The sequence below is a fragment of the Seriola aureovittata genome, chromosome 18 (genome assembly GCF_021018895.1).
Source record: "Seriola aureovittata isolate HTS-2021-v1 ecotype China chromosome 18, ASM2101889v1, whole genome shotgun sequence".
Classification (NCBI taxonomy): Eukaryota; Metazoa; Chordata; class Actinopteri; order Carangiformes; family Carangidae; genus Seriola; species Seriola aureovittata.
In genome coordinates, this window is record NC_079381.1 from 18,515,185 (window position 1) to 18,780,719 (window position 265,535).

A 265,535-nucleotide genomic window follows, 5' to 3' on the forward strand; every position below is an offset into this window, starting at 1 on the left:
ATATAATGACTAAGTGGGTAAAGGCAAATAATAGAAGAGCTATAACAGTCTGGTGAGTTCACAAAACAACATCATTTTACTGTAATGCAGCCAGAGACAAAAGACAACACTTGTGTCATATCACGATATTACCATATCCAAAAGCCCACACTTCATCACGATATCGCTATAATATCCATATATTGCTCAGCCCTAAACTGACACTACTGGATTTTATTTGAAGAATTTTGGTGCTGTGAAATACTGTACCGTTATGATCAAAAATTCTATAAAATATTGTGATATAAATTGTTTAAAATATTTTTCACCACAACTTTAGTGTCAATGAAACAACTTTTGATCATATAATAATTGTTATCTCTGCTCTCTCCCTGATGCTGGTGTTAGGTCCATTGCTGCAACTCAGTCCATCCAACCTGGCAAAACCGTTGATGTCCACATACAGTAACATTTGCTGCGTCCTTACGTCAACAGCTACTGGATGGGACAGGAGGATGTAGCACCTTGGAAACATCTTGACTAATTAAGGACACTTTTATGCCAATGGACTTCTATCTGCCCATGGACCTGTAATAGTAAGCCAGGGTATACCTGGTAATTCTATTCAACCACATTGTATAACCCAAACTGCCAGTTCAACTTCAGTAATCTTAACCATCAAGATGATCTGTAACTATCATATTTAGCACTCATGTATTTCTATTTAAAAAAAAAAAAATAAAAGATCTTTTTGGTCATTCAAATATATCATACATTTGCCTTGTATGTATTTTTCATTGACATTTTTAATAGTGTAAGATAGCATTATATAACCAAAGGTCATTGGGTTTTTACCAAAACAGGCTAAGAGATGTGTTTTGAGTGATACATAACAAGCAGAGTTGCAAGTATTTTACTGTTACATAACAGTGAGTGTTTTTTGTGCTAATAATGTTGAGTGCATTAAGATTTTAGATTACAGGTTGTAGACATTCAGTGTAAGTCGACTAACTAGCCCAATTAACAGTGAAAACATTGCATTGCATTATAAATTTTAGATTAACACAGTCATATTAAATGGCAAAACCTTATATTTACTTGACATTTTAAGGGAATTTATGAAGAATAAAGTAATGTTTTATATTACAAACTGCTGAATGTACATTAAAACAGTCATAATTAATGGCACAAACTATATAGTATTCATATATTAATTTAAAAAAGAAAAAAGCTGTTAATTTTATTTTAGGAAACTGGCAGCTGTGGTTGCCAGAATTTTACAGTGATAAATACGGTAGGCCCTTTTCTGCTATTATGGTAGATGGATATTAGTACTACTAAGCTAATAACCATATTTTACCATATAAAGACAAGTTTTTATTGTAGAAAATTGTGCTGTTTTGCCATATAATTAACATAAAAATCATGTTTATTATATAGCAAAACAGCGTTTTTCTTATGGTAAAAATTTGCATTTTTAAAACCGTAAAATTAGCGGTACTAATATCTCATTTCGATAATAGTAGAAAAAGTTCTACAGTATTAATTACCGTAAAATTCTGGTAACCACAGTTGCCCGTTTTCACGCATGCATAATAAGTCTTGGCTAAAGAAAACATTCTAAATGTATGTTAATGATCTTTTTGTTTCGCTTATATAACAAATTATAAATAATAATTACAAATTCTCATGCACTAAGCAGAAACACACATTTTGTCTATTTAAAATAATCAATTAAGTGTGGCATAGGTTTTATCTATGCTTTTAAGATATAAGCATGTAAACTTACAAAAAATGCTAAAATTCTTTAGTTACATTTAGTCTGGCTTTTCCACAAAAAAATTTGTCATCCATCTGAAAATGGCAGTTTTAAGCAGTATTCATTTTGTCTAACAGAACACGTAAAACTGTAAAAAAAGTCCTGAAGCTCAAACCTTCAGTGAATCACACACATACAAGCATTCAGACATCTGACTATTCTCACATTGTTATATTTGCAGGTGTACAGTGGACTGTGGAAGGAGAGACCCGTTGTGATCAAGTGTGCTATTGAGGATCCAGTCAAGACTGACAGAGCTCCAGGCTGTACTGCAAGAGGAGATGAGCTTATTTGACAAACCCACTCGTGGAACCTCTATGGATGAATTTAAAGAGATGCTGCACAATTTCCAAAAGGTTGTTTTTTGCTCAGCAATTACAATCTCTCATCATAGTGTATTATATGGAACAACTACTGCCATACAGAGCAGAACCTGATCTAATCAAACACTCTTTCATTGAGTGTAACAAGCACACAAACTAGGAAATAGTTTGTGTATCAATGTGTTTGATATGTCTTGGATACAGAAATGTTAAATGTCTATGACAAACATGCAGACTGTTTAAATCAAATATTTTTATATGAATATATTTTTTATTTATACTACATTTACCATTACTTGCAGGCTAAGCTTGGTGAGCAGACATCTTTGAACACCTTGGTGGACAGGGTCATCACTCTGGCTTATATTAATCAGGACGGCAAAGTGCCTCTAGCAGAGGCCAAGTCTATCTGGGCTTTTCTCCAGATCAATGAATTCCTTCTAATGGTGGCGCTGCAGGAGAAGGAGCACACGCCCAAGCTGCTCGGCTTCTGTGGAAACTTGTATGTGACAGAACATGTGGGCCACAGCTCCCTCTACAGGATAGAGGTGCCTCATTACCTGCAGGCTCTGGTCCCATTAGATTTCAAGGCTGTGTGTAATTTCCATTTCTTTTATTTATTTATTTCATTAAATGTCTTAGTCCTTTGCACTTATGGGCAAACTATGTTTCTTTGTGAAAGCCAGATTCAAAAAGGCTTCATTATTGGCTCATAGTCTATCATAAAATGTATGTATATGTAAGTTTAAGTAACCACTATTCCTACATTGTCAAGTTTACACACATTAGACAACTATAACTGACCACAGAATCAAATAATTTATGAATAATTAATGACGTTATCATGTTAAAACTCATTTCTTTACAAAAAGAATTAGTATAAGTTGAATATCTTTTAAATGCTTTTCATTTATTGTTTAAAGAATGTGGGAGAAACCGGAGCACCCGGAGGAAACCCACAGGAGATAGGAGATAGGGAGAGGAGAAAGGAGACAGGAGAGAGGAGAAAAGATGAGTATTACATGTCATCGAAATGACATGAACCGCGTTTTTTGGAGAATGTGGGAAGAAACCGGAGGACCCGGAGGAAACCCATAGGAGAGAGGAGACATGAGAAAGGAAAGAGGAGACAAGCAGGAGAGAGGAGATAGAGGAGAGAGGGCTATTCATAATATTTACCTTGAAGTAAAAGAGAAAAAAAAAGACATTTTTTTCCTTCAAGATGAATATTACATGTCGTCTAAATGACAACTCTATTTCCTTATTGGAAGATGTTGGAGATGCCTTTTCTCATAGAAGAGAAGAATCTGGAGATGGCGTTGCGTGGATTTGGTGATGTCAGTTGTCTTTTGAAAGAGGAAGCAATGTAGTTTGCAAGTTGTGGTTCCTGTAACTTCATGGAAATCAGAACCATCTCTGCACAGCGCCACTTCTTACAAAGGTCCTTGAAAATGGTCTTGTCGAGGTGTTGAATTGTCTCTGGGGTAATGTGGAAATTGGTGCCTTTGACTTCAGCCCATGTTTTTTCAAACAGATGTTGAATGATGACACCTGAGTCTTCAGAAAAGTTAATTTTTGCCTTTCTGAATGCGCGGGTAACGAGTTTTTCCACGAGAACCCTGACAGACATTTTGTTTTTTTCTGCCTGTGCTCTTGAATACTGCAGAGGTTCAGACTCAGTCTCCTCTTGGAGCTGTAATGATGCCATTGGCTCAGTGTTCATTAAGGCAAGCGTCACCCTGCGACTGTGGCCGGCAGCCTGAGTTTTCAGCCACCAGCTAATCAGTGCTTGGAAACAAACCACTCTGCTCTGTATGTCAAGATACATGTTGGGATGGGACTGAGGTGGTCTTGGAATTATCTCTGGGGTCATGTGAGAGTGGAGCAAATCACTAAGTTCTGTTGTGAATACCAGGACTTTATCAGGTGAAAGGTCGATGAATCTCTGCAATGCCTGATCTTCATTTCCACTTGTTTGGTTTTCTGCATCTTCTGCCAGAAGCAGAGAGTCAACACTAGCCATGAGTGACTCGATTGACTCTCTGCTTTTAATTTTGGCGTCCTGGTGGAATTTTGTCTTTAATTGTGTGACTATCCGATGAAAGGATGCGCTGATGAATCTCTTGGCAAAAAAAGTCTTTATCTTTGTCTTCATTCCTTTCAAAGGAGTTGTGTGGCTCTTCTTGTATTTGGGGCTTGAACTTGAACATCTTGTTTCTTTCAGACTCTCTGTTTCTTCAGTAATTGACTGAACGATGAATTCTGCCAAACTTTGAATCTCCAGGGAAGATTCAGATTGAAGCAGCTCAAAGTCAGAGTTTGGGACTTCAACCATAAGAGGTTCTACAAGTGCACTGACCTCCTTGCTAATTAGCGTATGTACGGAGGCGGTCTGGCTTCTTTTACGTGGTGGTGATTTTGGAATTCTCATTGTGGCTGCAAAAGCCTTCAACATTTTGCAGGCATGACCAACCATCCTGTTAAGCGTGCGGGGTGGAGTGACATGCTGTAGTACAGGCTTCTCAGAGCAAATGTTAGCGAGGAGGACAGAGTTGACACTTTCTGTGACCTCTTTCCCAATCAAGGCTGACAGTCGTTCAGAGCCAATATTCTTGTCTTGCTCTTCGGTGTTCAGTACATCTGCAAAACTTTGAGCGAGTGTACTGCCCAGACTGGACTGAATAGCCACGTCAGATGGTAATAAATTTTGTTTCTGAAGGGCCGTCAATACTGTTTTTGTTGCAAATGACATTATGTTCAGAAGCAGGTCTGCCAAAATAACCTTGATGGTAACATCAGGGGTACCGGCTTTTAATAATGCCCATTGTTCCTGTGTCATCCTTGACAGACAGGATACAACAAATGGGCGAACAGTTTCGGATGTAATCTCCGGCATCTCCACTATGTCTGGTAATTCGCTTGAATCCATAGCAACGTTTTGTGTTTTATACACTTCTTGATTTAGTTTTCACGTACGGGTCTGTCAGTGGAACACTAGCAGCAATGAAAACTGAATGTGTTGGAGGGACAGTCGTGAATATTCCTGTCAGAAATATTTGCAGAGCTGGTTATTCAGTACAAATATTATGTGAATATAAAGTAAACGAGGAGCTAAATATCAAATATCAGCGTAATGTCATTCACTGTGCTAAAGTGACATAAATGTGATTAAACTCATTGTTACTTATATACTCAGTATATGTCTTTAATACATCATTAACTACGTCATTCCAACTTCAAAGGCATTCCAGGTGACGTGTCCGATCAAAGGACTGACTTTTCGTTAAGCCCTGCCCCCTACAGCGACTGTAACCTAGCAACCGTTGTAAGCACCTGCGCCGTGTCTCAAAACGATACTACCCCGCCGTTGACATCACGCAGCTCCCCCACATAAAAAAGTGTTCGTTGCCTCGCCCCCGCCGGTTTTAACACGGCACGGCACGGCACAGCTATGCTAACTAGCTGCTAGTCCGCTTAATAGGTTTTAAAACACGCACATTTACCGACGGAAGCCTCTCCTGCAGTCTGCAGACAGACCCGTCTTGTATGCATTGGCACATTTGTCGCTTTCATATATGGGTCAGAAGGAAACATGACGTCAGGTGGAGAAAGCCTTTTCAAACCAACCAGCTACAGCTGATAAAATATGCATCAACAGTTACCATTTCAGCCGCAAAACTCAACCAAAGATTAGACGCCTGCTTTTTGCTTCTTGTCTGAAAAGAATCATTGTTAAATAAACTCACGAATAAGATGGCCGAGCTATCATGGACAGTGAATTAAAAAATAAATTCTTTAAGGAACAGCGTCATAGGATAAACAATATGTACTGTAATATTATTGTGTAGTATTTTATTTTGGTCTACTCCTGATCACTCTGTTCTCACCTGCACTCATTTATCCCTGGAAATGTCCTCCACTCAGAAGAAAATATAAAACAAAGAGTTTTAATGTTTCTGATCATAAACTGAAGACGTAAAACATTAAATGCACATCTTATCTTGTAGATTATGGCAGTCAATGAGGTAACTTATTTCCCCCAGTGGCTCAGTCATTTCAGATACATACATACATACACTTTAGCAATTAAGCAAGTGTATGTTTTTCTGCCATATTAGTTTCATTTTATTATCATTTGCACTCACTAGCTCTTAAAGTGGAGGATTCAATTAAAGAGTATTGCAATTGCTGCATCCCACATTTTTTTATTTTTAACTCATCACATTTTGCCAGAAATAAAAGCTGAAATAAAGCATGCATAGATAAATAAATGCTCAAAAAACTTTTTTGGTGTATGTCTGATTTAAAAAAAAAAAAAAAAAAAAAGACGTATCATGACATTTCAGACTTGTTTTGTCTATGCCGTACAGTTATGATGTTCATGAAATGTGGCTGAGAAAATATGGCAGGACAGCTGTACAGGAGAACTAACTGTCTTTTGAGGAAGAGGTGGGACATTTGGGGGATGCTTTTGCTGGCCACTTCCATCATACGTGGACACTGGGTAGGAATCCAGCCTATAGCTTTACAACACTCCCACTGTGCCCAGCTGTTTTCATTCTGGCAATTTAACAGGATAACACATCTGAGACTAATTAATGCACAATGAAAGATCAATGATGTGAGCTCATTACAACAAATAATCAAATCTGCCTAACAGTTTTTATGCCATAGATGTAAAGTTGAACATTTGTGAGTGCCTCAGTTTTAGACATTGTTAAATAGTGTTGAAGAAACTGTACACAAAGGCCAATATAATACAGCTTAAATTAGTCTTTGTGCTAATGAGGTGGGACTTTTATCATGTGCAGAGAGGTGATTGATTTGGGGTTAGGGTTTGGGGTTACTGCTTTGTGTTTTGGTGACTGGTCATGAACATGACTGCTCTGAACTGGGAAGGGAGGTCCCTTGTGGGGGTCTGTCAGTACACTGCTATGCTGTGCCGTTTTTGTGGCTTTAAGTGCCAGAGAAGAATGTTCATTGGATGAAAGTCCATAGGTTACTCCATACTGCATTGAGGTACAGTGAAAACCACAATGAGTGACCTACATGAGTAAGAACAGTGGGGTCATGGGAATCCATTGGTAAAACTTGATCCATAAAAGACCACAAAAGATCTTAAAGGAATAAATTATTATATTGATATTATACTAGGTAATTTGTAGATCAGTTTAGTATATGTAGTTTAAAAGCACAAAAACAAAGCCTTTTATTTAACCAATTATTCGTTTTTTTAACCCTGTACAATGATCCTGTTGCACTGGCCATTCACTTATATTGTTCAGAATAACCAGCTGTAATCTTTAATATTTAACCATCTTATACATTTGTTCTACATTTTTTCCACTATCGTTTTTCAGTTAAGGTAAAGTCAAATTTTGGAAAACGTTTTGTAATACATGCATATCAAATTTGAGTACAGACCCTGGACAGAAAGGCACCTACTTCAAATATTAACGTTTGCATCTTTGCCGTCCAATCAGCGCATATCACTCAGCTCCGCCTCCTCGAGCTCCGCGACAGTTGTGTTTGAACTACACTACAGTGAGCAGAGCTCTACTCCAAAACGGCATCGGTTGGAGGGAGTTTTCTGTCTTCGGCTACCAGGCAAAGGTGGAATCAAGTTTAACAAGCTAAACATTGTTTACGACTGGAATTATTTAAAGTATCAGGGTGTTCGTGTTTTCAATTGCTACTAGCTAACGTTGCCAGTTTAGCTGTGTCCAGATACGTTACCATTAGGCTAACGTTAGCTCTAAGGTAACTTGTAGCTGGTTCTATCGGTTGGTTGTTTGGTTCATAGACTGTAACGTTATCGGCCGGTCGGTGGACAATATTATTTTCTCCAACATTTGGCGGCCACAGTTGCTGCTGAGCTTGAAATTTGCCATGGAAATTATTTATGGTTGCGGCTATTACAGACTATAGTGTAGTGGCTCTTTAGTGTTTTGAGAAAAAAACGCGGTGCCTGATTTTGCATACCAGGGCATACTGTATTTCAGGCCAAAGTGTCATAATTACATTAGTTAAGTTATACTGTTCGTTTGTTGATGATTATAATGTTATGGCTGTTGCATTTGTGGAAAATCTGTTCAGTCAGTAAAGGCATATGTCGCGCTGTCCAGCAGGCTGAGCCAAATATGTCTAGTGGTCCACACTTCCAGTAAATGTTGACTTAAGTGTTGTACACAGAACGGTGAAGCACAATATTCCCGCCTTGAACAGGCTGTGTAAAAAGGTTCTTGACATTAACACTAGTTAGATGTGTGGATCTGCATTAACCTTGGCTAATCCGTGGATGGGGTGGGTTGGCCATAAAAATGAACATTCTGATTAATAAGGGATGGATGGATCGAATGATATAATGAGGAACATAGTAATTACATTCTGTACAATTTTGTACATTATGCTTTGTTGGCATGCAAATTATACAGGCACCGAGAGTTTATTCCAGACCCAGATTTTATTTGACTACTTGTTAGATTATATTGTGGGAATGACCATTGGTGCTTTCATAAAATATTCACACAATGAGATTTTTGATAAGTAATCATCAGTAATGTCTATATAATGACTAAGTGGGTAAAGGCAAATAATAGAAGAGCTATAACAGTCTGGTGAGTTCACAAAACAACATCATTTTACTGTAATGCAGCCAGAGACAAAAGACAACACTTGTGTCATATCACGATATTACCATATACAAAAGCCCACACTTCATCACGATATTGCTATAATATCCATATATTGCTCAGCCCTAAACTGACACTACTGGATTTTATTTGAAGAATTTTGGTGCTGTGAAATACTGTAAAGTTATGATCAAAGATTCTATAACATAGTGCGATATAAATTGTTTAAAATATTTTTCACCACAACTTTAGTGTCAATGAAACAACTTTTGATCATATAATAATTGTTATCTCTGCTCTCTCCCTGATGCTGGTGTTAGGTCCATTGCTGCAACTCAGTCCATCCAACCTGGCAAAACCGTTGATGTCCACATACAGTAACATTTGCTGCGTTCTTACGTCAACAGCTACTGGATGGGACAGGAGGATGTAGCACCTTGGAAACATCTTGACTAATTAAGGACATTTTTATGCCAATGGACTTCTATCTGCCCATGGACCTGTAATAGTAAGCCAGGGTATACCTGGTAATTCTATTCAACCACATTGTATAACCCAAACTGCCAGTTCAACCATCAAGATGATCTGTAACTATCATATTTAGCACTCATGTATTTCTATTTAAAAAAAAAAAAAATAAAAGATCTTTTTGGTCATTCAAATATATCATACATTTGCCTTGTATGTATTTTTCATTGACATTTTTAATAGTGTAAGATAGCATTATATAACCAAAGGTCATTGGGTTTTTACCAAAACAGGCTAAGAGATGTGTTTTGAGTGATACATAACAAGCAGAGTTGCAAGTATTTTACTGTTACATAACAGTGAGTGTTTTTTGTGCTAATAATGTTGAGTGCATTAAGATTTTAGATTACAGGTTGTAGACATTCAGTGTAAGTCGACTAACTAGCCCAATTAACAGTGAAAACATTGCATTGCATTATAAATTTTAGATTAACGCAGTCATATTAAATGGCAAAACCTTATATTTACTTGACATTTTAAGGGAATTTATGAAGAATAAAGTAATGTTTTATATTACAGACTGCTGAATGTACATTAAAACAGTCATATTTAATGGCACAAACTATATGGTATTCATATATTAATTTAAAAAAGAAAAAAGCTGTTAATTTTATTTTAGGAAACTGGCAGCTGTGGTTGCCAGAATTTTACAGTGATAAATACGGTAGGCCCTTTTCTGCTATATTAGTACTACTAAGCTAATAACCATATTTTACCATATAAAGACAAGTTTTTATCATAGGAAATTGTGCTGTTTTGCCATATAATTAACATAAAAATCATGTTTATTATATGGCAAAACAGCGTTTTTCTTATGGTAAAAATGTGCATTTTTAAAACCGTAAAATCTGCGGTACTAATATCTCATTTCCATAATAGTGGAAAAAGTTCTACAGTATTTATTACCTTAAAATTCTGGTAACAACAGTTGCCCGTTTTCATGCATGCATAATAAGTCTTGGTTAAAGAAAACATTCTAAATGTATGTTAATTATTTTTTTGTTTCGCTAATATATAACAAAATATAAATAATAATAACAAATTCTTATGCACTAACCAGAAACACACATTTTGTCTATTTAAAATAATCAATTAAGTGTGGCATAGGTTTTATCTATGCTTTTGAGATATAAGCATGTAATCTTACATAAAATGCTAAAATTCTTTAGTTACATTTAGTATGAGACAGTGGACTGTGGAAGGAGAGACCCGTTGCGATCAAGTGTGCTATTGAGGATCCAGTCGAGACTGACAGAGCTCCAGGCTGTACTGCAAGAGGAGATGAGCTTATTTGACAAACCCACTCGTGGAACCTCTATGGATGAATTTAAAGAGATGCTGCACAATTTCCAAAAGGTTGTTTTTTTCTCAGCAATTACAATCTCTCATCATAGTGTATTATATGGAACAACTACTGCCATACAGAGCAGAACCTGATCTAATCGAACACTCTTTCATTGAGTGTAACAAGCACACAAACTAGGAAATAGTTTGTGTATCAATGTGTTTGATATGTCTTGGATACAGAAATGTTAAATGTCTATGACAAACATGCAGACTGTTTAAATCAAATATTTTGATATCAATATATTTTTTATTTAAACCACATTTACCATTACTTGCAGGCTAAGCTTGGTGAGCAGCCATCTTTGAACACCTTGGTGGACAGGGTCATCACTCTGGCTTATATCAATCAGGAGGGCAAAGTGTCTCTAGCAGAGGCCAAGTCTATCAGGGCTTTTCTCCAGATCAATGAATTCCTTCTAATGGTGGCGCTGCAGGAGAAGGAGCACACGCCCAAGCTGCTTGGCTTCTGTGGAGACTTGTATGTGACAGAACATGTGGGCCACAGCTCCCTCTACAGGATAGAGGTGCCTCATTACCTGCAGGCCCTGGTCCCAGAGGCCTTGAGCTCCAGCTTGAACCAGTGACTTGCACCAGCCTGGCCCCGCAGAGCTCGCATCACCATCGGCCGGCTGGAGGTCTCCCACAGGTCCGACAGGAGTTTGTGTTGTGTGTTTGTGTTCCCTTTACATAACAAAAACAAAAAACTACAACAAGAGTGCAGAGTTATGCTGAACATATACTTGGTCAAAGCAACATTAAATTTCAAGGCTGTGTGTAATTTCCTTTTTTATTTATTTATTTGTTTCATTAAATGTCCTTTGCACTTATGAGCAAACAGTGTGTTTGTGAAAGCCAGATTCAAAAAGGCTTCATTATTGGCTCATAGTCTATCATAAAATGTATGTATATGTAAGTTTAAGTAACCACTATTCCTACGTTGACAAGTTTACACACATTAGACAACTATAACTGACCACAGAATCAAATAATTTATGAATAATTAATGACGTTATCATGTTAAAACTCATTTCTTTACAAAAAGAATTAGTATAAGTTGAATATCTTTTAAATGCTTTTCATTTATTGCTTAAAGAATGTGGGGAGAAACCGGAGCACCCGGAGGAAACCCACAGGAGATAGGAGATAGGGAGAGGAGAAAGGAGACAGGAGAGAGGAGAAAAGATGAGTATTACATGTCATCGAAATGACATGAACCGCGTTTTTTGGAGAATGTGGGAAGAAACCGGAGGACCCGGAGGAAACCCATAGGAGAGAGGAGACATGAGAAAGGAAAGAGGAGACAAGCAGGAGAGAGGAGATAGAGGAGAGAGGGCTATTCATAATATTTACCTTGAAGTAAAAGAGAAAAAAAAAGACATTTTTTTCCTTCAAGATGAATATTACATGTCGTCTAAATGACAACTCTATTTCCTTATTGGAAGATGTTGGAGATGCCTTTTCTCATAGAAGAGAAGAATCTGGAGATGGCGTTGCGTGGATTTGGTGATGTCAGTTGTCTTTTGAAAGAGGAAGCAATGTAGTTTGCAAGTTGTGGTTCCTGTAACTTCATGGAAATCAGAACCATCTCTGCACAGCGCCACTTCTTACAAAGGTCCTTGAAAATGGTCTTGTCGAGGTGTTGAACTGTCTCTGGGGTAATGTGGAAATTGGTGCCTTTGACTTCAGCCCATGTTTTTTCAAACAGATGTTGAATGATGACACCTGAGTCTTCAGAAAAGTTAATTTTTGCCTTTCTGAATGCGCGGGTAACGAGTTTTTCCACGAGAACCCTGACAGACATTTTGTTTTTTTCTGCCTGTGCTCTTGAATACTGCAGAGGTTCAGACTCAGTCTCCTCTTGGAGCTGTAATGATGCCATTGGCTCAGTGTTCATTAAGGCAAGCGTCACCCTGCGACTGTGGCCGGCAGCCTGAGTGTTCAGCCACCAGCTAATCAGTGCTAGGAAACAAACCACTCTGCTCTGTATGTCAAGATACATGTTGGGATGTGACTGAAGTGGTCTTGGAATTATCTCTGGGGTCATGTGAGAGTGGAGCAAATCAGTAAGTTCTGTTGTGAATACCAGGACTTTATCAGGTGAAAGGTCGATGAATCTCTGCAACGCCTGAACTTCATTTCCACTTGTTTGGTTTTCTGAATCTTCTGTCAGAAGCAGAGAGTCAACACTAGCCATGAGTGACTCGATTGACTCTCTGCTTTTAATTTTGGCGTCCTGGTGGAATTTTGTCTTTAATTGTGCGACTATCCGATGAATGGATGCGCTGATGAATCTCTTGGCAAAAAAAGTCTTTATCTTTGTCTTCATTCCTTTCAAAGGAGTTGTGTGGCTCTTCTTGTATTTGGGGCTTGAACTTGAACATCTTGTTTCTTTCAGACTCTCTGTTTCTTCAGTAATTGACTGAGCGATGAATTCTGCAAGACTTTGAATCTCCAGGGAAGATTCAGATTGAAGCAGCTCAAAGTCAGAGTTTGGGACTTCAACCATAAGAGGTTCTACAAGTGCACTGACCTCCTTGCTAATTATTCCATGTACGGAGGTGGTCTGGCTTCTTTTACGTGGTGGTGATTTTGGAATTCTCATTGTGGCTGCAAAAGCCTTCAACATTTTGCAGGCATGACCAACCATCCTGTTAAGCGTGCGGGGTGGAGTGACATGCTGTAGTACAGGCTTCTCAGAGCAAATGTTAGCGAGGAGGACAGAGTTGACACTTTCTGTGACCTCTTTCCCAATCAAGGCTGACAGTCGTTCAGAGCCAATATTCTTGTCTTGCTCTTCGGTGTTCAGTACATCTGCAAAACTTTGAGCGAGTGTACTGCCCAGACTGGACTGAATAGCCACGTCAGATGGTAATAAATTTTGTTTCTGAAGGGCCGTCAATACTGTTTTTGTTGCAAATGACATTATGTTCAGAAGCAGGTCTGCCAAAATAACCTTGATGGTAACATCAGGGGTACCGGCTTTTAATAATGCCCATTGTTCCTGTGTCATCCTTGACAGACAGGATACAACAAATGGGCGAACAGTTTCAGATGTAATCTCCGGCATCTCCACTATGTCTGGTAATTCTCTTGAATCCATAGCAACGTTTTGTGTTTTATACACTTCTTGATTTAGTTTTCACGTACGGGTCTGTCAGTGGAACACTAGCAGCAATGAAAACTGAATGTGTTGGAGGGACAGTCGTGAATATTCCTGTCAGAAATATTTGCAGAGCTGGTTATTCAGTACAAATATTATGTGAATATAAAGTAAACGAGGAGCTAAATATCAAATATCAGCGTAATGTCATTCACTGTGCTAAAGTGACATAAATGTGATTAAACTCATTGTTACTTATATACTCAGTATATGTCTTTAATACATCATTAACTACGTCATTCCAACTTCAAAGGCATTCCAGGTGACGTGTCCGATCAAAGGACTGACTTTTCGTTAAGCCCTGCCCCCTACAGCGACTGTAACCTAGCAACCGTTGTAAGCACCTGCGCCGTGTCTCAAAACGATACTACCCCGCCGTTGACATCACGCAGCTCCCCCACATAAAAAAGTGTTCGTTGCCTCGCCCCCGCCGGTTTTAACACGGCACGGCACGGCACAGCTATGCTAACTAGCTGCTAGTCCGCTTAATAGGTTTTAAAACACGCACATTTACCGACGGAAGCCTCTCCTGCAGTCTGCAGACAGACCCGTCTTGTATGCATTGGCACATTTGTCGCTTTCATATATGGGTCAGAAGGAAACATGACGTCAGGTGGAGAAAGCCTTTTCAAACCAACCAGCTACAGCTGATAAAATATGCATCAACAGTTATCATTTCAGCCGCAAAACTCAACCAAAGATTAGACGCCTGCTTTTTGCTTCTTGTCTGAAAAGAATCATTGTTAAATAAACTCACGAATAAGATGGCCGAGCTATCATGGACAGTGAATTAAAAAATAAATTCTTTAAGGAACAGCGTCATAGGATAAACAATATGTACTGTAATATTATTGTGTAGTATTTTATTTTGGTCTACTCCTGATCACTCTGTTCTCACCTGCACTCATTTATCCCTGGAAATGTCCTCCACTCAGAAGAAAATATAAAACAAAGAGTTTTAATGTTTCTGATCATAAACTGAAGACGTAAAACATTAAATGCACATCTTATCTTGTAGATTATGGCAGTCAATGAGGTAACTTATTTCCCCCAGTGGCTCAGTCATTTCAGATACATACATACATACACTTTAGCAATTAAGCAAGTGTATGTTTTTCTGCCATATTAGTTTCATTTTATTATCATTTGCACTCACTAGCTCTTAAAGTGGAGGATTCAATTAAAGAGTATTGCAATTGCTGCATCCCACATTTTTTTATTTTTAACTCATCACATTTTGCCAGAAATAAAAGCTGAAATAAAGCATGCATAGATAAATAAATGCTCAAAAAACTTTTTTGGTGTATGTCTGATTTAAAAAAAAAAAAAAAAAAAAAAGACGTATCATGACATTTCAGACTTGTTTTGTCTATGCCGTACAGTTATGATGTTCATGAAATGTGGCTGAGAAAATATGGCAGGACAGCTGTACAGGAGAACTAACTGTCTTTTGAGGAAGAGGTGGGACATTTGGGGGATGCTTTTGCTGGCCACTTCCATCATACGTGGACACTGGGTAGGAATCCAGCCTATAGCTTTACAACACTCCCACTGTGCCCAGCTGTTTTCATTCTGGCAATTTAACAGGATAACACATCTGAGACTAATTAATGCACAATGAAAGATCAATGATGTGAGCTCATTACAACAAATAATCAAATCTGCCTAACAGTTTTTATGCCATAGATGTAAAGTTGAACATTTGTGAGTGCCTCAGTTTTAGACATTGTTAAATAGTGTTGAAGAAACTGTACACAAAGGCCAATATAATACAGCTTAAATTAGTCTTTGTGCTAATGAGGTGGGACTTTTATCATGTGCAGAGAGGTGATTGATTTGGGGTTAGGGTTTGGGGTTACTGCTTTGTGTTTTGGTGACTGGTCATGAACATGACTGCTCTGAACTGGGAAGGGAGGTCCCTTGTGGGGGTCTGTCAGTACACTGCTATGCTGTGCCGTTTTTGTGGCTTTAAGTGCCAGAGAAGAATGTTCATTGGATGAAAGTCCATAGGTTACTCCATACTGCATTGAGGTACAGTGAAAACCACAATGAGTGACCTACATGAGTAAGAACAGTGGGGTCATGGGAATCCATTGGTAAAACTTGATCCATAAAAGACCACAAAAGATCTTAAAGGAATAAATTATTATATTAATATTATACTAGGTAATTTGTAGATCAGTTTAGTATATGTAGTTTAAAAGCACAAAAACAAAGCCTTTTATTTAAGCAATTATTCGTTTTTTTAACCCTGTACAATGATCCTGTTGCACTGGCCATTCACTTACATTGTTCAGAATAACCAGCTGTAATCTTTAATATTTAACCATCTTATACATTTGTTCTACATTTTTTCCACTATCGTTTTTCAGTTAAGGTCAAGTCAAATTTTGGAAAACGGGTTGTAATACATGCATATCAAATTTGAGTACAGACCCTGGACAGAAAGGCACCTACTTCAAATATTAACGTTTGCATCTTTGCCGTCCAATCAGCGCATATCACTCAGCTCCGCCTCCTCGAGCTCCGCGACAGTTGTGTTTGAACTACACTACAGTGAGCAGAGCTCTACTCCAAAACGGCATCGGTTGGAGGGAGTTTTCTTTCTTCGGCTACCAGGCAAAGGTGGAATCAAGTTTAACAAGCTAAACATTGTTTACGACTGGAATTATTTAAAGTATCAGGGTGTTCGTGTTTTCAATTGCTACTAGCTAACGTTGCCAGTTTAGCTGTGTCCAGATACGTTACCATTAGGCTAACGTTAGCTCTAAGGTAACTTGTAGCTGGTTCTATCGGTTGGTTGTTTGGTTCATAGACTGTAACGTTATCGGCCGGTCGGTGGACAATAGTATTTTCTCCAACATTTGGCGGCCACAGTTGCTGCTGAGCTTGAAATTTGCCATGGAAATTATTTATGTTTGCGGCTATTACAGTCTCCCGCTTTTTTTCTCCTCTTTGAAATGACATCGCCTGTATAGTGGCTCTTTAGTGTTTTGAGAAAAAAACGCGGTGCCTGATTTTGCATACCAGGGCATACTGTATTTCAGGCCAAAGTGTCATAATTACATTAGTTAAGTTATACTGTTCGTTTGTTGATGATTATAATGTTATGGCTGTTGCATCCTGTTGCATTTGTGGAAAATCTGTTCAGTCAGTAAAGGCATATGTTGTGCTGTCCAGCAGGCTGAGCCAAATATGTCTAGTGGTCCTGAAGTCCCGATGTTGAGTGGTCCTCAACTGAATCCTTCTTGACGTCATTACTTTTCTAGGTAAGATATACATCTCTAGAACGAGTAAATGATTACATTGTGAATAAATAAATAAATGTGTAAAACCTTTTCTTTTTTCACGTTAGGACAATGAGCTTGGCCCATTTAAAAGCTACCAAGTTCCCCTCGGCATTGTCCTGGTGTTGGTAGGTCTTCTCCATGAACCTTCGTGTGGATGGGGTTCTTTATTCAGTCGGCATATTTCTGGTGAGTAATTCCACACAAACAGGTTCTCTATTATACACACTTCCAGTAAATGTTGACTTAAGTGTTGTACACAGAACGGTGAAGCACAATATTCCCGCCTTGAACAGGCTGTGTAAAAAGGTTCTTAACATTAACACTAGTTAGATGTGTGGATCTGCATTAACCTTGGCTAATCCGTGGATGGGGTGGGTTGGCCATAAAAATGAACATTCTGATTAATAAGGGATGGATGGATCGAATGATATAATGAGGAACATAGTAATTACATTCTGTACAATTTTGTACATTATGCTTTGTTGGCATGCAAATAATACAGGCACTGGGAGTTTATTCCAGACCCAGATTTTATTTGACTACCTGTTTGTTTGACTACTTGTCAGATTATATTGTGGGAATGACCATTGGTGCTTTCATAAAACATTCACACAATGAGATTTTTGATAAATAATCATCAAAAATGTCTATATAATGACTAAGTGGGTAAAGGCAAATAATAGAAGAGCTATAACAGTCTGGTGAGTTCACAAAACGACATCATTTTACTGTAATGCAGCCAGAGACAAAAGACAACACTTGTGTCATATCACGATATTACCATATACAAAAGCCCACACTTCATCACGATATTGCTATAATATCCATATATTGCTCAGCCCTAAACTGACACTACTGGATTTTATTTGAAGAATTTTGGTGCTGTGAAATACTGTAAAGTTATGATCAAAGATTCTATAACATATTGCGATATAAATTGTTTAAAATATTTTTCACCACAACTTTAGTGTCAATGAAACAACTTTTGATCATATAATAATTGTTATCTCTGCTCTCTCCCTGATGCTGGTGTTAGGTCCATTGCTGCAACTCAGTCCATCCAACCTGGCAAAACCGTTGATGTCCACATACAGTAACATTTGCTGCGTTCTTACGTCAACAGCTACTGGATGGGACAGGAGGATGTAGCACCTTGGAAACATCTTGACTAATTAAGGACATTTTTATGCCAATGGACTTCTATCTGCCCATGGACCTGTAATAGTAAGCCAGGGTATACCTGGTAATTCTATTCAACCACATTGTATAACCCAAACTGCCAGTTCAACTTCAGTAATCTTAACCATCAAGATGATCTGTAACTATCATATTTAGCACTCATGTATTTCTATTTAAAAAAAATAAAAGATCTTTTTGGTCATTCAAATATATCATACATTTGCCTTGTATGTATTTTTCATTGACATTTTTAATAGTGTAAGATAGCATTATATAACCAAAGGTCATTGGGTTTTTACCAAAACAGGCTAAGAGATGTGTTTTGAGTGATACATAACAAGCAGAGTTGCAAGTATTTTACTGTTACATAACAGTGAGTGTTTTTTGTGCTAATAATGTTGAGTGCATTAAGATTTTAGATTACAGGTTGTAGACATTCAGTGTAAGTCGACTAACTAGCCCAATTAACAGTGAAAACATTGCATTGCATTATAAATTTTAGATTAACGCAGTCATATTAAATGGCAAAACCTTATATTTACTTGACATTTTAAGGGAATTTATGAAGAATAAAGTAATGTTTTATATTACAGACTGCTGAATGTACATTAAAACAGTCATATTTAATGGCACAAACTATATGGTATTCATATATTAATTTAAAAAAGAAAAAAGCTGTTAATTTTATTTTAGGAAACTGGCAGCTGTGGTTGCCAGAATTTTACAGTGATAAATACGGTAGGCCCTTTTCTGCTATATTAGTACTACTAAGCTAATAACCATATTTTACCATATAAAGACAAGTTTTTATCATAGGAAATTGTGCTGTTTTGCCATATAATTAACATAAAAATCATGTTTATTATATGGCAAAACAGCGTTTTTCTTATGGTAAAAATGTGCATTTTTAAAACCGTAAAATCTGCGGTACTAATATCTCATTTCCATAATAGTGGAAAAAGTTCTACAGTATTTATTACCTTAAAATTCTGGTAACAACAGTTGCCCGTTTTCATGCATGCATAATAAGTCTTGGTTAAAGAAAACATTCTAAATGTATGTTAATTATTTTTTTGTTTCGCTAATATATAACAAAATATAAATAATAATAACAAATTCTTATGCACTAACCAGAAACACACATTTTGTCTATTTAAAATAATCAATTAAGTGTGGCATAGGTTTTATCTATGCTTTTGAGATATAAGCATGTAATCTTACATAAAATGCTAAAATTCTTTAGTTACATTTAGTATGAGACAGTGGACTGTGGAAGGAGAGACCCGTTGTGATCAAGTGTGCTATTGAGGATCCAGTCAAGACTGACAGAGCTCCAGGCTGTACTGCAAGAGGAGATGAGCTTATTTGACAAACCCACTCGTGGAACCTCTATGGATGAATTTAAAGAGATGCTGCAAAGTTTCCAAAAGGTTGTTTTTTTTCTCAGCAATTACAATCTCTCATCATAGTGTATTATATGGAACAACTACTGCCATACAGAGCAGAACCTGATCTAATCGAACACTCTTTCATTGAGTGTAACAAGCACACAAACTAGGAAATAGTTTGTGTATCAATGTGTTTGATATGTCTTGGATACAGAAATGTTAAATGTCTATGACAAACATGCAGACTGTTTAAATCAAATATTTTGATATCAATATATTTTTTATTTAAACCACATTTACCATTACTTGCAGGCTAAGCTTGGTGAGCAGCCATCTTTGAACACCTTGGTGGACAGGGTCATCACTCTGGCTTATATCAATCAGGAGGGCAAAGTGTCTCTAGCAGAGGCCAAGTCTATCAGGGCTTTTCTCCAGATCAATGAATTCCTTCTAATGGTGGCGCTGCAGGAGAAGGAGCACACGCCCAAGCTGCTTGGCTTCTGTGGAGACTTGTATGTGACAGAACATGTGGGCCACAGCTCCCTCTACAGGATAGAGGTGCCTCATTACCTGCAGGCCCTGGTCCCAGAGGCCTTGAGCTCCAGCTTGAACCAGTGACTTGCACCAGCCTGGCCCCGCAGAGCTCGCATCACCATCGGCCGGCTGGAGGTCTCCCACAGGTCCGACAGGAGTTTGTGTTGTGTGTTTGTGTTCCCTTTACATAACAAAAACAAAAAACTACAACAAGAGTGCAGAGTTATGCTGAACATATACTTGGTCAAAGCAACATTAAATTTCAAGGCTGTGTGTAATTTCCTTTTTTATTTATTTATTTGTTTCATTAAATGTCCTTTGCACTTATGAGCAAACAGTGTGTTTGTGAAAGCCAGATTCAAAAAGGCTTCATTATTGGCTCATAGTCTATCATAAAATGTATGTATATGTAAGTTTAAGTAACCACTATTCCTACGTTGACAAGTTTACACACATTAGACAACTATAACTGACCACAGAATCAAATAATTTATGAATAATTAATGACGTTATCATGTTAAAACTCATTTCTTTACAAAAAGAATTAGTATAAGTTGAATATCTTTTAAATGCTTTTCATTTATTGCTTAAAGAATGTGGGGAGAAACCGGAGCACCCGGAGGAAACCCACAGGAGATAGGAGATAAGGAGAGGAGAAAGGAGACAGGAGAGAGGAGAAAAGATGAGTATTACATGTCATCGAAATGACATGAACCGCGTTTTTTGGAGAATGTGGGAAGAAACCGGAGGACCCGGAGGAAACCCATAGGAGAGAGGAGACATGAGAAAGGAAAGAGGAGACAAGCAGGAGAGAGGAGATAGAGGAGAGAGGGCTATTCATAATATTTACCTTGAAGTAAAAGAGAAAAAAAAAGACATTTTTTTCCTTCAAGATGAATATTACATGTCGTCTAAATGACAACTCTATTTCCTTATCGGAAGATGTTGGAGATGCCTTTTCTCATAGAAGAGAAGAATCTGGAGATGGCGTTGCGTGGATTTGGTGATGTCAGTTGTCTTTTGAAAGAGGAAGCAATGTAGTTTGCAAGTTGTGGTTCCTGTAACTTCATGGAAATCAGAACCATCTCTGCACAGCGCCACTTCTTACAAAGGTCCTTGAAAATGGTCTTGTCGAGGTGTTGAACTGTCTCTGGGGTAATGTGGAAATTGGTGCCTTTGACTTCAGCCCATGTTTTTTCAAACAGATGTTGAATGATGACACCTGAGTCTTCAGAAAAGTTAATTTTTGCCTTTCTGAATGCGCGGGTAACGAGTTTTTCCACGAGAACCCTGACAGACATTTTGTTTTTTTCTGCCTGTGCTCTTGAATACTGCAGAGGTTCAGACTCAGTCTCCTCTTGGAGCTGTAATGATGCCATTGGCTCAGTGTTCATTAAGGCAAGCGTCACCCTGCGACTGTGGCCGGCAGCCTGAGTGTTCAGCCACCAGCTAATCAGTGCTAGGAAACAAACCACTCTGCTCTGTATGTCAAGATACATGTTGGGATGTGACTGAAGTGGTCTTGGAATTATCTCTGGGGTCATGTGAGAGTGGAGCAAATCAGTAAGTTCTGTTGTGAATACCAGGACTTTATCAGGTGAAAGGTCGATGAATCTCTGCAACGCCTGAACTTCATTTCCACTTGTTTGGTTTTCTGAATCTTCTGTCAGAAGCAGAGAGTCAACACTAGCCATGAGTGACTCGATTGACTCTCTGCTTTTAATTTTGGCGTCCTGGTGGAATTTTGTCTTTAATTGTGCGACTATCCGATGAATGGATGCGCTGATGAATCTCTTGGCAAAAAAAGTCTTTATCTTTGTCTTCATTCCTTTCAAAGGAGTTGTGTGGCTCTTCTTGTATTTGGGGCTTGAACTTGAACATCTTGTTTCTTTCAGACTCTCTGTTTCTTCAGTAATTGACTGAGCGATGAATTCTGCAAGACTTTGAATCTCCAGGGAAGATTCAGATTGAAGCAGCTCAAAGTCAGAGTTTGGGACTTCAACCATAAGAGGTTCTACAAGTGCACTGACCTCCTTGCTAATTATTCCATGTACGGAGGTGGTCTGGCTTCTTTTACGTGGTGGTGATTTTGGAATTCTCATTGTGGCTGCAAAAGCCTTCAACATTTTGCAGGCATGACCAACCATCCTGTTAAGCGTGCGGGGTGGAGTGACATGCTGTAGTACAGGCTTCTCAGAGCAAATGTTAGCGAGGAGGACAGAGTTGACACTTTCTGTGACCTCTTTCCCAATCAAGGCTGACAGTCGTTCAGAGCCAATATTCTTGTCTTGCTCTTCGGTGTTCAGTACATCTGCAAAACTTTGAGCGAGTGTACTGCCCAGACTGGACTGAATAGCCACGTCAGATGGTAATAAATTTTGTTTCTGAAGGGCCGTCAATACTGTTTTTGTTGCAAATGACATTATGTTCAGAAGCAGGTCTGCCAAAATAACCTTGATGGTAACATCAGGGGTACCGGCTTTTAATAATGCCCATTGTTCCTGTGTCATCCTTGACAGACAGGATACAACAAATGGGCGAACAGTTTCAGATGTAATCTCCGGCATCTCCACTATGTCTGGTAATTCTCTTGAATCCATAGCAACGTTTTGTGTTTTTTTACACTTCTTGATTTAGTTTTCACGTACGGCGCTTTCAGTGGAACACTAGCAGCAATGAAAACTGAAGTTGGAGGGACAGTCGTGAATATTCCTGTCAGAAATATTTGCAGAGCTGGTTATTCAGCACAAATATATGTGAATATAAAGTAAACGAGGAGCATATCAGCGTAATGTCATTCACTGTGCTAAAGTGACATAAATGTGATTAAACTCAATGTTACTTATATACTCAGTATGTCTTTAATACATCATTAACTACGTCATTCCAACTTCAAAGGCATTCCAGGTGACATATCACAGTAGACTCAGATCAAAGGACTCACTTTTCATTAAGCCTTGCCCCCTTACAGCGACTGTAACCTAGCAACCGTTGCTAGGCACCTGCGTCGTGCCTCAAAAAGATCCCAGTCCGCCATACTGCTGGCAGTTAGCTCTCTTCATGTTGACATGCTGCTGTCTCCCCACATAAAAAGGTGTTCGTTGCCTTCCCGTCCGGTGTGAAAGGCATCCAAGCACGGCACAGCTATGCTAACTAGCTGCTAGTCCGCTGAATAAGTTTTAAAACACGCACATTTACCGGCAGGAAGCCTCTCCTGCAGTCTGCAGACAGACCCGTCTTGTATGCATTGGCACATTTGTCGCTTTCATATATGGGTCAGAAGGAAACATGACGTCAGGTGGAGAAAGCCTTTTTAAACCAACCAGCTACAGCTGATGAAATATGCAGCAACAGTTATCATTTCAGCCGCAAAACTCAACCAAATACGAGACGTCTGCTTTTTGCTTCTTATTTCTGAAACGAATCGTTGTTAAATAAACTGTCAAGAAAAAGTTGGTCCTGCAATCATGGAAACTAAAGCCTGACTTCTCGGCCTTAGCCATGGTTACAGTAAGACAGTAAACAATCGGTAAATCTAAATTCAGAGGACATGCTCCCTCGGGGAATTATTTCCCCATTCACAGCAGCTATATATACTATTTACTGTAACAAGCCATTTGTACATCATTTGGGGAAAAAATATTGTTGCCCAGGAAAAAAATCATCCAGAGCCTGAATCAAACATATGCTATTTTGAATGTAATTGTCCTCTGTCTCCATAATTATGAAATCAAGACAAACAAATTTTGACAATGATTCATTTTCACTTCTGCCACAGAAAAAAGAGGCAAAACAATTGTCTGATGTTACTATTTTGAATTGACATAGCTGGGAAATGAATTTGGCATGAACAGCATTACTAATCTTGAAACCTATTTTTTGTGATAGTATGCTGAAGTAGACTTCACAGATTTAATGCTGACAAATCTACATTTAAATCCAGACCATCATAATAGGCTATGTGCTGCTCTAACAGACATGGAATAGCATAATAGGATAGACAACATGTACCGTAATATCATACAGTATTTTACTCTATTTTGGTCTACTCCTGATCACTCTGTTCTCATCTCACATATCCCTGAAAATGTCCACTCAAAGAAGAAACTATAAAACAGAGTTTTAATATTTCTGAATATAAACTGAAGACGTGAAATATTAAATGCGTATCTCATCTTGTAGATTATGGCGGTCAATGAGGTTACTTATTTCCCCCAGTGGATCAGTAGTTTCAGATATATAACTTCAGTAGCCTGACTAATGAAAGCAAGCCTTTGACTTTTTTTCACTTGCAATTAAGCAAGTGTATGTTTTTCTGCCATATCAATTTCATTATTCATTTATTAATTTATCATTTGCACTCATTAGCTCTTAAGGTGGGGGATTGAATGAAAGAGCAATGCAATGCCTGCATCCCACATTTTCATTTTTTACCTATCACATTTCACTAGAAATAAAAGCTGAATTAAAGAATGCATAGATAAATAAATGCTCAAAAAACTTTGTTGGTGTGTGATTAAAAAAAAACAAAGTCAGTTCAACAGAACTGACATAGATTTCTAGTCAGACAAAGGTAATGTGATGTAGTTATCTTGAGAGGTGTATTCATTTAATTCATGTTACTGTGCTGTGTAAAAATTTCTTGTGCAAGACATTTCTAGTAAACTTAATTTGAGTGATTGAATTGGAATTCAGTGTAGGCTAATACAGCAGAGGGCCATAATGGTCAATATAGACTACAAATGTTACAATAAAATGGCAACTCCTAACAGGTAAATAAAAATGAAAATGGCATTAAGGTCTAAATGCTATGGGCACGTGGAAAAAACAAAAACAAAAAAAATTTTGTGACCTTTGTATTTCAACTTTGGCTTACATTTCTATTGACAGGAGGAAAATCAGGGTCATGGATAATAGCCTGCATTGATGGACAGGAAGTGGTATTGACCCGTTTTCCCCTCACAGGGAGAAGGACAGGAAGCACAGAAGAGATTTTATGTCGGCGGTGTAAAAACATCTCACAGCTGATTTCCCTCACCTTTCCCTTTAAAAAAAGCGCAGCAATGAGTCGCTGGGAAACAGAGGCTCTGCGCCCGTCAGTAGAAACGCTGGTTAAGTCTGTGTCACAATTATATCCAGTTTCATCTGAGGAGATAATAATGAAGACGCTGCCTTCACGCTGCTGGTGATCGCAGCCGGATACCGGAAAGGAGCTCTTTATTCTGGGCTGTAACGCAGATTTTTTTTTCTTTCCGCTCATATGAAGCTCAAATCTGAATTTGCTCAATTTCAAGGACGCACACTTGATCCGGCGATTTTTCTTCGGCGAAAGATTTGCGTTTGAAAAACGGGCTTAGGAAATCATACCATTCCGTGTCGGTGCAAATACCATGACATATGCTGCGCCCAATAATTAGACGCAGGCTTTTGTTATTTGCGGTTGGCGTAGGTCTTCCATGAGGATGTGATCGGACAGGGATAACTGGATTCTCGCTCCGCTGCCATCCAACAGAGTCGCTCACGATGCCCAGGGCATTACGGAGGCTGGTCCATTTGGTGCTGTTCTGCCCTCTGTCTAAAGGCCTGCAGGTAGCCTATGCATGAAGCATGATGTCAGTCTGCTTTAATTTGTTGTCGCTGTTGCACGCACGTCAAACTACAAGGACAATATCTGCGTCAAAGGCTTCTATAAGCCCAGTCCACATGCATCACAAAATGTCCTGAGTCTTAAAATACTACACATCAACACATGAGCTATGTTGGTTTTATCCTAAGGTCAAGTGACCAGCTGGTCATTTAGTCATTGTGCAGGCCTCAGAGGTAGAAAGGAAATCAGTGCATTTACATCAGGGTACTGCAAGACTTGATGTAGGCCTACTCCACTATATTTTCCTATTAGAGTCCTGGAAGTCTTCTGTGGAAATGTTATGATCAGCTGTCAGCTTACTGTTTTCTCATCTCCTGCTCATCCACCCCTCTTCCCCAAAGAGCCGTCTCCCAGCCATTAAAGTGAAGTACCTTCTCCTGGCATGGCTGGGCATCCTCATCGCCAGCTGGGTCATCTACATGCAGTATGCCTCTTACTCTGAACTCTGCCGTGGGCATGTCTGCCATATGGTCATTGTGAGTACAGTCTCTCAATACTCTGCAACTCTTCAGCTCAACTTCATCAGCACAAATGGTGCTAAGACAGTAAACCATGTCAGGATGCTACAGAAAGAATCCGACATTTTGATTTCTGTATCATCATGTCTTCATGTTTGTGTGCACAACCATCTCTGACGTCCCCTGTACTCCAGTATGGCAATGCTTTACACAGCACCATTAAATAAATATTATGTTACTGAGTTAAATGGCTCATTAGTGGCAGCTAAATTCACATTAGGATCAGATTTCAGTATCATGACATTTCTGGCGTGCTCTGTCTGTACCGTATAGTTGTGATGTTTATAAAAATGTGGTTGAGATGCAACCATGAAAATATGGCAGGACAACTGTACAGGAGAACTGTCTTTTGAGGAAGAGAAGGGACAGTTATGGGATGCTTTTGTTGGCCTCTTCCATCATACGTGGACTTAGACACTGGGTAATAATCCAGCCTATAGCCTTACTACTCTCCCACTGTGCCCAGCTGTTTTCAGAGTTTTTAGCTGAACAAAACAGGCTCTGACATTTAATGAGACACTGAGGACCATGGTGGCAATTTAACAGGATAACACATCCGAGACTAATTAATGCACAATGAAAGATCAATGATGTGACCTCATTACAACAAATAATCAAATCTGCCTAACAGTTTTTGTGCCTGCCTATGCATAGATGTAAGTGTGACCTGAGTGCCTCAGTTTTAGATACTGTTAAATAGTGTTGAAGAAACTGTAAACCAAGGCCAATATGATACAGCTTAAATTCGTTTTTGTGTTAATGAGGTGGGACTTTTATCATGTGCACAGAGGTGATTGATTTGCCTCTTGCTGCTTTGTGTTTTGGTGACTGATCATGAACATGACTGCTCTGAACTGGGAGGGGAGGTGCCTTGTGGGGGTCTGTCAGTACACTGCTGTGCCTTGCCGTTTTTGTGGCTTTAAGTGCCAAAGAAGAATGTTCATTGGATGAAAGTCCGTATCCATACTGCATTGAGGTACAGTGAAAACCACAATGAGTGACCTACATGAGTAAGAACAGTGGGGTCATGGGAATCCATCGGTGAAAGTTGATCCATAAAAGACCACAAAAGATCTTAAAGGAATAGATTATTATATTAATATTATACTAGGTAATTTGTAGATCAGTGTAGTATATGTAGTGTAAAAGCACAAAAACAAAGCTTTTTAATTAATCTATTACTGTTGACCTTGTAGAATTATCATGTTGCACTGGACATTCACTTATATTGTTAAGAATTACCAGCAGTAATGTGTAATATTTACCCATCCTATACATTTTTCAGAATTTGTGTAAATGTGTGCAGAATAATCTGATTTGCACTTTTAATCTGATGGAGATTGTGTGAGATCTGGGTAGCAGCTGGGCAGGCAGGTGATGGTGTCATATGGTGAGCATATGAGGGATATTTGAAAGCGACAGCTAGTGGACAGGCGTGAAATGGCAGTTCTGGGATGAGATGTGTTGTTAGAAATTCATAGCACCCAGGCTAAACATAAGAAGTGAAGGCAGAAAAAGAGGAGAGAGCACAATGTCTCCATCTCATGGGCTTTCAGCAAGCAGTCTCTGCAAAGGTTCGTGTGAATGTTTACAGACGCTGAAGGGCAGAAATAAACAGAAATCTTAAAATACTATAAGTAAATATTGGATTCACCTTTGCAAGAGGATGACACACTTGAGGGATCGTACTGACTGTTTCCCTTCGATAATGTACAGCCTTTCCTGTTTTCTTTTGCAGTGTGATCATTACAGAAGGGGTATAATATCAGGCTCATCCTGCAAGGCATTGTGTGATCAGAGAAGTCTAACCCTGCAGCGCTGCATGTCCACTTCCTCTACACATCAGGTAAAATGAACACATGCACTGTACGCACGCCTGCATAATAAATCTTGGCTAAAGAAAACATTTGCAAATGTGTGTTAATTATTTTTTTTGTTTTGCTTTTAACAGTAACAGATTCTCATGTACTAACCAGAAACGCACATTTTGTCTATCTAAAATATATCCAATATATATTCAATATGGCATCATTCCCACACACACCTTCCAAAAAATAATCAATATATTGTCAGGGACATTGTATTCTCATTTAATTAGCAAACATTTCTGCTAATATTTCAGAGGAAAATAAAACTTAAATGTAAGATCTTTCCATGAAAAATACTTCAGAAAACATAACAACAAATGTAAGAATGCAGGAAAAATGCTTTAGTTACATTTAGTATGAGACATGACTGATGTCCGGCTTTTCTGCAAAGAAATTTGTCATCCATCTGAAAATGGCAGTTTTAAGCAGTTTCCATTTGTCCAACAGAACATGTAAAACTGTTAAAAACAGAACTGTGGCCTGTAGTAAATTAATGCCTGTATTTAAAAACAAATAAGTTTAACCTTCAGTGAATTACACACATACAAGCATTCAGACATCTGACTATTCTCACATTGTTATATTTGCAGGTGTACAGTGGACTGTGGAAGGAGAGACCCGTTGTGATCAAGTGTGGTATTGAGGATCCAGTCAAGACTGACGGAGCTCCAGACTCTGTACTGCGACAGGAGATGAGCTTATTTGACAAACCCACTCGTGGAACCTCTATGGATGAATTTAAAGAGATGCTGCACAGTTTCCTTAAGGTTGTTTTTTTTCTCAGCAATTACAATCTCTCATCATAGTGTATTATATAGAACAACTACTGCCATACAGAGCAGAACCTGATCTAATCGAACACTCTTTCATTGAGTGTAACAAGCACACAAACTAGGAAATAGTTTGTGTATCAATGTGTTTGATATGTCTTGGATACAGAAATGTTAAATGTCTATAACAAACATGTAGACTGTTTAAATCAAATATTTTTATATGAATATATTTTTTATTTATACCACATTTACCTTTACTTGCAGGCTAAGCTTGGTGAGCAGCCATCTTTGAACACCTTGGTGGACAGGGTCATCACACTGGCTGATATCAATCAGGACGGCAAAGTGTCTCTAGCAGAGGCCAAGTCTATCTGGGCTCTTCTACAGATCAATGAATTCCTTCTAATGGTGGCGCTGCAGGAGAAGGAGCACACGCCCAAGCTGCTTGGCTTCTGTGGAGACTTGTATGTGACAGAACGTGTGAGCCACAGCTCCCTCTACAGGCTAGAGGTGCCTCATTACCTGCAGGCTCTGGTCCCAGAGGCCTTGAGCTCCAGCTTGAACCACTGGCTTGCACCAGCCTGGCCCCGAAGAGCTCGCATCACCATCGGCCTGCTGGAGTTTGTGGAAGAGGTCTTCCATGGGTCCTACGGGAGTTTCTTAATATGCGATGCCAGTCCTTACCATGTGGGCTACAATTCAAAGTATGACTGCAAGATGGCCAACCTGCGCAGTGTGGCATCTGAGGCTGTTGTCCGGGGATATTTGAGGGGGCGACGATGTGAGACTAACGCAGACTGTACTTACGGCCGGGACTGCACGGCCACCTGTGATCGACTAGTGAAGCAGTGTAATACTGAGGTTGTACAGCCCAATCTTGCAAAAGTGTGTGTGCTGTTGCAGGATTTTCTGCTTTTTGGAGCACCTTCAGACCTCCGTGGAGATTTAGAAAAGCAGCTACGCACCTGTGTGACACTCAGCGGTCTGGCAAGCCAGATGGAGGTGCATCACTCACTAGTCCTTAACAACCTGAAGACATTATTGTGGAAGAAAATTTCCAACACTCAGTACTCTTGAAAACTGTACTTCTACATATTGAGTGAACTATTACATGGACACAAGTATTTTTCTCTTATGAAACTTTGCCAAATGTTTTAGAGGGTGGTGGTTATTACTGTAGTTTCAGTCTTCATTGACTGTGAATAACAGGAAGCTGTGAACTAATGACTATACAATATGAACAGCAGATGAAGCTGGCTTACTCTCTTAAAATCCCATACAAGCCCTGTTATACTTTTGTTTTCCAGTGCATTTTGAGAAGCACAGTCATCTGTTTAGACATCTCAGGGCACGGCCTATAATTTTTATTTGGAAACTTCTGTACATAAATAATCAGTTTTTAAAATAAAGCAACCAACACACTGGATAATTTTGTGTTTCATAGATTACTCTTTTGTCTGTCCCTACGATGTGAAACTGTGACGGGGTGTAATGCTTTTTGTAGAACTGTAAATATTAGTGGAACATTGTTGTTTCCTGTTTATAAATGAATCTACACCTGAAGCAGAGGTAAGATACAGTAATGTATTGAAATGATCTGATATTGATGATGTATTCAAATCGAACTGAACCGCTGGAGTTGTAAAGGACAGTCAGACACGATTAAACTTGAATGAACTTCTAATCCATGAATGAAGTTAAGTTGGTTCAATTAATCTTCAACACATTGTGATTAAAACTGCATTTATCTAAACTGCGCAGCTACAGTCAGTGCAGAAAAAGTCAAAAATTGTAAATCAGATGTTCTCATAGAAACCCCCAGAAAGATAGATGCAAACTTTTCCCTGTTAATTTACTCTAAAGCAATGATTTCAGGATTTGAGTGATTTTATTTCGAGCAAGCAGGAAAAAACCAGCATCTCATTAATAGCGGCTCTTGCGGCTGAAATGACAACTGTCGCTGCAAGGCTCTCTGTGGAGCCTGTACTGAATCACATCACTACGCCCCGATCTGACCCCGAGGACAGACGACACTATGCACGCCCGCTCACACCGGTTACCTGAACGCAGCAGGCTCCTGGATGCGCGTTAAGAAGTCGCTGTTAACTCAATTAGCATTCAAAATTCAAGGTAAACTTTTTAGCTTAGTGTTAAAATAATCTTAGTAGCTAATTGCATACATGTCCACATTTGGTAAATATCACATATATGAGGAGAAACCTTGTAATGTTAGCTGAAGTTACTGTGTGTAAGCTAACTTTGTGGTGTAACCACTTGTATCAAAACCATAGACCAAGGGAAAAACATGTTATAATGTGTTTTAAAAGTAGTTTTGCAAAGCTAAGGTTACGTTAACGAACTTAGTGTTAACAGTGACAGTGGGTTGTCAATGTCGGTAAGTTACGGTCACTAAACGATAACGTTATTACAGTTAACTGTTGTGTCTGGACGGGGTGTTAAAGAGCAGATCAGCGGACGGCTGTGTTATATACAGTCTGTGTGGCACATAGGATATTTATTTATTTATTTAGTTGCCCACTCATTAATGTGTGTTGCTTATATTTTATATTTACAGTTTTAAGCATTCGTATTCCAGGCACGAGGCCACCGGTGAGACTATATAAGTTGTGGGCGAGCTGCATTCTTCAGTTGGCAGTTAACGTTTTTTTTAAAGTAAAGCAACTGAAGACCAGCTGACCCACAGTGCCTTTGTTGTTTATCCTCACAGGTGGGTAAATTAGGTGAAAAGGGGACGTACATTTTGTAAATATTGTGTGTTTTCTGTTTTGTGTATTGTTACGTGCTTTCGATAATTTTGGTTATACGTTAAATGTGTAACTGTCGGTGTTAGCTTAGTGTTTCAAAAGGAAGCGAGTGAGAGGTGAGGTTTGCCCTGCTCTTCTGGTAGATGTGTGTGTGTGTGAAAATTAATGTTACAGTGTTTTGTGGTTTATATTTTGTATATTTTGTCATTAGAGCCCAATAGTTTTGTAAATTTTATTTTCTAACTGGGCAGTTAGTAAAGGTATATAACAGCTACAGCGTGAGCCGCATCTGATTAACAACACAGCGCAGTTTACCGTTGCTAGGCAACCAGAAAGCGTTGAGGGAGATTTTCTTGTAGATACATTTTAAATATGATTGTTTAGTGATTTAACATATAAGGGGGGGGGATAAGATAATTGTTTATATAGGGAAATATTATAATTGTAAATAGTAAAATGATATAGAATTAACATTGTAAATATCTGGTGAATAGTTTTATTGTATTTTTGAAATAGTGTAATTTTGATATTGTGATTGTTGTGATGGTTTTATTGATTTAGTTGACAGTTAACGTTTTTTTAAGTGAAGCAACTGAAGACCAGCTCACCCACAGTGCCTTTGTTGTTTTTCCTCACAGGCACTAATTTTAAAGTATGTCACCCCTGGAGCACTCAACTCGGCGTAACACCTGCAAAATGTTAGAGGCAATCACAATCAAGACGAAAAACTTGTGCAAACAAACGACCACACAGACCAAGAATAAGCCAGACTACCTCCATAGGCATGGGACAATGAGGACCAACTAAAACGGGAGGGTATGGCATCTGCACACACTGATCAGTCAGCAGTCAGATCTGTGGAACCAGAAACCTCAAGGGAGGTCACATCAGAGGACAGCTTTGTGACTGAATAAAGATATCTAGGAAATAGTTAGCAAGGAGGTGAGTGCAATCACAGAATCTCATTTGGCCGAAGAGCCATATTCAGGGCATGATATGGCAGCAATCTGAATCTTCTCTGGAGATTAAAAATTTTGCAGATGACATTGCTCAGTCAATTACTGGATAAGTTGAGAGTTTGAAAGAGACAGAATATTCAGGTCCAAGCCCCAAATGCCGACAGAGGCGCAACATGTCTTTGAAAGGAGTGAGGAGGAAGATTAACTTTTGACGTTTGTCAGCACATCCATTCATCGGATGGTGGCACAAGTAAAGACTAAATTCCACCATGGTTAGTGTCGACTCTGCTTCTGACAGAAGATGGTGAACAACAAAAAGGTTCAAATACATCTCATCTGCTGAAGTTCTGAAATTCACACAACTTAGTGATTGGGTCTACACTCAATCACAGATGGGAGGATGGCAGAGATTATGCCAGAATCAATTAGAAAGAGGGGAGCTTGCAGGACGGGTGCCTGTTCCTCAGTCACATGCAAACATGTATCTTGACATACAAAAGAAGTGAAAGAAGAATAACATTGAAACATGTCATCTCCGTATTGCCTTCAAGTGCTGTCGGGAATAAATACCACTTGTGACCAGGTACCACTTGAAAGGGTAAATATTGCTGATTTGCGAGATTTCAGTGCTAAACATTCGCTTTTAAAATAAAGATATGAACACATACAAAACACATTTGCGCAGAAAAATCAAACACTGATTTATATTTACGTCAGATAAACACCACCAGAGCCTTGGTTCTATTTATAGTCAATGGGCGTTAAGTCATGAAGCCAGTAGCAGGAAGTACGAGGAGCTCAAAAGGCAGCAGCTGGTTGATGGGCTGGTCTCCCCCCTGTTGCTGCCTGCCTAACAAACACAGAGCTGATGACCGTGGGCATCCTCGCAACGATGGTCACTGCTAGAAAGACACGTAACGGTACCTGTGAGGTAAAGTCTGTCATGAGTTAAAGGGTAGTTTTGCCGGCGGCTCAGAACCATATGTTAGCTAAATGAAGTCTGACAAGCTAACGTCAGGTTTAGCTCTTTTCAAGCAGCTAGCTTCAGTCTTGGCTACAAGTGCTGCATGCCACTAGCAGCTAGGTTAAGTCAGCACAATCTTGTGAGAGCCGCTAGCCTTCTGAAGTTGCTAATTACATTTATTGTATCCAGCTGGCTAACGGCGTTAGCTAGCGTTACTTCTTTAGCCTGAGGTGTCAACCGGTTTGTAGCTAGGTTACGCTGCAGACTGTGGGCATAGCTCCGCTGTCTGCTTACCTACTCTATTTAGGGAATGACAAACTGAAGCAAATGGCTTTTACTCTTAAATCAGCTATTTAAGCTAGCAATGCGTACTACATTATTTCAGAATAACGTTAGCCCGCCGGCATCGGATTATTGTACTCTGTGGTACAACTGTGCCCTGCCCAGCAGTTTCACTCGTAGTATTTCGCATAATGAGTGATCATTATGTAAAAGTTAAGGTTCAACTCGAGCAAATGAAATCATGCGGCGAGGATGCAGAGAAACAGGGTGTGGATACTGAGGAGCAGCTGCCAGTGTCTTCTTCCCCTGCTTCTGTCTCACCAGACCCTTCCAGCATCACCGTAGCTAGGGGAGATGCATCCAACACCTCCATCACTTGTAAACACAGAGGAAAAAGTCGCAGTAAGCAGGGAAAAGATGACAAGAACTCTTGTGGCAAACACATCTCAGATCTGTCATTGCATGGGTCTGTAGTTTCTGCTCATGTTGGGAAAAACTTAAATGGACTTGGGCTTGAGAGGACACTTCACATTAAAGGAACTGGAAAGATACTGCAGGGCAAGTCAGAACCTAATGGGAACTATTTGACCATCCATGCATCCAAAAACATTCAAGACACACGCCGTGAGGACGGATTCAAACTTGCAAGGAAGAGAAGACCAGTGACAGTGGATACATCGAAAGCCAAAACCTCGTTGGAGGCACTGAAGTTAAGCATCAAGCAGCTAAAGTGGAAAGAGGTGTGTTACATGAGTTTTTTGTTTTTCATTTTCTTTAGCTGTTTGCCTTGGAGAAATAATGATAATAATATGTCACATATGACATGACTATAAGCTTCACACAAGTTGGCTATAGGCTAGTGTAGACAGCTAAATGTTACGACGGTTATTGCCTGTAACTGCCTTCTGAAAAACATTCTCATATCATTTGTCCTCTTGAAGTTGAGAACGGCCTGGAAGAACTAGAGAAAATGCCCTCAGTGCACAATTCCAACAGTTTTCAAGGATAGGACTTATCATTAAATGACATATACATACATTACTGATGTAAAATGGACAGGAGATTTGATGGTGATAAAGAGAATGTGGCTCTCCAAAGACATAAAATGCTGATGAATTTGCCCAGCCATTAAAATAGTATGGACAATTGTAATTGAGCATTAATTTATTTATAACCTGTTTTGGACACAATATGTTTTAGGCAGAAAATGCACTTTAATTTTATAAGGCGGCCTCTTGTCATATCTATTTTTGTTAACCTAATCACATTACATTTCTGAGGGGCAGAAGTTTGTTTTTGCCCTAAAGTCAAGCTGTTTATAAACACACTGAGGCTGATACTAGAATAAATGTTAGTAATGTGTCTCATTTGATATGGATTCAACACATAATACTGAAATGAAAGGAATTTTATTCTAAGTTTCCTGCATCTTTTTTGCAAATTAAGTTGTGAATGGAGTTAGTTAACCCAAGTTCTGCCTTTTATGTTTTCCATGAATACATATTTTGAGTATAATGATTTGTTGCCCTTTCCCATTGGGTATTTATTTCCAGTGTCTCTACCAAAGTGTTTGTTGAATAAGTCATGGAAATAAAACTTTGCACATTAATACTTAGATGACATGATGACTTTTAACCCAACCATGAGCTGATAATGTCAGTTTGCATGCCTCTAATGGATGAAATTACACAAGGATGGCCGAGGATGAAAGTTATTCCAAATGAAAAGCGGCAACTTTAAAAGATTTATGAAGGGCCTAATTGATCCAGTTCTTTTTGCTTCAAGCCATAAATACCATCTGGTCAGTTTGAATGTTATGCAATTAATACCTTCTATCAGCCATTATTAACATGGTGTCCATTATGCATGAGAAGTAAAGACAGGCAATACGATGAGACAGGTGAGGTAAAGACTCAACTTATCACTGGTGACCACGCAGTGACACTTAAACCCTTCCAGGTCTGGTATCAGAAACGTAGACAGAAGGACTATACATTACCACACTTTGTCCACATGATCCACCCCCAACAAAGTCAAAGGCGCTATAGATCCTGTGTCATTTTGAAAGTACCTGTCAACATCTTTGAAGGGGCTGAAACTCCAGTAGCCGGGCTCTATTTGTTTTACCAGTTATGAAAGGAACATTGAAGAGTTGTACCACACCTACCAGTTGATTAGCTGTACAACATGAGGTGTTGGATACAGTTTATGAGGACATTTTAGTGACTGATGATTTGAACATTTGGCTTTAAGGCCAATTTACATCCAAATGACTACGCCTGTACATCTGCAGTGTTCTCAGAAGAGACAGCTGTCAACTGACTTTCAGCATATGGCACACTCAAACAGTAGGAAATGATTAGCCTTAAGCTCCTCTAATCCAATAGACTTCTAGTCCTCTTTGAGGCAGAGAGAGAATGCAATGCCTGAGGGTCTGAGTGACAACTTGAGAAAATGGGACTAATAACTGCGTTTAATCATGGGCTTGGTATTTTGATTATAATCCAACATTTTGAATAAAAGCACATTGATTTTAAAAGGCATGTCACTTAGATGCCTCCTCGTAGCACGTTTTGGAAAACATTAAGCTGAATACCTGAAATTATAAGTTCTGTTAACTGGATGAGCGAACTTAACAAATCCTTCATGGCTGCTTTTTGCTAGTGTATTAGTTCAACGAATTAAGTATTTTCATTCACGAGGTGGCTTGGAAAATGAACCACACATGACTAAGTCCACAACAATGGCTTAAACATTGACCTAACTTTCCATACACACACACAAGATGGCTATTTTTGAGCCTGATCCCTTACAAACTTCTCAAATTAATTTGACCTCCTTCCCTGATGCGATTAAACGGTCATAAGATGGCATCTCCCTGGCAGTAATTATAGCAGGTCTTGGCTGTCGAGAAGGGTTTCCCTCTTTTCACAAGCTCTCATGCTAACTCATTAATGAGATGTAATTCTGTCACAGGTTTATCTTGTAGCTGGACAGTTGGGTGGGTCATATCAAGATAGAGTTTAACAATGGTGAGTGACGATATACTGCTGACCTTCCAAAACAACTTGATATAGAGTTACGATATTATAAAGTTAAAGATAGACTCCATGACATAATGTGTCCCAGCTCAGTGTTGATCTTTTGAAACTCAGATGTGAGCTGCGTCAAGTTTTAAGACTTGAACCGTGCGCTGGGTGGAATTCAGGGAACGTTTTTTTTAAATAAATTATTCAGATCTCTTTCAGCAGTTATAAAGATGAAGACTGCCCATGAAGACTACAAAAATAATAGAGAAAGACAAAAAAAACAAAAACAAATACTGAGCAGTAGTATTGTCCCTTACTAAATGTTACTTTCCTGTTTGGAACAGTAGTCTTCCTTACAGTTCACATAGATGACTTAAGGTGTAATCACAATATACTAGCAGAGTATTTGTGAAGCATCCACATACTGAAGATATCCCCTGTTATATCGAGACCAGTAGAGACCAAAAGTATGACCCAGATTCATGCAGTATGTAAACAGAGCATCAACTCCATTTGTTTAAAAGATGCACAGAAAACATCCAGTAACGCATTGTGTGTTAATGGAGAGAAGTGAGTTACAGCAGCGAGTTGGATAAATGTAACATTGGAAGCTGTCTTAATAGTTGTTCATGTACTAGCCAGTATCCAAGCACTGCTAGAGCTCTTTTTGTTTTGTTTAAATAAAAACATTTTTATGTTAGAATAATTGTGTCTTCTTTAATGAGTCTGGAAAGTAAATCAAAATTGAAAGGCTGAATATCCAAACGTGAAAATTGACACCGTACGAGTGCAATATCCTGTCCTTTTAACTTTATGATAACAACACCTTTGATGCATAATATGTGGTTTGGAGTGTGGGCGGGAGTAGAGGTGTAGTGGACAAAAGCTGTGACTTGTGCCAGTAGGTTTTCCGAACTCTCTTAATCCTTTTATAGTATCACTTCCTCTCCTCTTTCCCAGCTCATCAAAACAGAACACGCACTACATACCATCTTTAGGCAAGATTATCCTGCACTCTGGGATCACCAGAAGCACTTTACCAGTGTCCTGAGTCATACTAACAGATTAAGCCTTCTTTGTCATTTACAGATGCAAAAGCAGTATGAGTTTCAGAATTGATTGTTCTTTATCATTCTGTTGTTGCAGATCATCTTTTATTTCCTGTTTTCACTTTTCTCTGTGTGTGTTTTCAGTTTCCTCTGGGAAGACGAACAGTCTGTGATATCTACTGGCATGGCGTCTCCTTCCATGATAATGAAAATATCGTCTCAGGGCAGGTGAACAAGTTCCCAGGTATTGCAGTGCTTTTGCCCCTCTCCTCTCCTACAACCCTCTGTTCACATGAAACACCCCACACTAATGCTTGTCGAACCATAAGTGGAGAGATGCCTTGATTTCAGTTTGCAGTAATTCACGTGTACTCAGTATTCTGTAATCACAACAGGAGGGATTTAGTTAAAGCCTTACTGATCCTCATTGCTCCAATGCTAACCTTTTCATGCCATGGCAATAATCATGTATTAGTAACAAATGTACGTCCAAATCTCCATCACTTCCTGGCTAGCACTCATCTCCTCTATGTCATTCTTGCGTCAAATTGAGTTATATCTTTTTACAAGGTCGTGTCTATCTGCCGTTTTAAGTATGGAAACTCTTTCTTGATATCGAGAAGTCTTCTGTAGAATCTATCTGCTTACAGTGAAACTAGCTGTATTTGCAGCAGACCGAAAATTAATAATTTCCAAGTGCATTTTCAGTTGTATCTTTGAAATGGTTCTTTTTGCATGGCAGGAATGATTGAAATGCTGAGGAAGATTAACCTGAGTCGGGCAGTGCGGACTATGCAGGAGCTGTTCCCAGAAGAGTACAACTTCTATCCCCGCTCCTGGATTCTGCCTGAGGAGTACCAGCAGTTCTCCACACAGGTATAATGCATAACACAAAAATGTTATGATGCTGGATGTGATAAGTTTTTCTGGATTAACTGAAGCGAATCATTGCTCTTCTGTATTTTTTGTGCAATATGTAGCAGTCAAAACACGGATACTATATGTTGTCTGAGCAGAACTGAGCAGCCATGGAAGGCAAGAAAACGTTACATTAACTGCACGACACGAGAGTAAGATGACAAAAGATTAAAGATAAGTATATACGTGTGCAAAATAAAATAGGATTTTCGTTTTATGAAATCCTTATTTAATCGAGTAAGTGCCTATTATTGAATAAAAGGCTGATAACAAAACAGAAGTCATGCAACATAAAACAAATAACACAAGGCAAAAATAAGCTGCAAATAAAGACAATTAAGTTTAACATAGAATTTACAATAGTGTTGAATTTCGCAAGAGATGTCACATTCCTCAATTTAAGTAAACTTTTTTCACAGCAGACATTTTTACTTGACACAGCAGCATAAACACAGGTGTTACTAATAACTTTAACAAAGCCTTCATTCCATTTAAGTGCCCCAGTAGACCGTGCCACTGAGTCAGCATACATAACAGCATGGCCTCAGACCTGGAACACCTAAATGAAATGCAGCCATTGTTAATTTCATCAATTACACCTATCCTCCAACTGCTATCACAAGTCTAAATATGTGCTGTGAAAAATGTGTTCCTTTGGTAGATCATTCTCAGTGGCTAGAGGTGAAAACATGATTGCTTTCTTCTCTATTTGAGAAACAGAAAAACTTTATTGTCCCTCACAAAGTGATGGACATTTGTCTTTGACATGGCTCACAGAGCTACACATATGTGTTTCCACTTAGAATTAAGAACAGTTTGGCTGTCAACTGCAAATATGTGCAAGTGTTAGGGTATTAATTCCTTCAGACCTTGTTTGGGTGTACAGATCTGAGCTGAGAAAGTTTAGATTTTTTTTTCCTGTCCTTACATGTAACAGTTATGTCTTGTGAACTGAGATGAAGATGAGCCCCCAGAATGGCTTTATAAATAAATATATACTGGTGACTCAGACTAAGTCGGTGGCAGAGCAGCAGTTTGTTATCCAGATGGAGGCTGTGCGCTGTGTGAGAGGCAAAATAAGAAAGATATTCTGTCACTTCTAACTTTCTCTCTAAGTGGTCAATTTACAAGTAAATATAGCTGAAAACACAGCACAGCCTTTGTCTTGAAATTATGTGTTTGGTGATTTTGTCAGATGACGTCACGATTATAAATATATAAGCCGCGTTTCAGTCACTATTTCATAGTTGTTCTGTTGTCTGACAACATAAACAGAAAACCATGTAAGTGAGAACAGCTTTATTGTGAATTCAGCTGTATTAAAATACTATATATGTGAGCACAGAGAGGAGGAGAGAAGTTAACAGATAAAGGGCTAAAACTGGCTGACACTATGCAGAATGCAAATATGACAAGATGGCGTCATGAATATGCTAATAGCTTATTACATCATCTAGCAACATTTGGTGACTTTTCCAGCAGGCTTCAGCTTCTTTCCTTTGAAAAAACAAAAGTTCTGAATTTGTCATGCTGGCATCTTGCTTCCTCTCAAGTTTTCAAATTATTCATAATTTAGCAATACCAACACACATGCTCTGGAGTAAATTGTGGTCTTTACAATTCCTTTGCTGTGGACACTCACCATGCTACATTGCAACAGTGGCATTCTTAATAGTATGACCTGTTTAATTCTTGTTTCATGTGCTCGCTTCATTGCTCACTTTCCTTGAGGGGAAAAGCCAGACTGTAATGCCTTTATGCACACTACCCTTTATAGTAATCTGGCACTCCTTAACACATGGTTGAATCTAGCAGAATTGGGTGGGACATAAGAGGAAGAGTAGTGAAGAGAATGAGCTTCCCCCAGCTGCTTTTTCCTGGGTGACCACAGTGAACAAAGATGTTACAGTTACCATGTGTGCCATTCAGCACGTTATAAATGATCTGACAAGGGAAGCATCTATTCAGATTTGTGGGTTATGTTCATCAACTTGGATGGAAAGTTGTTCAGACAAGGAAAGAACCATTTAAAATAATGTGTTTTTTTAATCTCTGTTATTTTGGCCGGTAGTTAGAAATTTCCGACATAAAATTAAGATCACATGTACAGCAATTAGATGTGTAGTCAGGTCTAATTGCAGAAACTCGATGTGTTTTTATTTTTCTCCACCACAACCAACAGTTTAACTGATTTTGGCAGGTGGCAGTTAAATTTTCTGTCACCAATAATTATACCAGTGAGCAGGTTTTCATTTTTCACTAAATGATCTTAATTGGTGATGTAATTGCATTGGCAATAGCAATGGTTCTGGTTTGAGGAAATGTTATATTGCAGCTATATATAATGTCCAGCAGGGGGCACCAGAATATCACTATTTGACTTCCAGTTAAGTTTTCAGCAGACAAAACAGTGTCCCATTAAACAGAGGCTTTCCTGTGTTATGTTTTGTATGACATAAGGCTAATAATTAGGCACTCAACCCAACATGACTATTACATAAAAAGTCTCATTAAAAACTGAATAATAGGCTTGATTTTGACTTTGCATGTTTGCATGATGCTGGTTCTGTCTGTTTAGTAACACTTGACCCTAAGTAGTAATCAAAAGGTGGATGTTTTTAGCTTGTAAGTAGAGATACATCCTTAATTAATACATGCAGTGTATAATCAGACTTGTGTAAAATGAAGATTAGGTAAAGCTTTGATCTGGTTTATATGGAGGCAGTACAGCTAGAAGTTAAATCCGGGTATTTATTTTACCATATTGCACAGTAAGGGACTCATCGAAGATTCAGCTCTGGAATCAGGGTAGTCACAATTTTTGGTGTCATTCTCCTCACTTGCCACTTTGTTTCTGCTGTAAACAAAATTACAAAAAAACAAACAAACTTGAGAGTGCTTGCTATATATGAAAGCAAACCAGAAAAAACTTATCCAGCATCCTAGATGGACATTTGTTTTTTGACTTTGTTATAGCCACATATCTTGCTTCATGAACTCATTAATTTGTAAGTTCAGAAGACGAATGGTGTGTTTTTATTTAAATGTAAATCACATCTGTTCTGTAACACTGGTTGTTACATCTTTAAATTTGACAAAGTGAAATTTAGTTTTATGACAAATCGTTAAGGGTTTGCTTCATGTCTGGTTTGACACCTTTCCAAACATCACATCAACAACACATATTATAAACCACTGCAAACATCTGTATTACACATCTGTAAGCTACCTTCACTCAGGGATATGGTCATTGAGATTTTTGTTAACCATATCCTATCTCACTCCTAGATTCGCATGGTGAAGGAGAACGATGCCACGGTGAATCCCACCTTCATTGTCAAGCCAGATGGGGGCTCTCAGGGGGACGGCATCTACCTCATCCGTGACCCCAGTGACCTAAAGCTCATGACGGGTTCACAGGCCAAACAGGCTGTAGTCCAGGAGTACATCCAGAAGCCGTTACTCATTGACAAGCTCAAGTTTGATATCCGCCTATATGTACTGATAAAGTCTCTGGAGCCATTGGAGATCTACATTGCCAAGGAAGGCCTGACACGTTTTTGCACCGAGCCCTACCAGGTATCCAAGATGGTGCTATTGATGTTGGCAGGTCTACTTTTAAGCTTTTAATTTGCTTTGATGCTATAAAAAAACACACCTCTATTTTTATAGCAGACACAAAATTAAGGTCACTCTTATTCTGATTATGTAGGAGCCAAGCCAGAAGAATCTGACCCATGTCTTCATGCACCTGACAAACTACTCCCTCAACGTCCACAGCGGCAACTTTGTCCACTCAGACAGCCAGAGCACAGGAAGCAAACGCACTCTCTCCAGCGTGCTCTACAGGCTGGCAGCTAAAGGTGTAGACATCAAGAAGGTGTGGTCAGACATCATCGCTCTTGTCATCAAGACTGTCATTGCTGTGGTGCCTGAACTTAAAGTTTATTATCAGGCTGATATACCGCCAGGCAAACCAGGACCCACATGCTTCCAGGTGGGTCGTGGCTAACACTGTTAGGATCAGAATGTGTACAGTAGGGGTGTAGAAGGTTACAAATGCAGTATTTGGACATGGACATATATTAATGCGCTCTGAATACACTCACCTCCCACTCAGTCGTACCCATTTAGGATGTATGTCCATAAATATCTTTACAAATCCTTGTAACTCCAGATCCTGTCTTATAATATTAGACTTAATAATATTGACTATAGTCTAAAAACACGCACAAGTGTCCTAAGATTTAAGTTCTATATTCTGACATTTGTTGGGTTCTATCCTAAATTCAGTGCAGTAACAAGACTGTCAATGTCAATTTCTCTTTTTTTTTCTTTTTACTTTCCATACACTCTTCAAACTCTTTATTTTTATCAAGACCTCCTCCTACTGCATGTTCAACCCAATGAGTTATTATGACCTGTGTTTTCTCAATAACCTTCCTCCAGTTTTTAAAGGAAGTTAAGCAAAAGTCATGCAAAATGGCCCAGTGCACTTCTGACTTGAATTTTCCACTAACTTCCTATTCTTTTATATTTACCTTATTGATTTCCACCAGCACATTTTAACAGCTTGTATTTGGATTTGCTTTTATCTTTTAAAGGTGGGGTACAAATACAAATGAGGTAAATGGTAAATGTACTGCCTTTTATATAGCGCTATACAATCTATGTCTCATTTACCCATTCACATACACATCCATACACACATTAACACACTGATGTCCTCCTAAGGAACAACACCAAGGTTCATGGTTAAAATATTGCGTGTATGTTGGTAACTAAAATAGTAGCTTTGTGTTACACCCATAGTATACAATTTAGATTATTCTTTTATATATTTATTTTAATATTTATATAAAGTAAGTAATTAAAGATGTGTTTTGTCTCAGATATTAGGTTTTGACATCTTGCTGATGAAGAACCTGAAGCCAGTTTTACTAGAGGTCAACTCCAACCCCAGTATGAGGATAGAACACGAAAAGGAGGTAAAAGTGAATGTCAACATCAGTGTTATCATAGTTATATTGTCGATGTCATCATTATTATTTTCAGTGCTATAATAAATGTTTGTGTTCCAGGTATCACCAGGAGTTTTTGAATATGTTCCCAGTCCTGTGGATGAAGAGGTCAAAGTGGGTGTTATTAGGGACACTCTGCGCCTAATGGACCCTGGCCACAAGAAACCTTCAATGTAAATACACTGGCTTGCACAAACATACATTACACAGTAAACACAAAGTATAAGTTCTTATATCCTCCACTCTTTGTCTGCTGGACTTAAGAGTCCACTTTTAAAGACATGATACCTTCCTCTGCCCGTCCTTCCTCAGAGCCCAGCTCTGCACCACTCAACAGCTCTCCATAAGCCTGTTAAATGGAAAAATTAAATTCAGCTGAGCCGTGGTGGAAATTCACACATTACTGTACAAGTCTGGTGGCTCAATCTCTCTGGCTGACTGGCCCTGTGTGGTGCCTGGCAATAAATCTCCTCTGCCATTAGGGTTTGTGTTTTTTTTTTCCTTTCAATCTGTTTTTTCTTCTATGACAAGAGGATTTACTGTTTCTGTTCTACCATCATCTCCATTTCTTGCCTCTTTCTCTCTCGCTTTTTCTCTCCTTCCCTCACTTCTTTCTCGCTGCTCCTCAGATTAACTTCTATATCAGATATTTGATCTGCTTTGTTCTGCAAGCGAGAGGGATATCTTCTCGGGGATAATACCCACTTAACTATTATATTCATCACCAATAACATACTGATATAATCCGCATATAATATGCATTGCTGTATTTTCGTCTAGCTCGAATCAGCAGAACCACATCGTGTACTTGTCCGTGAATCACACTACAGTGTAACAGTATATACATTCAACTAATTCCTACATACATACTTTTAGAGACTCGAAATCCTTTAATCTAATGTCCCTCATTCTGGGGGTTGCTCAAAACCTTTATATATGTGTCCGAACAACAACAAGTTTTAGAGCTAACATGATGAATTGATTAGTTGGTCAACAGTTAATTAGGCTATTAAAACATTAAACTATGGTCATAATCAATTAACGATAAATTAGTAATTTTTCAAGCAAAAATGTCATGTCTTATGTAACAGTAAATTTATTATATTTGGGTTTAAGACTGCTTTTGAAGATGTCACCCTGAGCTTTGGGAGATTTGTGATGGACATTTTTCAGTAATTCCTGACCTTTTTATAGACCAAACAATTAGTTATTACAATCAGTTATTTAAGAAAATAATTGGCAGATGAGTCTATAATGAAAATTATTATGTTAGTTGTAGCCCCACACGGTGGAGATTATGGACTATTATATTTTTGACCAGCGTGTTGTCAATTCATGGAAGTAACAGTTGTTGTATTGTCAGTCTGTAGCTTTCAGTTGGCCAGATATTAGTCCTAACATTACACGAGAAGTTTTCCTGGTGCTGTGAATTATTTGGCTCATTTCATTGTGAGCACATACCTCCATTTATTTCACTGCTGTACTGTAGATGCACAGTGACAGTTTATCTCCAGGTTTTAAGCCTCCCCAAGCCAATTAAATAGTGGAAGAATATCTTCATAAAATATCTCAGCGTGAGTGTATCTATAATCTGCAGTGATGTGGTGAGAAGAGGCTTAAACCCAGACCGAGGCAAGTTGCATCACAGAAGAAACAAGTTCACTGATCTTTAATATGATATAATTCAGTGCCTCTATAAAAATGGAGCTCGGCTTATAGTGACACCAACGAGGACGAGGTTTATGATGTGAAGGAAGTTATAGTGCATAACAGTAATGTTTGAAATTTTCATGTATCTATTATGTTTGTAGGAAGATACCATGCCACTAAAGTGGGTGGAAAAGCTTGGAATAAATCATAAGCATTATGGAGATGGGAAAAATCCAGAGTAGAGACTATAGTAGTAACAACAAATGGTGCTCAATGACAATAATGAGATGGAATAACAAGCAACAGAAGTCAGGTAAATGGGGTGCAGGTGTGTAGGGAATATGGTTAGAGATCTGAATCTCTGAGAGAAGCTGATGATTAGACAATCAGTACCCAGCTATTAAATAATAATGTAACTGACTAGCAGTCAGTCTCTCATAGTCATGGTAGGACCCAGACTAAAGGGGAAATCTACATCAGTACTGCACCTGCACTTCCTAGTGTATATATATATCACAAATAATAACTGAGCTTGAAAAACCTAAAGCCCAAACATCTCAATAAGTTGGATATATATATGATAAAATCAAACTCTGTTAGCTTAAAAATTTGAACACCCTCAAGCACAAAGATTTAGTATTCATGTCTGGTTGTGATTGCAGGGAAGCGTACTGTCAGCTATGCAGATAGTGACTGAGTTTTGTTGTTGGAGGGGGGGAGATATGCTAATTATGTCCCAACTAGCTAGGGCTAATGTTTATTAAATTAGCCATAAGATTGGATATGCTCCAAAAAATGTAATCATCACTGCAGCCAGCAACACGGGCGCTAAATAGGAACTCATTAATCATTCACTCCCACAGTTTGTTCTGTGTGTTTGCATGGGCGCAAAGGCACCTGCGACGTACATGCATGTTTGTTTGATGGAAAACATGATGGTTTTCCCCACACTGAATGCTACTTTAAATTTTTATCCTTTTTTTTTTTTTTTTTTTTTTTTTTTTTTAAAATCAAGCCGTTTGTGTGGAAAGATGTGGCACTAAAATCAAAAGAAAATCTCCAGGATCCAATATCCACAGGTGATGCAAGCGTGTCTGAACGATGAATTGCTGATCATGGAGAGAAACGTGGTAGATTAAGGGAAATAAGCAAAGGAGATGTGAATTGAGTAACCCATTCTAGAACCAGACAGTGTTTTGATTGGCATCTTAATTTTTTCGATGACTCACTGTCAAGACTAAATGCAAGATTACTACATGATTTAAGCTGCCATTCACACGCATTGATTTATATTTTTTTCTACAAACTTCCAGAATCATACATACAAGAGGGCTAGTAATTTATTCAATGCACAGATGGTCTACTAGTAAGTAAACATACCTGTGCTGTGGTCACTGACAGCTGTTCAGTAGTGGGATGGATGAGATTCAGTCATTCAGAACGCAGAGTTTAGAGTTAATTCAGCCCCAATATGAATTTCACTTGACAAAATGAAGTGAGAGAGAGATGAGAACTGACCAGGCACACAATACAAAGGTACAGCTGAGTTAAAAAAAAAAAAAAAAAAAAAAGTGTTTTCTATTTAAAAGGAGATGGAGTGAAGGCTTATATAAGAAAGATAAGTCAATATAAAACGGCACAACAAAGGGGTGTAAAGTGGCATTTTTGGAGAAAAAGAGAGGAAGAGATAAATGAGGACTTGTGAGAAGGAGGATGTGATGGTATCAGTGACTCTTAGACATGTACTTCTCGTACCCAGCTCATTAATCCTGTATACGATTTCTCTGAGGGTGATTTATGAGCCATTATGAGAGGTGTGTGTGAATGTGGGTGAGAACAAAAGAGCTTATATTCATAGACGCACATACTTTTTTAGAGTAGGGTACAAATGCATCATGTGCATGAACGGATATAAGGTGGCCTGAGTGCAGTCTGAGGTAACTAAGGTTGAATCGTGTTTTTAAAATTGAGACATTTCCTGCTCTTTCACTGAGAACAGCTCTGAATAAAATGCTTGTGAGATTCTTGTGGGTGTGAGGAAAGAAACAAGTGAGAAAGGGGTGTTTTAAATCTGTAAAATGCAAAAAGTTGTTACCTGTGGGACGTTATTTGTACGACTCATACTCTGAGAAATGTTTATTTTAGTTAGACTTCTGAAAGTGTACAGACAATTTATTTTCCCTGACACCTGTTTAAGACTTTTGACAGTGTGCAGTAGCTTTGAATATTTACTCACCAGAGGACCAGGAACAGCACTTATGCAGGTTAATGACAGCTGAATTAGGCATAGCTCTCCTCCTTACCTACGCTCAACTAACATTTGACACCGGGCCTCTGGATGTTCTTTTTAATAACCTGCCATTCTTCACCTTTTACCCCCTTGCTTTGCTTCCATCATTTTCCTCCCCTCGTCTGCTGGGAATGTTTGTCGACATTCCCTTCACTGCCTGTCTTGGCTGTCAGCTTCAGTCGAAGATGTGTCCATTTTTAGCCGAGCCTGTCCTGTCTAAATAGATGTGGGTGGTGTCCTTCTGGCTGCCGAGGGATGATTGATTCTATTAAACATTCAACAGTGCTCTCTCAGTGCCATTCACACTGCTTACTAATTCATAGAGAAAGAAAAACTGCCTCAGAAGAGTCAGCAGTACTGTATCACCTTGGCGTGAAAGTACCTTTGTTTATTTCTCTTTGTTGCTTATGTATCTTCACACACACCGACCATAGGCGCTGTCCTTAAAGGCCCTATACACCCACACAGGTGTTTTTCCCCTTATTCTGGTTGATGAGACCCTCTGTCCGGGTTTCTGTGATGGGAATTATTTGAGGTCACTGGACTCCGTGCACTAATAAGAACGATACGGATGTAATTTGTTGTACCATACTATAACAGGTGCAACAAAGCTAACAGGAGAGTTAGTGAGATGTCAGGCGAGCACAGAGTGCACACACCCACACAGTCCTGAAGGTAGACACTCACAGAGCGCACGGCTCCCATTCCTTTTCTAGCAGAGGTATCAAATCCCTCAGGAGAACCTCAGTAGCCGGTGGCGAGAGATGGGCAGGTGGTGCAGAGGGCAAAGTTCAGATAAAGGAATTGTTACCTGAAACAGGTGCAAAACCGTAGCATGTCATCACACCTGACACCAATCCAGGACTCCATCTAATGATTATTTTCATTGATATTGTTGGGGAAAAGTCATTTTGGGCAGTTAGCATTACATGGCCTGTAATTCTGACTGCTATTTTGCCAAAATTGCCACCACAGACCAGCACAATGCACAACCTTAAAAGGTAAAGTCAAAAGGTACCCTGATCATAAGAACAAACAAAAGAAAACCAAAAACCCCACTTTTGTTTACTTTCAATTTTCTCACCAGAGCATATTGTGTGTAGCCTATTGAGCATGTGGCATTTCTGTATGCATTTCCATCTTATATTTGCAAAGCCTCCTGACCATCTTTGTGGCACAGGAGACTGATGGATTAAATCCATGGTAGATGGGCTTCTTTTGGCCCCTTTAAATAACTTAACATAAGTGCTTTTGTAATTTTTTCTGCCTCATTCAGGGCATCAACGTGATGTCTTTAAAAGCACAATTCATCCACCATCAGTCATTTCAATGGAATTGGCAATATGGGTCTTAATGTAAGTGCAGGCTTTCATTGACTAATGCCTAAAACTACTGCAGAGAGCCACTGTGCTTTTCAAGAGGCATCACCTGGGTATGCAGCACTTAATGAGTTACAGTGTCACTTCCAACAAAATTAACCTTCCTTTCTGGGCTTTGTTTTACTTAATCTTGGTGAGAGGTATCAACTTTCTCTTCATAAAAACAAAAAAAAGATCTCTCAGTTTTGATGCTGAGCCTCCATCACATAGATGCATCTTGCTACTGATGCAGGTAAATGTTGTGGATGTAAGCACTGACAGTTAAAAGGTTGTATGAAAGCTGTGAGATGTGGGAGTGAAAAGAGTTATTCATCCGTCATACAATATTATTCTTCTCTTTTCCCCTGCCATGCCAGGCTGTAAGTGCAGACTCGAGTGAAAAGCTTGGTGCATTTATCTACCTCAGGTCCTTGGCTATCTGTAACTCAGCTGACAAAAGCTCTCTGGGTTGGCCTTATGGGCTTGTGCGTCCCTCCTGTAGGGCCTAAAGGCCATTACTCAGCTCTAGACGGCACAAAAAGCAGTACATGTAGTGACTAGTGACTTACTACTGGTCTTCAAAGCTTCTGGTGAAATGTTTGGTCAACTTTCTACATAAAAAATGTATTGCATTAAAATATAACGCAGTGTTTTTCTTTCCCTATTACTCTACAACCAAAGCTCCCAATCGAGGGCCGGTGGGTCTGAACACAGGGAGGAGATTCCCATGGAGGGAGAGACACAAGAGAGGAGCTCGGATGAAGGAGCTCTGCCCTCGCTGTGTCTGAAGCAGGTCTACCCCAAGTACACCAAACAGTTCAACCACCTGCGGCTGGTGGAGCGAATTGCAGTTCTGTTCATACGCTTCCTTGGGGTCAAGGGCAACATGCGCCTGGGCCCCACTGCCTTCCGAACCTTTATCAGGTACAGATTTTACTTATTTTACCGGACCCCCCCATCCCCATTAGCTTCTGCCATAGCAGCTGCTAATCTTAATTAACCACATAAAACATCAATAAGACCGAGAAAGCATAGTCCAAAAATATATTCAGATATAAACAAAGCAGCTGATTTTAACACAAAGAGTGCACCACACAAGCAGACAAATCACAACAAAAGATTACAGCTACATTAAGCTCACAACCATCCATAAAATTCATGAAGATCAGATAGAAAGATTTTTATATTCAGTCATATAGTATAGTCTGCTTTCAGTACTGCATTTGTTTTTTTTTAAGGTCTAGGCACTTTTTGATTCTCTAGTACTGTTCAATTACTTAAGTTCTACAAAGGCCTTGTGTATAACTTTTTCATCCACATACCAAGTGAGATATGTATGTGTTTGACCAGAGTACTAATAGAGCTGAAAAAGATTGAGGTAAACCTAAGAATACAGCTTTCTGGCTTTAACTGGGAGCAAATTTTGTATTTAGTTAATTAAGTCGCTAAATCAAGTGCAATGCATCATTTCTCTTTGTCTGAGATTAATGTTTTTTGTTCATGTTTCCTGACAAATAAATGTAACAAACTAAACCAGGGAAGATACTGGTCAAGTGTAACTCCTAATGATTGTCTTGTATACAGAGGTAGAGGTGGGGAATATATTATCTTATCTCTTTGTGTCCAGTTTTTATTTATTTAAATTTAGATATGTAGTAAGTATTTAAAATCCAACTGAGGATAAACTGCATTTTTGTCTGTTACAGCAGACACAAACTCAGTGGTCTTTATTGGGTTCACCTGTTCAGTGTATAGCAATTGTGCAAATGCAAATTCAATTCTATGATTATTATTGAGATCATAGTTAAAAGTTGCGTTAAACCTGTTTAGAAACCTCTCAGCATAAAGCAGTCTAGTACAACTCCACCACTAACTATGACCTCAGTGTATAAATAAACATCTCTATGACAGTGTCAAGAAAAACTAAACATTATAGGTATCATAAAAGTAGATATTATGGCTGATGAGTCTACATAGTTGAAGAACTTGTCTCCATACAGCCAATCAAATCTTCGCATAAAGCAGTAATGTCAACGGTGTATCACAGGCAGAGTAGACAGTGACACTGAGCCAGACAGCAGCTACACAACACAACAGCCAAAGACTTGGAACAACAACCACCCACATTAGCTTTCCTGCTAATCTGGTGCTGCACCATAGCTTTCTGAATGAGCCACAGTTCTCCTGATTGTTTTTAGGACGTGCAAACTGAGCAACAGTAACTTCACCATGGCTTCAGTGGACATCCTCTACATTGACATCACACGTCGTTGGTCAGGAACGATGCCTGATTCTAGAGAAGCAGGTAACACACCCACACACATGTATATACATGCTAAAACAAAACCCTAACATTGAAACTACATGTAGAGGACAGCGAGCTGAGTATCCTTGAGACCAAGAGCAAATAATGTGCTTGAAGATAATTGCTTGTCATTCTTTGTCAGTTTCCGTCTGACATTGTGCTGCCATAATTGAAATGAGCCGAGATCACAATGTGACAGCGAAGAGACTATCAGACATGAATTATTCAGACATTGCACCTTGCGAGGAATGTTTGTGAGGCGGAGCGGATGGATGGAGATCACATGGACAGGATGGAAGGGCCTGTACAGACGAGATTGTGGGCTGCATTTACAATGAGCTCATATGTATTCAGAGAGACAGAAGTCAGAGTCTGTTTTTTCTGTGGATGTGCATTGGAGGATTTGGTGGGAATTAGGAAGAGGCATGAAACTGTAAAACTGTATTTACAAATTATTACGTTTTTTTTTGTTTGGGATATGTCAGTATTTTTTTTTTTTTTTTGTCTTTTTTTTTCAAAAGGACACCTGGAGGAATTTATGCAACTGTCCTTGTAATCTGTACAATCTTTTAATAATTCCATTGCAGATGACCTATAAACTTTCACCATGTTAGTCAAGTGTGAATCAGCTTCTCATTAATTTTTTTTCACTCCATGAATTCCTCAGGTTTTCTGCACATTTGTCTTCTTGTCTAGGTGAGAATAAGTGAGGCTGCAGTAGAAAATATTAAAATATTAAAGAAACCTTTGGGTTAAAATTCAGCTTCTGCTCCTGCTCAGCTCACGCTATTATTTTCTTCACAATTTACTGTTTTCTAATTCATCCTTAAGTCACCCTAAGTCACTCTGACTTTGGCTCCTAAGGCAAAGTCTGACACTGATAAAATTGAAAAGATAAAATGATCATTGGCATTTTTAACCCGTAAACCCAACAACAGTTCAAATAATGTTTGTTAAGATTAATATAAAGCAGTATATTAATATTTGTTATTATACATCAAACAAACGAGTTAGATGGGAATATCAATATCACTCTCACATCTGTCCGTTAAATGTAAGGCTTAGCTTAGCACAGCCACTGGAGAGGGAAACAACTGGCCTCTGAGCTAGCCTGGCTCTGTCCCAAAATAACAAAATCCGTCTACCAGCACTTCACTCACTAACTAACGTGATATTTCATTTATTTAATCTGCACAAAAGACAGATTTATTTCTTCGCTGGAAGCAGTACCTTCCTGGAGCCTCTGTCATTAGTTTCCTTTGCAACTTCCCACAAGCAAAAAAAATTGTCTATGACATAACCATTTGGTTTTTTTTTTTAGACTTTGTAATAATATGCTTATTTGCTTTCTGTCAAACTACTCCTTTAAACTGGGATGACTTCAGTTTGGATTGTCATAATTCATCAATCGGCAGCAGTATGAAAATCCAGGAAACATTTAGTTTTGTCACTGAGTAATATGTTTGTTAGTTTTTGTGTAATACCTATTTTTGTTGAGCATAATTTCTTCTTTTGGCGTTAATTCTGTTTCTACCTTCCTCACCTACTTGTCTTCACCTTAACCACTCTTTGTTTTTCAGGGATGGGAGTACAAGCATTTGTGGAAGCCTTTTTCTTCCTGGCAGGTCGCAGGTTCAAATCCCTGGTGCTGAGGGAGCAGGTAGTGTCACTGCTGGAGCTGTGTGAGGCTCAGCTTGAGTCCCAGTCGGGTCCCGAAGACAGACGCTCTGTGAGTTGTAGCAGGGCGCTGCCACGAGCCGTCAAGACTCAGACCCTGGGCCTCACCAACCCGCAGCTCGGCTCTCCGGCTCCCCTGCGAAGGGCGGCCAGCCAGGACTACCGACTGCATCAAAGACTCAAGCCTCGCACACTCAGGGCCAACGTGGACAACTGATGAGAGAGGGCATCGACTGGTCATCCAACTCCCAAACACTGCCTTTAGCCTTCTCCACAGGAGCAGGGAAATTAGGTGTCCACCTCTGCTCAGCTGCTCCCACGAGGGTGGGATGACGGGAGCCGAGAGAAGGACTAGCTTGACCCCTGCTGGCTGACTTGCAGGAGGACTGTTCTCAGCCTGATTGCTTTTTCTTCAGAGCGGGAAGATGTCTGCAGGGGTTTTGCAGTGGAAATGGAACAAGGGATAGGAGGAAGTTGGTGCATTTCTTTCTCCCCTCCTGGTGTTATCATATATGAACAGTGTGGTCCAGCCAGGAGGAGGATATGGCTACTTCTAATATTCTTACTGATTCTACAGAGCAGCTATTTGCTTCCCTTCACCTTTGTCTGGCAGCACATTCACTGAAACATACAGGGAAAACATTAGACGCTCCTCTTCAATAGATTCACACACATCACACATAAGTAAATAAATAGGTGTAAGGGAGTGTCCTTAGTATGCGTATTATATAATTGAATTTGCACAAAAAATCTTTGAACTATTACATTTGCACAGAAATGGATGTGAGGGTGACAGAGCATTTGTGTGGGTATATTGTGTATGTTTGAGTGTGTGTGTGTGCGTGTATATGTACTGTACTGTACCATAGTTATTTGTGTTTAGTTCAGTGGTGAGAGCCTATTTACAGCCAGTGGCTCAGCTGTGCGTCCATTAGTGATGAGTTAGTGAATAAGTATTCAAAGGGAAAAGGCCACTTATCCTTTCAGTTCTGCAGCTATTCCAGTCAGGCAGCCTCAGACCTTCACACAACATAGTCTTAAGATGATTTCTTTGTAGCCACACAACTGCCATGGGGAGTTAATTATTTCCAAAGTAATTGCAAAAGCACAAAAATTTCACAATTTAGACAGATGCTATCTGAATGATTAAAAAAACAACGCTTTTGTAATAAAACCAGTGTGTGATGTGGCTGTCAGTTACACACAGCCACTGGTGGATGCCAACCAGAGGTCGCCGTCTTTTCAAATTATTTACACCACAGTCACCCACTGAACATTAATGTTTGAATTGTAAGTAGTTTTCCTCCAGTTTGTTTCTGAGATTGTGAAATGTGATGTGTTACACAGAAGAACACTGAATCTTACCACTGACACACCTGCGGTGTGGGCAGCTGTTTAACTCATACAGTGAACTAAACATGCTATACATGCTGTAGGATTGACATATTTACTGCAGTATGATAACATGAAGTAGAATTATAAGATTATTAACAGTTATCAATTATATGGATGAAATGTATTGAATGCAAAAAAATAAATTTAATTTTGCTCTTTAAAACTGAAGATGTTGTTGTTTATGCCACTACTGCTGTGATATTGACCAAACCAAAAAAAGACTTAACTCAGGTTCATGTACATTTTTTTAAACCAATTAAATCTTCCTCCACGGTCTTAGTTTTGATGATACTAATATGTTTGAGCAAATCACACATGCCTATATGTGCATGTTACTGAAAATACACTCAATGTACAGAACATCACTGCTGTCCTACCTCGGAGTGATTTCCCCTATGGGCCCATTAAAGGGCCACATTTGTCATATCATTAGGGGATGATATGTAATATAATGGCAGCACTGTTGGCAGTTTGTGCTATTTACATTCTTCAACAAGGCTGATAGATGAGTCCAAAATAGCATCAATTCTTATACGTTTTAAGACCTTAGATATGTTTCACAGCACAACCATCTGCCAATGTTTGCTCGACCTTCTGTCGCAGAGGCTGGCAGTGCCAGTTAATGCTGTAGCTCCAGTGTCTTAAGTCATCTTAGTTGATGCCTGGGCGACATCTGTCAGACATCTGTCACCAGCCAAAAAATATATACCTTACCTTTTATCTTCAATTGAAATTTTGTGCCAGCTCTTACTAGAGAATATCAGTACTAATCCATTGTTAAATTAAACTTATTGCTTATTAGTTATATTATGTATAAATATATTATACAAGTATAATTTATGATGCAAGTATTTAGTTGCATTCCACTACTGTTAGTCTATTAAGAGAGGTGTAATAAGTTCAACCTGTGCTTACCATTTATCCATGTACATGAACTCACCTACCTTTATACTTTTGCATCTTTTACACAATTCCCTTCCTTTTTTCTTTTTTTAACCATGTAGACTTTCTTAAGCCAAAGTAGGTTTGGGTCAGCTTTTAAGACATAATTTTATTTCTATAAAATTTTAGTTACACATAGGATATATATCCAAAGCACACAACACTTACTTCTTTGGCCTTTCCATTTGAAGATGTATAATGATTTGTACCCTATTCTATAGGTAGTACCCTGTGTCCGTAAACTTACTTCCATATTTCAGTTAGTTAAGCCTCTTTTTGTTTTTCATAAGGTTATCATTATTTAAAAAGGAATCACAAACAATAATCTATATTCCCCAAAATTAGGTCAGGATTTATTATATTCAAAAGGGAAATAATGTCTTCTGTATTTCAACCTTTAACTAACCTTTTATGTCCCTTTAAACCTTGTTTTGTTTCAATACATCAACCGTTAATAAACCATTATAAGTACCTTCATGTTACTATGGTATTTAACCTTAAATGTACATTTAAATTCACAGCACAGCATTCACCCATACACACACACACAAGCTGGCAACAAAATGAAAGACAATTTAACAAATAAACCCCAGGTTGCAGGCCTGATCGATGCTCGGGTACATGGTGGCCAAATGACAAAGAAGTAGCTTCACTCTTTTAGTGCAGCAGATACGCTTGTATATGGAAAGCATTGTGCCTTCTATGACTAAAGCATGAAACTTTATCAATTGTTTCTATAAGCCATTGTGTTTATTTTCAGACGTGGAGGCATTTCAGATTTGACCTCTGGGACAGGGCATAGCCCCCTGGAGTGATGAGTTTGGATCAAACTAGCATGCTAGCTTCTGATTATAATGTTTGCTAATGTGCTAGCTAGTCATATATTCCATAGAACACACAGCAGAGGATGTCAATGTTTTCAACAAGCTAATAAACTTTTATACTATAACTAACCGAGCAAATATAACAGTTCAGTACTCACAATAGCTGCAGGTAAGTCACACAATCCCACTGTTGGATCTCCACGTTGGTGGAGTGAGCAGGCAGGTTGATGGCGAGCTGAGGGCTGACCGTGGCGGGCTGAGGGCTGACCGTGGCGGGTTGACAGGGGAGTCCTCTCCGTCTTACGTCGTCGTTAAAGAAGCTACCAGGCTTCACTTGGCCACCTGGAGCGCTGGCTGTTGACACCGACTGGCTGTAGTGATCCAAAGAAACTTCCAGACCTTAGCCGAGTCACTCTCAGTTCAGAACATCCGCCATGGCAACTAACTTAGCTAGTTAGCTGGAAAGGCTAATAATAACACAATATCAGCTCCCGCGTCTGTGACTGAACTTCTCACAGTACACATACAAATGTTCACTGGTTAGCAGTCTTATGTTCTAATTTATACAGTGCACTAAGTGGCAAACCACACTTTAAACCAGTTTTACAACAGTTCTGAGTCTTTTTTTCCCCTCACTCAATCCACCAAACACCGAGCGTGGCCATCCAGCTGCTCGCTAATTTCTTTTTTTGGTCTACCCACGCACCTCGTCAGGTGCCGCCCCCCAGCCAATCACAATGCAGGAAAAATGACATGACAATCAACCAACCACATATGGTAAAATCCAACAATACAGGTTGTACTGTTAACTCCACCTTCTCACTATGTAGAATGCAAACAACGTAAGCCTATTTGAAGTGGCCGAAGTGTTTATATAGAGCAGAACATGTTGATACTGGCCACAACATATTTATTCTGAGTAGGAAAAGAAAATTAGCTTCTAGCAACTAGAGTTTGACAAAAATATTAAGATTGGACTGCAATTAAAGTATGTACTCCTTGGCTGTTGCTCTGCACTTGGCAGTAAATCACCCTGCCATCAACAAGTGGTTTAATATGTGGCTGTGTTTTCTTGCCTTTGATACTTTTGAGCCATGGGTGGGAGAGTACTGGGGAGTGGTAAGACTAGTAGCTTGTTTTATTAGCCTAATGTCCTAAATGCATGTCTTTGCCCCAGGGAGCCTGTTCCACTTGGCCAAAGAAATAAGTGAGCCTCACGGGGAGCAATTAACAGCACAGGAACTTTCCTTTTAAAATATACATGCTGCTAACAGGACCTGCTGTTAATGAGGTCCACTTTCCCTATTCGATCATTCTGTACAAGAATATTGCATTTCTCTTGCTTTTGAGCATCTGCTCAATTTATAACTACAGCTATTTGAGAGAGACATTTCACTACAAGATCTCCATTTTTGTTGTTCAGGCCATTCTAGGATTTCTCCTACCCACTGTGGGGAATAACAATCAAGCAGTATGTAGGTCAGGCTTGCTGAGAAGTAGGCACTGCTCAAACCAATCTTTTACATCCCTCCATCATACCCTCCGCTCTGCCTTTGCACCCCAAGTCGGAGCATATGTTCTCTCTAGCTGCTTGTCATCTATCTAGGCCTGCTTGAGTATTTAATGAACATATGATTCATCTCACATGCGCTGAAATTAAGCTTCATTTACATTTCATAATAACAAAGCGTCACAGAGAAAAATGCAAGCAAGGCGATCAGACACAGACACAATGGGACAAGATTTTAAAATAGCTAAATAAAACTTTAATAGGTCTAGTTGCGAATGTACATAAATTGCACAGCCACATTTTGTCAACACAATTTCCTCTGTACATTATTGTTTTGTCACTGTCGTCAAAGGAAGCAGAATCCAGCAAATACTTTATACTTTCAACATACTTACAAAAGTATTTTCTACAAGATAATAGAAAACATACAACATCTTTTACTTTATTTATAGCTTTATGTTTTGATTGATCTTTTGTCGGACTGGCTGAACTGTGTGAAGTGTGAGCTCATGGTTTTCTGACTCATAAAACAGAACTGATGTGGGAATGTGGATGGGGTAATTGAAATGATAGCTGAGAAGTCAAATTAGAAACCAAACAAAAGAATGCGTCTTTTACTTTGTCCAGATGTATTGATGTAGCATACATGATTTTCATTATGGTACGCTGCAGTTTAAAGCAAGACTATGTAACTTTTTCTGAACCACGACCACTGCTAAACTCTAAGCTCCTGCCATACTAAACCATGGTACTGTTTTAGCTAAATGCTAAGCCATAGTTTACTGTTTAGCTGAACAGTAGTTTGCATTTAGATATAAATACTAGTTATTAGTTATTGTAACAGTAATTGTGCGTTATACAGTAAAATGTATCTAAAATTTGCTAACATTTGCTAATCAAATTTGACAATCAAAAGCTACTTGTCATAATTGACCAAGTAAGGCCGTAACATCCAACTGTTTAGCTAGCAAAAATACTAAACTATTGTTAAACATTTCTGTTAGCTAAACAATAGTTGAACTAAAGTTTAATTCTAAATTGTACACAATAGTTTAGCATTTAGCTGTAATGCTAAGCTACTGTAACAGAAGTGCGGGTGGAGAGTCAACAGAGTAGTAATGTGCCATACTCGTCATAACAAAGTCAAGCTGTAATGTTGGCACCAAAACTTCCAATGGTTTAGCTAGCAAAAATGATAACAATAGTTTAGCATTCACTTAATTTAGCTGCTAATTTAGATGCTAAATACCTGTTCTGCTTTTACATTAGCATAAGTGGAGAGGAGTCATAAAGTTATTGAACTGAATCAATGTGCCTTTTACAGCAAAAGTTTCCCAAAATTTGTTAACATTTGCTAACATTAGGCACCAAAAGCTACTGATCATAACAGACCAAGTAAGACTGTGAACAATAGTTTTGCATTTAGCTAAAATGCTAGGCGATTGCAACTGCACATGTGGAGAAGTCATAAAGTCAGTGAACTGAATCAGTAATGTGCCACCAAAAGCAACTGGTAAAAACAGACCTAGTAAGGCTTTAGCAGCAAAACCTCTGAGTACAAGGTAGCTTACTGAACTGAATGACAGAGTCTTTGATTACTTATGAATTCCACCGTTGTAAGCAGAAGAATGTGTTATTTCTTCTACCAAAAGTAACATGTTCCTACTTTAATCTGCAGTCGTACAATATAGTTTAAGGACTGGATGCCTGTAAGATATGAGGAGGAGAAAAGTCCTATATGATTTTTTTGCTACCAGAGGATTCTTTAGTCTGAGGCTATTTGTTTCTATTCAAACAGGAAAAAGCTGTAAATACTTCTGTTGATCAGATATAACAATTTGAGATTGAGTTATACCAAAAATCCCTTTCTTCGGTTTTGAACTTTGCCACGTTTTTAAACACCTGAAACAGGTGCTGTGCTAGAAAAAAGCTAATTATAAACACCAACCACTGAACGTAAAAGTGCATAGAACTAGACTGATGAGAAATACAGGATTGTGCTTGTGAATCTCATCGAGACTGGACTCAGCTTGGCCTGAAACCAACTAGGCATCCTCCATGACTTCCCAAGAGTTGAACTCCTACTTAGTCAGTTTTTTTGGCTAGCGATATTACACTCTAATTACAAAAACAATAGCTTCAACAGGGAGAACACTGAAAGGTTAATTTAATTGTATAGTTCTACCCGATGAGGACAGATGACCGACTAAGCTATTTTGTATTTACAATATCCATAATGATACAGCAGAGTTTGAGCACAAGATACATTTACAAAAAGCTCTGTTAACATTAGGTAAAAATAATGTAAGCATTTTATTTACACTTTCCCAGGCTGTCCAGCCTCTTGATACACTCAGTTATCATATGTTCACTATATATGTCTGCAGCAAGCCAATCATCATCATCATCATCATCATCATCACCATCATCACCAAATTGGCAACTAAAGAAAACAAATGGTGATACCGACGCTACCATTGGCTCTAGAGCAAGGATGAAGCATGCAGAGCCTCACACTTGATGTATATATTCTGTTACAGGTAAGAAAAATGGATACAAAAATATACAAAATACAGATGCTGAGACGGGATGGCGCAATGACAAGAGAGATTAGAAGGACTAAACCCCATGTTAAGACCAACTGTGAGTCAGCATCTTCACATTCAGAAGAATGGGGGATGAAAGAGGGTGGAGGTGAGTAAGAAAAAGAGACTAAGAGAAGAAAAGAGAGAGAGAAATGATGCCACTAGGATTAATAGAGTCACAGTTTGGATGCAGCATACTTCATTACCACTGACAAACAAAGCAGTTAAGAGAGAAAATGTTGTAACTAAGGGGGCCATTATTACAATGGCTCACCAGTCCAGTGTATAGTATGAGTGAGTGTGTTTAAACACGTCTCTCAATAGCTCTTGTGCTACTAGAGAAAGAAGACCACAACCCCAAAATTAAAATCTGGGTTTAACTGATCTGTGTCTTTAGGAGCAGTGATGAACACCATTAGGAGAACCGAACACGTGACTGTGCAAGCTACGCCAAAGCTGCTCAAAACTACTGTACAGACATTCCTCTCAGCTGTAGTGCATACTGTATGTAAAGGGTTAAGCATCTTGGATGTTTGAAGGGATGACTGAAGCGACGGTGCTGATCACTGCTCGGTGTGGTCTCCTCCTCCAGGGCTCTAAAGCAAGCTACACACTACAGTCTTTCATCGTTAGAGAAGAAAAATAAAACTAGATCTCACTCCTAAATAAAGGGCTGCTTTTATATTTGAGATTATCAAATATAGGTTTATGTGTGTATACTCTATAGAAGAAATAAAGAAAAATGCATACATCTATATTAAATTTCATTAATATAGTATCACATAGAATTCATTTACTTTAGTATTCATAATACATTTAAGTGTGTACAATTTATTTTTGTATCCTTTACAAATCCACAGTATAAGTTGTGCCTTCTTTTTTTTTTTTTTGCAGAAATAGGGGAGCTGTGGGATAAAGTCAAGGTGTGTTCCTTACTTAAGGCGTTTCATGTACCAATAGCTTTTCACAAAGTGCACTACATAGGGATGGTGGGGGGGACATGGGGTCAGCGGGACGCTCAGGAACACACCCAAGGAGTGAGAAGGGAAATAAAGAAGATTGTTTTAGACTAAAAATATCTATTTTTAGCTCCTATTTGGTTCTTTATAAACAGTGACTTTAAAATAAAGCACTAGAAAGTAATCCTCTCAAGAAAACTGAAGTGATAATCCTCAATGCGTGTTATTGTTTTTAAGTGCGTCCACTTGGTCATCAAGAGGGAGTGGATTAAAGAGAGAAGAGGAGGAGAGGAGGGTTGCTAGGGCGACCGTGTCTAGCGGTCATCACCGTGTGTGGTTACATAGTGGTTTGTCCCAGGTGTAGGCAGGGTTTGAATTGTCCCAGCGACTGCACACATCCGCTGGCAAAGTGTTTGACTGATGGACAGCTTTGAGTTTCATATGTACAAGCTCCGCCCCGCCTCCTCTGGCCGCCACCCTGATAATGAAGGCCGTCTGGTGATCTTGTTTTCTTGGTGATCTGTCCATCACGCTGCAGTCCCGCCTCTTCTGGCTGGCCACTCAGAGCGATGTCCTTTCTCCTACACTGTGTCCAAAAAGTGGAAATGTCCTCTAAAAGTACTGTCTGCTTTTAAAAACACACGCACACCCTTGCAGTCTGTCAAACAGGCATGCATCCATGCATGCACGGAGACGTCCTCTCACTGAATAACTGTACACTCGCAGGCACTCAACAATCACTCGGGGCAGATACCAGTCTGTCTAGCAGTTACTGCTGTTCCTGAACTCTCCGTTCTCAGTAATCTGCAATTTGGTGGGGTTGGTGGGGGAGATGCCGTTGCGGGTCTGCATGCTGTAGCGTTCCTTCAGCTGGGTCAGAGCGCTCATCAGACGGGCATTGGCTGCATCCAGCGACGCTATGCGCTTCTCCTACACACACACACACACACACACACACACATGAATACAGTTAGAGAATCGCAGTATTGAGTCTCAATAAAAAACTTCATCTAAATTTAGAGACATGCCGTCATGATCTGTTCCTCCTCAGAAGGTTGTGCAGGAGCCTCATGCATGAACATTTTTAATTCTTATCCTAAACCTCTCTTACCTTCTTTGTGAGCCTTCCTTATACATGTCAGATTCACTAAACCTTCTTAACTGCACAAGGTAGTTGTAAATAGCTCATTTCAGCTTGTAAAATGCCTCCTGTTCATGTAGTAGGTGAATGTTGGTGAGATGTAGTCATAATCGACAGCCTCAAACTGCTATATAAGGCTACCCTTCCACTTGAGGGCAAGTTTCATTCACAGAAATGTCATCCCAGGAAAAAAATATTACTGAATTGTAGTGCAGTGCCAAAATCTAAATTCTAAAAACAAGAACTCCAGAATATCAAATTTGCTTTATGTCTTACTTATGTTGATTTCAGTAACATTTAAACTCCAAATTCATTCAGAATAATAATAATCAAACAATATGTGACTCTTGCGACAGGTCTGGGCCACTAATAACATTTGTTTGTGCCTATGAGAAAATTTGAAGTATGAAAAAATTGATAAATGTGACAAATGATGTGCCACTTAAAAATTTGTTTCTACGAGTTCTTGCATGTGGCCGATCGTGTTAACTGTATGAGCTGAACCACAGAGGCGAGCTTCCCTCCCTGTCTTTATAATGAGCTTTTTATTTTCTTTCTCTCTGCCTGTTTACAGAGGGAGACAACGTATTGTCTTACTGTGCCGTGTTTGTTTGCAGATGCAAATTCTCATTACTTTAGGCGTGAAGGAGATTAATCATCTATGCATGTTTGTGTCTGGGTTTTTGTAAATGTCACGTTGCAGCATGGTTGTATTTTTGTTCTAGTTATGTAGTAAAATCACATGTTTGCGCTTAAACGTGTGTGTCTGTGTGTGTGTTTGCACACATGTAATGTACACTTTTTGTAGAGTTCAAAAGAAATGGTATCAGAGACAACTATAACAAAGATTCCTGCAGTGTTTAATCCGTGATGCCCACACAATCACTCTGCTTAATTTGTAATTGCATTCTCAACAGTAAACATTCAGAATGTGCTTTAAAGAAACTATTTTTTCTCTAAGAGGGATTTTAATAACAGTTTTCTATGAATAAGAACCACCATGGATTATAGACGAGCTACATGTTGACAGAAAACTAGGTAAGAAATTCGTAAATGTATGTTTTATAAGTGAGAGTGGGAGGGAGCTGAGAAATGCTGCTCAGCCATTCAGGCTTGTCACTGCCAGAGCTGAGACATCTATGAATTAAACATCTCTTTGTATTTCAGTGACCCTTTGTTTCCTCGAGCAGAAGACACAAGTGACACGTACAAATTTGAAACACAAAGACAGAAAGTATCAACAAAACCATCTGCAACCTGCACAGTGGCCGATAGAATCGTCCTGTCAGTCTACGTGTTCTAAAAGGGCAAACTGACCTGTGCATCGATGATCTTCTGTTTAGAGTCTACAACCGCCTGCATGTCTGAATGATCCTTCTTGAGCTCCTCCTCCACTGACATTAACCTGGAAATGTAATCGAGTGGAGTCAGTGTAACAGGACAAATTTAAACAGATGCTCACTGCTGCATTTCAACCACACAGCTTCCTCCTCCCTACCTGCTGATGATGCCCTTCATCTGGAGGTCCTTGTCGTCCTGCTGTCTGCGCAGGCGCTCCTCTGACTCCTCCAGCCTGGCCTGGTACTCCATCAGCACCTTCTGTGCCTGTTCGTCCTGACCCTTCAGCCGGGCCTCGTACTCTTCCAGCTTCTGCACCGACGCTCGCAGCTTCTCCTGCAGAACTGCGATCTCCTGCTGGTACTGAATAAAGAAGCAGCGAGATGAGGAGAACATCATCATCGCTGTTGTCATTATCATCACGATAACGACCATCATCATCATCATCATCATCGTCAGCCCTATCAGCGGGCACCCCGTCTTCATTACCATAGCTGACGAGAACGAAAAAGAAATCTCTCAATCAGGTCTGAGATTGTCTCCTGTTGTTTCTGATAATTTCTGTCTGGAAACGAGAGACTGCCTCTCTCAGGGAATCACATGGTTCATTTGTGGCCTGTATAGCTGTACTACAAAACTTTCTTTTAAGTTTTTTTACCCCGTCCCTAATCAAATGATCTTTTTTCTTTCTCAATCGATACGCCCACTGACATTAACAAGCTTTTTTCAATACTTGCAAAGCTTTCACTGCAAAAGCTTAAAAACAGTGTCAAATTCAGCTGCTCACCCTGTCAGACCTCTGCTTTGGCTCAGAAACCAACGACCTGCTGAGAGGTTAAACTGGCAAAAAACAAAAAGAAAAAAGAGAAAGAAAGGAGAGGGAATATAGAATGAATAAAGACACAGAGGAGGTGAGAAGAGAGGGATGGAACCAGTGAAATAGGAGTCAAGTTTGTGAAATAAGCTCTGAGAATCTCTCCCTGACCTCTCGCTGGACCACAGAGAGGCTTTTTTCAAGGGGGAAACAAACACAGCAATCAAATCTCTCCTGGATAGAAAAACACAATTCTTGTAAAAGTTAAAGACCCTGTGATGTGTCACTGGAAGAACAGTGAGAGAGATGCTAAAGACAGCAACACCAGATTAAGTGAATACAGCCACGCTAGCTGCTCTGTGAGGGGTGCCTAGCCAAGAGGTGCTAACAATAACAATGCTAACATACTAATGTAGCATGTAATTTTTACCATGTTCACAGATACAGTTAGCATACAATATTTGCTAATAAGCACTGAGCACAAATTGCTGAGGCTAATGGGAATATTTGTTAATTAACCAAAGTATTAGACAAATTAAAATTTTGCTAGATAGACTTGACGAGATAAATAATTTAAGGAATCATCTGTTAGTTATTACACTTAATCCTGAGGATGATGGATGTGTGAACCAAATGTCACGGCAATCCATCCAACAGTTGTAAAGACATTTCACTCAAAAGCACAAATGTCAACCTCACAATGGCGCAAGAGGAAAGGTCAGGGGATCACCAGATTCACAAGACTCCATCCTCTGAGGACCATGAATGTCTGTACTACATTATGCTGTGATCCAGCCAGTAGTTGTTGATATTTCAGTCTGGACCAAAGTGCTGGACTCTAGCCACGCTGCTACTATCAAAAGTGTTCAGATCATTTTATTTTGGTGTAATGAATGGTATAATTCTTGACAAAATTCTCCTTTATTTAAGCTGGGAGTAAAAGTAAATAAATATGTTAGCATCAATATTTAAAACAAAAGTCATCTATTACAAAATGTTTATCCCTAACAGCCTAAAACTAAAGAGAAAGTAAAATGGCCAGTTTAACTGTGTGTTATATCTGAGCTCGCTCCAGCTCATCATTCAGCAATAAGTGTTGGAGAAGATTGTGAAAGACGCACTATCAGAGCCCCCTGGATGATCAGATCTAATTACAGTGAGGATGCTGCTGTGATCATTTATCTTTCCCTGTCACCTTCTACTTATTTTCTCACGTCACTCTCCTGACTACCACTGGGACATTATTCCCATCACACCCCACTTCCCAGGAGGAATAGTGACCTCAAATAGATTTATCTTATCGTCAGCTCTGCCCTTTCTCTCTACTGTTCTCTCCATCTCCAATATCCCTCTGCTCTTGTCACTAGATCCCCTGAGAATGAATGACATCTACTGTATCTGTAGCAGCCTTTGTCCTGCCCCTCAGTCCTTGCACTGGTCTCCCTCAAATGCACAATACATCGAGTCCGCACGGCACCGATGCCTTTCCCTGTGTCCTCTCATCTTAAATACAGGACACCTAATCAAACTACTGTAGAAGCTCAACCACTGTTTGAAAAATACAATAAATGTCTTGTTTATATTTGTTACAGGGGTCAGAACTGAATTCAGACTGCTGTATTGTGACATAAGACCGCAAAGCATCTTAAAACCTGAGAGTAAATCTTAGTTCAATCTGCGATTTTTAAATATTTAGTGAAATAAAATTTTGCTGAAATATAACCTTGTGTCTTTGCATCGCTGACCTTTCCTAAATACTTGTAAATAAATAATATTGTCTGGCTTCAAATACAATATTGACTGCACCTGTTTCTTGCAGATGTGTATTTGAAATCCCATGAACGCAAAAAGTATGATTAACACATCTGAATATTGATAACACACAGCAGGACAAAAGCGAGTGGGAAAACAAAGGTGTGGTATGAACAGATGCATCTCTGCATCTTCTGTCCCGATGTTCCAGGTAGGTTAATATTTCCAACCATACCAACATCTAACCCACATATTACCCCAAAGACAATTAATTCAAAATGGAACTAAAGAAAACTATCTTAAGAAATAGACCAATATCTACAGTATATAAAATATGAAGTAAAATAAAAAATATTTGAAACAAATAACTAGGAACTGGTTTTAAAAAAATAAAAACTTAAAAAAAAGATGGATATAAAAATCAACCACGACAGTGTAAATGTTTTGATGATTAGGGCCTAAATTAAATGATACAGCAGGGTAGGTCATTAGACTTGGGAAAATATGGTGACATAATATAATGATTTCATGGATGGTCAATGAAATCAGCAAGTTAATCAGTTCATTAATCGCATTAACTGCAATACAGCTGATGCATTTAATTAATAATTCCACACCAAATATCTATAGTGACATATTTTATATGGTTTACTCTTCTTTTTTAATATTAAAGCAAAAGTAGATATAAATGTTTTACGATTGCAGATTTATTATGGAATGTAAGCAACTGGAAATTTTGTGTTATCTTGCAGGAAAGTCTTTCTCACATCTTTTCTAACCAGAGTAACAATCATCTTCTGCTTTGAGGCGTAAAAGGCAAAAATTCTAAGCACTAAATTTCAACCAATTTGTGTTTCATACATACAATGTAATGAAACACTTCAACTGAAACACTTTAAACTCAGAGGTATTCAAGTGGAAATTTAAATTTCCAGCATTTGTTTTTAAATGAGAAAATGCTGAGTGTCTAATTATTCTATTTACTTGTGTTCATTTAAATGAACAAATTATCTGATTTATTGGAATTTATGCTTCCTCCTCCTAACGAGACAAACGCATGCCTTAATTTGTTGTAGATCACTGAATACATACAGTACGTGCAAATGAATGTGAAGGACTGCTGTAGGGGCTGCATTGTTCAGGCTGTATGGACCATTAGCTGCAGCCTGTGTCTAAGCTGCTGTGGAAGACGTACTGTTTTCCAATTCCTCTCTTGTTGCTGCTCTGCTATTTTAAGGTGGCCGTGGCTTCTTTGTTAAGACTGAAGTTATTGCCTTCTTTGGTTGCTCTCCCTGCCTGGGCTGCTGGCTTCCATAAAGTATGAGCTATGTTAGGATGACAGGTTTGTATTCATTATGGATGGGGGGAAAAAAAAAAGAAAAGGGGGGAGCATGTGGCAGCCAATCAAAGCATAGAAGCGAAGCTGAGGGTGAATATTTGTAAAGGTTGCTGAGAAGAGAAGCAGGGAACGTAGGCAGAGGAAGCAGCAAAACGCCTCTTTCTGTCTCTATTTCTCACATACGGCAGATGCAAGCGTACACAAGCTCAAACGTCTGTGTGGATGTACTGCATGTGCATACACACACACACATACACACACCTGCTTTGGGCTATTAATTTCATTCCAAAGATGGTAAGAAAAGAGGGGGGTGGGGGGTGGGGGTTAGTTTTGAGGGTGTGTGGAGATTAAAGGGGTAAAGACAGACTTTTTGAATGAAGTAAGAAGGTTTAGGCTACAACATTGTAACAGTGCATGTCTCACTGCAGACTACATTTCTACAAGTTATTCATCAGCTTCTTTAGGTTTACTTAGCATAAAAGAAAAGTTGTCTTAAGACAGGAAGCCAAATCGTCCAAATGCAACGATTAGTTGATTAATTGATCAACAACAAAAAAATTAAACTAAAATTGTTTTAGTCCGTTTTCAGGAAAAAACGTCCGAAATTCCATCTTGAAAATGTGATGCTTTTCCTGCTTTTCCTTGTCATATATAACACAAATATGTTTTGGATTTTGGACTGTCGGCTGAATAAAATAATACATTTGTCTAAATCTCCTTTGGCTGAGGAAAATCATGAGAGACATTTTTCAGAATTCTCTAAAATTTCATAGATCAACTGATTAATCAAGAAAATAATCAGCAGATGAATCAAGTTGCTGCAGTCCTAGTGGTGATATTCAATCTCGTCTGCTATATTTAGCCTCACAATTATGTTATAACTGCTTTCTGCCATTGTTGCTGTCGCTGTGACTCTCCAGCAGCTGATAGCCACAGTTCGCTGCTGGCTGTGAAAACAGCAAAACAACATCACTGATAAACAGCCTGAACATCACTGACAAGCCAATTTCTGGAAAATGAGAGATTAAGGTATTATGGGGCCACATGCAGAGCACTATATATCCTATTTACCTGAATTTTATATTATAAATGCACATATTATAGCTTTAAGTGACCATATAAGTATGTCTGAGGGACCTCTGGCTTAGAGGAAAGGCAAGGGCAATGTGGGAATAGATGTAGCTGCTAAGTGAGTGTGTTTTCAGGAAAGAGGGATATGAGGGAGCTAATGAGAGGTAAAGAAAGGAAGGACAGTTCAGTTGAAGTGTCAGGGCTGAAGGTTGAAGTGGTTTGTGAAAGGAGGGGTTGGTAAAGGTCAAAAGTTGGATGAGGAGGCAGGTTACCTTCTCCACCTGAGTCAGATCCTCTCTGTTTCTCAGTGACTCGGGCTCCATCCCCTCATGGTCTAAATACTGCACATTCATATTCAATAGCCAGGCTGCTGTGCGGTCCAGCGCACTGGGGTTCACTGGGGAGGGGGCCTAGTGAAACCAACATAACACACACACACGTACATGAGCTGAGTGCAAGTGACGGGGAGGGGGGCAGGGGGGAAGGGAGGAGGGAGGAGGAGGGAGGGCAGGTTGCAACAACAGCACAGAAACAACAGAAATAAGCTTGAAATGCACCAACTCATCTGGATTGAAAGCAGCAGGTGGAATGGATTCACACTCCTGTCTTCAAGCTCACGCATACACTGCAGCACACACTCTGAAGCACTGATTTACACGTGAGAGTGTGTACACCTACAGTGCCATTCCAGTATTAAGGAAGGTAAATACTGTGAGATTAAATGTGAACTGAAATCAGCCTGGAGGCAGACGCTACCAGCTTAGGTGCGTGTGTTTGTATCTGCCACGTCTCTTATGGACAGATGGACAGATGAGTAGGGAGCGAGGCCGTGGTCTGTTACAGTACGAGTAAAAAAGTGGGATGTTTTTATCGCCCAACACACTAATTTGCATTGAAGGCTTTTGAAAAGGCTGAAATATCTGAGTGTTAATATCTGCAAATGGACAAAACAGAATAAAAGAGGAAAAGAAATGAAGCTTTGTGTCAGCCTACACATGAAATGTGAATGAAACTTTCCAGGGTTGTTGGCTTTAGTACCCTTGTTACTGGCTAATGTCAATTAACTGACAACCTGTTTGAAAAAGTTAATTTAATTCCAGACAGATTGAATTAAGATATAAATCCACATTAATTTATAATCAAGATTCAGCTATTTTGATAGAAAAGAAATGATTTTATCTTTTGTCTATGTCACCCATAACCCATTAAACTACACTGGAAAGGAAACTCAACTTAAAGCCACCATGTGGAATTTAATAATTTGTGACTTTGGCGTCCTCCACTATTAGCATCAAAAAAGACACCTTTGGGATCTGACTGTCACTGAGAGAAATGGGCTTAAAGCAACCGACAGGCTGCACCAATTTTCACTGAGATTGTCTAATTTTTCTACCAACAGGACTAAGAGTCGACAGAAACACTGTTTTGGTCATAAACCAAAGTATTCGACAAATTACAATTTTGACAATAGTGCTACATCACCAAAGTTATTACAGTTCACCCTGAGGGGAAAATGAATGTCTGTACATAATTTAATGACAACCCATTTTATAGTCCGGCTAACACTTCACACAGAATTATAAAATCACTGGATCACAAAAGACGTAAGGATTCATCCTCTGGGCACCATGAATATCTGGAAACCCATCCAATAGATTCTGAGATATTTCCATTTGGACCAAAGTGGTGGACTGACCAACTGATTGACGTCGTCATCCCTAGAGCCTGAAAAAATCATTTAAGAGATACTATCACAAAATATCTACACACAGTGGCTTTAAAGTCCTGGACTTAGTGCTGAGTTTCCTGAACAAACACATTAAATTAGGGTGTGCTGCTCGACTGTAGACTACTCCATAGGGAGGAGATCAAGGCATAATGATTAATATGCAGATGCCTTCCCCTTCAGCCAGTCACCAAGGGCAACCAATGACTAGTGACTTAATTACAACCTAGAGCCCTGACCTGCCAATAACGAACATAGACTTACCAGCAAAGGCGTTGAGGAGAATGTCAATTTTAAATGGAAACCTCCCGACGTGACACACACACAATATAAACACACTGACAGAGTAAAATACTGTATCTGTTTGTATCCATGAGGTCTGTTTTCCCGTTGCCTTGTGTGCGTGTAAGCACATATATCGCTTGTTAATAAGATGCTAATTGCGCCTCCACCACCCTCATTGTCAGCCCATTAAAGTTGACCAGTAAAACAGTGGTGAAGTGATGAGCTGCCTGTATGCAAATTACTGTCATTACACGCACGACGACCGTAGTTCATTAGGGCACAATGTGCAGAGTGTCTGTGCTGAGTCCACCCACACAGCCTTTCTCAACATGCTTCGAGACAAATGGGCGTTTGGTAATAGCAACTTTTTCTGTCACTGTAATTTCAGATGATTACATAGGCTGAGATAGCTGCAGTTGACTGTCTTGAATATTGCCCTTATGAACACCAGCCTCCACACGTGTAAGTTAAAGATGTGTACACAACAGTCGAGTCCCGTACCTGTTTATGCTGAGCCCTCTGCTTGGTCTCAGGACTGTCACCTTTGGAGGAAGAGGACTGCTGTCGTAACCGCGCCCCGCTGCCGGGCCAATCGGGGGATGATGTCATCATGCTGCCAGAGGAGGGCCGGGGGTAGGGTCCGCTGTTGAGCAGATTCGGGGGTGTGCGGCCTCGAGTGATGCTCTGCGGTGGGGGTTGGTCTATCCTCCGCTGCGGACCGGCGCTGTTCTGTCTGGGGACGGTGGGCTGGTGGGGTGTTTCTGTGAGGGACAGCTGTCGCCGGTTGAAGTCCCCTGAACGCCTGGTGTACTCGTCCCCGCTGCTGCCCCCACCTCCGCCGCCTCCTCCTCCTCCACCGCCGGGATTCAAGAAGGTGTGTTTCCCTCCTGCTGGTCCGTCCTCGTTGTTGCTATGGGAACTGACAGAACTGTGGCACTCTGAGCCCGAGTCAGTCATTCCGCGCGGGGACACGGGCAGGCAGGCCGCCATCTGGTAGACCGGATTCTGGAAGGAGAGGGGGGCAAGTAGTTGGGCAGGTCGACCAGGGGTACTTTCTGTGCCGGGGGTGGTGGGGGGCTGGCCCGGCCTCCTCAGAGTGGGACCTCCGAGAATGTTGCCTTGTGGGACTCTGGCTGACCAGCCACCACCAGAGGCTGGGCATTCACCCAAGGCGTCTGAGGTACTGGGACCCGGAACACCTTCCAGACTGCGTGGGTCCTGGAGGTCCACCATGGACAGACTCTTGCTGCCATTGGCCATGCCCAGGTCTGGCTCATTGGTCTCGGAGTAGCTTGAGCTGCGTGCTGGGGAAGGCTGGATCCCTGAGCTCCTAGTCACAAAGAATAGGTCCTTGTTTTCTGGGGTGGGGGAGGGTAACCTGGTGAAGTCAACCAATCTGAAAGAGACAAACCAAAGAATAAGTAAATCTGGTATCCATGTTAAACTCTCAGCCAATCATTAATTGATAACAAATAAATTGACACCCTTGATCACAACAATGCAAACTTTAAAATGAGATTAATTCCACATTAGCATTATAATTTTCCACATATTTGTCATTTGAGTAAGAATTGAAACGAAAATGCAATAATCCAATTTGCATTTTCATTTTCACATACTCGTGACAGCAGCATCCTATGAAGATAATAAAATGAAAATGGAAAAAGCTGTTTGACATTTCATTTTCAAACTCGTACTGTACAGTTTCCATTTATTGAAGAAAGCAAAAGTCACAATTAAAATTTAAATGTAATTTTCTAACAACTTGAAAATTAAAACGAAGACTGCATTTGACATTTCATTTTCAAAGACTTAACCTGCTCTATAGTGGATGATATTCAAATGCAATATGCGAAACAGAGCCACCAGTGTATTGCATTTACATTTACACGTCACCGTGCTCTTTTGGTGTCGAAATGAAAATGAAAAATTCAGTTAGTCGGGACATCAGTCATTCTCTGTAGGCGGGACGCCATATGCTACCTGCGTGACTTAATCTTAGTCTGCAGTGCTGTTTCTCAGAGAGGCTGCAGAGGCCTTGCTGAAGCAAAATTCACCCAATATTGACATAACCAATGCTACTTCCCCCGCTTCCACCACGAGCACTACCAGTACAAGGAGTGTCACCAGTTTCACTGCAAGTTCTGATCGTTAAGGCAGCACCAGAGGTAAGTATGAGTGGTATTTACCAATCTTCCAATAACAATTTATCTTCCAATCATCTCTATCATTCACATCACGCTCATCTCCTCCCTTCTCTCTGTGTCCTTCTCCCTCTGTTCCATTACCCTTCCCTCCTTTAACTTCTTTCTCCTCTTCATTCTGCTCAATTTCGTCCCTTTTTCAATCTTGGCACTGTCTCCTTATTCAGTCTCCTGCTTTTCGTGTCACTGCTTAGTGGATGAGAAGCAATTAGGTGAGAATGGCGAGCTCATTTGAATGCCATTTCGGTCTTACAGCTTGCTGATGAGGACACGCCACACACACACACAGACACACGTAGGCCAATATGTGAGCAGTTATTGTGATAAAGTGAAGAGGCTCTGACATCAGGTCATATAGCGACATCACCTAATTAGTTCTATTGATCCTGGGCCCCTGATGAGCATAATGATGCCAGCTGTCTGACTATCTTCCTGTTTCTCCTGTTGTCTCATCGTCGTGTTAAATGCAGTATGTTCTCATCTACCTGCCTGCACACTGGAGGTGGCGTGTTCACTGGTGTCTGGCTATTACATCCTTTTGGTCCCTGCACCTTCATGTTAATCTTTCTGAGCTTCACCTTCCCATTGTAATACCAGAGAGCAAGAAGACAGGAGATAAGTGAGATAATGTGCTGTCTGAGCGTGTATTCATCCACGGGAGAGCACATGAGGTTTCATCTGGCTGATGTAAACAAACAGGGGTGACACTCTGATTGTGTCATGGCCTCACCTGACAAACATTAACACTCAGTAGAACTGGTGGTGTAAGAAAACACACTGGCTGACTTTGAAGAACAACGGGTGCATGGTATCAGTGTTGGCTTTACAGTGCTCAAATCTGTTTCCTCATACCAACCTGTTCTGCGATTAGCTTATCTCCAAATCACTTTCAAGCCCAGCCAGTAATCAAATACGCCCAGAGCTGGCTGCTGGTTATAAGAAGTAAAAGCAAAAACTGGGAGCACAAAGAAACTGCATGGTAACATGGTGGCCTGGGAATAAGCAAATGATAAAAATATTGTAAATAAAAACAGCTATGTGTGCAAATTGCAGCGGCAAAAGTGCCCTCCTAGTTACAAATAGGCACTGGGATTTAATGGTAATGGATGTTCCAAGATTTCCATGTTTATATCATTGGAATAATAGTCAAATCACTAAAAAAAATTTTTACTGATAAAAGGATGTTTTTTCTATTTTTTCTGTTGCATAAATAAGACTGATATTTTGCACATGGACTTTAAAACTGTATTTATTTGAACTTTAAAAACTTAAATTAGGCTTTTTAGGAGAAGAACTGTAAAGTTTTACTGTATTAATTACCTTTTATTTACAGTTTTTTTAATAGTCTTAATCATTATCCATGTCAGCAGCTGCAGCACCAATATACAACAGTTGTCTTTTCTTTGCTGCTCATTTTAACATTTCCACAAGCAAATAAACTTCCAACAAAGATAAAAAGAAAATAATAGGTTTTGTTCTTTGAGACTCCCAGAAAATCTGAAACCAAACATCTCATATTTCACACGATGCATCTAATTATCTTCCAGTTCTATATTCATGATTCAAAAATAACATACAAAACAATGTTGTCTGCATAAATGAAGAAACTCTGGTTCTTTACTAGCTGAGCTCCAAAAGATTTCTTACCCTGAAAGGTCATTGTCTATGACCATCTTCTGCAGACCAGTGGAGATGCTGCAGCTTGCCTCGGCGGGAGGGGAGCCCATATGCTCCGAGGCCGGTCCGGGTGTCATCTGGACACTTGATGGATTTGACAGAGCTGTGTTCACCTCCCGCAGGATCCTGGGCAGAGGACCCAGCTTAGAGGCTGCACTCTGTGAAGCCAGAGAGACAATTAAATTCAAGCCAAATTAAATATTACTCTAGACCACTTTAGATTTCATTTAAATGTTATGTGATTGAATTTGATATTTGCATATTTTTTAGACCAAGTTATTTTCCCTATTCCATGCAATCAACTCTCTTATTCAGAAAACACTAAATAATGGAACAGGCTGGTTGGTCTGATGGACTGGAGTATCTACTCACTGTGATTTCTGAATTATTGAAAGATAAGGGTTCAGAGAACTAGATGCTCTACCAAAAGAAAAAAGGAAAAAAAAAAGAATGAAAGAATCTGCCCTTTATCTAATCATTACCAACTTCCCATCTGCTACCAAACCTAATGTAAACGTCCTTGTAAATCCATTAATATGCCTCATCCAGCCTCTGAGGCTTCACAGTGTTCTCTTCTTGTGCAGTGCTTATGTAATACAATAATAAATTATTGATTTCGTGTACGATAAACATCCTGATGTAGTCTATGCATGAGTCTAATCCTGTTCCTTCAGTTCAACCTGATCATGCACAGAAGACGTTGGATTCCTTTCCTTCATGAAATCTCTGTATATCAGTATATTTGATAGAAACTAATGCATTACAATATTCAGTATAATTGGTTAAAATCAGCTACATACTCCATGTACACATCACTGTCCATAGGAAACACCACATGCGTAAGGAATAATTTATATAAGAAAAGATCTGAATCCTTTTGGTGCATTAATATAAAACAGCTAATGCAGTATGTCATCTCCAGTACCTGATCCATCTGGGACACCACCTCAGAGAGGAGGGAGTGCAGTGTGGAGAGTTCCCTGCCGAGGTCGATATACCCCTCAAAGCCTGCTGTGTTGGAGATTGTCTCTGGATTTGAGATTTCGAGCAAGAAGCGCTGCATATTGGTCCACTCGTGCTCCAGGAACTGGTTCATGAAAGACATGTACTCTTCCTTGTTACCAAATCTGAGGGAAGGGCACAGGGAAGGGAAACGGGGCAAAGAGTAATGCAGAAATGTAAGTTTATAAAATTCCCAAACTTTTTATTAAAAAGCTCAGTATGGGCATGTGTCTTTGGATTCAAACATCCTGCTAAAAAACACAGACTCACTTGGTGAAGTTGGCCAGGTTTTGGGTGACTTTAGCGATGAGTGTGAGCGTACGTGCCGTGCGGTCATCGGGATACTCCTGCATCAAATTGAAAAGTGACGGGGACATGATGGCTGGACAGAGAAATCGCAGGAACAAAGATGCGCTGATCAAACGCTCGCTGATGTCAGGTCGGCCCCGGTTGCTGCATTCCTGCCGCCATGACGCAAAGACCTCCTTCAGTTCTCGCGGAAAGACACTGTGGAGAATAAAATAATAAAATAATAAATAAAGAATATTTTTGAGAGAAAATCAAATACTATCTTTGCCGGATGTGTGTGTGGCATAGGGGAGAAAAACAATACAAAAAAGATCTTTAAAGTCTCCAACCTAAATTTAAAACTTTTTAAACATTTTTAATACCACATTAAATGCGGTTTAATACCTGTTTCATGGTATAAGTATGAAAAATATAAAGAAAAACCAGTAGTGACGATAAGGCCTAGAATTACTTAACAGATGCAGTATATAACAGTATTTCCTTATAATATCATTAATCATTAAATACAACCTGGACGCAGGTTAAATAGCAGGAAATGAATGGATGGTTGATTTAACCGGTTAAAAAACAATTAAGTTAAGGTCCACATATGAATTCTATCTGAATGTTACTTCCTCCAACACAAAAATGGGTCATGTTAATTTTTATAGGTCACATGTCAAAGCAGTTTGTTTGTCTTTGGTATATTTCCTGTTCTTTTTTTTTTTGGGTCGGGCGGTTTGATCACTTTGGAGTTCTGGGCTTCAGTGAACGATTCCTCATTTTAACTCTGACTCCCAAACCTTTGAATAAAAGTTATCTATCGCCTACAGACTCTGAGATTGCAGTAATCTTGTAAGTTTATCGCAGGCCACACTTTGCAACATGAATCTTAATAACCTTAGGCACAACATTAAGTTTAATGTATGTAGACTGTACGAGGGAAGCCAATATACAGGAAAAATAATAATAATAACAGCATTTACATGTTTTATTTGTGATGAAGATCCTTTGGAATGAAAGTCTGTTTCCAGAGGACAATACAGGAAGAAGATTTTGATGCTATAATTCCCTTTGTGTGCTGTTTTCCATGCAATACAGCAGAGCGGACAATAACTGTGGTGATGTCTGGATACTGATAAGAGCTACACTTCGCCATTAGACACTGTTTATGGACCCATATGCACTCTGTGCAGTTTTATACAGAAAAATGTTGAAAGAGTTCATAATTGTGTTGTGGTATTCACCAGTATGAGTTGATGATTTTGCAGAAGGCCAGCTCGCAGCACATCTTCAGGTTACTCTGGTGTTCTGGCAGGTCACCTGACGAACACTTGGACGGATCCACCTCACAGTTCTCATCTGACTCATACAGAGCCTTGATGAACTCGCCTGAAAAAGAATAAAAACAGAACAAGAAGTAAGAAATTAAGGAACATGGGTTTTTGTTGATTAATTCCCTACTGTATCTGTGAGACAAGCAACTCGCACAAAAGGGAACTGTCATAGTTCTTCTTTTTTTGTTTGTATTCAGTGATATGAAGTGGTTGTAAAGTTCTGCTGAGCTGGGACAGAGAAACAATATGACGTCAAAACCGCAGGGAACAGTGTGATATTGTCATTGAGACTGTAGTAAGGCCAAACTATAAACTAAAAAAAGGAAGTTATCTTTCAAGACAGAGCCTTCCTGAAATATCCTGAATATTGTAAACCAAACAAAGTTACGCTTTGTTCTTTTTGTTACCTCCACTCGGATAAAAGACATTTCTTTTCAATCTCAGTGAGTCAAGAGCCGGTAAAGGGAGCCCGTCTTTGACCTGGCAGTAGCCTGAGATTATTATTCCACTCTAATCAATATCATTGAAATGGGGAACCAGGAGTGTCTTTTGTCCTTGTGTTGCCCCAGTCGCAAAAACAGTGATGCATAATTCACCAGCCCTCAATATTTCTCTGCATCAACCCTGAGAGGGACATGGGAGGAATCAGGCAGCATTTTCTAGTTGCAAACACAGCCAGAAACAGAGAGAGAGAGACACACACACACACACACACACACACACACACACACACAGAGCATTAATATTAGCAGCATACAGGTTGTGAGAGCCAAGAAGGATGTGTGTCATTTGGAGATTAAACTACTGCTGTGTACATTTCTGAATCAGGCAAAGGAGAACAGCATACAGCGCACAAAGAGTGGTGATTGTTAGGACTGCAGTAACACTTGTCTGCCTGTCCCAGCCAGATAAAAATGTATTTCAACTATTTGCTTTTGTATATAAATATTTTCTTCAGCTTTTCTCATTTAAATTAATCCTCACGAATGTCGGCATTCACACATAACACGATATCTTACTGAATCTAGCTTCAGCTTATCTAATTTAGCTATGAAGCTCATTAGCAGGTGAAGCAGGTTGGTCACAGTATGAATTGTATTGTTTACAATCAGCCGCCAAAACAAAAAAAAAAACTGTGATGACAGAAGAATTGCTGCAGTTGTCTCGCTGTCAGAATGATTCTTGGAAAGAGAGGTCGACTACCCGCTACATTTAATTAACTGATGCCGGAGGTAACTACACTATTTCCAGAGTAAGTGAATGAGTAAGCTCGGAGGTGAGTGTGAAGACGAGAGAGAGCAATGAAAAGATATGTTGGGAGCAAAGGTGGACAAAAAAACAATGTCGCTGTTGTTGTTGTTTTCTTCCCCTGCAGCCTGCAGAAGGTGTAGCAGTGACTGACACATAAAAGGCTATAGTAAGAAGATAAACACTAAAACGGACAAAATAGAAATAACAAGAGTTAGTTAAAGGATGGACATAAAACAGATTTTGCTCCTCAGGTGCACTGCTCCACTCACCGAGGGCGTCCTGCAGATACTTCTGTCCCACAAGTTTGAGGTATTCCTCTATGGCCTTTGTGGCGAGTGTGTTCTCTCTGAAGATGAGGTGCTCGTTCTCCCCACAGCGGTCCACCTCTGACATCATCAAGTCCGTGAGGAAGTCCTGCAGAAACAGATAAAAACAAGACAAGGACAGGGTCAGCTTCAAGTCCTACAATCCTAACAGGATTAGTTGATGAGGATGTTAAAAAAACACAGACAGTACCATGTAAAATAGGAATTCATTTGAATGACCCATGATTTGGGGGCAGTGAAAGCAAGATGAAAACAAAACAGAAATATTATCACCTTTTAAGTTAATATGGCAAACTTGTCAGAATTATTTAGAAACCCAGAAGACACGACTCAACATTATCACACATTTGGAGTATATATATATATATATATATATACACATATATACATATACACACATACATATGCGCTCCACCAACTCCTATTATTACTCATATTCACCAGCTAGTTGCTAACTGTGCCTGTTCTGCAGCTGGGCAGGAACCATATAATTAGATTTAAGCTGCCTGTGTCTGGAAACAACACTGATAAGAGCGAACAAAATATTAATGCTAACGCTAACCCTTACCCAGAGAACCAAAACTATGACCTGAGAGATGCTAAAATGTCTAGCAGAATTTTAGAGGAACTGCAGGCTTGTGATAATTCTTCTGAGAGTGTGGATCAAGTTGATCAAATGTTGATAGAAAATATAAATTATAACAGCTTTGACAGCAACATTAATGAGAAAATCTTTCTTTTCTTTTCACTGGCTTACAACTATGTTGGTGACTATCTCTGTGTTTGCATGAGCTAGCAGTACAGCTCATTAGCTTCACCTTCATTAAATCCTGAGACAGGTGGCCACGGTTCCAAGTATCGCTACTCGGCTGCACCTGTGCTGTGTGTCAAACGGGAAACAGGAGTGTCTCTCAATACACTGCACTTCCACAATGTGACAGGTTTTCAAAACACATTTTTAAAGACCAATGAACACACACAAAGCATAATTCTGTCAGTGCAATGAAAATGAAGGAAAGCAAAACAGCTCTATTCACATCATCCTTTGAGTTTGACATACCCCACAGCTGAGACCCAGAGACGGAGAGAGAAACATCATGTTTACGACTGAACAGACAGAAAATTGTGACAGGACTCGTATTTTTCATATAATGGCAGCAAACGTTCTCCTCACTTCCACTCAAATGCTCAAAGACTGATTTCTGTTTCACCATACAATGAGTGAATGAAAACAGAAAAACGCTAGTCTCTGTTTCGCCACTCATACAAAAGGAGAACAGTGAATAATAAGTGGCAACTGACGAAATGTGGATGTACATTGCAGCCAGGAAGCACCACAACACAAGTCTCTATCAAGGTTATCTTTGGCAGTGAGAATTATTTTGATTAAATGCTCTTATTCATTTGTCTTAGAAAAAATAACTGTGTTTAAAACTGATAGCCATAAGAACTAAATATTAGTAATCAGGTAGAGAAAAATAACAGGTAGAGACAGGCATTAAAGCTTCCAAAATTCAAAGTCTGAAAGGAGAGATGGCAATGCAGCCATCTGGGGATGAATCATCCCCCGTTTATATCCCTTCAACAAATTTGTAGGTGTACTCTCATGTAAGTCCCCTGGAAGCTTGTTAAACTAGGGGAACCGGCGCAGCAGCGGCGAGGGAGAAGAGAGGCAAGTGACAGATGTATGGAGAGAAATAGACAAGGAAAGGGAAAAAAAGACGGAGTGGGGGTCTTTTAAGAACAGAGGTGCAGGCAAAAAGCAAGCAACACAGTCTCTCCGGTGCTTTCTATAGCTGTGGCAGAAACATGTTATCTGGCTAATCAAAGATAAACCACAGGGAGCCAATCATCCGCTGATGTGCATTGAAATAAGCCTTTTTGGTTATATTATATACACAGTGGTGTCCAAAAGTCTTATACTATTTTCCCATTGGGAAAGTGGTCTTAGACTTTTGGACATACTATATATACTGTATATGTATGTATGTGTAAAAGTTTGGGTCCACTTCACAATAAGACCAGCCTTATAAAGGATTTATAAATGGTTTATAATTATAGAGGTCATTAATTTGGTTGTTAACACTCAAATAAATGATAAATAAACAATTATAAAGAAGTTATAACACAGTTTTCTTACATAGATGCAGGCTCACTATTTGGCAAGATGAAGTCAAGGTTCACTTACTCATTAATCTTACTCATGAGTAACTATCATTTATAACTGGTCAAAGGGAGCCTTTTAGTATTCTTTTATCTAATGTGTTATCATATATGATTTATAAAGTATTAACAATTTAATTAATAAACTACTTCTAAAACATCCATAAATCATAAGGGTAGTCTTCTTGTGAACTGGTACCTAAAGTCTTAAATTTGGCAAATACGCGTATCAATAAACGTTTACATTAAATCCACTGTAACGCTGCTGGCGTGAATGAGAAGTCTGGGCTAGAGAGTATCATCAAAAACATCATCCTGCAACAGCTCTGACAGTTACAAGCTTCAGAGGCCCAGACTGGACAGACTGTGCACACAAACAGCAGTTGGCTGTTTATGGGAAAGTTGCCATAAGAGAAAGTCATGCTTAAAAAACCTCACATGACCCCTCGGTTACAGTCTGCAGGAAGGCAGGTACTGCACATTAACATAAACACACAGTCCCTGGTGTGACGCATGGTGATGGCGGCATCGTGCTATGGGGACGCTTTCTCTGCATCTGACCTGAGAGGACTTCTGGGAGGATAGAGGGCAAGATGAATGCAGGTATTCTGTATACAAGGAGATCCTGGAGGAAAACCTACCCTAGCATAAAACCTAAACAACAATATTAATGTCCTGGAGTGGCTGAGTCAGAGTCCCGGAGGGGGTGGGGGGTGGGGAGGGGTACTGTAAATCTATACTCCATAGTTCAGAGTTCTCATGCCAGCAGCATTAGAGTTTATCTTATTGGTTTAGCTATTTGAATACTAAGCTATTACATCATTCGTAAAGGAATCTTCTTAACAATTTATTTGTCATTGTCAAGTTAATTTGTAAGGATGTCACTGGACAGGGAAGAGTTCATGGTTATTATAAATAAAGCATGCACCAGAGAGCAGCACACACAACACACAGACGCCTGAAGAAACCTGACCTTTTGTGGTGTATGGACACCCATCCCATCATTAAACCAGGGGTCTTTTGTGTGTGTGTGTGTGTGTGTGTGTGTGTGTGTGTGTGGTGTGTGTGTGTGTGTGTGTGTGTGTGTGTGTGCGTGTGCGTGTTTTTCTTTTTTTTCTTTTGGAAGAAAATGTCATCCCAATTATGATCTTTCCTCTAACCTCTACCCCTCTGTGGCTCTCTCCCTCCCTCCTCTATCCTCTGTCCTCTCTGCTCTCTCCTTATGCGGCCACTGAGGCGAGGCAAATCCAGGCCTGATTAGAGAGGACAGTCAGATGAAATGGAGGAGGAGAGAGACGGAGAGGGAGAAGGAAACTGAGAGAGAGACATCAAAAGAGAGACAGAATAACAACAGAATATTTCCCGCTGGTAGCCTGAAGAAAAATTTGATCCAACCACCTCCAACAGTAATGTCTCACAGTCAAAGGCTGCACACGAGCAGACATATGCTGAGCCGACCGACTTATAGGGGAAGATTTCAGTCCATGTGTGTCTGCACGCACAGGTGAATTTCACTTTGGAAATGAACTGCAACACACGGATATAAGGAGATTACATGGACTATAACGGTAAATTTGCATATTTCATCTCATCCCAAAGTGCTAACTGCATACATTATGTCGACTATTTTTCAGTGCATACCGTATGTTCTTAAGATTGAATTCTTACTTTCTAAGTGGCCACTGCTTCCCTGGTTCTCATCTGTGTATGCTACTGAAAAAACACTTGCTGCAACCTCACCATTTCCTTAATTTTTTTTTTTTTTTCAATTTGTGTTTCTACAGCAAGTTAATTCACTTGTAAGTAGGACCACTGGGAAAATTCTTGGGTTCACAGGCAACATCCCTAATTTGCTTTGTGGTTAGGAATTCAAACGAGGAAGATGTGAATTTGTTTCTTTTGTTAACAAGACTAAGGCTCTATAGCCACACTGCTGCCTCTGTGAGGCTGTACATGGGCACAACGGTGCTTTGAGCTAAATGCTAATTTCAGCATTCTCGCAATTTATTGTCCCTTGCCAACACCAGGGAGAACAATGGGAAATAAGTCCAAGACTTTATTGTTCTGTCCCTGGCAAGTTCCCATATGTGGTATTTTATAAATACGACATATTGTTATCAATAAACCAAATCAAACAGAACAAACCAAACCAAGTATGACTAAATACAAAGTGTAGCTGAGGTTGACGGGAATGTCAATAGTTTGTCAGCTATGTGGTCACAAACCAAAACACTGGACAAACTGAATTTTTTTACTAAATAGTTGTACTAGAGAAAAAAAACATTGGTTCACCAAAGTCATGAAAATTCATCCCCTGGGACCATGACATGCGATCATGTTACAGCCATGTTGCTAATGTGGCTAAAAAGCTTGGTGTCTGGCTCATCATTCCACCCCCAAAACTAAGTTCTCTGCCATGAATTACCGCTTTTAAATAACTTTAACGTCTCTTCAAGTGATATTTATTTCATACTGAAATATGTGAAAACCAATGGCTGCCTGAAAGGTAGGAAATCAGTGTAAAAACGTATAGTGTGCTTTGGAAAATGATCAGTCATGAAGAACCACCAGTATCATAAAAGTCTGAGCAATCATGTCCTAAAAAGAGACTGGTGCTCTGTCCTTTTCCCTCCCGTCATCCATCAGCCTTTTCTCCGACTCCCTCGATCCTGCAGCAGCCCCCCCCCCCCCCCCCCCCCCCCCCCACAGTGCTAATAAGGAGAAGTAGAACACTCTCTGTATCGCTGCCACATCTCATCAGCCAAACCATGCCTCAAAAAAAATCCAACACCCCCAACACACAGTGCACAGAGAAAGTGCGCAGGGTAATGTGAAGATAGGGTCTGGGTGGAGGGTGGATGGTGCAGCATGGCTGATCAGATCTAATAAATAGTATAAACAGAAGACAGTCCTGTTGAAAATGATGAAGTTCCCTCTAGATGGGGTTACTTGCCAGTAAAAACTCATAAAGACTTGTCCATTGCACTGCTGTACACACAACAATCTTATCAACACTAGGCACAGCCCCGGGTGTGTGCAGCGCTCACATCTCTGTTCAGCATTCTTCCACTGCACAGCGTGTGGCCAGTTTAGAAGTTTATTAGCTGAAATATAAAAACACAGGGCCTCACTGAAGTTTGAAGAAACAACATAATCTGCACGATTATCATCGGGGGCTCTGACTGCAAGTATCACACACACTGACGCGCTGTCAGACAGTCCTGAACAAAGAGCAGGAACTGATGATTGAAATGACATGTTTTCCAATTGCTTGCAAAGCTACAACATTGAGTCTGAGAAAGAAAAAAACTAGAAACATAGATGAAAAAGGGCCATGTTTATACTCTGTACTCAGACAGGTGTGTTTCTATGGTAATATAAAAAAGACACAAACACAAAAGTGAGAGCAATAAAAATGCCTTAAAAGGATAATACTGGAACAAGAAAAAGCAAGAGAATATTTTCTTCTAAATTCAGCCTCTTCAAAACTGTCTGTACCTAAGAGTACGCAGATGTGTCGAGTATGAGATCCAATCACCCCTGCTTCAATGTTCTGCAATGTATAATGTGCATGGGAATCAATGCACTTTATGTTGCGTTAAATGTAAAAAAAAAGAAAAAGAAAAAAGATGAAGCTGATGTGATGTCTAAATGATGCTGATCTTGTGTGAACTAAAACAAGATATTGAAATGTATTCGCACCAGCACTCTCTTTGCTTTCAGGGCGTCCTGCTGCTGACCTGGTATTTTAATGCAAGAAAATGTTTCATATTCCGACCATGTCCAACAGAGCATGAATAAAGATTTTCAAATTGCCATAAATGCTTATACTTTGTTCATAGGTTGTTTTAATGTTGTGAAGAGAGAGAGAGAAAAGACATTATCGGAGAATTCATGGATTGCGGAAGTAATGGGATGCATTAGAAAAAAAAAAAAATGGAAATCACCTGTTGATGCTTTGAAATGTGTATATGTACGTATATATACACACCACAAGGCAGCAAATACACATTTTTGGATCATTTAAAATTACAAAGTCTGGGCTCAGTAATTGGAGAACTGTCACAGATAGGTAAGAAAAAAGAACCGAATGTGAGGGGAAAATAGAAACCCGTTTAACATTTACAATTCGACTGATTGATGAGCCTGGTTTTCCAGCCTGGGGCAAGGGCTGAAGAAAGATTAAGAGGGAGAAAACAGGAACCACTCCAGCCACTCCATTCTTCACTCTCCTCGTCTTTCCATCTCTCTCTGCCTCCCCTGGACTCCTTTCTCTAGAGACTTGTGGCTAGTGTTACAGCCTTATAGCCTGCAGCTCTTCCGGTGAGGGCCACATTGGGTTGATGGAGGACTGGAGGCTGTATGGAAATGGAAGCGGGTTCCTCCCATAGGCACACAGGCTTGCCATTCAACACAAGAAACAGGAAAGGCTGCAGCTCTCCTGATTTAGCTGCTAGCGCACGCGATCATTACGAAGATAGGTTTAACTGGAGGGGGTCTTACGGCAAGTGTCATCAGCTTCCAAACATCATGTTTGCTGACTTGCTGTGCGTATGTTTTACCGAGTGTATCTCTGTTCGGCTGTCTGTCTTGTATATATCAAGCATTAATGCCATCAGTCTATGAGACTCTGTAATACATATTTGATTATTAAATGGAAATACTGCCCACTTTTTTCCCCAGGGTTTTCCAGGTAATTGTGAACATTGTGAAACAAGGCAGCATAAGGTACACTGACATTATCTCACCTAAATGGCTGCTCATGCCTCAAAGCTCTGAGGGGATGTACTTAGACACAACTGTTCTTTTGCTAACGCCAAGAATTGACGGTGCTCATATGCTGATATTTGGCAGATTTGTTTAACATGTCAGTTTAACATGCTAACGTTTGCTAATTAGCACTAAACACAAAGTACAGCAGTACAGCCATTTAGTCATAAAACAAAGTATTAAACAATTTAAAATTTTGATTTAATGATGGTACTAGATGTAAAATTAAGGGAAGTTATTAACAATTCATCATAAGGGTTGCACGGACATCTGCAATAGCAGCAATCTGATGAACTGATGAACTACTCTCAGTGGCTGCGGATGCTGCAAACTGTATATGATTCGATTGGAGGCAAATCCCAAATGCTGCGCTGACTCCTCCAGGCAAAGGAAAACATCAATCAAAAGTGACCCATTTGGACGAGCCAGTCACAATCAAGTTAACTGAGGGTAAAAGCTCAGCACGTTGCCAAAGATAGGAGACAATTGAGGGAAGTCATTGTTTTGAATTGCGTAAGTGATGATCACCGGCTCTTACTCACAAATTGTATCTTAATCATGTGAATGTGAATTAATTGATTTTATATTTTGGAGGAGAGATGGGGAGAGACAGCATATGTAATGTTAGTGCCTAAAAAAGACATCAAGACGGTTTCCGGATCGATGTGTTGAGCATCGTTGTGGAGCTGAACGTTTCCCTCTGTAGCCTGCTGCAGCTTGGCTCCACATCTTGACAATGTGTTGCCGCAAGGTGAAACTACATTTTTCTAAGTGCTGTCCACCTCTTGTCCTCCTTTAGTTCTCTCCTCTTTGTCGGTGCCTTCACCTGTCTCTGTTTGGCTGTTTCCGCCTCTCCTCTCCATCACTCCACTCTGTCAGCGGATGGTTAAAGAGAGGAAACATGCTGGAATTACTAAACAGTGTGAGGATGCGATGCGCTGCTGCCTCTGTAGTGTAAATTGTACAGGGGAGACTATGAGGAGGGCGAGTGCAATGATGTGCTTTGTTTTCATTTCCTGTGTGCTATATGGTGGATCTATGGCTTCATGACAAGCTGAAATCTACTGTACTCAATGTACCCTCTCCCTCAAACACACACACACACACACACACACACACACACACACACCACACACACACACACACACACACACACACACACACACACACACACACACACACATCCAGCTTAGTTAATCAAAACAGGGTTCACCTGTCATGTGGTTAATGAAGATTACAGTTGTTAAAGAGTCGGGTGACCAACACATAGCAGTGCCTATAAGGAAATACAAAAAAAGAAGGGAATGGCAACGCTACATAAAAATATTTGCAGGTTATTGTCAAAATAAAATATAATACTGAGGGGATTGACAAGCGGCATGCAACAAACACTCGCACCCTCTCAGGGGACCACTGATTTATTCAAAGCCACGCTAAAAAAAATCCCAGAGGCCTCCAGAACTACCAGAGCCCCTCATGTCATGTTAGTAAATCATCTGTCACACCGTATTATACACATACGACAAACTGTGGCTGTGTGCAACAGCTGTGGTGATGAGCATCACTGCCCACTGATGACAGCGCTGTATGCATTAATAAGATTGCTTGTGCTTAACATAACTGGAGCTGTGCTGCGGGCCGACAACAGCTTACCACGGAGGATGTAGAGAGGAGAGGCTCACATATTTCGCCCCTCTTAAGCAGGGCTGTTAGTTTACCTCGAGGAGCAGTAACATAAAAACGCAGTGGCATAATAACCAGAACACCACCCTCCTCTGGCCAGTTATCATAAGGATAAATCCTCCTTATCGTCACCTCCAACAGTCGGCGCGGCTGAGAGGAGCGGCAGCAAAATTAGAACATAATCCTCCCAAGGGTTGAGGCGTCGAGAAGACTAGATCAATAACGCAGAGGCTTCATGCCAAGAGTGAGTATTTTCAGATGAAAGAAAGGTGAACTTCTCCAGGCAATTCCAACACAGCAGAGGGCTTGTTATTGTTACTGTGGAGCTTCTAATAGTTCTGTTTGGGTGTGCAGACAAAACAGCATGTCCCACAGGGGAGGAGATGACCTGGTGTTGTGACCTTCCAGCACAGGAAAGTATTATGATTGGATTTTTCAATTTGATTTCAGCTGGTTTCATGGCTTAAAAATCAAATAAAATCAGTTGACAAAAAAAGTAGACGGTTAGCATTTTTACTTCAACTCACAGCCATAGTGTGCACCTCTGACCTAACCCTGCACTCTCTAAGACCACATATATCTTAAATACAACTGCCCGCCTACTTATCCATGCATAAAATAGAATAAATGACCTGCAATCACCTGCTAATGTCTTGTGATTATATGTAGGTGTATGTGTGTAAAGTTAGCATCTGTGCAGTGATGCAGGGCGTGCCCGTCGTGCTCACCAATGCATCCAGACATCAATACAGCATCAGCAGTGACATCTCTCCAGAGAGCTTTGGCCTCGAGATGCAATGAAGCATGAAAGAGAGATGAAGGAAGACAAAGACGGCAAGTGGGGAGAGAACAAGGGAGAAGGAGTGGGTGTGCAACGGAGCAGAATATTCAGGGTGTAATTATTTGGTGATGTGCGATAAAATGACACGGGAAGAAACAGAAGTGTAGAAGTGTTGCATACTAATGGCCATTACAACCCGCAGATCTGCATCTCTTAAAAATTGCCAGCTGCGTTTAGAAGCTGTTTCCCACCTGTACACAGCTGATTAAACACATTGCACATCTGCACAACTCCAGAGCTACAAAGAGTTACTGCTGCATCTTCACCTCCCGTTCACCCCTTGCTGGGATGTAAGAGAGGCTTTTGTGACTATCTAATGCAACTATCATCCATAGTCTGTCTTTCTGTGTGAACTACAGAAATCCACTGTGGTGCTGACAGATTTAGACACTGACTCACAGGTTGGATTTGAGACGGGATACTTAGAAGACTACACAACAATACCAAGGAGGAGGGTAAATAACCAAAGGCTCTGTTAAACATTTGCAGGGAAACAATAAAACCAGGCTTATAGGATTTTGCTGCGTTTATCTTTGCCCAAGTAACTTGCTTGATTTCTAACTATAGCTCATCGACGTTCAGAAACAGCGCATCCGTGCTGCCGACACATGAAAAAAGAACAATCATTGGATTGGAAATAAGCAAACCGTCCAAAATTGGCCGCGACATGTGTATTTAAGACATCTATGCAGCAGAGGAGGATATCCTAATTAGACCTCGGGAATATTTTAGGAGAAGTGATTTGTTGGTGGGACTGTGTGCTGTGCTTGGCATGACGTGACTACTTTATCCATCAAGGCTCAAGGAAAAACATGTACTCAAGTGTGTGTGTGCTGCCTAAATATGTCAGACCACTTCACAGCGCCTTGAATGATGAAAGTCTTTACAGAAAAGGAATCTGCAGTAACTAACATCACTGACGCTCAACATTTCGACAGCTGCTTTCATTAAGTCTTCCTGTTTACGTCAGTCCAAAGGTCGCTGCTCGACTATTCTTCAGAAGCCAACTGCAAGCTTTTCTCTGTATTTACTGCTCCACAAAAAAACTACTAAAAGGAATATTTCATGTTTTCTTTCTTTCTTGAACACAGATATAAGCGAGGACATTATTTGAGGGTCTCTCTCATGATTAGCGATCTTTCCACAACATCTCTGGTGCCAGTAATGTTTCACCAGCAGCATATCCCCAGCTGGCAGAAATCCTACTGGGAAGGAATATTGGGAGGTGAGAAAGAAGTTAAAGTTTTAGTGCTTTGCTCAGAGGGTGGGGATTAATTGAAAGTAATTAAGGATGTTGCTGTCTCTCAAGGGACCAGTAGGGGCCCTCTCCCCCCATCAATCAGCAGCTATCCGTGCTTCGCCTAAACCGGCAGACTGGCGGCACAGTGCGGATAGACATCACTTCTTAAGCACTAATCATTCATCATTCCGCTGATCCGTGATAAAGTCAAAGAAAGTTTCAAAGTTCTGCTGATGAGATACTGCCAACGAAACTAAATTGAGGCGGGAGTTGTTGCTGGCATCTGACGAGGCAGAGGAGACAAAGAAGTTGATGCTGCAGTGATGGCAGCAGCTCGAATATTCCACTAAAAGTACGCTGTTAGTTCAGACAGTACAACGACAACAAATGCCTAAAAAAAACAACTTTTGTTCATAAGAAATCCAACAGTATTAATAAACTTCTTTAGGGCTGCAACTAATAATTATTTTCATCACTGAACAAACTCAATTTATCTCTTAATCACCTGGTGTATTAAATATTAGAAAATGATATAAATCAGACAACAGCTGAAAATCTTTTTACCTGAAACTTTTGCTAAAAATGTCTGACATGACTGACATTTAATCGCTTGTTTGGTTGATTAATCAGAACACTTATTTACATTCACTTTATTATCAGCATCCAATAAGATGACTTTCCCTCTCATATCTCTATTTTACCGCACTGAAAAGACAAACGCCGTGTTATCAAAGTAAAGTAAAACGCAGCTATTTTGGATGGATGGAAGATTACTCCAGTCCAAACAGCCTGCTGTCATGGGAGACTTAACTCCTGCCGCGGTAGACTAATCTCCCCGTGCTTGCGGTGCTACAGACAGCGGTGGATATATTGTGCTTCTGTCCTGAATCAGTATGCCGTGAAGCACTGCAGGGGATACATGTAAAGGATTAGCTTGAGTTAAAAATGTAATACAAGCTGGTGCAGCAGGAGGAAATCACCTCTCTGTCTGGTCTTTGTCTGCTCTGTATTACAGCTGTGGAGGTCAATAGTTCATAGGATGAGCAGGAAGGCGGAGGAATGGTTAACCTCTGTGTGCTTTTATACTATTTTGTCAGGACCTCATGGCAAAGATAAAGGTCTGATTTGCTGGTTTTGTTATGTCTTTTGTCTTTCTCCATCGAGATGGTAAATGTGGGAAAAACGGACATGAATCATTTTATTGGTACTAACCTTGGCCTTGCCGGTGCTCTGTAGAATGTGGACGAGTGCACACGCCATCTCCTCCTTGTTCTTGACGCTAATCCCGGGCTCGAGCACCGAGCATAGCAGCATGTAGTTATTGGTGGTGTACTCTGCAAACTCCTTGTACATCTCCATGGGAAGGATGTTCATACTCTGATAGCGTGCCTTGATCCTAATCATGGGCCCAGATGTCTTGCCCTTCGGGGGGTTGGGCGTGCTGACTGGATACCACTTCTCCACAAACTGTCGCCCGGTAACGGCTGCGACAGGGATGTTGACGAGTCCAATGTAATTGTTTTTATCTTTCTTTTTCTTCTTGTCTGTGTCTTTGTAGAGGTGTGCTGTGATGCTCTTGATAGCAGGCAGGTTGTTGAACTCAAAGTGCTCCCCCCAAAAGACATTGTCAGTCTTAAGCTTACAGGTGGTGCGAGCGTAGAGCGAGTCATCCAGACAAAGCTCACAGAAGTATTTCTTTTTGGCTGGCAGGTCCTTGGCCTCGATGATCCACAGCCTCAGCATGTTCTCCACCCGACGACTGTTGTCCTGGAGACAGAGAAGATGACAGGAGCTGATTCAGTGAGGTCTTTAAAAACAATTTTGCCAAAACACACCACTGACATCTTCGAGAAAAAAGAGAGATCAAAATGACAACTTTCGTTCAGAAGACATACTCAATGAAAGCTTTGAAACCTAAAAACGAATCAAGTAAACCAATGAACTTAATAAATCAAATAACTGCAGAAATAAACTGATAACATTCAAATGAAAACCTGCCTCAAAACCCTAATTTTGAGGTCCCTCCATTTTGAATGACAAGAACATTTCAGATAATACTTCAAACATTTCATAGAAGCAATTTAAAAACCCTTTATGTCTTTCGTTTCGTGTCTTTAAAGAGCTAAGAAATCCTGCTCCTACATTATTTCACAGAGTACTAACCCATTCTCATGTCATCAGTTGATTTTACCAAGAGTGGGGCACATTTTTGGCCCATTATTCAGAGTGCCTTGAAACCTACCACTGAAAATGAAGAGAGGAAGAGAAGCTAATAATAAAATTTATTAGAGGGAAATACCAGATAATCAAGAGGAGACCTTTGAATGTTTGAAATATCCTCATGCAAACTCAACTGTATCTGGATGCTTTTGTTTTGTTAGACAAAAACGCAAATAAATGTATCCCCATTGTTTTGTTTTCTTACTAATAATCTGGTGTTTCTGAACGATAAAAACATTTTATCTTATCTTTGACGACTCAGTGGTTCATTCAAGCTGTACTGGCATTACGTGTGAGATAAAACTTGAGGCATTGAGGTTTAGAAAGTATAGAATCTTTATCTGCCAAACAAAATCTGTCCATAATGACTATAATCTGTCAAACAGACTCAAGAGGGTCGTGTTTCACAATCACCTTCTAACAGAGAGGAGTACTGGAGTACTCTTATTCAGCTGTGAGACGAACTGGTTCAAATCTCTGGAAAATGCCAGGGCTACTTCACTGACCCCGCCAAGAAAAAAGCAAAAACAGTGGTAATTTTCATAGCCCTTGAAATAACAGGTCAGGGTCCATTCCATCTGCCACTAAAAGACACATTTATTCCCCCCCCTCCTCCTCCACTGGCCTCCAAAAAAAATCAAAACTTGAGAAATGCCAGATCGTTCCACTTCCCCTCACTCTGAATTCCCACATCCTTCACCCATGTATCCAGAGATGTCATGTTCCTCCTCTAATTCATGTCTAGTTATGTCACATTCTTGCGCCGAATCTCAAGACGAGCTTGCTCTTGTTCCACTTTCCAGGTCCAACCTCCACAAATCCAGAGAGCAACCCCTCCTACAGACGCCGGCAGTGATAAGCAATCACTTCCCTTCCTTATTTATATCCTACATAAGATGCCAGATAACTTGACTTGTATGATTCATGTGCTGAGTCAGCCAGCACATCCAAATCAGGTAGGACAGCTCTAACATTTGAACTAACAAAAAGGAAATCAACAATGTTTCATAAACATTTTGTTCTCTGTCCCTAGATTCCCTCTGACTTTTCTTCTTCTTCTTGCAGCATGACGCCTTAACTTATTGCAGCACTGTTCTCCCCTGGATTTAGAGAGCTACATTTTAGTCTTCAGTGTTCAGTAACGCCTTGTCATCAATGTAATCGATTCTCCAAATTTCCGTCATCTACGCTGACACAACAGTTTACTCCCTACTGTAAATGGAGGTGCTCCATACTGTCAATTAGAAATTAAAATTCGCTACGTGTGTCTCTTCATCCACACAGAAATGCATCCACAAAGACGACACCTAAATTGTCCATTAACATAATTACCCACAATTATCTTATACAGGAGCTGAACTGTGCAGGTTCAGCATTAAGACCACCCTGTTTCATTTGCATTGATTATATACAGTATGACTGAAAGTACTTTTCTTTCCTCTGTTACTCCTCATTTTCACGATGTGAGCATCTCCTTCACTACCAAACACCAGCAACAGAAAAAGAGACTTTAGGGCGAGGTCATGATAATAAAGACTGATCAAAAAGCAGGTCGAGCCTTCGGTGCCCTTTCCCTTTATTGACCCATATATGCTCTCACTGTACATCACTTCATTACCAATTAAGATTTAAGTCCTTTAGGAGCAATACACTTTCATGTTTTACCTTCATCTTGTGTCTAGTCCTTGAGCAGCAGTAGCAGAAGCACTGGTAGTGGTAACAGTCGTAGTGGCAGTTGCAGCAGTAAGACGGGTGTAAAATCTGCGTAATCTATTTAATACAACCTCCTTATCTATTTCCAAAGAATATCAGTATCTGTTTCCAGTTTCTATGTTTGCCGGAAAACACTGCGCTGCCTCTTATCTCCGAAAATCGTAAAATAATTAAAGACGCGAAGCAAAAATAGAGAGAGACAAAAAAACGCATCCAATAGGAGATGAGGAGAAAGACTCCAGCGCTACTACAGATCTTTTTTTCCATGAAAGTTCTAATTAGTGACTAATTTGCTAAATAATGACAGATGACGGAGCGAAGACATTGTAAGATTAGGACTGTTTTCTTGGCTGGAAATGTTTGGCGCTCTCCCTTTGCCACAGCTGTGTTTGTCGAGATTACAGATGGCGTCGATTCACCGAGGAGGAAAACACTTTTGGGAGTCTCGGTGTTCATCCCTGCAACCTCTGCATCCTCTGCTCCTGAGGTGTACAGGAAGCGCAGGAAGAGCACAGCTGGATGTAAACACATCCCATTGTGTTGTTGTACGAGTAACGGCACAATGTCAACACCATCTTTATCTGTGTTGCAAGGTGGGGTTTGAAATTGGGACACTTGTATATGAACCTATTAATGCTGATTACTTCACACAGTCTCACCCCTCCTGCTGTGTATTTCCATGCTTACCTTGTTGGGCTGCACTGCTCTCCTCAGATTCTCCATCCATTTGTCTCTCTCGGCTGATGATCGGCAGGAAAAGCATTTGCTTCCTGTGGAGGTGGTGACCTGCCGCCGGGACACCGAGAGACAGAGAGAGAGAAAATGAATGCTTTAATGCATAACAATGACAGAAAGAAAGTGGAACAGAAATGGTTTTACTAAATTTCATAAACACCACTCCTGTGACGGCAAAGAAGCTTATCAAAAATACACACACATACACAACAGTGGATATGAGGAGACTGGCGATGACTTGACAGTGCTGAGGAATGACTGAATGGACAGAGGAGAGAGATGACTGCTTGGTAGTTCTGGGTGACGACTGAGTGATTAAAAAATGCACGGAGGGAAAGAGGGAGAACAGAGAGAGCAGAAAACTGCAGAAAAAAGAAGAAATGATGTAATGAGCAGGATAATAAAGATTAGTGGAGATTTCTGGTCTCCGCGGTGTAGGATACAAAAGTATTCTGTAATTTCTCTCCCTCTGAGGCTCCCAAAGGATCCCCAGCTAAGACTACAGCTACCAACGTGCTTGTGCACACACACACCGTGCATATGTGAATTTTTAATTCTTAGTCCGCTGAGGATCATGAGGCTACATCACAGTTCACACAGCCAGCGACTCAACGAATTACTTGCTGTCCTTCCACATATTTTCTACAACCAGAGAAATGTCAGCTGGAGTGAACCACTGTCACTTGCTTCTGTGTTTTTCACGAGAAAACAAAAAACAAAAACTGGCTGTTTTCCTAACTTTTGGCTATAATTGGCCATCAGCAGCCGATCGAGAAGTGCAGTTATATGAGGTGATAGGACCCACCGGTTTCAAAAGTGTTGTTCCCGGCTGCTTATTCACATTTCAGAGTTTGCCTTTAATGATGCGCTCAACTTAGAAACATGGGAGTTTTCTTCATAATTTAATAATAAAATAAATAAAATTTGTTGTGGCCATCAGTTTTAAGAAGCTCAACTTAATTCTTTTAAGTTTGAGAAATCATATTGTTTTTGTCCGTTTGATATTGCGGACTCTTTGAACATAAAGATTTGCAACTTTTTTTCCTATGTCACCTGAACCTGGACCTCTGGACTTCAGGAAGTTGTAATGAGCATTTATCACTATTTTCTATTTAATGAAAATAACAGTTACTTGCAGATCTATCTTCTACGGAGAAAAAGGCAGTCAGAGGAGCAAATCAAAGTTGTAGCAAACTCAAAATGAATTGTTGTTGCAGTTGGGAACAAAATGGCATCATGAGTTCAGATGACCCAGAATCCAAAAGCAAAAGAACTAAAATTAAGTTTTGATTTTTAACTTCTTCTCTGCTCTTGTAGTGCATGCAAAAGAACAAGCTGCAAACACAACTCTGATAAATATAGTCACCCTCTAAAGTTGTTGAGTTGGTGAGCATGTTAGCCAACAGTTGCCTTTTTACACTCCCAGCAGACATGTAGCAACATTAGCATTCGTTCTGAGTCATGCGTCTGGCCGATTAATGTAAGTCCAATATTCGCTCTGCTTTGATCTCTGGGTGTCAAATGTGGCTTTGTTCACCAGCTAGTTGCTACATTTGTCTTTTCGCCTCATGGTGCAGGGCAGGTCACGTACAGTGAGCTTTTAAAGCTGTGACTGGAAACAAGGTCGATGAGAGCGGTGAGAATCAACCAAAAGAGAAAAGTTGCGGGCGGTAAAAACAAAGCAATGAGCTGAAAGACACAGAAACAGGTAGGTGGTAATTCTCTGTGAGTTTGTCACCAAGACTGACCTCTTTCAGATTAAGTTATTGAGCCACTGCTGATATAAAACTATTGATTAGCTTGGTGACTGGATGCTTCTTACCAAAATGCATGTTGCAGCTTTAATGTTTTGAAATTTGCTGAAAGAGCCAGAAGTGATCGAATACAGCTGCTTATCCCAATACTGATGAAACCAGGAGAGTTTTATACACATCCAAATGGAACCGTGGATGACTCAAATAACTCTATAGCAACATCGGATGTAAAGCAGTGCCTGGACGCTTTTAATAAAACAGGGCCAGTAGTGGGAATGTTCTGTAGGACTGTGGAGGATGTGTGTGTGGATGTGCGCATGTACTGTATGTGTGTGTGTGTGTGTGTGTGTGTGTCTCCCCTCACCTCAAAGCAGTAGTCCTGCCCGAGGATGCTGCTGTGAACAGGCTTGATGATAACCTCGTCCTCCATACTTAGGTCCAGGGCTTCCACAGCACTACTGGGGCTGAGCAATGACTCATGGGAGCGAGACTCCTTCAGCCTTGGCATCAGATGAGATCTAAGAGTGGAAAAGAAGAGCGAGAGAACTGAGTCACCCTGCAGAGTCTGAGTAGAGGAAGTGAGAGAGAGAGAGGGAGAGAGGGAGCATATGCACTGCACGTATTAGCGAGTGTACATGGTGAGTGCGAAGGAAGACAGTGTGAATGATGACGAAGAGAGGATGCTCCACTCGCCTGAAAGTCAGCAAGTTCTCAGCAGGAAGAGCTTGCACACCACTGTATATCAACACACGTTCACGCACCCACTTCTATGCTCACTTGCGAATGGATGACATCTCATTTACGACTTTAAACATCAATAAGTGAATGAAAAAGCCAGAAAGATTGAGTCAAGCTGCACTGCAAACTGGGACCACTATAAATAGGAAGCGATTTGTGTCATTGATTATCATTAATGGTCAGACTTAGACAATTTCCATGATGCGATAATGCTTCACAGTGATAAACCTCTCGCTATCCGCTTTTTTGGAGCTTCATTTAACAAACACACATCGCACAAATGGCACTGTTCTCATAGTGCAATGGAGAAGGGTGGACATTTATGACAAGAGCTCAGAGTGCATTCTCACAAAGACAGCCCTGAAGCCCAATTCTTGGCCATTCATTAGCCAGAGAATATAAGGAGACAGAGTAAAGAGCTTTCAACTGTTTGCTGTGTTTGATGTCGCCCTACTTTCTGTGTTTTCAGAAGAGCTAGTGAGTGACTGTCACCAGGAAAGAACAAATGTTTCTCCATGCAGTGTATATATATGCCAGTGATCCACATTGTTCATCTTAATATTAGTCCAACATTAGCTTTTCAAACACTCAACAAAAACCACTTTTGTTTTAAGTACTTAAAGCTATGTTATTCTCAAACATGTCTAACCAGAGTTGTTGCCAAGCAGCAGCCCACCATCAACCTTACCCATGTTTAGGTCAGCCTCGTGCTGATAAGAGGATGAAAAGCGAAATATGCTAGTGGGGGATGTAAGCAGCCACATAAACATTAGCCCCGGACACGCAGACACTGGCAGGATGCAGCAGACAGAGGGTCAATTGCTAGTGTAATGAGAGAGAACATTCTTTCAATAGTGCCCTCTGTGGACAGCTTACACACTAATCTCATGCATGTGTGTGTGTGTGTGTGTGTGTGTGTATGTACTGTACATCTCTTCTGTGGACTAAGGGAAGAGCATTCCAGGAAAAATGTAGCAGCCATAATGACAGATTAGCAACCGCATGCATCGCTTTGTACAGTCAGCTTTGTTGTGAAATCCACTGTCCAACGCAGAGTGGATAATCATCTTTTTTTATTTCTCACTCACACACACACACACACACACACACACACACGAACACACACACACACACACACACACACACACACGCATGAGATTAGTGTACACATAGAGGCAAATTTCATCCTTTGAAATAAAAACACAACAACATGTGCAAACACCTCAAGGGTGGCTGTGCATATGAGAATCCAGTTTTAGAAGCTCCTAGCCTTTTCCGCAGCTGCAGAGGAAGTGTGTTTGCACCTAGCTCTGCTTTGTGATTGGCTGACTGGGTACTGGGCAGAACAGAGAGCGAGTAGAATAAGCAGAGAGGAGGGGATACAGGGGTTTTTTCTGGTTGGATGTGTTGTTAGAGACAGGAAGGGATGGGAACTTTATGTCCATGGTCTCAAAACCTGCATGATGATGTCTCTATGTCTCGCAAACAGACTGACTGAAAGGGAACAACTTGTACAAGTACTATCAAATCCATTTCTAATGTTTAGCCCCAGCTGATGGGAAGCATGGAAGCATTTTTCTGTGAACATGGACGAGAACATGACGCCAGCGTAGCTTGCCAAAAGCAAGATCCTCGGGAGTCACATTCTGCATGTTGTGAGGAGAAATTGCCAAAGAGAGAGGAAAGCAACTTTACTTTGTTCTCCTTTCCCTCAGCATATCATATTATAAGAACATTAGTGTCAGTGGGAATGGTGGGAGGCTGTGAAAGTATGAATTGATGAATAATAATGCTGCCTGTCATCTGTATGGCACTGTATTAAAATGTACTGTAACGTGTAATTTACAGCCTATTGTGGGCCACTTTGTAATAATGACAATGAAATACTGTCTGGCATGTGAAATCTGCTCATAACTTCTGTATCACCCGGTTTGACACACTGTTTCCGTCAGCCTCTGCAAATAAGCAGCATTACAAGTGGGGCCTGCTGTCCTCGTCTCCTCATTTCTCTGCTCTTTGGTTCCCTTCCCCCTGCGTCGTCTATTCTCAGCAAATGTCCTTCTTTGTCCTTGACAATTTTCCAATACCCTGCCTCCATCCCTCTATTTCACATGCGGTGTTTACCTGGGGGGGGGGTTATGCTAGGTGGATTCTTTGGTACACATCTCTCCATCCTACTCTCTTCTTCTTTCACTGGTCTGTTCGTCTGTTTAACCGTGTTTACCTCCCTATCTCCTCTCTTGGCTGCCAATCACTCTACCTCTCTTCGTCTCTGCAGCTTCATTCAGGCTACTTAAATATTTCAGATGCTTTGCAGGAGACACACAGGCCCCTGACCGCTCGGAAACTTCCAGTGGCTCCTACACGCAGACCCAACTATATAAAGACCTGTGGTATAATACGGAATTGAAAAGAATAGCCTTTGTAAAGACCTTGTCAGATTTACAGGAGATGTTGCAAAGAGCACAGTAATAACCTTATGCTTGAATAGATAAACATATGATGTGTTTGTGTAAAAGTGTAAACACCCAAAGAGAGACACAGATTTGTCTTTGTGTATGAAAATAGTTACATTTCCATTTCAATGTCGGATGAGCTTGAAGTAAATTTCTGAAAATTCAGGCAAAAATAAAATGTGAATTGGTGCATGTTTCCATCAGGTACATTTATGCAAATACCTTCAAGAGGATGTGACAGGATTACATAATCATTCAAGCGCCAATACCTCTGACACATCATGGCCTTTCATTGCTGGCATTTGCTGATCCATGTGTACTCTGTGGTGTTTTCTTTGTCAGGTATTATAGTGTTAGAGGAGGGGGTGACGTGAAACAAAGCTCCCCCATCTGGAGTCAAACTGCAGTTCTGTGCATCCATGTTATTCTTTTGACCTTCTGTTTGAGGGCAGATGAAACAGCAAGGGGCAGCAGGGTGTGAATGCTTTGTTATAGTAGTAGAAGCAGAACCAGCTACCACAGCATCTGTTTGCCCCTGTAGCGTCTTTTAATTTGTGATATGTCTTGAAAAAAAAAAATCAAATGGAAAATATCAAATTAAACAAAAAATATCAATAATAACTTATCGACTATATCAACTCATTGTTCTCTAACTTTAAAACAGTCCAGAATGAGGAGGGATAACCGCTGTAATTGGTGAATGCCGTGTGCAACGACACAGGAAAAATAAAGGGGCTATTGTTCTGCTGCATCAGTGTTACTGAGTTACCACTTACATTTTAGATTTTCATCATTTGAACACCCAGCTGGCCGGTGATGTCGATGCATGAGGTCAAGTTTGAGAACTAGATTCACTGTGCCCTACCAAGGTTCAATAGAAACTCAGTTAGGGGTAAGCACCGGAGAGAGCGGAGCAGAGTAATGGATTCTGAGTGTGTCTGGACTGCACCCAGTGCGCTTTGTCTCAGCATCCTGTAAAAAGAGTTCATCTGATAGCCTGTCTGGGATCTGATAGAGTCTGAAAACCTCGGGCCCATACAGGCGTCAGAGCACTTAGACTTCTAACACACCGACTTGTTGGCCAGCTGGCTGCACCACAAGGGACTATATTTGTACTGATGGTTCAAGATAGGCTGAATTAATGCAGTGCAACTCCAAATAACAGCGCTTTGAAACTCTGCATCCTCCTGGGTTGCTTGAAAAATATGCATTATTTCACTATAATCACAACGTACAACAACAACAACAGCATGTTATAGCGCATTGTGATGTGCTGTTAATCTTCACATAGGAAATAATACCCTCTTTGTGTTGAGCTTCCACCCACGTTACTGCACAACATAAAAAATTATCCTAATGACCAAAGTTAAGCTTCTGACACAACCTAAAAAAAAAACAAATACTTTTCTCAAGAGAGGCCTCCAGTTAATGCTAAGAGTTAAGCGACCTGATGTTAAGTCTCCTTGCTAACTGTGTTTACTGTGGATACCGCCCTGTGCAGTGTTTACAATCATTTTGCTTTGCTGTTAGACCAGCATTTACGACAATCAATACCCCTTCCACTTGCAGACTGGCACAGCAATTACTTGTTAATAATGCTCTCTACCAAACAAACACAGGAGGCCAGTGTGCCAATAGGCATGCATACCAACAAGCAGAGCCAGGCAAAGACACACAGGATGACAAACGAGTGCACTGACAAGTTTTGACGACATCTAGCTCTTCGTCCCTTGGAAGTTACATGAACTTATTGTAAGTTGCTTTAGATATAAGTGTCAGCTAGATAAATGATATGTAATGTAAAAACCAGAATAAATAAGTAATGAAACATAATGAATGCAGATGCTTCCCTAAAGCGTATGAGGCTCCACTGAATGGTCTATGGACTATGAAAATGATGTATATCATTAGCCTGAGTTTCCATCCATCCATCCATCCATCCATTAGCTATTATCCTTTGAGGGCCACGGGGGGGCTGGAGCCATAGGCTTAATTTATGCCTCTGTGCCTAATACAAAGCAACCTGATTTAAACTAAAATGGTTAATGTCATACAAATGGATAGCGGGCAGAGTCGAGCTATACCTGACTCAGAAGTTAAAAATAATTTTTATCGTGCAGGAATCATAACACTTTTAGAGTAGTCTTTGAGGATTCTTCTCATCAGTGGGAAGTGGATGTTTATCTCAATATGATATCCTCTGAGAAATGCTGCCTGCGACGGTTTGCTAAGACCTGTAGCACAGTGGCTAGACACGTGGAATGTAATAGTGTGCTCAAGGTGAGTCTGCAAACTTTTCATCATATTTGTCCCTGTAACGTTCTCCTAACAGCTGGCTTGCCACGTGACATCGTGCTCAAACCCGAAAATGCTCCAGCCAGCCAGCAACACCAAGCACTCTGCAAGCACCTGGGCCCCAACTCAAACATCAAAGCGGAAAACATCAGAGTTAACAGCGAAAACACATACTGCGCGCACACGATCGCACGGTAATTGTTCAAGGTTGATTATGAAACACATGCACTGCAGAGACAGGCAACCGGACAAATAAGCCATTATTCATGCATCAAGCCTCACACAATAAAGTGTCCATTATTCCTGCTGCTTTGGCGCTGACTCAGTGGGAAGGACCACAGGCCGTGATGAAACAACTAAGTGTCTGTCACACTGCAGAGTACTCTGTCACGGAGTGATCGTTCATTTGATCCAAGCAGATGTGGTTAGTCTTTCTCAGCACTCGCCGTGAATAATGAGGCACTATCAGCTCAGAGAGGAAGTTAAAATCTTACCGCAGTCGGTGTCAGAATTTTTTGCAGATTCATGTCTGTGTTTCGCATGTTATTCAGCATTACAATGGCATTTGGGTTTTCGGCCAAACCCATGAAAATATACGTTTTTGTGCATCAACGTGCCAGCTGTCAATTGTCATATGCACTGGAGTGAACAGCTGGGCGATGGGTAGCAGGACAATATAGACAACAAAACAAACGTCTGGCCCACAGCAAGAGACTGAGAGAGGAGTAGTCAAGAGGAGGCAAGGGAAAGAGACGAGGAGGATCCTGTCAGACGTTACTGGTGCAGAACGGTGGATGTGTGAGCCGAGCCGCTGACATGTGGCTAAAGGCCTTGGAGCCCAAACTCCAATCAGGGCGGGCGAGAAGAAGTCAGAGGAAACCTCGTTCACTGTCGAAGTCAGACACACTGCAGAGGAAGAATGATCTCTGGAGACAAACACAGAGTTTGAGGTTGAAGTGAGCTGGAGGTGCAGCAGCTAATGTGACGGCCCCACTACCATTCCCTTTACCAATAACCCTTAGGAGGAAAATTTCCACACACCACATCTAGCCTGACACTCAATCAAAAGCCCCTCTTTCTGCTTAACCATCTGTGACCTCACTGAGCCCTGATTGGCTGTGCTGTATGGGTATGAAAGCGATAATAATGATAGTGAAAGGGGGGAAAAAAGCGAAAATGTTCACTGTCAAGTTGTTGTCAGTCTATATCAAGTGCATTAGTGCTTTGCAGCACCTGCGCTGGTTGATGGCGTCTGCTCTTTAGACTCTTACACTGCCAGCGGTCTAATGCACACAAGACAAAAGAGAGATTACGCCTGGAAGAGCGAAGAGAGAGATGCTGCCCCAGGCATCGCTGCACCAAATAAGAGAAATAAGAGGGTATGAAAAAAACTGAAGCTATGGTGTGACCACTTTTGTGCTATAGATGGGAACACACATTAGCTGAAAGTATAGAAGGAATAGCTCCACACAAAGATGGCCTTTCATTTACAGGGAGGAAACAAGCTTTTTAAAGACAAGAATGAGAGCAAACACACGCAAACCCCTTCCCCTGACGACACGCGAGCAGACACACAGGAAAAGGAGGGAGCTAGCTTTAGCATTTAGTATCTCCTAAACGATCAGCTGCACCAGGCCCCTTTTTAGGAGTCTACAGGGATGCCTGACTCAGAGCGCTGGCAGACATACTTCATTGTGGAAAAAGCTGGCTGGTAACTGAGATCAGGTGGTTGGAGAACAACTGTTGGAAGAACTAACGCAGCCACCGCGCCAGGCTGTCTGATAACGCGCACACACACACACACACACACGCACACAGCTTGATTACAGTGAGAGCGCAGCCTCCCTGCTACGCTGGCAGGTAATTCAGTGTAACACCTGCTAGGACACTCACTGCGGGGGGGCCAATATGGAGCTGCTCTGGAGTGAGCCGGCTGGAGGTTTGGCTCTGAGGTCATGTGCTGAGCGACAGAGAGCAGAACAGCTGGCTGAGAACCACTGGACACAGACGATCACGCTAGCAGCTGTGAAACACAGCATGCAGATTACCTGTGATGATCTGTGAGGACTGTTTAGTTTTTTAACATCTGCGGCAGTGATTTCATGAGAGAATTATTTCGTGTCGAGCTCTGCAGGATGTGACACACGGGGTACCCGCTTCTTACTCATCTTCTTTCTCTTTCCGGGAGAGTTTTAAGAACCAAGGGTCATCAGAGCGAATACTGTAGCTTCTACAGTACATGTTACACCAAAGGGAACGTCTATTTGTGGGTGTCAATACAAATAAATTGCACATTGCAATGACATAAAAATTATATTGAGCTCAAAGGTCGCTCTAATGAATGACTCTTTAAATAGCAGCTAAGGTCAGGGGGCAAAGGGCAAATGTCACAATAATGCTGAATGGCTTTCTGGGAAACCCACTGATGCAGTGTGAATAGTATATTGATTTTAACAATGCACTTTATGTGACGTGAGAAAAAAAAAAAAAAAAACACCATGATTGAATGTGGCTTTACTAGAATATATACAGTCTGTTGTTGTCACCCAGGCTGGTGAAATACTGTCTCATGACTTCATGACCCAAAGCAGAAATAAGTGATGGAGAACAGTAAATATGATTGTGACTGTTTACACACTGAATCAATGTTTTCTTTGAAATGTACAATAATTGCTCTCATATGAATAATTTACTCGGCTGAAATGTCATATACAATATTTACTAAGCAAGTAGATATAGAAGACCCTGTGTCATGACTAATGGTTTATAAGAGACTGAACTATATTCTAATCATGACCAACTAAAAGGGTTTTCTCAGTTGGGCCAGTAGGTTAAAAGTCTATATGTTTATAATATATTTTCACAGAAAAACCAGCATTATAAAAAAAAATGTTTGTTTAATTTCCACTATTAATAGGTGAGTATGAGGAATGGTGAAGTCATGGGCCAAATATCCATCATTTTATCAACAGGCAAAATGAATTGAACCAAAATCAATATGACGTACTTTACTTTTACTCTATTGATTTGTGTTATAACTACGTGTATTGTGTATTATTTAAAGTTGTGCCACAAAATGCATTTCATAATATATAAGAGCAAAAACGAAGGCTGAACAATATTTGAAAATGTGAAAAATTGAGTAACTGACTGTTACAAGTATAACCAGCGCTACAGTACATTTCTACATTCATCCACGCTGTGAGGTAATTAATCAGCCCTGGGTGAATCAGATACCTGATTTGTATGTGTTTGTGATAATTATAGGTGCTTTTAAAAACCAGCCAACTCAGTCCACTTTGAAACTGCCAACAAATAACCTTGAGGGGTCAGGGCTGATACGCTATTTTAAACAGCACTCACAACAAAAGAAACATCCTTTTACTTTTCACTTTGTGATTCAGTATAACTATGACCACCACACTCATTAATTCTGCACTAAAAAACCACAGCAGAGAGAAGAATGAGGTGGAAGACGGAGGCAACGATAATATAGTTATCACTGGAGTAAGACTGGGGATAGTGAAACCACTGCCCTAATTGGGCCAGTGTCTGCCCAATTAACTGACTTATCATCTGGCTTCAGGCCATCCAGCGATCCTTACTGTTAAACCCTGAAGGGTGGCGAGGTGTCAGAGTGATCGGAGGGACTGTCCTTTACTGATGGTACAGGAGAAAAGCAGGAGAAAGTACCACACTACAAACTGCTATTACTGGTTTTTACTGTGGCTGTTATCACATAATTAAGTCGCAAATACATTTTTACTTCGAATTTAGCATCATTACCCGTTTTATTACTCCTCATTAGTCATTATTGATGCACGCCAAAGTCATGGAAATGGTGTGTGCATCTGTGCTAATGTGTTTAATTCCTGTGTGTTTAGGCGTACATGACACTGTTGTATTCATGTATATATATATATATATATATATATATATATATATATATATATAAAAAAAAAACAACTACTTTGTAACTGAAAATTGAAGAAAATATAAATTAATCACAAGCAAGAGAGCTTTTTCTCTTATGTAACTGTTAAGCACTTAGGGAATTGATAAGAACATGTGTGCAAAGGAGTAGAGGAGATGAGGAAGTGTGTTTTTCACTTCTTGACCTGAATATTCAAACACCCCTGTGGCACTGGACAAAGAAACAGGCTGAACACTCAAGTTCACAAGGAGAAAAAGAGGACAGAGACTTTCCCACCGTGCAACACGGCACAAACGATCTAGCCTATGATCTCTGCAAACGCTCATTTTTATCACTTTGTTTCCGACTTTCATTATTGCATTTTTATTGATACCAGATTTTTCCAGGTGAGGCATCTTCAGCTCATAATTGGCTCTAAACTGTAAAACATGCCGTCAATACGGAGATCTTATTTGCACTCCAAAGCCAAGATTTGCCTCTGGCGGTGAATAGTTTTTATGTTCAAGTCTGAACGTATCCTAGTTTTTCTCTCACCACCTTCCTCTCTAACTATTCAGCTGTACTGCACTTTTCCTTGTTTTCAATCAACCATCCTGACCTTTCTTTACATTTATAAGTCATATAGAAAGTACTATATGGCATTTATGTAGCAAAAAATAGTCAGATAAAACCACAATGTACAGTCCTGAGTGAGCCGTGGGTGGATGCAGCGATAGAGGTTTCAATAAACCGCAGCATGCAGCTGTGCTGTAACCATCCGCAGCAGCAGGCATACCCATGAATAAAGTATTAAAACAAAATGACACCTACGATCGACTGAATATGTGAAACATGGTCCAGCAGAATCTCTCCGAGCTGGATCCCCAGAACGCACAGCTTCACTTTGGGTTGCATTCCTCACTAGTGGCAGGATCTCAGAGTTTTCCCGACTATTTTTGAGTCTCTGGGAACTTGGCTGGAGCCTCTGCCCTCAGAGTTACACCACACCACTCCCAAAGGATGTCTGTTGCTACGAACACACCCCTCTCCACATCCCATTTAAAAAGACAGTGCTGTTATTTGGGACAAGCCTGCCCATACTCTGTAGTAACATTTAATTATGATGAAGTAATACATCAACCATATTGTGACATGTACCTATAAAGGTAAGATTTGGGGATATGGATGTGGTGCTTCAACTTGATACAAACTTTATGCAGGCATTTTTAAAGAATAAAATAAATGCTCACTATGCATCGAAGGTACAGTGAGGGATGGTGCTGACTCGTACCATCTCTGCTATTAATGGAGGGACGACAACAAATGAAATCAAAAAAGAAGTTAAACAGGGAGGGAGCTGACAGCCTTTTATGAAGTTATTTAGGTGCTACTCACTGAGAAATAAAGCAAAATCTATATTTTTCTAGCTGAAGTCAGTCTCTAGGACACACAGTTGCCCTGTCATCATCAGATCTGTCTCCCTTGCTTTTTCTCACACTGACGTAGACCCCGAGTTGGCAGCCAGGAAGTCAGCCTGCCTCCTCCTCCCTCCCAGTTTCCTTGTAGCAGGAAACAATAGCTCAGCCTTCAGCAGCATGCTCGGTGGGAAAATCCTGGGTCCTTGGCCGGAGAGAGGGACTCCAGGAAAAGGGAAACAGAGGAGAAAAGCACAGAGAAAAAGAAATAGGGAGAAGGGGGAGAAAATGAGGCCGGCCAGCTTTAGGGAGGGGACGCACTGCCAGATGTATCGTATGGTTGTTTTCACATAGCTGGCGACCCAGTGAGGGAAGACTGATGTCACAGCTGAGATATGCTGTCAAGAGATGCTTCAATTCAAACCGATGTTCGAGCTCTAAAAAAAAAAAAAGCCATAGCCCCAGAAATGCCAGTCATCTCCTGTCAAATACTTGCATGGAAACAGGTCCAGTTTGGCATCGACCAGTTTCAGTATTTCTTATTTAACTGATTCTCGGACGACAGGAGAATATTTCAGCTCGATCACTCGACAGTCCGCAGAAATCACATAGATGTAATTATGTGAAAAGGCTTAAGTGGAACTCTAAAGGAGCTGGCGGTAGCCATCTATTTCAACAATGGAAGTCATTGTGAACTGTACAGTGGAAAGGTCTTTGCACCCCATTATAGGTGGACCGGTTCCTCCAGCTCCAAAACAATTTAAGTATCATTTGGGAGGTGAAACTGAAGGAGGTTTTATGTACTTGTTCCCCCTGATGCAATGGATTAGAGTTGCTTGCTCTTATCACAAGTAAACAGACCTGCATGCCTTGCTGTTTTGGAGAATGGCTGGGTAAAGGTTAACTATAAAGCCAAGGCAAAGTCTGGAGACTAAACACTCAAGGGGATTTCCTCATTCCTCTGGTCTGGGTCATGATAATATCATAGCCCATACGGTTGTTTTGAGTGTGACTATTCTCGCACATAACGTGTTAAAAGGCAAGGCTTTTCTGTCTATGGAAGTTTGTTTGTGATCACAGTAACGATAGAGGGAAACTGTCCAATCTTCACTATTCATAGGAAAATGCATTTTGAACAATGGTCTTCTGTACTAAGAGTCATGAGACTCTGTGTATATTTGCATTTGTGTGTTCAGAGAGGGTTTCTGTGCACACACTCACACACACACACACACACACACACACACACACACACACACGCACGCGCACACACACACACACACACACACGCACACACACACACACACAAACAAACAGAAAATGTATTTGTATTCCACGTGATTTTGTGAGAGAAATCCATGTCAAATTGTGCCAGGGAGTGTGTGGGTGGGTTTGTGCGAGGTCATGAGCCAAGTGTGCAGCAACAGACACCAACAGGATAGGTTCATGAGAGAGGGTGGGAGTCTCTCTGCTAACCGTCTTGTCTGTAGGCAGCCCCTGAGAGGCCGCACCTCTGAGAAGTTATTCCCCTGCTAACCGCTAACCTGTTTAGAAGAGGCACCACCTGCTTGCACAGAGGTAAAGAAAAGGAGGAAGGGAGGGAAGCGGAGAAAAATAATCAGCGGACGCATTCCAGGCAAGCTTCCACAAGTCTACATCACAGAGAAGTGGGTGGCGGATGGAGAGAGGGTGGGACATGTTGGACAAGTAAATGGTGACAGAGGGCAGGGAAGAGGAGGGCAAAGGGAGGAAAGAAAATGAAGAGACTGACAAGACGGAGACAAGAGCAAATTGAACTCACTCCAATGACTCATGCAGGGAGAGAATATGAATATTGCTGCAATAAGGAGGATCGCAAGACCAAGTAGAATAAGTGTTAATTCTACTGCACTGAAACTGGGTTGCTGCAGTTCAGTGTCATCTCTCCCGTGTAGGGACCCAGACAATGTGACAATATATACTGCAAGATGCTAGAAATGCGTCAACCCTCAATATCTCTGGTTGTATTAGGTTGTTGTGGGCGATATTGTATAAATGTAAAGAAGTACCTTAGCAAATCAGGTACTTAAAAAACATAAGGCTGGCATTATTCATATATAAACATTTTTCTTATGTCAAAAAAAAACCCATGAAAAGACCAGAACCAGCTCCATCTTTCATTACTGTCTGACTATGTCTATGGCTCTCAGCCCTGAGCCCATTCATTCCTACTGAAGAGAAAAAAACATATCAAAAACATGTATATTTTTCATTTTCAAAAACGGTTCAGAGATTTCCAAGAAAGAAAGTCAAATTTCGCTGAAACAGGAAGAAATAGTGTATTTGTTGGGGACTATTTTCAGCTATAAATTATAGCGTTTGAAGATTTTATCCCCATCCATACAACCTTACTTCTCTCCTAAATCAACAACAGTCAGTGAGTGAAAGAGGAATGCGCCCCCCCACCTTTAATGTGTTCTGAAAATCAGTAATCAGCGTAATGTCAGTATCCAGATCTGGTCAGGAAAGTGCCCAATCAATGGGATTTTGTGCTACCGCAGAGCCAGTCAATAGCTGCTTAAGTGCTAAGTTAAAATATCAACCTACTCCAAGGACTACAGGGGAAGTGGGAGGAAATGGAAAGCAACAGAGGGCATTAGAGATCTCTCCCTCCATCACTTTACTCATCCCTCTATCGCCTGCCCTCCATTTTATTTTGTAAAGCACAGAGATGAAGAGATAAAGTAGTGGCACAGTGTTTGTTTGTGAAAAAGAAACATATAGAGATAAAGAGCACGAGAGCAGAGAGACGGAAAGAGACCTATAGGACTGATGCTTGAGAGCTCTCCTCTCCTGTTGTTCCTATTGACTCCGCGCTACAGCCTTCAGGGCACGAGAAAGCGAATGAGTGATTCAATTATTGACAACGCACAACTCTGCCCCATCATGAGCATATGCTCCTCTTTCATCCTCTCCCAAGCAGGGTTGAGGAAATGCAGAATAATGCTGCTGAATGTCATCGACCCAGCGTACTTCGACTTCATCTCGCATTCACTATGGAAAGCTAGATTGAAGTCGACCGTCCAACCTGCAGTTTGCAAACACATATCACCGATTTTAAAGCATCACAGCTGCTAAATACAAGCTCTTGGAAGCTCGATGTTTTTGTGTAAGGTCTGGCATTCTCTCTTTGCCTCTAAATCTTTCTCAGATTGATCATTTTGATTAAAACAATGTCCACATTCTCCTAGAAAAGTTTGAATCCTGTATAGTTAAATGCAATTGGTGGTTTCATAACTTGATGACACTTCCATTCTCCTGGGATGTTCCTGCTTGTGTGGTCATCACTTAGCACTGTTTGTTATGTGTTCCACTGTGGTTGTTCCTCCTTCCCTTTTTCTAAACCGCCAGTGGTTCAGACCTTTTGACCCCCCCCCCAACCCACCCCACCCCCAGTCGAGTGGCCCCTGGGTGCGGCATGGCAAGGCCCCGCCTCTCCCTCCCTCTACATGTGTCTGATCAAATGCTCTGCTCCACTTCATCAGCTCTCAGCAAATCAATGGACATCACAGAGATGATCTTTGACAGAGTAATTACACAGAGACAGACCACTCAGAGAATGACATGAAGAGATGGGAAGGAGAAGCGCAAAAGATACTGTACAAAGCTCAGCGCTGCATTTATTCTCGCCTCTCCCTGCCACACAGATCTAATCAAGAAAATGACTACGATATATATTATATATATATTTAACATCACAATACATCAGTGCTTAATGTCATTAAATGGATTTTCGACATCGCACAAGTTGAGTCCAAGAGCAGGAATTAAGAGCAACAACCTGGAAGGTGAACATTGCATAAGAGATTTAGTCACCCAGAATAAACTAGTACACAAAACACTGGAGCATAAACAACTGAAAACTGTCGTGTCTCTTATGCTTTGTCATTTCATGTCATCTTATTTGTTTCCCCATTTCTCACGCGGCTTGTCTCATCTCCATCACACATTCGCTCTAACCATCTCTCCCTCTTGCTCCTCTCGCATGTTTAAGACTGTGAAAATGACTAACAGCTCTATTTCTCACCTTGCCGTCCCTCGCCTGGGCTACTGGTTAGCAAGCTTTATCCTAAAATAGGATTGTAGCAACATACTAAAACACACATGCTCAAAACATATGCATATCTACATGCAGTGTGTGTGTGTGTGTGTGTGTATGTGTGTGTGTGTGTGTGTGTGTGTGTGTGTGCATATATTAATGTGCATAGAAACATTTTCTCACGCATGCAAGCAGATACAGTACCCCAGGCTGGGAGACAACAAGGAATCACACTGTTACTGCACACAAACACAGGCTGACACAAATGCTTATAGCATAATATGTAGAAGTCAAGCGTGGTTTTACTCTGGAGGGCTCAACAGCAAGCTTACAATGAAGAAGACCACCAGCTGAGCTCTCACACTGAGGCATATCTGCATACTGCAGTAAACAAGAGGACAAAACCATCAAACTATCATTTACGTGTTTGCTAAACCAAAGATGGCTTTCTCCCGTGAAGCCACCTCTGAGAAGAATAAATGTTTGGTTGGACGCTGTTCTCCAGTGGAAATGTTTAACTAAACTCTTCCCCCATGAGGAGGCAGGGAAGAGTTTAGTGACTCTGTGCTTCAGTGTTTTATTTGTCTTCTCAGTAAGACAAATTTAAACGGAATAACTCAACTAACCGGAATAACTTAATTATAGTATGTGCGGCCGCGGACTAATTTCATGCATGTCGGTAGCATGGACGGTGCTTTTTACACCCACGTGATTTTTGTTGCCACTGTCAAACTGTGTATGAAGCGTTAACTGGACCGCAGATGTTTGTGACAATATCAAATCATCGTCATATAGCTGACACGATCATTTGTTCTGACTGACTGAAAACCATCTCGTAAGATTATTTCAAATCTCATATAAAAATAGAAGGCAGTCAAAGATTGCAAATACTGGACAAGATGACGACCGATGACCGAGAGTAGTCTTGTGCAGATATTAAAATGTGTCTACATCCAAATGAGCTGTTGATGTCAGAGACCCTCAAACTCTCTGTCTTTGGACCACACACTTCTCCTCAAACTGCTAATTGACTCCAACATATGACTTGGACCGAGCTTGCCAGCAAAAATCAGCGGCTGACCTCACAGCGTGGCCCAGAGCATCTGATTTGTGTTAGCTGGCTGCCCTCTGTCACACAGGCCAGCTTTGTGTGATGTTGCTACATTTAGAATATGGTCAACACTCACAATCAAAACCCGTTCTCTGCATTGTCATCTCTGGTGTTTTATCACACGTAATAAATGAACTACTCTGAATGAAAGCCCTTTGGGAGTTAAAAGCAATTATGGAATAATGACTGAGTATCCTGAATGTACGCAGGATGGTGTAGTGTGTGTGTGTGTGTCTGTGTGTGTGTGTGTGTGTGCGTGCGTGCGTCCGTGTGTGTGTGTGTTTGTGTGCGTGCGCTCAGCAGAGCAACCTCCCTTGCATTGTCACTGATAGAGAGAAGCAAAGAGAGAAGAGGACAGCACAGCTGGAGTACAAACAGCACACAGAGGCAGAGGAGCGTAAACAGTCTCAATGAAGCATCCTCTACACGCAGGGTCCACATTTCTATTCCTGACTACACGTTCACATAAAAAATGATCTCCCACTGCATGAACCCAAGCAAACCGACGCACAAAGGACGGTGAGTGACACGTGAAAAGCAGGATAACACTCACCAGGCATTGTCAGAATTCCACAGAACAATCAAAGGCGGGCGGAGAGAGGAGCCGAGGCTGACCCAGAACAAGAGGGGAGGAAAAAAAAGGAAAAAAAAGAAAAGCAGGGATGGATAAGGGTAGAGGCGATTTCAAAGCTCCATTTTTCCCCCTTGCTGCCGTTGCACACTGCTGCTCGCTTATTCTCTTCCTCACTTGTGGTTCTCTTCCTCCTTCGCTCCCTGACTCCTTCTCTCTTTCCTCCTGCTGCTGCTTTAAGGCAAGGGGTGGAGAATAAGCGCTACAATGCTCTCTCTCTCTTGCTGCTCCCTCTCCTCCTTTCTTTCTCCCACCCTCTCTTGCTCACCCTGTACAGAGCATGCCCTACTTCCTGGGTTGCCTCTGACACGGGACACACTCTCTTCTCTCCTCTGTTTGCTTTCTTTCACTCCACATGAATGAATTTAAGGGTAAACCGAAACCTGACTGATTTGGGAATGATGAGGATTTGTCCCCTTCTCTCCTCCGCTGTCTCTCCCCCCTCTTACTAACTCCGGCTAAGCCCTCTCCCTTTCACTGTCCGTGATTGACTGCACCTCCCATCTCTGTTTCCTTGCGCAGGGAGGAGCCTGCATATGGTGTGCGGGGGATCACATGTATGTGTGTGTGTGGTGCAGCCTAGCTTGGCCCTGCCCCCCCCCCCCGGTGCAGCTCCAGTGGGAGTGTGTGTGTGCTCTTTGTCCTGTCAATTCTGGTGCGAGGTGTGCTTTCCCTGTCAGCCACTACTGCTGCTTCTGTCGCCACCGCTGTCGTTGGGACTGGGTGCATGTGTCGCCAACCAGCCCAGAGTGTGGACTTGGTTCAGCTGGGAGACTAGGACTCACGCTGGGGCTCAGACTGAAAAAACACTGCACATATGAGGCTGGAGCTCAGTTTTGGCAAAGTGACTTGGCCGGTGGGGCCAGCCAAAGGGTTGATAGTAGTAAGACTGGAATGTGAGTGGGAGAGTTTTGCCATGCTCAATTTGAGCCAGGATTGGTGGACTGGCAGAGGAGATAGGGGTGAGTTTGAGGTTATTTCTAGAGCTCACTGACTGGCAGAGCTGGCACAAGGGGATAAAGGGCCGGGCGGGACAAACCGATAAGGCAGGGCAGCTGTGGAGGGCTGGTTCACAAGAGTCACAGTCTTTAATCTGCACTCCCTGCACGTCTGCAATGATGTCATCAAATATGACATCACCCTTACCCCTCATTCTCCTGGACACACACTCACACACACACACACACACACACACACACACACACACACACACACACACACACACACACACACACACACACACACAGAGGTTACACCCACATTGTTAGGTTTAAGTACTAATATCTCAGTAGCTTGTTGCTGGCCACCTGTTTCCTCCTGAAACTGACAAATAAAAACAGTTGTACCTTAAATATTTCCAGTGACAACGATTCTCATTTCACTCTATTTTAGTCAAAATCTGTTAATATCCCCATTTTAATCACCTAGAAGTCATTGTTGGCACTGAATATATGTGTATACAGTAAATATCTGACTAATACAGCTTTATACAGTAGATAATTATAATGATTACAGGTTCATTAAAACCTGTCTCCTCACAGTGTACGGAAATTAAACTACTTCACTGTAACAGCATTTGTACTGACTTTAGTAGCTGCAGACAACAATTTTAATTTAATCTCAGCCTGTTGTGGGTTATTGATTAATTATTTATTGTTATAGTGAGTGTGATGTCAGGTGCAATCCAGTGCAATTGCTCTGCAATCAAAGGGGGGTGGGGGGGGTGGGGGGGGGTGTGGATTACCCCATTTATCCATGATAAATTCTGAGACCATAGCTTGCGGTGCTGCTGTTTTATGTTGCATCGGTCTTCTTTGATTAGTTTCCTCCAGAATAAACACACATTTGAAGCAAACAGAGAGCAAATGTGTGACTTTACGGAGGTGATAGAACGTGACTCCATTAATTTATCAGTGCTTGTAAAACACTGTTGCGCGAGCTCAGACCTGCTGTGGTTAATACATTTACCAAGAAAAACCAAGTTGTATCAGTATAGATCGCAGCAAAAAAAAAGTCATTTCATATTTGCATTACATTCTCTTCTTCTCTGTCTGCAGCGTGTAAAAACTGTAAGTAAAAGCTGAACTGATGTATGCACACAAGACTGACACACAGTATGTGATTAAAAAGAGTCCAAAAAGGAAAAGAGAAATCCCTTCCTGCAGAATTGAACTGTATGAAGGTTTCCATACAGCATTCTTTTTACTGAGCTGCTTATTATTCTGATGCAAACCCTGCTCACTACTCTCACTGTTAATGGAAGCATGGCCCTAACTGTAATGATAGCAGGCTACGTGTGGCTGCTTTTGAAGATCAACCTTTTTTCTGTCTTAATTGAGCTTAATGAAGGTTTTTATCAGGAATGCTTCACCATTCATGCCTCTTGGCTCCTGTCCATTCATGTATTTCACTGTTTTCCTCTATCATCCTATCAGTTCAGAATCTAAGAAGCAACTCCTTTCTGGTTCACTTAATCCAATTAGGTAAGCCTAAAGCTACCACTCCTCTCACTTCCCACACATGAGCCAATCACTAATCACCATCCCTTTTATCAGTCCAATTAGCTGCACCTGTAACACGCTGCTTCCAGCTCCTACGGCTGATGCCAACATTCAATCACCGCCTTCCCCACCGCCACCACCACCAGCATAGAGACTCCATCTAGAATCAATGGGATGATGCTCAGGTGGGGTTATGTTGCCAATAATCTAAATAATTTTATCAACACTGCTCTGTATCCATGAACTAGTCTCCTCATTTAACTATCATAATACACATGCAAATTTAGTGTCAGGAAAATATGTCTGCTGACATCAGCTTTGATGAACATTCCTTTGTCAAGGTGAAAACAGTTGCAGCAAAATGTGTGAATACAGTAACTAAAGCTGTTTGTAATTTAAGCCTCCGATGAAATTAAGCGTGAGGTGTTTTATATCCAAGCTGCGGCCTTCAAATATATATAAAAATCTGCAGCTCAGCCTTTAAAACCTGTGTCATAAGCAATATTTAAAAAGTGCAACGTATTTTTAAGCAACGAAAAGCTCAAAACTCTGAATGTATCATTTGAAAGATGCCGCCGTTTCTGACAGAACGGACAAGAGTGCAGTCTGATTGCGGCGAGCTCTTTGAGAGGGTTTGTTAAAGCACAATGAAAAGCTGAACGTCTGACCCAGACACAATCCAGCTCACAATGACAGCACTCAGAGAACATAGCCCTTTTTTTTTTTTAAAGGGATACTGAGATCTGTCTGGCGCCATCTCATCTCTCCTTCGCTTCAGTGTTTGTCCCTTCATTTACAATTCTCCATGTAATCAGCATGCAATACAGTGCAATGACAGCTATCACTAAAGAATGCGACAACGGGCATCAGACTGTAGGTATCCGTCTAATAGATTGTGACCGATTCTAGTCAATGGCAAAAAAAGAAAGAAAAAAGAAACGCTATTTTACAATGGTTCTCTTGTAAACGGGAACGAGAGTGACAGCAGGGCATGCTGTGAACTGAAATGTACCTTTGACTTTAGTGGCAACCCATCGTTGTGCTCAGAGGAGGAGCTGGTAGCAGGCAGAGAGGTAAACAGACAGCTCGACACCTTGGTACTGAAATGTTTGTTTCTAACTAGGTCACGCTGCACCAGCCGAGCTGTGCTGCTGTTACGCTACATATGCCAGTCTCTCTCTTCTCTCTAATTCAGTCTGAGCCATATCAGATAAATATTACAGCGATAGTATTTTATTAACAGAGAATAAAAATTGGTATTTATCAAAAGGAATGAAAAATAACAACAACAACAGTGTCCATATTATTAAATGCTAGTTGAATGTGAGTGGCTCTGCTATATAGATGAGGCTCAGAGGAGATTATCCCTGCCTGTGCTGTCAATGCATTTACTTACTTTACTAATAAAGATACTGGTTACACTGGCCGGGCCTTAGTCCAGACGCACCCGCACACCATGACAGTCTGACCTTGATGAGGCAGCGTCTGGAGGAGGCAGAGTAAGTGGTGGATAATGAAGTGCACCAGGAACCCATCAAGCCTCATCACCGCTGAGTCAAAGTCTGAGGCGTTCTATCACACCAAGGTTTCTTAATACGCTCTATAATATAACACTTCCGGAGTAGAAATCTAAAATAGAAGTAACAGTAGTAAAGGTTTAATGAAACGTGCAAAATTGTTGATGTGGTCAAAGAGACTGATGAAAGAGGGCAGGTCATAAGACAGAGGAGTGACATGAGTTTTACGCTTGAATGGTTTCCAGTGATGCAGCTTCGCTATCACGCCAGGAAGTGCCATTCCAAGAGACTGAAACATTTTTTTTTGTGGATTTCAGGGACAGATAAGTAACTTAAGTCTTGTGAACGAAGATTGTGCAATGGCTTGTATGAGGTAATACAGTCTGACGAGTAGTCAGGTGACTCCTCTATCTTTGCAAACCAGTTTGCACGCACATTTGACTACAGTGTACATTCAGAGCATTTAGAAACGCTATCAAAAGAATCAATATTAAAAGAGCACTAAGCTTCACGCTGAGTTTAGCTGCTGGGGATGCAAGCCAGATGTGACTTGGATTAGTTGATGCAAAGTCAGAGGTGGAGACTGGTGGTCGGAAAGCCAGCTTGTCTGTGATGTGCAACTTGGCGATCCAAGTCACCGCAGGCTTACATCCCCAGGAACAGAAGTGAGGATGACGCCGATCAAGCTGTCGAAATTTGAAAAGAGGCATCCTTTTAAACATTTTCTGAACATACTGGATAGGCAGATGGCAACTAGCAATGTAAAAGCCCTCCCCTCCACCAGGGGCTGGGATGTTCATGATCATACTCCTCACATCACCTTTTACCACGAGAAGTGACACATTGAAGTCTTGGTTAACATCCCCTGCAGATTGATTGTGGCTTCATGAATACTGTCATGACACTATGGAACATTAACATCAGCCAATAATGATAATAATGACAATAATGATGGTGATCTACATGGTGCATTCTAAGATAATGTCCCTCTTTTACGCTCTGTAAGTAAGTTTGGATAGTGCAGTGAAAGGCATGCTACACTATGTCAGATCCACACTGTGCATGACTGACTTCTGCAATATATGGGCTTTTATTAGTCCATGGTAGAGTAAAAACCCTGGCAGACCCCCGTCACAAAGATCACACACCATGCACGCACGCGGGTGCACGCACACACGCATGCACACACACACGCACGCACACACGCACACACACACACACACACACACACACACACACACACACAAACACTCAGACAACAAAATGAGTGAATCGGAGGGTGAGCAGTAAAGTGGCAGAGAGGCCTGTTAGTGAAGTGAAAGGGGTGAAAAAGCATCTAGAGTCATCACCATGGTAATTTAGAGGGTCTGTAAGAGTCATTGAGTACCATCTGGACTGTCATTGCCACTGAACTCTTTTACGTGCGTGTATGTGAGTAGTCAATATAGAGAAATGATTTGTACGTCCTAACCAAACAAATTTATCTCTGGCCAAAAATGTATATTTTTTAAATTAATAATTAAATTTTTAGAGCTTCCCACCAGCTTATGACCCCCTTTAGGGATCAAACAGCAAAATAAATTATCATTTGTTGAATACACTGGTGTGTGCAACTCAGCTCATACACTTTAACTCTATCCCTATAGTTTTCATTACATCTCATATTCTCTCAATTCACCAACAACGATTCTTCAAGAAAACTTCACAGTTTGTAATATTTATAATACTGGTGCATGATAAATAAGTGAAAAGCCTGTGACGGCAGTAGATTAAAGAGAGGAATGAATGAGTAAATGAGTGTTTGCGTGTGTACTGAGCAGTTCTTTAAAGGGATGCGCAGGGTGCTGCTTTGATGGGGTTCTCAGTATTCCTGTCACGCCCAAGGCCCTATCCATTACAGCTCATTACCCGGGGAAAGAATGAAAGAGAGGAGACCCTTGGCCGCGCTCACCGGGGCTCACAGAAGGCCCAGCAGGGTTAAACATCAACCGAGCCACCAAACCCCACCAGCTGGGCAGGTGTCAACAACACTAGGATTGCTCCGGGGATGATTCTGCTACTAATTATACAGAAAGTAAAGTGATCAGAGTGGCAATACACAGAAAAGCTCCCTAGAATACATTGAAACTAATGCCCAGCACCAGCCTAATACACAGTGTATATTTCACACATTCCACATTCTGTCCATTTGCTATACGGATGAGCGAAGCATACTTTCCATAAAGGAAGTAAATAACAAGCAGAAGGTTTTCTATCAGTGCTGAACCGAGAAGTGGAACCAAGGCCATAAGAAATCTGAATACATATTAGCATACTATAATAGAAGCTCCAATTGCAAAACTTTCTTCAATGTGTTTGAGGGACTGTGCTTACAGCTGTAAGCTGAATCTAAGAACATCAGTGGAATTTCTTTGGAGGGTAAAATTTATGCATCACTAAATTCTATTACAAACGTTATTACAGAATATAATCACCTTAATAAGCAGCAGGTGTGTCACTCACTGGGCTCTCAGCTGTGGTGTCCATTTTTATGCCACTGAATGCAGGTTTTGAGATAAAACTAATACATTTATTAAAATCTTTGGAATTAGAATTTTAAAAAAACTATGCAGTTGCTTATAAAGTCATTTTCTAGAGTAGTCCTGATACTGGTGCTACTAACGGAAATGCCTCAGATACTGCCTAAAATACAGTATCAGGTATCAGTGAGTACACAGTCCCTGCACCGATCTGATACCACATTATTTATTAATAAACTCCACAATTTCATATTTAAATAAAACAGCAGCTTTTCCGAAAATCAATTCTTCTTCCCTGCTCTAAAACAGTAGCTTACACAGGAAGTTGCGCTGTGCAGCCACTGGTAACTAGTGTTGTAGAAACCGCAAAGAAGAATTGATTTTACAGTAAACAGTGTAACATTAGCCGTTAGCAAAATGTCAGCAATTTGGTTCAGTTTTCCTGTTTTGACCCTGAGACACTCCCAACATCTCCTTCACAACTGTCGGAGAGGATCGTTATCACTTAAATTCGTGATGATGTTGTATGTCTCTGAGAGTGTTTGAGCAACCAAACACAAGCAGTAACTAAAATCAGTCCTGTTCTGAAGCCTTAGTGTATCTCAGTTAAAGTGCTACTTTGACGAGCCTTGTTTTTACAGGAGGATCTAACCTTCGATATCAATTTATAAAAATCTGTTTGACTCTGGCAAAACACTGAAACAGACAAAATGAAAAAAAAAATATACCTGGGTGCTAGAAACATCAAAAGTGAATACCCATGTCTGTCCTTGAGGCAAATGAAGAGCACCGTGTTTATTAAAGCAGGACGAATCAACCTTTTCAAAACACCCACCTCCGCATAAGCACCGAAACAACACCGCATTACTCTTGAATTAATAAAATCCTCATTATAATCTTGAATAGAAAGAGAGTCCATAGTAATCCTCACCGAACTACAGGCATTACATTTTTGAGATGTTATTAATGGGTTCGTTGAATCCACCCTAGTCTGCTTGGGACACAGGCTGATAATGCACAGCGGTAGGTGAAACCTGCTCTCTGCAACACATTATTACCCCGAGAGCTCTGTTTCATCTACACCAAATCATGCTGATACATTGCAAATGAGATGGAGAGAAGGGAAGGATGCCAAAGACAGAGGCAGAGGGATGCACTCTTCCTCTGCCTAATTGTACTGCTGCAATGAGCATAATGAAAGCACTGCTGTTGTTTTCCTTCAGACTGGCAAAAAATCTGTAACCGTGCATTTGATTGTTGTCACTACTAAGTACATTGCTTCTCTGGACAGCATCCAGGCCAATCCATACTCTGTGTGTTTGTGTGTGTGTGTGTGTGTGTGTGTGTGTGTGTTTGTGTGTGTGTGTGTACTATTAATCATCACTGATAAACACTGAATCAACATTTGAGAAGATCATGCAGCCAGTTTGTTTATCAGTAGATGAGCAAGTGAATGAATGGATGACAGTAAGCCAGAATGAACTGATGATACAATGATCGTTTCTCTTACTGAAATATGAAAGAAAAGGAATATTTCTGCATGTGTTGGAGGGAGTTAAACATGTGACCTTCAGCATCAGAGGAGTGGGACTGATGGAAGGAATGGGAGAGCTGGTGAAGGAAAGAGTCGGGAGTAAGCAAATGATGACAAATGTGAAAAAGAGGAGAGGTGAGGAGGAGAACGTTGGCACGGTTGCATGAAACAAAGAAGAGAGGGCACAGAGAGGAGAGAAGAGGATTCAGGGGGAAGTCTGTGAATGCTTGACTGGGTTTAATGTAGCAGAAATCCACCAGCGAACTGCAGCTCCCAACAACAGCTCCTAACATAACTGAGGGAAGCAGATAAGAAAAGCAAAGCGACAAATGATAGCAAGGCAGAAACGCACCAGAGAGACGGATAAAATAAACACACAAAGAGCAAGAGGACAAAGTCAAAGAGACCACTTCTAATATGAAGGGTTAATAGAGTTTGGGATGCTGGGAGAGCAAAAGCTGTCAGTGTGTAAGTCTGTAAGTAAGTGAGCGAGATGTGGAGGGAGATAGGAAGAGGACGAGGGGAGGGAACAATGGAAAAGGTTGGATATTACAGTCGGACCACCTGGGGAATGTTTACAGAATTTAATAACTCTAAATGTCATCACTTTATTGGATTTATGGATGGATGTCTTTCTCTCTCGCCATGCTGCTCTCTTTCCATCTTTTCACACACACACACACACACACACACACACACACACACACACACACACACACACACACACACACACACACACACACACACACACACACACACACACACACTTGCTAACACCCCCACCTGCAGCAATTACCATGGTACCCAATGCTGAAACTTTATGGAAAGATGGCAGGGGGTTTGTATCAAGGGCTCTTGAATGCTGTTACTGGCAGCCATTCAGAGGTAAAGCTAAACTGATACTGTACCACTGCTTCACTACCTTATATGGTCACTGATGTTTAACCTTCTATCTGTCGGTCCGAAGCAAGATTAACAGAGGAGCAGACATTCAAAACCCTAATGCTAAACACCATACTGTGTGTGTCCATGTTGCTGTGCAGAGAGTCATGTCTACTTCGAGGTACTTCTGCACAATCTGACCGAGCTATTTTCATATGTAAAAGAATCATGGTTCCCGGGGGGCTGTTGAACCATTAAGGACCAGAGGTTATGTCCTCAGCATTGCTCCTGGAAATGTTCGTAGGTGTTTTAATGACCTGAGTAGGAATTTGTAATTACATACAAATTACACACAGAGTTTCTATCTTTAAGTGCGACTTATTTTAAGTGAAAAAAAAATGAAACAAAGTAAAGTTAATATGAATTATTTTCCTTGAGAACAGAAGAATGCTTTGAAACAGTATTAAAACAAGTATCTAGGGAGATAAAAATAGAAAATAATTCAGACTAATTAAATAACACAGATTTAACTGATGTAATTAAGGCTTCTGAGCTCACTCAGTATTTTAAAATCCTGAATGAGGCATTAAATGGTTCCGTCATATGTGCATTGTGTGTAACGTTGATACTAGCTATATTAAGACCTAATAAGTCAAAGCGAATGTTTATTTACTTTCCCCGTGCTTTAGGTCGTGTTGTTATGTCTTTGTCTCGTCGTAGTTGCAAATGTGTGCATTTTCTTATTTCCATCCTTTGTCTATATCCCCTTATTTTGTTCAGCAGCCTTTCCCAGCATGCATCTATAAGATCTCTCTGTGTACACTATAGAGTTCCCCGCAATGCAAACATAATTAAAGGATATGCTGAGCAGATTGCCTGAGACATGCGAGACAGAGGAAAGAAACAGGAAGAGAAATACGGATGCAATACATCTGTTCAGCCATTTTATCCATCTGCTAATATTCAGAGCTGAAGTCTGTGAGTGACGGCAAAAAAAGGCTTTCCTGCTGTGTTATTGAAGCAGTCTTTCCATAAAAACGCATGACTCATTGGTGCCCACAGTGCTGAGATCTGCAGTTACTTTAACACACACACACACACACACACACACACACACACACACACACACACACACACACACACACACACACGCACACGTACACACACACAGTTATGCATACAATTACAGACACGGAATCACAAACATATAATCACAATCAGTCATTTACATCCAACCACTACTGTGGCCACTGGCCACAAAATCCAGACAGACAAGTATTCCCATTACAGGGGGAGGGGCTGGAGAGACAGGAAGATGGAGGGTGGGTACTGTCAACAGAGATGATGTCATACAGGACTTGGGTGCTTTCAGGGAAGCTGTAGAGGGTAAGTGTGTGTGTGTGTGTGTGTGTGTGTGTGTGTGTGTGTGTGTGTGTGTGTGTGTGTGTGTGTGTGCAAGTATGTATTTACACAGGGGGCGAGATTTTGTAGGTGTGGCAGGTTGTTATAAGCCTGGTAGGAGTACAGCAATGTCAACGTCAGTCAAGATCCAACACACACACACACACACACACACACACAGACACAGACACAGACACACACACACACACACACACACACACACACACACACACACACACACACACACACACACACACACACACACACACACACACACACACACACACACACTGAAGCACTTCTTTCTTGTGCACTTAATGAGTCAGACAATACACAAATAACCCTGAATTACAAAGGCCAGCAACATCTGGCATGACGCAACGGGGAGTAAAGCAGCAGAGAGAAGAGAGAGTGAGAGACAGGGACATGACTAAAGGAAACACAGGAACATGTATTTTTACATTCAGCGTTTCTTAACAAAATGTACTGTATTTACCCCTGAGGTAAAGCAACTGTGTTGAACGGTGTTCTTGCTCATGGTGTAAATGAATGTTTATCACCTTTTTCTCTTCTTTTATTGGCACAAGATGCTTCTTTGCATGTTACCAACACCTATTGGTGATCAATAGAAAAGGATGAAACCAGCCGGTATCCTTGTGCATGGACCCTCTAGTAAAAACATTGACATAGAGCTGTTAGTGTTAATAACTTCACAAGGTACCTTTTAAATACTTATTAGTTACTCCGAGTGTTTACATACATGTTCTGCCTTGAAATAAAACTACATCCTCTGTACAATTGTAAATTGCAAAAACAGAGAGGCAAATGCAAGAACTAACTTTATGAGATAATTGCATATCTGCAAAATAATCATTGTAAAAAATAAATATCTGCTGAGTGTTTATTAAAAAAAAAAAGATGCAATCAACCCCACGGTATTACTCCACTGTCCAACCACACCACTCTGGATATAAAAGCCATGTTGCAACCACTGCAATGATATCCATCTGTGCGTCCAGGCAAGGTCAGTGTAGAGCATCAGATGAGAAAACAGAAGCTGGTGAGGGTCACATCATCTATGACACTAAAAAAACATGTAGAGCAGCAGAGAGCAACAGGACATTATCAGGTCAGCACACAAAATAATAACAGACCACTGCACGGAGAAACCTGATCATACTGAAACAAACACACAATAACCTACATTTGTCCAGTGTCAATAAACGGCATCTTTTGCAACTGCAACATCAGTTGTGAATTCTATAAATAAAGGCCTATAAACATGGACCTTCTGGCCAAGAAATAGGTTCACAAAATACACAATTCTTGATTTAATTTGATTAACAGTTTATAGTTATTAAGGTTTATAGTTAGTAATTCATATAATACATATTACATGGATATGTATTTGCATGTCTATTTGCTGGTAATTCACTGGTATTGTAGTTTGCTTGCCCACCACAAACGTGTCCCCGAATCTGTTGGCATGGCTTCCTCATTTCAGCTGAATCTTGTGTTTATCAGTAGCTTTTGAGCAGAAAAGCTCCTACAATTATTCAGCTGACTGTAAGTTGCATTGTAAACAAGGTTTCCCATCCTGCTGCCCTAATAATTACCTCGACTGCGACAGTAAAAGCTGGGAGTGTAAATTGTGCACCATGACATTATGCCACATTATCTCCTCATCTTACCCTGAAAAAAAAATAACGTGTCTATATTTTCAAGATGTTTTAAATCATAAACAGATATTATTTCTTTTAAGCAAAATAATCTAATCATTTGTTGTGTGCAGTGTTGCAGTGCGCGCCCACACATTTGCCGTCTCTGCTTTGCTAAAGATAAGGAGTGTTCGGTGAGTGTCCAGGCTCTGATTAACACAGATGAATATTTCATTTTAGACGTCCAGCTGCTCCTCATCTGCAGGTCTCTCTCCTGAGACCGCCCGAGGCTACAGGACCTAACAATGTCATCACAGCTCACACACACAAACACACACTGAAAATGTGTGCGTGTCCACGTGATGCCGAGTATCTACTCTCCTCAAATGATTATAAAAATACAAACAAATACGTGGCTGTCAGAGTAATCATAATATAATCTCCTATAACATTTAAGTAAAGTAATTAACCTCATATACATAATAGAGAAACACATAACCTTCACACCACATCATGTAGAGCACAATGAGATCCAGTAACGGTCAGTGTTTGAGATGTACAGCGAATACTAAATGTTCCCCGCATGCACTGCATCTCTCGCATTCAAGGCTGCACATCTGCACACCAGGGAGTTTTCGGGGTATAGGATTCCCCTCCCTCCTCCCTCCATCTCTACTTTGTCTCATCATCTCTCTTCCATCTTCTTCCAGTTCCCAAGCCTGCCTTCTTCTTCTGCAGTGTTTTCTGCCCTGTGGGGAAGCTGCTCCTAGGCTGGCAGGGAGTGTCACTGACTCCTCTCACAGCACATTACTCTGTCGTTCCGTATCTTTTTCATGCTTTCTCCCTCTTTTTTACACACAAACACAAATACAAAAGTTCACACACACACACACACACACACACACACACACACACACACACACACACACACACACACACACACACACACACACACACACACACACACACACACACACACACACACACACAACACACACACACACACACACACACACACACACACACACACACACACACACACACACACATGCTGCTACTATATCCGTCTCTCACCCCCATATAACATCCTAGAAGAGTGAAGGTACCGGATCGTATTCTTCTGCTGCATAAGGATATGTGTATGGAGCAGTCATTATATAGAGTCAGTGTGTGCATTTGCAAGTGAGGTGTGCATGTGTGTTTCTGTGTTAAACCAGGTGAGATAAGACAACCCCTGGACATTCCAATTTCCTGTCCGATATTTGCCGTCTTCCCCGAGCGCTTTATCAGGGGGAAACACATAAATGCTGATGGGTTAGGAAACCTTACTACTGTTTGAAAAATAGAGAAAAGGGGGAGTGAAATTGGAGAGTGATGAGTTTGAAATGGATAGAAGGTAGCGAGGTTAGAAAGATAGAGGCTAGAAAGAATGAGTAGAAGTGGGAAAGAGAATGAGAAAAGAAAGCGAGTCAAAGGAGAAGAGGTATGAGCTCATTTTGTCTGACTGCACCAGAGGAACAGTTCACCATGTTCCACAATGAACAATTGGTAGCGTTCCCTTGTGATAGTTTGACAGTGATGTTAATGCCTCATTAAAAGTACGAAGCGAGGCAGCCATTCGGTTCCTAAGTTTTGAAACCAAAAGCCGTAGAATATCTCTTCAAACGCAGCACCTCTATTAATTAAAACCCACAGATGGACACCTTGGCTTTTTTCCAGACGCAGCAAAGATAAGCGCTGGAAATGATAGCTGTTACTCGTGCGTCGTGTATGGAGAGACCATCACAAATCCAGAGTGAGCGGGCAGCGTGGTTACGGGCCAACTTAGCCCGGTCTGGAATTCTAATTGACATCGTCAGGCGAGGGCAAATGTTTGCCAAGTGGCTGAGTTCCTGAGGAAATTAGGAGAAGTTCTCAGGAACTGACAATTATCAGAGCCTGAAGGAAAACACTATCACATGGGCAGAGCTGTGGCCAGAGCGGTCGACAAAGATCTGTTCAGTTTAGACTCTGAGGCTGCAGACGACAGAAATATATGCGAGACATCTTGCTGATGGTCATTTTTCTTCATATCCGTACATCACGTTACACAAGTAACTATTTCTGTCGAGCTTCAAGCCTAAAATGACCAATTGTGTGCAAGCAGAAAACAATATCCGAAAATAGAGACAATTCTTTAATCCTGTCTAAATCACAAGGGGTGAACTATTTGTAGCTCCGCTCCGTCTGTCTCAGGTCAATCACACAACATCTCCTTACTTGTCTATCCACAGCAGCGCTTTATGTGTTGGTGCTTTCTATGCCAACACAAAAAGCTTTCCCAAGTGAGTGCACTGGTTTACACGACCAAAACAAGTGTGTGGTGTGTTTACAGATCCGAGGCTATTCTGGGAAGTGGGTTGTTCGTTCCTAAAGGATTAACATGTGATTGATTAGAAAAAAGCTTCGTTTCTATGATGTGATTGGTGATGTCGACAGTACATTGAAAGTTTTCAATTTTCTTATTGAGGAAATGTTCTGTTGTGATCAGTGTTTGTGTTATTTCTTTTACCCAGCCCTAACGTCAAGACAAAGCGAACAAATCATATTTCAGTATAAGTCCAACTGTAACATAAACAAACACGCGACAGACCAGAGGAGATTCATCCTGTTTTACAGTGAGAAAGAGAGGAAGAGCAAGCTAGATTAGAAGTGACAGATTGGAGAGTCAGGATTCACTGGTTTTCACAATACACTGACAACACAACACACAAATGTCAACAGTGACCTGAATATCAAGCCATCAGACAGCGAGAGGCACCAGAACAGAAGAGACGCATGGACGAATCCAGCGTACAACAGCACACACAAGCATCACCGCAACCAGCCAACGAACGAACGAACACCCACCTGTCATTGTCCACGCTCCTGAAGCCAGGAAGGATGTGTCTGAAGCTGGAGTTGCGGTCAAGTTTGGGTTGACTCTTGGTGCGTTTTATCGAGCCCTTCAGACGTCGACTCAGAAAGCCCTGATGGAGAGAGACAGAGACAGTCAATAAGACAGTGTCACTGCAAGTTTGTGAGGGAAGTCTCCGAGATGTCAGTCACTAAGATCAACTTGGCAGCAGGACAGAACACATCAATACCAACATTTACGCCCCGCATTGTAAATCTGGCGAGGCCCCGATGTCATGAGGAGTTATAAGGGTAAACAAATGAGTATAGATCTTCATATCAGGCGGAGAGACTGTCAAAGTCAGGACAAAGTCAGATACAAAATATTTCCTGAATATAAAGCGACATAAAACCGCCATCAAAATCTAGCACATTCACATACAGGACCTTGACAAAAAAAAGAGGATTCTCAAAGAGCACAGACATAACAAGCTGGCAGGTCATACTTTTGGCAAAATTATAGGTTGTTTACTGCAGCGCTAGTTATGTCAGTATTTGTGACAAATTCTGCGACACAACAACACTGTGTTTTGTAATCATTTCCATACACTAATTCAGTGGATACACCCCTTTATTAGTTTGCTCATTCTTCCCTTTGTCTCAGCCTGTGTGTTTACTTCTTCTAACATCTGCAATCACACTCCCCCAAGCACCTCGCCATCTCCATGGCAACTGTTGGCTGGCATTAAGAGTGAGAGAACATGAACAAATGAGATGTGCTGCAGAAATCGCAGGATGTTGCAAGTTTTTCTACACAAAAACCTGATCTTCTTTTCAGCTTTTTATTTATTTATTTTTTTAAGATGCCAGTGCAGGGCAGGAGATCAAGAAGGAGGAGAATAATAAGAAGAGGATGAAAAAGAAGGACTGAATAAAGATGGTGTAAAGGAGAGTTGATAGGGCAACTTAAGAGGGTGGCATAAAGAAGACAGAACTTTAACAAGTGAGCCAGATTGCAGGAGAAAGTACTAGACCAGGTAGTGTTCAGGCTCAGGTGCAGCTGTTATCAACAATGCAGCAGTTGATTCACTGATAGGCCGAGCCCCTTCAGGAGCCACCGTGTGGTGAAGACGCCCTGTCTGCAGTCAGTGCCTTAAACACATGTCATTCTAATACATGCACACATTTCACAGGACAGTGACAGGCGACACACAGCGAAAAAAAAGACCTCCCTCCGTCCCAGTCACGCCATTATCACACCTGTATAATTACCGCCTACAGTGTGAATAGGTCGCCCCGGGCAACAATGGGATAGGGTTAATTAGAGAGTGACTTCCAGACAGCCTGCCAGCTGATCACAGAGGAGCCACAGCATCCTGATGAACAACACCTGTCATCAGGAAGCACTCTGGGCTGGGAACAAAGACTTGCTAATGTCAGTATATTTAAGCTACCGCCAATCATGGGACTGTCAGTGTTTCATTAGTGTGTGCGTACGTGACTAAAATCAATAGCAGTGTCCTAATTCCATACTAGATGCTTATTTTTAGTTTTTAGTGTGTTCACACTGAAAAAACTGACTCAAGCAGACTTAAAACAGTTCGTATTCATACAAAAAAAAAGTTCAGGGTGTTGTTTATTTACACTAGTGTCCCACAATGCAATGCTCAAAGGAAATGGAGGAGTGTCTTCCAGCTGGTAAACATTACAACAAATTGGTGGTGAGACAGCTCGAGGAAGATCTCGGAAAACAAGACCAAGAAAAACAAATAAAGGCACAACTCCATTGATTTTACACATAAAGTTCACATCGCGGGGAGCACTACTCAGCCTGTGGAAGCAGTTACATAATTTCATCTGCGCCTCTGGAGGGAACTTTCTACAGTCTGAGAAAACAACTCAGTTTGGACCTGGAGACGGCGAATTTATAACAGAAACCTTGTGTTACAAACTGGGCTAAAGAGTGTGAAATCTGTGGGACTTTCCCAGGCAGGGAAAAGTCTACGGAACCAAGTTGCATTATGGGTAATGTAGGAGCCAGTGTTTTTGGAGCTCAATCCATGCATCTCTTGAACTTTATGGAAGTCCAATACTGAACTGCTGGAGCAGCCATTTAAGTCATTGCAAACACACTTTGCATTCTTTTTATGAAGTTAAACTGGCAATGCAAGTACTGCATTACTCCCTGTTAGGGGAAAGTACACCGATTTTATTTTACAATGAAAATGCCTATATACCACATATTGTATGCAATTAGCATGTACCGTTTGTGCTGCTACTACAGATTTCTTAAGGTTTTGAGGATCTAATACATTTTCACTTCCATTTCATTTTCATTTTTTCTTTGTTGAAACATCCTTTACTGTCTGCATACTTGATAACGATCCAGTTTTGTAGCCACGGTAGTAACTCTCCGCTGACATGATGACATGGTATATGCCTATATGTAAGCCTATAAGACAAGTGGGCAGCAAATGGCTTACTATTGCTACCTGCCACCAGTGAACTCTGTTCAGTGGCTATTAGCTAAATGAACAGGGCTGAGTCACTGCTGTTACTGAGCGAGACAACCGAGGCTCTTGACAGGGTTGCTTTCTGAATCAAACTCACCCCCTCTCTCAAGTATTGGCCACATAAATACATCATTCACTCTGTATATAATGTGCATGTGGGTGTGTGGGCATGCGGTTAAATTAGAATAGACGGCATTGTTCCTTGGACTGTGTTTTGCATGACCCTCGGATTAGCTCCCTCAACGACATGACAAGTGGACTTAAGAAGATTTTCACTTTTTGATGGCAAAGATGGCGATGCAGTAGAAAATCGGTAACACCCACGCATATGCACAAACACTGACACACACCTGTTCTCATTTCTGCATATCATCATTCACAATCCCCTCCAAATTCATAGTAATTCCATGGCTCTTCCCCCGTTGCCCCCAGAGAGAGTGTGTGCCTGCTGCTGTTGGCATATTCACAGCTAACAAATTAAAATGCTTCCCTTTTTTCCCATCCGCAGAAACCTGTCCCTGTAGGCGAGGTGGATTGATTAGTGGCTGCTCGTTCTGTTTTTACTTCTCTCCTTCTCCTGATGGATGGACTCTGAAGAGTGTGAGGGGGGGAAAGAGCGAGAGAAGCCAAGAAGGAACACAAACCTATGATTTCTCTGATTATTTTGTATTCCTTCGTCTCTCTTTCGCTCGCTTAAGTGCATGTGGACAGCGATCTGACTTTAAAAATACTACTCTCTAACTAATTCTGCCTGTCAGAGCTCTGGCAGAGCTATTGGACGGGGTGAAGGTCAGCAGATATGAACAGCCTTTTCTCCCACTTAAAAATCAGTCAGTAAGGATGACTGATGCCTATATTAACACCAGATTAAACCCCAAGGGAGGTATGACATACTGGGAGCACTGCAAAAATGTTGGCATTTTATTTGCCTTCAGCACTTACTCATACAGGACGACTGAGAGAGCAAGAGGAAAAAATATGCAGGGAGACAGAAAAAGATAGAGACATGTCGAGAAAAAGAGAGAGACGGTAAAAAACAGAGAGGACAGAAATAGAGGTGAGACCAGTCAAAAAATTGAGAAAACGATTCCTGTCAGGGAGGGATGTGCAAAAGGAGCCGGAATAAATAGAAAAAAAGTGGAGCACAATGTGGAGGTGGCAGAGCAGGAGTTGATAGAAAAAAGCAATAGAATGAAACTAAATGAGAGGGAAACTGAGGAGAAAAGTGCAGCAAATGAGTGACAAGGTTACCGGAGGATCAGGGCTCAGCAGAGCACAGCACCAGCTGCAGAGGGAATCAAGCTACAGCTGCAATAAAAAGATGGTGGTTTATCTCCTGATCAGTCCTTGTCTTAGCAGATGTTGTTTCCACATGACATTGGTCGTTACATAAAGTTTGACCTCTCCCCATTATGTCTTGGTGTATGTGATCAGTCCTTAAAAGCAACATGGCCAGTGGCTCCAACGTGCATAATGAAAAATGACACCTAATGAGATGTCATACATCATGTCATTGTTCTATTGTGTGATAAAGAAATAAATACATTGACTCGTGGGAATTCCCCAGTGAAGCTTGATTGAATGATACCTATAAATATCAATGAATGAACAAAATGAATTAATTTCTGACATCACAAATCTGTGTTTGGTCTGTTTTTTCTGCAACGTTTGACCCTTAATGTTCCATTTTGCAGACACCTACTTATACACAGAAACATGATAAGGCTATTGTAGCCTGTGCAACCTGACAGGGGGGCATTACAGTGTCACGTGTTAGTGTGAATTTCAATAAGCTCTTTAATTATTCCACATTTCTACGGTTGACAGCTAATTAGGAGAAGGAGGGGAAGGAATAATCTGATTCAACATTCATCCTCGAAGGGGAGGAGAGCGTGGTTTTCACCGACCCTGCAGCCCCGGCGTATTGTGCTCGGTCTGGGGGGAATTTGGTGGCTGTGGAAAGAATGTGTTTGTCCATATTTACTATGTACCTTGTTTACAGTGCCCCTGTGTGTGTGTGTGTGTGTGTGTGTGTGTGTGTGTGTGTGTGTGTATGACAGTGCATAATAGGCTTGCATACTTGATTGTAATCTTAGCCTGTCCAAGCCCATTAAATCAGCAATAAGAGGACAGCTCAATTTTATCGCTGTGCTTTTTTTCTTTTTTGTTTGTTTTGTTTTGTTTTTTTTTTCATGAAATTAAAGCAACAAGTTAATTCTATTCCCTTGGCTTCACAATTCCAGGCTTCCTTAATGGGAGCTGATAGAATCAGTGCCTGGACAATCAGCAGGGTGTTCCCTGCTTCCATATCAACCTCTCTTGTCCCCTCTCTAGCACAACCTGATGAAAACAAGAGACATACCTGTCCAATTAGACCCCCTGCTATTATCTGAGAGGAGAGGGGGGTAGCGAGAATGTAGTCAGGGAGAGATTGGATAAGGAGCTAAGCTACAATTGAGAATCAATCCAGTCAGCTAGAGCAATCAGCAGGACATGGACGTGACAGACTTAGATAAGGTTTGTTTGTCAGCTCTTTAAACAAGCACTGAATAAAAGAAACTACTAAGTTCTAACTTTTATATTTAATGTATGCAATCTTCTGCTATTTCTGAATTGGTTGTGGAAGATTAGGCTTTGGAGAGATTTTAGTTTTGTCCATGGCTGCTGGTGAGAAATTGTTTTTGAGAAGCGCTGTGAATGATGTGCCTATGTGTGTGCACGCGCGCGTGTGGAATCCATTTGTGTGTGCAGACAACGAACTCAGTCTGCAAAGAACATGAGAGAAAAACATTTTGACAGATTTAGCTCAAGGCCTAGGAGGGGTACTTTAGATGTCACCACAACTCTTTTCACTGGAGGGAGAGGAGTGAGGGGTGGTTTGTCATTGCTTAAAGTGGGAGATTCAGACGAGAGGGACGAGAATATGGCCGCCAGCCTACTTGTCTTCCTGTTTTCATCCCAACATTTCTGTGTGCCACCATGCCGGTATCCCGCTCCTCTGCCCACCCATCTACATACTGTATCTGTTGTGTTTTTTCCCATTGTGTACTGTGTACTGTATCCTTTTGATCAGTATTTGATAAATCAGCAAAACCCTACCGGTGTCCTTAAACATTTATTACTTATTGAACTTAAAATTAAGCAATTTAAGGTGAACATCAACAAAATTTAGTCAAATATCATTTGTTTATTGGCTTGTATCCAGCAGAAGTTGATGAAAAAGTTGGAATGGGGATCTTTCTTTAAATGACTTAGTTTGCTGTGCTACCATCAGAGGCCAGAAGGGGGCGGTACAAGGAAAAGTGCAGGAGAGGTTCAAACTCAGTCTGAGGAAGCTTTCTTTGTGGAAGACGACTCCGCTGCTTAGCTATAAGCCCACAGAAGTAAGTTAAGTGGTCATGTGATTGAGACAGGATGACTTTGCTGCAGTGCTCCTCTCCTCTCTCTTCCCTGGAGAGTACAAGGAGCTGCTTAAGAGACACTTAATCAATATTTAGCCCTTCCGTCTGACCCTTCCTGTCTCCTACAAGCTTTTGGTTCTTCTCTTCTTTTTTACATCTCTCTCTCTCTTTATCTGCTCATTCATTCATGGTCATAAAAAAACAATCTTCACAATCTTTCACCAGAGCTGACACCAGTATGAATGCAGTCACACACACAGCAAGTAACTATTCCCACAGAAACAACACTTCCACTTTTTTACGGGAACAGATGTGATTCAGGAATCTGCTCGTCGAGCTGTGGTTATTTTATACATGCAACTCCACAAATAAAGTTAAAACAGTATCAGAGCATGAAACACTTTATTCGCACTCTGCTGGTGGTCCAACGACAGTGGGTCTAGCCTACTTGTGTTTTTGTATTTACTGTGGGCTTTTACTAAGCCTGTGAGACAAGCTGGTTTGATTGATGTAGAGAGTGAACGGTAAATTTAAGTGACGCTTTGAGTTCTGGTGGTGATAAAAAAAAAAAGGAATCAAAAAGGAGGAATTGAAAGAAATAAGTATATTGTTTCTATTTTCAGGAAGAACATAAAAATGTCTTTTAGCACTTCACTTTCGCCCATTAGTGTACCTGCTAAGCCGTCACGAAGGCTGGAAGTTTACATGAAGCTGGAGGATTGTTTATGAGAGACTGAGTGCTGAGTGCTGGCGGCCCTGCTGGCCTAACATCTACTGTTTACAGTTCACCTCTGGGTCGTCATCTCCCCACTCATTATTTATTAATGGAAATGTGCACTGCTAATTGCTAATTATCTTTAAATTGATGACTCATGGTGGAATTTTTTGCTTCATTAACTGGCTGTTTATCTGTTGAATTAAACATGGCAGAAAGCATACTGGATTTGAATATGAGCAAGATGACAGACAAAGGACTGCTGTGTGTGTGTGTGTGTGTGTGTGTGTGTGTGTGTGTGTGTGTGTTTTTGACGGAGAGGAAGAGACGATGTGCTTATAAGTGAGTGAGTGACAGTGTTGTGTGTGCACAGGTGTGCGTGTGTTAGCTAACCTGAAGCATGTGAATTTTATTCAGTGTGAAATGCGATGAAAAATCACACAGGATGTAAAAAGTCAGTGTGTTGAATAAGCTCAAGATGTGTAGATGGATGATGTGCTGACGCCAAACATCAAAGGTCCAATTCCAATATTTGAAGTGAATGAGTGTCAGATTGGCATGGGTCCATCTGTACACCAGACCGGGCTTCTGTAGGCATTGATCTATAACTGACAGCCTCCTAAGGCAAACTAAGCTGGAGACAGAGAGAAAGCCAGAGGGTAAAACAAACAGAGAGGACAGAGATGGTACATAAAAACACACTCACAGTACTCACGGTGACTCTGAAAGGTGTAGCAGCAGTGGACGAAGCCTCCATGGCGGGTGTGGTCTTGTCTGAGGAGCTGCCTGGCATGCTGCGTCGGCGTCCTGTCCTCTCTGGAGGAGACTCTGCAAAACAGAGAGATCTTTACACGATGGACTTTATCTTCACATTGTGAAAAATATATGTTTAAGAGTAGCTAATCAGTTTCACTTTCTTCCAGAAAGTTAGATGAGAGGATCAATATCACTCCTACGTTCTGTCTGTTAACTACGGAGAAGAAACCAGGAGACAACTCCCTCAGTGTAAAGACCGGAAGCGAAGGGAAACAGCTGCATCTCATTTTGAGGTTTGGACAGAAGCATGCTAGCTGGTTCCCCGTGGACTCAGTCTTAATGCTAAGATAAGCTAATTGGATACTGGCTCTTGTTTAACATTTAAAGGAGGAAAGGATAATAAACAAAGCTAACTATTTAGCGTGCAGGCATGAAAATGACACCGAACTTCTTGTCTAGCTCTGCAATAAAAAGAGTAGGTGTATTTCCCACAATTTATTCACTGTGTTTCTTTACTTTGTGCCAGTGTGGTGCACATGCTGTGTGATTGGCCAACAGCGTGTTATCCCTCTACCTGCCTCTACATGGTCTGATGAAACTCACACAAACACACGGGAGAACAGGAAGGAGTCAGACAGATCTTCAAACTGAGCTACAACACTGAACTAAAAGGCCGTGCTTTGGCACTGTTAGTGTGTTGGAAATAGGGGAGTGGAGTTTGGGGTGCCGTACAGGCCTGAACTCAGACTAGCGTGAAATGGGTTCAATTTCAAACTCAAGACATTTTTGCTGCCAGTGACAGTTTTGATATAGGTGAAACTTTTTTTTCATTTAAGCACGATAAACTCAAACCTTAGCTTAAGATGTTCAAAGCTTTGAGACATCTGTTTGTACGTGGCAGATCAAAGGCAAAAGTTTCATGAGAATGTTTGTCGGTCATGTCTTCCATTTATTTGATTTGATTCGATTTGATTTAAAGAGGTTAACACAGGATTGCATCTTATAGCTTATTTCTGCATACATACATCAATTATCCCATCTCAGGGTTCAGGGATTCATTTCCTGATTTTCCTCATCGTTTCCCTGTTTACTGAACTTATCTGCATCAGTTATCTTTTTATCTCGTGTGTGTGTGGCTATCTAATTGTTGCTCTGAACCTGGGGAGACAGTACAGCCCAGCATCAGATCAGTGAGAGAGATGTGAAAGAGCTCTGAAGTGAAAGACCGTGCCTATGTGTGTTAGCAGCAAATCTGGACATGTCCGGGAGGAATGTGAGCGTTATTGAACATGCAAGTCCCCACAGATTTCAGATAGCCGCTGACTGCTAGCTCACAGGTACAGAGCAGAGTATCAGTACGGCAGACAGCCGGTGAAATAATATAACTCCACACGATAAATTCAAAGTTGTTTATCTGTACGTATATCGCAACTTTAAGTACAGGACAGTGTAACATTTCACAGCAGAGCAGCTGTTTAAAGCCCACAATGAAAGTCCCAGTTAAGTCAACAGATTTTTCATCTGGGGTGCAGAGTGAACGGTGCATAAATATCAAGCCCGCAAAAAAAAAAAAAAGGAAAATGTGTCTAATCAGGCCAGATGCTGATATAATCATGGCACCATCTACAGGCCTTTGTGAAACAGTCATTGCATCACTGCGGCCATGTTAGATCATTTAGATGAGATCTCTGACTGTCTGTAACACTGGAAACTAATGAAATTAGTGTTAAGTGTGTGCGGCAGTGTGACTCTAATCAGGATGAAACTGCATTATAAAGCAAATCGACCTCACACACAGACACACACACACACACATACACACACACTACACTGTAGTATATAATGTATTAGGAGTGTTCCATTTTATTTTATTGGGTAACTCCCCCAGACTTCACATCCAATGCAACATTTCTGGACTCGCAACACAACAGGCTGTTTTACGCAAGAAACCTAATGGGATCATCAGTGCCCAGCAATACATGACTGATGTTGGTCTGGATTTGGCAACACTAAGAGTGTGGAGTGGAGTTTTTCCCTAAAATCTGACTCTCCATCCGTGATTTGTCAGTTGTCTCACTGAGTGGCAGCTCTGGGTGTAATTTTAGAAAGGGCCCTTGACAAACACTAAAAATGCAATATGATTCTAACGGCTGTGAGGAAGTGAACGCTGTGGGGGCGTGGGCACATGAAAACCTCTCCAATCTATTTTCATGGTACAGTGTTTAATAAAAAAAAAAAAAAAGGTACATTTCACATCAAAATATTCAAATAAACACATTCCAATTCAAAATGCCTGTCCTGTCCTCGTTGTAACAAACAAATGAGGTGGCATTGAAATATCTGCTGCCATGACAACAAGTGTATTTAATCCTTTTAAATCGGAAAATCATTCATGAGGAAACGGCACTGATAAGAATTAAGTCAGCCGTCTGAATTTCTGTTTCTTGTCACAAATTATTTCTGCGCTCAACTTCATTTGCTTTACCCCTCTAGTTTGCTTCATTTCTTAACGGAAATCTCCCCACTTGTACACAGCTGGCTGCAACAAGCGCTCACAGCAAAGCTCGCGCACACACAACACACACATCACACACAACACACACATCGTTTAGTTGTGAACTAATTGCTGTGTGAAACTGCACTGCATGCTTCCACATGTTTTCACCATCTGTGTGGTAATGTTTCCCTACAAAATGCATGGAAAATTTCCCCTTGCTATAACTAATGTGTCTGACTTCTAGCCCCCCGAAACCAGCAGCAAACAGTAAGCAGACGCTCGCGCTCAATAAAACTTAAATTAAAACACCAATTCAAACCTGAATCCTAAAGTCAATCATCAAAGAGCTGTTTTGCACAACACGTGGCGGCCTGTCTGGGATTGTTAACACTTCTCATTTCGAGCAGTCTGTCTAACAGCTGTTGACTGAGATTATTTTGGTATCTGAAGGTGTATGAGTGTGTATGTGGGACAGCCCAGCATGCAAAGCTCTACTAGTAAGGTCAATCGAAGGAGCAGAGGGTCGACAGCTGTTAGGTCATAAGGTGAAGTATCTTTGCATCGTATCATTAAGCTGTTATTTTCAATCTGTTCCCCTGTAATCCACTCCTCTTTTCCTTATCCTCCATCCTTACCATGATCACATCATTCGTGTTCCCCTCCCCCAATCTATTTTCTTCCCTGTGTGCTTTCCGATTAATATTTTCTCCAAACCTCTGTCTCGGAATATTTTTCTTACTGTCGTCACATCTTCATCTCTTACGTCAAATCAATTCATTGCACCAGTTTTCTTTTTTGTTCTCTAACCTTACACATTCTCTAAAAACTCATAGCACCGCTTCTCCATCATTCATCACCATCTCCCCACAAATAGAGCGATCTCCCTCTGTCTTGATTCCACCCTCCTCCAGGCGTCCTCGCACTTGGTGAATGGGACCCTGGAAGTGCCTGTAAGGGGCCCTACAGCTGCAAACTGTAGACTACATAATAGTTCATTGCATTTTGTATGTGCACAGGAATGTGTGTGTTTGTGTGTGTGTGTGTGTGTGTGTGTGTGTGTGTGTGTGTGTGTGACCTGGTCTGTCCAACAGAGGCAGAAGCAGTGTGGTGTGGGAGTGAACATTAAACAACAGGACTGAATCTTAAAAGGAATAGTTCAACCTTTTGTGAAAATATTTGCCTTTTTGCCGAGAGTTACATGAGAAGTTTGATACCACTCTCACATCTGCACACTAAGCATGAAGCTACTAATAGCGGGTGGTTAGCGCAGCTTAGCATAAAGAAGCAGAGGGAAACATCGACCTGGTGTTAAGTTAAGTTAAAATACACACACCACCTCTTAAGGTCTCTAATTATCACACTGTATCTTGTTAATTTAATCCATACAACATCCGAAGTGTAAAAGCCACATGTTGTAGTTTTATGTGGGGCGTCTCGTCGGCATTGTGATGTTGCTAGACAACCAGCAGAAAAAATATTTCAAGCACGTAATTTGTTGTCAAACCACAATTAGTCATTTACACATTTTGGATGTTCGTACAAATTAAACAAACAAGAAATAATGTGTTAATTATCTTAATAATCTTTATGCTAATGTTAGATAACCTCTCGCTGTTTCTAGCTTCATATTGAACGTACAGTGACACAAAAGTGGTATTGATCTTATCTATCTATCTATCTATCTATCTATCTATCTATCTATCTATCTATCTATCTATCTATCTATCTATCTATCTATCTATGTCTTCCCTCTTTCCTTCCATTAACCTCCAGTAGTAAAGGTCAGACTGCATATTTCCTTAGTGTTTCCCAACCAGGCGTACTCCGTCCAGTCACCAGTGCCAGCTAACCTTCCCTTCCTCTCAGACCTCACCAGCACAGGATATTCCAGCTTGCAAAATTCCAGCTGTAGACGAGGGGGGAAGAGGAAAGGTTCAAAGATTTCTCCTACGTTTGAAAACTGGGACATTCAATATACTCGAACATTTTGCCAGTTGCTGTTCAGGCGAGACAAATATAACTGATTCATGCAGGGGGTGAGCAGAGAAACAGCACGACGGGCGGGCAGGTGCAATGTGTCACCAAAACTGTTAGAAGACAGACAGGCGGCTGAGAGCATCTAGTGAATCATCAAGGAGGAAAAATAAAAAAAGGAAAAAGATTTTGCATAACAACTTATTTTTGGCGTGGCTGTGCCAAATTGCAGATATAATTACAAGAATAATAATAACGGTTAGCTTTCTAAACACACATTGTTCTTCTGCCTGGAGTGGTGTGCTTTATGATCTATTATCGCTCGAGGAGCTGGCTGTGCTAAACAGCTGCGTGAAGACAGAGATAATTCACAAAGGTTGTTAGAAGCACGTTTTTGTTGCACAGGGTATTTAATGTGCCTACAAATGATAGAGACTTGAACAGAACATTCAGTATCTGCACTCTGTGCTGTTGCTGTTACATGAGTAATCATTCTGCTGACTGGTTCATGGTCTATACCGCTGAAAAGACGTGTCATCTACTACATGTACAATTACATATATATATATATATATATATATATATATATATATATATGTACATTGTTACTGTTGCTGCTGTTCCTGTGCAGTGAATGCTGCCTACAGACTGGCTCTGGCATTCAACATAACAAGCTGACGGAGACAAGCACACTATAGAATCGCATTGGGCAAAAATAGCACATTATCTGCCAGTTAAATGTATCCCATGGGGTTTTTTTGTAAAAACAAAACTACATTTCAATTCACTGTTTGTCACCAAAACACTGTGTCTTAAAAACATGTTGCGTGCATTTACTTCCTCGTAAAACATCCGCATCTCATTTGTTGAATAATTTGACTACTGCATTATTTACATTCATGTCTCCCAGCAAGCGGTCGTCTTCTTCTCTGCTGTCCCTGACGCACGCATCAACACCACAGTCAATTAGTGGACTAGCATGACATTTCTTTGGCCATTTGGGGGCCGTGGAAACAGCACAATTACCTTTTAGCTTGAAAGCGTGAACAGCGTAGTCACTTATTTACACCTCCAACATATACAAAGCAACATTATCATTTCTTAGGAGATCTGTTTCTGCTTTCCTGCTTCAAAGAGCTGCATGTTGTGACACAAAACAGCGCTATGAGAGCTGTGACAGTGAACTGAAACAGTAACGCAGTGGGCCGTAAAACCAAAACACTGAGCTGAAACATACATGTAGTCATTAGATCCATTGTTAATATGAAAATATTGATTAAAGTTGCTTTAAAGTATGTATTTGAAGTTAGAAAAATTATCCAGCCTGTGCTAATCGAGCTAATGAACAGAGACTCTGAGTAGGATCCTGTTATTAAGAGCAGCACGTTTCGGTATTTCAAGAACTGTATACCTTCAGGGCTGAAAAAATAGCCTCCACAGAGAATGTAGAGTTCTTGTGTTTTGACAGAAGGGAAAAGGAGAGGAAAGTTCAAACACACTTACACTCTCTGTTGGCTGGTGAAATGCACAGAAAAAAAAGGAAAAAAAATCACAGGCTGTCAGGCTGTGTTTACTGTGTTCTCTCTACCTGGAGGACTATCTTCTCTCGGTCCACCACGCCTCTCATCCTCCCTCCTTCGCAAATACATCCCTTTTCTGTTTTCCCCTCAAGTACAAGACAACTAGAACTTGTTTTGAATCGCCGAGAGTGCTGCAATAAAGCCCTTACTGTCTCTGGAATATCAAATGTGAATTAAGGTCAATCAAAGAGCAATCTGACAGAAAGAAGGGAGGTGTAGTCTCATTAGTGGTCTATCAGACTCCCAGCTGGACAATGATCCACTTATTGGAGGTCACAGCGGAGGCCCACCCAGACACACACTGTATTACATGCACAGCTTTGAATTGTCAAGCGTTGCTGTTCAGCCTAACACTTGTGCTAGTGCCTGAGAGGGATGGAGAGAGTGTGTTTCCTTGTCTGTGTACACAGAGACTATAATGTGTTAACACTGAACTGTGAGGACAGCGCTGGACTTTTGACCCCTGAGATGTGGTATTTACTCAGCACGGAGATGATGGGGCGATAAAGAGGTGCTGCTCCGTCTCCTTGGAGCGACTTGGCAGGCGCGAGGGAGTAAAAGAGAATCATTTCATCCCACAACAACCTCTAGTGCAGACACAGTCAACAGTCACTTAACTTTCGGCTAATTGAAGTTGATTTAGGGGTGATAATACGAAGATCACGACAGCCTGAGTTTATGCCATAATTCAGTTTTAACGCCTCAAAACGGAATATGGAACCAATCTCTTAAGCCTGTGAAACTCAGTCACCCAATAAACACCCAGTAAAAGTACAAATATAGGAAGCATGAGGCAGCACTGCATCCTACAGATGAGTTAAGCTGGATTTTTTCTATATTCAACCATGTTAAAGTCACATCCAGATAGAGGGAGAGGGTCTCATGCTTCATGCTTAGTTTTGCACATGCATGCCTTTGTCTGCTGTGTGTTATGGGAAGCCAGAGGAGAGGGGTGGAAGAGGAAGAAGAGGAGGAGGAGGAGGAGGAGGAGGAGGAGAACAGTGGGCTGCAGAAGGAGGAAGTTTGTGTTTGTGCAGAGAGCGACACGGCAGCAACATTCCTGCGACGCCGCCTGCTAACTTCAACAACATCCACTCGCAGACACACAGATATGAAGCAAACACAACGTTCGGGCTTCGTGTCAGTTTACAATGTTTCCAAATGACATGTGACAGGCTCAGTCTGTTGGCAAAGTTGCAGTTGCGCTTATCAATTCTTTACGACTGTTGATGGTTGACGAGCTCCTGTGGATGCGTTTCTTAAAACGTACTCGAACATCAGTTTGGGCCTGACTGCTTTCAAATATTTTTGTAGAGCTCTGAATGAAGAGCTTCTTCTTTTTCCCCAATTATTCTTTTGGGGCCAGACAGGTGTGACAATGGCGTGTTAGAGAAAAGATTGTATAAAGTTTTCTAAACTTGACTGTGTGTGTTCTTGCTATCTATAAGTGCATGTGAGAATAATGATGCTTACTTGCACATACTGTCGACTCTACATCGACAGGCTGCATTTAGGGTGAGCTATGGCAATGATATTCTATAGTTCCACAGCTATTTCTCCAAAACCGGTCTCTGTTTTGTAATCTGAGTGGATATCTATGGATTAAGGGGCATTAGCCTGCACCTGTCCCCCTGTTATTGGACTCCTTTCGGTGCTCAGAAGCCCTGCGTCATCCGGCACATCTCCGTGATTCACCGGCCTGAGGGGAGAGAGGGCAGGCAAGGACACAGGCTCCAGAAATGAGACTATGATCAGAAAGTAATCCCGGGTTAAACATTGAGATGATGTGGAGAGTCTCTGCCGGTTTCAGTTCACCGCCTGATTGCTATATTAACTGTCTCTGCCCCCCGTCTCATGTCTCTGCTTCCTATTATATGATCTCAAAGGCAAACTGATTATATTTTCACTTCTCATCCTGTTTCACAGAGCTGACAAAGTAAAGGGGAAATAGTTTTACTCCATTTTTCATTTCCATTGTTTTATCTCATCTACTCGCCTGCCTCTTGGCCTGATTGTATACACTGAAAATTAAGTCAAAATGATCAAAGAATGAGGTTGTCTATGTTGATAAGTGAAGTGTTTGTTTTGCTAAAACACAACCATAATCTCCGAGAGGATGCTCAAGCACAAACTGCGAAAAACGGATCAAAGGGCTAATCTGCTTTAGAGAAAACAGGAAAAAGTGATTCCACGGGCGATGAAGTTACAGTCTGAACTTGAAATCTCTTTTTCTCTCCATCATTAATATTTTAACTAGATCAACACTTTGAGACGCAAATGATTAATCCAGACTTGTTTCCAGCCTTCCTGTGTTCAGATGTAAGTGTCGGTAAACTGAGTCATTATGTTTCGCCGTGTTCTTCAGCCCATGTTTCCCATTGGCCCGAATTCTGTCCTCACTTCCCATCAGCGCACACACACACAACACACACACACACACACACACACACACACACACACACACACACAACGCAGAGAGAGAGAAAGAGAGAGAGAGAGAGAGAGAGAGAGAGAGAGAGAGAGAGAGAGAGAGATGAGACGAAAAACTGGCTCCATCATAAACAGCCTGACAAAAACTGAGCATGACGCAGTAGCTCAGATCAAGAGTGTTTCTTGGTAACGACCCATTGAGAATATGAGTACGTGCAGTAACTGTCAGTGGTAATGCATTATTGAGTTGTTATTGAGTAGTTCAAACACCTTCTTACAAGCTGCCGGCAGTAGATCTTTTCTTTACGGTTGTGATATTTCATGGTTTCCCGCAGTTGTAACTTTGCTCCTGTTACCGCGTTGCTTTGTTGTGTATGGTTGGTGCTCTCGCTGGAGCAGAGCAGTCAGGACCCACATCAATCCGCGCACGTCTATTTAAAGGTTAGAAACAGTTTGTAACTTCCTCTTTTTTTTTTCATGCAGTTACTTTCTTAAGTTTAGCTCTATGGAAATATTTTACTGGACTTTGATAAATCTAAATGAGACTTAATATAAAAATGCTGCTGGACTGTAATTCTGTGATTGTTACAGATGGACTTCCTCTCTTAAAGTTTCTTCCAGTTTTTCCTTCCTTTTCCTGTAATTTTTCTTTTTATCTGTTTTGTGTAGTTCTTCCTTGTTTTAAAAAGACTGTAACCATTGTTGATGTGGACCCATACAGCCCTTTGAGAGATTGTATGCGATAATGAACAAAACAATGACTTAAACTGGACCTGCCTTGTCTCACCAGTTGTGGCTGCTCGCCTCATCCGCCAACATTTCATTTTTTATTTAGTGTTTTATTACTCAGAGTACTGGACCTTTAAAGGAATAGTTTGGGAAATACGCTTATTCACTCTATTTCCAAGTATAAGATGAGAAGATCAATATCACTCCCATTTCCGTTTGTTCAATATGAAGTTAAAGCCAGCAGATGGTTAGCTTAGCGTAGCATACAGACAGGAGGCAGAGGGAAACAGCTAGCCTGGCCCCTTGTAACTGTGTACTCTGCAAGACAGTGAGAAAGCCTATTCCCCAAAATGTCAAACTACTCCTCTGAGATGCATTTGCTCGAATAAAAATAGATTTGAGTTTAGAATGAGGATTAGGGAAGTGGTTAAGTTTTGGTTAGAAGGCTGGGTTATCTTAGAGGAAAGGGAATTAATGTAATCTAGACGGACAATGAGATAAGTGTGTGTGTTTACACTTCTGTAACACACTTGCCAGCTGGTGTTTAAATTATGTTTTGCCAGCTTTTAAGTAAAAATACGGGTCAGCAAGAATAGACTAAGATCAATGGGAAGAGAAGAGGAGCAGCAAATGATTTCTGCCGGCAGGTTTGGGTGATATACCTGGAGGAGAGAAAAACACCAACTTTGCATAAACACACCTCAGGGCAGTTGATCTGATATCATGCAAAAACACATGATGGCAAACATGATGACAGCTAAACTCAGCCAAGTAAGTAATCTGAAATCTAAAAGAAACTTCTTCAGAGACCTAATTTTTCCACTAAAATGTCTCTCTCCGAGGAGATAGAGAAGTTTGCAACTGCAGAGCTAAGGCAACTTTTCCAATGGAAGGCCCCTTCCAATTGAAATCTGTTCTACAAAGGCCCTGCCAATGTAGATAGAAAAGAGACGGATGATGAATTCTGTTCTGTTCTTCCAGTCACAGGACAATTCAGAACAAGGGGGTTTGATTTCATCAAGAGTTTCAACACACGTCAGCAAAACAAGTCAGATCAGACGTTACCGCTCTCTCTCCCTCTCTGCTCGCCTCTCTTTGAGATAAGCAGTCATTTTCTATGTAAATGTCACCAACCCTGACGAAAGAAGGGGGAAACAGAACCGAACTGATAGAAGATTTTCCACACACTGGTAATGACGCACGGGCATGCCCGACACACATGCTGAGAAAACAATAACACATGAGCTCATGCAACCCGCCACCTGATCTGTCCCAGTGACGGTATGTACTCAAGAGGGGCTACAGTAACTTCCTCAAGATAAACTCACAGAACAAAAATACCCTTTTTATACTGTGCTGCCGGGTGACTCCAACGAGACACATTTCAGCAACATCTCATCTACTACTGTAGCTCCGGGCACATGGAACTGTTTACTGGAGAAGTTTATTTTTCTCCTGAAAAACCTCATTTCAATGAATTAGAGAAAACATACACGGAAAATACAGCGACGGAAAACACTAATTAAATCTTCTATCTCCGTGTGGGTAATTTTATATCACAATATTGATGTATACAGTGAGAAATTGGAGACACCAGATGAGAGGGTCTGTTTTGGGCCTGACAAATCAAAGTATCGCATATTGTTGCAGCAATTCTGTAAAGATTAATGCAGCCATAAAGCAGCCCTGCGCCATATGCAACATTCTGTGTGTTTAATTGCGCTCAAATAACTGGGTTACTGTCTGCTTTCCACAATAATTTCATTTCAACAGTGTCATGTCAACAGGAAACTTGGGTTCAGTGAGGATGAGTCTTGATTTCCCCTGGTAAAAAACAGTTTATTTGGCCATGCATATGTGTAACTGGGTTTTTAATTGACTTTTTAGATATAGATCATAGAGCATATGTGCATGGTAAAGACCTAAACTAGGAATAACTGATGTATTAGCCACTTATTGGCAGCAGAAACGTGTTATGAAATCTACACTTTCATAAGGTGAAAATATGTTGGTGTAGATCCAGCAGCTCCAGAGCAACATGAGCAGTCACTCTACAGTCCTGTTTCTGTTCACCAGACCAATGGAAGTCTCTTTTTTTTTTTTAGCCCTGTTCTGGTCTCCAGTAACTCTTGAGAAAAAGCTCCTATGTTCACTCGCCAGTCCCTAACCATGTCCATGTGTTTTCAGAGCTTATACGCTGAACAAAACCTGTCACTGCTGCCAGAAACAAGGCTGATGAGAACAGTGAGTAGAGAAACAGGAGTGTCATGGGCCACAAAACCAAAACAATGAACTGAAAGATGCTGCAGTATGAAGCTATTTAGAGCTGAGGGGGACTGCAGAGTGAGGTGATAATTCTTTGTGGATTCACAGACACGAAGTTACGAGATCTTTTGTTAATATGAAAATACTGATTATAGCTTCTTAAAAAAGTCCAACTAAAGCTGTAAACACCAAATAACATCCTCAAGTCTGAATAAGTCTGTTGAACGTTTGAGTCTTGGCGGCAGGTTGCTACAGCCCAACTTATCCAACTCTACACATCCCAGCAATGCAAGTAGCAGATCTTTCTTTCCACAGTGCTCTGTGAAACAGATGTGGAACACAACTCAGTCACTTGTTGTGTGAATATTGTTTTTTATTAAAAAAAAAAAAGAAACTACTGGCCATGATGTGAATCCAAAAACAGCTGCTCTCACATTCCATGCAGCTTCAATAACCACTAGTTGCCTATCGATTCAATTACAATAAGATGATACGTGTGATTCTGCCAGTGGAAGCACATTCTGACTCCAGAAGACACAGATACAAAGCAAAACAACAACAACTTCTTTTAACCATTTCATTTCTATCTACCACAAAAATCAAAGAGTGCATTGCTCCTGAGAGATGCTAGATGTCTCCTGCTTCACGTAGGAGTGACCTCTCTGTTCCTGTCTGTGCATCGCTGTGTTAATGTGTAGTGTGCAAAGGATTTTGTGAGGGGAGCTTGCACTTAGCCACAAAGATCAAGGCAGAGTGTTTGCCTGCGCGTCTTTGTATATAAGCTTAAATGCGCGTGTGTGTAGGTGTGTGTGTGTGTGTGTGTGTGTGTGCGCGTGTGTGTGGTCTTTTGAGAACTGAATGATACAGCGGGGAGACTTCAAAGCACCTCTTTCATCAGCTAGAGAAGCAAAGTGAAGCCAGACAAACCAGGCAACTGCACTAAGTCAAGCACTTCCACTGGCTTTGTCTGTTTCTTACTATAGGGACTAACTACATTTACTCACAATGTTTTATAAAAACAAAAATTATAATGAAAAAGATATTAATAATAAAAGCGAGGTTTCAGTTTCAGATAAAGTGAGATCGATGTTTTCCTACCTAAACACTTTGTCTCTTGAAAGTTTGCATCATATCCACAGCAAGAGAGCAACAGATATGCAATCTGCTTAATATCTTGCTTGGCAAGTTACAACAGTTCGCTTGGAAAAAAAAAATCAATATGCTTGAGATTTCATAGCTACTTCTTTTCTCTCAATTCAAGTAACTTGAGCTAAGCCCTGGGGGCAGACTTATCACTATAACCTTGCAGTTCAAACACTGCCTCCAGCAGAAAGTACAACCATACTGAGAAGCAGAAAAAAAGCAGAGTGAAGAAAGAGAGTGCTGGAGGACACGGAGAAACAGAAAAAGAAGTAGTTATGCAGTGTAGAAAATATACTAACTGACTAAGAACAAAAATATTCACCAGCGAAGCACCCGAAGAGGGTGGAACCCAACAAGTTAACACCTAACTGCCAGCTGTCAAGTGTTGGTGGTGCTATTTGAGAGTAGCATCACTTTGTGAATAGTGACGCCAAACTGTCATCTCACTGTGCTTCCCATGAACATACACCCAGGCAGCAACGCATCAGTAACAGTGGAGTGTTTCCATGAGCTCTACAGATGATGTTACTATAAAAGTGGTTCTCTTATGACGAATAAAAACAGAAAAAAAAAAAGTTTAGAAAGGGGAACTACCTCCTCTGCATCGGGGATTATGTTGCTTTGAGAAAATACTTTTTTAAAACCCAATCATCACCACAAATATGAGCTTGCTAATCAGAATCACAAACACACACACAGTCAAAAATGATTATTGGCCTGTTAGTGAGCTGCAGTATTACTACAGTATACTAGACATGCATCTTGTGGGGTAAACAAGACTAACACTGCTGCATGGTGAACTCTTTTAGCAGTACAAGTATTTATTACCCCTGCAGGCGGACGGTCTGGTGCGGCTGCGGGATCGGCTTCGCTGACGCTGCAGTCTGGACTTGCCCAGGAATCTGTAGTAGTATGAGGGTCTCCCAGATCCCTTCCTAATGACCCCAGCCATGGTGCTAGTTCCACCTCTGAAGACCACGACAACAAGATATCTCTGCGGCACTGGAAACAAGTCCTCTTGAATCTGGTATCAGTGCAGATAAACTCCCGGCAAAGTTCTCATGGAGTGCAGCTCTGTTTATCGCAAACTTCACTTAAAATTCCTCTAGCAGACACTCACGTCTACTTAGGTTTAAATTCACACGGATTGTGTCAAGATCAAATCCACTCCATTTTGAAACAACTTCCCATTGGAGAAAGAAGAGATTAAAGCAACAAACATCCACTTCTGTTCAATGCTTGTGTCCTGTCCTACAAACTCAGACTCTTGCTCCACCTTTGAACACTCCCCCTCAAAGTTTCCCACAGCGAGATCCCAGAGGCATGATGTCCGGAATACTGTGAGTGTGTATCCTGAATGACAGGAAAGCTGTTCCTGTTCCCAGTGACAGAGTGCACTACAGGAATTTTATACAGTCAGAAAGGCAGACCCTTTGTTTCATAACGCACTAAATGAATCTCTTGTAACACACTTACATACATCCAGAACCACTATCCTCAACTCCTGTGACTCTGTGTGAGTGTGTGTGTGTAACAGAGAGACAGAGAGTGTGCTATGTAGTTGAGAATAACAGGAAAAAAGTTTGGGCTGCACAGAAAACATGCACAGATAAGAGCGTCAGTGGAATGGAGTTAACAAGACAGCTATCAGATAACACAGTGTTTGACTTCCCTCCATCAAAAGTATTCTGTTACAGACTCACAGATAAGACAGCGTCTGGTGCAGCGAACAAGTCTGACTTATAAAAATGTCACCGCTGCCCCCCCGCTGCCAGTGACTCCTGATCCAGTCACAGGCTCAATCACGATCCAGGTTTTACAACTTAACCACTTTAATTTGCCTCCAAGGGCAGGGAAGGCATGGTGGGGAGTGACAGCCTATCAGAAGCAGATGTAAATAAGCTGTTAAGAGTGACAAAGAGCCAATCAGAACGTGCTCTGACGGAGAGGGTCAGGCAGATGGACCATAGTCCACAACGAGACACAATGAAACTCATGCACAATTGCAGGGATGCACATATGTCGCCGCACTAGCACCGTCAGCTTTTTCCACCCACTGATTCTGACCTAACAAAAACCATGATGTGTGACCGTCTCTGAAACAAAGCGATTATTTAATAAGTAATCTGATAAAAATCCACACATTGTTTTGAGTTACTTAAAGATTAATGCTGCATGTATCATAAACATAACTTTGTTGATTTGTGTTTTTTTTTTAAGATAAAAACATTTGATCTCACGTGGATATGTAACAGCCGAGGAAATATTTTTTCACAATATAGGAGCAGATGTTGCTGCCAATCACGCTCCTCAGTATAAAGTGCTCAGCAGCCACACATGCTTTTTTTCCTGCTTCTCCAAAATAACACTCATGGCTGACTGTGTCACTTTGTCATCCAATTTGTTAAACAGGGCTATGATTTTATGAGTTAATGTTCAGCAAAGTAGAGAGTAAAGAGATCCTTTCTAACTTCAATCCATGTCCCAAGTATTGGTTTTCTCTGTGTCTCAGTCTGACCATACTATCCCTGCAGTCAACAACTATAACGGTGTTCAATGACAGTATGTGTTTACACTTAAAAACTATAACTGAATTAAAACTAATGTGGATAATAAAATGATTAAATCACAACTCCATCCACTGATGAAGGCCATGTGATGTGGCTGAAACAAGTGGAACTTGTGTCAAGAATTTTTTTACTTCAATAATAAATGACCAAATGAAACCAAATTAGTGACTAAATTTCCGTTGGTGGTCACAAAGTTTTATTTGGGAAACATAGAAGAAGAACTAGGAGGTTGGCATCTGGTTCCAAGATGAATGTAATCTGTTGTGAAATCTGTTGATTCTTCCCTGGCTCTCTCATACTCTCCTTCTGCAATACATTTCCTTCCCTCTGTGGCTGCTCAATTGTTCACTGTGATACTGCCTGTTGCTTGTGTGAGCAGTGGGGGCCATAACGCTGCACGCTGTGCAGACTTTCTGTCATTATCTCAGCCCATAAACTCCCACTGAAGGAATGCAGCAGTGTGTGTACATGTGTGTATGTCTCTAACATAGGCTTGAATGTTCCTCTGGTCCCACAGAGAGTATTTAGTGGGACCATTAGTAGGTATACATGACTCCAGGGCGTATCAGAGGCTCGTGCCAGGTAGCAGAGGGAATCTAAAGGCCTCCGGTCTTCACACTGCTGCCACCGAGCTCATGAAACACCCGGAAGACGCTGTTAACATGTTTCCTCACTCTCATGGTGAAAACCAGTGATATACACACTGTGTGCCTGGGTTTAAAGACCTAGCCTGTAATGTTACACAAACACACACAAATTAAAGTTACAACTGAACTCGTGTGGCTAACAGTGAGTGTTATTCACACACAAAAAGGAGACACGTGTGAGGTCACACAACCTTTGTAATTACAAAGCAGACTGATTTGTCTTGCCTGGATGATAGTCACTGTGGGAATAGCTACCTACAATGAGCTCTTGTTAGACAGTTTCGGAGTCCACAGACAGGCAGACCAAAGAATCAGGGTCACGCAGAGTTCGTGTCTGTCTGCTGGTCTCCCGTTGCTTCACAACAAAGACACCAGTGAGCAGCGAAGGGGCCAATAAAAGGTCAAGAAAAATAGGTAAAGTAAACCACAGGCTTCTGTTTTAATATGAATGCCACTGGTTAAATCTTACAGCGAGGGATAGGACCCAAAGGTTCATCATCACTGACTCTTAGAACTGGTCAGTAATGTTGAATACTAGCTACATTTGAGGAAAATACTGTGCCAGACGAAAGACTAATGTTGAGGTTTATATATTTGTCAGAAATCTGGGTTCCTATAAAGCAATCAAAGACTTCAGAATGCTAAAGCTCATTAGCCTTTTTGCTAATATCCATATGATTGTTGTTAGCCTCAAGAAAAGACCAAAACCAACAGTCAACTGATCGAACAACAAGTATTTTCTGCGTAGCCAAATCCTCATATAGATTTAGATAGATATAGATAGATATAGATATAGACATATAGATTATTCCTCAGTGCCATACACGTTTATTGTTGTCCAAAACCTATTAAGTGTCCCGCACTGCTGCACTGGGTAATAGCTCCTTCATAACCATGAACATGGGCACTGCTTATTTTGAGTCAATCCCATAAACACTGTCGTGCTGCCATAAATATTCACTAGGGCACTGAATGTTTATTAAGCTGCCAATGAAAATAGTCCCCAACAAATGCACTATTTACATCCGTTTAAGTAATGTCTGCGAAAAACTCAGTTGCCAAATTAGTCTCAGCCTTTTAGCCTTTGATAAACATGAATTCATATGTCTGTATCCCGTTTTAAAGATTTACTTCTTAGTAGGAACCAATGGGTTCAGGGCTGACAGACGATACTGAAGGACAGACTAACACATTGTTGATGGTGTTTTTGTTTGCAAAAAATGTTGAATATCGGCAGCTTTAACCTTTTGCTCCAACATGGTGCTGTGTATTTTTACTTGAATGAACTCTCTACTTGAATACTTAAATGGGGGTGTTAAAGAGAGAATACCAGTTTGCACATTTCTTCACAGACTTTGACAGCATCACTTTAAACCAGGTGTTTCCACTAGGTATTTAAGAGACCACTTTCCAGTCTGTCAGCGTACTGAACTGATAAATTCATGAGAGAGAGTCGAGTGGAAAAAGTTTAGAAACAAAGTCTTGCAGGCGGATGCAGACACACTAATTATTTAAATATAAATCTATCACGATGAATACATGCAGTTGACTATAATAATCTGCACAGGCCATTAAGTGCACTCAGTACAGAGCCATCACACAGGAGCCAAACACGGTGGATGCACATCCCTCTGGTTTCTATGTAGGACTTAACGCCGAGGACCTGGTGTTGAGGTCTATTGCAGCATATGGAGCTAAGTGTGTCTGTGTAGCTACTACACCATAACATTGTTTAAAGAATGGAGGAAAGAATATACCCGCCTTCAAGAGACAAGAAAGAAACCTGGGAGATGGAGGATGTGAAACGAACTACCACAATCACACGTTCAGTAAAAGTAAAAAATGTCTTACCTGTTGAAGAGACCAACGGAGAGACGGAGCAGGTACATGTGGAAGAAAAAAAAGAAGAAAGAAAAGAGAAAGTTAGACCGGCTGATGCTGAAGAAAATTCTTCATTACTTTCCATATCGTATTCCTTTAGTAGTTTGTATCTAAGCTTAACTTGAAAGAGTTCAATGCACAGATTTAACAGGGATTGGTGAGAGAGTCACACTGCAAGAAAAGATAGAAATGTCTATGTATTCCTTTGGCACATGCTCAGTGTTGCCCCAGTTTCACTCTCACCATCAATTACACACACAAGTACATGTCTAAACACATAGAGACACTCAAATTAAAACCGAAGCAGCACGACTAAAAGCCTCGTGAGAACAGCAGATATATATTGTGTGTGTATGAAAAGGTCCCAAAATCTGTAAAGTCAGTGAACCTGTTAAGCTCTAAAACGTTTCTTAGAAATGCTGGTGAAGTCTCCAACTGAGGGGAAAATGGAACTAATTCCACTTTCAGGGCAAACAAAACGACAAAGAGAGATGTATTGATTCTCAACACAGCTCATTCTATTGTCTCTATATGTGGATGGTGGATCTAGGCACAAAAAGAGGCACATACTGGCTATTATACCTGAAATATAGCCTGCCATTAGAGCAAAACACCTCAGAGGGAGTCACGGGGATTAGACTGCTCTGAAATAACAGAGCAGACCAGCCTGTGATAAGAAACCCTAAAGATTCAAGGATTGAGAGTCTGGGTAAAACCTGTTCGTCTGGAACTGACAAAACATCTTAGTATGGATTACGAGCGGGGGATAAGCAAAAATTGATAGCTACTGCTCCTTGAATCTCCTTGGGCAGATAATAGTTTACCCTCTAAAAGACAACTTGACTTTAATAAACATAATAAAGTCAGTGCTACTTTGGAGTAAACAGCTGCCAAAGATGTCACAGAGGGAACACGGGCAGCAGTCTGTTTCTCTCTCACACTCTTCTCCTGATGACAATGGACTATGTGGAATATGGGGACATAGACAGAGCTAAAACTAACAATTATTTTCATTACTGATGAAGCTGCAGATTATCTTCTCAATTAATCCTTCAGCCTATGCATGTCAGAAAACTGTTAGAAATGGCCATTACAAGTCCAAGTTAAAGTCATAAACCTTCTTGGAGGAATGTTAGGCTATTTTAATCCATGATCAAAATAGCTGCAGATTATTTTTTCTGTTGTTCAACTAATTGATTAGTTTCAAGCTCTAGATAGAAAAAGAGCAAACTATTCATAACGTATCTGTGTCATTACATCATCAGATCACAGGGAACACGGATGCTCATGTAACATATCCTGTGGACTCAGACTGAGACAAATAGCAGATGAAAACTGTACCTATACTGACCCCCTCTGGAAAACATGGTAACGTACAGCTGATGGTAACAGCACTCAGTCATGGTATTTCAGAGCGTCTTGAGGCTGTTGGATGGCTTTAACAAACGGAGACACATAAAACTGACTGTGGGAAGTGGATGAGCTCAAAAACAGAATCTGTAATTACTGAATCATGTCACACAGAGATGTAAAGAGGAAATCCAGATGAAAATCCAACATGTTCACAACTACTGCACGATATTTAATCCAAGATAGATTTCTTGTTGTAGCAACACAGTGAGAAAATTAGAAGTAGATACAGTAGCAGATACGTTATTGTGGTCCACTTTGATATACCTCGCTGGCTATCTGCCCACTCTGTCCAATCGCCTCGTAATCTAATCTAATCCACAAAAGGAGAAAGGACAATGAGATGGACACAGAAATCGATGACCCATCTCTAATAACAGATAAAAGGGGAGCATGTCTGCTCTCCAGCAAATGTTTTCATCTCAAGGAAAGTGGTGCAATCGACTGGATTAAAGGGGATGCCCATATGAAGATCAGAGCCCTTTTAACATCTCTGGCTAAGGAAGTGACATCAATGAACACACAGAATTAGAAACATGCTTAAAATTAAAATGGCAATTCCACGAAAAAAAGCATACTTGATAACTTATGTTTACATTTACATTCAATAACAAACTGGAAATGATTTTTTTAAGAGTTTCAGTGCGGATGACCCTTTCGACCCACTATATAAAGTGTATAACTCGTCAGCATCATCTCATTCTTTTGTTGTTCAGTTCAAAAAAGGTGTAAAAACTGCACAAATGTGCAACAGGTTAATTCCCTGCTCTCATATATCCTAACAAGCTGAGACGTTCAATACTAGTCTTGTAGTGGTTTACGTTCGTCTGTCTGCGGGAGAAGAGAGGAAAGGTGCATCCTGACAACATCACAGAGTATTATAAGAGGATTTAGGTGGAGCTGGATGGAAACAGCAGACACACGAGGATAAGTCGGTATTGCCTGAGTAATACATAGACCAACACTCTTCATTGATTTTACTATAAGGTTAACAGTTTCAAAACCTTCCTCTATCCCACTTCTCCCTGCCCTTCTCCATTTGCTCTTGCCTCTGTCCCTTAATTACTCTTCATTTTTTGGCTGAACTTTTAAGCCACAAAGGTTAGTGTTAAATGAATCTAATATCACTAACAAAACAAACAAAACATTGCTTGCCAATCAATACATGCACATGCACACTAAAGAAATTAGCCACAGTCTGTAGGTGCAGTGTGACCCAGGCAGCCGAAACTTCCATATCTTAAGCGAGTCATTAAAGTTCACAGACACAGAACTCATTTCTGTTGAGTTAGAAAGTTTGACTGTACTTAAGTGCTCCTGCTGCTATAGTGACAGACTGGTGCCATCTATCCATGCCGTCTTTTCTTCCTGATCTTATTCATGCTTCCCACTCCCTCTTGGCCCCAGAGTAAAGGCCAAATTGCAGAATGCCTCATCCTGAGCAAAACTCATTATAAAGGACTAGAGACTGAGAGAGAACAGAGGAGTCTGTGTGACACTGTTGGCCAGAGACAAACAGATATGCAAGATGGAGGTGGAGGAGGAGGGGGGGGGTGAACTCTTTTTCGCCATGATTAAAGGAATAAAGAGCACAAATAAGGAGTGAGAGGGGGGAAGAAGAGATGAGAGATGTCTCGCTAATGAAGTGACCACTTCAGCACAGAAAGGCTTTTGGCGATGTTGTTTTCAAATGTAATATCAAATGTCCCACAACGGCACAGACGGCAGATGCATTCATGCACCATCATGCACAGCCACCGCACTGTACATGCACACAACACAAATGTCGACTGCTTGTCACCAGGTGAGTACACTAGCAAAAAAAGTACATGAAGCTTTTGGAATGACCTGATTTTCTGCATTACTTGGTCATAAACATGTGATCTGATCTTCATCTAAGTGACAAGTGTGGAAACAAACACGGAGTTCTAATAACTAATAACGCACAAACAATTATAATCTTTTGTGTCTTTGCTGAACATGATGGAAACAGCAGGTGAACCCTTGGATTCAATAACTGGTCGAACCTTCTTTGGAAGCAGTGACCTCAAACAAGCACTTCCAGCAGCTGTTGTTCAGAGCTGCACGATGTTCAGGAGGAAATTTGGACCATTCTTCCTACAGAACTGCCTCAGCCATATTCTAAAGGATGTTTGGTGTGAGCCGCTCTCCTCAGGTCATTTCACAGCATCTCTGTTGGGTTAAGGTGTGGGCTCTGACTGGGACACTCCAAAAGGCATATTTTCCATGTTTGAGGCCATTCTGTAGTAGATTTACTTCCTTATTTAGGGTCAGTGTCCTGCATCTGCTGGCGGACAGCCAACCTGACATTATCCTGTCAGATACCTTGACAAACTTGAGAATTCATTCTCCCCTTGATGATGCTGAGCTGTCCAGGCCCGGAGGCAGCAAAGCAGCCCCGACTCATGATGCTCCCTGCAACATACTTCAGCGCTGGGATGACAGCATTGCTTCGGGTAAGTGGCGAGCACAGGAGAAGAATGATATTCAGACAGAATAGCCCTCCACTTCCCAATATGTTACCAACCTGCTGCTGCTGCTGCAGTACCTCTAGGTATGATTTCCTCGCCCATAGCTGCTATAGTGTTATTTCATACCTTGCTTATTGGCAGGCTGCCTGTGTGGATTTAAGCTTAGCCAGTGGTCTCTCCTGTGGTTGTGTACGTATTTTCTTATCTCCATCCTCCACTGGTGGCCTTCAGATCTTATAGGCCCCCACAGAGCCACAAAACACAATAGTGAAGCTCACACCAGAGAGAGAGAGAGGATTCTATGAGCTCGAGCTCTGCCAACACCATCTCTGTTTACCTTACCAAGTACAGAACCAGCTCATGATATATATCGCTCAACAATACCAACAACACCTATCCTGAAATTGCTGACCAATGCTTGTAGTGTAAGAGCATGTAACTGAATGGTGTTAATCCAATAAGCAAGAAGCTTCTTTGAGACTTAAAGTCCTTGAAGTTAAAAATCAACCACAAATTTAATTAAATTTTTCTTGGGTAGTTTTTTCAGATTGTTTCTTTGCCCAAAATCCAAATATATTCAGTTGACGGTTATAAAACACGAGGAAACACACAAACCATTTCATTTAAGAAGCTGAAAGCAGCAAATGTTCAGTATCATTGCTTGATAAATGACTTGATTATAAAAACTATTGTCCGTTGCCTCTCGATCAACTCATAAACATGCAATTTCACCACTACTCTAACTACCATGTGGCTTTCCTCTGGGTCTGCCCCACACTGACACACACAGCGAGTGCATGTGCTGGGCTCATCAAAGAGACAATGTCAGGATTACAGCGTGAATGGCCCACATTCTGTTGTCGACATTTAAGTGAATGCTTACACAGGGAAATGTGTTCTGATCAATCCTCTGAAGATCAAACAAACGGAGCGCCGGCCTCGCAAACACACTGGGACCAGCAAAACAACACGCAACAGAAAGAACCAGAGGCCGCTGGACACATTCAAGCTGCATACAAGCGCACATCTGTGTACTCATCCCTGCACATAACACATAGATTGAGAATTCATTGATCCCTCTGGGGGGATCAATATTCACTCGTGCACAACCACACACATAATACTGTGTAAGCTCCCCACAGGTTTTTCGTTGTCCATCTCCTTTTAGTAATCCTGTCCTTATTTAATCTACATGGCAACTCCCCTTTAAATCCCAGGTCAAATGGCGCACTGTGGCAGAGGGATAAAAGAATAAAAACAGAAATGAGAGTTGTGCTGTTTTAGGAGACTTTCCAATACGTCAAATCACCTCAACAGCCTGTTGTTACGAAACTGACGGACTGATGCTTGGCTACAGAACAAAAAACAAAACAAAGCTCACATCTGTTATCTTGAACAGGAATGTAATCTGAACTGTCCAGTGTGATTTCCTATTTATTCTACTTTTATTAATATTGATTTTCGATTGGTCTGACAACCGACCCTGCTTAATGGTAATCGATTGTAACTAAATGATGTGTTTATACAAGGTGCTGAAATACAGTGGACGTAATAAGGCCAGATTCTTTGCAGTCTTTGCTCTGACAGGACAGGCTGTAAAGATGCAGGAAAAAAAATGAGAGGACAGAGAGCCAGGAAGCCGGTTTTATAGGTAACGAAACATGTCATTACAGAAGTGGAGCTGTAGTGCTTCAATTATCCTCCTCTTAGTTCATTCCTCCGTTTTTTATTGCTGCTCTTTATAACATCCCCCTCTCTTTGTAAATGTAAGAAAGAATCACCATGTCTCATTCTTTCCTTTAATTGCTCACTTTCTTTTCTTTTGCTCAGCCCAGTTCCCATTCACACTCGTGCACCGCACAAAACTCTTACAGTAACAAAGCAAATGTGGGACAAAACAACCCACGTCTGAGCTGATAAGTAGACGTGACATTAATGGAGTGGATTACTTGTATCTCATTTAAATAAAGATAATGCCTGATGTTTTCCCCGTTTTGTTCACTATACTTAATGCTCTTTATGTTGGAATTTATGGAATTCAGTCACAGCCCACATAAGGGTCGCTACTTCCCATTCAGCCACAGTGGCTCCATTGTCATATGAACAATAGGCATAATTTGTTAAATGGCCATGTGAAATTTAAGTGGCCCACAGAGTGAGACTGAGGAGGCATGACTAGGGATTTGGCAGTGATACAGGCAATACTGAGGCTGGCAAGTAATGGTACTGTAAAACTTCTATATCCATCAACCGCTGACCTTTGATGTGTGCAGATGTGCTGACTGTTAATTGAGCGCTCACCTGCGTGCGCAGTCTGGCATGAGACCACTTCCATCTCTTTAATTGCAGGGGCTACAGTAAGTCAATTCACTGCATAGATTACCATACAAGAACACAGAGAGAGAACACAGAGCCTGGTTCCTCTAGACGTGCTCCATACTGTATATCACATAACTCAATCATTCATGGCTCATATGCACTATACACCATTTACGCAGTTAAAGAAATCTGCTTTTCAGCTGGCTCTCAAATCATACCATGAATAATAAAACTAATTTAGGTTTGCTTCAAATGTCCTCCGTTAAAATCCAAGCTTTGACTTCCCAAGAACCACATGATAATTCTTGTGATGACCACGTCAGACTATATACTGCTAAATCCTCCTTCACCTGAGGGCACATGTTTTAAAAATCACAATTTCTCCTGCTGTACTTTCTCCCCTTTATCTCCCCCCCTGCAAGGTTTGTGCAACCTCAGAAATCGATGCATATCTTCCCTCTCATCACTTTTCGTTTGTTTACAACAACCAATACCCCTGCAGCGTAGACCAGATCTGGGCAACCACAGGATTTATACAGTTGTGTGAAGATATTGCACCCCAGAGTCATATAATAATTTATCCTTTTGATCTGTGTTCAATACTAATTCCCAGCAGGGAATTCCTGGGCTGACCTGCAGGGCCTGCGTGAGACTGACTGTATCAGAAATATGTCAAAATAAGAGAGGATACTAATTAAAAAAAAAAAAGTGTTATATTTTCTTTTTAGTTGTTTTGTAGTTCCAGCAGAATACAGAAATTGATGTTCTTGACAGCGTCTAAATATTTCCTTCAATATTTCATCATATTGTTCCTTTTTTTCAGCCTTGCTAGCAGCATGGGACGGCAATGTTGGTCTTCTGGTTTTGTCTATTGTTCAGTCCATCACTTTGGTCCAGACTGAAATACTTCAACAACTACTCGAGGGACTGCAATGAAATTTTGCACAGACATTCGTGGTGAGTCAGAAACTCCAGCTTTATTGTCAATAAAGTTGTTATTTGGCAATAAAGTTGTTCTTTATACTACAAGTGTTGCTGGAGTCTCCACAGATTCAGATTTTTTCTCATCTCCACGGACATTAGAAGTAGATGGAGTTGTGTCAGAACTCCTCACTCTGCTTCTACAGACATTCATGGTCCCCAGAGAATGAAACCTACTGACCTCGGTGATCCCCTGACTTTTCCGCCAGCGCCAACATGAGGTTGAGATTTGTGGTTTTGACTGAAAACTCCAAATTTCACAGGAATCTGTCAAATAGTGGTACAGACATTTGTGCATCCCTCAAGATGACTGACTTTTCATCTAGTACCACAATCAAATCAAAATCTAATTAAAACATTTTCTCAACACTTTGGTTTATGAACAAATACCTGCAAAACCAATGACATTCCTTTCAGGCAATGATAGCACGCTGACATGCTTATAGCCAAATTCCTCACAGACCCACTTCCATGGCTTTCGACTCTGAGTCTTGTTACTGTTTAAAGAGATGATAAACACAAATTTGTAAAGTCTGAAGAAAATTCCTTCCTCTGACTGTTAAATGAGTTTGAATGCATCCCAAAACTTCTTACTATAAAATACTTTCAAGAGCACTTACTTTCTTAGATTTCACTTCTATTTTAAAATACTCGGTCTCATCTGGGTTATTGTACAGAGAAAATTTAAATCAGTAGCATGCACTATTCATACAACAATAAAGACACCAAGATTCCTCTGGCGAGCTAATACATTCCCCGAACTGCAGGAAGGATTTACTAAGAAGCAGAAGTGATAACTTAGTTACCACTCCTGGCTACCAAGACTTAATTAATTCCTTGCACCACAGAAGTTGGTCTCACTCTATTTTTAGGTGCTAGTTTTGTATCGCTCTGAAAGACCAAATGAGAAAACAGCATGGCTCCTTTCTATCCATTTCTTGAGCAGCTGATCGAGACGAGCTACACCTTTTCAATTTCCTGTTATGTGGAAACAAGACTTCGCAAGAGTCCCTTTCGGCACAGCTCACTGAGGGTAACTCAGCCAAAGGGAATCTGCTAACAAGTCTGCACACACAGACATGTGGACAGAGACGCACACAGACGTACTCAAACATGAAACAAAGACAAAGATCAAAACAGGCACACAAAGTGGATTCTATTTGCCACTGAGTGTGGCCTGTAAGTGTAGTCATCCCTCTGATCAGCAACACTCAATCCAGTGTGGGAATCCACATCTGAGCTATAAACAGCAATCTCACAGTGTGTCTCTCTCCAGCACACATGCACAGACACATTGTGGGTGTGTTTGTGTGCATGTCTGTGTTCTTCCGCAGAATGAAATGGTAGCAGTCGGGAAGGCCAATGGGAGGAAATGTGCGGATTTGGAGTTCTGTATTTAATCTATTTCCCTCACTGGCTGTACCTTTACGTCAAAGTGGTGCAGCCCCAATGACAAAAGGTACACATTCTGCCTGTGTGTGTGTGTGTGTGTGTGTGTGTGTGTGTGTGTGTTTGTGTGTGTGTGTGTGTGTGTGTGTGTGCGTGCATGTGCATAGATGTGTGTCTGTATTTGTGTAGCTATTCAAAGAGATCGAGGGCAGGACACAGGAGGAGTACAACTATCTGGGACAGTGCAGTTTTCACCAGTTGGTTCTACAAAGACACTGACAAGCAACTCAACAGTAACTCGATGTGGCACTTTAAAATCAGGTTATAACAACCTCAGCTACACAGCTGCATATTTACCTGCACAAACTTTTATGATTTGCAATCTGTTATTATAATTGTTTGAGTTGCAATATGTGTGTGTGTATGTGTGTGTGTGTTCTTGTGTGTGTGTGTGTGTGTGTGTGTGTTAAGGGTCAAAGTGGGAGGTGGGGAGTTATGTGAGAGGAAGTGAGGTACGTTGGAGGGAAAGGGGAACCTTTGGGAGTGGAGTTCATTTTCCCCTCTTCCTGTTTTCTGTTTTGTCTCAGCAGGCTGGGCCACCTTCTTACAGGATCAACACGATCTCTCTCACTCCCACGGTACGTGTGTGTATGTATGTGATAAACTGAGAGAACGCTGTAAGATAAACTGAGAAGGAGAACTGATAAACAGAGAGATCTTAAATGTTTTCCCTTTGTGAGTGCAGCAATCCATCATGAAAGGTGTGTTCAAAAAGTGTCATGAATGTAGCTTGAGCAATGACATTGCTATCAGGACGCCCTCTCGCTGTGTTGCCATGGAACACGTGAGGAAATTAAATCATTTATCTCTATGTCCAGGAAATAACCTTATGAAAATGAAACTGTCTGGTATATGTTCAGTCTCTCTCAGGATGCAGCATTTGTCTTGCTGTTGATTTGAATAACGACACTGTAGAACATCTACTAATCCCCTCACTGGTTACCATGGAAACAAAGAAAGCCTTGTGATACGTTGCCTGTGAGAAAAATGTAGATTAAATATAGTTAAAGAGATGAAGAAAAATTAGACTTAAATGTCACTGAACAGGCGGACTTTTACATTTACCTTTACATTTTATGGTTAACTTGGTCCCCATCTCCCCAGCTGTCTCTCAAGTGTGTATGTCAAAATGAAGTGCAACACTTCAATACTTTAAAAACACTGCGACTGCAACGATGAGCCGTCATTGCCCCACCGGCCTCAGATGAATACTTATAAGTTTGATAGTTGTTTCGTGGCGTCTTTGAAAGCTGCATGACGGGAGAAGTTAGTAGGACTTTAATGTCAAACTCAAAGAGCTTTTCATCAGTGGCGCCTCATAAATTAGAGAACAGTGAAAGGTGCACTTATATGCAGCCATACAACTATAGCATTGTAGTTGAAAAACTTCATGAGGGCCATGTAAATACGTTGTCCATGCTGGACTTCTCTGAGGTCGACACCCTGAGAAGTAGCTTTAAAAATTCTCAGGGAGTGCAGCAGAAGGACTTGTGCATGCAGACAGTGGATGCACTCCAGTTTAATTTTGTTTTGACAGCCACAGGCCTGGTTCAGCGATGGGCTTTTGTCTCCACGGACTTTATTGGTGGAACTCTGGGATGAAAGCCTGTTCATCGGCGCATCAGTGTTCAGGGCAGATTTGAAAAGAGGACGGACACAAGCATAAAAGAGCAAGAAAACCAAAAGCAAAGATTGCTCATTTGCATCGCTGTGGGACATTTTCTTCCAGAATATTTCAAGTTTTCCACAAAAGAGTAACTGAGGTTTATTTCAGCTTGGGTTTTATTTTCATTATTTTGGCCTTTTTGTGTCTTTCCATAATAATAACACTGAACTCCTCAAATGAACTACTGAGATTTAGGGATGCAACAATACATCTAAGAGCAAGAGACTCAAGCAGTGTCGGGTTGAGGATATTATTTAGAACGGAAAACAAAGACAAACAGTAAATTAAACTATGAACATTCAGACAGTTTACAGACAAACCTTTCCTGTAAATTATTTCTGACTTTTCTCTAAGTCACTTTCTGCTTTACCTCCAAATAAAGTGGTTTATATGACGCGAATAAACTGTGGCTTGTTTGCTATCTATCTGGCTCATGTTACTTGCTGTGTCAGACTCTGTCGGAATGTCGCCATGTTCCCAAATAACTGACAGATATGATGGAAAGAACTACAAAATAAATGGTGTGTCTAGATATGTAAATAGTAGAGTTTAGTTCTACACCATGCTGTGAGTGACGACATTCACTCAGAGGTCATACAAACATTACCACTTGCTGCCCATTTGTCTTCACTGACTTGTTGTTGCGTGAGGGCAAACACAAACACACACAACACAAACACTTGAAATAAAAACTTTCCCTAAGAAAAAAAAAACTTCTAACTTTAAAAGAGGGAAAAGAGAAACACGTAGTATAATCATCACAAGTCACATAAAACATTATTAAACTCTTAAACTTGACACTGATCCACTGCTGGACACCCACAGAAATACATTCCTGCGTTTGCTGTGCTATCTCCTGGCTCATTGAAATCTCAATGGGTGGGCACCTTGTGAAGCAACACAACAAGGCTCTATCAGACAAGATGGCACACACAAAATGTGTCATACCTTTGCACACACACACACACACAAAAAAACAGTAACATCACATATGCAAATTGCCACATGCAATCTCAGAGAACATCAACTCCTTGTGAGACAACTCAGTCTCAGAATTGCCTCTGCAAAAAATTCTGCCATAGCAACAGGCAACGCTTCTGTCTGACTGAAAAGGCCACATTATGTGAAGAAAGTGGATACGACTCATTGCCTCGGCATTTGCCTCCACACGTTAAATTTGACCACATTACCATTGCATTATTGGTTTGGTGACAACGCTTTTTGCTGAGGCTGTTCACTGTGTCAACTCTCCCTTTCTGATTTCCTTCTACAAACCCGGACACCGGACCACCACTAAAGCAGAATGTGAATCACTTCTGTAAGGTTGCACAGCTCAGGTTTCATTTGTGAATTTGAAAAAGATTCTCTCTAAGCTAATAAGCAAAGAGACAGACATAAGTGATTGTCAGATTTGCTGGGTAGACAGTGAATAATGGAAACACTCCTGGGACGTTAATGAAAGCTGCCATGGTAATTGTGCTGGGATTTGACAGCATTTTCTCATTCACAGCTTGAAGTGCTACATTGAAATAAAACTAATTCGAATGGAGTGTGTCAGAAAAAGATTATTTGATGTGCAACCGTTAAAGGTCAACGGCAAACTCAACACAGTCTCAGTCGGCACAGTGGCACACAGATAGACCGTGTTCTCTGTTTGCAGGTTTCACCGACTTCAGTACCGCTATAAATGTATTGCGATCGTACTAGTGCCTACTGTTACTATATCTGCATGCAGCACGGTGGCACACAGCATACATGCTGACACTACAGTGCTCCCAGTCAAACGCTAATCCTGCATGAATACAACCAGACACACAGTGAGGCCATACATCCGTTTCACTGGCAACTTCAGTGCAGGGCACCGATGTCAAAAAGCACAGTCAGGGTTAGAGCAGCACATCTACCGAGAGGGGCCACTGAATTCAATTATTAACAGCTACATATGGACTCCAGCTGGATTAATAATGAGGATCAATACATCAATGTATTTATTATGAGAGGTGTGCAACAGCCTGTGTGCACACCTACATGAAAACAGCTTCTTGAATCTTAAGTTGTCTGCTGCAATATTGTGTTTACAGCTAACATGATGTCAGGAGAGACACTTCGGAAAGCTGACAAGCAAAGATGGAACTGGAGCCAAGGACCAAAACGAACAGGTTCCTCTTGGGGTTGCAAATGTGCATAGCAAATTTCACACCAACCGGAACATTAAAATATTCTCAAAGACAAACAAACCAATGGAATGAAATAACCACATTATCTGGCAGAAAGAACTTCTTTCATTTATGTAAATGCTGTTCATTCGTCATGACCTGTAAATATGACGTGTAGATTTATCATTTCTAAAATCATTAAAGGCTATAAATCATTTATATGTGAAGGAATTTAGTTTCTTACAGTATATGAGAGTGCATGTTCCCTCAGCAGTGAGCAGTGGGAGTCATTTGTTGCTTAAGCAATGTTTTGGGGCAACAACACAAAGAATTTAAAAACCCAGACTTTCTGAATTCAGATGTTGAGCGCTTTATTACCATAACAAGGACACAATTAATAGTTTTCCACAGTCGTCGCTAGTGGTGGAAAAGAATGAAACGGCTAATTGATTTTGATCTTAACGAGCAGTAAGTGCCAGCGCAGAGACAAAGTCTACAGCTGCAACCACATGCTCAAACATGTATTGTGAAATAAATAGAGTCACACACACTAACCAGATCATTTATCTCACACATCATCACGCACAGCATGTGTATCTGGATGCACGGAACATACCCTGCAAAACACATGTTCATATGGTAATTGTACGGTATGTGAGCACCCTCTACCCTCCTCTACTCCCCAAACCTGAAAAATCCACACACACACACGCACACACACATGCACACACACACACACAGTGAAATCGCCCACATATACTGCTGTCAAACATATATCAAAATCCCTTCTGCTGTCTGTGATTTATGACGCTGACTAATTACATAGCTGTTCTTCAGAGAGCCGGGGTGGGAGGGTTAAAGGAAAGCTGGAAAGAGAGTGGAGGAAATGGGGGCAGGTCCTGTGCTACTAAAAGTCAGCTACAATAAAGTGTTTGTGAGAAGGAGACACTGCGGACAGAATGTCAAATAGAGACTTTGATATTAAAATACAGATAATTATAACACTGCCACACACACATACACATGAAAAGAGTACGTTAGGGAAATAAATATCACTATTGGACTGAAAATCAGAAAAAGTCCCATGTGCTTTTCCTTTGATCATATTTGTAACGTGTACCACACTTTGTAATATCACTTTTAAGTCCAGTATTTCAAAATCAAAATAGTCTCCATCATGACTTTCCCCAGAGTAAATGCAGCTGGAGTGGGATCTTTGGTTTCACAATCATAAAGAAATATCTAAACAAGTATGATCAAGACAAGAGATATTCATCTTGAAATCTTTTCTCAGTTGTGCTGTTCCGTTTCTTCTCTCTTTTTTTTTGATGAGACAGTTTCACAACAGCTCTATTGGCGCTTTTATTTTTATTTTTTTTACCAAAAAGGACACATCACAGTCTGCATTCAACACTACAGGGATGGAGGAAAAGACAAGACACCTTTAAACACACTCATCAAACTCTGAATATAAAACTTGCTGCAAAACAAATACAAAGAAGTTCCAGGTCTCAAAGCCCTCGTCGCCATATTTATCTAATAACATTAAGCAAGTGTTTTCCACTGGAACACACAGCAGAGATTTACAAGGGGGAGAGGGAGAGAGGTAGCAGAGATATGTGAGTAATACTGGGACGCCATTATCTCTTTAGCCAGAGTGGCAGCAGTTTATCACAGCAGTCAATCATCAGGTAATCTGTGAGAAACTCCTTCCACTTTCGCTACCTCAGAACACTTAGTCAGCGTCCACTGGCTGGGCTGCCTCAGATAAAGATGTTACAAAGACTGGGTCAGCAGACTCCATGACAGGTTATGTTAGGTTTCTATTTTATTTATCACCTTTTATTCAAACTAAAATGGCCTTCCTTGTGCGTCGTGGTCTGCAGGAATATATGGCAATTTCTAGTGTGGTGTTTATTGCAAGAGCTCATTATTTGATCAGCAGGAAATTAATACATTATTTTTTTTAATAAATGATATAAATTACTCTGCTAAAAATCTACATTTTTACCGGTTTCAGCTTCTCAAATGTGAAGGTTTTTCAGTTTTTCTCTGTTTTCTATCACTGCAAACTGAACATCTTGGAGTTTTGACAGTTTTAGTTCTGTCCTCACTATTTTCATACATTTTAAAGATTAATAAAAAAACAACCAAGAGATTAACTTAATGAAAAACGTATTACTTGCAGCCCTTAACAAATCCAGGTCAATAACTCAACAACTGAGTAATCCAGTAGTACAGCATCTGTAATCTGCAGTTACAGCAGAGTGTGTTAGTCCAGATCGCTGTTCACTCTTTGTCTGTCTTTTACTGTTATGATCCACGCTGATCCTTGACTGGAGCTCTGGCTCACTCATCTTCCCCTCCACTGACGCGGCCACCTTAGGAATGCCATTCCAGCAGTCAGTCCATAATTCCCGCTCAGTGTTCCCAGTAATCCCTCTTCTCCGGCTGTTCTGAGCCTACTTCCTTCCCCACAGCTGCTGGCTGGCCCGGCTTGCTCTAATAATAGGACAACAATGCCCGCCCCACGCCCGGACACACAGCACTGCACTACTACTGCAAAAAAAATGAAGAAACCCCCCCCAACTCTAATTCCAAAAACATTTCTCATGGAATCTAGATGTTTTTAAGTGTTTCCCCAGCTTGACACAAGTTTTATACAAAAAGGTCATAAAATGTTTAATCAACATAAATCTTTTAATGTCACTATAATTACTGATGTCTAGCTCCAAAAGTGCAACTTTCTAAATTGTTGACATTCAGTACTTATGTGTGTGTGTGTGTGTGTGTGTGTGTGTGTGGGTAATAGACTGCAGCATGTAAACACATGTTGGTGGAGGAATGATGGTGAGGCTGCACAGTCAAGTGAGCCACTATCTGTGGTAGAGGAGGCACAGAAGACACTGTAATCATGCAGGAGCTGATAAATGAAGACTACACACACACACACACTGCTGAAGTACTTAAACACTACCTTGTGCTTTTGCCACAGTGTGTTGGAAGGGGACTAAACCTCCACACACACACACACACACACACACACACACACACACACACACACACACACACACACACACACACACACACACACACACACACACACACACACACACACACACACACACACACACACACACACACACACACACACACACACACACACACACACACACACACACACACACACACACACACACACACACACACACACACACACACACACACACACACACACACACACACACACACACACACACACACACACACACACACACACACACACACACACACACACACACACACACACACACACGACAGGTTATGTATAAATGTCACATTTATGTTACATGGCCCTGTCAGCAAAGCAGCCCCAGGCTGCACACACAACAAGGAAAGGGAGGCATTAATCAGAAAAGAGTCCGGAGAGACTGAGAGCCGGAGTTTTTTTCTCTCATCTCCTGCTGCCCCACTTGTAGAAGCTCAGAATCACATGTTGCAGCTCTTAAGTGTCTTTGAGCTTGACAATTATTCAACAACTTCTTCTCTCCACGTTTGTTTCTTCCATAAAAGATAGTTTGCTTCTTTCAGCCTGTACTTTGCTCCTGTCTCTGACAGATCAGTGTGATAATGTTGCTTCCCTGGCACGTGAAAAGCTTCAACACCTTCTCCTCTCCTTCAGCCCCCCTCCGCCATTCCACCAAGAGAGCAATCACACAGAAAAATCACGAAATTTGCAACTCAGACCCCCTTTTCTCTCACAGAATCACTGGCCAGTGGACGGAGGAAAAGAGAAAAGAAAGGAATGCTAGTGCTCACCTCAGACAAGGTCCCACTACCGCAGGGAAAGCAGTAGGAATATCATCCTCAATCCACACAGAAAACCAAGAGCAACAAGTAGTAACTCCAGCGATTTCTCCTCCCCACTCTCGCACTCCTGCTTCCTTGCTCCGTTTCTCCCTCTGCTTCGCACTCATTCAGGCTGCAGTGGACTGAGCAAGTATGTGTGTGGTGTGTGTGTGTGTAAGGGTGTGAGTGTGTATGGTCCTGTGGACTCCTGCAGGGGCACTTAGCAGGGTTCAGGTCCTCCCCCTTCTCAGGCTCACACAGAGAGAGAAAAAAAGCTCACCCACACACACACACACACACACACACACACACACACACACACAAACAGAGGGCAGGAGAGTATTCTCTTTGTCTTTTGTTGCTTTCTCTCACTTCCTTGCTCTGTGTTTTCAAATGTCTGTAACTCCCTGTTCTACAGCCCCTTTCATATGAGAAAGCGAATGACAGAGAGAGACCATGCATGTGTGTGTGTGTGTGTGTGTGTGTGTGTGTACGCTCATGCACAGGGAATGCCGTCGTGCCTCAGCGCCCGGGGCTCAGAGAAGGAGGAGGAGATGAAGGAGGTGGAGTTTAGACCTCAGAGAGCTGAATTCCTATATCACATCCAACCAATCAGAGGGCTTGTTGCGGTTGACCAAAAACCGCGGGGCCAGGCCGGGCCTCGCTACCACACTCCAGCTTTAAAGCATTAGCTGAAGTCTGCTGTGCACTTTAGGCTACATTCTGCAGTGGTTCTATGGAAGAGCATGAGTGTTTTTATCTTGAAGAATTCCTTGTCTTTGTTTACAACTGCATTTTGCTCTGCCTGACAAATACTTCAATATTAAACATTCAATAAAAATATCTAAAAAATACTTACTATGTTTATTGCAATGGAAAGCCAAGGAAACATTATCTATATTGCACATTTCAGGCACAAAAGTAATTCCAAGGGTTACAAAAACTGCATAAGGCATTTAAAACACAAATTCCTCTGTCGGCTGCAAATGACAGAGAGACAGAAAGTGTTGCAAAGAACACGGCCTCACCTGTTGTTTCCTTTCTCCTTAAATGCAAGTTCAACCCAACCCAAGCCAGTTTCCAAACCATGATTAAGCAAAAAGCTAAAGTCACCACACAACACTATGCTACAGCACAGGTAATAGGTATGTTACAGTAAGAAGTGGCCTCGCTGAGATGTTCAATGTCTTTTCCCATGACCCCCCCCACAAACACCACCACCCTCCTTCCTGCCAAAGAACAGGACTCTCATGTTTCTGCTGCCGTCCTTGGCCAGACATTTGTCAAGGAAGACATTTGTCCACGGAGGTGACATCAGATCCCCCCCCCGTCCTCCTGCTATTCACACCAGTTTACTTCTACTTCAGTGTCGTCCTTCTCTCACATCTAGTCACACCAAAGCCCTAGGGCTGTGTAATAAGAAAAATATCATATGATGATCCCTCTGTGCAGCTACACTGTGTTATGTTAGCTTTTACTCAAATATATTTCTTTATTATTGCTGTCGTGAAATTTCATGTGATGGTAATTTAACAGGGATACAGTCATGCTAGCAGCTCCGTAAGTCTGTACTTAGCCACTGCATTGCTTCATGTGAACATGCTAACATCAGGAAACTAACATGCTCACAGTGCTAATGATAACATGCTGATGTTTGACAGGTATAATGTTGACCATGTTCACCATCTTAGTTTAGCATGTTAGCATGCTAATGCTAATTATCACTTAATACTACGTAAAACTTCAGTTGATGGGAATGTCATTAGTCTGGCAGGTACTTGGTCATAAAACAGTGAGAGTGAAATTGAAATGAACCAATCAAATTGAGAGATTGGCCTGATAGTGTAAGATGAAAAGTGAAGGGTCACCAATATATTACAATTAATTTTGAGATAGGTGTTAATGTGTTTCCACACACGGGAATCCAAGTCATTTCTTTAAAAAATAACTATGTCAGCCTCATGGTGGAGCTAGAAGCAAAGTCAGGGGCTCACCGAAGTCAACAGGATTCATCCTGTGGGGACAATGAATTACTGGATTAAATGTCATAGGAATCCATCCAACAGTTGTTGAGATATTTCAGTCTGGCTCAAAGAGGTGGACTGAGAGACCAACACCGTCATCCCCAGGGCCACGCTGCCTCCGTGGCTAAAAATACAGAAAAATGCTAAAACTTTTGCGTGGCATTAACTTAAATTAATTAAATCAAATGTGCTCTACACACACCAAACCAAACTGCATAGGACACATGAAATCTGGAAAAGAAAAACCAGGTTTCAAACCATCTGTTCTACTGTTGCTACTATATTACTATAAAAGCATTCTTAATGTATTTACATTTATGTAGCCTTTAATAGACCATTAAGTTATTTAATGAGGAAGTTTGTAGTTAAGGTAAACACATTAACACTGACTGATCCAGCACAAAAATTGCGGAGACAAGATGTTTATTGAACTACTTTAACATCTATAATTACTCTAATTATAATAATTGCGACAGAGCATTAAAAAGCCAATAGGTTTGAATAAACTGATGACAGACAGCTCCGTGTTTCCTCCACTCCACATTTAGAGTCCCGGCTTCCAAAACCAAAATGGAAACAGCGCAGTTTCCACACATATCCAGTAAATGTGAAACGATACAAATTGCTGTGTTGCAGAGGCCGTGTGTGACATCAGTGAGGATGGGATAAATATGTTGATCTATTACTTTCATATGTTTCTCGCCTCTGAGGAATTAAGCACAGCTACAAAACTCTCGACATCTTGTTGTGAGTTTGTCTTTGTTGTGCACCAATGCCTGATGAGGAGTTATATGACACATTTTGGCACGTGAACACTGCTTCTTTTGAAGATTGGCCCGTTCACTTCCAAATTTCAAAAACAGTTTGCTACAATTAGTGAGGCTGTTTTCACATATTTGTTTTGATGAAAAGCTCAGTGCTCTACAGATTCACATGTCATGTAAAAAGTGCTAAGTATACAAATATGTAAGACAAATGACCACAGGTATTCACAGGTGTATAGAGGTCAGTGTATATTAGTGATCTGCCATCAAATGATGACAGAGGACGGCTGAAACTTTAGTTAGGAGGCAGGGACGCAGTTTCAGTTAACCTTACTTGTGAAATGTGATCACCTCAATACGAAACATCAGGTTGTACAAAACATTTTCAAAGAGCTTGTTTTCATTATTTAAAACAGTTAAATGCCAAAGGCCCTGCAAAGTGTTTTAGAGCAGACTGAGGTCATATCAGAAGACTAGGATGCTTGTTTAGGCAGAAGTTTGACTAAAGTCTAATCCGCCCCTCAATAAACAATTACCAGGGGAAACACCGGCAAAGAGGGAGTGAGAGTAAAATGGGAAAGACAGAAACCCAAAAGCCTGAAGTGACATAGTGAGTGAGTACTTCGGTATGTGGGCTATAGAGTTACACAGGGACAAAAAGTGAAGCAGTCTTCTCCTATAGACAACTCAGACACGCCTCTCCTTTTATCTCCCTGTCTGTTTGTCTCTCTCTCTGTCACAGTAATCCCTCACCCACCCTGTCACTCTGTTTATTTTCCTGAGTTAATTTGTGTGAGTTTATGTCCAAGAACGTGAGAAAAAGTTGAGGACATTCATAGTGACGACGATGCTTAACCACTGCCATCGAGTATGCACAGATTTTTGTGCATGAGAATGCGACACAAGTCTGGATCTCGGGAGTAAAAACAACAACAAAGCTTGAAGTTTTTCAAAAAAAGAATCTTCCTCAAGAAACGGCAGGTATGTTACTGCTGAGCCTGAGCCAGGAGAATGACAGCGACAATGGAGAAAAATACAGGATGTAAGGGGAAGATGAGGAGAAGAGAGAGCGGGATACCAGCAGCAGGCAGAAAGTAAAGAATAGAGAGTGTCAGTGTGACAAAAGAGCTGAACCATCGCTGACAAACAAGAAACAAATAGTCTACCTAATGTCTGCAGTTTCCTAACGATGTGCCATTCTGGACTCTGTTGAGCGCTTGGATGCTAAAAAAAAAATAAATCTGGAAATGAACACATTAAACAGTCAATTCAAATCAGAGTGTCTGGCTTAGGATTCGTCTCCTCTTGCCAGTACAGGCAGAGAAAAAAGGAATTTGTATTTCAGCTGTAGGAAGAGTTGGACATAGGACAGTCAGGAATGCCAACATCTGCCATTTTGGAGACAAAGGCACTTGTGTGCGGCACGTGGGGTCAGGCTGCTGCCATGCCTACCATGCCAGCAAGTGCTTTTTGTGGACGGATTCCAAAGGGAATTCAGCTTATAAAAAGGCGAGAACTGGTTAGAGTCTGGGGCCCACACCGGTCTAAAATGAATAGCACGTATCTGCCAAGGCCCGGCTTTCATTAGGACATTTATCACATACCATTCACACCTCTCCCTCCATATGGTTTCTGTCACTCTCAACTATCAAAATCCCCCGAACCTGATCATGCAGAGTGACATGAACTCTGAGTGTCTCGTCACAAATGTGTGAGTTTAGGTGGAGCACTATAACTCTGCTGATACCCCCCATGCAGAAGCAGTTTCCTACTTTCCTGAAGCCCCCTCCACCACCAAATCTTCGTCATATGACCCATATTTGCTATTGTTGACTTTACTTAGATCTGATCATGTTTAATCGTTAATGCCGGGAGGATTAGTTCTTCTAGCTGAATCCTTGATGTTGCTTGGATTCTTTAGAGAAATCCTTCATCCTGCCAAATCTAACAATGTTTTGCTGTAAACGGGCAAGTCTTGGCCAAAAGTGTCTCTGACTGAACTTACAGAAGTATACATATTGGATCTAAAAGCGGAGATTGTATTTGAAATATTGCCAACAGAACAACTCAATCTTAGTATAGAAAAACACAAACAGATATACAGTAACTGCCTTTAGTGCCTCCTTCGACATCTCGAAATGCCACCACATAGAGTGACATTAATTAGTTAGGGTGTCACACACAGTATCACAGTTTTCATAACCTTGTAAACCTTGTTTTATTTAATTAATCTGGTCTATAATTGTGAAAATTCTTCTTTCACATTTCCCTTAATGCATGTGGGCGTTTTACAGACAGCATACCCAGAACAGCATGTGACATGATGTAGAAAAAGACATTTTAACAGTTCACCCCATGATCATGGGTTGAATGTAATTTAATTGTGATGGTGAAAACAAAGCAGATAGAATATCACATGACTTTAAATCAACCATCTACAGTTTCATGTTGCTGCTTTTCTCAAGCTCTAATTTCAGGCTCAAATGACTGCATTTTCCCACCAGCATTGGTACTGAAATAAACACCCTGCTGGATCATCACAGATCTGTAGCTGGGTAAACCACACAAACAATGAAGAAGGGCAAACAAAACACTGATTAAGATCAGTTCATCTTACAATTCAAGAATCCTCTTTTGATTAGAATCTCCCAGGAAAAGACTTAAGTCTGCTAGTATTCATGCTCTCTCCGACTTTACCAGTTTCCTTTCACATAGTCAATATTTTCCAGCTCTCTCTCCACAACTCATTCCCTCACCACTCTCACCCTCTCTGGCACTCTGCTCAGTGTGGGACCAGCACATTTACATAAGACTTACAGAGACGTGAAAAGCACATTCCCAACATAAATTTGTTGTGAGCGTGTAACAAGCTCATGGCTGCGTTTGGCTCAGTTTTCTGCCCCTTGCAGTCACTTCAACTTAGACACACATCGCACACTTCGGCAGCAAAACATGTCATGGACACACACTGACACACAAATGCACAACATACACTAACATGCTTAACATCTACATGACATGCAGCAAAGGCGCAATTTACATTTGTGCACACGTTCTAGTTTTCTTTAACGCTCCATTGTCTCATATGCTCAGCACTGCTTTTCCCTGTTTCTTGACCCCGACTCCCCCTCCCCTCCCCGCAGCAGCGCTCTGTTGACTGACAGTCTATCATCAGGGTGGCTTTCTGACAAACAGGGCCAAATGGAGTCGTGCCACTGTTGCTGCTGGCCACAAGTCAGCTCTCTGAGGTTATTGCTTAGCTCTGCTCCTACAGTGTTATTTATATCCACCATCACCGGAGTAGTTGGTTTGATGAACTTTTCATCTGTCATCTCCTGTGTGAACCTCACATCTGTGGATCTTTTGGTTGGTAATCTGCTCTGTTTTCTTACTGTAACCTACCACTGTGCAAAAATGCACTTCTATAGTTCAGTCTAGTCACATTAAAAAAAAATGTGGAATTTCTTTCCTGAATTCAGTCAAATTTGACAAGACTTCATATTTTCACAATAAAATAAAAATGCCATTCTGATCAGATTGAAAAAAAAAATAAGGACATGGTCTTGCACTTTAATGATCGTTTTTACTTTTTCTTTTTGGGTTTCCTTTTTTGCTGCTCTCCAAAATAGAGTTAGTCAGAAACTTTTTTGACTACAGGAACCTTTTGAGGATCTATTTTTAGCTCCTTTACGATAAGAGGAAGCTTCTGCTGGTTGTTTGTCTGTAGTCTGTTTCTGTAGGTACTGCTTTTTCACAGGGCCAGTAACTACCAAGGTAGAGTCTGCAATGTTGTGCTGGACCACAACATTGGGGCCAGCCTATGAATGTGAATGTTGTTGACTTACTGAGTGATGAAGTTACATTGTAGGTCAACTGAATGCCAGGTGACTGAGCGATAAGGTTATACCTCTGGTCGGTCCGGCCAAGTGTTGTGTAGTGGAGTTTTCCCCCATTGGTTGTTGCTCTTTCAAAATAAATTGATGCAAACAAGCAGTGTTGCCAAGTTAGCAGCTTTGTCACTAGATTAACCGACTTTTCAGACCCATGCTGTCCACATGGCAGCATGAATGAGCCTCTAACTTTGTCTCTGAGCGATCATTTTACAAGTAAATATAGCAGAAACCACAGAACAGTCTTTATCTTCAATTAATGTGTTTGATGATTTGGTCAGATGACATCAAGGTTATAAAAGCAGAGTTTTGTTGACTTGGGAGTAACTGCTGGTAACATGTAGTCTTAATGGTCTGTGTTTCAATCACTATTTCGTATTTGTTCTGTTGTCTGAAACAGAAACAGAAAAACATGTAAGTGAGAACAGCTTTATTGGGAATTCAGCTGTATTAAAATACTGTATATGTGAGCACAGAGAGGAGGAGTGATGCTGAAACCGACTGACCTTGGGTATTTTAGGTTTTGACCTGTTCTCGTTTAGAGCATCACTAACTGGTAAAACACAAGAGATTATTTTATTCTTTATGATAGTTATACAGTGGAAAACTCAACAATCAAAAACCAAGAGGATAAAGAGATGCAAAGCAAGTGTGAGGGAGGGAAAGAGAATTTTTTATTTATTTGCCAATTGCTTCATTGTGGTTATGTACCATGAACAGACAAATTACGCACTATAATAGAAAAAGAAACAGAACATCACCAATCAGCAGATTGCTACTCTGGAGACAGACATCTTTATAGCATTCATTACAAATCACACGACTGTAAATTACAAAAGAGCAACATGATGTTTTCAAACTCATCTATATTTACTTTGTTTTTTCTCCACATGCAAAAATGATGTCTCAAACCGAGCACTCACAGCAGTGCAATTTATGATCGGTTTCATTTGCTTCGGAAAGGCAAACACAATTGCGCCAAAAAAAATTTTGGTTCTTGAGTTAAGTCCTTGAGGCTCCTTAGTTCAGCTGCAAATTAAGGGGAAATGTGTAAGAGACACAAATGCATTCTGACTATTTCCATTTTACTCATTCATTCCTCTGAGACAATCACCGGTAGCACTGCAGCATCCCAAAATGCACAGAGGACGCATCCGGACCTGACTGCACAGGCCACATTTGGACATGGTCAGGGATACATTTATCCAAATATGCAGTGTCAGACATATGTGTCCCTGACCTCCATGAAGGACTATCTAGTTTGTAGTAAATATATATAGCTTGAAAAAAGCTTCCAAACATAGACTTCACATCTCCTGACTCTCTCTGCATCCCTCTCTGTTTTCATATCTCTTCTCTCCAGCATTTTCTTTCTCATTTTGACCATTTCAGTGTGTAGAACGATTCATTATGCAAATAGCCACAGCGTTCCCCCTTTTTTCTTCTCTCTCTCTCCATCTTTACAAAACATTCAAAGTTTCCCACCACAAATAAAGTCAAAAATAAGCATGGGAGAAAAATCCCATCAGAAGCAGCCACTGCAGATGCATTTGAGAAGAATCTTAAAGCCAAGTGTGAAACGTAGTCAGTCTCAATCTCAGTGTTATAAGATACCTTAAGAAAGTTTGTGGCTCATAGGAAAAGCAGTTTATTCAAGTTAAAGATGTGTATGTAAAGTTAATGTTTAGTTTTCATTTCAAAATAACATCCAACCCACAAATCAGAGGTCATCAGAGTTAGTTTAGTCTTAGAAAAGCCAGTGCCACAACACACAGCCTGTTATTTAAAACTACTCCTGACATTTTCTTCCAGCCCAGCAGCGTCACTTGCCTTGACCTCTGGAGGAGTACGACAAGCAGCCTGAGCTTTTTATTTTATCTTGTTCATATAGACTTACAATAAACGCTACTGCTAACGCAGGAGCAGCAGGGTCAGAAGTCTGCGAGAAAAGAGTGATTATTTGGAACATTGCCACAGAGCTGCCCTAAATAACAGCATGAGGGAGAGTGCTTGAATTCTGGAGGCACCGACCCAGAAATCAGAAAATGTGACATTAGTAAACAATACACAATCTGACTTTAATGCTTTTTTCTTATAGGCTGCTGGGCAGAGTTGTTAAAAAGCCATAAAATAATAGTAATTATTATACATTTTATTTTCTGTATCTCCTGTCATTGGAGATGGGAGATTTTCCTGCATTGTAGCTGATCTTTGTGATTTCAATTGAAGTGTATTTTTATTTGATTATCCTGAGCAAACGTTTGCAAAGTTACCTGCAAACGGAAGAACCTTCAATGGTTCCGAAATCTGAACTGAGTAAATAAGGTGTTCTCCTTCTTTAAAGCAGCTACAATCAATATTTCCATGATGACAATGGACCATGTGAAAGGGGTCGCTCATATTAATGAACCTAGCGCTGACTTTGCAGTTCTCCTCAGCTCTGCAAAGCTTAACATCAATTATTTAGCCGTCAAGGCTGCAATTTTATTGTCTCGCTTCACTCTCGCTGCTTTCATAGTGTCTTTTTGGCCACAGCAGGCGGAAGTTTTCAGCTCTAAAAATCCTGCTACTGGCTTAGCAGCACATGGTAGACAGACAGAAGTTAGTGACCAGCTGGTGAACATACAGTAGCGGAGCATTTAGCTGCTAAAGTGCCAGATATTTTCCTCATGAGTTGATAGAGACCAGAGCTAAAAGTAAGTGCATAACGGACACATTCATCATTTGATTGATGATGTTGCTGAAAATGGGAATAATGAACTGTTTGCTAACAACTTCACAAAATCAACTCAAATCAAATTTAATGTGTGTCACACATGGAGAAAGAAAAAAATGCCTTTTAGTCTCTTTTAACTCACTGTTTTGCCATCACTCATTTATTGGGCAGCAAGAGACATACTGTACACTATCTGCCCATGCAGCAACAAACAGCAGACACAAACATCCAGCACGTTTAAAACCCAGATATTTTCTCAAGATTTTAGGACCCGTCTAACCTTTAACCCTCAAACCCAAGTCCCTGAGGAAGTGGGACGTGCCAGAATGACCCCACTTTGCCAAAACGCCTTTCCACCGAGGGTTTAAAATGTAGATTTGCTTCCCAAAAGATGCAAATACAGAAACATGAACATACACACATACACAAAGGCCTACACACACAAAGATGTTTACAGCTGCTGGAAACAGGACAGACTAAACATGGTGTTTTTATCAGTTTCTAAACACTTTAGACAACTCTCAAGGCTGAAACCTCAAAGAGTGAAGAAAGTCTCTATGCCAGAATGAACTTGACTTGACCATGAGGCCTGGCGTAAGATAACGCTTCCTATCTTAAAACTAGATTAAAATTTCTAAGCTGACAGCCCAGTTCCTAAATTTACACACCGTGTACCACCCAGCTCCGAAGTCTGGCTCGATTCTAGCACATGACAACACAAGCAAGAATAAATCTTTTATTAAAAGCTGAACATTCTTCAAGACAAAGCCCTGTAGCGCTTTCACCCACAAGACCACAGTTTCATCTGGATAAAATCTGGGAATTTTAGAAGTGCAGTCAGAAACCCTAATTTACTTCAAAATGGAAAATGAGTGAAAAGCCCCTTGTTTTTCACAAAAATGCTTTATAGCGAAAAGGAGGAAATCTCAGCCGGTTTAATCCCTGTCTAATCAAAGTTCTATCTGACACACTCACATACACACACACACACACACACACACACACACACACACACACACACACACACACACACACACACACACACACACACACACATAGACAAAAAATGTGTGTCCCTGTGTTTTCCCCTGCAGTACATGAGCTAGCATTCAACCTTTCTCAACTAGGACAAAAACATACAGACCTATTTACATGTCAATGAAGGCCATGGATAAGGAGTTTTTCTGCCTCTCCCTTTTTTACTCCCCTCCCTCAACATTCCTCTCATCTCTATGTGCCCCTATAAGCTAGTGGCTATGCTCATTTTAAGGCCTGAATTAGGCATGGCTGCTTGTAAAGAGAAATACTTTTAGTGAGACTCTCAGTTTACTCCTGACAATCCTACTGAGTGCACACATGTACCGCAGTTATTCAAGTCACCACTTTTAATTTAGCTTGTATAGCAGGAATGCCACTTATTTCCTGATGTACAGTGGAAGAGGATGTCCAGCATTAGAAATCATCTGCTTTCTGTAGAAACAAACAGGAAATATGTAGATGCAGCTACTGTATATGAAAAATACACAAACCAATGTGTAATATATGAAAAAAAAAACATGCAACGCAAAGCACTGTGCTCCCAGATTTGTTGCAAAACAACAGCAGTGATACCTCTGTGCGCGCATGTGTTGTGTGTGTCTGATAGAGAGTGAAAAGTGATGCCTGCAAGCCTTAGGAAGTGTGAACGCCTCCCGCAGCTTGCACGCTTGAGGTGAGAATGTAATCGGATGATATCAGATTATTGCCCTTCTTACTCTCACTTTTCTATTTATACTGGACCTTTAGAAGAGATCTGTACGCACCGAAAACCGGTTGAGAGCAGAAAATGACTATAATCGCACAAAGCTGGCATTTTAGTTTGGGAAACCTTCCTGTGAAGGTGAGAAAAAGCTCAGCGTTCTTACTTATTTGATTAGCTCACTAACAGAAGTTTCACGTCTCATGAGATGGATAAAAATCCTCAAGTTTCATCTTTAGCTGTTCTCTTTCCCCTTTCTTTGTCTCTCCTTCGCTGTCATGGCACAGAGCCCAGTGCATAAAGCAATGTGGCTTAGGCGCTGGAGAGGAGAAACTACGGTCTCCTGGAAATATGTTCTCTGTTGACTCATTCTGTTAGCCACATTCTTCATCAGCAGCACAGCAGAGTCCTTCCCGTCGGCCATGAAGACAAAACATCGTCTTTTCTGGCCCAGTTAATAATACACCATTTTTTTCGTGCCTTTTAACTATCTAGTTTAGGCTCTAACATTTGGAGCAGTGGAGGAAAAAAAAAAAAAAAAGAGGCAGCGGAAAATGAGGGGGAAGAGAAAGAGTGAGCACTCTCGCTGGCCTACAGTGCAGTCTAGATCCCCCTGGATTTATTTGTGTACATAACTCTTTTCTCTTTCTGTCTCTCCCCTTCTCTTTCCCTCTGTCTCCCACTTTCATTCTTTCGTGTCACTCTGGGTCTCTAACACAAACACCCACATACAGCAACCACTACACTGCATACAAATATACGGATTCACATAACCATCAAATTATCTCGCTGCTTTTGAAGAGAAACGGTACACCCACGGCCCTCACAGTTCATTATTCCATTCAAAGAGCAAGAGGAGAGCTTCCTGCTCCATGAAGCCTGCACCAAAACAGCACACAACTGAAGCCAAGGCAAATCCCAGGGAGAATTCATTCAAAACACGATACAAAAAAGCAAAAAACTTTACAACCTTGGTAAAGTAACCAAAAAAAAAAGGGTCATTACAGCCAAATTTCTTTAGCAGGCAGTTGATTTCATCACATTGCCATCTAACCCCCCCTCACCCCTTAACCCCCTACCCAACAGAACAGACTGAAGTCCTATTCATTTGACCACAGAGGCCCTAGTCAACAGCTTAAGAGCCAAATGGAGAGCATAGTCATAATAGCAACCTAACAGGAAAACCATGTGACCTAACTCCCTTGTTCACTAACACGCTCCTCAACTTTTTCCACAGTATCACTCTCATCTTTTCTCGTTTTTTCCTCCTTCAAATCCCCACTCACCATGCTGCGTCTCTGGATGGGTGCTGGTGTCAGGGTCCATGTTAAATTCACAGGGTGATGAGCGCCCAGATCAACACGCCCATATCCTGAGGCAAAGTCAGCTCGGTAACTGAACTGCAACTACTGAAACTGCCACTGCAACTACTGTTTTATCCCTCTCTGCCGACGCCGCTGCCGCGTCCTCCTCGCTGTTCTCTCCAGTCAGAGCTGCTGGCTCTGGTCTGGCCCCTGCAGCCTGCCAGCTCAGCTCAGGCTTCTACTGTTGTGTTACATCTGTCTGACTGAACCCCTCTCTGGAGAGTGGGGAGAGAGAGAGAGAGAGTGAGAGAGTATAACGGAGCACAGAATGGGAGGGAGGAGAGAGAGAGAGAGAGAGAGAGGAGCAGTTTCCACGTTGTGGTGGTGGTGGTGGTGGAGGAGAGAGAGGGAGAGAGATGGGTGGAGGGGGTGGAGAATGTTTCCACTTTGATCAATTTCACTCTCAGCATATTTTTTTCTCATCATGACGAGGACTTAGTAACATCAGTTTGGAAAACGTTTACATGCCAGAAGAATTTAGGAACTTCCATAGTGCTACAACCTGAATGTTAACAATGGGCGGACTCAGAAACCGGACCAGGCTGTGCAGGCTGGGCATGGTTTCGACTCTCATTTCAATTCAATGCACAAAACAGCATATCTCATCACAGTGTGCAGAGCTCAAACTGCTTGTTTTGTGCAGCATATGCCGAAGATATTCAATCGACAATGATATGAAACAGAGAAATAGTTACATTTGAGAAGCTGGAACCGGAAAAAGTTTGTGATTTTTGCTTGAAAAATTACTGATATTCATTGAATATCAAATTATTGCCAAAAAATATTAATTAAAAATATTAATATTACTAATTATCTCAGCTCTCAGTAACATATAGTACAATGTCAAAAAAAAAAAAAAGAGGAAAACTAATGCATACATCATTAATTGCTTGTCATGGCTGAATCCAAATGTAGAGAAATTATTGTGCTGCCAATACTTAAAAGCTGTCAAAAAATATTGAAGTTTGGCATCAATAATAATTGGATTATCAGCTCATAGTGATTCAAATCTGCCACTTCATGTGCCACCTGAACTCTGTTAAAGTGGGTTTCCCTGCTACATATTTTTTCAGCTACATACTGCAACCGAATACATCCCAGCCGACCTTTACCTTGAAAACATTTTATCTCAACTAACTCACATTCTTCTTGGCAAGTTACAGCTCCTCTTATTTGAGGTGTTTTGAGTTCATCTTTATTTAATCTGTAAGAAAAGACACTGACAAGGCAAACCAACCTATTATCTAGTGATGTGCTGGCAAAATAGATTAGAGTGACTGGCACAACAAATACCATTTTGGCTAATGGTAGCTAATTGTAATTATAAACTCTGAGGAGAGAAGCAAGGAGGACTTTGTTACATCAGAGGGAAAATACATGTGAGGCAGTATTTGGGCTACAAGGCATGTAAAAATCATTCAACAGCCTTTGGTCAGTTATCCAGTTCTATTTAATCCTATCTAAAATGTTACAGTTTGTGAAAATATTTACGGAAGAAGTAAAAACTGGAAAATAGGGCAGGGTATGCCCCAGCATCTTTAAAGAACCGAGGGGTTGAGAACTTTTCCGAAGTTGTATACAGAGGAAAAAAAACTTTCACCTCAGTAAAATTAAGCGTAGTTGTTCTGGTGGGAGCATAACAGCGCTCTCTGTCTCTGGCAGGTTTGTGCCAAAACCTCGAAGAGTTCAAAAGAATAGAGGAGGCAGCCGCTCACTATTCAGTCGCAGGATGAGACGAGATGAGAGCGCTCTCTGATTTGCTGTGGATTCCTATTCATCTCAGTGTAGTTTTTATTCATCGTGCTGCTTATTTAGAGCCTGTGTCGCACAAGGACAAGAGCAGGTGGGGCCTATGCCGATGAATAATTTAGTAAAACACAGAGCGCGTGAGTGTTTGTAGTGTTGTGAGGTGGAACATGATATGAAAACCATACAGGTGTGCACACACATTCACACACACACTCAAGTGCAACTTTAAAGGTTAGACAGTGAAGGGGTGACTGGAGCACACACCATGGTTTTCAGGAATAAAATGAACAACTCTTCTGTATGGTGTTGAAAGTGGCACTTGTTTCTATTCATGCCAGTGAAAACACAATAAGTGTGTTTCAGTGATGTTCTAGCGTTATCTCACTCCAGTACTAATGCTAAGAATAATGCATGCAAATGTCTGCTATTTCATAATATTGACTGCTTTACAATTACTTTTCACTTTTCACACTCAGGTTACCTTAATGCGCCCACTGGACAGCTGCAGCTCCCATTAAAGTATAACTGGGAATTTTAATTTGAAATCATAAGTGGTGGTTCACAGAAACTTTTGAAACATGCATTTAAAAGTCTTAGTTATGATTTTCATATTAAAAATATCGTATCAGATCCTTTTTTCCACTTGCATGTCTGTAATTGTAGCCATTCATGTGTTCAGTCAGTGCTGCTTCTGATCTGTAAATGCCACTATGTTATTTTTTATTGCCAGCGACGACTGAATTCAAATCCAAATACCAAAGAAGTCAGATGATAAAAAAGCTGAAAGTATGTTAAATAGCTGAAATAGTGGCCACTAGATAAGTACATTAATGTCTTGTAACGCATCCTAGCTAACATGTAGAACAGTGTATCTCGACTATGGAAATCTGAATCAGTGATTCAGAAATGACCTTACATAATAATCATGGAAAAGTTTCAGAATGTCATTGGCAGAGTTACAGAGGTTCTCTGTAATTAGTGAACTAGCTGGCAGACTGTGTTTATTCCTTTAGCCTCTGTCTCTCGTCAGATAAACAAAACTAACCTACAGTGGTCACACAAATCCTGTATAATAATGCATCCAACGCTGTATTCTCATCACCACCATGTCATCACTTGTATCACTGAATACAGATTACAAAATGGGATGCACATATTTATCTGTTCTTTTCTTTTCTTTTCTTTGTGTGTGTGTGTGTGTGTGTGTGTGTGTGTGTGTGTGTGGGTGATTTAGCACCAAACAACTGCAGCAAAAAAGAAAAAAAGAAAAAAAAGCCAGTCTCAGCTATATATTTAAAGCCAAATATGTGCTATGCAGAGAATACCGGGTAACAGACATAACTTTGAGGAGACAGAAGGACATTCGTGCTCGGTTCATTATCTAGCCCTCATACTTCCGACAAGAACGCGACCTCAAACAGATGATACAGGGTCGAACATTTGAATGAGACACTTCCTGAATTGTATCAACTGACATGATGCTTTAATTAACAGAACATGTGTTTAGCTGAGAAATAAATATGTTTCTTAATGTCAACTAAGAGACTGAGGAATGAATTTGTAAATGTTTTAAAGCGCATCAAAGTAATATTTTTATTTTAACACTGAACTAAATGTCGTCCTCTAACGGCCAGCGGTCGGTTAGGCCCTGCAGACGCCGCTGCACAACAATCCAGCCACAAACTCACTGAGTCACTTGTTTAGACAGACACGTGTGAACGTAGTAGTGTCTGCAGAAAGCATGGGTTGGGTGGGTGGTAACAAAGAAACACGCAAGTATCTTAATTAAAAACACAACTTATGCAACTCTGCCAAGCCAGAAATGATACAATCTCTCTGCTGTGCAAATACACTGCCACAGGGATAAACAACAACACCACCTCAGGAAATTACTTAACTTAATAAAATCTTAATGTACTCGACTATATACAGGGTGTTGACAAAATAATGTAATGACATCATGAAAAAGCACTTAGACTGAATAACCACCGCACACACTGATTTAAAGTTGGCTCCTATTATGTTGCATGCCAGCTGACAACCCAGCAACAGTAACTGTGGGATACAAATGCTCGAACGACAAACCTTAGTGCCACCTAGTGTCTCACTGTGACTGATTCTGTGATTCCTCCCTCACAGACACATAAACAGACTCGAACCGCTTTCACTGGGGTGCTCCATCTTGTCCATACACAAGTGTGTATACTGATATATGCAGAAAGCAACTGCATTATACTACAAGCTTTACATTGTCATAAAAGCAATAGGGAAAGTGCGACATGACACCTGCAATTTCAGAGAGACCAAAACCTTTATTAGTGTCTGTCTTAGTGGTTAGGATGAAACATTATAAGTGCACTGCCGCACCATGAAGCAGCAAGCTCTCCATCTAGTGGATATGAAGCAGAAGAAACGAGTATCAGCGATTTTAAAAGGCTCATCCAGGCATTGCCAGGCTCACTTTAAGTCTCTGACTGTTTATGTCACTGAGGAGCAGAAAGAAGTGCTTCTCTTGAGTTACACTGCCCATTTGACCATTGTATAGATAAACTATAGACTATATATAAACTGATATTCTGGAGTCTTGCACATGCACAGATAGTAGGAAAAAAGCCAAAACCAGAGGCAAGCCATTAAAAAGCACCAACTTCTCCTCAGTCTCCACAGACATATAAAAATTAAATCTTATATATGTCCATAACCATGTGTTAAATGTTTAACAAGTGTTAAACATTTGATTTCAGGGTTATTAATCATTCTAATTGAATTAAATTGTGTCAAGAAAGCAATTAAAGTATTTCCAATGTGTGCATGGAAATACTGATGCATCCTGATCACTGCAGAGCTACGTCCTCAGGCTACTCACCGCTCTCTGTGGACAGCTGGCTGTGGAATTCTGGAAACTGTGTTTCCACTGGAACGCTGATGGTGCGTCGCAGAAGATGGACCTTGCATGACGCAGCGCGCCTCTCCTGCAAAAAAACAAGGGACAGATCTATTGAGACTGAGAGAGAGAAAGGAGGACACAGGGACACAGAGGAAGAAACTCAAGACAGATAAAAGCCTGAATACATTTAACAAAAGGCACAAAGACAAAGTAGGAGCACAGAAGAAGAATGAATGCTAGCAGAAAGAAAAATGGCAGCTGTAAAAAATGTGAGAAACACACATGCAATAGTCAAAAAGGTTCCTTATCTATTTTGTTGTGGTTATTCTGGTCACCATGTTTAATGCTGTGTTGGGCCAATAACACACAATAGCTGTATTGGACTTGATAAATGAGGAGTCACTGGATAAAACAGAACGGGCATTAGCAGCACATCAGTCAGTGTCAGCCCATATCTTCCTGTAGCTTGCATACCAAATGTTCGGCTCCAACAGATTAAACAGACAAAAGAAAGGGGGTGGCTGTTGTGAGAAAGTGGCGAGTCAAAGAAAAAGGGAAAGGGCCTGATGTCCTCCAAGCGGAGTGATAATGGCTTATCGAACATCCTCACACTTCTCAACTCAATGCAGCACCCTGTCTGTCTTGTTTCCTCTGTCCCTCTGTTTCCATGTCTGTCTGTTTATCTCTGTCTGATCCTCTCCGCCAGTCACCGCTTTACTTGCCTCATGGGACTTGGTTGTAAGGACAGCTCTCTCTCACACTTTCTCTCACGTAAAAGACAACGTCTGGTGGTCTGATCCATAATGACTAAGCGAGATGAGCTGTAACTTTAGTCTCACTGCAACAATTTGTAGTGACAGGGATATATACAGTCCTGTACTGTAAGGCCCAAACAATAGTGCTGAGCAGGGATTGTAGTATCCTCTGTAGCTTTACTATAATAATTACTCATTTCATTATCCATTAATTCACCCACTCATCCAATTATTAATTTGCACTACTCAGTGACTAAGTGGTAATTAATTTGAATGGGTGAGCATTGCCTACATTCAGATAGCTAAAATATTTAAATAATGAAATAAATAAGAGACAGTCACAAACTTATCATTATAGAAAATGTTGCCTTCCAATTTGAAACAAATCATTATTTCATGTAAGCTCTATTTTAGCATATTTGTGTATAATTTTCTAATTATACACGCTAGGACAGTAAGGTAGATAAGTGTGATGAGGTCATGATTTCACTTTATTTTATCAGCAGTAAAATAACTGCACTGAGTAATCTCTGAGGTGGCAGGTAAAGGTCAGAGTTGCGGGCTCGTGACATTATGGCTCGGTAAAAAGTCCTATGACTAGATGGATGTATCTAGGCAGGAAAGTTTTAGTGAATTACAGTATGCTGCACAGAGAACATTAGTCATAATGCACAGCCAGCGGGTGACCATGAGGTGCGACTGCATGGGAGTGAAGCCAGAAACAGTGAAACACAGCAGGCTTACTGCAAAAACATTCTCTGGATGAAGGTCAAGTTTAAATGACAAACAATCATTCTGTTGAGATCAGAAACCCATCTAACTAACTTTCTGTGAGAGGCTTAACTAAGGAAAAATACTGCTAACAGTTAACAGTGATGTATTCTGTCAATATCAGACAACTCAATTAAAATAACTGCTGTTACCATGGACGTATGCATTGATTAGATTACAACAGTAAAAACAAATGGCAAAGCCTACTTGAATTTCCTTAAACTATCCTCAATTCATATGAAATTCCTGACTGTTGAGACACACAACCACAGACAACTGATTTGTCTCATATCATAAGCCCCCTCTAGTGGCAGTCGTGTGCAGCTTGAGAAAAGTAGATGGGAGAAACTTCACCATCAATTTTTACACACAGCGAGTCGCGTGTGCCCAAGGAACAACTGAGGCCGTCGCAACAAGCTGAAGGTGAAAATGAGAAAAGTCGAAACTCTAGAGAGCCCTCTGAAATCACACCATTCCCTCACTTTTATTACCTTCATATTGCTGCCCCGCGGACATGTGACACACTTGCTGAATATTGAGATCGTTATCCCCTCTCTCATAGTTTGCTTTCACTATCTGTATTCCTCTTTTTCGGCTTTGTTCGTGTTTGTGGAAGAATAATTTGTCTTACTATTCGGGATGCGTCAAATTGGCTGAAGGCCTAATCGTCTTTGGCAAATAAGGCCACAATCATCTGTTAAGTAAACATCCCATTACAAACGATAGTATCAGCATGAGCTGTTCAGTGATACCACACTACAATTCTCTGTTTTCTATAATGTCTAACAGTACAAGAGAACCGTGGAGGAGAAGCAGAGACAGGTACAGCTGAAGAGAAAAGAGAGAGAGAGAAATAGAGAGAGTAAAAGAACCCAACAAAACAAGACATAAAAACAGAATAAGATGAAAAGGAATGACACAAAAGGCCCCAAACAAAGAAATAAAGAAGAGTCACTGTTTAGTAAAACCCCTGCAGCACAAACGTTCACAGCCAACAATAAATCAAAACTTTTGTACATGGACTCTTAAAGTCTTGCTGTGCACATCGATTTTTCTTTCCTCTCACTTTTGAACCTTGCGTTTTTGTTCACTCCAGTGTTTTTCTAAAAGTTGTATAGAAAGGAGGAAGATACATTTAAGCAAATAAAGAGTGAATAATAACAGACACCTATTGATCTATAAGATTTAAATATGCAGCAATTTAACCCAATGGGCAAGTACAAACTATTCTTGTTTTTAATTTGTGGCTAAATGTGAATTGTTGAAATGCATTTCAAAAAGACGAGTGTTTTCTTAGACATGCTGCTTTATGTGTCGTTTGCTCTGAGAGATAAAGCATCACATGGAAAACAACAGATGGGTTTTCCACAGGAACTTAAAGGCTTTTTTCTGAATTATTTTCTATCATGTCTGATTATTGTCACACAAACATGGACACATAGTCTATCGTAAATTAGGCTGATGAGTCTGAGGAGCTTTAACTGAGCTATATATTTTTGCTGTCAACTTTGAATCAAATAGCTAATTTTGTGACGAAGTACAGGGTCTAATCATTCTGTGACAAAATAAAGAGTTACTGGAATAACTGAAAACCTAACACTGCTATGACATGCTGCACAGACGTGCATGTAAATGTTTGACCTCGACCGTATGATTGCTTGTTCACCACAGTTGATGCTCTGATCCATTCACCTGAGCTTGTTCTGCTGTCACCCCTCCTTCATCTGGAGCAAGCCATTATAAGACTGAATCATTGTTTTGACCTACAGTTTGCTGACATAACAGAAATCCAGCAGTGTTACAGATGACCTTTCAGAGTCTGGGTCTCTAGATGGATGCATTTAAAAGCTGTTGTTCTTTGTTGCTGTGAAACAGAAAGCACTGTAGTGGAAAGGCTCACAATGGGTCGATTGAAATAATTCCTCCCTGCAATTATTGTTCTTTTTCAGTATGGCATACCTCAGTAATTGCCGACATAGAAAGACTCAAGCCACCTTTTTCTCCTGAATTCCAGCAGTCACCGCTGGTATGAAAAAAGGTTTGGTAAATAACTGGTCCTTGTCTAGGTGCTTTTGTGACTTTGAAGCGGTGCACTTATATTTGAGCACCATTATTGTCAACCATTCGCCAGAATTGAGTGATCAAGATGCCATAATTCCCCCAGAGCAATATCATGGCGTATAAATAGCATGCAACATTTCAGGACATTTTACCATCGTGTATTTGCATTTTAAGCTTTTTGCATGTCATTTAATGCTGTTTAATCCTGCAAGTAATTTAACACTGTTTTAGTTCAGGTTAGGCAGAAGAGAAATGATGTGACGGGAGGTGACACGCTCAGTGATAGCATAAGAAATGACTTAAGAAAATTGCTGTGTCATTCATATGTGGTTTTGTGATACTTGGCTGCTCACAGGGCCACTGTTCTGTCACTGTCGCTGCGCTGAGACCTTCAAAATCGTAAAGGACGCCTTGAGAAACTCCAAGACAGTCATAATTTAATTTGCTGTTGATGGTTCCCAGTTAGTGGCATCAGCTGAAAACTGTACATCATGTGATGCTCTACATGTAGACAGCCAGGCTCAGCCACTGACAGACACTCACTTGCATGAGCTACTGGCATCCACGGCAAGACGTCCTTGCAGAAGCGAGAGTAACTTTTGGACGAAGAGCTACATTCTGAGAAAACTCTACAGACTGTTGTGGGTGAAAATCCCAGGAGATCAGCAGTTCCAGGAATTTAAACCAGCCCGTCTGGCACCAACAATCATGCCACGATCATAGTCACTGAGATAACATTTCTCCATTCTGATGTTTGATGTGAACATTAACTGAAGCTCCTGACCTGTATCTGCAGGATTTTAAGCACTACAGTGCTTGCACATGATTGGCTGATTGAAAGATAGCATATAAAGAGCTCAGTGAGTGTATCAGTATCAGAAAATATTACGATATTGATAAACAATATTCCCCAGCCCTCGAAATGAGTCACAGTCTGGAGAAGATATTTAACCAGAAAAAATATGTGAAAGCACCTTCGTAGGAGTAGAGGCTTTAAATATGAGCTCACAAAGCTGTTAAGTAAGGAGAGAATACTGCTGACAGAACAATGTAATTTAGATTATCCTGCTGACTCCTGATTTGTTCCTAATAACAGGACCTCTAATCTCACAGAAACTAGCATAATCCAGTGTGACACTAATCAAAACAACAGTGGCAGAGAGCCAGACTTAACCTAGCTACTGGTCGTCTCCGCTGTGGAATGAATTTAAATGAAGAATGAATTATCACACAACACACGATCCAGTCAGGAGGCTGTGTTTTTCCATTCTGAATCTCCATTCTCTACCATTATCATTATCATTACTATTATTAATATTATTGAGTAGATCAATAAGAAGCTTTTACCCAGCAGCTGTGGGAAAGTAAAAAGGGGTTAGGACACAGGTGACACAGAGGAGATGTCCAACTGACATAGATTGTGAAACCTTTACTCTACTTTAAAAGGGATTAAAACATCAGCCCAGGCACTGACTATATGTCATATATTATTACTGGAGTTGCACTCAGTAGAGCACATATCTTCGCCAAGGCCAAACAATACAACACATCTGCAAGAATCAGATTATTATCTGGATCTCCACCAAATTGTACAAACTCATAAATCGCAACACCGCACATATTTCTGTTTTTTTTACATCAAGATCCAGAAAAATGAGAAAAGTGTAAACAAATGCCCTATCTCAAAATGTTAAGGAAAGTGATTAAAAAAATCCTGGATCCCTTTAATCGGATCAGCACCAAAATTGAATTGGGCTCTTCCCTGGCTCGTGCCCCCTTCCTTTGGTGCAAATCTGGTCAGTACTTTTCATGTAATCGTGACATGACAGACAAGAGATTGTACTGTTTGCTCTCACCACCTGGTTCTCATTCAGAAGCAGCATCTGACAGTCAGCGACCACACAGTACTTTGGGTTCCACGCAGTTCGCTCCTCACACGAGTGACCACGTGACATCCAGTGTCTTGATGGACACCGCACATCTAGAGAGGAGGAGAAGAAACACAAGCACAAAGAAATTACATCATTTATGAAAGCAGAGAAAAGACAAACTGCAGCTTGATAATGAGTACAATGGGGAGTAATAGAGTTTAATAGTGAGTATAGGAGACTATATTTAAATGATGATGTAATTCCACAATGCATTTTCTTTTACAATTTGAAAATGAAAATGAAAACAGCAAGTCTTAACCTGGTCTACAATGGACAATATTTAAATGCAATTTGCAAAACATCCATTGCATTTTCATTAACATGTCACCATGCTACTTTGGGGTCAACATGAAAATGAAAATGCAAACTGTCAGACCTCTCATCAAGGCGGGTCTTCAGTTAGGACGTCACTTCCTTGTCACTGTTTGTCTTGTCACTGGGGCAGCGGCTAATGACAGGAAGGACACTAAAACTAGCGGGACGTTGCTTCGCTCACTTCATTACACACTTTGGGGATAAAACTATGTGAAGGAGCAGAGGAGACAGAACCTGGATAATAAGCAAACGCAGGGGGCGGAGCCAGACATAGTAAACATTCGGGGCTTAGCCCCAACTAAGTCAATATTCAGAGGACATGCTCCCCCGGGGAATTTTTTTCCCCATTCACAGCAGATATATGCACTGTTTACTGTATCAAGCCATTTGTACATCATTTGGGAAAAACATGATATTTGCCCAAGAAAAAAAAATCATCCAGAGCCTGCATCATATTTTGAATTTAATTGTTCTGTCTCCATCATTCTGAAACCACAACACAACAAATTTTGACAATGACTAATTTTCACTAAAAGAGGCAAGAATTGTCTGATGTGACTATTTTGAATTTACATGACATAGGTGGGGAATGAATTTGGCATAAACAGCTTTACTAATCTTCTAATTTTTGTGACAGTACGCTGAAGTAGACTTCACAGATTTAATGTTTAGCTGATAAATCTACATTTAAATCCAGACCATAATAATATGTGCTGCTCTAACAGACATGGAACCACAACAAGGCCAAGTAAATGTCTTCACGACTCTGAACCGAATATCAAGCCAACAGAAGAACATTTACTCTAATGATATTACATTTCTTTAAAGAATAGCATCATAGGAAAAACAACATGGACATGTACTGTAATATAATCAGACAGTATTTTATTTGATCTACTCCACATCACTCTGTTCTCATTCCCTCCTCTTTTCTTCTTCTTTCACTCTCTCAGCTCCACTCATCTATCTCTGGAAATGTCCTGCTGACTGCTTCTGCTGCTTTGCTCATATTCCAGTCCAGTGTAAAAGTGGTAACATTAATGATAATAATAGAACACATGTAAAAAATTAAATCGCTATCATAGAATTACATTTTCATTTTCAAGTTTACATGATCATCTTAATAAAGTTCCCAAAAGGATTCTATAATGACTTTAATATTTATAATTTTAGCCTGTTATTTTTATATCCACTACACTACACAACTACTACAACTACTGTAGATTATGGGGTTAGTGAGGTAATTTATTGGCTCAAAATAATCTCAGCTATAACTTCATTAGCCTGACTGATGAGAGCAAGCCTTTGACTTTTTCATGATTAGTTCAAGATTTTGCTTGAATAGCTCCTAATGTGGGGGGTTCAAGTAAAAACAGCAATGCAGCTCCTGCATTCCACATTTTCATTTGTGGCTTTTGACATTTAATCAATATTTTACTGGAGATCACATCTGTTTATTCTTCACATAGTCAGTGCCCCTTGTGTTAATGGATTCTCTCTGATTTCTAACTGTAGGACGGATACATTTAGACTTAACTGTCCTTAGGCCCAGGAGTAACACATGTGACATTTAAGCCTTTCATCTAGTCAAAACTACTGTTTGTTTATGAACATTGTCATTATTATTTATTAGTAGCTTGAATTTGGCGCACAGCTGCTATTGGACTTATACTTGCAGTTTACCTTCACTTACCACCGCAGTTTATTGATTTTAGCCGCTGCTCGTGGACTTCATGCTAGTTCACTTCTGTGTCCATGAGAATGGGAGTTCTTGTGTTGTGTAAATGAGCCTTTTAATAAAACAGCATGTTATGTTATCTGATTCCATGCTGCCTCTAAGGGAAGGGCTGGCGTGGGGGAAAATAGCAGGAAATTAACCAACGCCGTTCGGTCCTGCAACCGCCAGAAGAGTAATGGCCGTCCGGCAGGTTTGGCGTGCTTCAGGCCTGGTTGTGGGATGTTGGACTCGGAAAACCAGTCTGACCGCACTTCAGCCGGATCTCTGGGCCCAGACCCGGGCGAGTCTTTGCCAGAATAATTTGAATAACAGCATCAGAAATGTAGGCTGGGGAACAAACAGACACTTAAACTTTTCGTACCTGTGACACTTTTGGAAATCGGGCGAACAGGAAATGGGGCGTGCTGGGAAAAACCAAAGGTGCGCACATCTGCCTGTTTTAATGGACTGCGCACATACGGGCATTTCGGCCAAAAGGCGCCAACTTTGCTTTAAATACAGTCGCAGGTTGGCCCATGCCTGGCTCTGAGAACAGTCCGCGGTCTAAACACGATGAAGCGGCCACCAGGCTGTAGATGCTGTAGATGCTGTAGATGCTGTAGATGCTGTAGATGCTGTAGATGCTGTAGATGCTGTAGATGCTGTAGATGCTGTCTGCACGAAGAAATCAAGCAAAGTGGTTCGAGAAAATGTTCATTTCTTGATGCTTAATGTGAACAGTGCGACATTTACTGACCTGAATGTAAAGTAGGCAAACACAAACGTTTGTATATTACACATTGAATATAATTAAAAGGGAAGCTATGATTGTAGTCTATATTCTAAGCATACATTTATAGTAATTACTGTAAAAGTATGGTGTTATTTTTGTGCCTCATTCCTGTGTGCACAGTTGGGCTTTTTGTGCACAGACAAATACATTTTGCAAATACACAAATTATGTTTTGAAGAAAAAATCTTTTCAGTAAATAATATTGAACCTGAGCGAACTGAAATCTATTCTGTGCTCAATAAATTAATTTTTCAGTTTGCTATTATCCACAATATAAGTGTGTCACTCAGTTTTAGTCAATTCTATGAGAAGCTGCTAGGCCGAAACTGAATACTTCACTTGCACATACAAATATACTGGTACTAAGCACTTGCACATACATGCACACTGTCAGGTGTATATTATACATGTATACATACAGTTATGCATGTGTAGGGCAGTAGCCCAAATAAGGCACTCTGTGTCACAGTTGCAATGTTTATTGGTGTTGTTTGACCGCTGTGGGCCACCGTCAGTCGGATCAGTCACATCTCATCTCCGGGTTGGTGCTCCTATAAAAGTGTCGGAGCCTCCTATCGGTTAATATGTGTTTTTAAAACTTCTTTCGGGGCTGCAGTTAGTCTTTCAAAACCCAGAGCGCAGTGTAGGCGCGGTGTTTTACAGCAGGTCTGGATTCTGCATTAGAGCCGAAGTAGCATTTTAGAATTTATTTTCGATCCCTGTCAAGCAAAGTCGGCAGCAAAGAGACAGCTTCAGCCTGAGCTACATTGTTTTGCCATTATGCATTTTGTCTCCCCCTGTATCTTTACTCCTTCTCTTATGTTTATTGGTGGTTGGTGTACCACCTAGTGGTAGCAAATTTTGGTTAAAGTGTGGTGCCTTCCGGATACATACATACTCAAGCACACACACACACACACACATTCATGCTCATATACCCTCATACATACATATTCTCAAAATTGCATTTTCATTTTGACCCCAAAAGAGCATGGTGACATGTAAATGAAAATACAATAGATGTTTTACAAATTGCATTTAAATATTGTCAGTTGTAGACCAGGTTAAGACTTTTAAAATGAAATGTCAAATGCTCTTTTCATTTTCAAATTGTTAAAAAAAAAAAAAAAATCATTTTCATTGTGACCTGAATATTGCTTACCTATTTGTAAAATCAGGTTAAATTGTTTATATTTCATTTTCAAATTTGAATTAATTATTGAATATTGTCCACTGTGCAGCAGGTATGACTTGAATGAAATGTCAAACCGCTTTTTCAATTTAATTTTAATATGGTCCTGGATTGCACACATCATAAAATAACACATACATATGTGGAAAATTAAAATGCTATTGTGGAATTACATTATCATTATAATATAGTCCCCTATAAGCTTCCATAAATGAGTCCTTCATTTATTAAAACATTTTTTTCTAATTTCTAATTTTTATCATTTTTATTTTGTGCAAATAACTGTTTTGCTCAGCAAATGCAAAAATCCTTTTCTTAATTATGAATGCCATTGGAGGGTGATGAATACCAGGCCTTCACCACTTTTTTTTTTCCACTTAAAAATCATTCTGTGAATGTCAGGTGAAGATAGGATAAATATATAACAAGTGAGACAGGAATATATTGGATTCTCCTGTAACTCCAATGATGAGGTGACATAAATCTCAGAAAAAGCAATACACATGCTTTTTCACGTGGGAAATGCAATCCATCAGTTGTCTCACATCGGTTGCTGTTACAGAGACACTGACTACATCAGTCCACGCGGAGCACAATCCGCGAGTTTCATTACAGTGCTGTTTTGTAAAACAAACCGTTGTTAGCATCTCAGATATTATCTCTTCATGCTGCTTACAGTAAGAAAATACAGTTTTTATGGCTAAACTCAAACACTTAAACACCCACTACAACATTTCTGTAGAGACTTAGTTCATCTGTTGTCCCTCTCTTTTATTTGTTGTTAGTTCAACAAGAGGATGATGACTGGAGTATTTGGCTAAAGAGAGTGCTGTTGTGATGGTACAATGGTGTGCTTGCTGCTAAGAGGTAACCCATGCCAAGGACCATCACTACATGGTGCAGCAATGTGTTTTGTCATTAGCTACAAAATATAGTACGAGTAAATCCATTCTTGAAAGCACACAGTCTGAAACTGGGGGTTGTATCTCTGTTCTTGGAAATGTAAACGTGGGAAACAGAATATAAAACTATGAGTGTACTTTCAGAGACTTTTCAGTCACGCCGAGTTTCAAAACGAATATTCAGTGCACTGAGACGTATATTATTCATACAATGCAGTGACGATTTTTTGTCATGTATTTTTTAATAATCTCATTTTCAATCTTGTGGAATAAGAGCTCCAGTACACTGGTTATGAATGTGCAAAATGCACATTAACGCACAGAGTATTGGGCTGTCACAACCCTGTCAGTCCAGCCTCTTTGATCATTTTCTCTTAATGGCCGCTTCACATCCCAAGTAGCCTCATCACCATGCCATTAGAGATGGAGTCACAAGTGCAGTCATATTAATAAAACACAAACACACACACACTCACACAGAGATACAGCTACTCCATATGGCACCTGACTGATCAGCTTACAGTCATGCTGTGGACAGGGGCAGGTCACATACAGAGTCTTTCCATTTAGCAGCGCTTCTTTAGAGACCGGTTTTTAATCCTGGCGTTGATTAAATTATGTAATTCAGAATCCGTTCCACAAGAGAGACAGAAATGCAACGAAGATTGAATGAAGGAATTCTTTGGAATGACTGACTTGGTAGATCTAGTTTCATTTCCTTCAATAAAGCAACAAGAGTGAGATCTGTGAAGCGGATGTGCTCTGAGTCGTGCAAAAATCTCTTAACGAAGATGTACAGCATCTACTAGGATGGAGAGTAAATTTAACCATGCACCACATTTCTCAAGCAGGTTCCTCAGTGAATGGTTGACAGAAAAACCCAAGGACAACTCGCTGATGTGATGGAAATTAAATAGATTTTTTTTCATGGCCTTGTTGATTTATTAATCAGGCTTATGACAGATACATATTCTCTTGTCAATCAATATTTTGCTGTTGCTGCTGTCCGAGGCCCAAAATGCATTTTTCCCAAAAGCAGCGTGATGTTGCCATTTTCCAAGCTGTGAGAGTCTATGAGGCAAGAAAAATAAATCCATGGTGATTGAGCAGAAATGAGTTTTACCAACTGCTTGGCTTCCTGACATAATGATGATCATGTTACTTTTACCTTTGATGATATTGAAAACAAATTCCAAATTTGTCCATTTAGGTGTTCATAAAGTTTATTTAAAGTATTTACTTACGGCAGAACAATTTCATTTATTTGTATATTAATTGAATGTATTCACAGATTTAGTTTAGCAGTTAGTAGTTTTTTTTATTCGTGGAATTTGTGTATTTGCAGATCTGTTTTATATTTGCAAGATATTTTTGGGAGTTTACAAATATATTTTTTTGTATTTGTGGAAGGTGTTTTATATTTACAGATTACACATTAACACACTGATTGTCAATCTGTTCAAACAAATATCATTGAGACAAATCTACCTAGCGCCAGTTCAATATTTACCACCATCTACTGGTGATAGGTGGCAGGCTGCAGACTAGAGAACATCTGTACACAGTTTCCTCAAACATTCGCCATGATGAAGGTCTAGGGACCGGACAGTTCGCTTTATTTTTAAGTACTTGCATTAGATCTAAGTGTGCAGAGCCTTCCTGTCTCCATATCTGAACTAAAGAAACACAAGAAGTAGTCGCAAGATGGAAAAGCACTTTTGCCATGTTGCAAAGGATTTCGACTGGAGAGGACTGACATGGGGTAATAGGTCCATGTGGAGCTGTAAGAGTACCTCTGTACATCAGTGTTTTCAGTGTCATGTAAAAAGCAGCTGACAAAGCCAGAACAGAAGCTGTATGAATGAAACAACACGATGGAGCGAATAATCTTTCTAAATTAAAACCTATGCAAGAATTAAACAGCCCTCTTAAAATAATGTTACACATTCCACAAATCCCCACAAATCCCTTTCTGTCATACTGCTCCTTTCTCTTTGCACTTTACAATCTTTCCCCAGTTACGTCACATTCCAACTAATAAAAAAATATCAAGCTAATGTCAACCATGTGGAGGACATGTATCAATCCAGAGTGCAACAGAAGGTGGAATAGGTACATTCACATATAGTATACATAGCACACATAGCATTAGTTTATGGTTAATCTTAAACATGCAAATAATATTACTGCATCTTATATTTAGGATGTGGGTGTTTGGCTTTGGTATATGTTTCAATCTTGAAGCAACAAAATCCTTTCCCAAATAAGAAGGTATGATAAGTATACACATTAGTCTGCTGTCTTTGTATTGTGTTACGTTTGATTGTAGGACAGTTATGTAATCAAGCACATTTTATTGAAGCTCAAATGAACAGCAGGGGAACGAGACAATAGATCATGTATTCATTAATCGGGTGCATGTGCGCACTGGTGCTTGTTTGTCCATGAAAGCATGGTGTCATGGATAAGTGTGCTTTACTCTGTGTGCAAAAGATAAGGAGCGGTCCAATCAGATTGCAGCTAGATGCTCTCATCTAAATCAGATGACAAGCATGGCCACATTGTATTTGCATATACTTATACTGTGCCGCTCCCGCCTGTGTTTTAAACATTAGTGGCTGACTGAGATCAATAACCGCACAGTATTAGCACCCCACCCCCACCCCCACCCCCGCATCAATATCTGTGCTCCGCAATACGACAATAAACCTCACCTTTCACTGGCTGCTACACGGTCCTTCCGTTAGGTATTGATAGAACAAATATAAAAAGGCTCTAATGGTATTAGATCAATACTTTAAGTTTGGAGGAGATGGCTCACGAACATTTTGTGTGAAATACCTGCTTTCCTGTTCCAGTAACAAAACAGTGAGTGACAAGAAAAAATGGTTGAGCGGATGTGATTGAACATTGGCTTTAGAGTGAAGCACAAACGCTGAAGATGTGATGCAGCGTGTAGGCTGCCTCACTGATTTACCAAGTCGACTGTAGTTGGAGCATAATCTAAGGCAAATCGATGTTAGTGAGGTCTTAAATTTAACAACTTTTCTTCTTGATATTTTAGGTTTTTGTTCATGGGTGTCACACAGGCTCTGTGAAAATATAAAGGTTAATATTGACTTGCCATCACATAACAGTTTCTGCACCTACTACTCCCACAGAATATAGATTCTTGCCTCCCAGCTTACCCAAAGTAGACTTCTGCAGGACTCTGATTTAGAATTTTGGAGTATCCAAACCTCTAGATATTGACGATTTGATTCCACTAAAACTTCTCTCACCAAAATATCCATCTGATTCAATTGAATACTTTAAAGAAATATCTGTACATTTTGTGCATATGATCGCGATCACAAACGAATGAATTGCTGAAGACGGGAAGCAGCAGGTTCTGTCGCTGTGTTGAATGATTTTGGCTCCTCTGTTGATATTGTAGCTGCTGTATCTACCTCCACATTGCACAAGCATTAGATGTTGCACAGACCTCTCTCATGGAGGACTTGCCAAACACAGGTGTGACTAAATCACATCAATTTTGGCCACGTTGCAGGTTGTTGTGTCAATTCCAGGACCCTGCTATTCCAGGGTGTTATTTTATTAGTTACCCCTGTGCTTTTCCTGCTATCCACAAAAAGTGTAGTACAGTAGCTCAGGTGGATATTGCAGATTGACTGAGCGCTGACTTGAGGCCAAGCTCATGATGAAGATGTTACAGTCCACAACCTGCTTGGATCCTCTAAATATTTCTTGCTGCTGTATTCATACAGCTTTCCTGAAATCTAAATCATCATTCTCACTTGCTCTTTCAGTCGGTGTCATTCTTTCCAAATGCTATGCTGACTGATGAGGAAAATTATGGTTGGTTTAATATCCACGATTTAATTGATTGCCTCTGTTTCATGCAGTACAAGCGATGTTTAAACTTTCAGAGATAGAATTGGAAATGGTGACAGAACAAGGTGGTGTGCGCTCATCATAACCAACTGAAAAAAGCGTTTAGGAAGAGATGCTTGCATTTACAGGATAAGTTATAAATCCTGCCTGTCCATATGCTGCTGGCTACACCGCAGCATGCTCTGGTGCAAGCTTTGAGAGATTTAGAGTCCCTGCATGGATTTACTGCGCCGCTGATGAGAAGCTTCATCTTGTTTTCTGCTCATACAAAGCAACGCTGCAAAGGCCACAAGGTAAGGCCACATGCAGAGACGTTGATTGAACTTCCTCTCAGCGCTTTCTGGAAATGCCATGCAAGCAAATAAATGTCACGAGCTTGCCACCGATCACAACTTAAGGGCTGAAACAGGTAAAACAGAAACAGAGAGAGTGCAAATAAGACTTCAATCTACAAGCAATTATAGCTCTAGAGGACGTCGCACCGCCACTGACAACCACTCATTTACACACTCGTGCACTGAAGACCATCGCTGTCAAATTACAGGCTCAGAGACAGCAGCATTAAATGCATGAAGATGCTTCTGGTGTGAGGCCAGAACAGCCGTGTCAAACAGTCAATGGTACAATGGAGCAAGCTGGAAAAAGGAGGAAAAAGTCTGTAGCTGCTGCTTGTGTGCGACACACATGGCTTTTAATATGAAGCTCCAGCAGTTTCGTAGCTTCTGGTCATCAATTAAAATTTAATCTACAGTTGCAACCCCTCAGTCAAGTGAGGAAATGATCAAAGATCAGTGTTCTACATATGAATGTGCTCAACCTCTCACTGTATGACTCACAAGCTGCAGACATTGTCTTGGAGACACTGGCGCTCATACGACCATGGCAAACATGAGGGATTTCAAGTTGCATGTAAACATGGTACAATGACAGAAAAAGAATATCACGTGTCGACCTTCAATATGTTTGAATTTGAACATCATGGGATGAAAATATGTCAGTGTTTTAGGGAAATGTAGAGGCGATTATTTAGGTTGGAAAGAATCAATACAAGATCTATTAGACGGAGATCAAGACTGCACAAACACCACAATAAATAATACAATACAATGAATAAATAAATAATAATACAATAAATAATAGCAACACATTAATTCCACAGTCTAGCAGAAAGTGTCACTTTCTTTAGGAGTGGCATAACCACATCAGATCACATAGAGGTTAGACTTTCACAGATTAGATCAAATTTGCAACAAACAGCAGAAAATAAGCAAAATAAAAGTCACAATGACATAAAGTGTAAAGAGGAAATTGGGTGAGGGCATGGAATTGGAGAATTCTTTTTTTGAGAATTAGTACTATGACTAAAAATGAATCAAGTTGTACAACATGGAAAGTTGTAATGAATTAAATGATGATGATGATACATGGAGACCAGGAATCGGGTAAAAACCGTTTGTTTGTCCAGTACCTGTATCTGGTTTTGTGGTGAAAAAGGTTTGAAACATTCAGAAAATATCCCTGTGATTTGGCCTGAATGGTTGTTTGGTGTGCTGCCTGAAAGGAAACAGGTGAGGTGGTTCTGCCCATTGTGTCAGCTGCCACACCTGTTTTGAGTCAGTCTAACACACACACACACACACACACACACACACACACACACACACACACACACACACACACACACACTGAGACAAGCTTTCCATTTTCCAAATTTCTGTTTTAGTTTATGGACTGCTTTTGAGACAGTGTTTGAAAGACCAATGTGAGCAAACGAAATCAACAGTTAGTTTGTTAACTTGTCTGAGGAACAGCTGGACTGAGAAAAACTACATTTTGGAAAAAAAGATGGTCTACAAATAACATTGTGTCTGTCCCTGAGTTGTGTTTGTTTCTGTGATGGCAACACTCTCATAAAATGCACTCGGTACAAAGAATCCCAAAAACAGAGTTAAAAATTAAACAAAGCGAGGAGATAAGAATGGTACCTGAATACTAACACAAAACAATGACTTCAAGCAGGGTCAGTAAGAGAAAGCTTTAATTTCCATTTGGTAACCTTGTGGCTGTGGAATTCAGTCAGCTTTACTTTCCAGCCTTGACTTGGTTGTATATTTGGAGTCATCTCAGTTAGCTGCTGAGTGGGAGTTGTGGAGGCAGCGCTACACTTGACTGTAATGGAGGATGTTTTTGCTACACACAAACTGACCCAGACTTTGAACTCCCTCAGTAGCTGTTGGTTGAACATCCTTTTGTCTGGCCCTCACTCAGGGAGGAGATGTTCTCCTGCCATATCACAGGACGCTGAGGTTAAGACCTCGCTGCTACTGTCTAATTTTCAAGAGATAAACGAACAGGAAGGTTGAATTGAAAGTCAGTTTCATCTCAGCAGCTCTGACAGTTAACTGAACAGTGATGGTGATGTTGCCATTGTGTTTGTGCTGTTTAAAAGAACAACAGTTTAATCAAGTAGTATTAAAGATATTCCCTCTGATTCAATTAGTGACCAAAAAATAAGTACAAAAAAGGACTCTTAAGTTCTGTGGAACTAGATGCCAAATTTGAATGAATGAATGAATGAATGAATGAATGAATGAATGAATGAGCAGAGAGGAAACACAGGATCATTGTGGTGATTAAAGACTGATATTGGCCTTTAGAAGACTGCAACAGTGCTTAGCATTGTCTTCATGAGGACAACCATGCATAAATAGAAGGAGATCTGTGTGCAGTAGGGGCCGAAGTTAAGATTTCTTGAGCATTGTATCCAAAAAATGGAGCAATGGTTACGTCTTGCCAAGAGCTTCAACCACTGTTGTATCTGAAAGACAAGAGTTTATAATTCGTCCTCTGAGCAGCACTACTTCTTCAGGGCAGATTGGATGCTAAAGTGACTTGGTATTAGAAAGTGATGAGATGAGACGACCGGGCCGAAGCTAGCTGGTTATCATGCTAATTTCAGAAGAGTGGTCGATCATGATCTGCTCTGTAAATCAGGTGTGATAAACCAGTTAAGGTGTTGATGCTGTGAATGCCAGCGCTCACCAAAAATGCTGTGGTAACTGTTTTTCGTCTCAAATTGTGGAATTGTTATGTAATTGTTAACAACCAGGGACATCAGATTTCAGAACAAAAACACAACACCATCAGATAATGCAGCACCTTTCCTCTGGAGCGAAGATAGACTCTTCTGAAGCTGAAATAACTGACACAGAATGGAGTTGAAATGATCAACAAAAAAACTGTTGGTCCCTAAAGGAAAGGAGTTTTTAAATAAGTAACACATTACCCTCAAATCTCAAACTTCTCCAGTGTGTATTTAATGGTAATCTCTTCTCTCCCTTGTTGAAATTCTGGCTCAGGTGTCTTGTGGACTTTTTCTCCTCAGGCAGTCAGGCTCAATTGCTGGCAATGTGCAGCTCCTATATAAGCTCAATTCATGCTGTGTTGAGCTTTTGGACTCAGTGCTGCCTGACTGATATGTATTGTGTTTTATATATATATATATATATATATATATGTGTGTGTGTGTGTGTGTAATATATTGTGGGCTAAAGCCATTTCAAGAGGAGTACAAAGCTGCAGATTTCAGTGGGAAGAAACACAAGTTGTGTTCACGAGTCCTGTGGTTTGCTGGCGATATATTTGTATCCTGTGGTCCCAGGATACCTGCAGCTTTGCCCTCTTAGCTTTTTGTTTTTTTAGCCCATTGTGCTTCACCTACACCCCTTACTGCCTCTCTCTGCTAGTTTGTTATTTTGATAGGACATTGTTACACCCTCAAAGCCAAATGAGATTTTCAACTTTCCCCTTTATTTGTTGGCTCCTGGTGTATTTAAATTTTTTTTTAACATGATAATGAGCCAATTCAAAGCCCTTAACACCTTTAGTTTGATTGCTCACTCTGCTATCAGACTTGCTGTTCCACTGAATTGTTGCACCCCTACTCTGGACATAACACTGTGTGTGTGTGTGTGTGTGTGTGTGTGTGTGTTTTAGATGATGGTGAAAACGAGAAATGACTTGTAAAAGCTTCTGCGGAGTGGCTTCTTCAGAGTGGATACAGGATCATTTTATTTTTTTCTTGTGCAAAGTGTTCTTTCTGAAATCTAAAAGTGAGATCATAGCTGTGCAGTTTTATATGCAATCATGCATATTCTGTTGAATTTTTGCTGATGCGCAGTTATTGATAATGGTGCCCTGGAAGAGCAAAGCTGAGCACAAGTGGCAGCGATACATTTGAGCTGCTTTCACTCCGTAGTTTTAAGCACATCCCAATCCTGATTGAGAATTTCATGGTATGTTTCTAAATAGTTCATGTATTTGATGGTTGCATTTCTGACTAGAGTTTCCAGAGAAATATAAATCTTCCCACCACACTAATTTGGCTTAATAAAAACAGCCTTGATGTATGAGAATAATAAAATATGGTTTGCCAAACACATAAATTTAGCTCGTTTTAATGTACTTTTTAAAATGTTTTTTTGGAGGTACGGTTGGGGCAAACATGTTTTTTCCTTGGGTCTGAGTACAATGTCTTTCATTTTGTCATAGCAATTGTGGTTTTCTTGTTTGCTGCTCAATCTTGTAGGAAAAGGCAGTATATTTCAGGGAGTCTTTTTGTTTTTCCAGTTTGACTCTTTAGATCAAGAGTTTTTCCACATTCAAACTGTCATGGAAACTACTGTGCCAAGGCAATCAGAAAAAATGTATTGTCATCAGAAGGGAAACTGGAGTAGCATGCTGCAGAAATGCATAACTAAAGGAGGCTGAGAATGCAAGTTGTTTAACTCTAGATTACATTTAAACAAGTCCTTTTTTTTTTTTTATTCGTCATTTACACTTTTCTCGCTGTGAACCTTCACATTTCTCTCTTGCACTCGCACACACATTATGTAATCCTGTTTGCCACCTGCTATGTCTCTGCTGTGGGCAAATACAACACACTTGAAGGTAAATTATGCCTTTTCTTGTTCATGCTGAGACTGCACTACTAATAACAGCCATCTGTCTAAGAAGTTCATGAAGCAAATGGTGCATCTGTACCACAATAACCTCCTTTTTTTCTACAGAGATGTGCTGCTGTGCTTTTCTGCCGTTGGCTTGCCCCTCAGATTTAAGTGCAGCAGAAGTGACATGAATCAACCTGAACCGAAGGATGTGCTGATAATTTCACCTGGGAGCTGGGATGAGACTGGTGATGGGTGACAGGTGAGGTGTCAGCGCAGGAGTGATGTCTGAAGTGTCAGTAAATCATGAACAACACCGTGGCATGCCACTGTGCAATTTTAAAACTCAGTTGAGTCATTTAAATAAGCTCCAACTGTGGAACTCGGGCGCAAGGTTTCTGTTTTTAGAACACACTGAAGATAATCACTGTTTCAATCTTAACTGCATGTTACCTGAAGCGAATGTGCTGATGTGTTTTTCCATCATTTCATCATTTGTGTGTACCAAGACTTTAAAATAGAATTGTGCACCTTGCATCCCCTAAGTCTCAAGTCTCAGTCTTCATTAGTCAGTGTTGGTGACCTGTCGCCATGAAAACACATCCTACATCTTTTGTGTGGTGTAGGGAGGGGAGTCAAAACAAAAATAAAGATCTAATTTAGTTTTGGTGACTTATGTTACACGTACCAGAATTTCGTTTTCTCCTGTGGTCTGACCAGCAAAAAGCTCACAAAAATATAATATACAGTATGTAAATAGCACTGTGGTCAGCTTGGAGGAGGACAGGAAACCCTGCCCATATATACAAAATAAAAGAGCAAATGCTCTAATATGAAAATTCAGGTTAAACTGACTGAGTGTAAAGGGATATAAAACTTTAGAGGGAATAAAAGTTGATGGTTTCAAGTTTCTGAGGAAATGGCACAAAAATAAAAAAAGATCATTTTGATAGTCTTGTTTCCTCTCATGATCCAAAGCCATGCAAGAATTAAGGTTATTTCCCTGCCTTCAGCACTAAAGGAGGAAGCTGCTTGCTTGTTTTCAAAAATAGAGCAGGTAATGAGAGGTGTCTTTGAGTGAGGAGCCCAAAATTCAAGACATTTTTAGCTGTTAATCGTCAGAGTCAATCAGAGTTGAAATTGTGTTAAAAGTACATTTTCCCCTACACCATACAAATTCTCATTATCTGCTGCTGCTCTCCAGATTTTGTACTTGTCAGAAAGGCTCACAGTGAGTGGTCTTAATGAGTCTGATACTGTGCAACGAGGAGGAAAAACAAGCTCTTATCATGATTCTCCTGGTTTTTAACAGCTTTCATTCTGACCAGTGTGGTATAAACCAGCATTCTTACGATACTGTAAATCAAAATAAACTTAAAGCAACAATGAATTTTTTTACCTGCAGCTTCCACATTTTAAGTGGCACCAATCAAATGAATTATAACTAATGAAAAACAAGTGTGAACTGTCTAGTTCTCAGCTCTATACCCAGCAGGACTGTCCTCCATCACCAAGGACAACTATAGGCAACTATAGCCACCAAGCACAGCACATGTTACCACACGCTTCCACTGGTGAACAAACCAAACCGCCTACTTCGATCTCCCACTTTTTAAATCTCATACATGAGCTTCGTTTCCATAACAATAAACATTCAAATTATGCTCTTTCTATAAGAGGACACTCTAAACAACACTTTACTAATTAGAACAATCGGCTATAACAAAGTGTAAGTGAAAAGAAAACAAGGAGATCCCAGCTGAAGTAGCACAAGCCTTGTCATTGTATCTAGGTCAGAAGAAAGCAGTATTCTCCAGTCCATATGTACTTTCACAGCTGTGCTTTGGATGTGAAGCGCTTGTAGTTGCTGGATCTACTCCACCTCAATGCACTCCCTCCAGCACCTCCATATGGGAAAAGGTACACCTCCTGTTTTGCTACAGTAACAGTCATCATGGTTATCACCTCGTATTGCACAACACATGTGCTCATGGGCATGCATAAGAGGAAAAACACACAAACAGGAAAATGGACAGATGGGGAGAGGGAGAGGGAGAGAGGTAACGGGAGAGAGAAGCCAGGGAAACAAGAGAGAAAATAAGAATGTGGCATTTAACGGTGACAAAAAGGGAAACAAGATGGATAATGATGCAGGAAAAGAGAAGGATGGCAGAGATGCACATCTTGTTTTGCATTTACCTGACAAGGAATCAGAAGACATGCTTTCCTGCTGCTGCATCTTGAATGCTGGCTCCAGTATGAGACTCTTGTGTGAGTGTGTGTGTCCACAAGCTACAGAGAGTGAGCGAGGCAGCATGCCTCACTGTGTGTTTTGATGACGGGAGTCCGCGTAGCCGCTCGGGGAGGGAGCGAGCAACAGAGCCAGGAGGAGGAAGGTGTGGGAGAAGAAATTAGCTTCTTTATTACCTCGCCAAGTGTCTCCACTCTAATTCTCAATTTCTCTCATTCTCGTTCTCATTTGAGTGTGAGAATATGTGTGTGTGTGTGTGTGTGTGTGTGTGTGTCTCTCACACAAAGCACATGTGCTGCAGATGAGGATTTATGAGGTGCACAGAGGCAGGGAGATGGGAGGAGCATGAGGAAAGGAGGGATTCATAGACGTTGAAGCATTGGAGGAGGAGGAGGTGCTGAAGAGAGGAAGAAAGCAATCACCTTCAGTGTAGGCTTACTCACTCAGGCACTGAGCCATTACTCTGCCCTCCCCTCCACGTAACCTTGCAATGCAGCGCTAAGCCAATTCAGAGCTTACATGGACCACAACATCTGTTCGGCTGTGAGAGTGAGGGATCGTAACTTTAGTGAATTTGCAGCGTAAGTAGCAAGATGTCAACTTGCCTATAAGAACAGACAAGAAATCCACATGCTCACTATTAAAGCCTGCACACTTCACTACACTGTGCAACAAGTACAAAACCTTTTTTTTTTTTTCTTTTGTCTTTAGCTGCTGTGTGCAGGTAGACATCTCCAAAATCATAACCCCTATGTTTTCCTCTGTTTCTCTGTCCATTTCAGTGGCGTGCTGTGACTTTGACAGGCAAGCAGAGCCAAAAAACCAAGTATACCCACAACCCACTACTCCCACGCCCACCAACTCAGCTGTTTTCCAGACTAAAACATACCTTTTCATGACAGGTGTAACAGCAAATCACAGAGGACACAGAGGAAAAATATCTAAAAACACGATGACACCCTCTAGTGACATCACAGAATCCTGCATTTCTCTGCCTCAATATTCTGTCCCAGACGTCAGAGTAATTTCCTCCTGTTACCTCTTGATGCTTCAGAAGAAAAGACTCAAAGTAATGCACAAGCACAGTTTCCACACGCATCTGCACATGCTAATGATGCAATATCATAGCTGATCTCAGAACAGTGGAAGTTGAGTCATGGGCAGCTTTATAAGCCATGTTTGCCTTGGTTGTCCTGAGTCAGAGATTCTTAATGTTGTCCTTGACTTGTTTGTTAGATGAATGAGAGTCTTCTCAGGACTTGCAGCTGATTAAAACCCCATTAGATGACACCAGGTCTGGTATGTGCATTCAGTTTGAAGACCTTAATTCAAGGAATGCACTGTGTTTCTAAAACACTAATTATACATGACTGCTAGCACACGTCATTATGCGTGCTTGGGTCCTTTTCTTTTCTTTTCTTTTCTTTTTTTAAGGGAGGACTTTTTCCATGGATTCCTCAAACACCCCATTTGCATTTGGTTTTTAAAATGCGATCTGCACATGGCTACGTTATCCAGATAATAAACGTTGTTGTTTACACCTGATTATTTTTTTTATTTTTATTTTTTACGCGTTCTCGTTATCCTCATTGAGATTGTGTCTCTGTCCTCTGGAGCAAAACCTGCTCATGAACAATTTCAAGTGGTGGCATATTGTACAGGTTGCGCTCACACCTACCTAAGATCAGAACGCAATACAAGCCAGGCTACCTCCGATAGTGGTCAGGGAACATTTACACTTAACATGTATTTTTCCTTATCTGGATAAGTGTCTGGCTACAAATAGCATTTTACTACCAGGTGTGGATGGGGTAACAGATTTCTAATTGCCCTCAAACACTAGTTTGGCACTTTTTGGACTCAATCAATGATGTGTATATTTAGTTAGTGATTAATCAGCTCAGTTAGCTTGGCATCACTTCAAAAGTGTTACTTTCCATTTTCAGAGCTTTACACTGGTCACCATTGTTCTCTGCTGTCTGGTTTCTCTGCTCGTAAGTTCAACACACGTCAGTTTCTCAAACTCCTCTGGTTTTCTCTGCTAAACCGACAATGTTTTTTTTTCTGTTTTTTTTTCACGGAATATTTGTCAGCTTTCAACTGCGTAGCATGGAGAGAGGACAACCAGTGAGTGCAAAGCTAAAGAGGGAAGTAAACATGGCTGCTGTTGTAACAAGCCCATGCTATGTGCTATGCTGCATTAAATATAAAAGCTCATTCTCTTCCTGTTTAAGAATTCCATCTTGGTCTACTGTGAGGGCATATTATTTAATGCACTTACTTTTTCTTTCAAGCAAAACTTTAAGAAAGCAGGAGAGGAATAATTTAATTTTAAAATATGCATTCAAATTACAAAAAAAGTAGCTTTTCTGCCCTTGGAAGCAGGTCTGGGGTGCTGTATAATCATGTTGCACCACCCCCAGGGAAGAGCAGTTTTCTGGAGAACTCGTCTGGACTCTCCTCCCAGCCCATTAGTTAACTGTCTGCCACTAATATATTCCTCCTACTTGCAGTGTATTCATCCTGCTCCAGCCCCTTTTTTCGGATTGTGCACCACGCTTGCTCTTGTACCTGTGGTCACCAAAACTGCAAAAATGAGTCATCCTTTTGTGTGCTTGCTTATAACCAGTAGTAGCAATAACAGCACTAAAAATAGCTTTCATTTTGACAGTGGTTTGGGTAACTCAACATTACAGCACATTTTCAGCCAAACCAAATTACTTATAGCCATTATTACCCAGATCAGGTGACAATAGGTACAGTAATCCAATTACATTAGCACCTAAAGACTCGAAAATGAAGAAACACAAGACATAAATTACATCTGCTGTAACTATTGCACCAACAGCACATAAGACACTCATGCTTTTTGAATTTTCCCAGGAAGTGAAATAATCTTTCATAATTTGCCAATAATCTTGATCATACATTAAGGATACCCTTAAGGGACAAATGTGGTGTGGCTTTAGCCCTTTGGGGATTCAGACATCTGTATTAAACACTAATTAATGCACTTTATATGAGGTAATATGTAAATAGTGTGAATGTCATTTTGCACACTGTCATCTTCACATTGCTTAAGCCCTTTTTTTTTTTTTTTTTTTTTAATTATCCAACTAAAGGAACAACCACACTAGACTGATGTCCCTTGATTTTTATTTTATTTTGTTAACCAGCTTCCTATTAAAACCCGTCGGTGGTCGCACACCATGTTGAACTTGTTGGCAAGGTTTGGCATCGGTGAATGTTTGCAGGTAAAAAATGGAATACAGATCAATTAAAGATCAGTGAATTTTCAGACTTATTGCGAAACTTATGTGTAAAACACAGAATTATAAAAGCAATAGTCTGTGTTGGTTTGGCGAGACAAGCCTCTCTCAAGCTGTTTTCATTTTTATGACATGAGCAGCTCCAATAGCCTTTTGAAATGCTTTGACTCCTTGCTGCACCTCTTGACCCAAACCTGGCAGGACTATTTCTGTAAAAGCAATTCAGTGTAAACCGGAAAAAGCCAGGCGCCGTGGTGTGCTGAATGTCAGTGCTATTGGATTCCAATGCTGGACAAGAACTGGACACTGAATAGTAGTTTGTAAAACAAACCGATGTGATGTAAATAAACAGATGTTAGTCTGTCATTAATTAAGGGTTGTGGGTTTCTCACTTTCTAGTGAGCATTCATCAAAACTTTTAGTCACCTGCAATTATTATAAATGTTAATAAATCCATTAATAAAGGGCCCATAGAGTAATCCATCACAGCAGCAGTTGTAAATGTTAATAAGTTGTTGAAAACGGATGGGCTTTGGTCCCGATGCCCTGTAGCTCTTTTCTAGAAGGTAAGTGGTCAAACAATCTTAATATATTAAAGAGCTAAAAAGAAAAATCAAGCTTGATGCTGCAGGAGGATTTCCCATAACCTGGCAACCCAAAGGGTTTTCTTATTAAAGGCTGACAAATGATCTATAAAGCATTAGTACATGATTTATTAACACTGACAAAACCATTAATTACAGTGTATAAGAAGCAATATGACTCTAAACCAGTACTTGAATACATTGTAGTGGGAGTACAAATAGATGAGACTTTTTGGAGTTGTGCACAGGGTTCATATGTACAGTATAGAATGGATTTAATATATAAAATGTCATTGACCTCACTGCTTTAAGCTTTAGACTTTTCATGATGGTGCTGTTTATAAGTTGTTGTGGTAATCACAGCAAATACACACAATTTCACAAAACTATATGCTGGCTCACTTTCCTTGCCTCTCTAGATCAAGTGTCAGTGTGTGTGTGTGTGTGTGTGTGCGTGTGTAACATCCTCAGTTTATTGAATTGCTCAGTGGGAGAATGTTATCTGTGTCTGTTTCTTACAGCTTATCCTTAATTATCTTGTTCCTACCTCTGCAACCCATGGAGAATCTAATGAAACCCAGGAAGAAAAACAGCCTGCCATATGACTATGGTGTTTACACAACTTGAATAATCATACGGAAATATAAAGTCTTGGGTTTTTCTCAAGTTACCATAACCAATTAGGTTTTGACTGAGTATACTTTATAGAGCTTCTTCACAGAAATTGTTTCATTCGAGTGAAAACTAATTATGTATCAGATGTAGAGTAACCAGTGCTCAGTGAGGTTGATAGTACTTGGCAATAATATACCAATATATGAGAGACACACTGTGCACTAATTGGAATCTATCTTCAGTTTGAACTTGATTTTGTTTGAATGTTGCTAAGGCACAAATCATGTGTCGAGTGACAGTTATGACATTTGTCTCCACCCTCTGTTACCCAAATATCACATAAGCACTGTACAGTACTTGTTTTGGTGGTGGTGGAGGAAAGAGGAAAAAACTGCTCAGGCACTGTTAAAATGACTTACTAGAGGAGTGGTAGCAAGAGACGTAAGAGAAAACAAAAGGAAAGCAACCTGGAAGAATTATGTTGAGCAGTGAAATGAACAGATTGTATTTTTGTTTTTAGTATTTAAGCTAAAAAATGACAAATCAATATGATTGACATGTGATTCACAGTTTCCATGTGTATTGAAACACCACCATCTAGTGAACATTGAATCATATTGCAGGATAACGTTTCAGTTTTTGCAATATGAACTTACTTGTATCTAGACAGCCATAATTACTTGTACCTTCTACTAATTATTTGTATGCATATTACTCATGCATACAAATCAAATTCAGCACAGGTGTGTGTTTATGCAGTGAAGAGACACACACACTCATGCGCACGGCAACCAAATAGCCTGATCTCTGGACCTGATGGGGAGGATTATTTTGGCTCCACAGACACAACACCCAACTAACCCATGTCTGCAGTTTCTTTGTTGGGGCCTCATGCCGGAAACTGTTTGTGCAGACTGAGGCTTAGAGCGTGTTTTTGTTTAATGAGGTAAGCATGCATGGCTGAAAAGGTCTCTGTGACCACCAATATAGCATCGTATACCTAGTAGCATTTGTTGTCATTGACAATAATTATTAAACTGAACTGAACATTTAGAGGCACATCCATTATATTCATATTGGAAAATGTATGTGCTAAATCTGTGGTCACGTGCCATATCTCCAGTTCATATTTGTAAAGGCAAACATGAACTGAATTGCTCTCAAGACCTGATTGGTTAGTTATTTTTTCTTATTTAATTTGGCAGGACTATCAGATCAAGGATGGAAGACGAGCTCTGATCAGTAGCAGTTCTTTCATATGCAAACCCAACAATGAAAACCATTTTTATAATTTGTCTTTAGTAATACATGTGAGAGGCAGAGGAGGTGAGGAGGAGAGGCGCTCCTAAAACAGTCATGCTTAGTGCCAAATACTTATCAGTCATTTCTGTTTAATTTATCCTCAGTAGATCTGTGTAGCTTTAATTGAGGTTATATATGATGCTTGTGAATGTTTTAGTAGTAAAAGACGAGATAATCTGAAGCAGAGCAGGACTGAAATTCACCAATATTGCTTTTTTTTTAGCACAGGTCTGTCATTAACTGCTTCCCTCACACCAATGAAGGGAATGTAAACACCACGTGTGCACACGTGTTTGTGTCCCTCTTCTACAGCCTGACAAATCAATCAAGTATTGATCGGTAGGTACATGTAGATTGCTCCGGCATCCTGTTCCTCTGAGTGTTGCTGATCAGGTTTCTTTTTGTGAGGACGCAGCGTTTTTGAAAACAGCATTTAAAAATCTTGTGACTCTCCAGTTCATAACAGTAAATTTAGTAGTATAATGTAATATTTATGAGTGAGCAATGTCATGGTCAGTTACAGCAAGTTCATGACTTGGATTCCTAACTCTGTTTTGTGCAATTGTAACAAATAAATTTCCCTGTGAGGGATCAAAGTCTTTCTGACTCTACTGATAACCATAGCATTAGTTTAAATGGTTTATCATTAGAGTCATGACATCAATATGTTCCAGCCCATATGATTACTAAGTTAAAGCTGCAGGAAGAGTGATGTCATCTTAAGTAATTGCAAAAACAAAGAGCATGTTCATCACATGCAAATACTCAAGACACAAAGGATTACTTTATACAGTAGCCTATTAGAGGATAGGGTTACCTGTATAAGAAGTGCATCAATATATAAGCAATAATGCATAATGATGTGGAGGCAAAGAATGCATGATACAGATCGTCAACCACTTAACAGTTAGTTTGTGGTCAGTTTAATCCATGTTGCATCAGTTTTACCAGTGAAAATGAACTAATAATATACTGTCACAGTCGACTGGAACTATTTCACACTTGTCCCATTACATGATATTAGCTGACAGCTGGCAGCAAATCAGAAACAAGTATTTCCTGTGGCTGTGGCATAACGCTTTTTTAAAAGACTGAAATCAAATCTCCACAGTACATTGTGGAGTTTACAGTGAAAAGGTCAGAGCAACAGAATAATGTAAATGTCACGTATTGAACTTTTTGTTCAACAGAGTGTTTTCTGAACCCTTCGATCCAAAGCCTTCAGCACACAACAGCATGTGCACATGGCTCAGTTTCCTCCTCGGCTGCAGTCCATGCTGGCACCGGCTCTGATTTTTAATGATGTATCAGTCATCTGGAAGGGCTTCATCCATCCATTTCATGTAAGCCAAACTACCGTCCTCCACTGGGAAGCTGAGGACTTCTGGGTTTGCATAGGGGTGGACAGACCTTGAAGGCACCCACACAAACAAGTCGCATAAAACCAATTTTGTTCATATAGATAAACACTTTAGCATATCTGTTTTGGTTCCAGTCCTTTTCAACCTGTTTCTTTTTTCCTAGTTTTTTGCCATTATGGCATTTGATGCTTAATAACTGACTAAACACGTAGCTTTCCAGCGGTAGTTTGTTTTGGAGTTGGGCTTATCAGTGCACCACAAAGCCGAAAAACAAGTTCTACTTGTTGAATCAAAAAATGCCTCACAACACAACCTTTAACAGAATAATACTGACACTGCAAAGAAACTCTTCATTCAATGTTTTCATGAACCATTGCCAAAAATCTGCATATATAACAGTAGAAGATGCTGTTTTAAGTAGCTGATAGATCAGCAAGTTTAATGCTCGAATGCTGAGTTGTGCCAGTGGCAGAAAAAGGAAAAAATAAGCATTAATTCCTGATGGTAATTTTCATGCAGCACATCTAAGATCATCTGATATTACAAATTGTGTTTAGAAGGCTGTAGAAATACTGATATAGAACATAGTACATCACATCCACCAACTTCTGCAATTCTATAAAAAAACTCTAATTATCATTACTTTCTATTTTCTTTTGTATCTGCTTAAAAATCATTTTCACGCTAAAGCAACTAAATCTTTATCCTTCTATCTGAATAACATCGCTACATAAAAAAATATGCTTTTTATGAATAAAAAAGCTCCAAGTGTTTGATCCCAGGGCTATGGGAAAACTAGAGGTCCTCTTTGTTAAGCCCCTAGAGTGAAGTAATGAAATTTTAAGCACACAATGCGGCCCAAATTGAAAATAACCACTATGAACCCTTTTTAATGCGTGTCTAGAGGAGCAGACACAGCTTAAGCATTAAGTCTGAAACATTAATTTGAGGTACATTTTGCAATGACAATACTGATACAACCATATATTCCATAAAAGCAAAAACCTCACCTCACAAAATCTATGACTTGCTGGATCCTGGAGGTTTTTGTTTTCACCAGCTGCAACAACAATGACATCTCATTTTACACATCTGCCTTCTCTTTCAACATGCCTGTAGAGATGTTGATGACAAAGTGACTTCCTCAGGAAGCTTACCATCAGAATCTCACTTGCATCCTGGATTTCGCCTTTCCAATAGTACCTAAAACACCAGAGAAGACAAGACGTTATAACTGTTCCTTGTATTGTAGATTGCTAAGGACTAAAAATAGCAGTGCGTGTAACATCCTGCAGAGCCTTTAAATTTTGTAAAAGGAGAAAAAAAAAACATTTCAAGAAAAACAGTATTTTCTGAAAGAACTCAACAATCAAACCTTCCCCCAACCACTTATTATGGCCACTGATTTACAAGTGTTATCATCAAATTGCTCCTGGCAAGCTTTTATGGTGTCAAGTGCAAAACACTGTTTTTTTTGTTGTTGACTGTGAAAGACAGCACAACACAAACTAAGAAGCTATATTAAAGCATGTTCCATGACAAACGGCCAAATAAATGTTGAAATGTATGTAACTGAGACGTACCCACTACACACTTGCACTCACGCACAAACCCCTGACTACCTCCATCCCCTCACTCCTAAACTAATCAATCACATCCACTATTTTTAGGCTAAACCTCTGTTTGGTTAACAGCTTTAATGATGCCTTTCCTCTTCAGTTAACCTTTAGACTTCACAGCCTGAGTTTATACTTCTTGTCCCTTCTGTGGTTATGCATTTACAGGAAAGCTAATCCATGCATACAAACACATGGCCCCTTTGAAGGCCAACTGTCGTTCAGTTTATAATGATTGGGAAAACTGATAAAAGCATTCAGACACAGCCCCATTCACCTTGTGGTTTCCCCGGTAACCAGCTGTGCAGTAGCGAGGATAAAAAAGACATGCAGTGAATTCAGAAAGTATTCAGACCCCTTCACTTTTTTTCTCCAAATTTTATGTTGCAGCCTTATGTTAGTTTAAATACATATTTTACCTCAACAAACTACACTCAGTATCCCATAATGACAAAGCAGAGACAGATGTTTAGAGAGTTTTGCAACTTTTATTAAAAAGGAAAAACTGAACTATCATGCTGACATCGGTATTCAGACCCTTTACTTTGTACTTAACTGAAATACTTAGCACCTTTTGGCAACTTCTTGGGTGTGATGCAACAGGCCTTCCACACCTGGATTTGGGGGATTTTCTGTCATTCTTCTCTGCGGAGCATATCAAGCGCCGTCAGGTTGGATGGGAACCGTAGGTGGGCAGCCATTTTCAGGTCTCTCTAGAGAAGTTCAATTCGGTTCAAGTCAGGACTCTGGCCTTGGCCACGCAAGAACATTCAGAGTTGTCCCTAGGCCACTCCCTGCGTTGTGTTGGCTGTGTGCTTAAAGTCATGAGCCATCGTCCCAGCCTGAGGTCCTGAGCACTCTGGACCTGGTTTCGTTAAGGATTTCTCTGTACTTTTCTCCGATCAGCTTTTCCTCAACCCTGACCAGTCTCCCTGTCTCTGCCATTGAAAAACACGCCCACAGCATGATGCTGCTACCACCATGCTTCACCGTTGGGACGGTGTTGGGCAAGTGATGATTTCCTGCAGACATGATGCTGAGAATTGAGGCCAATATCACTTGTTTCTCACAGTCTCAGATTCCTTTTTTAGGTGCTTTTTTTCTTTTTTTTTTTGCAAACTATGAGCAGCTTTAATGTGTCTTTCACTGAGAGGCTTCGATCTAGCCACTCTGCCATGAAGCCCAGAGCTCTGTAGGCAGTTCCAACAACCTCTTGGCTTGGCTTTTGCTCTGATCTGCCTTGTCAGCTGTGAGAACTTATATAGAGAGGCGTGTGCCTTTCCAAATTATGTCCACTCAACTAAATTTACCACAGGTGGACTCCAGTCAAAGTGTACAAACATCTCAAAGATGATCAAGAGAAATGGGAGGCACCTAAGCTAAATTACGAGGGTGTCACAGAAAAGGGTCTGAGTAATGTGATCTTTTAGTTTTTCCCTTTTAACATTATATAGAGTGAAGAGGTGTGAATACTTTATGAATGCACTGTATTCGTGCAAGTGTCTGCATATGTGAGAGACATTTTAACTAAGCTGGTGTTTTGTGGTTGTGCGTCAGCTAGGTAAAAAGTTGTGTTAAAGATGGAGGTCAAATATGATTTACATTGTGGAGGTCCTGGAGAGAATGTTAATACTGGCTGCCAATCGCCTCTCCATGATTGCCCTGGAAAAGAAGACAGAATGGTGGGGAGCGTAGATGGGAACGGAGGGGGCAGACATGGGAAGAGAGGAAAGAAAAATTAAACACTTGCAAACCACCAGCTGTTTATCAATTACAACATGAAACGGAGCCCTTCATTACGGTGCTCTTCAAACGAGCTGCAGGAAAATGCTTCAGTGCATTAAATTCTGAAAAAGATAGTAAACTTTGCTTTCTGCTGCTGCTCAGCTGATATTACAGTTTATCACCATGCCCCTTCCTCAAACCAGGGGCTCTAGAGGGGGTGATTTACATATCTGGCACCCACTCTGTAGCTACTTTCTGTCTTGACATGTGGTAAATAGATGGAGCTCATTTACATGCAGCTAAAATGCCAACAAAGGACATGAGAGTGCAAACACAGCGCTCTACCAGTAGTGGCTTTGACGAGATTGTATCTCTTCTCTATAAAGAAAAGCCACTTGTGTATGACTGACTGTGTATGACTCTGAATTGTTTAAGCCACTTAAACTAATTTGCAAACCACAAGTTGCATACCATAGCAAAAGAATTTAATTAGCATCCAGATTAAAGGAAAGGTTCTACATTTTGATAAAGACACTTATTTACTTTCTTTCCAAGAGTTAGAGGACTAGATTAATACCATTCATTTCTCTGGCAAATATACAGCTATAGAACCAGCAACCGGTTATCGTAGCTTAGGCAGCTCAAAGACTAGAAGCAGGGGGGAAACGAGTACCTTGACTCCAGCCTGAGCAGCAACTCCTGAAACTACATTTTTATCTTGTTTTCTCAATGTGTAGGCCTACACAAACCCTGAGTATAAAGCCTGCACTGTGTCCTAGAACTTAATCATTAAACCACAATTTGTTGATCTTATACTTTGGTTGTTGTACAGATTAAATTTGTTCATCAGTGAGCTTTAGATGTGCTGATTTTTTTTTGTTTTGTTTTTCTCAACACTTTTTTGACAAAGTCAGACCACCTGTTTCCCCTGTTTCCAGATTTTTGTGCTAAGCTAACAAGCTGCTGGCTGTAGCTACGTATTAATTGTACAGACATGAGAGCGGTATTGATCTTCTCATCTAACTCTCTCTCAAAGGCACTATATGTATGTTTTTTGTTTTTTCTGCCTCCAAACATGGTTTATTGCCAGGAACAGGTGGTTGGTGATGATTGTTTGCCAAGAGCTTCAGCCATTGTTGTGTTTACAATACAAGAGGTTATAATATGCCATCTGGGCAGCGCTACTGCTTCCGGGAAGAGTGGATGCTACAGTGACTCGCTATCAAAAAATGACAAGATGAGGGGGTTGGTCTGGGGCTAGCTGGTTAGCATGCTAACTTCAGTACAAGACAACAACAGTTAACATTGGAGTAGAGTTCCACCACTGCAGCTCTTTGCAAGTAACAGAAGTAAGTTTTTGATGCTGAACGTGCAGCGTTTCTCATAGACAGGTAAGCTAACAGCTGTTAACGTTAATGTTGTTTATGCAGCGATAACAAAACTTGCATATAGCACCTTTTTTTTTTTTTTTTTTAAATGTCAAACCATTCCTTGTTCTGAATCAAAAAATGAAACCCTGTGTTTCTAGTGCTTACTTTTTTTAAAAACTGTAACATGTAACCTGATATGATTGATTGATATGGTGTCGCACCTGCCGATGTCCTTGGCTGCCTGTTCGTTGGGACTGTTGAGGAGGAGGACAGAGTGGTGGCCTGGTACATAGCTCCCTGTCAAGGCTGAATGGAGATGAACGCCAATGGACCACAACCCGGGGTACATGGAAACAGACAGTACCAGGAACTGGAGAAGAGGAGGATGGGGAGTGGGAGCATTAAGGGACAAGAACATCTCAAAGTGCTGACATGTCAAAGTCACCTAACAGACTTTAAGAGCGTGTTTGCTGGGTGATGTTTGCATCTGTATTAAATTATTTGGACATGTGGTTTGTTCATGTCATTTTACGTCTGGATGAGGGGATGTTATAACTCAATTTAATTATCTCCTACCCCCTGAAAGGATTTCCATGTTTGTGTTGGATTGGATCCAGTATTTATCCTCTTATTATTTGGCGCTGTCTGTCAGAGATAAATGAGTATGGGCTTTGGCTTGGACGCAGAGACCAATTTATAATCTGTCCTACTTCTCTGCACAGCACAGCACAGCATCGCAGCTAGACATAGATGCACGTAAATCCAACACAAATGATGTTAGACTGAATACAATCAATAACAATTTGTCATCCCCGACTCCAGAGCCTTCTTGTTATGGGTTACTTAAGACTTTTCTCAAAGTTTCCATGTCATACAAGTCCACATAATAATCACAGCAGCTCTTACCACACATGACATGAGCAGCACCGACCGAAAGACAGAGTGGGAGACAGCCTCTTTATAACATCGCTGGAACAGCCACTCCATCCTGTTAGTGGCAACAAATGTCATTCCCAGAGTCCGGCTGGTGTTGATAAAAAGCGGGACAAACTGTGCTGAACTTCATTCATAAAACCGCTTAGTCTTTCTTCCGGGATAATGGGTGTGCTGTCATTTTTATAACAACTTCAGCCCCGGTTAAACAGCTGCTTTATGAGAGGGAAAAACACTGGAAAGTCATTACCTTCCAAAGAAGGAGTGCATTGTGTTGACAGGTACTGTAGGTCGGACGGTCAAAGGCGGCGATAAGTATCTGCGCCGTTCAATTGGTTGTTTAGACTTCCTGACACGCCGGTGACCAATCAGAATTGGCCGTTCACCTCCGCTGCCCTGCCTCCTGCCCGGGGTCATAATCGGCTTTGGTGTTTTTAGCCGTATGAACAACTTTCCTCCCCCCCCACGTTTTGTGACGGCAACGTAAAGCTGTGGATTCATGAAATCAGGAGACAACACCACTGTTTTATGAGGATGTTCTTCAGTTGTGGAAGTAGACTACACTGCTGTGATAAATCATAAAGCTATATCACATTTTATCTCACTATATCTAATATATCACATATTATTTATATTGTGCCGATGCTATATGCGACTGAATTCAGTGGTGGAATGAACATTTTTTTAAGCACTCGGCACTTAAAAAATAGTATGTTAATTTTATGCTACTCTATACAGCTACACTACATTTCATTTGACTTCACTACATTAAATGACAGTTGTAATTACTTCTCAGATTAAAATGATACATACAAAACACACAATCATCTTATAAAGCTCTGAGTGTGAAGGGGACATGGGGGCGTGGTGCAATCCTGCTGCAGAAGGTGACCTCCAGAGTTTTTAGGTTAAGTGTCAGAAAATAATGAGTGGCTAATCTCCTGCAACAACTTGATGGTGGAGGACTTTTTAATTTCATAGTAATGTAGAATGTGACTGTATTACACACTGTGAGTGAGGATATACACAGCACGACAGGCAAAGCGCCGGCCTACATTGGCCCTGCGCGCTCCCTTTTGCAGTGTGAGCTTCTCTCTGTTCGCTTCTTAGTCTTTACTTTGAGTGTTCGACTTCAAAATGCACTGAGTCTCTTAAGGATTGAGCATACAACCCCAAACCTTTCACACAGTCCTCTAATACCATGAGCTATGTGATCAGAGACACTTGAGCGTCATTTCTTAAAGTCCTTCACTCTTTCATCTGGTTGTTGGACTTTCAAATTCACCAAAGATCGAACCTACAAACTTAAAGCCATAAGCACTAAAAAGACATTTGACCCTTTGAGTGTTTACGTTGGACTTCAAAAATCCACCTGCAGCACCTGAGGATTAAGACAAAAGGCTTCAAAACCTCAGAGTGATCCTCTAACATCATGGGCAGACATGCTTGACCTTCATTTCTTGGAGTATCTTTCCTTTACACTAGCTACTGACCTCAACACTTCTCACTGGCCTCTTACTCCTCCAGTTGGATTCTCAAGGAAATATCCGTCTTAGATTTTCCTATATCAAGAAGTAAGAGGAGCACTCTGTATGTTTACTTTGGGTTATAACCAAAATACACTGCAGATCCTGAGGATCGAACACAAGACCTCAAAACCCCAAAGTCTTTAGAGAGACTCGGTTGTCTGGTTGAATAGCTTGATACCTTTACTAATTCTATAAGAGTTGCGTAGAAACATAACTTGGAAATGATGGCAATATTTCAGAAGTTCATAACAGAAAATGACACATTACTTCTATTTGGAGTGTCAGAGCTGCAAAACATGATTAAATACAGTGGATTTAGATATGCTGTATATCTGTGACTGCTGCTGACAGTTAGTTTTTATGCAGCATTACCCCTCCCAAATCTGTCTGTTTGAATATCTCTCCTTTTTTGAGCTCATAAGAGGTCTAACAGGGAGTTTGATTTCTAAAAATATGCTATGTCACTTTATAGCATCACATATTATATGTGAATGGCTTTTTGGCAAACAAAAGAGATTACCCATGGAATATATAGTGTGGAATAATTATTTTTTACTGTAATAACGTAAAGCGCTTTATGGTCATTTTGATGTTTTGCCACCTTTGTAGCAGGAAATGTTACAACTTACACACTCTTCTGCATTGGCTACTGAATTTTAAGGAAGTCAGAAAGAAACACAATTATATGCGGGGTGGGGTGGGGTTTGGGGGGTTGGGGGGGTGGGAGTTCCTCCACCACTACCTGTAAACCAGTAAATGTCCCTTGAGACTTTTTACTTTAAAATTATGCATGTTTTGTAAGATTAATAATGGGCTCCTGTTATGGAGCAGATAAAATTTACATGATAACAAAGGGTCCCTCTTTCCCCATGAATGGAGAAGTAGTCTCTGACTTTTGGACCACATTGTATACTGTATTATTCATGTGGAAAAAGCATTACAACCTTGACAAACCTTCAGCAGCTAAACCGTTACAAGCTCTTTAGTCACTACAGGCAGTTGTGAACTTAAGTGCATTTCAAAGATGCCATTTATGTTATATGAAAGTTTGAAGGACACGTGTTGCAGAGTGATATAACTGATGTCCATCTGTTACAGGAAGAGGACGTACTAGCTTTGAGTGGTGTTTAACACTTCAGCACCTGGACAAGACAGATGTGTGTTTGTTTACAGCACAATATGCAAAAATACAGAGCTGACATAAAAAGCTCTGTATTCTCCCTTTTTTAGATACATAAGACCAGCCTCTCTGATTTGCGGATATTCTGTGCAAAGGCAATACAACAATTACATGCAAACGCGGTGATGTATGGGTGTGGGTACACACATCCCACACACATCATCACACACAATGAGTAAAGCAACATGTCCTTTTCAGATAAGCTACGCAGAAAACCCAAGGACTCTGCAAGCCTGCATGAGAATGAAGAAGATACAGATAAACAGGAATATTAAAGAAACATGAATAATTCATAGCTGCGTTGTTGATGCAAGAACAAACCAAACTGATGCCGCATGCTTGGAATTTTATTGGCATGTGAAACAAAAATAATGGTGTAAAATTGGGACCAAGGGAAAACAGGTTTGTGAAGAAAAATGATTTCAGAGTGGCAGCAAAATTTGTTGAATGGTCGAAATATTCAGTATTAGGGCTTTGATGGCGTGTGTGGTGATAGAAGTCAGTTAAATTAAATTAAAAAGTCACTTAATTCAAGCTCTGGATTTACTATAAAAAAAAGGTGGTTTTGTGCAGGATATCCACATGGGGGAGCTGTGGGTCCATGCATCTCTCTCCTCTTCACCCCCCCCCCCCCTTCCACTGTGAATAAATAGAATGTAGGGTGTTCATTTAGCATGTATAAAACTCTCATCGACTGAAATGAAATGTAAATTCTCCAGCACAGCAAGCTGCATGACTCATCCCACCCCGCCTGCCCCCCCCAGCCCCCCCCCCCCCTTTTTTTTCCTCTTCTTGACCTCTTCCCTGCCAGCCTTGTGTCCCCACCCTCTTCTTTCATCGGACATGGCACAGATCGGAGAGGCAACAGCAGGGGGCGCCACAGGGGCCACAGGCTTCAGAACAAACCAATTTATTTCCCAAGTTCACCCAGGCTTCATTTGAGAGCCCATCACAGAACTCCAATAGAGCCACTTAAGCCACTGTTCCCTAACATGAAAGAAGGAAACCAAAATAGAGAGATAGGAAGAAAGTCGAGAAGCCAGAAGAGAGGCGTTTGATCTGCTTGTTCTGGGGCATCACTCAGAGGGGTACGCTTCCTCTAAGGAGTACTGAGGCCTGTTTGTCCTTTAGAAGTCTAATGTGAAAAATAGGATGATTTTTATTTCTGTCTTTGCTTCTTGTGTGTTTGTATATAATGAGGCCACAAGGTCTACAGTAAGAGCGGCGAGGAGAAAATGAGAGATGAGACGAGGACAGGTATAAAGGGATCTGGCAAGAGGTGCCTTGCCTAATTTGCCATTAAACCGCAATTGTCTCTCGGTGGGATCAATGAAGTTTCCTCGCTGTGAAATAAAACGAATTCTAGCAGGGAGAATTAGAGAGATGAATAGAGAGCAGAAAACAAAGACTTGAGTGAGGTGTGTGAACATGGAAACCAAGGATGAAAACTCTGAAGGGCTAGGTACTCCGCTGGCTCCCACTCCTGTTGTCTCCTCTCCCTGTGTGGCAGTGCCATTACTGCACTGAACGGGAGGTACAGGAAGTAGAGAAAGAAACTGTGGACACTAGTGGACACATAGAGGCCAGATAAGTCCTAATGAAGGGACTTTCCAGGCTGTGATTATCTCCAAAGAAAGAGAGTGGTCCTCCCAAAGAGGTTAATTAAAGAAGTCATGGGGGCCGAGCAGGGAAGTGTCTCCATCACCGCTGTGAACCCCCGTGACCCCTCCATCCTCTCGGACAGACATAGCCATCCATCACAGCTGATTCTTGGGCTGTCTGGCTCCTGCTGGTGCCACTGAAATCCCCGAGTGACTAAAAACATAGAAGTCTATGTAGCAGCGCTGCAACTCTGACAAGCAGCGTGAAAAAAATACACCACCGCCAAGACATCCCCCCGCTGAAGTCCCTCAGGTAATGAAACCTCTCCCCTTTCAAGGATCAGACAAACACCATATCTTGTCATCTCCTTTCCATTCTCTTCCTCGATGTTCTTCTTTTTTTTTTCTATCTTTTTTTTTGCCCTCTATGTTGCAACTGCCGGAGCACATAAGGCCATTCATCAGCAAACTGAACTGAACTGTCATGTTCTCTCTTTCTTTTCTGCTCTCTAGAAAAGAGAAAAAGTAGAGTATTTATGTTTGTTTAGCAACATGAGCACAGGGTTCAAATCCAAAACCACGGGTTCGAGTTTAAGCCCAACGCTTGCCCAGAAAGAGAAAGCAGAATATAAGAGTATTGCCTTTCCCTGACCACAGCATGAAAGAATCAGCCACCATCAATGAAGAAATCCCTCCAGCAATCCCTGCTGAGAAGAAAGATTTGTCATCCCTATTTCCGTAGTTCTTGGAAAAGAGGACAAAGGTGTGATAACGCGTAAAAATGGAGAGACACAGTAAAGGAGAGGGGGAGAGAGAAGAAGGGAGGATAAGAGGAGAGACAAAGAGAGACAAATGGAGCGTTTTGGTTGATTGGTTTTGAGAGAGGACAGAGAGCCTGGAGCAGTCTTACAGGAAAAGTTAAACATTTTCATAAATCTGTTCTCGTGGAGTTCACCTGCGGCGGCTGGAGGCTTAAATCACGTCACGCCTGACTGCTTGAGAGGGAGAAGCCGATCCCGAGCGCGGGGGGCCACCTCTACGACAAAAAGGAAAAAAAAAACCCTCTGTGCTTCCTCATTACACTTTCCTCACCGAGCCGTCTGCAGCAGCATAACCATTCCTCGTGCTGACGCAGGTGGAATGAGCTCATTCCCCCTCCATTCGCAAGCTGAGTGCACCAAAAATTCAGAGAAGGGAGAAGCATAATAAGTTCAGACTCCCAAGTTAGAGTGCCTGCAGGCAATAAAGTGGAGGATGAACAGTGGTGACTTGATGGAAGAAGAGTGTGTATGTGTGTGTGTGTGCGTGCATATGTTTGAAAGAGGGGGTACATCTGAAAATAGAGGGAAACACTCCTCTTGACTGCACAATTTCACTTCACTTAAATTTCACAAATCCATCTATGAGTATTTATTCTATGTTCCACAGGGATGCTGCGATTGATATGACTCTTACTTTTAAAATAAGGAATTGAAACACACACACACACACACACACACACACACACAAGTCCGGTGAGGATTCCAAATGATGAGAACTGAGCCATGCAGGTGGATTCATGGGTTCAGTTCTGCAGAAATTCTGTCTGCGAAGCCAAGGTCATTTGGAAAAACATGGCGCAGGAAAAAAATCAATACATTCATTGATGTGCTGTCCAACACAGATCAAACTTTGAGCCTGGTGTATAGTTAGGATGTGGGTGTGGTGTCTGAGAGAGGGTGTGTGTGTGTGTGTGTGTGTTTGTCAACCTCAGACACTCCACCATCAGAAAGTGGCATTATGGAAATGCGAGAATCACCATGAAAAGGGCAGCCAGAAGCATGCTCAGGGCAACCTTTTATATACAGCGCCTAATCAGCCAAGCAACTGCCTTCGCTCCTATTTACCCTATTTATGAGTCACCCCTAAACCTGCAACCACATCATCTAATCTCTCCTCCTGCCTCTTCATCCTCCCCGGTATGAAAGCAGCAGCTTCTTTCCTGTATTAATTGTTTTCCACCTGGGCCTTGTTCAGCTCAGCTTATTATTCAGACCTTCACTGCCGGCCAGCTGATAACCTCCAACTGCTGTGAGCAATTAACAAGAGTTCACCTACTGTATAGCGTCCAGGAGGAGGAATCCCTCCAGAGCCAGGGGAGAGACAGCACAGGGAAGGTTAGGGTAGAACAAGGAGGAAAACAGGAATAAGAGATAGAGAAAGGGTGGACAGAGGACCATTTTATGGTCCTTCAAAGGGAAATCAATGCTAATGAATGGCTCGGTTTGTGCAATGTGGTGATAAGAAAATCACCAGCTTAAGAGGATGCAGCTCTGATGTGAGGGTTTTTTTTTGTTTTTTGTTTTTTTTTGTGAGAGTGTGTGTGACCAGAAACTGATAAGGATGTTTGGTATCAAGAATGGACAACCCACTCTGCGAGGTACAGCAAACACTGGTGTCCTGACCCATTAGGAAGTGGTCTAAGCTAAAGACCTGGTCAATATCCAGGGTGTCGTATCGATCAAGCGACTGTGACTGGTTTGCTGTGGTTCAGATTATGCAGCCAATACAGATGAAGTGTTTAATCAAAACAGGCTTTGTCAAAACATCATCTCCCCTTGTTGATAAATGGCCTGTGGAGCGTCTATTTTTTTATTTATTTATTTTCATTTTGGGACATATGGTAACAGAAAGTGTGCTCTAACCTGGGCAGTGCTGAAATTGAAAACTGCCAGAGAACATGCAGCCAATACCGGATTAAGCAGGTATAATTTTTAATTAAATAATTCATTCAGACTTCTGACTCAGTCTCAGGAAGGTTCAGCCAGCATGGATCGATTTTGTACGGGTAAAAAAAAAGAAAAAAAAAAAAAGGTGTTTTTTAAAAACAGTTTTGTCGTGTGGAACAAAATGTGGATATCCATCCAGCTGCCGCTCTTCTATAACCAACATCCAGACTGCACCATGCACATCTCTAGTTGCCATTGGGCCATAATGAAACCACCACACATTTATTTAACTAATTGGACTGACTAAACAAGTTTCCTGTTGAGAAGAATGAAGTGGATATTGATGGTAATTAGAAATGCTTTGAGAAGCCAGGCAAAGTCAGGTGTGCGACTTAGATGTGGTGGTGGTGGTGGGGGGTTGTTCTCCATAATGCTAATTAAAGTGGGAAGGTGTATAAAAATGCTACAAATTAACAGTGCGTCCCTGGTGATATCAAGTATTTTGCAGGTTGCAAACATATTTGCTCTGCCTATTTATCTGCACATATTTGTTGGCCTCCACAGTTTCACAGTGCTACAGTCAGCGTGGTTGGGAGGGTGGAAGTTTACAGCAGATAACAATAGAAGCAGAAGCGGAAGAGATCAAACGATTTTATTTCTGTTGTAACTGGGAGAAGGGGGCTCCTTTCGGTGTCTCTTCTGGGACTCCTGCTCCAGATTCTGATATCCATTTTCCCTTTGTTTTCTCTCTTGGCCCTTTGAAATATTTAGTGAGAATCCCTGACTAACACACAAGCACATTAAGTGTGTGTGTGTGTGTGTGTGTGTGTGTGTGTGTGTGTGTGTGTGTGTGTGTGCAGATTTACAGTGACCACGGTCCCTCCAGGCATCAATCATCAGCGCTGCACTCAACATCTGGATGTGGACAGTCTTTCCCCTCAGGACGAGAACACTTCAGATCTCTCCATTTTAGCATAGAGCTCATCCTGAGGGATTTCTTCTTCCAGCCCAGGCCCGGCCCCCAATTTTATTTCACCACTGGATGCTCCACTGGAGAGTGGAACTGCCCCACTCCATCCCTTTATTTCTCCATTTATCTTCTCCTCTGTTACACCACAACCTCCTCTTATGGATTGGACTTTGCCTTCCTCTTCAATAGTTTGCTCTCCACCTGCAGATGTTGACAGTACAGTAAACCGCTTGAAAAGCTTGATATATTTACTGTTTGGAAAAACAGGTCAAACACGATCTATTTGCAGGCAAAAAGACACATCTTTAGGCCAGAGCATGTTATGTATGACCTCCCATAAGACTACATACAATGCAATAAACCCTTATTTCATGAAATCAGGTAATGCTACTGTTGCCCCATAGCCCCTGGTATGGCGTTAAACCTCAGCAGAGCACAATCTCGAAGAGGATCCTTGCAATCTGTAGCACCTTGTTAGTGCACCCGCACCATATGAGGCCTGTTGTATTAGTTATTCTAATGCATGTCTTGTTATCCATATAGATGAGAGACGGAATAGAACAGCAGATGGCCGGGGAAAGAGGGAGCCCCGTCGCAAAATCATCCTCCAGGAATGTGAGGATCACATTCATCACGCTGCACACACCTAGAGACTCACAGACAACACATCTCTGCCACCAAATATTTTCACCGCTCTCAAATTCTGCCCAATTCTCTGAGAAGTCTTGGCGTGGGGCCAGTCAGCAGATTGTATGTAAAAGTTGCACAGGGATTGTCAACGAGAGATTTAATCTCTGCTCCCTTTCCAGGAGTTTCCTACCACATCCCTGTTATCTCCAGGTCTGAGGCTGTATTAAAGAGTGTCAATAATATGGCTATTTCACAGATATGAATCTTTGGAAACTATGAATTATACAGGAGCGTGCCCTGTTGGCTCTGAAACTACAGAACACTTCATAAACTATTTGCACATACAGCTTGCACTTTTATCTCTGGAGTAGCTCCACATCCAATTTCAGAGCATTTATCTTCTAATAGAGAGCATTTGCTGAGCTAATTGGTGATATATTTGTAAATGTAACACCACCTGCTGATTTACTTCAGCGTAACAAGATATATACATATACAAATGAGACTCTGAGTAGATAATGAAACCAAACTGGAAAGATATTGTAAACATTAATAGGCATGTCTTTTTTTTTAATGAGCACCTAATACGCACTGATAAACTTTAATTATTTCACTTGAAAACAGACATTTCAGTACTCACATCCTGGAAGAACACCACCCCCCCCCCCCCCCCCCCGCCCCCCTGCCTATCAGCCTTTTTGAAGACTGATAGTCATAAATTGTTTATTAATCCTGTATAGGACATTAGGTAAGATATGCTCCTAGCTGGAAAATAGGTCCATTACTGTGTAACTGCATACGAGGTGGAGGGGCAAAGAGAAGAGAGAGAGAGAGACAGAGAGAGAGAAAAAAGAGCCTTAAAAGGTTTTCCTATTGCATCACTTAGCTTATATTTGTGAGAGCAGCCTGGCAAGAGAGAAAGAAAGAGCAACACAAAAACAGCAAGAGCAAACAAGGGAGCTGTGAGCTGTAGGTAAAAATCCAGGATAGGTACGATTTTTTTCCACCATTGTCGACATGACCTCTATTGCATGTTTGTGCTGTGGCCCGGTGGCCTGCTTCTCCCAACTGACACAATGAAGACAGACGAGCTGCTCTGAGATCTGCTCTCTGCGCTCTGCTTTGTGCATTTTTTTTTTTCTCTCAGAGGCTTTTCTGTCTTTTCTTCTGACTCTTACAAACCTGCATGGACTACATTAAAAAAAAATGTGTCGGGGGGGGGGGGAGGGGTCGTGTTTCTGCACACTCTTGTGTACAGCTGTGCTTTACTGTGCACACTGGGATGTGAAGAAAAACAAAAGATCAAGAGAAAAGCACATGATCCGGTTACTGACATAATTAGTATCCTCTATCAGTGTATGTCTATCTCCACAGACACTAGTGCCCATCTAGTAATAGTGTCCACTCATGATGATGTCATTTGAGTACATGTATATGAAGAGGAAATTATGTGGAAAAACTGTTTCCCTCTTGCTTGATCAATCATATTTAACTTGGATCAAGCTCCATGTGTTATTAATGCCTCAGATAATCAACCTGTAATGTAGGCTACATAATGAATGAATGTGAGTCATTGGCTTTGAGTAATGAAGTGAGGATGTACTTCACACTCCAAGGAAGTAGCTGGGCACCAAGTATAGCTTTTGATTCATGTGTTTGGCCTACTCCAGGCCCATTGGGACTGACTACAGAGGACCATTAGTTTTGTTGTCATTGCTAACTGCATCACACATGAGACTTTGCTACATAGAGAGAATATTGCTTTTCCAATTTCACTCTCTTTTCGATATTTGGACTCCTGATACACAATGAGATCATTGATTTTCACTCACACCTTAAAATAATCCGGAAAACCTTGCTAGTAAGGACAAATTGAAAACAGACTGTATCAACAGTGTTTCATTTTCCCTCCCAGCTCTTTCATGTCTGTCCATCAGCGGCTCATTCCACCCACTCAATCTCATCACTTGTCAAAACATTTTGCTGACTGCGGTGGTCCGGGTAATAACCTTTGTGGGGTGATGCAGTTAATATCAAGTGGACTTGAGAATTCATACGTATTGAAAATCAATGTCTATAATAATGAAAACTTATTGCCACTCCCGGTGCATTCTGTATGGAGCACAACAAATGAACTGACCCAGTGTCAAACACATCAACGATCCTTCATGACACCTGAAATGATTCGACCACTCACTCACTCATTCACTCACTGTTTACTGGAGCTCTGAAAAACAAAATGAGACCAATAACACAAATACTGCAAAGATGAAAGGACGACTTATCTTCGCTGATTTTATTTTGTTTGCAAAATTTTCAGTTTTCACAAGGAATAAAGAAACGCACAAAAAAAAGAAGCTTGTCTTCAAGTTTGACAGGACCAGAAAAAACAGGGTGGGGAAAAATGTGAAACCTACACAGAAATATTCTTTACTTAACAAGTGTCGTAGATTTCAGCTTCCCTGTCACGTAAAGTAATAAGTTTCACAGGCTCTTGAACAGAAAAATCTTTGTAGCAAATATCATGACATAAAACTGGAATAAAATCACTATCCAAGTGAAAATTAGAGATGGCAGTACTCCCTGACTGGCCTATAATAGGGTTTTTATGTGCAGCCGTATAAAAAAGAAACGTAGTGATCTGTGAAAAAGGGAGAAAGGGAAGAAAAATTACAAAGCGCCTCCAAGGGCTTGTCTCGTTATTATTAGTTTTAGATGAAAAACACAAACGCTACCCAGGAGGCAGCGCCATGCAGCAGGCAGGCGTTCTCTGACATTTGAAGGGGTGGCGGATTGGGAGTGGGAGGGCTGGAGAAAGTAGCGAAACTGCACCATGAGCGATAAGAAGTTGGCAAATCACGGCTGGGACAACATTTTCTTCCCACACCACTGAGTCACGCAAGGGACTAACCCAATGACCAAAATGTCTCCTGAAGTCAGTGCTTATATTTTATAAATCATGATGTAAGATGGGTTATGGGTTCTCTTCCAGTATGGAGCTTTACTTTTTATATCAAAGAAATGTTTTTTTAAATAATGAATACATACAAACAAATCCCGGTTTTCACTGAGGCGTCCACACACACACAAATCATCCTCTTGTGTATATACTCTATATACAGCGTACTGTGTGTTGGATTTCCCTGAGTTTACCGAAGTTCCAAGAAGGCGTTCAAAAGTTGAAAAGTCTGCAGTCCTGAAAACTGTATGGCATTAACAGATGATGGATGCTCCTGATATCTTGCCTGAAGGCGTACTTTGCCAAACTCTTCGGAGAAGGCGGTTGCATCAGTCTCAGCTCTACCTGGAATGGTGAAGACAGGAGTACAGGTGAGCAACAACAGCCAGTGGGATAGAAGAAGGAAACAACAAAAAACAAAACAAAACAAAACAAACAAACAAAAAAAACTTTCAGGCTGTGTAGAGACAAACCTCAGATATTTCACAGCAGAGAAAAATGCCTAAACTTCAGTTGGTGATAACTTGGTCCAAGGGTTAAGTGAGTGGAAGAGTGGAGGTCAGCTTATTTAGCAGAGAGCCTCGGTGACAAAATTCTTATTTGTGAAGCAAACAAGCATCACAGAATCATTGCTATTCACAAACCAACTCATGCACTTGGTTATTTAACAAATATCCACAGGAAAACAGCACACAATCCACAGTCTCAGTCACTCAGATCCCACATAGGTTGTTATGCTGAGCTCTGTGCAGCAGGACAGCACCACCTGCATGCTAAGTGGTCAGTGGAGATTTTTGCAAGCATATATTGTTTCATCAGAATATCAAACGAACATAAGAGGCGAAGATGTGCTGTGCCAGCTCGCTCCTGGTTTAGTCTGCGAGAGTGACAGCACAGTTCTCAGCAATCCTCCGCTCATTTACACATGTCAGTCACGTCACTATGTGTTAAAACACAACAGAGTGTGTGGTACTAAGTGTCGACTGTGAGTTATTTTAGCCAGGGCAAAATATGGCAAAGACAAGCAGTTACAATTTTATTTTAGTGACTTGCATATAAATAACACTTATCCAAGGTAGAAAAAACAAACTGTGAGAATAAATGTGATGTTGATGACATTTATCTTCACACTAGTGTTTGTTATTGAAAATGGTACTGCAGCAGGAGAACCAATCACTCTTCCACATGAACGCCCTGACACACACCTGTAAACTGCCCAGTACAGCCACAGTCTGACCTTGTGTTTGCTGAGCAGCAGGTGGGGTAAGGGGCGTTGCTCAAGGGCACCTGAGTGATGGCAATGAGAGATTTGTCCTGCCACTTGGGTCACGAGCCAGCTTCTCTAACCTTTAAACCACAGCAGCCTAAAGCTAAAAAATATGACATTACAAGGAAAATTGGTTCAAGTTCAAAGGTTAAGAATATATTTCATTCCATAAATCAGTTGGCAATTAAAAAACAAACAACAATTTTAAAGGAGAGAGAACAAAACAGAAAAGAAAACATAGGCCATGGCTTTGCTCCTTGACATTTTGTAGACTATGTACCCCTGGGCCCAAATCAATGAAATGAAGTGTCCCTATAGGCAAAGCTGATGCATAGACTGCAGGTACAAGAACTGTTTTGACAGCTAATTCTAAGCATATGTACTACAAATAAGCAACAGGGTTCATTGTTCAACGTTTAGCAGTGCTACTCCTAATTAATTGAGTCTTCCCAGATAATTAAAGCATATTGACTCACCTTTAATCTTTAGCAAAGCAGTATGCACCACTATTATCCCATTCCCAGACAAACGTTGTCAGGTGAAGCTCAGATCTGGTAGGAGCAGAGATAAATGCTGGTTTGAACCAATTACATTCCTCTAAAAAACAAACTAGTCAGTGGGATTGTCACTGTTGACAAGGCGAGTCTGTGCAGAGCACTGAGTTTAGCTATAGATGGATCAAGAAAGACATGAGGGTTGCTGAAAGCAAAAATAATGTCACTGAAGCAGCGGTTCAACAAACATATTGAGGCTAAGCACAGTCCCATGTATGTCCATATGCTATTAGTGTACAGCATAGTCACACTGCACAAACATCACACCTACACACAGTCTCAGCAGATGAAATATGGACAAGCACCCATCAAACACTTACACTATTTCCAATTTACCCTTAGCACAAGTCAAACAGACGTGTGTGTGTGTGTGTGTGTGTGTGTGTGTGTGTGCGCGCGTGCCTTTCTAATATCTCAATTTAACAAAGGGAAATGTATGTGGTGTTGGAAATTGTGTGGTTTTTCAATTTGTCAGATTTTAATTGGAAAAACTGAATTGTGTTTTTCCTGTAGAGATGTTTTCCTATTTTCATAAAGGTTACTTGTTATAGTCACAAGTTATTTTTTACATTAATTCAGATTACTCTAAAATGAAGTGTGCATTTTTAGCAGCATTTTCTGAATCTTCCGAACCTGTATTTCAACAGTATGATTGCATTCGGATCTTAGGAAATTTAAGATCTTTGTCGGCTGCTTCTCATTTTTGTCTCATGACTGATTTTCAGGAAATGTAAAGACTCAATCAGAAAAAAAAATTGTCCAGATATGGGTTCACACTTGTCTTTGAACTTTCTTTGGGCAGCTTGTAACTCTGGCTGAAGTTAGAATGATTGATGCCCGCGTGTCTGATCATAAATCCATGTTTTTTTGAGGCCCTACCCTTCTCATCCCTCTACAAGTAAGCACAGTCTACTTCAGACATCCTGCACCTTCAACTAAGCCTCTTCCTGTGGATTTCATGAAGCTTTGGATGAACTTCAGTCCAGTTTCCTTGAGCATGCCACTGATGACATGACTCACATTTTAAAGTAATTCCCTCGTTTTATTTATTTATTTATTTGCATGTTCTATAGCTAAAATATCCAGGGAAGTTAAAAATTTGAAAGTTGATCTACCCAGTAGCCAGTAATTACTCCATGTCTCCCTATGTTTCCCCTTAAAGGACCTATTTGTAGGTTTTGCTATTGCTACGTAGCTAAAGTTAGCATTAACAGCTCTTTACTTACCAGTCTAGAAGAAACGTTGTGAGTTCAGCATCAAACTTCATTCTTTTACTCACTATGAGCTTTCTCCAGCAGTGGAAAGCAACACCAATGTTAATTCTTGTTTCTATCAGGTGTTGTCTTCTACTGAAGTTAGCATGCTAACCAGGTTTGCCCCAGCCTGCCTGACACAATGATGGCTGAAGCTCTTGTCAACAATCACCACCACTCACTCCTGGGAAGAAACCATGTTTGGTGGCAGAGAAAACATACTTATAGCCCCTTTAATGCCGCCATTTTGAACCAATCACTTCCTTAGCTTTAAGTTTAACAATTTCCTTTTTAAGCTGCTCTAGACAATTTTTTTTTTTTAACAATGGATCAGATGATTGAGTATTATGGGGTATTAGGGGCATTCGAGGTCAACTGTAGTGATGAACCCACTGATTGATTAACATGCTGTACACTTCTTGCAGAAAAGAGCTGAAAAATTACCAACATCCTGGTGAACATAGTGGAGACTCTAGCAGATATAGTATATCAAGATATATTTAAAAGGAGAGTGAATATTGAAATTAGACTTCCCAGGTAAACAAAAACACAATTCCATATGAATGCTAATGTTGCTCCTTGTCCGCAACATGTCGGCATCTGTTTGCTAACACATTTTGCCCTTGCAACTTTTTAAAGTGATAATATGTCAGTTTACAGCTTGTTCCAGTGATGAAATCTATCAATTAAGCAGCTTTAACAAACTCTTCTGTCTTCCAGTTAAATGCTACTTCATTTTTCTTTCTTCAGAATGCTTAACCCAGCTACTATAAGTGCCTCTCATGCCACAGGGTCCTTCTCTTCTTATTTCAAACATACCGTAATCCACCGTATATTCAAAAAGAACAGGCCATGACTCCAACATTCAAAACATACCAATAAAGGGTGAAGGCTTCACTAGTAAGCTCATCTTTAAGAAGTTTCTGAATTCAGAGCCCTCCACAGTGACTGCTCTTGCCAAGGTTACATTTTGAAGGCCTTACATTTTGAAAGTGGAACCATGGCTGTTCATTTCTTGCAGTTTCAAATCTAAGTTCAGCATTTAATACTAATACAGAAGGGCTATACTGTCTTGTTGCATAAAATAGTGTGGGAAAAAAAATCTTCTCTGTTGCAATTTCACTTTTCAAACAGAACTCTGTTTTAATTGCTTATTGTGGCTGTGGTGGCATGTATTGCTGTCTGCCTCAGTTTGTTTCTTGGATACTACTATAATGATGGATGCCAAAGTCAGAAATCCTCAAATCCTACATAGTGACTTTAAACAATATTCCAACTCCTAAGGGAAACTTTTGTACATCAGTGTTAAATAAGGACAACATGTGTTCAACCAAGAACATCACACTCCTCCCTGCATTGGCCCTGAAAGTTGTTAATGGACCAAAGTAATGTACTGCAGAACTGTCCATTATGAATATTATTCCTAGGGAGGCTGGGCTTGTCCTTCTGTAGCTACTTACTTTCTCAGTTGTAGCAGTGGCTTTGTGTGTTTGTTAGTGAGGAGGGAAACTGGCAGCCAACCGCCGACTGCCAAAGTCCCAACTCTGTTGCGACGCTGTGGGGAATTGAGTTGTGCCAAAATGCTAAAAATTAACACTGTCTCTCATTTAATGGGGTAGCATCACAAAAGACATGCAGAAATGATGCTCATCTTCTTTTTTGTGCCATTGCAGTTAGATTGGCTGGAACACCTCAAACGGGGGGGGGGGGGGGGGGGGGGAGAGGAGGAAGAATGAGGAAAATAGAGAAATGAAAGATTATAACCACAGGAGTCTTCCTGGGCCCATTTGACCATATGTGTTGTGACTCAGCTGTGGTGCTGAATGCACCACAAAACAATCAATAGCAAAAGCACATGTCCCTAAGTTATTGAGTCACTTCACTCTTGTACAAATCCAGCCAATATTACAGACGTTCATATTTTTGAAGTTCAGCATCTAAAGCTGTATATATCTTCTAATAAGAAGCAGAGAGACGACACTGCTGAATTTAATATTCAATTTAATACATATTCTAATGTCCTGTCGTCAAGTGCTTGTGTCTGACACACATAAATAAGTAGATATAATGTTGGTGTACTCCGTAGCATATCCACACACCTCTTGGTTCTTAGCAGGGTTTCTTTCCATTCCTACCATGCATGTGGAAAAACACATGCAAGGCTCCTTCATTCAGTGGCTTTGACTCTGAAGATGAGAATGAATCACCAGCATCAAAGCATCATCCCAGGCTAATGCTTCTTCATTTGTGTGGCTGTCTACCATGAACGTGGCACACAGACAAACACATGCAAACAATGCGAGTGAGGCGCGGAGATGTAAGCGGATGGAAGGAAAGACCAATAAAGCATTACCTTTTGAGCATTTGCATTTCTGAGAGCAGACATGTAATGCTGCAAGGAAAACAAAATGTCACACAGCAGCCAAAGACATAAATGAGAAGAGCGGAGAGACAAAAAATAGTGAGCAAAAAATAACCAGAGTCTGACAGGAGTCACAGCAACATGTACTGTTGAATCATAAAGTGCACAGTGACACACATTTGACCACTTTTATTCATGCTCACATTTGAAATAGCCTCCAGGACATAAACAATGGCTGATACAAATTCAGTCTGTGCTGCAGGTATGCTGGGTCAAGTGTTGTTTACAAGATATGGCTCATATCTGTACACGCTCCTGACATTAATACAAATACATGCACTTGCAGAGTCTTTGCTGTGTGTGTCCATTTATAATTCTTCCCTGGTTTCGACTGGGATATCTGGATTATAGCAGCTTAGCAACAGCTTTTAATAAATAAAAAAAAGTGCTAGAGGTTAATTTTGAAACCACAAATCCAAACTTTTAAACTTTGTTTCACCAGCCCCTTGTTTCCTGTCAACCATGACATTTGGATTAAAGGTCTGCTCCAGCCATTTAGTATTGAACTTCCATAAAGTTGAAGGATTTGCGAGAGATTAAAAAAAGAGCAGCCAAAATCTGTTCAAAAGAGGCTGTGATATCCTGACTTTTAGTTAAAGTGGCTACCATAAATATTTCTTTTATAATAACAATTGATCAAATGAAAATGTGAAAGCAATGTGACAATGTGAACCAACAGAGAATTATCATCCAAATCTGCAGCTTCCCTCGGCTTTATGGAGCTTTATAGTGAGTTTGATTCTGTGTAATTACTTGGAAATGAATTCAAACTCTACTGAGCCACACACTCTTCCACCAACCCCACGGTTCTCATCTGCCATCAGTGCTGATATTTAGATTGATACCATGGAACAATTTAGCTGTGTAGACTGGTCAGATGAGACTGTGTTGAAAAATCTTTTTCGGCGTGGGTGAGCAAAACGCTATCGATTTCTCTTCTGCAGGTGGATTAAGAAACATGTATGCCTCTCTCATGAGAGCGGTCTTGGGAGGACTTCAGTGTAAATATGAAATAACTTGTGTGTGTGTTTGTGTGTGTGTCTGTGAGAGAGAGAGAGAGAAAGAGAGAGAGAGAGAGCTGGAGGTCTGGCAGTGACATTTGGGTGTTTTCTGTCTGACATTTCTGCAGTCAAACAAACAAGGTCCAACCTGTCAAGAGTAACAGAGTAGCATGATTCTCTTGATTTCTCTTTAACTTTTCAAATTCCATTATTTCCTTTCCTCGCTGTCTTTCATCATATGATCTTATATCCCCAACCCCCCTACTTCACTGCATCCACTTTCCCTCCCATTCCAATTTCCTGTACACTCGTGTTCTTGACTTTTGAATGCAATCCAAGGTTGGTGTATTATGCAAGTCCTCAGGCTTTAGAATAGTTTGACAAAATCTATGAAAATTGCATAATGACATCTAATCTATGGCTGTCTACACAGGATGGATAGGAGGTTAGAATCTATTCAGGATAGTCCTATGGCTTTGGCAACAGAAATGTATTTCTTTTACAAAACATCTCTCCTCTCTTTTATGTCATGTATTCTACATCGTGAGCTGGTGGCAGTGCAGATAAGTTTCTAGTTGTCGGCCTGTATTTTCCTGCCTCTTTAATGCTGTCTTATTACCAGCTCCCCATCCCGGAGGAAAGACCCTTTTCTACCTGTGATCTCCCAGCGCTGACACTATCTGCACAGTGTCTCTGCTGATGCCATGCAAAATGACAGCCCCAAGTCCTCTGTTCCACTGCCAGATAACAGTGCAGGGGGGCCCATAAAGCAGAAAATACCAAATCAAATTCTGCTAATACTCTTAGTGGTGACAGCCTCCGTCTTAGTTCACTCGAAATCTGCTGCAGCAGAAATACCAAGGGTTGTCCTACTCTAGTGGCTCTGCAGGTTTGCTAGAAAAACTTGTTTACTGAGTTTGCATTGAGATGAACAAAGAAGCTGCCAAAGAGAGCATCAGAGCTGAAACAAGATGCAAGAGGGTTTTATAAGAGTTGACAGTAATATCAGAGGAGAAGCTTCTGAATGTTTTTTTTTTTTTTTGTACTACTGAAGTACTTTTGCTGTAAATCTACATCTATGAGTGAGTACATCAGATGCCCAGAAGGAGCCTGGTTTACAACTACAGTGCCTTCATGTTGGAAGGAGCGTGTTAGTCAATAGTTTGGGCATCTGATTAGGATGTCTACTGAATGCCTCCCCATGGAGGTATTCTGGGAACATTCAACCAGGTGGAGACTCTTTGAGGCAGACCTAAACGTGCTGGAGCGATTACAAATCCTTTTTGGCCTGGGAGCGTCTCGATCTCCCAGGAAAAGAAAAGGTAGAGAATGCAGATGAAAAAAAGGATGTCTGGCATCCTCTGCTGCCGTTGTGATCCACAAAGGGTAAGCAACGGAAATGGATAGATGAGCATAGAGGCTTTATGGGCTTAAGCAATCTTCTCCAATTTTCCCCATGTACTGTATCTGTGAGCTGATAATTTTCCCATCTGCATGCTAAGCCAATCAGGATAATCTTGTCCTCGTCCTGCCCAAGCTTAGTCATCAAGTTTGACCCACACTGGCAGCATTTCCTTTCACTCATTAACAACAACACCAGCCGTCTGGCCGTGGCAGGATGCCAGCAGTGGTGGGATGACTTCCAGCAGTCTCATGTGGTGCACTGTGCTCCGATGACAGTGAGGTCGTGTGGTGGCAGCTCCACCAAGCGCTGCCCCTCTGCCCTTGTGAAGCTCTGACCTCTCCTACTTTGATGTCTGGGGAGCAAAAAAGATGATGCTTGGCCTTGTCTTTGCTCCCCAACCTGATATTGCAATGCTTTTTGGCCATCAACACTGGTAGGTGGTTGGATATTACTGTGTCTCACTTTCTCTCCCTTGTTCCACTTAACGACTTTTCTGAAAAGAAGGATGAAGCACTGTCAAACACAATGATAGGTACGTGCTTTGCCACCTTCAAACGAACACCCCCCCATCTCTGACATTCTCATCATTGGAGTAGCTGGGAAGACAGTGTGCAAATACAAATACATGCTAAGTCCACAGTCTAAACATATGATTGCCCGCTGTCTGTGCGATGGCAAAGCTTACATTTTGGCAGGCAAGGACCATCCCCGTTGGCATCAACAGGCTAGATCAGTGGAATGTGAGCAGGACATATGTGCAGCATTGACTAGACCTGCCTTTCCTGGCTTACTATCCTCCCACATTCTGCTTTACAGGAAGGATGGGTGGGGAGTGGAAATTTATTCCTGCCACTCTGGTGTTATGCTCAGGTCTCTTTCCAGGTTCATGTTTAGGACTCAGAAGAGACCAGTGGGCGTGAGATTTATTGTGCAGGAGGCATATATAACTGATGCTTTAAGATCTGCATATGTCGGCCGTGCTGTCTCTCACCTTCTGTTTAGTATGTGGATTGGTGAGTTGTGCCAACTCTGTCCCAGGTTACCTGTTGTGTGGTGCTTACAGTCAGTGTAACACAGCACTGGCTGCTCATGAAACTGAAATTAAATTAATTGGATAGGTAGAGAGTAACAGCTTACTGTGATATATATGACTTGAAGGATAGGTTCAGATTTTTTTCAGATCTATCTCAATACAATATTCATTTGCCATTTTTCTGTTGAGAGAGTTACTGGTCACTGCAGTCATTCTAAGAAGATACCATTGCGTTAGTGGTTGTGTCATGAAAAGAGACGTACATGCAGCTATTAGGTACCCAGACTTCTGTAGCCTCACAATAGCTTTGGTTGAACTTCAGATCGCAGTTTTGGGTGGAATGAGGAATGAAGATTTCGTTGCTCAAAACAGATTGCGACAAGGCCAGTATGGACGGAGGAATGATTACAGCTAACTCTGTCAATGCACTGTACATAGCAGAGTATTGTTACTAAGATAGTTCCATCATTTAACTTCTGAGACGTTACTGACGTAACTATTGATGATGGGACGGCAATGACACGGTCTGGAGTGAACTATCTCAACAACTACAGGAAATTAAATTTTGTCATCTTCCACAGAGGACAAATTCTCATTTACCAATCAGCATGTGTTCTGCAGTTGTTTACAAACGTAAAAAATTGTTTTATGCATAGATATATAAACTTCCCTGCTGCGTTCATCTACATCTAGTTTAGTCAGTATACTGTGTATTACATACATTCATTCGAGAATTTCGCTCCCCTTGTTTATATGAGGATATTACACTCTGTCACATTACCATGCTTTTTCATGGACTTTCCTTTTAATCACTTTTTCATTGGTGACAAACCATTGAATATGTATGAATGGCCACGCTGAAAAGAATGACTCATCGACAATAGGCTGTAGATTACAGTCAGTCCCTCAACTGAGTGTGTGCGATGAGAATGTCAAAAAACAAAAAGGGATGGAAAGGGAAAAAAACACATGTCAAAAACCAACTACACGAACAAACAAACAAATGCACACACAGACGCAAACAACACTGCAAATGCTGTCATCTTCATACAAAGACACGTTCTGCGGGCTGTTTGGTATTTCTGGTGCAAACCTGTCAAGACATTAATGAGTAAAATGTTAGCTCATGTGGGGTGGATGGATTTTCACACTAGGCATATTCTGCTAGAGAGGTTTCACACAGAGCCATTGTTTTATGATTCACACATATCAAAGGGACACAGACACACATACACACACAGAAAAAAACACAGATTTAGAGAACACTTCACATCGTTGGAAGTCGCGTAGTGCAGGCATGGGACTCTGCTGCTCTGTATTCAGTGGGGCTGCCTATGGTTTGGATATAACTCATTTCTGAAAGCAAAACCCTGACGCCCCACTGCGTCTCCTATTGGCTTACTTTTGTTTTTGTTTTTCTGCTGCTCTAATATTGCCTTCCCCAGCTTGCTCACTTGAGAACAATCTGCCTGAATTTACTGCAGCTGTAATGCCATTTTCCCCAGGAAAGGTGACCTCCACCCCAGGTGTGGTGAATCTGTCATACCCTCTCTGCCACTTCCATTCCTGCTGCTAATGACGGCAATACTTTTGTTGTGTCTTTGTGCTTGTCGATGGTTCTCGGCAACTAAAGAAATATTTCAAGCTGAAGTGTAGTAATGAGAGATATAAATAGCATATTATTTGCTGTGGGTTATGTGTGTGTGTGTTTGTACATATGTGACTTCATGTATTGCACTTCCTTTCTACCAATTAGCTTGTTGATGGATTTCTGCAACTAAGAAGGCGATAATGTGGCAATAAAGGTGAAAGGCTTTCTATGTTGTCAGGTTGATGAGAAAATTGTTGAAGGCACAAATGAAAGAATAGGTATTATTATCTTACCATTCGCTCAAGTATACTATATAGTAGCCTATGTTCTTCCCCATAAAGAAATCTAACATGACATATATGTCCTTTATCAAGACTGGGGATATATTAATATCATTTATATACATCTTCTGGATAGATGAAGATATAAGTTAATAACATATATGAAATACCCATCGTAAGATTAGTATATGTACATTTATTAAAAATATCTGTATGATGAATTTTTATATGGTTTAAAATGTTGCAACCACATATTTTAACAATATATATTTATTTTATACATGCAAATTCAACATACATATACAAATCTATATGATTATATATATATTTTCTTATCTAATATCTGATTCATTTTTAAACATATCTATCATCTCATTCTGATACTCATAGGCTTTTTGAATGGATAAATATTTATCTAGCATATGTCTACAACATACATATTTGTCTGAACTAGACATATATGTCAATATATGAAAATTGTTCGTATGTACATATTGCATACTACATTTGCACAGGTTCGACTTTTGAACACTCTTGTGACCCTGACTTTGCAGATGCATATGTAAAATTTATGGTTTTCGATGGGAAATATTACATTCCTCATGAAACGTCCACAAATCCCATATGGCTTTTATGAATTCATCACATGTGAAATACTTATTTACATTATTGAGCCACATGTAGACTATATATGTATATATGCATGTATGTATTTATTTATTAATTTCACATGTAGCATCACACGTGAAATTGATGTTTTCACATATGATGTCTCATACTTTGAGAATATTGTGCACAGGAATGAAGGAGTAGACGGTAGAAGAAGAGGTGATGAAATTGTGCTTTTAAAACTTTTAGAGGTTAGTGTATATCAAAATGAGACTTCTGACAAAGTTGGGAGATAAAAGCTGAAACACATTTGGAAAGCCATCATTTTGACATCTTTACATCAGCAGTAAAAGAACTGTATATATCTCAATTTTTTTTCCCATAGAAACCCACATTACTGTGAAAGTACGGTGTACATTTTTAACACCAGTCTCCTCAGAAGACCCACTTTTTGTGGCAGTCACAGCAGCAATGGCATCCTGCTCTGTCTGTTGCTAAGGTGCAGAGAGGGATTGAGATTATGAAACGTAATCTTGATGTGCGACACGCCTCTTTCTTATGCTTTATAAGAAGATGTTTTCCACGGTGAGTGGAGCATAAAAGAACTCCACACTTGCATCGTCAGAAAAAAAAAAAAACACACACACATACACACACACACACACACACACACACACACACACACACACACACACACACACACATACACACACACACACTAATTGAGTTAAATAGGAGTGAAGACACTCTGGAGTCCTCTTGTGCTATTTAGCATAGGTTGCAATTTCATACCATTGGTGAACAGTATATTCTCATTAGTGCCTCTCAGTAGCAGAAGAAAACTCGAACTCAAAGAAACACAGGTAGATTTTTTTTGTTTGATTTGTTATGCACCGTACTTTTAGATATAATTTACATCTCGAGGCACTAGGTCGGCATTAACAAAGTGAATTCAGGATGAGAATACTGAACAGTAACTCCAACACCGTTGCAGACAACCAGTAATGTGCTGACTAAGGTAGGGAACACCAATGGAAATCCTTGTAACTTGGAGCCTAGAGATCTATAATGACCCTTGGTTACCATACATCTGATGCGAAAAGGGGCTGCAGGGCCATGCAATGTAAAACGGTCCACTCCATTAATATCACAGGAGCCGTAAAGCTGTCGCTGCCACTCCATGCTCTTCCCACATAAAGCTGATTTGTGATGGCTGCAATCCGCCAGCCCTCAGTCTCCCTAATGATGGTGAGATCCATCACACTCATTTAATCAGAGCTGAAAGGAAAGCAAAGAAGATGGATGAGGCCATTGTGTGCCTCAATAGGTACTTTACAAAGTCCCCCTCGCACCCTGTCCCAAACTGCCCAAAATGTAGATGATAATATAATTGATAATTCAGTGCAGTTGAAGTTGTTTCTTTTTTCTTTTTTTTTTGTAATCAGCCGCTTGAACTGTTGACGCTAATGAGAGTGGAGCACAAACAACGTACAATCCTGAATTGATGGTTCTATTTGATAGAATGACCATTCTTCCAAGAGCAGTTAGAGCCATGGAGAAAAAAGCACAATAGAGAAAAACAGAGAGACAGAGGATGTGACTGATGAACATCCAAACTTGCTAAAATGAGCTTTTTATCATTGTCTTCCAAAATGAAGCAACCCCATATGAACCTATAATGGTTACTGAATTGATTCATTAGTTTCCTAATTTCATTGCCTGATATGGCATCACTATGGTTAGGGTGTGGTTATGTTGAAGCTACTAAAAGTTGTTGGTTATGGTTATGGAAAGAATACAAAGATGTATTATGTAGCTTTGTCAACGCTACAACAATATGAAGCTACTCTTTCTTTGTCTCTGAGAGAGGTGACATTCTCTGACGTGGCCACAAGAGGTTCTTTGCCGAGAAAACAACCAAAAAAAAAAGGATGATTACAACTTTTTGGACGCAAGACCAATTTGAAAAGGAGGGTTTTGATGTACAGACAAAAACACAAACAAACCAAGAGAAGAGGAAGAAATCAAATGCGGGTAAAAAATCACCATCACTAGCAATCAATCACTGAAAGCTGATGCATAATGCATGTGTAGTGAGTAGTGGCTATTTTCTGTCTCTGTAATCAACATCTGTGTTCTTTCCCCACATCAACTATAATAACAGTATACAGTGCACACCAAGTGTGCAGGGCAGCTGAACGCCACAGTGGACAGGCTGAGGTGGTGGACTTGTGCCCCCATGAGGACCTGGGAGTTCACTGTGCAGTCAGCTGTGCAAGAATGGGGAAGTTAGTGGAGAGTGCGGGAGTGATGTAAAGAAGTATGGAAATAAGGCTGTAATTCTCCATCTGTAGGAAAGTCTGTTCATGACCGGACATGAATAATCTGTCATGCGACATGTCCTTGCACTCCGACACTCTTGTGGTGAGACAGAAATGGAAGGAGGAATGGAAATAAACCAGGAAAAAACAACTGATGAAAGACAAGGGGATAAAACAAAATCTAAAATTTAAAAGGGAACATGGCACAAGGTCATTTGCTTCTTTCAGTACCGTATTAAAGAATAATAAATTTAATTTTTGCCGGTTTCTTTCCTCTTCTTTTATGACCAGACTTCGGGGCAGTTGGCCCGTACCTGTTCATGAGTGCAGCCAATGCCACAACACCAGGGATGATGACTATGCTGTTTATGGACATTACGTCTGCAATTCAGCAGAAAGTTGACAATGTTATTCTTTTGCCCAAAGCTATCGAACCATATCTCTGCTGGCAATCCACTAAACCATCTTTAGATATGTGTGTGTGTGTGTGTGTGTGTGTGTGTGTGTGTGTGTGTGTATACTCAGGTGGTGGGTTGATTTATTTGCAAAACAAACGGGTGGACAGAGGTAAGGCTGGACAGTGGGAGAAGGCAGAGGGGGTATATGGGTGTTGAAAGTGTGCAACCAGCCAAACAAATAGCTGACTCTGTATTCCTACAGGCAAAATGAGGTTACTTCTCCGGTGAAGCTGCCCAATAAACTCTGCAATGAGGTTAGGGTCATTGCATGACAGGACTCTCAGCTTATCACTTTATTTATATGTAACTGTGTGGGCAAGCATGCATTAGTGAAGTATGTAAGCCTGATGTGAGGATAAGAAGGGCAGAGCGGAGGAGCAGAAAGAGGAGGGGGGGGGGGCACACAAACAGAGTAAGATGCCTACTTTCACTGTTTGAGAGAGCCTAGCCCAGTGGGACAGTCCACGCCTGCCACCATATTAGATTTTCTGCCTTATTGCCTCAGCCAAACTCTCTCGCCTCAGGTCACTTTCCTGTATAAGGGGACACACATTTTCTCCAATCTCCTCGAAAAACTCCCAGATATGTTGATCCAAGGCCAACGCTTTAATATCAGCCGGCTAACCTCTTAAGATCCAACCCGAGTTAATTCAATTCAAACAACGTTAACAGTGAACATGTCAATATTGAAAATATTAACTTCAGTAATACACGTGGGTATATCCTATTTCAAGAGGCAGGGGTCCTGAGAGACCAGGAGGATTCATCTTAATGGGGAGCCGCATCAGCAGCCGCATCAGTACTCATTTAGTTAATAAATGATGAGGGGTGTGTTGCTAGAGAAGCTTCCCTCACCCTTTTTTACTCAGTCATGGAGTGGATGAAGGCTATGCAAATGATGAGGGAGGGAAGCTGTAATCTGCAAGCTGAGACTGATGAGATCTCAGTGGTTCAAAAAAAAAGAAGAGGCAAAGCAACTTTTTCTTTCAAAAATCAAACCTATCCCTACCTCTCCTTTTCTACTGCTCTGTCTGCCTAACCTTGAATGATTAATGAAATGTAATTCATCCACAGACACACAAATATAAACATGACAAACAAACGCCGCAACACCAACAGTGATACCCCTCATGCCTTCACTATAGATTAGTGTTGTAGATAAGAATGACAAATTGAGCTCCGGGTGTGAAAAATATATCTCAAAGTGCTGCATCTAAATCTTTCAAGAAAAAAAAAAAACCCCTTCACAGAAACACAATGCACTAAGTGGGATAAAGCATGCTCATCACATAACTCCCAACATCTTATGCAGCTAACCTTCAGCACACCACACTGGCAGTCTTTCAGCGAGCACGCTTCAGAGGAAAATGATACAGATGAACTCCTGACATTCACCGGCGTGCTACAGACGGAAAGAGGGACTAGCTGATTGTTGAAGCTTTGGAACAAATTAGGAAATTACGAACACACACCACATGACTCATCCATCATATGTACCCATGACATGCCTCAGCGTGTGTTGGTGTAATCTTCCTCATGCAAATTCATATACTGAGCTGCACAAAGTAGGTTTTTTTTCTTTTTTTCTATTTCATATGGAGCTGATCCATGAATCAAGATTTGCAGAAGCCTCAGCCACTTTACTGCGCCAACACGACTTGTCAGCTTTACTGCACTCAAAAGAGGAATCATCTCCACCACATATTATGTTTGTGTTTGAAGTCCATATGCTGAATATGTACCTGAATGAACTCGAAAAGAAGACCAGGGAGGGTGTACATAAAAATCCATTATTGTTCTATCATTTGCATTTTCTTTTGACTTGAGAACTACAACAAGCTACTCTAACAACAGCATAGACAGTGAGGAACTAGCTGAACTCTGCGTGGCATGATATGCAGAGAAGCTGAAGGGGAAAAAAGGAAAAGTATGAAAGAGTGGAAGATTCTGTGGCAAATTAAATAGAGATAAGTGCTCACTCAAAACAGAGGAGAAAAAAAACGTATTTGCCAGAAACTGAAGTCATTCTTAGGTCATGCAGAGAGAAGGAAAAACAAGACGAGGCTGCTGTTGAAGCCGTCAGCTCTGTTATTATCAGCCCAGCGACCAGCAACAAGCTTTTCCCTCATAAATGGACAAATGTCAGTAAGTCTGAATCTGAATTCATGGATGGCATTTCCAGAAGAATGGCAGCTTTAATGACTCGAGATTCCCGGTTTTTAATGGGAAAAGACTAAATTATGTAATTTAATTCTCTCTGCCACATTTCAAGTCTACTGGCCCTTAATCTTGGTGAAGTATAGAGAGTTGTCCAAGCTCTGTGACACCAGTCAAGTCTCATCAGTCTTATGGTAGTTATGATGTAAGAAAGTGCAATAAAATGAGTCTGCATCATCGAGGAAAGCAATAATGTCTTTTAACATTCAGGGACTGTTTAATTGGCCGCTGTCTCACATACTGGAATGATGCACTATGAATTTCCTCAGTGATATATTTAGAAAAGGAATATAATATGAAAAACAAGCCACATTTTTACAGAACACATTCTATTGAGATTTCTTTCAAAAAAAAGCTTCTGATTGAATGAAAAAGGTTCACATATATTCCAGACAACTCACCATCACTCAAACACAAGCACGCACACACCAAGTCTTACATTACAGTGTGCAGCAAAAATAGCTCGCTGCGTCTTCACCTACACGCTAAACTTTTCATATTCACTTGTTAATATTTTATTATGACGTTAATCACTGTTTGATCAATGAATAATTGACATGTTATTAGTTACTACGGTCAGCTGGGTAAGTGATTTAGAAACCTTTTTTAGAATTCAAGCCAGACTTGTAAATTTATCATGATATTAGTTTATGAATTCATTAAACAAATATATTGCTCATGAATGATGTATGAAGAAGTGACACTGGAACCCGCAGCATAGTGAGAATCCCCTGTTAAAAAGAAATAACTATATATTATTAACTACATCAGCAGTGACAGCTTCTCCAGTGTGTTAAGAGGAATTGCTTGATTTGATGGCACCACCTTAAGGATTTATGTGAAAGAACTACCAAAAAATATCGGAATATAATAAGGCAATGACATATACTCAAAAAGCTGAAAGAGAAGAAAATAAGAATTGGAATTATTCCACATTCTGTAATGATTTTTATGACGTTTAAAGGCACACTGTGTAGGATTTAGTGGCTTCTAGTGGCAAGGTCGCAGATGAACAACACCAAGTTGAACAACCCTCACCCCTCCCTTTCCAAGTGTGTATGAGAACCTACGGTGGCCTTTAGGTAACATAAAAATATAAAAATGACTTTAGTTTGTCTGTTCTTGGCTACTGTAGAAACATGGCATAGTCCGTGGAAGAGGACCCACTCCCTATATGAATATCAAGGGCTCATTCTAATTAACGAAAACACAATGATTCTCAGTTTCTGGTGATTAAACACTAATGAAAATGAAGTTATGAACATTATTGTCTTATATTTCTGCCAAGAGATCCCCCTAAATCCTACACACTGGTCCTTTAATAGCTAATTTGGTATATTTTGAATATTTTTACATGTTAAATTGATACACTGTCTGTTTTATAATTTAATGCTATTCAATAAGAATCTTGCAGATGATGCAAATGTTGCCACCATGTCTGTGAGGACTTTGACCGAAGAGTTGACTACCATGAGGTTTCCTGTCACCAAAAAGAGCCAGTATCGCATACAGTATATAGACAGACTTACACATGCAGAATGTGCAGTTATTTGTCCTCAAACAGAAAAAATCCATGTCTCACTTTACAGATTTGAATGTTTATGTTCTGGTAGCAGCTCATCGGCTATGGTGTGTTTTTATTCATCTGAATGGGATTAAAACAAAAATATGACAAGGTCACAGAGCATTTTGCTGCATATCTTTTCAAAAAGGCAATGACAGATCTCTTTGTCTACACATACTGTACATGCACACAGACATAAACACACAGCGCTGACATTACAAAGAGCAGCCATAGCTCTGACTGCAGTAAATGCTGTACAATTACCTAGGGCAGGGAGGTTGTTTTTGGTCCCATTTCTCGTTTTGTCTGTTCAAAAACTACTTAACAGATGTGAATGGAGTTTTGTTAAAAACTTTAAAAAAAGAGCTACATAATTTAGAAAAAAGACTGCTGCAGAATCACTCAGTTGACAGTTGTGCCACAACAAAAGAAAAGAAACAACATGAATAGCCACAGCACAAATGCAAAAGCAGCAACACAAATTCAAAAGCCGGACAGTATTCGTGTTGCGGCTTTCGTATTTGCGTTGTGGCTTTTGCATTGTGTTGACCTGTCAAACCATAAATTCAAAAGGAACGACACAAATGCAAATGCCACAATATGAAAACAAAAGCCACAACTCGAATACAAAAACAACAACACGAATCCAAAACCAACAACACAAATGCAAAAGCCAGACCATTAGTACAGACACACCACTGCTCACTTCCGTTGTGGCTTAATTTGCATTTGTGTTGTTACTTTTGTATTCGTGTTGTGGCTTTTGCATTTGTTTTGTGGCTTTTATGTTCATGTTGTGGCTTTTGCATTTTGTTGCAGTCAGGTTGGTCTTTATTAAGTCTCGTATACAGTATAACAAGCAGTTCAAGGAAGCCACTCACTTGTCCTTGGGCAGAGTAAATTTTTCCTGGATTCAGTTATTCTCTAAAAATTAGCATGATTATATATCATCCTAGCTATTTTGATGCCGTTCCAGATGTAAATAAGATCTTCTAAATATTTGATATCATTAATAAGAAATTTCAAGGAATTTACAGCCTCAGCAGAGCTACAGTATGTGCTCTCTTTTGTTGGTTGTTAAATTAAATAAATGTTCTACTTTATGCCATTGTGATGGAATTTGCAGCAATACTAATTTTTAACAAATAAGGCATTAAAAAAAATCCATGTCTCCACCTCTCCATCCCCTTCTCAGACTCCAGTGGTAGCAAAGTAATAAAAGCAGCTCAGCCATCCTCTTCCCAAGCCATGTGCTCCAAGCTTCTTCTAGGGGATCCCGAGGCCTTCCCAGACCAGTTGGAATACATAATCCCTCTCGAGTCTTCTGGGCTTCCTCCCAGTCAGACGTGCCCAGAATACCCCTACAGGGAGGCTTCCGGGAGACATCTTAATCAGATGCCCCTACCACCCCAGCAGGCTCCATTCAACATAAAGGCGCAACTGTTGCAATAACAGGTTAGGAGCTTAGATAGGGTATCACAGAATCTGGGCTCCACAGCCTATCCCTGCAAAGAAAACTAATTTCAACTGCTTGTATCTGCAGTTTCATCCTTTTGGTCACAACTCAAAGCTTGTGACTAGAGGTGAGAGTTGGAGCGTAGATCAGCTGGTAAATCCTAAGCTTCACCTTCAGGCTCCAAGCAAGGCCTGGAGGTGCAGCCACAGCACAGCAAAGTGAATTGAACACACAGAGAGAAAAAGACAGAGCTACTGAGGCAGATAAATGCATTCTGTGCAAACAGAAAAACAGAGGAAGAGTAAACATTTGCATCTGCACAAAGGAGATGGCATTAATGTCCAATTTGCTCCGAGCCGTAAGACAGTTAAATGTTCCTCATAATCAATTAGGCATGAGGCCAGTCCGCAGTGCTAAATCTCAAATTCATTGCTTTATAAAAGACTGAACTGACTACGCTATGAGAATAAATGAGAGCGGCCATGCTGAGAGGAGAGACATTTTACTTACCAAGCCATGAATTAAGTGAAGTTTTCAGATTTTCAGATCACATTTGAAAAACTTGAAGTCATACTCGCAACAAGAGCCTCAAGAAGTAATCAACTTCTACATCTATCATGTGCTGTGGTGAATGACAGCAAGACTTTTTTTTTTATTTAATAGAGAGACGTATTGTTGAGTGCATTATTGAGTCAAGTATAATCAGATGGTTTACACAGTCTTAACATCTGTTAGATGAGTGTTTTAGTAAAGTAATAACAAATAGCAATCAGGAGCTGTGTAAATAAACAAAGGGAAATCATTTTCACATCTTTGAGGTATATCTTAGATTTTATCTGCAAAAATAGTTGAAAAGCTCACATTCTGCTGTCGTAATTCTGCAAGGAAGCAGCAGTGTGAAACACATGGAAATAGCACCTCAAAATAAAAACTTTGTTGCAGCAGTGTGACATTTTTTGGCTGCATGGAAAATGCCAGGTTCACAGCCATTGCGCTAAGTGTTGCTTTATTTGTTGGTGGTAGAGTGTGTTTATGAATGTGTGAAAGAGAAAGAGGCTGTGAATAAGAGACACAAAGTGAAGGCAAAGTAGGCAAAGGGGCATTGTATATAGGATACTACAAGCTTGGTGTGCACAGAAGGAAAACATCTGTAATCCAATGAAATGTATGCACATACTATATATCAAACATATTTCATATATGTGAAAGTAGTGAGGATATAATGTTATTTGATAGCAAACTACTTGAGAGCACCATAAGTGTGTGTGAGGCTTGTAAAGCCTCCCAGAGTAACACTATACTGTATGTCTGTGGTCAAAGGTCCCATATTTTATACTTTTCCTGTGGTTTATTTGAAGTGTTGAGCCTTAAGATATATTTGTAGTTTTAAGAAACAAAAACCATCTCAATGTAGTTTTACACTTCCTCTCTCAGGCAGATGGCAGATTCATGAAAATATGGCAGATTTCGGGTAAACACCCAGAGACACCAAATACTCCAAGGCTGGACGGTGGATCAGGTGGGCGGGGCTTGGGGCATGCTTTGTTGTGACATCACAAAGTTAGAGAAGTCCTGATGGCTTGTTTTATGGCACAGTATCTGGACATGAGCTGTGCACATTTCTCCATGGACTGAGCACTTTGATACTTTCAAGGAATTAATATAGAACCTAGACCTGCTTTATAACAAAAAAAAGACTTGAAAATCTCAGTTAATACAATAAGGGACCTTTAATTCTGTGTCAGTTATAGAGTTAAGCTGTATAACATGCTTCCACAGCTCTGAATGTGAATTTAGCCATATTCTTTATGACTGTATGGAATAATACAGATGGAAGGCAGAGACATGGATTATGCTGCATGATATTTTCTGGTTATGATACTTTTCGTCACTGTAAAAATGGTCACTATTGGAATCTATGATAATCTACATGACTTCTAGTTGACAATACCTGCTGCTTTGCTCCAGTAAAAAGGAAACTTGCAGATACAGTATGCTTTCTGATATGCCCCCGGTGGACTGCATAATATCAGTGAGTCAACTGGGTCAACAGTGCTCCAGAGCTCTCTCCCCTACCAGCACAGAGACTTCAGTATTTCTTGCCCATAAGCTTGCACTGCATATACAGCTGTGAGCAAAGAGGACATTGAGACTACAAATGTGTGCATTAGCTTCCCACTTTTGCACTGTAATGACTGTAATGATTGTCCACAATAAAACACTAGGTCTCGATCATGCTCATAAAAACCTCTGCTTCAGAGCCATAGTTGTGTTTCTTAAGTAAGACTATTAGCTCATCAAACCTACAGGGCTTGTTACATTTAATGATTTCTGGAGTTTTGTGGCTTTTAATTCTTTGCTCTAACAACATGACAAGTCTCACAACATCACAAATTCAGTCAATACCCTTGAGAATATATGAGTATGAGGATTATGAATTTAATTTGTTCTTCAAGAAAACCTGTTTTCCACACAAGACCTATCCTTCTAACTAATTTCAAGTGCAATCTACAGATACTGGAGGGTCTCGTACTGTATGAAAGAGAAAAAGAAAAAAAGCACTTTTCATCTTATTTTGTCTGTGAGAAAACACTATATATCGTATGTTTTCAACTCCACAGACATTTTCTGTTATTTTAGAGTTGCTTGAATACACTTGAATTTTAATTACTTTTTTATTGTGATCTAATGGTGAAATGATCTGTATGTCGGATATATAATTAAGTGTTGTTTTATATTTTGGCTCATGTTTGTACCCGTGTCTTTTCCTTTCTGTCAGGGTTTGAGGGGTAAGGCTGGACCCAAATGCAGCCAACACATGGGAGACGGAGCAGACAGGTTTATTTAACAAAAGAACTTATATCACAAGCACAGGGAACCACAGGGGATGACAACAAGAGAACATGAACAGGTGACATGAACAGACCGAAAACAAACCAGACATGAACAGGCCACGTGAACAGATTGAGGATTAAACAGATATGAACAGATCGAGGACATACCCAGAGAACAACAGACGAACTGACAAAGGGGAGCACAAAGACTATATAGACACAAGGGAGGCAAGGGTGATTGAACACAGGTGAAACACATTAGGGCGGGGCAGGCAATCACCACACAGAAACAGGACCAAGACAGGAAGCAAAAACACCGAGACACACATGGAAACCAATTACAAAATAAAACAAAAAGTGTCTGCCATGGCAAACCATGACACTTTCTCCCTGCTATTATTAAATTTACTGTTTTTATGTTTGTTATGCATGTACTTTTTTTAGTTTGTAATTTTCTTTTATGTTTATATGTCTATCTTATTTTATGCATGATTAACTTTCATTATATTTAATCACAGCTTCACAATCACAACAAAAAAAGAAAAAAGAATTAGCACCCCCTCTATTTCCTTAATAAATCAGTATTCTGTTCTGTTTTAAGTCAGTTTTGTTATGATAGGTTTTTTTGTGTGTTAATCAGTTTTTGTCTCCTAATCTGAGACACTAACCAGCTCCAAGATACTAACTGATACTAACAGTGTCCTGATATAAATACCCTATCAGAGTCCTGTGGGTGTGGTTGCAAAGAACTCTATGTATTATTCATCACCCCATGCTCTTACTGTGTTTGTGGTCCTTTATCCTCCTGTCAGCTGTTAATAGTTTCTAATTTCCAGTCAGGTGAAGGCTGTAAACAGACCTCAGAATGTCATCTTTGACCAGCTTCTATTTATTACTCCTTCAAACCCAGCTGCTCTTGATAGATCTGATCCTATCTTCTTCATGATTGTCAAGAACAGTATCATACACTGCCTGACGCCCACAACCTGTCCACTTGATGTGCTGTCTCCCCACCTCATGCCTCAGGTTGCTGGCTCCAGAGCTCCTTCTATCATGTCCATCATTAATTGCTCATTAACCACAGTGACTGCCACCTCTTGTCTCAAATTAAAATCAGGATATTAAAATCAAGATGTACTGGAACTATAATTTATTCTGATTCTAATGAACTTCTGGCACCCAATCATAATGTCAAGACAGTGTGACATCTTATACTGTGTGTGCTCACACACCAAATTGCAAACTATTTATTGGCATAGATGTGGTTTCTTGTGCCAAACAATCAAGCAAATTACAAAAGCAAATCACTAGTGATACACATCTGAATGATCAATGAAGGCACAGAATATCAGCAACAGAAATGTTGCTTGTTAGTAAATAAATAATGACCCACAGTCATGCTAGCAGCTCTGTGGGGCTGCAGTTAGCCGATGTAGGCTAATACTTTGATATAAATGCTAATGTTAGTATGCTAACATGTTTTAAATAACAAACCTAACATGCTGATATGACAAGTAATGTTTACCATGTTCACCATCTTAGTTTAGCATGTTAGCATGCTAAGATTTGCTAATTGGCGCTAAACACAAAGTACAACTGAGGCTGATGGGGATAACAGTGAGTTCTGCAGGTGTTTGGTAAATCATAAACCAAAATTATTGGGCCAAATAAAAAACGGACTTCATGGTGATGCTAGAGGGAAAGTCAATAGGATACACTGTCTGGGAAACATGAATCCATCTAACCTAATTGAGATACTTTACTAGATAACTGAAAACATTGAGTCATTGGAGTCACAAGATGAAAAGTCAGGGTATCACCAAAGTCCTTAAACTTAATCCTCAGGACATCATGGAGGATTGTTCCAAATTTCATGGCAATTTTATCCAAGGTGGTGGACGACTGCCTGACCAACATTGTTATTGTAGTGTCACACTGCTTGCATGGATAAAAACACATATATAAAAATAAAGAATAGAATTTGACTTATGCTCTCTGTGTCACGCTTCTTTAATGAACCGATCTGTATTTTTGACCATATAAAATCTGGGTTACAATTGGAAAACTAACCATATGTAAATGACCCTTATAAGCATCAGGATAGATGCACAAATAAGGCCACTCCACACTGACACTACCTCATAAAGCCTTTGTGTGTGTGTTTTAGTTATTTGCATCATGAAAAAATGATTTCCAGTGTGTCAATCCCCACAGATACCCACTCTTATGATGCTCATATCACTCATGTCAATATGTGCATTCTGTCCTCTGCACACTGCAAACAGGCAATATAGGACTTGTTCATCCCTTGTATCCCAAAGTGTGAGAACCTTTTGTGTAATTTCAATAAAAGCCTGTTAGCTGAAAGCTCACTTTCCCCCCAGCCAGCATCCTTCCATCAAAGGCTCTCATGGGGTCTGCTTAGTTATTAGCCACTGCTCCATATTTGTGAGGTGTCACTAGTAATAAGCAGGTTCCAGGTTACCTCTGCCTTTGTCTGTCAGGCAGAATATTAGATCCACTGCTCCCACAAGGCCCCTCTGGGACCTTCTACCTGCCAGCACCATCAATTAGCCTAAAGCACAATAACGTCACAGCCATAGGAACATGGGGACTCCTGGGTAGGAGTTTGGAGACACAGTTATCTGGCCTATGATATTTTCACATATACTGTAGCCTCCTTAGTGGAGGAAGGGAAACTGCATAATTTCAGTCTTGCACAGAGGGACACATACACTGGAGCATAGATGGATGGATTCACGTATATAGGGACAATTATTTCACATAGAATATACTGAAATATTACGAAACTCTGGTTTAAAAAACTGGATAAGCTGCAAAGATGAAATGATGAAAATGATGTTGCACTTTTATGCATTCAATTTCAAAAGTCTTTATTTCAACACCAACTTCTCCCTGATTGAATTTATACCATGATAAGTGTAAAAGCTTTGGTAATTTCACAAGAGATTTCTGAACACAGTTGGTGGGCTGTTTGTTTACAATCCCTCAAATGTAATCTAAATCTAATCTAACTGCATCCACAAAGTCCTGCTTAAGTTGATTTTGAGAGTGAAACTCTTAATAAATTATACCTCATGATGTGTTTGATTTTTGCTTAGTCATGGGTATTTAATGTTATGACAAAAAAAACAACAGTTTTTGACCAAGTTTTCAGGGGCTTTAAAATCAGGTATAAATTTAGATAAGATTTAAGGTTGCATTAACCACCACAAATGTCTTTGATTAATGACGGGATTTGTGACAGTCAACACTATTAAAAATGCATTTTGCTATGTAGTTGCTAATATATTCAAATCCATGTTTTTATTCTTTATCCTTTTCACTAATATGCCTGTACATCAGCAGCAACAGGTGATGGTACAGAAGTCACAGAATATTTGCAGCACTCACTTCTGCTCTTGTCTTGGCTGTCACCTTGGCTGACTCCACTCACCTGTATCGAACTGAACCCTGCTCAACTTGCTGCTGTTTCCAAGAGATGCTGAGATCTCTCCTCGAGCATCGCTCTGCTCCTCTCTGTCACTCTTCGCGTCTGAGCGCTCATTTGAAATGAATGACTGCTGCTCAGTTTGTCTCTTGCTGGGGTTTAGTGTTTTGGTTATAGGGGTTGTCACCGCTGCTGCCATGGCCGGAGCCTCGAAAGGGTTTCCCAGTTGTGGTTGGCATGTCTGATGTCTGTTGGAAGCAGCAAGTGTCAGAGAGAGGCTGTCTCAGACTCTGGACACAGATAAAATGTATTATATTCAGCAAAACAAATTTATGTTGTGGCCCAGCGACCTGGTTTCATATCCCGCCTGGGCCCTGTGCTGCGTGACATCCCCTCTCTCTCCCCTGCATTTCCTGTCATACTTTACTGTCTCTGTCTAACTTGAAACAAATATAAAGCTGTATAGACTTGACCAGTTTTACCAGTTTCCAGGACAAGACGAGTGAAAGAACAAAAATAATATCTAAAAGTTGAAAATGGACACACACTTAACTGCTGTTAACTGTTAACTGCAGTCTGACAATCAGCTGATGCTAATAAAGGCAATGCATTCCTGAGATCAATATCCACCTTTTTCTAGTATAATATGTACCTTAATTTATTCAATACTAAATCACAAAGATGTTTTGAAATTTTTTTGAAGCTCCAAATTCCTCACAAAGAATTGTGAGTGTTGCTTTAACACTGTCAAGCAATTCAATCTATCCAGTTTGAAGAAAAAATTCAGGGGTCAAGCTTTTCATGAATCTGATTAATAAAGAAAGATGTCTGTCAGTATGAGGCAGAATAAAACAGCCAGACTTGCTGTTGCCTCAGTATTTCCTCACCTGTTCTTTCCTTGGATTATTACACTAATCAAGGTGTTGACATGTCAAGAGCTGGCACCCTTCACAGAGCTTTACAATACGAATTGTAATAAAATGTGTGTGGTTTCTCCCTGACATTTTCAGTTTGATATGACACCGCTGCAGAGCACGAGAAGAAAAGCACCATTCTCTGTTTTCTAAAAACCAAATTCATGAAAACCCAGTGTTCAAACTCTTAGTGAGATAATAGGCTCAAAGGCACCAACTGTGGCATGATTAAACATTTCTGCTGCAGCTCTCACCTAGGAAAATTTATTTATTGCTTGTTTATGCTATTGTGAGAATTTCAGAAAACAGTTTAATAACTAGTTTGACAGCTACTTTTATTTTTTTTTAAGATTCATGAATATAAGTGACTGACATCACGACAGACTTAAACTGTTGTTAAAAGAAGAAACATACAAGGTCTAGTCTAAAAAAGTCTAATGGACACTGATATGTGTAAATGAATGTTTTACCTGTGACATGTGAGTGTAATATGTTTGTTGTCATTTAACGAGGAGACACCTGTTTTAAATTAGTGAGTAAAAGCATAAGGAATTAAAGTTCTTAATTACACTTTTCTGTTGTTTTAAGTTTTATTTTCCATAGGAAAATACATTTTGTAGTTTTAAATACCAAAAACCATCTTAATGTAGTTTTGCATCTCCTCTCTCAGGCTTCTCTCTGGAGTTCTAGTAACAAGTCGGTGAGCCAATTAGAAAGAGGCTCTGAACATCTCTTCTGATTGGCTGATTGTTTTCTGAGTGATCGAATGAAAATATAGCAGATTTCACGGAAACCAAATCCTGCAATGTTGGATGGTGGGTCCAGGTAGGTGTGGCTTGTGGCATGGCTGAGGGTGGGGACTGACTTGTTGTGATATCACAAAGTTACGGAAGTCCTGACGGCTTGTTTAAGACAAAGTTTTTGAATATTGGTCCTGAGTGCATTTTGTTTTGGGGATTGTGCACTTTGATACCTTTACAGTATTAATATAGCACCAAGACCTGCTTTATAATAAAAAAAAGATATGGAAATCTCACTTTCTACAATATGGGACCTTTAATGTGGTCGATGAAATAACCCGAACTTGGGAACAACTTCTGGGGTCTGTGGATACGATGTAAAAACTTTAGATGGAAGATAAAATGTAAAAACTTGAGCTTGTGTTGTGTGTTTGGGTTGGTCTTGGAGGAATTGAGCAAACCTATCCTCATGCATTCAGAATGGAGTATAGAAGGACAAGAAATGTACAAAAGGTGTTGTGTATGGATCGATGCACCAAGGAGATAGAAATAGAGTATTAGAAATCAGTACATTTGCAGTACTTACAGTATGTTTTTACAGATAAAGTTGCAGGGAAAACTGGCAAATTAATTGCATTTTTGCTTGAAAAATTTTGCAGACTCTGGTTGCAGTTAGCTCAAATTCGTGGTGGTTAAAATGAATTCTAATAGTGACAAGGTTTCACAGCAGGTAAGTACAAATTTGTCCAAAAAAACAACAAACTTTGTCCCCAGCATAATCTACTTTTCTGCCTATACTCAAAATGTCCTAGTTACACCAAAATAAGGCTAAACGCATTTTTTCCATTTGTAGCTGGCTTGTCAGGCTGAGTATAGTGATGGTCTCTTGCAACTATGTTTGCTTGCATGTGTTGACAGCAGAGACGAGAAATGGGAGGCCTGGGCAGTTGCATTTGAGAAAAAAAAACAGGAAGAGAGTGGCAAAGGGTCCCTAATGCAGTTAGTAATGTAAGATATGAGCACCACACAAATAATAAAAAATAAAACTTTGACTTTATAGCAAAAGGAAAGACAGGCACTATCTCCCCTGGAATACAGCTGTAGCACTGCCGGCAGAGCCACCACTGTCATGACGGAGACACTGATGCAGGTTGAAATGGGTTATTTCATGCACAGAGGACAGCATGATTAAATCAACTAATTAAATTAAAGTCACCTCAAAGTTACATTAAAGAACAAAAAAAAAAAACTTTAATTGAAATCTCCATACAAACTTACTTACTGCACGGCTCAGACTGCAGGAAAAGCAGAAAGCTTTCAGGTCAAAACAAAATACACACACACACACACACACACACACACACAGCTCTCTCAGGGCTCCATGAGCTATTAATTGTCATTTGTCAAAAAAGAAAAAAAAAATCAGCATGGTCCCTTTGCAAGGTCTCTTAAAAGTGCTAAAACAGTCCCTGAGTGGTCATTACTCATAGTGTTAGCAATTCACTTACTTAACTGATCACACATGAAGAAAATAAGCAGAGCTGGTATAATTATCTGTCTGTGTTGACTGTGTTCTGCTGTAACTGTGCCGCACTGTGAGGAAAATAAAAGCGCATTAGTTCACTTGACAGCACAACAGTGATCACATTTTTAATTCTAAAACCTAAAATAATCTTACTTTGTATACAAAATAACCTCTCCACTCTGCCTGATAATCTGCACAGACCTACTGCAGAGCACGAGGACAAGTACACAGGTATCATGTCAAGTCTGTTGTTCATAAATAACAGTGTGTGCGTGTGTGTGTGTGTGTACATCCAGTATCCTTGTCATGCAATTGGCCCTCCATATGGACCCAGGTCAGGTACATGAAGAGAATCTGAGAATGGTGTGAAGAAGAAACATACTACAACTAGTATAACAATTGTGTGCAAGTAAAGTGAAAACATGTAAGCTGCAGCCAGGCACAGCGATTATTGGTCAGCTGCAGGCATAGTTTGGGAACAATGAACACGGCTGTGCAAAAATGATGACAAGCGTGGCAGAGCAGTCTGCACACACTGCGGCAGTCAAAACTAAAGCCTGTGACTTGTTTGGTCTTCACTATTTTTCCTGTGTGACCACGGTAAATTTGATTTAGCTCAGAGGAAACTGCCAGCGTCACTATGTGAGTTTTTTTTATTTTGGTCTGTGTAAGACATGACAATAGCCTCAGACTCTGCCGTATCCACCACCTTATTATTAACTTCTGATGACAGTGAAACATATTTTTCATATAATTGGAAATGTTTCCTTCTCCTGTATGAATTGTAAAGCCACTTAAAAATCACAAATACAAAGGACCTTATGTGTTGTTTTTTTTTTCATACTTCTTTAGTTTTTAACATGCTTGACAATCGCTGTGCCGTTTTCACACTGCAGGATCATCCGTTTCGGTGGTGAATAAATCGAAGTGTATTTACTTTATTATACACTGACTGTGACTAAAGACAACACAAAGCACCATGTATTTAACTCAGTCAGAAACACACCAGTTAAAAGATAAAAACGTTTTACAGCAACAAATAGCAACACGGCTCCATTTGACATTCATGTCTCTGCAGTAAGCTGCCCCCTGCCTTCCCAGCAAGCATGCTGAAGATATAGCCCTGCTGTAATGCAAATCCCCCCATGGGTGTTCACAGAGTGAAGCAAGGGCAACAACAGTGCTGTGTTATCAGTGTCAGAGCTACTGGATAGACAATATCAGATAAAGGGCTGGGGAGGTGGAAGCTAAGCTTTAACATGCAGCAAAAAAATGTGTGCAGCAGTTTATATAGCAACAATCAGTTGCAGTTACAGCAAGTCATTCGAATAGGCTGCTTTGTTATGACAATAGGAGGAGATCGGTGTGTGTGGCAATTAGCTGACAGATTAGCAAAGCATGGCATTCGTGCTCTGTCTGAACTAATACAATGCTCCCTTTCAGTCAGGTGTTCATGTGTTTAGTTGGTTTTCATGGCTCTGCAGTAATCTGTATGCTCACCCTGCTGGCATGCTGAAGAGGGATACAGGGAAGGAATGCTAATAGCCCCCAGAACTATGTGGTAAAGGTGAAGCAGATGTTTCTTAGGTAAGTGGAGTTGTTGCTAGCTTCCTAACAACAAAATACCCCACGAGGAGGCAGGTGTGGCCTATTTTTACCTACCACCTCTTTACGATTTCATGTTGGGCTGCATGCCTTTTTTTAATTTGTGCCCTGACACATTGCCACTCAGTGTACAATGCTCAGTGGTGTTTCTGTTAGCTATTTCCTTTTCCTCCCATGCGATTCTTTGCAGATGTGATACAAAATTAAAGCTGATAGCGAGTAACAATGGCGTAGTCAACCCTGTTCAGATTAATCCTTTCAGTGGGACAGGAAGCAGATGCAAACCTGAACTGGACAGAAAGCAGTTACCTCCTGCTGGAAGAAGAAACGACACAAGATAAGAAATTGGACAAAATAGTGCCCTGATGCTGTATCATCCTTCCTTTGTGAATCTCTGTATTAGCTGTTGGAATGGTATTTAAAACAACTTGACACTGCTCCACAAATAAGCAAATAACAATTCTTTGCTGCCAATTCTGCTCTTTGAAGGGACTGATGGCACAGCCAGCAGCACACACAGTGTCAAGACCACACTTGAATGACTTGTGGCTCTACAGAGATAGGAGCTCAGTCGCTGACATCATTTGCTGCAGTTTGAACTGAAATGAATTGAAGAGCTAGATCGCGCGACTTCAATCCCTCTTTGACGTGACTCCGTCAACACTTCCTATCATGACTCACACTCCTTCAAGGCAATTAGCCGATGCGCCGTGTTGGCCTGGCTCTCGATCGCACAGACATGTAAAATTTTTATCAGTGACAGGTAGCATTGTGTTGCAGGATTTCAAAACATGAAGGGAATGTAGGAATGGATGTTCAACATTAGGAATGACTTGAGGTACCCTGTTGCGCTATATGGTGCTGTCATATTATCAACCTGCTCTGAGAATTCACCTCATAGCTGGGTTTTCCAGCAGGCAGACAGACAGAACTGTATTTCATATGAAATGAGATGAAACTGTTGATCCGTGCGGGTTGGTGGAGTTGCAACAAGTAATATGTTTCAAGACAGTAGGCTAAAGAATACTGAATCCAACACCACACCCCAATATAAAAAGAAATAGAAATAGTAAACAGAAAGCAACAAGGCAATAGAATCAGTCAAGTAAGACTTGACGACTAAAAAGCTGTGGAATCATAGAAGACATATCATACATACCAGCACATAGCCAATATTTTCTGTGCTCAAGATGTGAGTGAGGGAGAGGAATGTATCCACACTGCAGGACAAACTTGTGCGCCCACATTATAACAGTGAGAAGTAATGCTGTTTATGCTGCTGAGGCTTTGGAGAATTATGGTGGGGAAGCTGATTTCATCTCTGTGACAAAAATGTGAATAAATTACTGGGAACTGATTATGAACATGTGAATATTTGTTTCAGTCACCATTTCTGTGGCATCACAGGTACAGTATTTATTTATACAACAATGTGACATCTCATTTATGTTCTTTTTAAAGGTTTACAGTAAGCTGTAATGACTTCAATGACAGGGTATGAATTTATTTGGCTTCACTGAACCAACCATTGCTGTAATTGATATCCAACAGTTTATTTGATTTAACATTTTACCCATCATAGATATGTTCAACTGGCAGCCTGCTGTCTGTTATAAGCCAGAATGATTCAAATGTTTATCACATCTCAGATATGTTATTGAAAGTATGAAACAAAAAGAGAACTAAGATCACCAAAGATTGTTGCTTCTGATTGACTGGTGTCTTCTTGTAATAAGATAGTGTATGCAGACACCCCTGACACAGGTTTATTGGCCATTATAAACAAATAGAGTGTTAAAGCTGCACTAATCCTATTTACACATAGTCATTCAATTCAAAATGAAAATTGTTTATTAGCCACACAACCAAAGCCGGTGGAATTTTTGTTCAGTACAGTGTGTTATACTCTGCAGCACAGTAACAGACAAGTGCATACATGATCAGACTGACAACAGACAATCAGGATCAATCATGTCATAACGTCATAAACGTCATATTATAGGAAGGCATAAATAAGTCATTGTATAGTACGGCATAAAAAGTCTTAGTATAGTAGGGTATAGAAAAATCCTAGTATATTAAGGCAGACAACGTCAGAATATAATAAGTCACAAAAAAACGTCATTATAGTATAATAAGGCAATAAAACATAATACTATAGTTAGGCATGAAAACTCATAAATACGTCATAAAATAGTAGGGCAAAAAAAAGTCATAAAAATGTCAAAGTATAATAAGGCAAAAAAACATAATACTATAGTAAGGCATAAAAACGTCAAAAAACATCATAATATAGTAAGGTAACCACCGCACTACGATGGTGTTCAAGTTAAGGTTGGTAAGTCATAAAAAGATCCTAATATATTAAGACATAAAAATGTCTAAACACATCATAGTATAATAAGGAACACAAAGTCCTAAAAACGTCCCAGTATAGTGAGGCATAAAAAGTCACAAAAACGTCATTTTATCATAAGGCCAAAAATGTCAGAAAAACCTCATAGTATAGGAAGGAATAAAAACTCATAAAAACGTCATAGTATCTTAAAGCAAAAAAAAAAGTCATAGTATGGTGAGGCATAAAACATCATGAAACGTCATAGTATACAGTCTATAGTAAGGCACAAAAAGTCAGTATAGTAAAGTATAAAAAGTCATATTAGCCTATTATGACTTCACTCCAAACATAATGCAAACGAGTTCACGCATATATTCTTTGGGTCAATTCTGCCCTCTGAAAATATTGGTTGGGTCCTGTCCCTACCATCCATTTGCAAACCTACGCTCTTGTTATATCCTTTGTATCACTTGCTGCTAATAAATGAGCCAATGTTCCTCCCTCCATTGATCATATTTTTAAACATAACCTCTTAACTTTGCTCTCACGCACACCTTAAATATCTACGGGCCACTTTGAAAGCCCAAATATCAGTTGATAC

At 40.5% G+C, this 265,535-nt stretch overlaps 4 protein-coding genes and 1 long non-coding RNA gene across 18 annotated transcripts; 3 read left to right on the forward strand and 2 right to left on the reverse strand.

The window, feature by feature from the left end:
- Positions 1-16,970: 16,970 nt before the first annotated feature.
- Positions 16,971-18,408, forward strand: LOC130186915 (uncharacterized). Its single transcript, XR_008830361.1, has 3 exons — positions 16,971-17,057; positions 17,144-17,264; positions 18,115-18,408. It is a non-coding gene; the product is annotated as an uncharacterized LOC130186915 (long non-coding RNA).
- Positions 18,409-25,161: 6,753 nt separating this feature from the next.
- On the forward strand, positions 25,162-30,677 carry dipk1b (divergent protein kinase domain 1B). Its single transcript, XM_056402720.1, has 5 exons — positions 25,162-25,768; positions 26,168-26,302; positions 28,083-28,190; positions 28,803-28,979; positions 29,250-30,677. Exons 1-5 carry the CDS (start codon positions 25,703-25,705, stop codon positions 30,060-30,062), a joined length of 1,299 nt encoding a protein of 432 aa, XP_056258695.1. The 5' UTR covers positions 25,162-25,702; the 3' UTR covers positions 30,063-30,677.
- Positions 30,678-33,304: 2,627 nt separating this feature from the next.
- ttll11 (tubulin tyrosine ligase-like family, member 11) lies at positions 33,305-54,943 on the forward strand. Of its 2 annotated transcripts, none has more exons than XM_056403715.1 (10): positions 33,305-34,695; positions 38,178-38,277; positions 38,776-38,909; positions 42,240-42,530; positions 42,664-42,831; positions 43,844-43,939; positions 44,033-44,145; positions 49,952-50,194; positions 51,469-51,575; positions 53,156-54,943. In XM_056403715.1, exons 1-10 carry the CDS (start codon positions 34,147-34,149, stop codon positions 53,467-53,469), a joined length of 2,115 nt encoding a protein of 704 aa, XP_056259690.1. In that variant the 5' UTR covers positions 33,305-34,146; the 3' UTR covers positions 53,470-54,943. The 2 variants fall into 2 exon arrangements, with proteins under 2 accessions (XP_056259690.1, XP_056259689.1); XM_056403714.1 differs by having other exon boundaries at positions 33,307-34,695; positions 42,664-42,948; positions 53,156-54,832.
- A 3,213-nt stretch (positions 54,944-58,156) lies between these two features.
- dab2ipb (DAB2 interacting protein b) lies at positions 58,157-207,781 on the reverse strand. Of its 13 annotated transcripts, none has more exons than XM_056403006.1 (18): positions 207,692-207,781; positions 191,662-191,783; positions 186,195-186,300; positions 134,996-135,117; positions 127,676-127,794; positions 96,502-96,655; positions 94,336-94,434; positions 90,928-91,482; positions 78,962-79,106; positions 77,352-77,496; positions 76,087-76,323; positions 75,740-75,941; positions 74,785-74,972; positions 71,435-72,329; positions 69,195-69,332; positions 64,107-64,309; positions 63,926-64,013; positions 58,157-62,397 (listed from the first exon to the last, which is right to left on the reverse strand). In XM_056403006.1, the coding sequence occupies exons 1-18, from the start codon at positions 207,729-207,731 to the stop codon at positions 62,230-62,232; spliced, it is 3,726 nt and encodes a 1,241-aa protein (XP_056258981.1). In that variant the 5' UTR covers positions 207,732-207,781; the 3' UTR covers positions 58,157-62,229. The 13 variants fall into 13 exon arrangements, with proteins under 13 accessions (XP_056258981.1, XP_056258982.1, XP_056258980.1 ...); XM_056403007.1 differs by having other exon boundaries at positions 135,005-135,117; positions 191,659-191,783; XM_056403005.1 differs by having other exon boundaries at positions 191,659-191,783.
- Positions 207,782-214,396: 6,615 nt separating this feature from the next.
- zgc:63972 (protein CutA homolog) lies at positions 214,397-220,799 on the reverse strand. Its single transcript, XM_056402743.1, has 6 exons — positions 220,492-220,799; positions 219,807-219,955; positions 218,093-218,152; positions 216,032-216,077; positions 215,885-215,934; positions 214,397-214,923 (listed from the first exon to the last, which is right to left on the reverse strand). Exons 1-6 carry the CDS (start codon positions 220,594-220,596, stop codon positions 214,821-214,823), a joined length of 513 nt encoding a protein of 170 aa, XP_056258718.1. The 5' UTR covers positions 220,597-220,799; the 3' UTR covers positions 214,397-214,820.
- Positions 220,800-265,535: the final 44,736 nt, after the last annotated feature.

What these genes read in the sequence shown, in the direction of transcription:
- dipk1b (XM_056402720.1), top strand. Translation starts at nt 25,703, where the DNA reads ATGCCCAGGGCATTACGGAGGCTGGTCCATTTGGTGCTGTTCTGCCCT. An exon ending in CCACTTCCTCTACACATCAG is followed by an intron (nt 28,191 to 28,802) that starts GTAAAATGAACA and finishes TTATATTTGCAG; the next exon opens with GTGTACAGTGGACTGTGGAA. An exon ending in TGCTGCACAGTTTCCTTAAG is followed by an intron (nt 28,980 to 29,249) that starts GTTGTTTTTTTT and finishes CTTTACTTGCAG; the next exon opens with GCTAAGCTTGGTGAGCAGCC.
- ttll11 (XM_056403714.1), top strand. Translation starts at nt 34,147, where the DNA reads ATGAGTGATCATTATGTAAAAGTTAAGGTTCAACTCGAGCAAATGAAA. An exon ending in GCCTTCCGAACCTTTATCAG is followed by an intron (nt 50,195 to 51,468) that starts GTACAGATTTTA and finishes GATTGTTTTTAG; the next exon opens with GACGTGCAAACTGAGCAACA. An exon ending in GCCTGATTCTAGAGAAGCAG is followed by an intron (nt 51,576 to 53,155) that starts GTAACACACCCA and finishes TTTGTTTTTCAG; the next exon opens with GGATGGGAGTACAAGCATTT.
- dab2ipb (XM_056403005.1), bottom strand. Translation starts at nt 207,731, where the DNA reads ATGCAGCAGCAGGAAAGCATGTCTTCTGATTCCTTGTCAG. An exon ending in GTCTTCTGATTCCTTGTCAG is followed by an intron (nt 191,784 to 207,691) that starts GTAAATGCAAAA and finishes CCTCCTCTCTAG; the next exon opens with ATGTGCGGTGTCCATCAAGA. An exon ending in AGAGGGCTCAGCATAAACAG is followed by an intron (nt 69,333 to 71,434) that starts GTACGGGACTCG and finishes TGGTTTCACTAG; the next exon opens with GCCCCCTCCCCAGTGAACCC.
- zgc:63972 (XM_056402743.1), bottom strand. Translation starts at nt 220,596, where the DNA reads ATGACATTTGTTGCCACTAACAGGATGGAGTGGCTGTTCCAGCGATGT. An exon ending in GCAGCCAAGGACATCGGCAG is followed by an intron (nt 218,153 to 219,806) that starts GTGCGACACCAT and finishes CTTCTTTTCCAG; the next exon opens with GGCAATCATGGAGAGGCGAT. An exon ending in CAAGTCATAGATTTTGTGAG is followed by an intron (nt 214,924 to 215,884) that starts GTGAGGTTTTTG and finishes GGTGCCTTCAAG; the next exon opens with GTCTGTCCACCCCTATGCAA.